This window comes from Balaenoptera ricei, chromosome 3 (assembly GCF_028023285.1).
Source record: "Balaenoptera ricei isolate mBalRic1 chromosome 3, mBalRic1.hap2, whole genome shotgun sequence".
Lineage (NCBI taxonomy): Eukaryota > Metazoa > Chordata > Mammalia > Artiodactyla > Balaenopteridae > Balaenoptera > Balaenoptera ricei.
The window spans coordinates 128,100,775-128,347,038 of record NC_082641.1 but is presented as its reverse complement, the minus strand read 5'-3'; the positions used below and the strand labels follow the sequence as shown (position 1 = coordinate 128,347,038).

Below are 246,264 nucleotides of genomic sequence, written 5' to 3'. Positions count from 1 at the left end.
TGCCCATGATATCCCTGGAAACAGAGACCAAGCAAAAATATAAATGCAAAAGGAGTTGTTTTCTCTATTCTGCAGTAACTACCCTTAAAGCATCAGGTTTAGAAAAGTGTATGTTGGGGGAAGAGGAGTTTCTATTTAGGTATGGTTCTAAGTGGAAGAGTCAAAGAACAAAAATAGTACTTAGCAGTAATTTTTCTAACCAATAGCTCTGACACGGATTTCCGATGGGATCTTTTTTTTTTTTTTTTTTTTAATCCTGTGGGATCTTGGGCAAGTTTCTCTCCCTGTCCATCTCACTTTCCCATTCTATGAAATGAAGGATTGGACTAATTGGCTATTAAGGGCTCTTCCAGCTCTGACATTCTGAAAGCGAAAAAAAAAGATAAGAAATGAATTTATCCCTTAACACATGTGTGAAAATTGAAGAGTTTTCTATCAGCAAGTTACCCTGTTGCCCTGGAGATACAGGCATACCAGAAGTAGGTTAAGGGATAAAAACATATTTCTTAGGAATCTTTCATTATGATGACCTCCCTACTGAGAAGGACATCACCTCTCTCTCTTTCTTTTTCTCTCTCCCCCAACCCGACCCCCACATTCTCAGATATCTTCAGGCCACTTAGAGCTGATTTAGGCTAAAGGGGATGAGCAGTTTGTGTGAGGGAAAGGATTTCATCATGTGCAAGGACTACTGACCTTTTTAAAAATAATACTTAGTTTTGGTAAGGGTTTGGAAAAACAATCTTATACTCTGCAGATGGCAGAATACATTTTTATGGCTTTTCTGAAGGATAATTTTTATAATACATAAGTTTTAAAATGCATAGCCCTCTGACCCAATTTCACTTCTGGGAGTTTATCCTAAGAATCTTCTATGTTTGCAAAAATGTATGCATTATTTATGTTGGAAACAAATATCCAACATTAAGTTAAATTATGATTCATCCAGAATAGAATTCTGTGATGACCCCAAACACTGCAAAAATGCACCTATTGATATGCAAATATATTTGTGATTTATCAGTGGGAAAAAAAAAAAAAAACTGGTTTAAAACACTCTGTGAACCAAAACTAGGCAAAGACATTACAAGAAAATAGAGCTACAGACCAAAATCCTTCATGGAAATAGATGTAAAAATTCTAAACAAAATTTTATCAAATCAATATAATCAATGTAATTCACCATATTAACAAACTAAAAAGAGAAAAATATATGATCATCTCAATATATACAGAAAAACATCTGGCAAAATCTAATGTCTATTCCTAGAATAAAACTCTTGGCAACTAGGAATAGTAGGGAACTTTTACAACTGGTAAAAAGCATCTGTGAAAAATCTATAGCTAACATCATACTTGATAAGGAAAGACTGAAGATCAAAAACAAAATACAGGGACTTCCCTGGTGGCACAATGGTTAAGACTCCATGCTCCCAATGCAGGGGGCCTGGGTTCGATCCCTGGCCGGGCAACTAGATCCCACTGCGTGCCACAACTAAGACCCGGTGCAACCAAATAAATAAATATTTAAAAAACAACAACCAAAAAAAAAAAAAATACACATGTGCATTCTCACCACTTCTATTCAATATTGTACCAGATGTCTAGACAGTGAAATAAGGCAACAAAAAGAAATAAAGTCATCCAGAATGGAAAGGAAAAAGTAAAACTGTCTTTATATGAAGTTGATATGATCATCAATGTAGAAAATCCAATGGAATCTACAAAAAAGCTACTACTAATTGATTTTACAAAGTTTCAGGATATAAGATCAATGTATAAAATCCAGTTGTGTTTCTCTGTAATAGCTGGGAACAATCAGAAATTGCACTTAAAATAGCACAAAAATATGCAATAATTTGGGATAAATCTGATGAAAGATATGAAACATATGTACAATGAAGACTATAATATATTTCTAAAAGAAATTAAGATGTAAATAAATGGAGAGATACACCTTGTTCATGGCTCAGAAGACACATTATAGTTAAGATGTCAATCCTCATCAAATTCAGCAAGGTTTTTTTTTTTTTAAATAAATTGACCAGCTGATTCTAAAATTCATATGGAAATGCAAAGGAGCTAGAATTGCCAAAATATTCTTTGGAAAAGAACAAAGTTGAAGAGCTAACATTATCTGATTTCAAGAACTATAACAAAGCTACCGTAATCAAAACTGCATGGTGTTGGTGCCAAATTTGACACATAAGCCCATGCGCCACAACTACTGAGTCTGCGCTCTGGAGCCTGTGAGCCACAACTACTGAGCCCACATGCCACAACTACTGAAGCCCGCATGCCTAGAGCCCGGGGCTACTCTTTGTTGCGGTGTGCAGGCTTCTCACTGCAGTGTCTTCTCTTGTTGCGGAGCACGGGCTCTAGGCATGCGGACTTCAGTAGTAGTGGCACGTGGGCCCAGTAGTTGCAGCGCACAGGCTTCAGTAGTTGTGGCGCATGGGCTTAGTTGCTCCACAGCGTGTGGGATCTTCCCAGACCAGGGATCGAACACATGTCCCCTGCATTGGCAGGCAGATTCTCAACCACTGCACCACCAGGGAAGTCCCTGTGTTGATTTTATAACTAAAGAAACTTCATGTGAGGGAAAATTTTAATGATCTGTTTCACTCTAATGGAAGCACCACTTTTTAAAAACATTTTATAGTGAACTATAATTCCCATACAGGAAAGTATGCAAAGCATAAATTTACAGTATAATGAGTATTTCTAGGTAACATCACTTTTCAACCTCACCTTCTATTTGATGATTGGTTCTATGGCCTAAATAACAGGAATCCCAGCTGGGGTTAGGAGAGTTCTCATCCTGCAATGCATCTTCATTCATTTACCAGTGGTCGGATGTCAAGCAACAACCTCTCAGAGGAGATGTGAAGTAGCTATGGCATCATGAAGGAAAGGGAGGTGGAGAGGAGCATCCTATCACTACATAAGAAAGCTATATGCCAGTAATAATATCTTTGCTCTTGGGGGACCCACACCATGAGCCTGGAGCAGGTGAGGCTTTAGGGAATATATGGAAGCCTTACTATAGAATATATAACAATAAAATGCATATAAGGCAGTGGTTTATAACTTTTGGAGGAGTCATACACCTTGTTGATTCTAATGAAATCCATGGATCCTCCTTCCATAAAATTCACATATATGTATACATACTAAATTTTGCATGCAACTTCAGGAGCAATCACAAACCCAGTGAAACAAATAGACCCTGGGTTGCAAAAGAAGCTCTGGAAAAAGGGACACAAGAATATTTGCTTCTTGTGGCATTGAACAATCTGCAGATGGTGGATAGCCAACCCTGGCACTAAGGTTTGAATGCAGAATGGGGCAATATGCAAAATCAGATGAGGGAGGTAAGCTACCAGACAAGGAAACCCAGGCCACCATATGACTGGTACAGAACACACTTACTGACTGCAGCCAGCACTGACAGGACCCAAATTGGCCTTCCCAGTTTCATCAATGTGTACTGAATTTTCTGCTGCCATGTGCTTCTTTGGCAAAAACTGGGACCTGGTAGTTGGAATAGAGATGTCTGGGAGGATACAGAGGCTGTAGGGGGATTCCTGACCCCTGGAACATTCAGAATCATCTCCCACTGCATTTCTTGACTCCACGAACGTTATCTGTCTCAACATGACTGAGATGGACTGTGGTTGGGGCATTGAGGGGAATGATATACAAAATCACTTTAAGGAGAGGCTGAATTCGGATCTTCAACAACCCATTGAAAGAAAGAGGAATGAGAGAGTTGAGATTGCTAAGCAACACAAGCCCTGCGTGGGGAAGAAGTTGCCCATGAGAAACTGAGGCATTAAGAGTTGGCTACCAAGTGGACACAAGTGACATGAGTGGCGTGTAAGCCACCATGACCCTGGGAATGAAACTGACAGAGGACTCTCTAAAGATTCACAAGATTTGTGACTAGCAAACAATGTCCAGACAGTGCCTGACTCAAACCCACGAAGCAGCGCCTCAAGCAATTCCCTGATCTGAGCTCTAAGGTTATAAAAAGGGGGGCGGGGGAGCGCAGAACCTCTCCCTGGCATCTGACACCACTTGGAAGTGAAATTGCACTGCTATGAAATTGCACTGAAAATTTTCTAAAGGGAAAATTTTCAGGTGGACCATAACTTAGGAAGTTGGACTTGCCGGTCAGGGAGATTCACACGTGAACAGGCCCTGTGATCTGGTCCTTCCCCACCTCTCTCACTTCTTCTGGCACCTTTTCCCTCCATCTGCACCAGCCTTTGTCCAGTTTCAAAATATCAGCTCCTCCTTGCTGCAGGGCCTCGGCATATGCTATTCCCTCCACTTTGAACTCTTTCCCCCTCTCTCTACCTACTTAATTCCTACTCATTTGTCAGATCTCAGTTATCACTTCCTCAGGAAAACCCTCCCTGACTTCACCCACTGACCCAGACTCTGCCATTCCCGATAAGCTTCGATTTCATAACACTTCTCAGTTGTCACAGAGAAACTTCAGTAGTATCTTTTTACAAATTTTTTTGGGGGGGGGGGTCTTTTGTGTCTCCATACAAATTTTAAGATTTTTTGTTCTAGTTCAGTAAAAAATGTCATTGGTAATTTGATAGGGATTGCATTGAATCTGTAGATTGCTTTGGGTAGTATAGTCATTTTCACAATATTGATTCTTCCAATCCAAGAACATGGTATATCTCGCCATCTGTTGGTATCATCTTTAATTTCCTTCATCAGTGTCTTATAGTTTTCTGCATACAGGTCTTTTGTCTCCCTAGGTAGGTTTATTCCTAGGTATTTTATTCTTTTTGTTGCAATGGTAAATGGGAGTGTTTCCTTAATTTCTCTTTCAGATTTTTCATCATTAGTGTATAGGAATGCAAGAGATTTCTGTGCATTAATTTTGTATCCTGCAACTTTACCAAATTCATTGATTAGCTCTAGTAGTTTTCTGGTGGCATTTTTAGGATTCTCTATGTATAGTATCATGTCATCAGCAAACAGTGACAGTTTTACTTCTTCTTTTCCAATTTGTATTCCTTTTATTTCTTTTTCTTCTCTGATTGCCATGGCTAGGACTTCCAAAACTATGTTGAATAATAGTGGTGAGAGTGGACATCCTTGTCTTTTTCCTGATCTTAGAGGAAATGCTTTCAGTTTTTCACCATTGAGAATGATGTTTGCTGTGGATTTGTCATATATGGCCTTTATTATGTTGAGGTAAGTTCCCTCTATGCCCACTTTCTGGAGAGTTTTTATCATAAATGGGTGTTGAATTTTGTCAAAAGCTTTTTCTGCATCTATTGAGATGATCATATGGTTTTTATCCTTCAATTTGTTAATATGGTGTACCACATTGATTGATTTGCATACATTGAAGAATCCTTGCATCCCTGGGATAAATCCCACTTGATCGTGGTGTATGATCCTTTTAATGTGTTGTTGGATTCTGTTTGCTAGTATTTTATTGAGGATTTTTGCATCTATATTCATCAGTGATATTGGTCTGTAATTTTCTTTTTTTGTAGTATCTTTGTCTGGTTTTGGTATCAGGGTGATGGTGGCCTCACAGAATGAGTTTGGGAGTGTTCCTTCCTCTGCAATTTTTTGGAAGAGTTTGAGAAGGATGGGTGTTAGCTCTTCTCTAAATGTTTGATAGAATTCACCTGTGAAGCCATCTGGTCCTGGGCTTTTGTTTGTTGGAAGATTTTTAATCACAGTTTCAATTTCATTACTTGTGATTGGTCTGTTCATATTTTCTGTTTCTTCCTGGTTCAGTCTTGGAAGGTTATACCTTTCTAAGAATTTGTCCATTTCTTCCAGGTTGTCCATTTTATTGGCATAGAGTTGCTTGTAGTAGTCCCTTAGGATGCTTTGTATTTCTGCGGTGTCTGTTGTAACTGCTCCTTTTTCATTTCTAAGTTTATTGATTTGAGTCCTCTCCCTCTTTTTCTTGATGAGTCTGACTAATGGTTTTTCAATTTTGTTTATCTTCTCAAAGAACCAGCTTTTAGTTTTATTGATCTTTGCTATTGTTTTCTTTGTTTCTATTTCATTTATTTCTGCTCTGATCTTTATGATTTCTTTCCTTCTGCTAAGTTTGGGTTTTGTTTGTTCTTCTTTCTCTAGTTCCTTTAGGTGTAAGGTTAGATTGTTTATTTGAGATTTTTCTTGTTTCTTGAGGTAGGCTTGTATAGCTATAAACTTCCCTCTGAGAACTGCTTTTGCTGCATCCCATAGGTTTTGGATCGTCGTGTTTTCATTGTCATTTGTCTCTAGGTATTTTTTGATTTCCTCTTTGATTTCTTCAGTGATCTCTCGGTTATTTAGTAACGTATTGTTTAGCCTCCATGTGTTTGTGTTTTTTACGTTGTTTTCCCTGTAATTCACTTCTAATCTCATAGCGTTGTGGTCAGAAAAGATGCTTGATATGATTTCAATTTTCTTAAATTTACTGAGGCTTGATTTGTGACCCAAGATGTGATCTATCCTGGAGAATGTTCCGTGTGCACTTGAGAAGAAAGTGTAATCTGCTGTTTTTGGATGGAATGTCCTATAAATATCAATTAAATCTATCTGGTCTATTGTGTCATTTAAAGCTTCTGTTTCCTTATTTATTTTCATTTTGGATGATCTGTCCGTTGGTGTAAGTGAGGTGTTAAAGTCCCCCACTATTATTGTGTTACTGTCGATTTCCTCTTTTATAGCTGTTCGCGGTGGCCTTATGTATTGAGGTGCTCCTATGTTGGGTGCATATATATTTATAATTGTTATATCTTCTTCTTGGATTGATCCCTTGATCATTATGTAGTGTCCTTCCTTGTCTCTTGTAACATTCTTTATTTGAAAGTCTATTTTATCTGATATGAGTATTGCTACTCCAGCTTTCTTTTGATTTCCATTTGCATGGAATATCTTTTTCCGTCCCCTCACTTTCAGTCTGTATGTATCCCTAGGTCTGAAGTGGGTCTCTTGTAGACAGCATATATATGGGTCTTGTTGTTGTATCCATTCAGCAAGCCTATGTCTTTTGGTTGGAGCATTTAATCCATTCACGTTTAAGGTAATTATCGATATGTATGTTCCTATGACCATTTTCTTAATTGTTTTGGGTTTGTTTTTGTAGGTCCTTTTCTTCTCTTGTGTTTCCCACTTGGAGAAGTTCCTTTAGCATTTGTTGTAGAGCTGGTTTGGTGGTGCTGAATTCTCTTAGCTTTTGCTTGTCTGTAAAGCTTTTGATTTCTCCATCGAATCTGAATGAGATCCTTGAGGGGTAGAGTAATCTTGGTTGTAGGTTCTTCCCTTTCATCACTTTAAGTATATCATGCCACTCCCTTCTGTCTTGTAGAGTTTCTTCTGAGAAATCAGCTGTTAACCTTATGGGAGTTCCCTTGTATGTTATTTGTCATTTTTCCCTTGCTGCTTTCAATAATTTTTCTTTGCCTTTAATTTTTGCCAATTTGATTACTATGTGTCTCGGCGTGTTTCTCCTTGGGTTTATCCTGTATGGGACTCTCTGTGCTTCCTGGACTTGGGTAGCTATTTCCTTTCCCATTTTAAGGGAGTTTTCGACTATAATCTCTTCAAATATTTTCTTGGGTCCTTTCTCTCTCTCTTCTCCTTCTGGGACTCCTATAATGCAAATGTTGTTGCGTTTAATGTTGTCCCAGAGGTCTCTTAGGCTGTCTCCATTTCTTTTCATTCTTTTTTCTTTATTCTGTTCCACAGCAGTGAATTCCACCATTCTGTCTTCCCAGTCACTTATGTGTTCTTCTGCCTCAGTTATTCTGCTATTGATTCCTTCTAGTGTAGTTTTCATTTCAGTTATTGTATTGTTCATCTCTGTTTGTTTGTTCTTTAATTCTTCTAGGTCTTTGTTAAACATTTCTTGCATCTTCTCGATCTTTGCCTCCATTCTTTTTCCGAGGTCCTGGATCATCTTCACTATCATTATTCTGAATTCTTTTTCTGGAAGGTTGCCTATCTCCACTTCATTTAGTTGTTTTTCTGGTGTTTTATCTTGTTCCTTCATCTGGTACATAGCCCTCTGCCTTTTCATCTTGTCTCTCTTTCTGTGAATGTGGTTTTTGTTCCACAGGCTGCAGGATTGTAGTTCTTCTTGCTTCTCTACAACTTTTTATTTTGAAAAAACTTCAAAGTGGCAAAAATAATAGAGTCCCCATATACCCTTCACCTAGCTTTCAATAATGTTAACATCTTACCCAAACAGAGCACAGTGGTCAAAACTAAGTAATTAACACTGGTGAAATCCTATTTCTGGTCCTTTTTCCAATCCAGTATCCAATCCAAGTTCTCACATTTTCTATATTCTCTTCTGATCTGTGACTGTTCCTCAGTCTTCCCTTACTGTTCATGGCCCTGATGCTTTTGAAGACGACTAGCCAGTTATTTTGTATTGTTTCTCAATTTAGGTTTGTGTGATCTTTCTTGTGATGAAATTGAGATTATACGTTTTGGGCAATACCAGAGAAGTGTCACTGTCCTTTATCAGTGCACCATATTGGGAAGTGCACGATGTCAGTATGTCTTATTACTGGTAATGTTAAATGTGACCACTTGGTTAAGTGGTGTCTGCCAGGTTTCTCCACTATATTTTCCCCTTTGTAATTGTATCTTGTAAGGAGATATCTTGAGACCATTCAAAATCCTGTTTCTCATCATAGGTTTATCCAATAATTTTAGCACACATAGATGTTTCTTTTCTGCAACAATTCTTACAATGGCATTTGCCTAATGATGTTTTTTTCCCCCATTTTTGCCATTTCTTCTACATTTAATTGGGATTCTGTTGTGTATGGACTCAACGGTGTTTATTCAATGGATTATAACCCACTACTGTCAATATTTCTTTTCTTGCTCAAGTTGTCCAAGATTTGGCCACTGAGAGCTCAGGTTGGTTCCTGTGTCCTTTCAATATGCCCCTATGCTCTCAGTGTCCATAATATACTTATTCATTTTCTCAATCCTAATATACACATGAAATACTTTCAAAATTGCTAACTGCTACTCCTGTGAAAAAACTAATTGACTAATTAGAGTACATTCAGTATTTGTGTGCAGTTCCTTTTTTCTGTTGCTTTATAGTACCCCATCAAAATACTGTAATTTTATTTTTTTTCCCCACCCACTTCAGTGTGGTTGTATTATTTGAAATAGGTTTTCATCTGAAATAGGTTTTGTTAGTTTGTATTCCATGTTAAATTTCCCTTATCTCCTGGTTGATTTTAATCATGATTTGGGAATCAGAAACATTATATGGTTCTAAGAGTCAGATACACAAAATGATATACTCAGAAGTATCCCATCCTCTTCATCCTTTATAACCTGTTATCATTTCCCTCTTCTTTCCACTCTCTGTAAATAAGCAATTCATTAGTTTCTGGCTCATTTTTCCTTATGTACAAATGGGTAGACACATGTCTATTTTTCTTACACTCTTTTCTTACATGACAGGTAACACTGACAAATTACATGACAAGTAACACTGACAAATTCCCCTCAAGAAGGACTAAATCAGTTTGCATTCCTACCAGCTGTGTATGAGAGGACCTGTTTCCACACAGCCTTGCCTGGTGGGTTGTGGTGGCGTACTTATTTTTTACCAACCCAAGAAATGACAAATGTTATGTCAATATTGTTTCAATTTATATTTTTCTGATCTTGAAGTGAGTTTCAACATTTTTTTCATGTTTAAGAGTCATTTTTATACCTTTCTGTGAGAGTTTGTCTGTTCAATTCTTTTCCCAGTTTTTCTATCAGGTTTTTGATCCCTTGACAATTCTTTATAGTAGGAATATTATTAACCTTTTGTCTATGATATGTGCTGTAAATATCTTCTTCCAGTCTTTTGACTGGTGTTTCTTGCCAAGCAATTTTTTTCATATGTAGTCAAATTTATCAGTCTTTATTGCCTCTGGATGTTTCACCCATGTTTCCTTTTAGTATTTGTATGGTTTCATTTTTAACACTTAGACCCTGGATTCACTTGGAGTTTATTCTTGCATATGGCATTAAGTATGGATCTAATCTCAACTTTCTCCAAATGGCTTTCCATTTGGCTCAGCACCATTTATTAAAAAGTTCACTTTGCCCTGTGATTTGAGATTCTCACCATCTCCCCACACAACCTCTCACTGCCCCCCACCGTCCCCACCAAGACTTGGAGGAGCATCTGAGCCGAGAGCATGGCATGGCACACAAAGACTAACCAAACTATCGAGCTTCCTTACATGCAAGGATGCGACTGGGAGAATAATGCTCAACTCAAAGATCCAGGAGGGGGATAAAAAGGGCTGGAGAGGTCACAGTGCAATGGGAAGGCAAAAAAACAACCAAGGAAGCTGGATGGTGATGAGACAGATTGAAGCTGAGATAACAAGCAGCACAGGAGACAGAAATAGAAGAGTCAGTCCCTGGCATTGCCTCAGCTCGCCTGTCCCACTGCCACAAACTCTTCTGGCAGAAACAGCCCAGAAAACAAGCTCCAGAAATCCCGAGATGTCACTCCAGTCAGAATGGGCATCATCAAAAAATCTACAAACAATAAATGCTGGAGAGGGTGTGGAGAAAAGGGAACCCTCTTGCACTGTTGGTGGGAATGTAAAATGATACAGCCACTATGGAGAACAGTATGGAGGTTCCTTAAAAAGCTAAAAATAGAACTACCATACGACCCAGCAATCCCCCTACTGGGCATATACCCTGAGAAAACCAGAATTCAGAAAGAGTCATGTACCAAAATGTTCATTGCAGCTCTATTTACAATAGCCAGGACATGGAAGCACCTAAGTGTCCATCAACAGATGAATGGATAAAGAAGACATGGCACATATATACAATGGAATATTACTCAGTCATAAAAAGAAACAAAATTGAGTTATTTGTAGTGAGGTGGATGGACCTAGAGTCTGTCATACAGTGAAGTAAAAGTCAGAAGGAGAAAAACAAATACCGTATGCTAACACATATATATGGAATCTAAAAAAAAAAAAAAAAGGCTCTGAAGAACCTAGGGGCAGGACAGGAATAAAGACACAGACATAGAGAATGGACTTGAGGACACGGGGAGGGGGAAGGGTAAGCTGGGACGAAGTGAGAGAGTGGCATGGACATATATATACTACCAAATGTAAAATAGATAGCTGGTGGGAAGCAGCCGCATAGCACAGGGAGATCAACTCGGTGCTTTGTGACCACCTAGAGGGATGGGATAGGGAGGGTGGGAGGGAGATGCAAGAGGGAGGGGATATGGGGATATATGTATATGTATAGCTGATTCACTTTGTTATAAAGCAGAAACTAACACACCATTGTAAAGCAGTTATACTCCAATGAAGATGTTTAAAAAAAAAAAAAGAAAGAAATCCTGAGATGTGATCAATGAGAAAATATGCAGCCACAACAAAGGAGGAATTCTCCTCAAGTTAAAAAGATTTATTACCATTCCAGCCTTCATGTGAGCCCAGAACCCGGGGCTGGTCATGGGTGATTAAGTTGTCATGAGAGGACAGGACAGTGAACAAACCCAGGCACCTGATATGAGTCCACCTCTCTTCGCTGGATCCCTGCTCCATAGTGGCTGCTGGCGGGTCCACTTGGTCAGCCTCTGCCCCACTCACCCTGACAGTGCTCCAAGGCCAGGGCAGGCAGCCTCGTGATCCCTGAGCTCACAGCTCTGAGGCCGCCTCTACTCCCCCAGCACTGGAGGAGCATTCTAGGGTCAGGCACTATGGATTTGACCCGATGGAGGGAGAAACAGTGTTGGAGGAGTTGTCTCAAGGTTAAAAGGACAAGGCATGCATGTTCTTATATCCAAGGCCACGAACTGGCCACCCATGAGCCAACCAGATTTCCCCAGTGACAAGTCTGATTGGCCCCTTCTGCCTGCTCAGTATTTAAAAAAATAATTCGTTGCCAATATTTTAAAATTGATTTCATATAAAAGTCTGGATTTCTGGCTTCTCGAGGGAAAAAGAAATTGAGAATATTTGGCAATGCTGGGCCCATACTCTCCTGTGGTACTCACTGGCTATAGCTAGATAGCAGCTGTCCCTACGGACCAGATGTGCCCTTTCCAACTCACCCCAGTTCCCACATCCCTGATTATACCCCCAGCTCGAGACTGGGCAGCAGCTGCCTCGGATCAGTTATATTATTATACAAAGGAAAAAATGGAAGATGTGCCCGCAAACATGTTCCTCGTGGTCCTCATCACTTACTCATGTCTTGCGCTTTGCCCTGCAGGTACCTGAGTTCGCAGACTATCTTAAACACATAGAGCATTCTCAGATATCTCTCCCATCACATGCCTTGCCTCTCCAGGATACACCGTGCCCCACTGTTAACTGGGCAAGTCTAGAAAAGAACACTAAATCATAGACGTTAATGGAGGAACAGACTGAGATCGACTCCTTCAGATCCTTCATTGTAAGAGGGGGTGGGAGTAAAATGAAAACTGTTAGTACTCTCACTCTGCTTTTAGGTCAGTGACACACTGACCTAACACTGACGTGTTAGGCCCCTTCCTTGACTGTTTAGAAAATGAGTTGAGCTCTTAGAGAAAGACATGGGGGTGAGGAGGAAAATGCAGTGGCCAGCCCAGTAGATGTCCTGGGCTGTCAAAAACCACCAGGCTCATCCGCCCTTAGGTTAGGGCTGCTGGCCCACACCTAAAAATTTTGTAGGTGGCATAAAATGACTTTCAGCGGGGGAGTGTCGTCATTGTAGAAAGGGGCTTGAGAAAGGACAGAGAGTAGAATCTGGCCTTGGCCAACGTAAGACAGAAGAAGAGGATGCCTTCCTCACACCCTCTTCATTCTGCTGTGGCAGGTGCCACCTTATTTGCCCTTTAGAGAGGCGGAGATTCTGACACAGCCCAGACGCTTCCCGTTGATGCTTAGGATGATCTCCGAGCGGTAGTTCCCACTGCTGAGCCAGCTGGGCAGCTCCAGGTCAGGCAGGAAGAAGTCAGACTTGGGCAGTGAGTAGGTACCCTGTGGGAAAGGCAGTGGACCACAGGTCAGTGAGAGCCTACAGATGGGACTCTCTCCTGGAGTGACCTCTAGGATTGCAGCTGCAAACTGCCCCTCCTCCCACTCTCCTAAGAGCCATGTAGAACATAGAATGTGATAGCAAAAGGACACCAGAGGTCAGATCGAGCTTCAGGTCTCCCATTCACAGTTGGATCAACCGAGGCCCCCAAAAGATAAGTGATTCAGGATAGATCATATCAATTTACACCCACAGACATCCAGGTCTGCAAGAGAATGTCTCCAAACCCCATGTCTCTACTCTAGTCACAGGGGGAATGCTCTCCCCTCCCTATACTTACTTGTTTGAAGGGACAGTGACAGGGAAGCCCATAGGTGTGCAGGGGTTCTGGGCAGGGATTCTCATGGGGAGTTAACACTTCAAGCACATTACAGAAGTTCTCATAGGTGCAGCTGCCAAATTGCTCCATACATGGGACTTTGACCCAAAAGCCAGCCACTTCCTTCTCCAGAGTTAATACCACCTGGTGAGAGAGTTGGAGAAAGTGTAAAATTCCAAGGCAAACATACCAGTTCCTCTGCCTCTTTAAAAGGCCAGCAGTTTATTTTATCAGAGTTTTTAATTGGATGGGATCTGGGAGATATTCTGATCGAGAAATGACAATATTGTGGCACATGCTCCAACACTATCCTTTCCTGTGCCCATGGCAGACTTTAATAATCAAATGTAACTTTTTTCCCCCCTGCACTGAACCACACAGTCTTATAATTCTTTAGGTAGTCACCACCCATTGGCTGAAGTTGAAATGCACTTGTCATCTAACTGCTAATTGGCTAACTGTGGCATTGCTTCTAGACTTTCCTTCTCAGCCCAATCTTGGCTTCAGAACCTTTTCCTTCGGAGGACTTCAGGCAGCTACCACCAACTGATTGGAGTTGGTTACCAAGATGAAACCCATCTGCTATTCTTGGATCCTATTTTCTCTGTACAGCCATAGAAGACAACTGAAAACAATAGGAATTTACAGAGAGATCATTTTGGGATTGCTATTAGGAAGATCTTAACAATCATAGTGAGGTTACAACAGATGGAACTACCTCAAGAAGAGGTGGGCTGCCTGGACCCTGTTGGGGAAGCTACAAAAGGACTCCTGCACCCAGAGAGAAGCTGGATGGGGAGATCGGTGAGTACTTCACACCTCCATGCTGCCATGATTCTGCTCCTGTTCTGGAGGTGGGGGCTGACCAGTTGTGCCTGGCACGGGCTAAGCATTCACTAAGTATTAGCTGCCTAAGAGCCAAATGAGTGGTGCCTTAGGGACCATGTTCGTATCCCCCCAAAGGTGTCAGGGAAAAGTGTCAGGAAAGGGCAGGAGGAAGTCTGATTCTCTGTGGGTGTAATGGCAGGAAACCACTCTCGGCTGTAACATCACAGCATCCTATGACTCCCAGCCCCCAAGCTCACTTGATTCAGGGCTTTTGTTTCTAAGAGACAAATCCTGGATGGGCACTTATTCCCCTTGAGCCTGCTGGGCTCAGGCCGGCTCCCCAGGCTGTGGACTCAGTCTTGCAACTGGCCCAGGTGTCAGGATCCAGGTCCAGGAGGAAGGCATAGGTCCACGCAGCCTGTATTCTGAGTGGACAAACTCAAATTTGCCTCATCCCACTCTGCTGACCCACACGTTATTCCCCACCCCGAGTCATGCACGGTCCCCTCCCAGCCCTCCTGTCTCCTCTCCTGCCAAGCCTGCTTCAACCCCTTTGCCTAGAAAGAGCCGAGGGCCTGGAGTGGAATGTTACTTCGGCCACTTCCTACTCTTGTGCCCTTGGGGAATTTCTTCTGTCTCCATCCCCTCATCTCCAAAATGGGACATTTTAAGAGTGTCTGCCTCTCTCACAAGGTCCCACTGAGTGAGACAATGCCTGTCAAACACTTAGCATAGTGCCTGAAGTCCAAAAATTACTTCCTGCTGGACTTCTCCCCTCAGTACCCCTCCTTGTTTTGCTAACACCCCAATGAAAATGGTTGAGCCAGTTCTGCCCTGAACAAGAAAGAACACCCAGCTGAGGGGACCAGCGGGGACCAAGTCCTGCCTGGGCTCCTCCCACCACACTGGAAGCCTGTGGGGCTGCATCCACTAGGAGCCAGGCCTCCCCCAGCCAGGACAAGCACAGCACAGGAGGTACTCAGCGGGGGCACCCCGAACTTAAGGCAACAGTCATGCCTGCCGTTTAGGGATTACAAACCATGGCTGATTTTCCAGTCTTTGTTCTCAGTCTACTTGTTCATATGGCTCAGAAGAGCAAGCAAGGGGAGTTCCCTGGGTGGTCCAGTGGTTAGGACTTGGTGCTTTCACTGCCATGGGCCCGAGTTCAATCCCTGGTTGGGGGACTAAGATCCCACAAGACGTGCAGCGTGGCCAAAAAAAAAAAAAAATCAAGCAAAGCTGAGTAATAAGGGACCATCAATCCCTCTACTCCAGGACTACCTTAGCACCTCCACAGCTCAACCTAAATAAACCCCTGTGTCATGGGACCTGGTTCCACAAGACAGACAGAGGCACTGACGGGTAATGGAATCAGGATCCCTGTACCCACCAGGGCACTTGGGCAAGTCCTTTCCCCACTCAGGCCTCTGCTCCTCCATCTTGACCATGGAGTATTTGGATCTCATGATCTTGAAGAGACCTACCAGTTCTGACATCCTAAGAGTCAAAGTTTCTTACAAGTTGAAAACAATGACTTTTCTCTTGGCCTCTAGCTCAGGGCTAGGCACACAAGGCTCTAGATAAAGACCCGCTGATAGGGGCCTCCTTGGTGGTGCAGTGGTTAAGAATCCGCCTGCCAGTGCTGGGGACACGGGTTCGAGCCCTGGTCTGGGAAGATCCCACATGCCATGGGGCAACTAACCCCGTGTGCCACAACTACTGAGCCTGCACTCTAGAGCCCACGAGCCACAACTACTGAGCCCGTATGCCACAACTATTGAAGCCCACGTGCCTAGAGCCTGTGCTCCACAACAAGAGAAGCCACTGCAATGAGAAGCACGCACACCGCAACGAAGAGTAACCCCGCTTGCCACAACTAGAGAAAGCCCGCACACAGCAACAAAGACCCAATGCAGCCAAAAATAAAATAAATAAATTAAAAAAAAAAAAAAGATCCACTGTTAGCAACTGACTTGAAGGGGAGACATTTGATGAGATCGGGGAAGGGGCAGTTATATCTCAATCACAGGGCTCAGGCAGGGGCATTGCAGGTACAGGACTTTAGAGGGGAAAAAAGCGCTAAACCATCAGGGCTGAAAGCTACGTGTCTAAAAGCCTGAAATAAGTGTACATGCCAAATGTGGTAGCAGTTTACGATTCCTGAGGATGGGGAAACCAAGGTCTCAGAGGCTGGAACATGAGAGCTCAAAGAAGGGAGTTCTAAATTATGCCAAATCCTGTGGAACACATCAAAAGAAGAAAAAGGCGTTCCTGGACAGACTCCAACCTTGCCCATGGCTCACAGAATCTGGCGCATCCAACTTCTCAAAATTGTAGCTGGCATCAAGTCCATCCAGGTTCCAAATGGGACTTTTTTTTTCCTTAATATTTTTTAAAATTTATTTTATTCATTTTTGGCTGCGTTGAGTCTTCATTGCTGCACGTGGGCTTTCTCTAGTTGCAGTGAGCGGGGGTTACTCTTCGTTGCAGTGCCCGGGCTTCTCACTGCGGTGGCTTCTCTTGTTGCAGAGCTCTGGCTCCAGGCACGTGGATTCTTAACCACTGCGCCACCAGGGAAGCCCCAAATGGGACTTTTGATTGAAGAAATTTCACTTCAGCAAGGTCAGAAGAGGAGGAGGAGGAGGTTTCTCTCCTGCCACTAACAGGTACATGGCTTGGACCAGTCACTCCTCTCTGGGCCCCAGTAACAAGGCGAGAAGCCATTAACCTTAAGAGCCCTTCAGGCTCATACAGTGCTTGTGTCCTAGCAGCTCTCCTGGGGGGCGGGGGTCTTTGCTGTCAAGAGGAAAGTCCTGGCGTACTCCCCTGCTAAAACTCCAAGCACTAATTCCGCCTCCCTGCCAGAAAGAGCTCAGGAATAGGAAACATTAGATAGATAAGGACACCAGCCTTGAATGCTGACCTGGGGCAAGTTGCATCCTTCTCTGAGCTTCAGTGTCTCTTATCTGTAAAAGGAGACTCATCATCTTTTCTCCTACACAAGTGGTGAGAGGCTTTCATTTAATAGCTAGTATGCACATACCCTAAAAAGATAAAGGAACCAAATCAAAAATATATACATAAGAGAAATGTAGGAGGAAGGGAAGAGGCAGTGGGAATCTGAGTCCAATTTTAAAAAGCTCAATGGCCCAAATTTATGACAGGTAATAAAGTACAGACTGACGATGGTTCAACTTACAATTTTTCAACTTTACGATGGTACAGAAGCAATACACATTCTGTAGAAACTGTACTTCCTGTTATGAATTGTGATCTTTTTCAGGGCTAGCAATATGCAGTACCATTCTCTCTGGAGATGCTGGGCAGTGGCAGGAAGCCACAGCTCCCAATCAGCCATGCGATCACGAGGGTAAACAACTTAAACCATTCTGTACCCACACAACCATTCTGGTTTTCACTTTCAGTACAGTATTCAATATTCAACACCTTATCATAAAATAGGCTTTGTGTTAAATGATTTTGCCCAACTGCAGGCTAATGTACATGTTCTGAGTGTGGTTAAGGTAGGCGAGGCTAAGCTGTGACGTTTGGTAGGTTAGGTGTATTAAAATGCAGTTTCAACTTAACGAGATTTTTCAACTTATGCTTGGTTCACTGGGATGTAAGTTGAGGAAGATCTATAATAGAAAATAGGTGGGAGGAACCCATCTTAATGGCCTACAAAGAAGCCAGGAAAAGGCTGGGGAAAGAAAAAGGAGTTCACCAGCTTTTTCCTTCTAAGTCAGTTGTACTGCATCAGTGTTCTTGGAAACGTCTGCAGTTTGCATGGCAGTGGCAGAAGAGCAAGCATGATGGCCAGCTCGCCAAAGAGCTCTTTGCTCCAGACTCAGCGGAGGTAGTGTAGAAATGTGACCCTGGTAGAAAATCACTTGAAGAACAGCTAAAGAAAATGCGGTGACGTAGCCTGTAGAAGACTTGGGAAGAGGTGCTGGACAAAGCAAAGCTTGAGAGCTGTTTGCACGTACAGGACTCTGTCTGGGTCAAAGAAGCCACAGGAAGAGATTGATACTAACGGAAATATTAACAAGGGCTAACAGCTAACATGTACCGAGCTGGTCTTGTGTGCCAGGCCCTGTGCAAGGCACTATCCATGTTATTAACTCAGTAATCGCTCAGAGAAATGTATGAGGTAGGGGCTGTGATTAACCAAGTCAAAGGGTAGTTTCAGGTACACAGATTCCAAATCAGAAAACCTTTTAAAGAGTCAAAAGGAAACTGGTGCCAGAAGAGATCTGCACCAGGACAGGCTGAAGGCATACAAGAATACGGTATATGTCACAACTACTAAGCCCACATGCTCTGGAGCCCGTGCGCCACAACTAGAGAGAAGCCCTGTGCCTTGCGATGAAGAGCCCGCGTGCCGCAACTGAGACCTGATGCAGCCAAATAAACAAATAAATATTAAAAAAATAATAATATGGTATAAAGGTAGCAATGCAAACCAGTGAGGAAAGGACTACAATATATGGAGTTGCAATGGATCCACAAAGTTTCTATTGTTCTGTATGAAAACATGCAAATATCCACCCCCAAAACAGGCAACAGGCATGAATGAACTGGTTATTCCTAAACAGAAATACAAAAGGCAAATAAACTTATGAAAGGACATTTAACAAATCTATGCTTCTTTTGCTGCTCTGGGATTCCAGGATTCCAAAATTATTCAGTTCCCTGAGCATACATGCCTCAGGGCCCTCCCTCTGGCCCACAGCACCTTCCCTTCAGCACCTCCCTGACCCTGCCCACCCCTGGGCTCACCTTCAGAGGATCTTTGAGGTTCACAGTGGTCTTGACCTCAGCGCTGATGGTCATGTTCCCAGGAATGACAATAGGGTCAGGTTCCACAGTCAGGCTGTTGATCACCACAGGGTCCTTCCCCTTATGGCAGTTATCCCAGGAAAAGCTACTGAGCTGGGAAAGCTAAGGACAATAAGGCAGCAAGAAAAGAAGAGAAAAGAAAAGTTGACAAAAGGAACTCTCACAGGTTAGAAGGATTAACAGAGCAGTTTACTGACAGTGTGCCCGTGGGCGAGGTACCTGCCCTCTATGAGCTTCATCTGCAACTCCACATCTGTAAACCTGGAATAACACTGGTCCTACCCATTTCATAGGCAGGACTAAACTAAAAGACAATCTCCAAAAAGTGTGCCGTGAACTATAGAGCACAAAATCACAGACCTTGTACTTCAAAATAGGAGACTAACCATATCCACCTTTGGTAGATACCTTCTCTGATCTCTCACCTCCCTGCTCCCCACTCCTCTCCAACTAGTCTTGGCATCTCCTTAGAGGGAGGCTTTTGGAGGATTCGGCTTTGCAGCCCACGCCCAGAACTTTATTCACGTCACACCCCAAGCCCAATCCAGGGCCAGGAACAATAGGGAACACAAAACACAGGGGGAAACATAACAACATCTAACACCCTACCCTCAAGGAGGCACAATTAGCCCAGGGAGGGACTAGGACACACCTGAAAAGATCCCCAGTGGGCCATCTGTTGATGAACAATCCCTAGTGAACAAACTTCCGCAATCCTAACCAGTACTTTCTTAACTCCCATTGCTCATGCCCTGCCCTGTCCCACACCCCAACTCATTCCCCTCCCCTCTGCTGAGCCATATCTCCTCTTCTTCCTCCACATCCCCCAAGAGGTCTCCTGATTCCTGATTCCACCATCGTGTCCAACTACACATGACCACTGACTCCCCACTCCCACAGAACCCTGTCTATGATCTTTAACACTTCCTATACCATGCAGACTCTGCCCACCCACTCACACCTTTCCCAGCCCCCTGAAGGCCACCTACAAGAGACTTTCAGCATTCCCACCATGCACATCCCATCTTAGAAGGAAAACCTGCCAGTCCCACATCCCCAAGTTGACCCCCGTCATCAACACAGCCACAGGTAGGTGGGCCAAAAGAGAATACTTAACCCAGGCCAGGCGGACAGATTCTCTCTGCCTCCAATTTGGGAAGTGAGACAGAGGCAAAATCATTCAGAGGACTTTGGGCTTTGAGCTGTCATGGGGTCATAAGCTTTAAGGCAGAGCCAGAACACCTAGACTCATGACCAAGCCAAAGGGACAAGAACTAAGGGCTCTGCTGGTCTGTGGAAAAGAGAACAGACAGAGTCGCCCCCTGCCTCCGGCCCCCTATCTAAATAGGCAGTGAGGGGGAACAGCCAAGGGCATGGTTTTAGACTAAGATATGGGTAAATCAAGGCTTTAGTTGGTAGACATGGCTTGAAATCATAGCTCGACCACCAAATCATGTGACTCTACAGGCCAGTTTCCCCTTTGGAGCTGCAATTTCCACATCTTTTAAGTGGAGTCATTTCTACTTTCCTCCCAGACCTGTTGGGAGGGTGAGAGCATGGACGTAAAACTCATAACACAATGCCAGGCACAAAGCATGAGCTGGCTCCCTAAATGATAGCCATTAGACATCCCAGCCGCCACTTCCTGCCATTAGTTCCATGAGATTCCTTGTATACCTGGAATAAGCTTCCCTTTACTTGAGCTTCTTGGAATGGGCTTCTGTCCCTTGGAATGAAGCATTGGGCCATGACTAAGAAAGGCCTGATTCATCCCTGCATTCCCCACAGCCCCTTAGACAGGGTAGGTACCAACAAATGTTTCCTTCAACATTCATTCCGCAGATATTTATGAAGCAGTGATCACAGGCCCGGGGCCAAGGGCTGTTCATAGAGGTAAACAATTAGAAATGTGCCTGCCCTGCGATGAGGAGCTTACAGTCCAATGTACATAAATATTACCCACTATGATCTCTGGGTGCCATAAAAGAAACAAACAGAGGGTCGTGTCGAGTAACAAAGGACTCACTTAAATTGGGTGATGAGGAAGTTATAATCCTGCAAGATGAGGAGTCAGCCATGCAAGTACTGAAAGAATGTTCAGGCAGAGGGAACATGGGCAAAGGCCCCGCACTGGGAAGATGCTCAGCTGCTCTGGGCCCTACAAGGCCAGTGGGCTAGATGTAGTGGATGAGGCACCCAGGTAAGCTTAGAGGGGTGGCAGGGTCATTTAATTCATGCCAGACCTCATAGGTCATCATCAGGAGGCTGGATGTCCTATAAGTGCCATGGAACGCCATTGCAGGAGAGTGCCATGCTCTGGTTTATGGTTGAGAATGGACTGCAGAGGGTCGAGTTTAGAACACGGGAGACCAATTAGAAGGCCACTATCAAATGAAAGCATGTCTGGGATTAAGAGTTGGGCTGGAGGGTGGGTAGGAGGACTAGCCATTTTCTAGAGCTGCTTTCACAAATTCCAAGGCAGCCAGATTCACAGCGAGGATTGATTCCAGGCTGGAGGAAGTGTCCAGAGAACACTGCTCCTCCTTCCCTCAGGCTCTGGGGAGACTTAACAAGGTGCTTTGTCGATGGCTGACTAGAGGCTTCTGTCACAGTGAATTCTGCAGCTGAGTCCAGTCTCATCCGGAAAAGGAAGCATGATGTGTTAGCAATGCCCACTAAGGGCAGGCCTAGCACCAGATATTTGTCATCCCAGCCTAGGCTAACATGTGGGAAGAGGCAACGTATGGCAGAGGGCAAAGGCACAGCTGTGGAGGCAGAAATATGGGTCCAAATCACAGACCTGGATTAAGACCATACCTCAGCCACTCTCACTAGCTGAGAACATGCGTCAGTTGACCCCTCTTGAGGCTCAATTTCCTCATATATTAAATGGGCATAACTATATCTTCTCACAGGGCTACTGTAAGAGTGAGAAGTTTGTATACAGAAAGTACAGGTCACAACTCAACACTGTCACAGCCATGAAGACACAAGACTGAGAAACTGTCACAGACCAGAGGAGACTGGGGAGACAGGACAACACATGCAACGTGGTGCCCGAGATTGGATCCTGGAACAGAAAGAGGACATTAATGGGAAAACTGGTAGAATCCAAATAAAGTCTAGAGTTTAGCTAGTGGTAATGCACCTATGTTGGTTTCTCAGTCTTGACAAATGTACCATGGTAATACAAGATGTTAACATTAGGGGAAACTGAGTGAGGAGTGTGTGGGAACTCTGTACTGTCTTTGCAACTTTTCTGTAAGTCTAAAATTACTCCCCTAAAAAAGTTTATTAGGGAAATAAAGAGCAAAGCACATGGCTCAACACATAGCACATAGTATGTGCACGATAAATGACATTAGACAGTTATCAGAGAGTCTATTAAGTACCTATTTTGCGCCCAGCCTGGGGCTAGACATTCTCCCCTTTTATCTAAGGATCACCACAGCCCAGGGTCATGAGACCGGGTTAATGCTAGAAGAGGAACCGGAACTCCGCTTTCCCGATGCTCAAACACTCACTATCACCCCACAGCCTTCATGTGGCCCAGGGTTTCAGGGTAAGGGTTCCGAATCACATGAGCCCAGAGAAGACCCGGATGATAGCAGATAAGAATGGAAAGTGCCCCTTGCTGTGTAATCTCAGATGAGTCCCCTATCCTCTATGGGGCTGGGTAAGGTGGGTGAACTCCCTGATGTCTCATGGCCTCTCTAAAACTGCCAACGTAAGACCCTCTGGTCTGGGACGGCATCCACAGCCAAGACATGTAGGAGAGCGGGGATGTAGGACTGGTTCCAGACTTAGCCACACCACCTCATAGTGGTCAGACCTGGAGCCAAGAGAAACATTCTCAATCTACACTCAGGGACTAACTGTGAACCCTCCGGACCAATAAGGCCAAGAGTTCTTTGCTCCTCCATTCAATAGGCAGAATAGACTCCTTGCCCCTGGGGCAGGGTGAGGCCGAGCCCACTGGCTTCTATCACTTTATGAGTTTAAGATATAAGAGCTTTTCCATCCATGGAAGCATTTCCCTTCACCCACAACCATCAAAGAAAGGCAGGATGGTACTGTCGAGCCCATTGTACAGATAAGGAGACCAAGGCTTAAGGAGCCCAAATGCCACTCCCATGGGTTAGAGACAGAGGAGGAATCAGAAGCCAAGCCTCCTAGTCCTATCCCAACTTTCCCTCACACCACTCTGTTCCTGGCTCTGACAAATATTTCCAAGGAGGTTGGCGGGAGGGGACCTAGGGCTGGGCCTCTCTCTTTGACTGCTGCCAGAGATACTAAGTGTCTGGCCCCCAGGTATGCAGCAAAGAGGCCATGGAACTAGGCTTCTCTACTTCTCAGAATGACAGAACTTCCCCTTCCCCAGGGTCTGGAGCACAGGGTGACTGAGAAGATAGGGAGAAGCTTGTAGGCTGGCGCCTCTCCATGCCTCACACCCAGGAGCAGGGCTGCACCTTTGTCGCCAGAGGAGCAAGTATGGACCTTCTGGGGTGAAGAGCCTCTCAAACCCACCCACCCACCAGGAGGAGCAGCGCCTCAGAGCAGTACAGAGGGGAGGGGAAGGGTACCAGGCATTTTCATGGCGGAAAAGAGAGGGCACGTAAAGGGGGCTGCGTCTCTGGGCCTGGGATTAGAGCCTTGGTCTTGCAGTTCCGTAAAATTTCACTCAGACGTTTGGAAAGAGGACAGGAGTACAGACGGGACTGAGATTAACCCTTCCAAAACAGTCTGGAGCAGAGCAAAGCCTTACAGCCCACCCTCTGTACAGACGGGGAAACTGAAACCCGCAAAAAGCAAAGGACCCACTCAGAGTCCCACAGTTAGTGACTTTGGGAGGCTCTGCTGCAAAGAAGTAATTCTAGAGACCGGAGAGGCCACCCCCATATCCCACCCCAGCCCGCACATCCCGAGCTGGGCTGGGATGCTGGAAGCAGCCTCCTAAAGGAAAGGGTGCTTACCCGGTTCGAGAAAATGCGTGCAGGAGCCGCTGGGCCGGCGAGAAGCAAGCCCAGGGAGATGAGGAGAGGAGCCTGCATCAGGGGGTTCATCGCAAAGGGTGGGTCCTCACCGAGTTAACTACAGGGTTCGTGGAGGCGACGACGCCTTTAAATGCCTGCCTGTATTGGTTATGCAAAGCTGTGCGTTGCTATGCAAAGCTGAGTGCGGCTACTTCCCCGTGCGTTCCGCCCCCTCCGGATCTGAGATTTCGGGGCCGGGGATTGGATAGAGCTCTCCTGGCTCCGCCCCCCAATGGTTCCTCCTTTAGCCCCGCCCTTCGCGCGTGGGCGACAGGCCCCGCCTCCAGTGGCGGAGGCGGAGTCTGAGGAGAAAAGGGGCGGGTCGAGTACGGGGCGGGGCGGGGGGGAATGAGCACGCTACAGGGAAGGGAAGAAGCGCTCCAGGGAGGGGCGGAGCTTAACTCGGGGCGGGGCCGGAATGCGAGGAGGGGTGGGGCTGTTGTTTCTGAACTCACGCTGTTAACCGTCACTGCTGGAAGGGCCATCATGGTTTCGTTCGCCCAAGTCCTTCTTGACAAAAATATCATGCTCCCTACCGATACTACGCTTCCCCTTAGCTGTGTTACAAATCACTGTGTCTTTTAAATAATTATTATAATGATAATGATAACTTTTAGTAAATGCTTTAATACATGCCAAGCGCTATTAAGCACTTACGAGGGAATCCATTTTTTTGCCCCCCTTTACCACTGAGGAAACATACATGATAAGGCAGGTTAGCTTTGCCAAGGTCACACAGCTAAGAAGTGATAGAGCAAGGATTCTGCTTATATATACCTCATCAGCCAAGATTTCCCTAAGCTACTACACTTTGTAGTTGAGGTTTAATTTTTTAAAAAGCAATAGGGACACTATTCCTTCCAAATTACTGCTAGGTTGTAAACCCCACAAGGGGTGGAACCATGACTTCTGGTCACTATTAATGTGACACATAATAGGCAATCTTTGTTGAGTAAATGAACGCATTAATAGAATTTAAAACAACCTAATCATCTTTTAAAAGAAATTTTTAATTTTGGAATTAATTTTAGATTACAGAAAAGTTGCAAAAATAGTGCAAAACTCTCTCCTAGTTTCCCCCATTGTTAACATTAAGATATAAAGGTATTTTTTTAATAAAAACTAAGAACCAGCATTGACGTATTAACTAAACTCCAGACTTTACCTGATCTTTTAATATGCTTTTCTAATTGCACACCTTCCTCCCATTCTGATAATCCCTTCCCTCTCTCATCTAGCACAACCTCTTCATTATACACAAGCGCAATTTCAGGCCCCCTGAGTGAGAAGACTTGTCCAATGTCACATAGCAGAAGCAAAACTAGAACTCACTTCTCCTGAGGCTGTTCCCTCAGAGGTATAAGAGGCGTCAAACTAATGAAAGGGTTCATGCAATCAAGCACACATCTCGGTAGAAGGTTGCTGCTAGTCACAAGGAAGAGATATCTTAGTCAATGGTTTTAGTGCTTTTCTAATTACAGGAAGATGCAAGAGTCAGGTTCATAAAAATTCTTCCTGAACATATCTAACTATCTAAAGGCCTGTTCTGTCAGTTTTCCCAGAGCACAGAGTGTCTCATCCTAATCTCCTCCCTGAACCCCCTTCAGGCTGTGCTGTAGGTGGAACTGGATGGTGGGCAACGTTCTGTCTTACTCTTTACTTGCTGATTGCTTTTCTTGAATAGAGCCTAGTTTTTGCGGAGGTGGTGTAGGGTTATAGGAATGGGGGCAGGGCCTTTATTTTGTCAATTCCAAACTCCCTAACTATCCCTTCCTTTCACCCTTCCCCACTGGTAACAATAAGTTCATTTTCTCCACCCTTCCCCACTGGTAACAATAAGTTCATTTTCTAAGCCTGTGAGTCTGTTTCTGTTTGGTAAATAAGTCCATTTGTATCATTTCTTTTTAGATTCCGCATATCCTATGATATTTCTCTCTCTCTGTCTGACTTAACTTCATTCAGTATGACTGACAATCTCCATGTCATCCATGTTGCTGCAAATGGCATTATTTCATTCTTTTTAATGGCTGAGTAATATTCCATTGTGTATATGTATAAGGTGAAAGGTTAATCAGCAACTACCTGCATGATCGGCTGGACACCCAGCTAATGATGTTTCTAGTCCTTGAACCAGAACGGCTCCAGTATGTTCAGTTATCAACAGGAAACAGTGGCCCCCTCGCAAGGGTTATTAACCCAAAGAGCTGGTGGGGGATGGGGGGAGGCTCCAACAGTCCCCCTGGCAACGAAGGAGCCCTTCTGACGTCATGTCCCCTGTAACTAATAGCCTCCTCCTCCCCTGTGTAGCGGAGATTGCAGCTGTGTCCTGCCAGCTGCCATCCGTACACGGTGGGGGGTTGCTCCAGGACATTTGCCTCTGACTTGCAAGATTCCCTGTCCAATAGTTGATGCCTCTGTCCCTGACTCCCTCCGGGTTCTTTCTTCAGTCTCATGGCTGGGCGATTGCAAGGACTGCAGGACTTCGGGGTGCAGCCCTACATCATTTCCTCCCAGCTCCTAAAGTCTCCATTCTCTCAGCCTCAGGCACACTCCTTCACACAAGAAGTCAATGGTCTTGGGCAGTAAAAGGTCAAATCTCCTGGCCACCTAGGAGAATCTCTCAATGAGGGGGCACATCCCTTGGGAATTAGAGTGCCTGACATCTCCATCTGGAGGGCTTTGGAGAAGATTGTGCAAAGCCAGAGACACAGTGACTGGAAACCAAGACCATAAGGAAGATGCAAGAAAGAACAGGACAGTAGCTTGTTCAGAGTGCTTGCTTCCAGTCAGGCAGACCCAGGCTTGTCCTGTAAGAGCCTGAGCAGGGGCCTTAACCTCTCTGGGCTCAGTTTCCTCATTTGCAAAACAAGGATTAATAATAATAATAATAGCAACAACAAACTACCTTCCAGTACTAAGCTATTTATTCACTCATTCAAAAAATACTTATAGATTCAAGTCAGACAAAATAAAGGCCCTGCCCCCATTCCTATAACCCTACCCCACCTCTGCAAAAACTAGGGTCTATTCAAGAAAAGCAATCAGCAAGTAAAGAGTAAGACAGAATGTTGCCCACCATCCAGTTCTACCTACAGTGCAGCCTGAAAGGGGTTCAGGAAGGAGATTAGGATGACACACTGTGCTCTGGGAAAACTGACAGAACAGGCCTTTAGATAGTTAGATATGTTAAGGAAGAATTTTTATGAACCTGATTCTTGCATCTTCCTGTAATTAGAAAAGCACTAAAACCATTGACTAAGATATCTCTTCCTTGTGACTAGCAGCAACCTTCTACCGAGATGTGTGCTTGATTGCATGAACCCTTTCACCAGAATTACACATATACTGACCTCTCCCCCAACTCCCTCCACCTCTTCAGAGCAGTTCCTCAGGACTATCTGAGAGGCTGTCTCCTCGGCTACAGTCCTCAGTAAGTCCCCAAAGAAAACTGAAACTCACAACTCTCAGTTTTGGGTTTGTTTGATTGGTGTTTTTTTTTTCTTAGTTGACAAGACAAACAAGATACTATCCAAGAGTATTAATACCAAAAGACAAGAAATCAGGTTAAAGTAATACAAAGTGCAGGTGGTCGGCATTCTTGAGTCTAATAACTCTTGGACCATCTGGGAGAAATAGAAACATCTGGGAGAAGAGCCAATGTAAAATTTTAAATGGTCCAGACCATCAGGCCATCATTCTTAGCCAGGACTGCACACTGCAGTTCTCTGCAGAGCTTTTACAATTCTCAGTCGCCAGGCCATACTCCAGACCAACTACACCTAAATCTCTGGAGGTGGGACCCAAGGTTGGTTTTTTTTTTTAATCCCAGGTGATTCAAATGTATGACCAAGGTTGACATAAAGCACCTGGCATACAATAGACGCACACGTACATAAAAGTGGCAATTACTAAACAAGACCATTATCCTTGAAGAACCCACATTCTAGGAGTGATGGATTGCAACTTTGAAAGTTGTTGCCACTCTAATGTTCATCATCATGGGCTTCCTGGAGGAGTTACTGGGTCTGAGCCCTGGAATAATATGGCTCAGGATGACCTCCCAGCCTTGCTTGTGTGTGGTTGGAGACCCAGTGTGAGCATAAAGCCTGGTGTGGGAAGTGCCCTTGTTGCTGAACCCAAAGGTCGTGTACCTGACACACAGTGAGGCCAAACAAACCAAAACATTGGAGTGTGGAGCTGAGAAAGTTTTATTGCAGGGTCAAGCAAGGTGAATAGGCAGCGCCTGCTCAAAAGACCAGAACCTCCCAGTGGTTTTCAGGGAATAGTTTTTAAAGGCAACATTTGGGTGCCGGCTGCAGGGTGCATGACTTTCTTCTGATTGGTTGGTAGTGAGGTCACAGGGTGGTGTCCCAGGAATCTCAACCATCAGCTTCCTGGCTCTGACCAGTCTGGGGTCTCAGCATGTCCTCACCATCCTCCACCTGGGTGGGGGCCTTAGTTCTTGCAGAACAACTCAAAGACATGTGTCAGATTGTTGTGTACGTCCCCTGAGAAGCTAGGACTCTGTTTCATCGCTGAACTATTTTTTGTTGGCTGCTTTTCCTTTGTTTTTGCACTCCCTCACTTCCCTGATTAGTAGCTGCTTGAATCTGCTCTTTGGAACTCAGGGAAGGTCTAGGAAACTAAGACCCTTTTTCTACAAGCAAGAAACGGGGGACATGGAAAGGTTTTTGTACCCAGGAATGTCCCGCAGGGTCCTGCTCAATTTCAGATTTAGTGAGGAATGCTTACCACCTCCAATGCATGTGAAGAGGTCACAGACAGCAACACAAGCCTCAAATATCATTTGTTTTGTCTATGTGGTGTTTCTTAGAATTTTTACTTTTTTTTTTTAATTGAAGTATAGTTGGTTTACAATGTTGTGTTAGTTTCTGATTCAGAAACTATATACATATAGTGATTCAGATGTATATACATATATATGTATGTATTCTTTTTCAGATTCTTTTCCATTATAGTTTATTACAAGACATTGAATATAGTTCCCTGTGCTATACAGTAGGACCTTGTTATTTACCTATTTTATAGATAGTAGTGTGTGTAGTTGGTTTTTACTTGGTTGTCAGTGTATAATAAAAGCAGGTGATTTCTCATTAAATTATGGACTTCCAGCTTTCCTGAAAAACTCAGAGAATCTGGAAACACTGGCCTGCATTTCTACAGGGCAACAGTCCGTTGAAGCTGAGTTGTCACTGATGGGATTCTGCAGCCTCCAACAGCCCCTACAAGCTGTGCATCTCTCACTTTTGTTACTGCCTGGTCTCTATGGGTTTCAATCCCAAATTTAGCCTGGACCTCTGGTTTTAAAATCTTAACTCTTCTTGTTATTAAAGGGTAATTTTTATTTATTTATTTATTTTAAAAATTTGTTTATTTTATTTATTTATTTTTGGCGGCGTTGGGTCTTTTTTGCTGCATGCGGGCTTTCTCTAGTTGTGGCGAGAGGGGGCTACCCTTCGTTGTGGTGCATGGGCTTCTCATTGCAGTGGCTTCTCTTGTTGCAGAGCACGGGCTCCAGGCACGGGGGCTTCAGTAGTTGTGGCATGCAGGCTCAGTAGTTGTGGCTCATGGGCTCTAGAGCACGGGCTCAGTAGCTGTGGTGCATGGGCTTAGTTGCTCCGTGGCATGTGGGATCTTCCCGGACCAGGGCTCAAACCCATGTCCCCTGCACTGGCAGGCGTATTCTTAACCACTGCTCCACCAGGGAAGCCCAAGGGTAATTTTTAAAAAGAAGGTAAAATCATAACTCTCGTACAGATATGAAATGAGCATGCAGTAGTGATTTTATTTTTAACTCCTTCAGTGAGGGAACCTGTGAGATGTTACAACCAGTGCAAAGGAGAGTTCAAAGAACAAACACAAGTATGGATCAGGAATATTGAGATTAAAGTAGAAATGGAGGCAAAATCGGCCTCTTCCATAGTGGGGGAGGGAAGTCAATTTAACCTCCACAGGACAAAAATGAAATGTCTATAGGCAAAGATTATTTCCCATTGTTATGGGTTATCTACAACTTCAGATGTAGATAACCTTCAATGACAGACACAGTTTCCATAGAACCAGAAGTAGATATGTAGAAGGCTATGCTCTAGACAATGAAGAGTTTTTCATTGAAGTCAAAAATTTTCTCTCAGTGGTAATGGTGTGTCTTTTTTTTTAATAAATTTATTTATTTATTTTTGGCTGCATTGGGTCTTCGCTGCTGTGTGCGGGCTTTCTCTAGTTGTGGCGAGCAGGAACTACTCTTCATTGCAGTGCACGTGTTTCTCATTGTGGTGGCTTCTCTTGTTGTGGAGCATGGGCTCTAGGCACGCGGGTTTCAGTAATTGTGGCACACGGGCTCAGTAGTTGTGGCTCGTGGGCTCTAGAGCACAGGCTCAGTAGTTGTAGCGCACGGGCTTAGTTGCTCCGCGGCATGTGGGATCTTCCCGGACCAGGGCTCGAACCCATGTCCCCTGCATTGGCAGGTGGATTCTTAACCACCGTGCCACCAGGGAAGCCAAGGTAATGGTATTTCTGACTTAAACAATGCCTTTAACCTTACTGGGCCTCAGTTTCCCCATTTGTAAGAAGGTCAGATTAAACTAGATGACCTCCAAGTTCCCTTTCAACTTTGAGAGTCTGTCTACATAGTAGAAAATTGGAAGGAACACTAGAAGTTATTTCAATCTCCTCTGACTAGCCTATTTTAGAGATCAAGAAATTGAAGCCCAGAGAGGGACAGACCTTGCCGAAGGCCACCCAGCTGAAATGGGATGAGAATCCAGGTTTCTGGCCTCTTAGCTCAAGGCCACACCGCTGGGCAGAATTGCAAAGCTCATAAGAGCACGAACCTCTTTCTCACCTCACCCTTCTGAAACCTGAGAGCAGCTGGAGGCCTGACAGTACCTTGGGGAGCAGGGGTTGGACTGGTTGGGCAGGCCCAGCAGGGCTGGGGAAGGTGCCAAGGGAGGGCCCAGGGTGGGAAGCCCCACCCAAATTTGCATTGCCTTAATATCCCCAGATTTTCATCTCATTAGAGCCTTTGCCTGGAGCTGTGATTCTCAATGCTGGTTACACACTGGAATCACCTCAGAGAGCTTTATTTTTATTTATTTATTTAATTTAAAAATTTTTGGCTGCATTGGGTCTTCGTTGCTGCGCTCGGGCTTTCTCTAATTGCGGCGAGCGGGGGCTACTCTTTGCTGTGGTGCGTGGGCTTCTCATTGCGGTGGCTTCTCGTTGCAGAGCACGGGCTCTAGGCGCGTGGGCTTCAGTAGTTGTGGCATGTGGGCTCAGTAGTTGTGGCTCGCGGGCTCTAGAGCGCAGGCTCAGTAGTTGTGGCTCGTGGGCTTAGTTGCTCCACGGCATGTGGGATCTTCCCGGACCAGGAATCGAACCCATGTCCCCTGCATTGGCAGGCGATTCTTAACAACTGCGCCACCAGGGATGTCCCTAAATCCTTCTTTTTAATGGCTGTAGCACCGGGAGAGCTTTAAACAAATCACCTGGGAGCCCAGGCCCAGACTGCAGCCCATGGTGGGACACATGCAGCAACATTTTTTAAAGTAACCCCCAGAGGATTCCAAGGTGCAGCCAACTTGCAGAACTACTGGACTAAAGCAGCTTTTCTCTAATGGTAATACACATGCAAAACACCTGGGATCTCATTAAAATGCAGATTATGATTCAGCAGGCCTGGGCAGAGCCCAAGAATTTGCATTTCTAAGAAGCTGCTGATGAGGCCAAGGCTGTTACCCAGAAGACCACAGAGTAGCAAGGGTCAGTACCAGACACTGTCTCCACCACTGAGCTGCAGGGGTGGGATACAGATGGAGTCACTATTTCCTTCCAAGGAAGGCATCTGGTGAACTTTCCCCTTCTCCTCTGTTTACTGAAACCCAGCAGAAAGGACAAAGCCTCAGCTGTTCCCAGGTTCTCACTCTACACCTCATCGCCCTACTGCGTGTAGAGGCAGGATGGATTCCATGATGTCTGAAGGTCAGTCCACATGCAGCATCCTTTGGTTCTGTGAAGTGTCTAGCTTCAGTGAGCGTCTCAAGGAGAGCTGGGTGAATCCAAGCAGGCTGTCCTGAAGCCCGTTCTTTGAACAGGTCTGCTCAACCTTTGCTACCCTTCCTCCTGATTCCTTCCCTGCCCCTTGGCTGGCCTCCAAAGTGGTGCTAAAGATAATTTGAGTTTCACAGACCCTGACTGGTTTGCCAGTAATTTTCCAGCCAAGGACAATCCTATTGACTTCTCAGGAAGGAGGGCAATACCTAAGAACCTTACTTGTCTGATGACTCCCACCAGGGGTGGGGTTGAGGGGGAAGGTATGAGGATCTTGTGCTTTCTGAGGGCTTGGGACCTGGATTCAGGGACAGGCTCGCAATGCACTGGCAACAGATTTCAGCCGGGCAGCACCACGGTCAAAACTCCTTCTTGGGGACCGTGACAGTTGAAACCGAGTCCCCCTAAAACTGAGTTCCCTCTCTATCCAAAACTTTATTCCCTTTCTTGTCCCCTCTGACCTCAAGGCTGTGCTAACTGAACACTAATCAGCTAAGCAGATAACTAAAATTGCCGTTGTCGATAACATGTTAATGTATCAAAACTACTATTATCGATATCATCATTAAGGTAGAAACTCAGGTTGTTTCTCCAGGGCAAGATGAGCTAATGGACCCCCGAGCCATGGACCACCTGGCCAGAGAATCATAAACCAGAGATAGCCTGACCCCTTGAAATTACGATTAAGAAATGTCACAGAAATGTCACAAGACAATGATTAATCCCAGCCTCTTTGTTCCTCCCCTTACAAAAACCCCTAATCAAAGACTAAGTTGGAGTGGATCTGAGGCTTGTCTCCCAGCTCCCTACCTTGGCACCCTGCAGTAAGTGTTGTTCTTTTCTTCACCACAACCCAGTGTCAGTGGCTTTGCTTCACGTTGGAGGAGCAGACCCAAGGTGGGTTTGGTAATAGTCTCCAAAGAATTCTATTAGCTATCTCATTCATTCATTCAACAAGCATTTGCTGGGCAGAGCAATGCCAATGTCCCGACCCTCGGCTGCAAAACTGAATCTGCCAACAGTCAGAGTACCCACTCGTATTGCTCCAGGTGCCTCGCACAACTGCAAGGCTGGGCAGAAATGTGAGTGAGGCCGTCAGCCGCCACCTGTAGTACGTTCATTCTGCCAGCAGGGGGCGACCGCTACCCAATTCGGGCTTCTTGTTTCCTGACACACTGGCCCAGTATGGACAGACCTGATTTTTCAAGAGAAGCTGGAAATCCAGATATTTATGTGAATGTTTCAAATCGTTAAGGACTGGGCAGCGAATTAAGATCCGAATAAAAGACGGCATGAGTCTGCAGGACAGATGTACCGTAAAGAATCCCAGTGGGCACTCTCTGAAGTTTTGAGTGTGGGATCCTGAATTCATTCAAAAATGCCAGCGCTTTACATCATTCGTCTAACGCCCGCATTTGACATGTGGGGAGACTGAGGTTCAAAGAAAAAAGGGACTTGCCCAGCTTTGTTAGGGCAGAGCCAAGAGTTGGAGTCGGGCATCCTGACTTCTGGTCCAGGTCTTCTTGCAGTGGGAAGCTTTCCCACCAGAACCCTGGGGTCCTCAGCGACACAAGATTCTATAGCTCCAGCAAGGGCGGGCTCCGAGAGCTGGTCCTGCCCAGGGGAGCCCTGACGGGGCTGGGGAGGTCGCCAAAGCCCAAGGGCAGGAGGGGGAGCCGGAGTTTATTTTTAGCTGCCTAGAATGTGCCTCTAAGCCTTATTTAGACATCAGGCGGCAGGGTGAGCTGGAGGCAGCAGGGGCGGGGGAGGAGATAGCTGCCTCCCCCTCCCCGGGCTCCTCTTACAACTGCTCTTCCCTGCCTACCCCTTATCATCCTTTCTGGGGGCTCTGGGGCTGCTCTAAATAGCAGCCCTTGCTGGCATGGGCGCTGTCCTGCTCCGGCTGGCTGGCTGGCTTCCTCCGCGACCTCCACCCCTTTCTCCCCATTCCCCACAGTCCCACAGAGAAATAGAACTCCAGGGTCCTAGGATGTTTTCATCTTCTGCGGTCACAGATCTCTTTGAGAAGCTGTAGTAATTTACCACAGTGGCTTAGAGCTTATTTTGTGGAGTCTCATGGACCTGGGTTCGACTCCAGTATATGACCCTAAGCAAGTCCTTACACTCCCCAAACCCAAGTTTCCACTTTAGTACAGTGGAAATAGTAACCCCTCCAACCTCCCTCATGGTTCCTGAAGATTAAATGTGATAAAATATGTACAGAGCTTAGCTTGCCGTGACAAATCCTCAATAAATGATGGCAATAGTGATTAAAGCTACAGACCCTCTACCCAGAAAAAAACTGAATTGCTCATACATGCAGAGTTGTGAATGTAATTTCAGGAGGTTCAGGTAGCCTCTGAGGCCTGCTGATCCCACTCCAACTTCGGACCCAATCCAGCTAATTCATCCATTCATTCATTTGTTCAACGAATCTTTGTTGGGAATTTTCTGGCGGTCCAGTGGTTAGGACTCCACACTTCCACTGCTGGGGGCCGGGTTCAGTCCCTGGTCAGGGAATTAAGATCCCGCAAGCTGTGTGGTACGGCCAAAAAAATATATATATAGAGAGAGAGAGAGAGAGAGAGAGTAGGAGTTTATTAAATTTAGAAAAACAAAACAAACAAAAAACAAATCTTTGCTAGAGCTTACTCCATGCCAGGCACTAGGTAAAGTGTAGGGTGGGAAGATGTGAGGCCAGAGAAGTGAATGTATGTGAATTATCCAGGATCAAAATGCAAATCAATAGCAAGCCAAGGATCAGAATGAAAGTCTCTCTCTTTTCTAAAACAACTTTCTTGAGGTATAAATGATATACAAAAAAAACCTGTACATATTTAACATATATGATTGGATGAGTTTGGACATATGCATGCACCCCTGATACCATCACCACAGTCAAGGTAATAGACATGTCCATCACTTCCGAAAGTTTCCTTGTGCCCCTTTGTTTTTTGGTTTCGTTTTTGTGGTAAGAACACGAAACATGAGATCCCCTCTCTTAACAAGTGTTTCAGAGCACAACACTTTAGTATGGTTAACTGCAGACCCTATGTAGTACCACAGATCTCTAGAACCACCTTTCTCTGTTTCTTTGAGACTGTTTGAGATACCTCATACAAGTGGAATCATGCAGTATCCTTCTGTGCCTGGTTTATTTCACTTAGCATAATGTCCTCCAGGTTCAGCCATGTTGTCACAAGTGGCAGAACTTCTCTCTTTTTAAAGGCTAACTTTTTTTTAAACTTTGGTTGTCTGCATACAACCATTTATCTGTCAGTGGACATTTGGGTGTTTCCATATCTTGGCTTTTGTTAATAATGTTTCAGTGAACACTGGGAGTGCAGATAACTCTTCATGATCCTGATTTCAATTCTTTTGGCTATATACCCAGAAGTGAGACTGCTGGATCATATTACCATATTTTTTAATTTTTTGAGAACCCTCCATACTGTTTTCCATAGTGACTGTATCATTTTACATTCCCACCAACATGTACCAGAATGAAAGTCTCCTGAATGCCAATCTTGATTCCTTTGAGGAAGAACTTCTGTCTCTGAAAGGGGACCACAATAAATACCCCTTCCAGTCACAATCACAGTGGATCTGAGCATCCATTCCCTCAGGACCCCTACCTCAGCAGGCCCTTGCAGTGCTTTCTCCAGCATGCCCTATCAATGTTAGCCTCTGCTTGCATACCTCCCACAATGGGGACCTCACTCCCTGTCAAGCCAGACCCCTGAATCTTGGACCAGTTGGAAGGTCTTTCTTCCCAAGGAGCTGGACCCCACATTCCTGGGCTACCCTACTCACTACTTCTAGTTTTCCAGGACAGCTCGGAACACTGATCATCTTCAAGTGCTCTGGATGCAAAAGTTCCCTAAGGAAGGAAGAGTGGAAATGGGGTGACCTAGAGATCTGATCTCCTTCCACCTTGCCCACCTTCCAAGCCCTGCCTGAACTCCGGCTCTCCCAGCAATCCAGGTTCCAAGGCTCCCTCCCTCTGCAGCTACTTCTTTAAGAAGCACCACAGAGGCTGGTCCTCACTACTGTCCTTGGATCCTGTCCAAGGCGCTGATTTAAAAGGTATTGCAACGTTTTTTCAAAAACAAACATGTGTTGTAACCCAAGGCCCTGGTAACCACAGCACTGCTGGCTGCTACAGCCAAGAGGAAAGGAAACTGCCCACTGCCTACCCCACAGCACCCAAGCTCCGCTGCCTCCTTGCAGTACCCGCCTCATTACCATGTTATCTCAGGCTGGGAGCCCAGTGGGGGCAGGGTCAGAGTTGGACCTGGGGGCTGCAGGCCTTCTGGACTGAAGTGCCTTTAGGAAGCGCCCCGGCTCCCTCCTGAACCATTCCAGGAGATGTTTTTTTTTTTTTTTTTTTTTTTTAAATTTTTATTTATTTATTTATTTATGGCTGTGTTGGGTCTTTGTTTCTGTGCGAGGGCTTTCTCTAGTTGCGGCAAGTGGGGGCCACTCTTCATCGCGGTGCGCGGGCCTCTCACTATCGCGGCCTCTCTTGTTGCGGAGGACAGGCTCCAGACGCGCAGGCTCAGTAGTTGTGGCGCACGGGCCTAGTTGCTCCGCGGCATGTGGGATCTTCCCAGACCAGGGCTCGAACCCGTGTCCCCTGCATTGGCAGGCAGATTCTCAACCACTGCGCCACCAGGGAAGCCCCCCCAGGAGATGTTTGACGGCTCCAGGAGAGAGCTTTCTGTCCGCCCTCCACCTGAGTCCCCAGAGTGACCGTGAATAACGCCAATCTGATCGTGCCACTCCCATTGCCCACAGGATAAAGTAAGAACGTCTGAGAAAACCATAATTCAAAAAGAGTCATGTACCAAAATGTTCATTGCAGCTCCATTTACAATAGCCAGGACATGGAAGCAACCTCAGTGTCTATCAACAGATGAATGGATAAAGAAGTTGTGGCACATATATACAATGGAATATTACTCAGCCATAAAAAGAAACAGAATTGAGTTATTTGTAGTGAGGTGGATGGACCTAGAGTCTGTCATACAGAGTGAAGTAAGTCAGAAAGATAAAAACAAATACCGTATGCTAACATATATATATGGAATCTAAAAAACAAACCAAAAAATGGTCAGAAGAACCTAGGGGCAAGACGGGAATAAAGACGCAGACCTACTAGAGAATGGACTTGAGGATACGGGGAGGGGGAAGGGTAAGCTGGGGCAAAGTGAGAGAGTGGCATGGACATATATACACTACCAAACGTAAAATAGATAGCTAGTGGGAAGCAGCTGCATAGCACAGGGAGATCAGCTCGGTGCTTTGTGACCAGCTAGAGGGGTGGGATAGGGAGGGTGGGAGGGAGACACAAGAGGGAGGAGATATGGGAACATATGTATATGTATAACTGATTCACTTTGTTATACAGCAGAAACTAACACACCATTGTAAAGCAATTATACTCCAATAAAGATGTTAAAAAAAAAAAAAGAAAGTCTTGGCCAGGGACCTCCCTGGCGGTCCAGTGGTTAAGAGTCTGCGCTTGCACTGCAGGGGGCATGGGTTCATTCCCTGGTCGGGGAACTAAGATCCCACATGCGGCGCGAGAAGGGCCTTCAAGGCTGTCCTGTCTGCCTGCGTCCCCCTCCTTCCCAAATCTCACCCAGTGCTCCAGCCACACAGAGCGGCTGAGCCCCCCCTGAAAACCCATGCAGTACTGCGCACTGGGCACTCGTGTTCTCTCCACTTTCTTTTTTTTTTAATTTTTAATTTTATACATATATGTATACATAAGTATGTATGTGTGTGTATATATATCTATTGCAAAATGATCAGCACAATAATGTAAGTTAACACAGTCATCCCCTCACAGAGTTACACTTCCCCACTTTCTTGACAAGAAGAATCCTGGCCTAATCTACACAGCCCAGGTCAACCATCACATCCCTGAGGAAGCCTGCCCTTCCCTTTCCTCCCAGATAGAGTTCGTTCGTTACTCCTTTTGCTTCCATGGTATTTTTCCATACCCCTTGTTACATTATTTGTCTACCTAAACCAGAAGCTATGTAACCCCTTGCAAATATTTTGTTTAGCTTGCATGATGGCGTGTGTGTGTGTGTGTGTGTGTGTGTGTGTGTGTGTGAGAGAGAGAGAGAGAGAGATAGAGAGAGACAAATTTTACATTAAAAAAACCCCCCAGATTTCTAATTTCTCTTGAAAAATCGGAAGGTCAGGCCAGCTTGGAGTTTCATTTCCTTCTAACAACCATCCACCGCAACACATCCACTTGTGCTCCTTTTAGAGGGGTATGTGGTCCCCAGTTTAACCCCACCCCTGTCTTATGCCCTCTTCTCATTTATGTACCTACCCAGCCTTGTAGACAGTTAGGTTTTAAGCCTTGGAGCTGGATCATGCTTCTCATGTGTTCTGTTCCCATTTACAAATATTCCGCCTCCTTGTCCCATAAACTGTTTAGATGTCCTAGAAATTCCAATATGTTGGCAAAGAGTAAATGAATAGAATCAGGTCAATAAAGAATATAAATGTCACAAATTCCTTTGCTAAATCATGTGTTCCAATTTTTGACTTGGAAAACAGGCCCTGCCTCACCATCTTCCAACTCTCACTCCAGTTAGTTCCCTGTGGGTAAGATGCTCCCATTGGAGTGGAGCAAGGAAGGTGGCATCAGGGCAGGAAACACCAGTTTTCCAGAAAGGAGAGGTTTAGGGCAGTTATCTGTTCAAAAAGGGTTGCTTAAATTTTGATTACATAGCAAATGATATAGGTGGAAAAATATTCATTTTTCAAATGAGATGGGCTGGTGGAAACTGGGATTGCACTAAAAATATACAGTAAGTTTGTTTGGAACCGAATGGAACTGAGAACATGATGTTGGGTGGGAACGTGCAGAAGACGCAAACAGTCTGGGGCTTACAGGAGGGGACAGGTAGATGGCTGACTTCCAGCCAGACAAGTCAATATCCATCCTTGATATAGGCCTGGAAAGCTCCCAGCCCCCAGCTAGTGTTGAGGTCCTGCTCATTCAATTACATTTTTTTTTTTGATATTTATTGATTTATTTGGCTGCTCCAGGTCTTAGTTGTGGCATGTGGGATCTTCGCTGCAGCATGCGAACTCTTAGTTGCGGCACGTGGATCTAGTTCCCTGACCAGGGACAGAACCCGGGCCCCCTGCATTGGGAGTGTGGAGCCTTAGCCACTGGAGCACCAGGGAAGTCCCATGATCCGATTACATTTAAATGAAAAAGCTGATCATCAGGGGACTCTATCTGGAAGGACTCACCCTTAGTCCCTAGATGTGAGATGGCTCAGGGCCTGGCTCAGAACCCATGGAACAGTCCTCTGTGTGTCACATGAAGGGCAAGGTTAGGCGTGGCCTGGAAACCAGACACTCAGCCCAGCCAAGGATGTCTCAAACATGGAAAATGGGGCTTACTGGAGACTCACTGAGCCCAGGACCTCACTCCATCTCTCATCTCTGTGCCCATTAAAAAATGGCTGACAGGGACCTCCCTGGTGGCACAGTGGTTAAGAATCCGCCTACGAATGTAGGGCACACGGGTTCGATCCCTGGTCCAGGAAGATCCCACATGCCACAGAGCAACTAAACCCGTGCGCCACAACTACTGAGCCTGCGCTCTAGAGCCCACGAACCACAACGACTGAGCCTGTGTGCCACAACTACTGAAGCCCACAGGCCTAGAGCCCGTGCTCCGCAACGAGAGAAGCCACCGCAGTGGGAAGCCCGCGCACCACAACGAAGAGTAGTCCCCGCTCGCCGCAACTAGAGAAAAGCCCGTGGGCAGCAACGAAGACCCAACAGCCAAAAATAAATAAATAAAATTAATTTTTTTAAAATGGCTGAAAGGAGGACATACAGGTTGAAAGTCGCTCAAACATAAGCACACATCAGAATTACCTGGAGGACTCCTAAAACACAGATTCCTGGGCCCCATACCCAGTGTTTCTGAGGCAGCTCGTCTGGGGTGGAGCCCCAAAATTTGCATTTCTAACCATTTCCCAAGAGATGCTAATGCTGCTACTCCCCAGACCACATCCTGAGAACCGCTGATGTAAAGAAATGTTTCCTAGCAGCCTCCGGACCCTAGAGCCCACTTAAAGAGGTGATGTGTAATTTCCCCTGGAATCCCTAGGTGATGCTCTGTGCCCTCCTAATCTGCATCACCACAGGAGCTCCTTGAGGACCTCCATCCAAACGTCATCGAACAGAGGAAGCATTAACCAATGATCAGCGGCATGAATTCACTCTTGGTATAAAGAAAGTGGTAAAGTGAATCTTGCCGCCTCTCCCAAGGCAGCCCCAAGACCCAAACCACAGGTCTTCTGGGAAAATAGGCAGGGATGGCTTCTTGCTAATTAGCATTACTCAGACTCAATTCTCCTTTCCAAGGACCTCCCTATTAATTCAGTTCAACACAATTCGATATAATTAATGTAACAATTTGATTCCCTGGTGAGATAACCTACCACAGCAACTGGAGCAATAAGCTTCAAATTTTATTGTGAAAATTTCTCAGACTCAGCCCTCCAGGGCCTGAATGAATAGATGGGAAAAGGATCCAGATGATTCTGAAGCACATGAACCTGCCCATTCCCTGAGAAACACTCCAATAGAAGCCTAAGAACTCGACAATTTTAGGTCCCCTCTCATTTCCTTCTCTTACATATATTTCCAGGAGGAAGCTGTCAAAACCAACATTTCCATCAAGAGTCTGGCAAATCCAGGAAAATTTTCTCAGCAGAGCCTCGTGTCCCACCTCCAGAACTGAAGCTGGGGTACATCCAGTATCTCCAAGAGTAAATTATTCTAATTAAATTCAATATAACAAATGTTAATTAGTGACCTATGAATTGGTTGGAAATTGCATTCTGCTGCTAGTGACAGAATCTCAGTGGCAGTGATCTCAGTGGCGGTGGCTTAAACAAATTTGTTGTTTATTCTATTATGTGAAAATATTAGGAAGTGCTTGATCAAAGCTGGGACTGGGGCTCCATCAGTTCATCAGAGATCAAGGCTCCTTCCACCTTCTTGCTCAGGGTAATAAAATGGCTGTATTCCATCATGTCTGTATTCCAGGCAGGAAAAATGGGGGCAAGAAAAGGGGGAGACCTGCTCCCAGCTGAGTCATTCTTCTGTTAAATGTTGTCCTGGAAGCCCCAACCAGTAATGCCCCCTTACATATCACTGAGCGCCCCTTGATGCAAGTGAAGCTGAGGAAGTAGCACGCCCCTGACCCAGAGAATATCAGGATTCCATCACTAAGGAAGAGAGAAGAATGGAAGTTGAGTAAGGTGACTGGAAGTCTCTGCCATGACCTACTAAGGACCAGGTGGCATAAGGAGGGAGGTGGCAGACCTGTGTAACCCGTAGTCCATTAGGGAGGACTCACAGAGCACACAAACAAGTAAGAGAGTTGTAGAACAGGTGCTGCAGGGCTTTTGTAAGGAGAGGGCATTTGAGTTGTTTCCTGATGTACAGGTAGAATGATAACTCACACAGGTGGATAGTAAAGAAAGTTACTCCGGGCAGACACCATGTTTGGGAAACCATTGGGCTCATTCGGAACCTTCCTGCTTCTCCTCTTCCCCCTAGATATGGAAAGATAGGTAGTGATTTCCCCATCACTGGAAGTATTCAAACATAGACTGCACAAATACAGTAGGAAAGGTAATTATAGAAGGGAAATTATAAAAGAGATTTATCTGAGTTAGAAGCAACAGAAGTGAAGCATTAGATCCCATCCCTGAGATTCTAGGATTCCTTTTGCCATGAATGGCTTTTGGCTTTAGTATTTCTCCAGGAAGTCTTCCTTTCCCATCCCCATCCACCACTGTCTCTTATCTCCTTTTATTGCTAATACTTCCTGCATGGAATATGCAACTTGACATTTGCTTTATAACCTGTTTTTGTAAGTTTCCCATCTTTTCCTATGTATAGGTCTAATGTCAAGAAAATAGATTATGACTAATTTAAGACAAGAACTGAGTCTTCATTGTCCTTGCCCATAGGGTGACCAACCGTCCCAGTGTGCCTAGGACTGAGGAGTTTCCTGAGACATGGGACTTTCAGTGCTGAAAGTGGGGAAATCCTGAGCAGACCAGGACGAGTTAGTTACCCTACTTGCCCAAGAAATGGGCACGTCATAGTACCTGCTTGTTGATTGCTAACTGTGGTAGACATTTCTGCTGTTCACCAGTATTTCTGGTTCTCTTCTCCTTCTGGGCACACATTACACTTCTCCATCCCCTTGAAGTTGTGCCTGACCATGCAACTTGCTTTAGCCAATAAAATGTGAGTGGACTTAATGTGTGTCACTCCTGAGTGGAAGAATTTAAGACCCCATGCACCATTCTCCATACACTGTCTCCTCTTGGCCTGGCAAACCCTGAAGCCATGGAGTTGGGATGGCTGCATCTTAATCTTAGAAAGGTGTCGAATATCTCTGTGAAGCAGAGCCCTCGGCCTCCCCATTCTAGACGGGTAGTGTGAGCAAAACTTAGCTTCACTCATAAGTTGCTGAGATTTGTATGTTTTTCATCACTGCAGCAAAACCTTACCTAACCTGACTGGCACGACCACCACCAAAAATCTCATTAGCAACTTATTTAAACTCAAGTTCCTAAAGCAAAAAAAAACTCCTTAGGGTTTTTTCTCAGGTGGAACTTCAAAGCACATAACCAAAAAGCCAGTTGTGTGAACATAGGAAATCTGAGCCTGGTCTCCCAGGAAGCTTAAAGAAGCCGGAGGCAAGAGCCCCTGAGAACAGAGCCTCTGGGAACAGAATTTGCCTTCCTGGTTCCTACCCACCAGCCCAAGTTATTGATTCCAACTGCTGACATTAAAATTCCAGATCATTTTTAGAAAGTTCAACTCTTCGATGTTCAGATGGGAAACTCTCCAAAATGAGAAACAACAGGTTCAGGATCACCCAAGACATTACTGGTTATGATCTCTCTACACATTTTTGGCCCTGTTTGTCCTTTACATTTCTTTCCTACCTAGTTCATCACAATCATTGTCTATTTCCTTGGGATTTCGCATCCTTACCAACTTGATGGTGAAAAACTAGTCTCAATCTCATGCCTGGGTTTAAAAACATATTTTTTAAAAATTTATTTATTTTTGGTTGCATTGGGTCTTCGTTGCTGCGCAGTGTGCGGGCTTCTCACTGCGGTGGCTTCTAGTTGTGGCACGCGGGCTCAGTAGTTGTGGCGCACAGGCTTAGTTGCTCCGCGGCATGTGGGATCTTCCCGGACCAGGGCTCGAACCCGTGTCCCCTGCATTGGCAGGTGGATTCTTAACCACTGCGCCACCAGGGAAGCCCTAAAAACATATTTTTTAGAGAACTTTTTTCTTATTATGACAATACTTTTCTTATTATAATAGTAGAAGTGTATACTCATTTTTTTTAACATAAGAAAATGAATATCCAAAATCTCACCCTCATGTAGAGGTCATCACTATTAACACTTTTTAAAAATAAGAATGAATTTGTTACATTTTATGACATTTAAAAACTTCATCCTCATCAGTATTTTAGCAGGTTACATGATATTCTATTTTTATGGATATATCATATTTTTTTAACCAAGCTCCTTTTCTTGGATATTTACTTTGTTCTGGTTTTTTGCTTGTTTGTTGGTTTGGGTTTTTAGTAAATCATGAGCACTGTTTCATAATCATTGTTAATTTAAGTAGATACTCTTTCCTCATTACCTGTTCAGCGCGTCCTACAGCAGTGGTTCTCACACATAAGCATGGCTCAGAATCACTGGGAGGGCTTGGGAAGCTAGAGCTTGCTGAGCCCCATCTCCAGAGTTTAGGATCTGTAGGTCTGGGTGGGGTCTGAGAATTTGTATTTCTGTCAAAGATTTCTGGTAGTGCTTATGCTGTTGATTTGGGGGCCACCCCTTGTGAACCACCATCTTATTCTTCTTTCCAAGAACCTAATATCACCTGTGTCCTCAGTTTCCTTTCTTTGAACCTGCTGCAATTGGGTTTTTACTCTGTGGAGGGGGAAGTTCTGTAGTGGTCTCACATTCTTTTCCCATTCATGACTGTAAGTCCCTTTCATCAGCACATCTTTCCAAGTGGCACACACTCACACTGATTTTCAAAGTTAGGTGTCTTTTTCCTGCATTGCCACTCCCAGAAACCTCAGCTAGTAACAAAACAAGGGTAAACAAAAGTTCTTTTTCCCAGACTCTGACATTTTACATCTCTTACTCTCCCTGCATCTGCCTGTCTGCCTCACAAAGTTGTTGTGATGGGCAACATCGATTCAAAATGGATAGAGTAGAATATTACAGGTGCTTGTGAGCTGGAAGGAGCTGTGGACCCAGAAGTGGGGAGGCATTACAATTAAACTTCCCATTATTATGTATTTGTAGGGAAATGGTTGGAAGCTTAGGTTCTGGAGTTAGAACTGGATTTTTATCTGGACTCTGATACTTACTAGCTTTGTGAGCTTAGGCAAATCACATCTCGGAGCCTGATTTTCCTCACCTGTAAAATGGAGGAACTAATACCTTTGTTGCAAGGAGATTGCAAGAAATCGAAATAATATGTGCAAAGAAGTCGGGACAGAAACAACTCAATAAATGGTAGCTGTTGTGTTTACTAAATCATTGTTTTAATTTTTTTTCCTGGCCTTTTCTCTGCTGCGGGTCTGGAAAGGAATCCATTGATCGTAGGGATCTTTTCGGCCCTGGCCCGAGTTTTCTATCATTTACAAAGATTCTGGTCACCTGCTCAGGCGGCGGCTCCGCGCGCCCAGCCGGCTTCGCTGAGGCCCTGTTTTTCGAGTATTTACGGTGCGCGGCCGCCCCAGCTCCCGCTCAAGTCTGCGCTTCCAGGTTCAGTTTCAGGGTCTCGCCGGCAGCCCCGGCCGGCGGGCGCGGAGCCGGCAGCGGGGCCAGAACGGCAGGCTCCTCTGGGGGCCCCGGAGTTGGGAGGCGGCGTCCGGGAGCCCCCCGAAGAGGATGGGCTGCGGACACAGCAGGCTGAGCTGCTGCAAACCCCCCAAAAAGGTAAAGGGCGCCGGCGGAGAAGTTTGTCTTCGGAGGGGAAGGAGGGTGCGGAACCACTCCGCCTCAGGGGACCCTCGGCGCCCCGGGTTCCCTCGGGTCGGCCGGGGATGCCGGACGGAGAACAGCTAGAGGCCGGCGCGGAGGGAGGCGGGGAAGACTCGGCCGGGCGGCGCTCTCTCCCCCACGGCCCTGGGCTGAGCCGCGCGGGGCAGCCGAGTTTACAAACACGGCCCCAGGGCCGGGGAAGGGCAGCTGATTCCGGCTGGCGGGCTGGGGAAATGCCTAGTGCCTATGGCAGGTGCCCTTTTCCTTCGGTCTGGGGCTGCTCGCTGTGTGGCCGTGGACATGTGACTTGACCTCTCTGGGCCTTGGGTTTTCCCACCATTAAGAGGCAGATTATCTCTAGGGCCGCTACTCGCACGCAGAGTGGTCCACGGCTTTACATCATCGGCATCACCTGGGACCTGTTAGAAATGCAGAATCTCTGGCTGTGCCCCAGACTTACTAAAATAGAACCTTTTAACAAGATGCCCAGGTGATTACACTACGCTTTAAAGTTTGAGAAGTGCTGGTTTAGAGTCTTTTCAGGCCCCGGAGCCGGTGCATGTGGGCTGTCCTAAGGGTAGCTGGGAGGGGCCAACGGGGGCGGGGGGAGAGATTTACCGCCTTCTGCTCCCCTTCCCTCCCTTCCTGTCCCTCCCCCAAGGGGCCTCCGAGCTGGGTCAGGGCCCAGGAGACTCTACTCGGGTTTCTTGCAGTGGGACCAGCTGCCCCTTGGGTTCTGGCAAGCCGAGAAGGTCAGAGCCTGGAGCCAGAGGACAACCTGAGGCACAGAGAGGGAAGGGAGGACCCTCAAGTCCTGAGCCTTTTTCCTACGACTGCCTGCCCTCCAGCCAGGTGGGAATAGGTGGTCCTATAAACTTGATGATCAGTCCCCTGAGACCTCAAGAGGCCCCCCCCCCCCACACCGCCACTGTGACACTATTTAGTAATTTTTCATTGAACTTGAGTGTCTGCTGCTTTGCCTGTGCTTGAGCACAAGCTTTTCTGCCTGTTGAGTATGCAGTACTGTCCCCAACCTGGATGATTCTATTTCCTGCCCTGTGCCTAGTCCAGGGAGAAGAGTTTCTGTCCCAAGTACAGTGCCTCCCCCGCTTTCCTTGCTCCTCCTTTATTCCCAGTTCAAAAAACCTCACCGAGCTCTGACCCAGAAACCCTCCTGTCTTCCCTGGCTCCGACAGGGAAACTGAGGCTTGCCTCCATCAGTGGAAGCAGAGGCTGGCTGATGGGATGATGAGCACGTAAACCTGAGCCTGGCTTGAGACTTATAACGAACTGGTGATAGGAGGACATCGGTCCTCAGTGTTAATCCTAGCTCTGCCACCAACATCCTGTGTGACCCCAAGTCAGCCATTAGCACTCTCTGGGCCTCAGTTTCTCCCTCTATATGGAGAGGGAGGGCGATAAGCAGGATGATTTCTAAGAGTCTGAGAATCTGTGTTCTCTGCACCTGTGTCAACCTCTTCGTCTGCAAAGTGGGCCAAGGGTGAATTCCATCTACACAGTGGTGGGAGGAGACTGGAGGAGGAACCCCGTTCCAGGCCTTGACTCTTCCATAGTCCAGAAGAGGAGACCACAGTGAGCATGGGTTCCCCTGCCTCGTGGCCTTTCTGAAAGCCTCGCCAGCTGTCCCTGTCTGTCCCTGGCACAGCCTGAACTGGACCCCCTGTCTCAAGCTGTGAAGGGCAAGTCAAGTCAGCAGAGACTATCCCTGTGGGAAAGGGCCTTGGGTACCACCCGGGCTGATGCACCCAACATACAGATGGGAGGTTAAAGCCTGGAGAAGGAAGAGTCTTGACTGAGGTCACAGAGCAACTTAGAGTAGAACCCAGATATCCAGTCCCCTAGCCCAGTGTTCTTTGTGTCTGCCCCTACTCGGTGCTTCCAGTGGCTTCTTGTTGATTCCAAAGCCCTTTGGCATTAAAGCCTTTACCCTGTTGCCTCAGAGCAGCCTGGCTTTTCTTCCTGCCCCAGCAGTGCCAGGCCCCTGCCCCTGAGTGGCAGGATTTATAAGCTGATTTTGTTTAAAGTTCACGCCTGTCTCCATCCCTTCGTGCTGTGCTCCTGCCCAGGTTCTCATCCAGGTGCCAACCCCTAGAAGGCGTGAGCTTCCAAGCTCATCCCCAGTAGGCTCTCAGCCCCCCGGGGGAGAGGGGACCTCTGAGGATGGGATGTACAAAAATGAGCTCAGACGGCAGGAGGCTCAGGTCACGACAACAGTGACTCACCCTGAGTGGCAGTTGACAGAGTACTTTCACATCCTGCCGACCTCACAGAAGCCTGGAAGCCAGGCTGAGCTGCCGAATCTTCCCCACTTTATAGGGGAGGAGACTGAGGTTCAAGGGAGGAGTGATGTCACGTAGTCAGCTGGTGGCCAAGCCGTGCAGTGGGGCCTGGTTTCATGCTCTCCCGGCTAGTGCTCACTGCCCCGCACAGAGCCCAGAGCAGGTGCTACATAAATATTTGAGTGAGTGAATGAGGGCCACATGAGAGCCCGACTAGGGGTTGGCCCAGGGTGCGGCAGGAGTGTCTCATCCAGCTTTGAGAGACACAGGAAGGCTTCTTGGATGAGGGCACGCCTTGGCCGAGTGTTGAAGGTTTGGTAGGAGTTACCCAGTCGAGGCAGAAAAGACAGTCTGAGCAGAGGCTGAGCCCGAGAAGCACAGAGTGACAGTGCTGGTTGTGGAGAGTGTGCGTGGCCAGCTGTGAGGACTGAGGCCGGCGCTCTCAGCGGGGACTTCGCTGGCTAGGGACAGGGGCTTGACCACTAGGACTTCTCAAGGTCCCTCCAGGGACCAGGCCCTGAGGGTTTGCTGAGTCCCGTGGTCAACAGTGCCTGGTGGCCTTAGCTGACCAGCTGTCCTAGATCCCACTGAGAGGCCTGACCTGGGGCCGAGTGTTACTGGGACTTTGGGGGAAAGTTGAAATCCTGGTGAAAAAATGAGTGGGCATCCCTAGCAAGCTGGATGTGGATACCGAAGAACCACCTGCATTGTGTGGTCCTTCCGAAACCCTTTTTGGTAGAGACCGTGGCTGACGTGGCCACATCCCTGGGAGGATTTGGGAGAAGGCCGGACAGAAAGGGGAGGGGCCGAGGAAGCAAGCCCATGGACTTGCCTGTAGGAGTGACGTGGAGAGTACGCAGGGGCCTTCCATCCCCAACAGGTTACCCGTCTGGGCCCCAGGTGGGGAGGGACAGCTAGTGCCTCATGGTCAGTCCCCTGTATGTGTGCTTGGTGTCCCCAGGGCTTCGGCTCTGGTGCCACAGCTCTGAGCAGCGCATCAGAGACCCTGGCTCAGCACTGCTCCTGGAGCCAGGCCTCGCGCAACAGGTTCTCTGTGGTCAGTAGCCCTTCAGGAGGGTTTCCATGTAGCAGGCCAGGTGAGAGAGGCAGAGATGCAGACGTGAACACCATGGGAGAGCCTGGCATGGGCACAGCTAATTCTGAAACAAAACCATAGACACTTAGGACATGGGCTTTAGAACTGGGTCCACATATTCATTTATTTATTTATTTTTAAATTAACTAATTAATTTATTATTTTTAGCTGTGTGGGGTCTTCGTTTCTATGTGAGGGCTTTCTCTAGTTGTGTCGAGCGGGGGCCACTCTTCATTGCGGTGCGCGGGCCTCTCACTATCGCGGCCTCTCTTGTTGCAGAGCACAGGCTCCAGACGCGCAGGCTCAGTAATTGTGGCTCACGGGCCCAGTTGCTCCGCGGCATGTGGGATCTTCCCAGACCAGGGCTCGAACCCATGTCCCCTGCATTGGCAGGCAGATTCTCAACCACTGCGCCACCAGGGAAGCCCCACATATTCATTTATTAACTCAGCTGTCCGACTCTGGGCCACGTGCCACTTCAGTCCTGGCTCCATCGTGTATCCATTAAGTGACCGTGGAAGGGACTTGGCTTTTCCGTGCCTCAGTTTCCTCATCTGTAAAATACGTGTGATGTTAGCTCCTGAGTCACAGGGTTCTAAGATTAGGTGAAAGAATGCATGTAATAGAGCCCCTGATACACCAACTGGTAAGTGGCACACCCTCGATAAGACGGAATGTGGGTGAGGACATCACCGCCTGGATTGTACCCAAGGACAGCAAACAGGGTTGCGGAAGACAGGGGGACATTAATGTCCTTGGCAGGCTGTTGGGTTAGGAAGATGAAGCCTGGAGCCTGGCCACTGCCTTCCAACCTCTGAAGTGTTGTCAAGCGGCATGGGCACAGGGCACAGCCTCATTCTCTGGTTCCAGGAGGCAGAGTTGTGGCCAATGAGGGGAAGCTAAAGGGAGCCAGATTCTACTTCTCACCAGGAAGAAGGGTAGTGAGTTCCCCATCCCGGAGTAGTTCAAGCAGAGGTCAGCTGCGATTGTGGCAAAAATAGAAGAGAGGATGCAAGCCTCGGACGAGGAAGTACTTAGGATTCCTCTCAAGACATCTCATTATTGTGATTACTATAATGTTTGAGGCAAAATTTCAGAATTTGGAAAAGTATAAAGAAGTTTTAAAGTAGTTTTTAATCCCACCATGAAGAGGTAGCCTATGTGTACATTTCAGTGGCATTCTTTCTACTGTTTTCCTACATGTATGGTATATGTGAATTTGACTATGTTTGCAGAATTGGGAAACTATTTTATCTTATTTATTTATTTGATATTTATTTATGCATTTGTTTTTTGGCTGCGTCAGGTCTTGGTTGCAGCGTGCGGGCTTCTCTCTAGTTGTGGCGCGAGGCTCCAGAGCTCGTGGGCTCTGTAGTTGTAGCGCGGGGGCTTAGTTGCCCCACGGCGTGTGGGATCTTAGTTCCCTGACCAGAGATCGAACCCACGTCCCCTGCATTGGAAGGTGGATTCTTAACCACTGGACTGCCAGGGAAGTCCCTGGGAATATATTTTAAATGATTATATTCTAGTTACTTAATATTTTGTTGGGGGCATTCTCCCATGTTAAATAGTCCACAGAAATGTGATTTTTAATGGCCATCTAAAGTTCTGTGGATGTTCTGTGGCTTATTTAACCAGTTTGGACACTTGGTTATTTACACTCCCCACTCCTATCCACCCTTGTGTTTTCATCCTAAGCCGGGAGACTGTGCCTTTTTGTCAGAGGGGAGAGGTTGGGGGAGGGAGGGCCTCCAGGGAGAGGTGTCATCTTGGCTGGGTTTTGAAGGTGAATGGGGGCCAGACACTTGTGTCAGAGTGAATGGGGTACACAAGAGGCAGGGCCCCTGACACCTGGTCGGTAGGAGCAGGGCAAATCTGACCTTTGAACTTGCTTTGCCAAGGGTGGGACAGAGGGTCCATGAAAGGAAACTGCCTTTCCCTGGCACTGAGCCCTCTGTCCCGAACATTGTGGGCACGTTGCTGTGTATGTGGCCTCTGAGCTTTGCCCAACCCCCAAAATGATGCCCCCCCACCGGAAAAATCATCCTAGTTAAAGTCAATACAGGCTTCCATATATATGACCTCTGACAACCTTGTGAGGTTCAATGCCAGATTTCTATGTTATAAAGAGACATCTTTGCCCTGTGACCTAAAACCCATCAGAATAATTCCTAATAATCCTTGCCTTGGACACACAACCTTTGGTAACACATTTTCTGCACATGTACATGTTTTTTAATTCTGTTCCTTTGTAGCTGAATTCCCAATCAGCTAGCATAGGTCCCTGAGAGCCTGAGATGCCCCCAGCCAACTCAGAACTTCCATTGCTGCCTCAGTTGGGTGTTGAGTTTGGGGCCCATGCTTCACGTCATCACTTGTATTTTTTTGTTATAAAAAGGGCCGAAAAGATAAAACTTCAAATCGTTCGTCCGGAAACAGGATGCCATATAAGTTAAGATAGTGACACTCCTGGTAGGAGGGGCTGCCACCAGACGTCTCAGTGTTCATAGGTTGGCTAGTAAGCAAAAGTCTGAAATCTACCTGAAAAAGAGTTCCAAGAGACCTCAGTATAACATTCATGAGCGTTCATGTTCAAAAACCAAACTTGGAAAAAGTTGGGTAGCCCCCAGAAAAGGAAGAGTCTGATGGATGGCCTGAATCCTGGCTCTGACATCTCGGGGTGCACTTGGGTTTCCATCCTCAAGGCCTGCACTTTGTTCTCTCAGTGTCCTCTACCCTCAGAGCACTGTGAGCCATCCCGGATGACTGGTCGACCAGGGTCTGGGCCAGGAAGGGAGCAGGAACTGCAGGTGGGTACAGGGGGAGCTCCCAGGGCCCCGCCCCAGGCAGAGAGAAGGAGAGAGAGAAAATGAGAAATTCCATCTATCTTTAGCATAGATAGGTCTAAATCTATCCATCACCCGAAGACAAGCCATCGACTTCTCTCACCAGGTAAATGTGAATCCTTAAAAATCATTTATCTTGTGTCACTTTATTTTCAAATCTGAATCTTCCAGAACATCTAGGCCAAATGCCTCACAATACATCCATCCCACACCCATGCTTTCCCCCCAGATAAGTGATGTACAAACTGACCTACTTCCAGTTTTCCTTCCTCCCCAGCAGTGAAGTTCTTTTTCAGAGTGTACAACGAACCTTGTCATTTCTCCACCACCCCGTGCAACCCTACCCCCTGCCCTCTCCTTGAGAAAACAGCTCTGACATCAGAAAAGTTATCTGTAATGGATTTTTTTATGTTTGTTTATTTGTGGCCGTGCCACGCGGCATGCGGGATCGTAGTTCCCTGACCAGGGATCAAACCCGTGCCCGCTCAGTGGAAGCACGGAGTCTTAACCACTGGACCACCAGGGAAGTCCCTTTAATGGGTTGATTAGTGTCCCTACCCAAACTCATGTACACCCAGAACCTATGAGTATGACCTTATTTGAAACAGGGTTTTTGCATATGTAATCAGTCAAGATGAGGTCATACTGGATGATGGTGGGCCCTAATCCAAGGACTGGTGTCCTTGTAAGAAGAGGTAACTTTGGACACAGATACACGGGGAGAAGGCCATGTGATGACAGAAGCAGAGATTGGAGTGATGCAGCTACAAGCCAAGGAACGCCAAGGATTGCTGACGACCACTGGAAGCTAGGAGAGAGGGATGGAACAGAAACTCCCTCAGAGCCTCCAGAAGGACCCAACCCACCTGATACCTTGGTTTGGGACTTCTAGCCTTCAGAACTGGAAGAGAATAAATTTCTGTTGTTTTAAGTCACCAGCGTCGTGGTGATTTGTTACAGCAGCCCTAGGAAACATATATTTTAAGGTTAATTACTCCCCACCCTCTCTCACCCCTCCCCCACCTTGCCACCAGTAGAAATGGGCAGGAAGAACCCAGTGCCTCCCCTTTGGAACCATGGCTTGGCAGAAGAGTACGGAACACTGCAAACAAGGAGGTGCTTGGACAAGGCCCAAGTGCTGTTGGACACCAGCTGCAGCATCTGCAGAGGAAAGCTCACTGGGCCGGGGGTCAAGAGTGGGTCCCACTCCTGCCTCTTTCACTAACTTGCTGTGTGATCTCAGCTGGTTCTCTCCCTGGGCCTTGATCTCCCCACCTGTAAAATGATCGCCATGGCTGCTTTTAGGTTCCAAGAGAGGTATTTATTCTGCCTTTTGTCATTCATTGTACACAAGTCAAACCTGAATACACTATTGTTTGAAAAATTCTAAGAATTTAGGCAAAACTGAAGCTCCCCCTCCTTGACTGCAATAATTCTAGTCCTTTCTCTAGAGATGATGGCTGACTGCCATCAGTGTGCGCTTTTCTAGGTAGTTTTTCCTGTGCATTTACGTACAGTAGAAATAGTGTATTTTGCCTATTGATATTCTACCTAATGGCTTTCCACTCTTGTTGGTAAATTCCTACTTTGTTTTTTTAAACATATGAGTGCCATTGCCTAGTGTTATATACCTTAGTGTATTGAGCTGGTGCCCTGTTGTGGATATGAGCCTGGTTTCCAGCGTTTCCCTGTTACAAGTGACCCCGCCCTGAGCACCCTGGAGGAGCCACGGTCCTCGCTAACGGGTGCCAGTCTCTGCTGGCCGTGCTATGGCAGGGTGGGGGTGCTTGCCGCGTGTACCTTGCGAGGTGGCTGCTGGGCTCTGTCATCTTCTGCTCCAGGCACTCCAGCCCCCCCCCCCCTTTTACATCCTCTCCACAGGAGCTGCTCAAGAACAGAGGGTGGTAGGAAGGGTTCAGGACACCCCGCAGACCCTCCTGAGCAAGGGCCCCTCCTTCCTTGTCCTGCAGAGAAGCCCTCTCCATGCAGGGGCTGACAGCTGCGTGTGTCCAACTGCCAGCTCTGCCGTGCCTGGAGCCAGCGAGCGTGACAGGACTGATAGAGGATGAGGTGTCAGGATGACCTCACTCTGCCCCTTCCTTTGCATCCACAGCATACCCAAACCAGAAGGGCCCTGATGTATCCCATTGCCCGGCTCCATGCCAGAGAGAGGAGGAAACAGAAGCCCAGAGAGGGGAGGGTGCTTCCCCAAGGTCACACAGCAAGCAAGTAGCAAGTCAGGGGCCTGACTCTAGACTCCGACTGGGGAGTTTGCCATTGGGTTGGTGAGACAGGTGGATATCCAGCCGTGTATCTATGCCCTCAGCCCGTCTCTTCCCCCGCTGTGGCCACTGACACCGTTTTCTGTCCCACTCCTTCAGGGTCCTTCTGCCTGGCGGGCTGACCCAAATGCTGGAAATGGTACCGAGTGCTTCTGCCAGCTCCAGGCCCTCTCAGGCGAACAGAGCTGGCAGACCCCCTGGGAGGCTGATACAGGACAGGAAAAGGTGGGCTCTAGGGAGGAGGGAAGGGGATATGGTATACTGGAAACCCTTTCCTAGGCCTCAGCCTCTCCATCTGTGAATGAGGGGTTGGGCCCTGCGCTCACTGTCTGCCATGGGTGGGCTCAGCAGATGCGTGGGAGGGAAGTGGTTCTGTCCTCCCCTGAGATCTCTTTCGTCAGCTGGTCAGATGGGAGGGATGGAGGCCACATCCGCCCCTGACTTGGGGTGTTCTAGGGGCATTGCAGGTATTCAGAGAATAGGCGGGGCCTCCTGACACAGCTGAGAGGTACTGGCTGGCGCTCCTTCCTTTCATTCGGTTGCGTGGTCACGTCGGCATGTCCCCAGGCAGGCACTGGCTGATGCTGACGCCGTCATGTGTAAAATGAACAAGTTGAAGTAAATCTTTGGTGTCCCTGGCTGCGTGAAAATGAAATCACATTCAGGCATTGCTTTGGCAAAATACTTCTGCCCATCTTAGAGATGCGGAAGCTGAGGCCTGTGGTTATCGTGTTCTTACATCCGAGCCTCTGTAGTTTGGGTGTGAACGCTAACATTTCTCAACAGCCCTGAACATTTAGGTCCTGCCTCTCCTCCACCCGAAGTCGTGGAGGGGCCCCTTGGGCCTCTGCCTCCACAGGCCTCCGCCGCCACCTCCTTCCTGCCTCTACCCTCAGCCAATGGGCTCTGCTGTGGTTGTTCAGATCCCGAAACCAGTGGTGCCAGGGGCCCCACCCACGCTGAGTTCTGACACCGGAAAAGCAGCTCTGGTACTGCAGAGGGTTGTGACATGAGTCCCTTGAAGCTCAGAATCCCCTAAACGTTCAGCTACTTGGATCAATCTGGCGCGTGCACGAAGGACGCGGAAGGGGCTCCGCCTCAAGTCTGGATTCCCTTTAGGGCTCTGCTCCCTGCTTTGTGGCCTCTGACAAGCACTGCTCACCACCCCTCTGGGCCTCAGTTTTTCCATCTGGAAATAGGAGGTGAGGATTGGAATAAACTGTCTCCAGGGGCCCTTCCATGCCTGTCTTCTGGGTCCCAGTAAGCCTTCCTCAGCCAAGGTGGGTGTGACAGAACTATGCGACCAAGGGAAGCCAGGGCTGTGGTTTATGGGGATGGCAGAGGAGCTTGGTGAACTCTTAAGGGTCCTTTGATTACTAAATTCTCGAAGCTAAGCAGGAATAACGAGGCCATAAATCACACCATTCAATCAGAAATACACAATGCCTAAAGGCCCATGAAGAAGATGGAGTGATGGTCCTTAAAGCAAGGTTAGACCAAGTGTCTTCAGGAAAGGCCGAGCCAGCCTCAGGGCTTGGCTTCCATCCTAGTGGGATTCTCAAGGGAAGGAATAGCTGGGAAGTTTCTATCCAAGTTGCTTCTGCCTTCCTCATTCTTTCCTGATGAGGCTCGGAATTTGAGGGAAGTGAGTCTATCCTGGACACTTTAGTATGAGACTATGAAAATTCCCCCCAAAGTACTGCAACCTGAATAATACTCAACAGAGCCCCCTGGGACTCTGTTAATGTTGGTGGGTTTTACGTACCGCCTGCACTAGTTAAACACTTGATGCTTACTGGAGGTCTTTACTTGTTGAACATCAGGGATATTTTATAGAATTATTGACGGTTGGAGTTGAGGGCCCTCTGAGATCACTCAGTCAGTCCAACCTGCAAAATGAAGTTTGCCTCTTCTTGTATGCTACCAGTGACAGGGAGCTCACTACCACCACCCCACCCTCCAATAAGGCAGCCTATCTCTATTTGGGACAGTTCTGAGATTCTTCATATTGCACTTGAAACTTCTAGTCCTTGGACACCACCTTGCCCTTCAAGGCTGTGGACCGCACACTAGCAGCTTCTACCTCATGGCAGTCCTGCAGAGATTTGAAGATGGAGTCCAGAGTTTTTTCTTTTTGTTTTTGCTTTTTGCCTATTCTCGAGGCTGATCAACTATTAACAGTCCCTCCTGTCACTTGGTTTGAATCTCCTACCACATCCTGTCAGCTCCTCTTGGACACCTTCCATTTGGTCAATTTCCCCTCCAAAATGCAAGCATATTCGACAGGGTCTCGCCAGGCCCAGTATGAGCTTGCCTGGCTTCCTCACGGCTCTGGGCCCTGTCCTCCCGCTCTGCCTGGACCCTGTCTGCTTTCGGAGCCGTGTTCTACCGCGGACCAGGTTTGCTTCTGGTTGTACCCAGAGCAGAGCTCTGGTCTGCTTGACAGCAAGGAGCTGGGCCCCAGAACGGTGCATGTCACCAAGATGGAGGGGCCCTGTCTCCAGCCCTCTTAGTTGAAGGGCTGCCCTGGAGCCCAGAAGGACGGAGGAGAACGTCTGTTCCAGCCCTGACCCATCACAGATAGGTCCAGAGAGGCGACAGCACTTCCCTCAAGTCACACAGTGAAGCTGGAACCTGGGTCTCCTGGCCTCTCCCCCAGTGCTGGGTTCTCCCTCCATCCTGTGCTGCTAGCTGCCACCTCATAGCTTTCTTCGCCCAAGTTTCCATTGACACAGGAAGCTGCCATCCCTCTTCCAGAGCTCAGGCCGGATGCCCCTCCCAGTCTGAGGCCGGCCCCACTCTGCTTTTGGAAGGGAAAATTTTTGTGGCCCCCTCCCAGCTCCTGTCCTCTCCCACTGCAGGGTGAACTCTGCTCCATGACCTCTGAGGAGGAAGTAGCCACGGCCCCACCGTGGGAATTTTCCATGCAGCAGTTGCTTATCGATTCCTGCTCAGCTCTGGGCTGTGTGTCCTCAGGCTTTGGGGAGCCTCAAAATCACCTGGATGGGTTGGTAGATCGGAGCTTCCCAGCACACACAGACACCACCCTCGGATGCTGTAGGTCTAGAACTGGGCCTGGGAGCTATGTTAAGCAAGGACTTCAGGTGGTTCTAATACAGGAGACCCTCTATTAGGCCTGCAAATTCCTAGAAATATTGTTCTGGGCATCATAACAGATACTGGGGCAAATCCAAAGTCGATTTCAAAAATGGTCCCTGTCCTCAAGGAGCCCCTTGGACTAGCAGAAGTACAGATAACTGGGTAGCTACTCACATAGGTGTCTGAACAGGCCCTGGAGCGTAGCGCTGACAGGAGCTAACTCAGCCCTGGGGAGAGACCAAGTGGAAATGATATATGAGCTGGGCCTGGAGGCCTGAGAAATTCTTGACCATGTGTCGTGCTGGGATGGTCTTGAACACACGGTTGTGCATCTTGGGCCAGGAGCACAGTAGGTTGTTTTGGTTTGGTTTTGGCCTAGCAAATTGGTCAATATGAAAAAAAATTTTTTTAATTAAAAAAAAAAAAAGACACTAGTCCATGTAGACAAGGTTGCCGTGAAACTGGCCTTCTGTGTGCTATTAGTGGGTGAGTTAATTGATAAAACTTTCTGGAAAGTAGAGCCAGTAATTTTATTTTATTATTATTTTTTAATCTTATATTTCTGTTTTTTAAAAATTTTATTTATTTTTGGCTGCGTTGGGTCTTCATTGCTGCGCGCGGGCTTTTCTCTAGTTGCGGCAAGCGGGGGCTACTCTTCGTTGTGGTGCGCGGGCTTCTCATTGCGGTGGCTTCTCTTGTTGCAGAGCACAGGCAGAGCCAGTAATTTTAGATGTGTGAAAAATTTTATAAATCAGTATGTTCTCTAAAGCGTGATTTGGAAATTAAAAAATGGAAATAATGTAAATATTCAACAGTGGATTTTTTTTTTTTGGCTGTGCCGTGCGGCATGTGGGATCTTAGTTCCCCAACCAGGGATCGAACCTGTGCCCCCTGCACTGGGAGCGTGGAGTCTTAACCACTGGACCACCAGGGAAGTCCCTCAACTTTTTTTCCCTCAGTGTGAAAAAAAACGATGTGGATTTTTTTTTCACATCTGGATTTATGTTTATTCACATGTGGGAGGGAATAACATTTTACAGTTAGATCACAAATATCAGAAAGCTACTCAAAGTGGGAGCTTCATAGAAATGTTAGAGAGTGGAAGGAGATACATGAAGGCATTATTTTTTTTAAAAAGCAAATTCTTTGCGGTCAACATATTCTTGCAAAGTATTTAGAAAATGAAACACTCAATTAGATATTGAGTAATATTAATGATTTAAAACCAGTAGAGGTTGTATGGATTAAAAAAATATTCAGCTGTGGATTATTGATTAAATGATTAAATTCACCCATAAGGATGTCATACTCAAGTCATTAAAATTAATATATTTATAGAATATTTAATGACATGTAGTAAATGCTCATATTTGAAAAAGTAAGATGTAAGAAAGTATATATAATATTCCAATAATGAATAAATATGTATTATTTATTACCACTATATTTGGAAAAAGATGTTTACCAATATTTAAATATTAAGAAAATGTAGAGGAGAACAGTAGAGTGAGGACAGATTATGAGTCTTGCATGTCATTCTGGAGGAGTTATCCTGGAGGCAGGGGTGCCGTCAGGATCTGGAGACTCAAGCACAAGGCCATGTCCTGCCTAAGGTCTGGAAGCTGTTAGTGGAGAAGAGTTTTTCACCTTCTGTGGTGGTTATTTGGGAGAAGACAGTTTCTCATGAGCTTTATGAACTTTTTTCAGGCAACCTGAGGCCAGTGGCAGCCTAGAAGATCTAGGAAAGCACTGTGCGTCTTTGCTGTTGCCATGCTTTTCAAACATAACGTGATAACTTTCATAGTGCCATGTTTGAGATCTTAGAATATGCCAGATGTTATAGGTGCCTTATCTCATCTAATCCTTAAAATAACCTCCTGAGGAAACCAAGGCTTGGAGAGGCCATGTAGTCACACAGTGTTGGATTTAGTATTTGAATCCAGATCTGGGTGATTTTACATTAATTAATTAATTAATTAATTAATATTTTATTTATTTATTTATGGCTGTGTTGGGTCTTCGTTTCAGTGCGAGGGCTTTACCCAGTTGCGGCAAGCGGGGGCCACTCTTCATCGCGGTGCGCGGGCCTCTCACCATCGCGGCCTCTCTTGTTGCGGAGCACAGGCTCCAGACGCACAGGCTCAGTAATTGTGGCTCACGGGCCTAGTTGCTCCGCGGCATGTGGGATCTTCCCAGACCAGGGCTCGAACCCGTGTCCCCTGCATTGGCAGGCAGATTCTCAACCACTGCGCCACCAGGGAAGCCCCAGATCTGGGTGATTTTAGACTCCCACAGTCCTTAATGATACTGTTCCAGTCTCTACTGTTCTGAGACCTTGTTCTTATGCTGATTTTGACATCAAGGTCCCGTTAGACAGTGTCTTACCTCCCCAGCTCCAGTTTCCTCCCTTGTAATAACCCTTGCCTCTCAGTGCGGTTGAGAGGAGCTGAAATCAGACGCTCAGAGTTTGAACGCCACGGGCATCGTTGGGTGAAACTAAGACTTCCTCACCTCCACTTCACAGAGGAGGAAGTAGGAGCCCAGAGGAAGAAGGAGACTTGTCCAAATTTGTGGAAAAGCCAAGACTGGAATTCTGGAAATCTCACTCTCATAAAAACGTTGAGCAGATTAGTGTAACCAGTGGTGGCAACAGGGACAAGACAACCGTTGGTGTTTATCTCCCTCCTTCCTCCAGCCCAGGGTGGAGAGGCTGGCTCCTGTCATTTCCCCAGAATCCTGTGTTGACAGCTTGTGCCTGGGCCAGGCGTCCCCTGTCCCCTGGGCAGGAGGGCAGACACTTCACAGGGTGGGTGGAGGGAGGGTGACAGGCATGCCAGCCACTGAGCAGATGTGGGGACCAGGGCCTGGGGGAAGCACTGTGCCTTGCTCAGTTTGCCAGGGTTTCACGCTGCACCAGGCCCTGTGCCAGGCCCTGTGCCAGGGGCAGGAGTAGAATGTTCTAGAAGCCTTCCCTCCTCTTCCCTCCTCTTCCCTCCTCAACCGGAAGTATGCTTTCTAGCAGCATTTCATTCATTCTCAAGTTCAGGAAATTGTTAATAATTTTTATTTTATTAATCTATTATCACAGGAAAAAGTAAAGCTTTTCCTTTACAATGATAATTCACAATTGAATGCTTTCATAGCCTTTTCACAGGCTGACTTATTGAAGTGTTTTTTAAAATGGGGGCCTAGGGACTTCCCTGGTGGCGCAGTGGTTAAGAACCCGCCTGCCAATGCAGGGGTCACGGGTTCGAGCCCCGGTCCGGGAAGATCCCACATGCTGCGGAGCAACTGAGTCCGTGCGCCACAACTACTGAGCCTGCCCTTTAGACCCCGCGGGCCACAACTACTGAAGCCCGTGTGCCTAGAGCCCGTGCTCTGCAGCAAGAGAAGCCACCGCAATGAGAAGCCCGCACACCGCAACGAAGAGTAGCCCCCGCTCACCGCAACTAGAGAAAGCCCGCGTGCAGCAACGAAGACCCAATGCAGGCAAAAATAAATAATTAATAAAAATAAAATGGGGCCTAGAATATCTTTTTTTTTTAATCAGAACACTTTTTCAAGGTATAATTGAGAAGTAACATATTAATTTCAGGTGTACAACCTAAGGATTCAATATTTATATACATTGTGAAATGATCACAATAAGTCTAGCTAACATCCTAGAGCATTTTGAAAAGTATACAAAATGGCTTAAATTTTTTTTCTACCCCAGATCCTGGTCCAGTGGCCAGTGCCAGACTTTGACCAACTTTTCACCTCTCTGGGGTGAAATGAGAAAATTAAAGGTGTGAATGTGTGTGTAACGTTGAGTAAGATGTTACTTCCCCTTTCCTGGAAGAACTATCTTGAGCTTTCCTTAATATACTTTGGAAGGTTAAAATGTCTTCTATTTTATGAAATGATAGTGATAGTCTGCAAATAATTTTTGTCAGCATCCTTTCTTGTCAACCCATATCAATTCTCCTATTTCAAAATATTATTTATGAAAACTGAAATCTGGGAGCCACTGCCTTGTGGTACAGAAGGCCCTTTTGCCTCAGTTCTCTCCTTTGATCAGATTCAACCCACACTGGCCAAGGTTGGTTAAAGTGCCCACTAGGTAGGGCTCAAATACTTGGCTCTGCCAGTTGTCCCCTGATTTACCTTGATTAACTCCTCACCTGCCTCAGCCTTCTCATCTTTAAATTGGGGGGCATTCGTATTTCCCAGGGTCCTTCTGAAGATTACCTGAGATTGTATAGATAAGACAGCATAGTGCCTGGTACATCCTGGCTGCAGTATCTCACCCCCATCTGTCACGTTAAGTACTGCTGTCTCCTTATAGTTGGGGAAACAGCCCTTCTAGCAGAGAAGAAGCATAGTAAAACATGGCTTGAACTTTGATGCTCTGCTTTCAATACAGGGAACTTGGCTGGAAGTTGTGGTAGCCACAGGCCCTGAGAGGGAAGGGGAATTGTCTCTGAACTGGGGGTTAGGAAGTTTTAGGACACCTAAAGGCCATAACTGGGGTGAGGGTAATAGCAGAAGGTCTGGCCAAGTCCCTAGAGAAGAAAGATAAGGGCAGAGAGGGGCCCATGGTTGGTGCCCTAGCCAAATCACAAGAATCTAAGGAGAGACCAACCAGTATCAAACTCCCCGCAGAGGGTTTCCCTGGCCAAGATGAGAAATTCTGCTCTGAGAACCCCTTCCCCACAGAGGGAGTGCTGCCTTGGGATGGTGAGGAAGGAAGCTTAAGTGAACTGGGCATAGAGCTGGGTTTGGCACGACTGGAATTCCTGTCTTGCCTTTAGAAGAATCTTACCATAGCATCCATCCTCACATTGACCTCCTACCTTCTTCCTTCATCCTCTTTGTTGTCTCATTTCTTCCAGAGGTGCCAAGGACCAGATCAGCCTCCCAAACCAGAGCTGCAGGAACTGGGTCCCCTCAATGGTGACACAGGTGAGTAGGCAGCCCTATAAATGGCCTCCCTGACATCTATGAGACTTCCTACTTTATAATCAACAGACATGATATGGCTATTTAATTATCTCACAAGATTTTACTTAGGTTACATTAATAGCAGTATCATGTCTAAAATCAGGGAGGTGATAGTTCTTCCCTGTTCCCAACTATTGATACCACACCTGGAGTGCTGAGTTTATTTCTGGAAAATACATTTTCAGAGGAATCCAGAAAAAGTGGAGAGAGTACAGTGGAGAAAGATGAGGCTGGTGAGGAATCTGGAAACCATGTCTTGAAGGAACAGTTAAAGAAACAGAGGATGTTGCAATAAAACACAACAGTTCTCTCCAAGTGACTGAAGTGCCCTCATGGAGAAGAAAGATGAGGCTTGTTCAGTGACCCAGAGATCAGTACTAGGGCCTCAATGTAGCAGAAACAGGCTGGCAGAATTCAGTTCAGTCTCAAAGGATTTTTTGTGCGGTTGTTGGTTTAACATCATCAGAGATACTTCGTAATAGGACGAGCTCTCCATCTCTGAAAGTGTTTCATTACCACCTGGAGGCTGTCAGGGATATTGTAGATGAAGTTCAAGTACCAGATAAGCAACTGGGTCAGAATTCAGAGGTTCTCCAATCTGAATGTACATAAGAATTACCTGGGGGGGGGGGGGATTTTCAAAAGTACAGATTCTGGGGCCTCACCACAGACCACTAAATAAGGATCTCTGGGAGTGGGGCTGAAGACTCTGCATTGTTAGTGATGATTAATCTTTTTAATAAGCTTCTCCCCAGTTGGGGCCAGTCTGGTACTGCTGACCAACGTTTGGGACCCCGAGCCAAATGATTTATGAGAGCTGATCATGACCTCAGACTTCCTATCTGATGGACTGACCACAGCCTCTTTCCTCACATTTCTCGTCATATCTTGTACCCAACCTGGCCTATGAAGTTCTGTAGTAATATTACTACTACATTTACTTTTATTTATTTATTTATGGCTGCGTTAGGTCTTTGTTGCTGCTCGTGGGCTTTCTCTAGTTGCGACGAGCGGGGGCTACTCTTCGTTGCAGTGAGCTGGCTTTTCATTGCAATGGCCTCTCTTGTTGCAGAGCACGGGCTCTAGGCGCGCGGGCTTCAGTAGTTGTGGCACGTGGGCTCAGTAGTTGTGGCGCACACGGGCTTAGTTGCTCCACGGCATGTGGGATCTTCCCGGACCAGGGATCGAACCCATGTCCCCTGCATTGGCAGGAGGATTCTTAACCACTGTGCCACCAGGGAAGTCCCTATTACTACTACATTTATAATAATGCTAACAATGCTAGTATTAGCCTCCAATGCTTGTCATGAGCACCGAGGAATATTTAGAGAACATTTAGTGAACAATGAAGAAGAGTACTTATTGAGTACCTCCAAATGCCTGGCAATACACTTAGTGCTTTTTTAAATTCATTCATATGTTGTATTTTTTAGATTCTACATATAAGTGGTAACATACAGTATTGGTCTTTCTCTGAGTTAGTGCACTAAGCATAATACCCTCTAGGTCCATCCATGTTGTTGCAAATGGCAGAATTTCATTCTTTTTTATGGCTGAGTAATACTCCTTTAGATGTATATACTGCATCTACTTTATCCATTCATATGTTGATGGACACTTAGGTTGCTTCCATGTGTTGGCTATTGTACACTTACTGCTTTTTATGCATAAGCTGGTAGAACAAGGTGGTAGTTCAGAATGTTTGCTGTCCTTTATCCCGATTGTGAACTGGGTAATCTTGGGCAGGTTACATGATTTCTTTGTCCCTCAGTTCCCTCATCTGTGACATGGGGATAATCATAGTGCCCACCACTCTGGGTGGTTGTGAAGATTCAGTGAGTAATACCTGTGAGATACTTGGAACAGAGCTGGGCATGTTTCTGAGCATGGTAAGCTCTCTTTATTCTTTACCTGCTGTTGTTATTTTTATCGCCATTGTTTTCTGACTTAATCATCTCAATAGCCCCATGAGGTAGGTATTATCATTATCCTGATTTAACGTACTGGGTAATTGAGGCTCCGAGAGGGTGGGTCCCTGCCTTAGGTGAGACCCAGAGCCTGTTGGACTCAGAGTGGCATCACCAGGGCTCTTTTGGGGTTTCCCTGTTTGCGTCTTCTCACTGTTCACAGCAGCCTCTCTGCCCCCCGCTTCGGGGGATGCTGAAGGTGAGGGGTCACACACTCAGACACAGGGCCCAGCAGGTAAAGTGTGTGACCAAGTGGCCCCTTACACGCGTCCTCTGTGAGGAGAGGTTAGGACAGTGGCAAACGGCAGAGCCACATCCTGGACGGAGGGGAACGCAGCTGCCCCTCAGCCCAGCTCCTGTTTGACACTAAGGCACACACACCGCCACTTCTTTGGCTTTTTCAAGATAAGTTGGAAATCTGTCGTACTAAGTAAAATCTGCCCAGTTATTAAGCATCAGCCACTATTTGTTTTTTTTTTTTTTTTATTTTTTTTATTTTTCAGTTTCCCTCTTAACAGTGAAAGGGCAAGGGCCAAATGGAATGTACTCTTTTATTTTTATTTATTTATTTATTTATTTATTTATTTATTTATTTTTTTAATTTATTTTTGGCTGTGCTGGGTCTTCGGTTCGTGCGAGGGCTTTCTCCAGTTGCGGCAAGTGGGGGCCACTCTTCATCGCGGTGCGGGGACCGCTCTTCATCGCGATGCGCGGGCCTTTCACTATCGCGGCCCCTCCCGTTGCGGGGCACAGGCTCCAGACGCGCAGGCTCAGTAGCCGTGGCTCACGGGCCCAGCCGCTCCACGGCATGTGGGATCTTCCCAGACCAGGGCTCGAACCCGTGTCCCCTGCATTAGCAGGCAGATTCTCAACCACTGCGCCACCAGGGAAGCCCCACTATTTGTTTTTAATTTAGATATTGGGTAGAGCAGCGGTCCCCAACCTTTTTGGTACCAGGGACCGTTTTCGTGGAAGACAATTTTTCCAAGAATTGGGGTGTGGGTGGGGGAGGGATGGTTTCGGGATGACTCAAGCGCATTACTTTTATTGTGCACTTTATTTCTATTATTATTACATCAGCTCCATCTCAGATCATCGGGCATTAGATCCCGGGGGTTGGGGACCCCTGGGGTAGAGCAAATAGCACCTTTATGGGCTGAACGTGTCCCGTGAGTTACCGGCTCTGCTATAGATCCCAGGGGCAAAATGAGACCCCTGGCTCCTGCACTTCATGAAGGAGGGTCTCCAAAGCCAGGGAGATTTAAGGGGCTGCCTCTGGAGGTTGATCTCCTCCCCCAACTGAGACCATTCTCGAGGAGGAGACAGGCTCCCCACCCCTTAGCTTGAGGCTCATACACCCTCCCTGCTGGGCCTGGTCCCAACCTCTGCTCTGTGATTTTTTTTTCTTCCCTCACCTATAGCCACAGCTGCCCATCTCTGTGCATCTGAGGAGGCCGAGCAGCACCAGAAGTCTGTCACCAGAATTCTCCAGCAGCACGAAGAGGACAAGAAGAAATGGGCACAGAAGGTAAGTCCCAGCCCATCTCTTTTCCTCCTGCTCTGCTAACCATGTTAACTCCCAGAGTGAGGCCATCTTTTGGTTTCATTGTTGGTGTAAGTATCTCTTACTTGTTTTGCCAGGAAGAGAGTCCTTTATCTTTTGAACAAATATTTGTAACTGCTGGCCTATAATTCATTATATTCATTCTATGCAATGAAAGGTGGGGAAACACTAACATAATAAAGGGTTCCCTGCCTTCAGTGGCATCAGGATTAGAAGATTCCAAAACCCCTTTCCACCTGGTAAATCTCTGGGAGCCCCATTCTAAGCCCTAAAGAGGGCAAAGTCAGCCACACCTGCTGTGTCCTGGAGGCCTTGTGCCCTCTCTGGGCACGTGTCATTCCCATCGCTCAGATCAGCGGGTAGGACTCTGATCAGCAACCTCCAAAAGGCTGCAGTGTCGGTGAGTGAATAAGCGAGGCTGCCCTGAACCTACTCAATCTCATCCTGCTCCGGACCCTCCACCCCCAGGTGGAGAAGGAGAGGGAGCTAGAGCTTGGAGAGAAACTGAATGAACAGCGAAGAGTCCTGGAGGCAGAACATGCGGAGGCCCTGAGAGGTAAGGACAAGATGCACTTGGGAGGGTGTGGAACGGACTCCTGTTCCACCCGCTGAGCTCACACGGGACTCCCACTGTCCCCTCCCTCCCACCTCTGGTCCGTAAGCAGTTGGTCACTTCAGGGCTAGAATTTGCAGGGTCCTTCAACTTGTCCTTCCAGGCATGTAAACTCTGACCCCATCCTTTGTTTTACCTTAGTTGAGAGGTGTTTTTCCTTTCCATTTTAAAAGCAATTCGTATTCATTACAGGAAATTTGGAAAACCTTGACAAATAGGAGAATTTTAAAATATCTGTTTTCCTTCCCCACAATGATGACGGCTCTTACAATGTATGGTTAGGTTGATTATTTTTTTCAAGTAACTTTCTTTCCTTTTACATGTGATGTGCTCATCATAGAAAATTTAGAATGTATGGATTAAACAAAAAGATCTTACAGCATAATGGTTGGCTCTCAGACTCTGCAAATGGTCTCTGGGTTTGAATCCCAGCTTCACCATTTACCAGCTGTGTAACCTTAAAGAAGTTAGTTAACCCTTGTTCATAGGGTCTTTATGAGAATCAAACAATTTAATTTATAGTTAGATAGATAGATAGATGAAGGAATCTAGAACAGTCCCTGATAGTTCACAAGATACTTAGCAAGTATTTATTAGTATTTATTATTTTATTACTGAGAAAATTAAAATTGTGTGTAATTCCACCCAGAACTAATCACTGCTACCCCTCTGATATAGATCACTTTTACCTCTTTTTTTTTTTTTAATATTTATTTTATTTATTATTATTATTTTTTTGGCTGCGTTGGGTCTTCGTTGCTGCGTGCGGGCCTTCTCTAGTTGCAGCGAGCAGGGACTACTCTTCGTTGTGGTGCGCAGGCTTCTCATTGCGGTGGCTTCTCTTGTTGCAGAGCACGGGCTCTAGGTGCGCGGGCTTCAGTAGTTGTGGCATGTGGGCTTCAGTAGTTGTGGCTCACAGGCTCTAGAGCACAGGCTCAGTAGTTGTGGCGCACAGGTTTAGTTGCTCCACGGCATGTGGGATCTTCCCGGACCAGGGCTTGAACCCGTGTCCCCTGCATTGGCAGGCGGATTCTTAACCACTGCGCCACCAGGGAAGCCCCCTTTTACTTCTTTTGTGTGTATTTACCTAGAATATATATCTATGCACACACACACTTTGGGGGGAGGAGATAAATTGATTTTTTCACTTTGAACTGTATTAACATCTTGTCATTAAACTCCTGTAGCACAGTTTTAGTAACTACATAGCATTCCAGTGTGTACCCTTGTTCATTTAACTGAGCCCCTTTGGTTAGGCATTTCAGCAGTTTCAAACTTTTGCCATTGTTTGTAATAGCAGCGATACTTACACAGTGAACCTCATTTTGTAAAATCTTTGCCACACTCATGATTTTATCATTAGAATAACATCCTAGTAGGGTTGGTATGGCAAAGATTATATACGTATATCTTTTATTTTGGTAAAATACACATAAGATTTACCATTAGTGACATTTACTCCATTCACAGTGCCCTGCAACCATCACCACTGTCCACTTCCAGAACTCTCTTGTCCTAAAGGCAAACCCCATACCCACTAAGCAGTCACTCCCAAACTCCACCCTCACCCTTCCAACCCCCCAGCAACTACCAATCTGCTCTGAGTCTCATGGCTTTGCCACTGCGGACACTCAAGTAAATGGACTCATACAACCCCTACATCTGGCTTCCTTCACCCAGCATAACATTTCCAAGGCTCATCCATGCCACAGTGTGCATTTGCACTCCATTCCTTTTACTCCCCCCATTTTAAAAATTACTCCATTCCTTTTTGTGGCTGAATAATATTCCATTGCCTGGGCACCCCACACTGTCTTATCCATTCATCAGTTGGTGGATACCTGGGCTGTGAACCAGTGCCACCAGTACAAGCACCTGCTTGAACACCTGCTTTCAGTTCCCCTGGGTGTACGCTTAGGAGTAGAACTGCTGGGTCATATGCTAATTCTATGCTTAACTTTTTGAGAAACCACCAAACTGTTTTCCACAGTGGCTGCACCACTTTTCAGTTCCAACAGCAATGCACAAGGGTTCCAATTGTACCACATCCTTGCCAACACTTGTTAGTTTCCATCGTTGTTGCTATTATTATTATTGCCATCCTAGTGAGTGCAAAGTAGTATCTCATAATGGTTTTGATTTGCATTTCCCTAATGACTAATTTTGCTGAGCATCTTTTCATGTGCATGTTGGCCATTTGTATAGCTTCTTTGGGGAAGGTTATCTAGATTTTTGATGCTATTGAAATTGACCTTGAAAATGTTATACCAATTTCTCTTTAATCATCAGTATTTGTATGACTTTCCCCCAGAATTATTTATCTTTTTTACAACACGGTTAAGATTATTTTATATGTAAAATTTTATATCTTGTTCTTTTTATTTAACATTGTATCAAACATGTTTCCAAGTAATTCTGCTACTAAAATGTAAAATCTAGACCACTGCATACATGGTTTTCCTTATTTCCTGTGAGTCTAGACATATAGATTTAACTATTGTAAGTAACACTGCACTAAACATGTTTTGCGTAAAGATGTGCCCACATTTTACATTATATCCTTAGATTGCCAGAAATGGAATAATTAGAACAGAGGTCTGAACAATTTTAAGAATCTTGAAACATATTGCAACATTAGCGCAATTTTGAAATAGAATTGAAGGCCTTGCCCTGGGAATTTGAAGGGTTGCGTTTTAATACTAATACACCCCGTGAAACTGGGTCTGTCACTGGACCTTAGTTCACTTTCTATATCTCTAAAACCTACCTTGAATCTCCTTTCAGTATCTGTATCTCTAAAATCTTCCTTCCCTCCCTCTCAAGGCTATTATGGGAAAACAGCTTTCTTCTCCATGCAGAGCATTGCTTTGATATTAATTTTAGCATTGTAAATATATTGATAAGAAAATTTTCCTACTGTAAAAACCCCAGAGGGGAAGGGACTGCCTGTCTTGAGTTCTTCCCATCAGTCAGAATTCTTTCGTAGTTACTTTAAAATTGCTTGGCACCTATTAGGTGCTGCCTAAGTGTGTATTAAATGAATGACTAAAAGCACAGCATGGGGGAAGTATAACTGGGAGAGGCTAGTGGTGGTTTTTCACATTTGATAACCTTGCTCTCTTTTATTTTCTATTTTTGTTTTTATTTTTTAATTATTATACATTAAAATTGACTTTCTGATATACAGTTTCATAAACTTTAACACATGTGTAGATTCGTACAACCATCACCATAATCCAATACAGAACAGTTCCATCACCCCCAAAACACCCTCTCAGGCTGCCCATTTGTATTCACATCCTCTCCCACCCCAACCCCTGGCAACCACTGGTCTGTCCTCCACCACTATGGTTTTGTCTTTTTGAGACTATTAGATAAACAAAATAATACAATATAATTTTTAACATTGTCTTCTTTCCCTCATCATGATGCCTTTGAGAGTCATCCAAGTGGCTGGGTGTATCAATAGTACCTTCTTTTTCATGGCTGAGTTGTGATCTAGTGTTCACTCATCCCCTTGTCCCGGGGTGGACAGGTCGTTTCCAACTTGAGGCAATTATGAACAGAGCTCTTCTAAACATTTGCGTACAGGTCTCTGTGTGTTCTTAAGTTTCTTGGGTAAACACCTAGGAGTGGAATGGGTATGATAAATGTATGTTCAGCTTTATGAGAAATGACTAAACTGCTTTCCTAAGGGACCATCATTTTACATTCCCATCAGCAATGGGTGAGTTCCACTGTTGCTTTTCACCAGCACTTGTCAATACTTTTTATTTTTTGCTGTTCTAATAAATAAGCAGTGATGACTCACTGTGGGTGTAATTTGCATTTCAGTAATGACTAATCATGTTGAACATCTCTTCTTGTGTTTATTTGCTGTCTGTATAACCTCTTTGGTAAAATGTCTGTTGAAATCCTTTGCCCATTTTAATTAGCTTGTTTGTTCTTACTGTAGAGTTTTGAGAGATCTGTATATATTTTGGATACAAGTCCTCTGTATTTGCAAATATTTTCTCCTAGTCTGTGTGGGTGTTTTGGTTTTGTTTTGTTTTTTTCTTTTTCATTCTCTTAATGGCTTTCACAAAGCAAAGCTTTTAACTTTGATAAATTCCAAGTTATTTTTTCTTTTATCAATTATGCTTTTGGTGTCATATATCTAAGAACTCTTTGCTGAACTCTAGGTAACAAAGATCTTCTATGTTTTCTTCCAAAAGTTATATGATTTTAAGTTTTACATTTAGGTCTATGATCCATATAATCATGTGATTTTTCTTCTTTATACTGTCAACATGGTAGATTGCATTGATTTTTCAAATTTTGGACTTGTGTTACAAAACCCCACTTGGTCTTTTTATATATTGCTGAATTTGATTTGCTAATATTTTACTGAAGATGTTTGTGTCTATGTTCATAAGGGCTACTGGTCTGTAGTTTTTTCTTGTACCATCTGTCTGGTTTTAGTATCAGGGTAAAGCTTGTCTCGTGGAATGAGTTGGGAAATGCCCCTTCCTCTTCTATCTCTCAAAGATATTGTATAGAGTTGGTACTATATCATTTTTAACTATTCAGTAGAATTTGTCAGAGAAACGTAAAGATTTAAACAGATACTTGACCAAAGAGGATATACAGACAGCAGATAAACACAAGAAAAGATGGGCTTGGACATTTCCTTTCCAGAAAGTATTTAAGTACAGATTTAACTTCAATAGTTAAAGGAATGTCCAGGTTATGTATTTTTTCTTGGATGAGTTTTGGAAGTTTGTAGTTTTTCAGGAATTGGTACTCTTTATCTAAGTTGTCAAGTTTATGTGCATAGGAATTGTTCATAGTGGTCCCTTAATATTGTTTTAAATATCTTCTATATCTATAATGCTATCCCTTTAAGTTTCTGTAATTGGCAATCTGTGCATTTAATTTTTTTTCTCTGTCAGTCTTGCTTGAGGTTTATCAATTTTATTAATCCTTTCCAAGAATCAGCTTTCGGTTCCATTGATTTTTTTTTTCCTATTTTTCTATTTTCAATCTCACTGACTTCTTATTTCCTTCCTCCTGCTTGCTTGCTTTGTATCTAGTTAGCTCTTTTTTCTAGTTTCTTAAACTAGAAGTTTATAGATTTGAGACCTATCTCCTTTTCTAACATAAGCACTTGGTGCTATAAATTTCCCCCTCAGCACTGCATTATCTGCATCCTACAAATTGATGTTTTATATTTTTATTTTTGTTCAGTTCAAAATATCTTCAAGGGAGATTACCTTGAGACTTCCTCTTTGGCTCACTGAATATTTAGAAGTGTATTTCCTTCCAAGTGTTTGGACATTTTCCAGTTCTCTTTTTGTTACTGATTTCCAGTTTGATTCCATTATGGTCAGAGAACACAGTTTATATTTCATTTCTTTTATAATATTTTACAGCTTGTTTTATGATTCAGGATATGGTCCATCTTGTGAATGTTTCATGTGCACTTAGAAAGAATGTGTATTGAGTATTTTATAAATGAATCAATTAAAACACGTCATTGACAGTATTGTTCAGTTCTATATTCTTACTGTCTGTCTACCTTTTCTATCGAATACTGAGGAGTGTTGACATCTTCAACTGTAATTGTGTATTTGTCTATTTCTCCTTTCAGTTCTGTCAGTTTTTGTTTCATGTAATTTGAAGAACGACTGTTCATGTATAAGTATTTAAGGTTTGTTATGTCTTCCTGGAGAATGGACCCCTTTATCATGATGTAGTGTACGTCTTCATCCCTGAGAATCTTCCTTATTCTTTTTTTTGTTTTTAATTTTATTTATTTTTTGGTTGTGCCAGGTCTTAGTCGCAGCAGGAGGGCTCCTTAGTTGCGGCTCACCAGCTCCTTAGTTGCAGCTCGCAGGCTCCTTAGTTGCGGCATGCATGTGGGATCTAGTTCCCTGACCAGGGATCGAACCCACATCCCCTGCAGTGGGAGGTGGATTCTTAACCACTGCGCCACCAGGGAAGTCCCGAGAATCTTCCTTATTCTTAAATGTTGCTTTTCCACTCTTATTTTTACCCTACCTATGACATATTTAACGTAGGTTTTGTAGGGACCCTGGTGGTCCAATGGTTACAACTCTGCACTTTCACTGCCGAGGGCATGGGTTTGATCCCTGGTCGGGGAACTAAGATCCTGCGAGCCTCACGGCACGGTCAAAAACAAACAAAAAAAGTAGGTGTTATATCATGTCAATAGCACCTAGTTGGGGTTTCTTTTATTTGGAGTGTTTAGGCAGTTTAATGTTGTTATTGATATGGTTGAATTTAGGTCTGTCGTTTTGGTATTTGTCTTCTGTTTGTTCTTTTTTTTTTTTTAAACAGGTTTTTTGTTCTATGTTTATTTATTTTTATTTTATTTATGGCTGTGTTGGGTCTTCGTTTCTGTGCGAGGGCTTTCCCCAGTTGTGGCAAGCGGGGGCCACTCCTCATCACGGTGCGTGGGCCTCTCACTATCGCGGCCTCTCTTGTTGCGGAGCACAGGCTCCAGATGCGCAGGCTCAGCAATTGTGGCTCACGGGCCCAGTTGCTCCACAGCATGTGGGATCTTCCCAGACCAGGGCTCGAACCCGTGCCCCCTGCATTGGCAGGCAGATTCTCAACCACTGTGCCACCAGGGAAGCCCCTGTTCTGTTTTTTATCCTCTATTTTCCCTTCCCTGCTTTCTTTTGGAGTATCTGAACATTTTTTAGTATTCCTTTTTAACTTACCTATTCTCTTTTACTATATCTCTTTGTGTATGTATATATGTATGTGTATGTACGTATTAGTGATTGCTCTAAGAATTACGATATGCCTAACAGTCTACTTAGAATTAATATCTTACCAGTTCTAGTGGAATGTACAAACCTTATCATCATATAGGTCTATCATCTCCCCTTTTTGTTATACTTAATCTTATGTATTACATCTACATACACTGAATACCCCGTCAGACAATGTTATAATTTTTGCTTTTAACCATCATATTTTAAAGAGCTCAAAGGAAAAAGAATAGTCTATTACATTTACCCAGGTGTTTACCAGTTCTGTTGTTCTTCCTAAATTCCTGAAGTTTCAAGTTGCCCTCTGGTACCATTTGCCTTCTATTTAAAGAATTTCCTTGAGCAATTCTTTTAGAGCAGGTCTATTGGTGATGAATTTTTAGTGTTTCTTCATCTAGAATGTCTTTATTTCACCTTCTTTCCTGAAGGATATTTTTACTGAAGATAGTATTCTTGATTTACAGTTCTTTTATTTCAGCAGTTTTAAAATGTTCTTATGCCTTCTAGTCTCCAAGCTTTCTAATGAGAAATCCACAACTCATTCAAACTTATTTCCTCTATGTAACGCACCATTTTTCTTTCTGTTCCAGATTTTTTATTAGTTTTTTTTTAACATCTTTATTGTAGTATAATTGCTTTACAATGGTGTGTTAGTTTCTGCTTTATGACAAAGTGAATCAGCTATACATATACATACATCCCCATATCTCCTCCCTCTTGCGTCTCCCTCCCACCCTCTCTATTCCACCCCCCTCTAGGCGGACACAAAGTACTGAGCTGATCTCCCTGTGCTATGCGGCTGCTTCCCACTAGCTACCTATTTTACATTTGGTAGTGTATATATGTCTATGCCACTCTCTCACTTTGTCCTACCTTCCCCTTCCCCCTCCCCCTCCTCAAGTCCATTGTCTACGTCTGAGTCTTTATTCCTGTCCTGCCCCTAGACTCTTCAAAACTTTTTTTTTTTTTTTAGATTCCATATATATGTGTTAGCATACGGTATTTGTTTTTCTCTTTTTGACTTACTTCACTCTGTATGACAGTCTCTAGGTCCACCCACCTTGCTACAAATAACTCAATTTCGTTTCTTTTTATGGCTGATTATTAGTTTTTAAAAATGATACGTCTGAGTGTGGATTTCGTTGGGTTTACTTTGATGTTCAGTGAGCATCTTGAATCTGTAGGGTTATGTTTTGCCAAATTTGGGAAGCATTCAACCATTCCTTCCTATAGTTTTTCTGCGCTGCCTCCTTTCTGAGTCTTTGACTCAAATGTCAGATATCTGGGATTATCTTTTGGGTCCCTGAGGCTCTGTCCATTTTTTTCCAATATTCTTTCACTTTCTTTCAGATTGGGTAATTTCTATTGATCTTCAGAAGTTCACTAGCTCTTTTTTATGTCATCTCTGTTCTTCTATTGAGCCCACCAAGTGAGTTTTTTACTTCATTTTTTTGTTCTAAAATTCCCTCCTAGTTTTAATGTTTGGTTACACTTTCTAGTTTTCCATTCTTTTGAAGAGTGTTCACCCTTATTTCAGAGCATTTGTATAGTGGCTTCCTTAAAGTCCCTTAATAATTCCAACATCTGTGGCACCTCACTGTTGGCATCTGTTGAATGTCTTTCCTCAGGAGAATTCAGATTTTCCCACTTTTTGGATGCTGAGTATTTAGAAGTGCAAGCTGAGGAATTTTGGATTTGTATGCTGAGCAATTTTGTATTGCATTCTGGATATTTTGGATGTTTGAATACATCAGATTCTGGGTCTTGTTTAAATTAAATGTACTGGTTGAGTGGTACTTTGAATTCTGATCTTCTTGCCCAGTCTGCCTGCTACCATTTACTTTTCAGAGTCTGAAAATAGTTGTTCCATTCATTCTGTCCTGGTTTTATAGCTAAATTCAGTAGACTGCATGGAGTGTGCCTCCTCCATCTTACCTGGAAACAAACCTGTCTTGATAGGCCAATTAATTAAGCCCATAATTTATAAAAATTAAGCCTGTGGTTTTTATGTAGCTGATCTTATCAATTTTTGACAGCTCTATCACATTTATGTTACTGAACATTCTTTTCCTTGTGTCACTGCCCGCTGTGACACAGGCCCCTTATATACCTGGGCCTTTGGCTGTACTACACTTTCCTGTTGTCTGTCCTATTTCCCATCCCACCCAGTGACTAGTCATTTCCCTCTTATCTTCTTTCAGCCAAGACAAGGCTGGAATTTTCCAAAAGGAACTTTGTAGAGGAGGCAGGATGAAAAATAAACTCCGTGAATTTGGAGAGTGATAAGTCCAGCTCTGCACAGCACTGCCCAGCCTGGAGAGCCCTTGCATGTCCTTTTCTCACCCCTTAGAGACAACTAGGCCAGGCTTATTTTGACCCATTTCACAATTGAGTCAACAGGAACTTTAGGTATTTCAAGTGATCTCCTCCAGGTTTCTCAGTTTTAAGGAAGCAGAATTAGGACCAGGTAGATTTCCTGGCCCCAAATCTAATGTACTTACTGTAGTTTTGTGCCATAGTTTGACAACTAATGAGTCAATGATTTTGTGATTTGGCTAACCCAACTTATAGAACATTGGCCCTGTGCATTTTCCACAGCATGCTGTGGCCTGAGATTAACAGCCTGCCGCAGATCTTTGGATCTTCCCCTCAGCCAGGTATGGGTGGCACCCACAATCTGGTAGGGTTCACAGTTCTTCCCAGGATCTCATTTGTTTCCCCTTCCATGAGCTTCTATTAAATATCTACTACAGTTCTGGTACAGCCCCAAGCCCATGAGCTAGGAGGAGGAATAAAAGCATTCTCAGACTCCTGGCCCCCATGATCCCGGGGGGTCACCTGGGCTCTCTGAAGCTCATGGGGCCTGCCGGACAGCTTTAGGGTGAAGTGTCAGGGATCTGCGCTCACAGTGGTCTCCTTTCCCTCCAGTCCTCCAGGCCTCCCATGAGCAGGATAAAGAAGCCCTTACCCACTCCTTCCAGGAGGCCAAGGCGGCCCTGCAGGTGAGACGGGTTGGGCCATGTCAGTCTCTGTGATGTGGCCACCACACTATTATATTAGCTCAGGAGGACTTAGTCTGAGATAAGGGTTGGCCTGTTTTTCAAGGACCGTTGGGAGCATCTTGGAGACTTCGTGGGCCTGGTGCCACAGTGTGATTAGAGCGATGGGTGGATGCACAGGGACCCGTGGAAGCAGGAAAGGAGGTGTCCGACCCAATCTGGCTGGTCAGGGGTTTCCTAGAGGGAGTGAGATCTAAGCTGGAATCTGAGGGTGGGTTAGAATTTTTCAGATGAAGAAGGGTAGGAAGAGTGCCTTAGGTAGGAAAAAAAAAAAAGTGTTTAAAGGCATGGAGGAAAGGGAAAAAATATAGAGTACCTGTGGAACTGAAACAAGTCCAAGATGACTGGGTATAGAGTATAAGTGGGAGATAGCTGAGGCCAGAGAGGGAGGCAAGGACCAAACGGTGGGAGTCTGTGAGCCATAGTAAGGGGGTGCACTATCCTAAAGGCAATGGGCAAGGTTCGGGTGGAAGAAATCCCTGGCAGGGGAGCAGTATGGAGACAGGAATGCACCTGGCAGCTGGAAGAGTGATGTGATGTTGGCTGCAGGAGAAGGCGTGTAGAGGGAGCAGTGAGAGAAGAGAAAGGGCAAGGACACTGAGCCTGGTTTGCATGTATTTTGAATGCCAGGCTACCACCGGCCTTGAATACCCTGACATTGTCCCCAAGGGTATGGAGAGGTGGGGCTGTGTGTTTCGAGCAGTGGTTGAAGTAGCTAGAGCCTGCATTGTTGGGTAGAGCAACAGCAGACTGAAGAACCCAATACTGACCCCTCCCTGTGGGATGGAGAAGTCCATCTCCAGACTTATGGGCCAGGGTTTCATCATCTCCATCCCACGCCCTTCTCCAGGAGACCACTGACAGACTGACCGCACAGCTGGAGGCCTTCCAGGCGAAGATGAAGAGGGTAGAGGAGTCCATCCTGAGCCAAGACTACAAGAAGCACATCCAGGTAGGCAGCAGTTCACCCGCAGCTTCTCCTTCAATCTCCAGGGAGGTCCAGGTCTGGGCAACAGGAAAGCCCAGTCCCTCTTCAAGGACAGAGCTCAGACCTGACACTCTTACCTCCACAAGGGTCTGGAAGAAACAGTGTCCCCATGTCACTGAGGGGGAAGGTAAAGTTCAGAGAGAGGCATATGGGATGGTCAAGTGCTCAAGCTCTGGACTCAGAACTAGGTGCAAAGAGCAAACCTGCCACTTAGCACAAGCGACTTGACCTCTGTGAACCACGGTTTCCTCATCTGTGATGGTGTGAGCACAACATGCACTACTGAACAGAGTAAGATAAAGCACATTAAGCACTTTCCATGGGCCAAGAGAGGGAGGTGACTTGTGAAAGTCAGAGTTGGGGGCAGAGTGGGTAGGAGGGAGGTAGCCTGTGCTCTGCTGCCCCCTCTGCCGGATGGTCTGCTGAGATCACTCTGTGTTCCTGTCTAGGAGTACGGGAGCCCCAGCCAGTTCTGGGAGCAGGAGCTGGAGAGCTTACACTTTGTCATCGAGATGAAGAACGAGCGAATCCACGAGCTAGACAAGCGGCTGATCCTCATGGAGACAGTGGTCCGTGGCTGGCAGCGGCTGGTGGGGGATGGTAGGGGGGGCAGCTCATGCTTCTGCTTTCTGGGCATTTCCTCTGTCAAGTGTGCCCAGGGAAGGTACTTTGAGGAGGGCCCAGCCTGGTCCATACCAGCTGTGACCTGCCACCTGTGCTGGCCCTTGAGCCGCTGAGGCTGGTCTGGGTCCAACAGTGCCTCCTTGTCATCCGGGTCCTATACTTTTCTTGACTGCTCATGTTGCTGTCACTTGGGTGACACTGGGCAGGTAGCCTGGATAATCAGGAGGGGCTGGCAGATGTCACAGGTCGGGCAGGGGCTGAGGAAGAAGTCAAGGCTGAAAAAAAAAAAAAGTCAGACAGATATGGAAAGCCAGAGTCAGCAAAGACAGGCCTGGGCAGTGGTGGGCATTGGGGACACAGGTGGCTTTGTCTCCAGGAGAAGGGAGGCCTTCTAGGGGGGCAAGGGAGGCCTAGGTTCCCACCTAGGGTTGAATCGAAACGGATTATGTTACGTTGTCCTGGAAGAAGTTCCCTGTCCTCTTGTGTGGCGCACAACCTAAATTTTAAATCGGACCATCTCAGAGCTTCCCTATAAATTTTTTTCAACCATTTCTGTGGAATAGCATAACAGATACACTTACATTTTTGTACGTTAGATACTTCTGACATTTGGAGAACCAAAATACTCTTTCTCTTGTGAACTGATGGAGATTTTAAATAGTAGTGGCTCTCTTCTTTTTTTAATACTCATCTGGCAAAGTGAAAAGTTGGCAGTCCTGTGTTCACGCCTTAGCTGTAGTGTTCCAAGCTGTATTGTTCCAAGTAATCTTATTGCTTCACGAAATATGACATTTGGTCTCAAGTTAATCAGTGTTTTCAGTAACCACAGATAAGAGGGAGGTGACAGCACACATTGTGTTGAGTGAGGTTGGTGGCTTTCTGAGCTCGCTCTTATCTGTCACAGAAAGAAAAAAACCTGCTGTTGGAGGAGAAGATCACCACCCTGCAGCAGGAGAACGAGGACCTCCACGCCCGAGGCCGCAACCAGGTGGCTGTGTCCAGGTAGCTGCTCCCACCCCCCTCCTCCCATCCCCACCGCTTTTTTTGTGAACTTCCAGTTGGGAGAGTCTCCAAGAGGCCCTGGTAATGGATTGACGTGAGCCCCATGCCCCAGGCCTGTCTGGGGAATGCGGCTCCTCTTTGCTTGGGGGGGGGTCAGCAAAGGGAAATCCCAAGGGACCGGCTCTGCCTGGAAACAGAAGTCACAGGGCTGATTAATATCTGTTTGTCTCCATCCTGGCTAAGTGGGCTCCATGGGAAAGCCCAATCCAGGAAGGAGGAACAGGAAGCTTAGGGTTCAAGAGGCCAAATGAATGAATGAATCAGTTGTAAGGGATCAGTAAATGAGAACTAAGATCATGTGTCAGATGTAATTTGCTGACTACACATTATCTCATCTAATCCTCGTAATTACTCTAAGAGCCAGTCCTGTTATCATTCCCATTTTACAAATTCACCAAGAGTGAATACCTTGTCCAGAGTTAACGCATCTCAGTGGTGGAGCAGATCTGAACCCAGAGCTGTCTGCCTGTGAGGGCCACGCTCCTTGGTCAACAGCTGGAGTTGCCTTTTGCGGACAGGCAGACGGGGCGGTGGGCCCCCGGGCAGGCTTCCTGGAGAAGTGGGCTGGTCGCTGCGGTCGATGGAGACCCCGAGGGGTGGTTCCCCGCCGGCAACCCCGGGCTCTGTCTGTGTCCACAGGCAGCTCTCTGAGGACCTGCTTCTCGCCCGAGAGGCCCTGGAGAAGGAGTCGCAGTTACGCCGGCAGCTCCAGCAGGAGAAGGAGGAGCTGCTGTACCGGGTCCTCGGGGCCGACGCCTCCCCCGCCTTCCCGCTGGCCTCTCTCACCCCCACTGAGGTCTCCTTCCTCGCCACATAGGGCCTGGACCGCCGGGATGCTGTGGTCACAGCTCTCTCTCGAGGACTTGGCAGAGAAAACAGCAGGGGCCTCTTGTCCCTAGGAGGGGACCAGGGTGGGAGTGAGATGGGGAGCCAGGATGTGTGCCCGGTCAGCCCTGGGGGCTTGGGCCACGTAGACTCACCCATGGGGCTTCGGAGGCCCCTCAAGTTGGCGCGGGGGACAAGCAAGAGGAGCCCTTTCCTCCCTCCCCTTCTGTCTGTTCAGATCGGGGAGTTCTGAGGCTTTCCCCATGGGCAGCCATGCCACATTGGTCATCTGACCAAGAGGGGACAACCCCCAGTCGTAACTTGTCAGCTTTGAAGCTAGCTCACGTCCCGCAGCCACCCCCCCCAAGCCCCACTCCCAGCCCGGCCTTTTCTCAGCCTCTGAACCAGTTGGGGGAACTGAACAGACGGCCCTAGTGTCCCATTCTAGGCTTGTCTGAAGTTTAGACTAGGGGCTGGGGGGCAAGGGAGGACAGGGGCCACATGCTGTGAATCAAACTGGGGAGGGTGAGTGGCTGGGAGGGGGGCACTGGATCGGGCATGGCACCGGTCCCAGGCCCAGAGTCCGGTCAGTTTAGGGGTTACCGGCAGAGCTGCTCCTCCTGGACCGGGCAAGGCTCACTGCCCGGCACTCCCGGTCCCTCAGCCTCAGTGCCATCAGGACACGGGGGCCACCTAGTGGATCTAAGTACCCTCGACAGCCAAGCTGGAACCTCATTCCTGTACTGATGAGGAAACCAAGGTGGGGAGTGGGACCCGCAGAGCCAGGACTAGGGTCTCATCTGGCATCCAGGTTTCACCTTATCGTACTTTTTCTTCCGCCCCAGGCTCTGGGAGGTCATGTCTGAGACTTGGTCTTTCTCCTCCTTGCTCTGACTGCCCCCCACCCTTACCAGTCCTCTCTTTCATTCCTGCTCTCCACTTAATTCCTTCTACCACCCCTGACCCCAGGCCCACGATCCTGGCCCTCAGCCTCCCCGTCAGTGCAAAGGGGTGGCTCGAATAACTAACCCTGGCAGGCCTGTCCAGTCCTGACTGTCTGTGGATTCAAGATTCTTCTCAGGAAGTGTTGGTCTTCTGGAAACAGTAACAATCCCGCCCCTGTATAAGCATTTTAATTAAATGCTTTCATACACACCGCCCTCCTTGGTCTGCAAAAGATCCTCAAAGCAGGTTCTTACCCAGCTTTAGCAGAGAGCAAACTGAGATCACAGGAGCCAATGGGCCTTGCCTGGGGTCCCCCAGCCCCCCGGACCATCACGTAGGAAAAGTCAACTCACAGGAGCTGAGGTTTCCTCCATCATCCCAGACTGCCTTCTTCATTGCCCCAGATCTGGGCTTCATCCATTTCTAGTTCTAGGGGTTCGGATGTGACTCTGTTTCTCCAGCCCTGGGCAAACAGGTTATCCAGGAGCCTTGGGGACAGCTCTGGAGTGAATCACACACATACTCCTTCCTGTAACTTTTCCCAAAGCCTGACTAGGATAGGCTAGTTCATTGGACGTTAATGGTCACAACCAAGAAAAGAATGTGTAGCCAAGTAATTTGGGAAACTCTAGGTTCACTCCAGTTAAACAGTTCTGCAAACTGCAGGATTTCTCAGAGCCTTTAATATGCTAACATGCGCTGCAAACTCCCAAGGAGGAAGCAAAGTGTCCAGCATCTCCTAGACATCTTTGACCAAGTTTCTCCCCCAACCTGAGCACTTCAGGCTGCAGAATGCACTTTAGAAAACATCGTTCTAATTGAGAGAGTTGAGGGCTGGAGAAGGGGCAGGTTGTGGGAAGTGGGGTTTCCCTCATGTAGCCCGTGGTGGTTGTGAGGAGGTGAACTGTGGTCCTACCCTCACCCTGGGGCAGGCAAGCTATGGAAAGTAAAAAACATGCGATACTGCATTGATTTGGCCTCTTGTTTTTCTGGGAGAGGGCGGAGGTGGGTCCTTACTCAAGGCCTCTGCTAGGGGCAGGGATCCTTGAGAAGTCAGTCCTGGGGCCTGGGGGGACTCACCAGCAGTTCTGGGGTCCTCCTCAGGTACCGGGGCCCCACGGGCCCTGGCTTTGCCCAGGCTTGGTATGGGGCCTGGGCCTGGCGTAAAGGCTGGCTCAAAGGCTGGCTGTCAGAATAGGGCGAGGCTTGGAGTGAGGCCGTGAGGCTGAAACAAGAGGTGAAAGCAGTGATGGGCTGGCAGAGTGTAGGGGGTGAACGTGAAGGTTCTTTCTGCTCTGCAAGGGGCACCTCCTTGGCATCAAAACCACCAAGGTTCATACGATTACCTACCCCTGCTTCTACCTATTGCTCTACACCTGGATGCCAGGGAGCGGGGGAACACAAGGACACGGGTGGTAGCTGTCCCTGGGCCCTGAAGGTTCATGGCCTGGCAGGTGTCAATGCCAGCGTCCCCGGCCCAGGTCTCTTCCACATATAGGGTGTTCCCCGCATCCTACCTGGCTTTCCTGGCGTACCTGTCCACATCGCCATGGGCCTGCTCACGGACATCGGGGGGTGGACCCAGCTGCAGGGACAAAAAACCTGTCCATCAGCTGCCCCAGGTGCCACCTCTGACTGGGGCACAGTGGGCAGGTAAGAGGCACAATGTACCCCTTCAGGGAGAGGAGGAGCAACTTGGCCAAGGTCACACCTCAGTATTAGAGCACCTGAAAGGCCAGGTTCTCTGTGGAAAAATAAGCTGTTCAAGTCCCTGGAGGGAAGCTGGGATCTCCTCCCCAACTCAAGGAGAAGCAGGAGGTAACTCGGCACTTTCCGGTGTGGGTTTTATTGCACTCTGCTTCTGTGGGGATGTTAAGGGGTGTTCCCTCCGCAGAGGGGGGCAAAATTGTTTGGTAAATAGTCAAGCAGAGTAAAACTGGGGGGACTCAGACCACTAAGTCTAACACGTGTCCCTGTGTGTTTTGAATCTCCAAGGCAAATGCTTTTAAGAGGCAGTGCTTTCCTAAGGACGCTTTTTTTTGGAGGAGGGGTGGTATGATTTTTTTGGTTTTCTGCCATTCCAAGGAACATGTCTGTGGAAACGCTGGCCTAGCAAAGCCAGTGTCTCCCAGCCATCGGGGTGTTCTTTTCCCTTTGTTGGGTCTCAAGTTTCCACTTTTGACAAGTGGGAGAATGATACCTCACTCTCTCTACTTCCTAAGGCCTCTGGGGGGCTCACCTTCAAGTCTTTGCACCTCAAATTCCGGTCCCTCCAGGAAGCTCTTTTAAGAATTCCTGAAGTCTGCACGGCTGGTAGCCTACTGCTTAGCACAATTCTTCTTTAGATGTTTGAGGTTATGGGTTAAGTTCTTTGAGAGAAAAGAACACCACCACCACCTGGGGAAGGTCTGGGCCCACATGGGATGGTCAGGAAACAGTTACTAATGCATTTGGTCCATTTCCTGTCACATACACACCCAGCCACAGGGCGTGAGCATTTGTTCAAGACCCATTTTCATGGGATTTGGGCCACTTTGGTCTCAGCTTGAGTGTCACCTCAGAAGACTCCCTGACCACTATCTCAGCAGACCCGCTCACATTGCCTTATTGTATCCTCGATGGAGCACTTAGTATTGTGTAGATGATCGTGTTTGTTCATCTCCCACTTCTTCCTCCCCATTTAGACTGTAAGCTTGCAAAGAGGGGGGAGCCATCTTTCTCTTTAATTCGTCATTGTAGTCCCAGCACCTAGTTCAGTGTCTGCTCCATGGTGGGTGCTCAATAATCGTTGGACAAATTAAAACAAATTATATATTTTTATACAATAAGCTGATAAGTACTTGACAAATGAGGAAACTGAGGCCCAGAAAAGGAAGTGACTTCCCCAAGGTCACTCAGAGAAGCAGTGTCAGAGTTGGGACTAGAATGCAGGTTGCTCAGATTCCCAGTCAAGCCCTGTCTCCCCTCTGGCTCCTGGCCCTCATCCCAAGCCTTCACTCCCACACCCCTGCCCTGATACACCACCACCACATACACACTGCCTCCTCTTACCTTCTGCCCTGGATATCCCCAACTCAAGTCCACAGCCACCTCTGGCTCAGAGGTGCAGATCACACTGAAGTTCTCTCCCAGCCGTACCAATGTTGCTGAAGCTTGGATGGTGGGTTCGGGGGAGAAAGAAGGGTCTGCCATGGAGAGAAGGGGAGAGAAGTGGGGACACATATGTTGAATTATTGTTAGAATGGTTGGAATGAGGGTCTGGGTCAGAGCCCGAACAAGATGGCTGAGCAAGAGGACATGGAGCTCACCTCCCTCCCACAAACACATCAAAAATACATCTACGTGTGCAACAAGTCTCTCAGAATACTAACTGGAAACTGGAAGAGTTCCTGTGTAACCAAGGCTACAAAAAGATTCCTGCAGAATTGGGTAGGATGGGAAGAAAAGCATTGGGTCAGCACCTGTGAGCCTGGGAGGGGACTAAGAGGTAGATCAGATGGGTGGATACTCGCCCTGGGGAGTGAGTAGGTTGAGCCACATACTGGGTGTCCCAGTCCTGGGGTCCTACACGGAGGAGACAAGCCCTCTTGGCTGCTTGGAGAACCAGTGGGACAGACAGAAATGCTGGCAAAGCCAGGACTCCACTCGTGAGGAGTACAGGGCTACCAGCCTGCCAGCAGACAGGGTGGAGGGGTCTGCCCTAGCAGCAACTGCCTCGCCACAATCCCCAACCTGAGCTGAGCGAACACCCCGGCCCCACTCACTCCACACCACGGCCTGGCACTGGATCTAGGAAAGCCCGGACCTGGGAAAAGACTGTCTAGGGATGCAGAGGTGCCCTGGGGGCCTGGGGTGTGGTCCAGGTGGGGCAGCAGTGGCCATTGCTGGCGCTTACTTAAACAGCACCACAGAAGCAGCCCAGACTGTGGGCTGTGCAGCCACTTCAGTTCCCGCCACCACAAGGCCACCATCCCCAGTAGCAGCCTAGTGAACGCTCCAGCTCTACCCACTCCATACCACAGCCCTGCACTAGATCCGGGACAGACGAACACAACAGGGAGCGACGCGACCCTGGGCTGCGTCTGAACGGAGCAGCAGCCACCTACACAGGCAGTGCATCAGACCCCTGTAAGCACGGGAGCCCCACTTGTTTCAGCGTCACCCTCCTTTGGGGCAAAGGCCCCAGTGCAGGGAGGAGGAAAACACACTCAAAAGGCAACAGAGCCAGCTTGAGCCTGACCCTCAAGTCATCTACTCCATCAACTTGGGAGCGGGCCCCACCCAACAGGCCTACGACCACCACTGAGCAGACAGTGAGTCCCACCTCACACCCTGTGCAGGCTCTGGCTTCTCCAATACCAATCACACCCCTTCTCAAGGTGATAGTGGTTACCACACCCTGAGGAAAAATGTGGCTGATGTCCACATCAAATCCAGCCCTCACACTGAAGACACTGGCACACACAGTCTACATAGGGATGCTCCCACATAAAAACACCACTTCGAGACCACGATAAGTAACTGTTTTGCCTAAATTCATAGAGAGAGAAAGTTAAATAAAATGAAAAGGCAGAGGAAATACTCCCAATTTAAAGAGCAAGAGAAAACCCTTGAAAAAATAATGAAACAGATAAATCAGCCTACCAGACAATGAGTTCAAAAAGTTGGTAATAAAAATGCGAAATGAGTTAAGAGAATTGATCTAAGCACAGATCATTTTAATAAGGAACTAGAAACTATAAAGACCCAATCAAAAATAGGTAATTCAGTCTCTGAGGTTAAAAGCAATCTAAAAGCAATGAATAGCAGACTAAATGACACAGAACGCCTAAGTGATCTGGAAGACAGAATAATGCAAATCACCTAATCAGAACAGCAGGCAGAAAGATAAGCGAGAGGAAAGAAAAGAAAGAGAGAAAGAGAGAAAGAGAGAGACAGAGAGAAAGAAAGGAAGGAAGGAAGGAGGAAAAAGAGAAAGAGAGAAAGGGAGGGGGGAGGGAGAGAGAAAGAAAGAGAAAGAAAGAGAAAGGAAGGAAGGAAGGAAGGGAGGGAGGGAGGGAGCAAGGAAGGAAGAAATACGCAAGATCTACGGGATAATATAAAATGTGCTAACATCCACATTACAGGGGTTCCAGAGAAGAAGAAAGGAGAGAAGGGGATCAAAAATATATTTGAAGAAATTATGCCTGAAAACTTCCCAAGCCTAAAAAAACAGATATCCAGGTACAGAAAGAACAGAGAGTCCCAAACAAGATGAAATCAAACAGACCCACACCAAGACATATCATAATCAAAACAGCAAAAGTTAAAGAGAATTCTAAAGGCAGCAAGAGGAAAAACAAAGAGTCATATACAAAGGAACTCCATAAGGCTATCAGCTGCTTTCTCTGCAGAAACTTTGCAAGCCAGAAGGGAGTGGCATGACATATTCAAAGTCCTAAAAGGGAAAACCCTGCAACCTAGGATACTCTACCCAATAAGATTATCATTTAGGATAGAAGGAGAAACTAAGAATTTCTCAGACAAGCAAAAACTAAAAGAATTAATCAATACTAAACCTACCCTAAAAGAAATGTCGAAGGGTCTTCACTAAATGGAAAAGTAGTAAGACTCTGCAGGAAAGGGAAAATCCCAATAAGAAAAGCAAATATAAAGATTGAAGATCACTTAAATAAGCCAGTACTTAGATCAAAAAAAATTTTTAAGCAACTACAACTAAAATAAACAGTAAATAGTTAAGGATTAAGATGTAAAATATGACATCAAGAGCAAAATGTGGGGAGGGGTAGTAAAAATATAGATCTTTTTGAATGTGTTTGAAATTAAATGATTATCAGTTTAAACTAGATCATGGTAACCACAAATCAAAAATCTATAATAGATACACAAACCAAGAAGAAAGGAACTCAAGCATACTACAAAAGAAAATTAAACCACAATGAGGGAATTCCCTGGTGGTCCAGTGGTTAGAACTCTGTGCTTTCACTGCCAAGGGAAACTAAGATCCCACAAACCATGTGGTTTGGCCTAAATAAATAAACAAACAAACCACAATGGGAGAAACAAAAAGAAGAAATGAACAAAGAACTACAAAAACAACTGGAAAACAAGGAATAAAGTGGTAATAAGCACATACCTATCAATAATTACTTTAAATGTCAGTGGATTGGTACAGCCACTATGGAGAATAGTATGGAAGTTCCTTAAAAACTAAAAATAGAACTACCATAGGACAAAGCAATCCCACTCCTGGGCATATACCCAGAAAAAAACAAAGTTCATGAAGACACATGCACCCCAATGTTCATTGCAGCACTTTTACAACAGCCAGGACATGGAAGCAAACTAAATGTCCATCAGCAGAGGACTGGATAAAGAAGATGTGATACATATATACAATGGAATATTACTCAGCCATAAAAAAGAACAAAATAATTCCATTTTCAGCAACATGGATGGACCTAGAGATTGTCATACTGAGTGAAGTAAGTCAGACAAAGACAAATATGATATCCCTTGTATGTGGAATCTAAAAAAATGGGTACAAATGAACTTATTTACAAAACAGAAGTCAAGTCATGGATGTTGAAAACAAACTTATGGTTACCAGGGATGGTGGGGGAGGGATAAATTGGGAGATTGGGATCGACATATACACAGTACTATATGTAAAATAGATAACTAATAAGAACCTGCTATATAGCACAGGGAAATCTACTCAATGCTCTATAATGGCCTATATGGGAAAAGAATCTAAAAAAAAAAGAGTGGAGATTATATATATATATATATATATATATATATATATATATATAACTGATTCACTTTGCCATGCACCTGAACGTAACACAACATTGTAAATCAACTATACTCCAAAAAAATTTAAAATAAATATGTATGAAAAAATGTCGATGGACTACATGTTCCAATCAAAACACATAGGGTGGCTGATTGAATAAAAACAAGACCTTTTAATATGCTGCCTACAAGAGACTCACTTCAGGGTCAAAGAAGCACAGACTAAAAGCAAGGGGATAGAAAAAGCTATTTCATGCCAATAGAAATGACAAGAAAGCAGGGGTAGCAATACTTAGACAAAATAGACTTTAAAACAAAGACTATAACAAAAGACAAAGGGCATTATATAATGATAAAAGGAGCAATACAAGAAGAGGATATTATACTCGTTAACATACATACTCAATATAGGCACACCTAAATATATAAAGCAAACACTAACAGACATAAGGGGACAAACTGACAATAATACAATAATAGAGACTATAACACCTCACTGACATCAATAGACAGATCATCCAGACAGAAAAAATCAATAAGGCAGAGATCCTAAGAGACACAATAGAGCAGGTGGACTTAATTGATATCCACAGGACACTACATAGAAAAAAAGCATAATATACATTCTTTTCAAGTGTGCATGGAATGTTCTCCAGGATAGATCACATACTAGGTCACAAACAAGCCTCAACAAATTTAAGAGGCTAGAAATTATATCAAGCATCTTTTCTGACCACAACAATATGAAGCTAGAAGTCAACTACAGAGAGAGAAATGGAAAAACATGTGAGGACTAAACAATATGCTCCTAAAAAAAAGCCAGCATGTCAGCAATGAAAGCAAAAAAGAAATCAGAAAATACCTCAAGGCAAACGAAAATGAAAACATTACTTTCCAGTATCTATGGGATACAGCAAAAGCAGTTCTAAGAGGGAAGTTCATAGTGATACATGCCTTCCTTAAGAAACAAGAAAAATCTCAAACAACCTAACCTACAACTTAAAAGAATAATAAAAAGAACAAATAAAGCCCAAAGTCAGTAGAAAGAAAGAACTAAAAGATCAGAGAGGAAATGAAACAGAGATCAAAAAAAAAAAAAAACAATAGAAAGGAAACCAAGAACTGGTTTTTTTTGAAAAGATAAACAAAACTGACAAATCTTTAGCCAGGCTCACCAAGAAAAGAGGGGACTAAAATAAAATAAGAAATGAAAGAGGAGAAATAACAACTGATACCATAGAGATACAAAAAATCATTAAGGAAACACTATGAATATTATACACCAACAAATTGGACAACCTAGAAGAAATGTACCAATTTCTAGAAACAAATGGCATGCCAGGACTTGAGTCAAGAAGAAACAGACGGGGCACTTCCCTGGTGATGCAGTGGTTAAGACTCTGCACTCCCAATGCAGGGGGCCCAGGTTCGATCCCTGGTCAGGGAACTAGATCCCATGTGCATGCCGAACTAAGAGTTTGCATGCCACAACAAAGGAACCCACGTGCCGCAACTAAGACTCAGTGCAACCAAATAAATACATAAATAAAATATTAAAAGAAAAAGAAAAAGAAACAGACAATTAGAACAAACTGATCAGGAATTCCCTGGTGGTCTAGTGGTTGAGACTCCATGCTTCCACTGTAGGAGAACTAATCTTGCAAGCCATGTGGCATGGCCAAGTAAAAAAGAACAAACTGATCATTAGTAGTGAACCTGTAATTTAAAAAACTCCCAGCAAACAAAAGTCCAGGACCAGATGGCTTCACTGGGGAATTCTACCAAACATAAAGAAGAACTTATACTGATCCTTCTCAAACTATTCCAAAAGACTGAAGAGGAGGGAACACTCCCAAAGTCATTCTACAAGGCCACAATTACCCTGATACCAAAACCAGACAAAGAGACTACCAAAAAGGAGAATTACAGGCCAATATCTTTGAGTATAAATGCAAAAATCCTCAAAATATTACCAAACTGAATTCAACAATAAAGAATCATATACCATGATTGATCACAAAAGGATGGTTTGTTCAATATATGCAAAATCAGTGTGATACACAATGTTAACAAAAGACAAAACTCACATGATCTCAATAGACACAGAAAAAGGATTCGACAAAATTCAACAACCACTCATGATAAAAACTGTCAAAGTGGATATAGAGGGAACATATCTCAACAAATAAAGGCCATTTACAACAAAACAACAGCCATCATAATACTCAACAGTGAAAAGCTGAAAGCTTTCCCACTAAATTCAGGAACAAGACAAGGATGTCCACTCTCACCACTTCTATTCAACATAGTATTGGAAGTCCTGGCCACAGCAATCAGACAAGAAAAAGAAATAAAATGTATCCAAATTGGAAGGGAAGAGGTTAACCTGTCACTATTTGCTGATGACATGATACTCTAGAGAACCCTTATGTCTTCACCCCAAAACTATCAGAATAAATGAGTTCACCAAGGTAGCAAGATAAAAGATTAATATACAGAAATCTGTTGTGTTTTTATACATTAGTAATGGAATATCAGAGAAAGTAAAAAACAAAAATCCCATTTAAAATTACATCAAAAAATTAATACTTAGGAATAAACTTAACCAATGAGGTGAGAAACCTATACTCTGCAAACTATAAAACACTGATGAAGGAGACTGATGATTCAAAGAAATGGAAAGATACCCCATGCTCTTGGATTAGAAGAATTAATATTATTAAAATGGCCATACTAACCAAAACAATCTACAGATTTAATGCAATCCATACCGAACTACCCAGGACATTTTTCACAGAACTAGAAGAATCCTAAAATTTATATGGAACCACAAAAGACCCAGAATTGCCAAAGCAATCCTGAGAAAAAAGAACAAAGCTGGAGGTATAACCCTTGCAGACACCAGACTATACTGCAAAGCAACAGTAGCCAAACAGCATGATCTTGACACAAAAAGAGACACATAGATCAATGGAAAATAGAGAGCCCAGAAATAAACCCACACATCTACAGTCAATTAACCTATGACAAAGGAGGCAAGAATATACAGTGGAGAAAAGACAGTCTCTCCAAGAAGCGGTGCTGAGTAAACTGGAAAGCCACATGTGAAACAATGAGATTAGAACATTCCCTCAAACCATATACAAAAATATACCCCAAAAAACCCCTCAAAATGTTTTAAAGACCTAAACGTAAGACCTGAAACCATAAAACTCCTAGAAGGGAACATAGGCAGAACACTCCTTGACATAAATCATTGCAATTTTCTTGGATCAGTCTCCTAAGACAAAAGAAATAAAAGCAAAAAATAAACAAGTGGAACCTAATTAAACTTAAAAGCTTTTGCACAGCAAAGGAAACCACTGACAAAATGAAAAGACTACCTACAGAATGGGAGAATAGTTGAATGAATAGGAGGAATAGTTAAATTGATAAGAGGATAAATGGTTGAGATGGTTGAATTGATAGAGGCCATGTGAATGGGTATAATGAATTAATGGAGGATGGATGAATGGAATGGTTGATTGGAAGAAGGGTGGATCAGTGGAACAGTTTGAGAATGGGTGGGTGAATAGACAGGCTGACCTGATGCAAGCTAGCTTAAGCTGATTGACTGGCTGTCAGACAAGGTGGTTGAATACGTGGAGCACTGTTAAATCTGGTTGGTTGTTTAGAGCTCCATAATCCATAGAACCCCAACCTGAGGTGCCCAAAGGAGGCATCCCTCCCCATAACCTCCCCCTTCCCTGCCCACCCAGAGCCCTAGGTTCATACACAGTTGATGCAGATCAGCACGTACTTGGTAGAGATTCGCCTCGTGCTGCCCAGGCTGGCCACTCAGAAGAGAGAGCCAGCCAAGGAAGCTCAGGGCCAGTGGATGGTGAAGCCCTCTTCACAACAAAGGAGATGTCTGTCCTCACAGATACAGAGAACAAACTAGTGGTTACCAGTGGGGAGAGGGAAGAGGGGGTTACTATACTGGGGTAAGGGATTAAGAGATACAAATTATCATGTACTAAATAAGCTACATGGATATATTGTACAATACAGAAAATATAGCCAATATTTTATAATAACTATAAATGGAGTATAACATTTAAAAATTGTAAATCACTATATTGTACACTTGTAACTTATATAATATTATACACCAACTATACTTCAATAAAAAAATAATAAAAATAAAACTTGAAAAGGAGACGTCGGTCTCATCCACAGGGAACTCCTTAGGGGGTAACTCCCAATGCAGTGTCACCTGGGCCAGGGCGTTGGTCACCTGACAGAGAACTGGAACTGGCTGATAGCTGCACGGCTGCACCGCCTCATATAATCCTCTGTGAGGACAAAGAGTTCCTCTGGGTCTGGAAGGAGAGAAAATGAGCTTGACAGATTTGTTGCTTCCTGATGCTCTACCACCACCCACAAGCATAAGGTCCCTGGTGGGGACTAGAAATCCTACTTTACCTGCCCATCCCCATTCTCCATGCGCTTGGCTATCTCATACGGTGTCCTGCACTGAAGGCTAAAGACCAGTCTGCTAGTTTCAGTTTTATCATCAGTTTGCATCTTCAGTCTCTTTCCCTCTCTGATCTTTAGTGTCTTCATTTGTACAATGAGGGGTTCAGACCACTCAGTCTCTAAGGGCCCTTCTTTGTGAAAAATATCACAGGAAATACTGAACTAGAAGTCCAGATTTCTGGTTTGATTCCTAATGTTGCCACCCACTAGCTGTGGGATCTTAAGCGAATCACTTTCTTCCTCCGAGCCTTGGTTCTTGTTTGGTTTTTTTTTCATCAAGTAGGAGCAATAATCCCACTCTGGCCTATTTTGCAGAGCTGATAACAAGCAAATGAGATACTGGATATGAGGCACCAGGCCTGTGGGAGGCAAACGCTCATCAAACTCTTTCACGGTACTTTTAGCAACACAATCTCAAGTCAGATTCTTCGGTGCATAATGGTGCACTGAGTAGGAATTAACTGGGGACTAGCTTTCTAAAGCAGTGCTACCAATAGAACTTTCTGTACTTGTATCTGTGTTGTTGAAGACGTAACCACTAGCCACATGTGGCTATAGGGCTCTTTGAATGTAGCTAGTGCAACTTAACTGAATTTTCAGCTCTTAGTTCATTTAGGTTTAAACAGCCCTATCTGTTGAGTGGCTTCTGTATTGGGTGAAGAAGCTCTAGAATTAGACAAATGCAAAGGTTCTTAACCTGGCTGCACAGTAGAGTCACCTGAGGTGCCTTTAAGGTAACCAGTTCCTGGGCCCCAGCCCCAGACTAAGTCCACGGGGACCTGGCTTGAGGCGGGGGTTTGGTATCAGCGGTTTTAAAGCTCCCCAGGTGACCCTGATGTGCAGCCATAGCTGGGACACGCTGGCTGTTGGTTCCCAAATCTTCCGGAAGATTGGAATCACCCATAGGACTTGTTAGGCTTCTAGATTCTGTCCACAGTTAATGGCAGTGGGGCCTAAGAATCTGTTTTTAACAGGCTCCCAGGTGACGCTGATAGTCATGATCAAGACCCTCTAGATTAGCTTATCATTACTGCTAGGGTTGGAACTGAGTAAGAGAGAGACACTGCTGAGTCTAGAAGAGTCATCTCTTTCCTCCGTCGGACAAAGTTGGACTCGGACTCCTCCATTCTACATGGAACGAGCCATAGGATCCCAAAATGTCACAAGAAGGACCTTAGAGAGCCACTAGTGCAATCCTCTCATTTCATAGGTGGGTCTAAGGAGAAATACTGAAGACAGGTTTGAAGGGCGAGTTTCTTGGAGACCCTCACTCCAGGGCACCTGTGAAGATGAAGGTCTTCCCCTGGAGGTCCTTGCTGTCTGCACACATGCTGTCCTGGCAGTGCCAAGCCCACCAGCTGTATTCCCATCTCTGTGCCCTTAGATTACACCAGCTGCAAGTGACTGTGCTGGCTGAAGGGCTTGATTCTGAAAGACAGTCGGTGGGCAGTGGGGCGGGGCAGGCAGGAGATGGGGATGACCTGAGACACCTAGTGGGCAGCGTTTGTTTGGCTGACAGTCCCCTTCCCCAATTTTTATCACTCCACCCACCCCGTCTTCCCCAATCGAGCTGTCAGGATTTGTACTGGCCCTACCCACAGTCTGATCGGCTCTCCTATCCCACTGGCCTCAAGTGCAACTTCTAATTGGTCCATCTTCCCCTGCACTGACGTTGCCCACACATTGCAAATGAAATCTCCCAAACTCCTTAGCGCTTCTTGGCTCCTTTCTTGTGTCCCTTTGTTCAGGCCAGCAAATGTCCTCTGAATGCCTCCAACTGCCAGAAGACGCAGAGTCCACAGAACTCTCATTTTAAGAGACTCAGTTGAGGGACTTCCCTGGCGGTCCAGTGATTAAGACTCCGAGCTCCCACTGCAGGGCGAATGGGTTCGATCCTTGGTCGGGAAACTAAGATCCAGCATGCTGTGTGGTGCAGCAAAAAAAAAAAAAAAAAAAAAAAAAAAAAAAAACTCAGTTGAGGGAGGACAAATTTTCTGAACCCGATTTTATATCCCAACCTTTGCCTGATTTTCTTCCGGACTCAGGTGGGTAACACTGTGGGACCAACTTTGCCTTTATTTCTGCCTTCCCCGTGATGGAGTGCCTGACAGAAGGGCGGTCTCCAGCCTGACCTCCAGCACAGATAGGTCAGTCTTTTGGCCTTACCATTGCCACCTTTTTCCCTACAGGCACTGTTTGCTGCCTCCACAACTGACATCCCAAGACTGTGGACAGCTTTATCTCCCATTCTGTAAAACCACTAGGCAGCTGACGGGTCCTGTGAGCCCATCTTACTGTGCCTTTTAAATGCCTACAGTTGCTTGTAATGGGATGCCCAGTGTGGGTTCTGGGCCATTTTAATCCCTATAAAGACTTATCAAAGTGCTTGACAACTACTGCCTGACATCGTCTGACCCACCCCTGGATCCATTAAGGCTGTCACAGGAGTTCTTCCATCCCATACCTCAGGCATCCCTCACCCTCCTCTTCCAGGTTCACAGGGGCCCTCCAGCAGACCACCTTCTGCTGGCATCTCCGGGGGCTCCCCAGCCCACAGGCTCAGAGTCCCCCACCTTTTGGAATCGGCCCCTCCCTAACACCTGGGTCAGGATGGAGGTAGCTGGGCGGCTTGGGGCTGCAGCCTCCACAGGCGTCTTCATCTGCAGGGACTTCTGGCTCTGGTCTGATTTGGGTTCTATCACCTGGAGCTCCTGGGGCCTTCACCTCACCAGGGCTGGCTGCTTTGAGGCTCCTCTTTTCTGGGCTTTGGAGTTCTGCCACACTCTTGGATTTCAGCTGCAGGGAAGAAAGGGTCAGTCTGGGGTCAGCCTCCACCATTCTGTCCTTTCCTCACCCGAGCAGTTGACAGAACCACAGAGCTCTGTTGTTTTTTATACTTACTACTATTACACAAGTAATTCTCACTCTTTAGAGAAAAATTATAAAATACAGACAAACCAAGAAAAAGGATTAAATTTGCCCCAAAACTTACCATCCAGAGATAATCACCATGAGTATTTGAAGCATATTTTCCCAGGGCTTTTTAATGCAAATATTTTAAATAAATATTGTTAAAATGGAATATAATATATATTAATAATCTGCATTTTCAGTTAGTATGTGATTACCATTCCGTGTCAAACACACGCGCACCAACATTTTTAATAACTTGAATGGTATTTCATGACAGTGATGTATCTTTATTTTTGGGTATTTGGGTTTTTCATTCTTAGCCCAAATAAACAATTTTGCAATTATCATCTTGTTCATGCACCTTCAATCAGATTGCTTCCTTAGAACGAATTCCTTAGAAGCGGAACTGCTGGTAGGCTATGCAAGGGACCTTACACATTTTCGTATCCAAGCTGCCACCAGTATTTCAAAACCTTCTAGAGCATTCTCCAAAAGAGGCAGCTTAACCTGCGCTTAGATATTTCTCATGATGGGGAGCTTGGTATTTAAATATACCAATAGCTACCGTTAATGGACCTACAATGTTTCTGGAAAAGGACTAGCCCTTTATATACATCTCATTTCATCCTCTTAATGACTGCAAAGTATTATTCTGATTTTACAGATGAGGAACTTGAGGGTCACGGAGGCTAACTTTCCCAAGGTATGTGGGGAAGTAGGAGACCCAGAACTCAGACCTAGCTCAGCCTGACTCCAGAGCCCACGGTAATTCCACCAGCAGTGATCTTGACGCTGAGTGGCTCTGGCTGCTCAACAGTCCTTTCAGATATGGACCCACTATCTCCAGCTTTTACCACTGATCTAATTATCTTCCCTGTGAAAGAGGAAGTGGAATCATTCCACATGCCTGCCTGCCACTCCAGCCCCCAAATCTCTCTTCATACAGAGGAAGTTGTAAATTTATACTAAGTCCTGAGGCTCTTTTCCTTCCTAACAGTTACCAAATTCATCCTTTTGTCTCTATCCCCACTGTTAACACCACACAGTCAAAGCTGTGATCAGATCGCATCTAGACTGTTGCAGTACCTCTCAGCTAGTCTTCTTGCCTCTGTTCTACTATCTTACACACAACATCAGATGCATCTTCTTAAACCACCATGTTGCAAAAGACTTGGGCAACCCCATCACTGGTGCGGATGGCAGGGGCCAATCGGGGCAAGGGGACTCTGGTACAGTGTCTGGGCAGCAGTAATAGTAAAAAGTCCCAATGGAGTTTAGCAATCGTCCTTTTTTTATGGCCCCAAACACCATCACCAACACACAGGCACCCAATGGGCAGAAACAAAACAACAAAATAAAGGATCCAAACCACCACTTTCAAACCTGAGTCCTCTGGTTTTCACCATTGTTAAGAAAAAACTACACTCCTGTTTGCTTCTCCTTTGTTCTCACACTACGACCACACTCACAACACTTCTGACACCAGATGTGTGGATTTTTCCACCCCTACCCTAAACGATTCTGGGACACCACTGCATGTCCTACAATTCAACTCAATTCTGACAATATCCACCTGGAGAGAGCATCAGATTCCCCCCCCGCCATAGGTTAAGGGCTCAGTCTCACAAGACTGCCCCTGCCCCCCTACTTCAGATGCCAGACTCAAGTCCCAGGCTGTCACCTATGCTTGTGACCAACCAGCTGCAAATCAGGGCTCCCAAAACCACCTCCTAGGGGTTTGTTAACTTGCTAGAATGGTTTACAGAACTGAGGGAAACACGTTTACCAGCTTATTATAAAAAGATATGGGGGCTTCCCTGGTGGCGCAGTGGTTGAGAATCTGCCTGCCAATGCAGGGGACACGGGTTCGAGCCCTGGCCTGGGAGGATCCCACATGCCGCGGAGCAACTAGGCCCGTGAGCCACAATTACTGAGCCTGCGCTCCGCAACAAGAGAGGCCGCGATAATGAGAGGCCCACGCACCGCGATGAAGAGTGGCCCCCACTTGCCACAGCTAGAGAAAGCTCTCGCACAGAAACGAAGACCCAACACAGCCATAAATAAATAAATAAATAAATAAATAAATAAACCCAGTTTAAAAAAAAAAAAAAAGATATGATGATCCCTGACTTCAGACTATACTACAAAGCTACAGTAATCAACAGTATGGTGCTGGCACAAAAACAGAAATATAGATCAATGGAACAGGATAGAAAGCCCAGAAATAAACCCATGCACCTATGGTCAATTAATCTACAACAAAGGAGGCAAGACTATACAATGGAGAAAAGGCAGTCTCTTCAATAAATGGGGCTGGGAAAACTGAACAGCTACATTTAGAAGAATGAAATAAGAACATTCTCTAACACCATACACAAAAATAAACTCAAAATGGATTAAAGACCTAAATGTAAGACTGGACACTATAAAACTCCTAGAGGAAAAGATAAGTAGAACACTCTTTGACATAAATCACAGGAATATCTTTTTTCGATCCACCTCCTAGAGTAATGGAAATAAAAACAAAAACAAACAAATGGGACTTAAAAGCTTTTGCACAGCAAAGGAAACCATCAACAAAATGAAAAGGCAGCCCACAGAATGGGAGAAAATATTTGCAAATGATGTGACTGAAGAGGAAATAATCTCCACAATTTACAAACAGCTCAGGCAGCTCAATATCAAAAAAACAACCCAATCAAAAAATGGGCACAAGACCTAAATAGACATTTCTCCAGAGAAGACATACAAATGGCCAAGAGGCACATGAAATGATGCTCAACATCACTAATTATTAGAGAAATGCAAATCAAAATTACAATGAGATATCACCTCACACCAGTCAGAATGGCCATCATCAAAAAGTCTATAAACAACAAATGCTGGAGAGGGTGTGGAGAAATGGGAATCCTCCTACAGTGTTGGTGGGAATATAAATTGGTACAGCCACTATGGAGAACCGCATGGAGGTTCCTTAAATAACTAAAAACAGAGCTACCATATGATCCAGGAAGGCCACTCCTGGGCATATGTCCAGACAAAACTCTAATCCAAAAAGATACATATACCCCCAATGTTCATAGCAGCACGATTTACAATAGCCAAGACATGGAAGCAACCTAAATGTCCATGGACAGGGGTGTGGATAAAGAAGATGTGGTATATATATACAATGGACTATTACTCAGCCATTAAAAATAATGAAATAATGCCATTTGCAGCAACATGGATGGACCTGGAGATTACCATACTAGGTGAAGTCAGACAGAGAAAGACAAATATCATATGCTATCACTTACATGTGGAATTTTAAAAACAATGGGGGCTTCCCTGGTGGCACAGTGGTTGAGAATCTGCCTGCCAATGCAGGGGACACGGGTTCGAGCCCTGGTCTGGGAAGATCCCACATGCCGCAGAGCAACTGGGCCCGTGAGCCACAATTGCTGAGCCTGCGCGTCTGGAGCCTGTGCTCCGCAACAAGAGAGGCCGCGATGGTGAGAGGCCTGCGCACCGCAATGAAGAGTGGCCCCCGCTTGCCACAACTGGAGAAGGCCCTCGCACAGAAACGAAGACCCAACACAGCCATTAATTAATTAATTAATTAAAAAATAAAAAAATTAAAAAATAAAAAAATTTTAAAAAAAGAACATTTAAATAACCAAAAAATCTTTAAGAAAAAAAAGAAAAAGAAAAAAAAAATGATACAAATGAACTTATTTACAAAACAGACTCACCGATTTAGAAAGCAAACTTATGGTTACCAAAGGGGAAAGGTGGAGCGGGGGATAAATTGGGAGTTTGGGATTGACATATACACATTGCTATATTTAAAAGAGATAACCGGGACTTCCCTGGTGGTCCAGTGGTTAAGACTCTATGCTCCCAATGCAGGGAGCCCAGGTTTGATCCCTGGTCAGGGAACTAGATCCTGCACGCCTCAACTAAAGATCCCGCTTGCGCAACTAAGACCCAGCGCAGCCAAATAAATAAATATTAAAATAGATAACCAACAAGGACCTACTGTGTAGCCCAGGGAACTGTGCTCAGTATTCTGTAATAACCTAAATGGGAAAAGAATCTGAAAAAGAATAAATGTATATGTATAACTGAATCACTTTGCTGTACATCTGAAACTAACACAGCATTGTAAATCAACTGTACTCCAATATAAAAGTTAAAAAATAATAATAAAATAAAAAACAAAAGATGTGACGAAGGATACAGATAAATATCCAGATGGAAGAGATACACAGGACAAGGTGTGTAGGAAGGGGCTTGCAGCTTCCATGCCCTCCTGTGGTGCCCCACTCTCCCAGAACTTGCCCATTAGCTCCAGAAGCTCTCCAAACCCCATACTTAGGGGATATTTATGGAGGAGACTTCTTCACGTTGGCATGATCCATCAACTCATTCTCCAGCCCCTCTCCCCCTCCCAGAGGACGGGGGTAGAGTTGAAAGTTCCAAGCTTCTAGTCATGGCTTGCTCTTGATGGTGACCAGCCCTCATCCAGAAGCCCCCAGGAGTCACCTCATTAGAACAAAAGACACTCCTGTCACTTGGGAAATTCCAAGAGATTTCGGAGCTCTGTGTCAGGAACCGGGGTCAAACCCCAAACATTATAAGATGCTCCCAGCGCTCCTATCACTTAGGAAATTCCAAGGGTTTTTAGAAGCTCGTGCCAGGAACGGGGGACAGAGACCAATATATCTTTTTTCTGTAATTTCACTACAGTGTAAAAGGTTTCCCTAGTGTCCCTGGCAGGGATATATCCTGGGAGCCATGCCCAGCCTTGGAGGGAAAGGAAGTTGCAATGGTTTGGGGCAAGTTTTGGTAGTTTGGGGGAGGTTTATTCTGAAGTTCTTACATGGAGAGCACTTAACAGAGCAGAGACTTTTTCCACTCACATTCTGGTTTAATCCTTGCTGTAGCCCCAAAAGGGCGCCCAACGAGCATTATTATCCCCTTTTTACAAGTTGAGAAACTAAGCCTCCGAGAGAACAGCTGGACTCAACATACTGAAGAGGTGGCCTAGAACACTGAGGTCTGGCATCTGAAAACAAAGATTCTCTAAGGAGGTATTCTCTAAGCCACTCCAGAGGAGTGGGGATAAGCCTGGGCGAACTGACGGCAATATGGCCTTTAGAGCCGGTGGTGCTGGGCTTTCAAGCTTTGCTCTGCTACACACTAGCTGTGTGACCTTGGCCAGGTCAATAATTTCCCTGAGTCCCTTTTTCTTCATTTAGAAAATGGGAACAAGAACCCCTGCTTGGCAGAACTATTATATGTATTAAATGATAAGCGTGAAACAGCACAGTGCCTGGGTTATGATAGACGTTCAATAAACAGTTATCATGAATAGCTTATTCATTTCCTATCGCTGCTGTAACAAACTGCCACAAACTCTGTGGCTTAGGACGACCCAAATTTATTATCTTACAGTTCTGAAGGTCAGAAGCCTGAAATGGGTCTCACTGGGCTAAAATCAAGGCGTCAGCAGCGGCTCTTGGAAGATTTTAACTTGCCTTTTCTGGCTTCTAGAGGCTGCCCATATTCCTTGGCTTATGGCCCCCTTTTCTCTATCTTCAAAGCCAGCATCGTTGCACCAAGTCTTCCTCCTGGTGCCATCTCTCTGCTTCTCTCATGTGAGTCCCTTTGTTTCAGAACCAGGTTTGTTATCTCAGCGAACAGCCAGCCAAAACGCTGAGACGCCGGGGTTTGAGAACAGGAAGATCAAGTCTCAAATCCACATCCCCAAAGGCAAGGGGCTCAGAGTACTTACTGAATAAAGGATAAAGAAGCAGTGCGGTCTGAGGCGTGCGGAGCGGGGAGAGCGTGGGAAGCCTGGGGAAAAGTGATTGGAAAAAGGTGAGATAAGTGCTTTTCTGCGCAGGCGTAACTAGGCTACACGTTCTGCACGTTCCGAGGAGTTTTCGGCCCTCTGGGGGCAAAAGATCACTCGCGCATGCCCAGTTGAAGGGTCAGTGGTCCTATCCAGTCCAAACCAGCCCAGCTTGAGCTAGACACAGCTGATTCCAAGTTCCCGGAAAATAACTCGGGCAAACATTGTTTAGGCTACGTGCTGCTTGGAGGACGTGACCTGGATTAGTGAAGGCAGGTGAACTGGATTTAACCCATGGTTTCATTTCTTCCACATTAAGGACGCTTGTGGTTACATTGGGCCCACCTGAATGAATAATCCAGCATACTCTGCCTATTTTAAGGTCAGTTGATGGGCAACCTTAACTACATCTACGGCCTTAACTCCTCTCTGCCGTATAAAGTTCTGGGTATGAGGATGTGGACATCTTTGCAAGACCACAGTATATATTTTTTTAAATCTAAATATAATGCTAATGCTCTAATAGCCAAACGTCTATGGATAGGGGCCTTCCATGAAACAGAAGCAAGCCAGTCAGTGGGCAGGATAAGAGAGGGGCCAGGAACGCCCCCTGGTTCTTTGATTGCCCTAATTGAGAAGCTGTTGTCGGAGCATCCAGCTGGAGGTACCTCTGGGATCTGGAATCCTCTTTGGTCTGGAGTTGAAATCTGATCAAGGGCTGGGTAAGAGTAGCTCTCAGAGCTGGGGCTGTCCTGGCTGGATTCTGCCAGGGCCCACAGCAAACCCTGATTACAGGGTGGCTGCAAACACTTCAGTAGCAGAGGCCCTACCTCCCAGGACGGAGAGCTTCCATGGAAGATGGGGTTCTGTGGGAGCCGTCACAAGATACCTACAGCTTTGGAGCTCACGGGTTCGCCAAGCCAACAAGTCGCTGAAGCAAATTAAAGGAAGATGTCAAGCTTGACTTCAGCTTTGGATGATGATGATCATAACTCAAAAATTGGGAACCCAGGCACTGTGCAGAGTGCTTTCCATGCATTATCTGACCTAACCCTACGAAGCCCTGCCAGGAAGCTTTCACTCACGCCCCGTTTTACAGATGAGAAAAATGAGTATCACATAAGTGACAGAGTTTGCCCAAGGTCACCAAATTAGAGAGATCCTGTCTTATGCTACCTCTTTGTATTCTTCATCTTGCTGGCCCTGGATCTCAATTTTTGCAGTTATAAAATGAAGAGGTTGGACTAAACTGAGATTTTCAAGTTTAAAAACAAACCAATCAATAGACAGAGTCTAGATAACAGAACCCTCTCTTGAAATGTCGAAAAATAATAATAGGATTGTTCTGGTTGAAGAAGATGGGGGGCTGAGACCCACCCAATCAGCTTTTCAATCCCTACTCTCCCCCTCCTCTCTTGCCCTCACCCCAAGGCAGGCAGTAGGGCAATAGAATTAATTCCTCAGAGCACAGTTTTTAAATTCCTGGACTATATGAGCTCTCAAGCATCCTTCTCAGTGCCCATGTTCTAAATGAATGATCATGTCACCTCCAGTATCCCCCATCCTCCAACTCCTTCTCCTTCAAATAAACCCTCCAATCTCAACCATCAACCCTTTCATAAACTGCTACATTCTTACCAGGAAGGTGCCTGCCCCTTCCCTTCCACCTGAGGCTCCCTAAAGGGCATCTGATAGAACCACGTGGGAATAGCTATTGCCAATGACCAGACAGATCTGGAAGAGGACGTCTGGGATGACACCAGCTCTCTAAATCTTGTTTCAAGCACAGCTGTTCTCTTGCAGAGATTATTACAGCCCTAACCTCTTCCTGGGATGGTTGGAAGCAGAGAGATAGAGGGACAGTCTCCCTGGGGCCTCAGCCTCCCCTGGCTATTTACCTACTGTCAGGTTCTGGGCCAGAAATCCTTCAGGCTGTGCCCCTGCTGGACCCTACAACTGTTGATATTTATGAGCAAAATCATAGATTCTTAGAGTCAAAGAATCTAGAAATAAACACTCAGACTCTTAGAATTACATAGTCTTGGTATAATCAGGTTCCTTTAAATTAAAATAATACTGCTACCCGTTACTGTTTTTGTGCTAGGCTCCAGACCAGATGTTTATATACATCATTTAATCGTTGAAACTACCCTATAATTGTAAGATTACTGTTATTCCCACTCTACTCCTGAATAAACTGAGTCTTGGTTTTATTAAATCTTGCCAGTGATCGCAGGAGCCAGGGTTTATACTGTCAGACTTCAGAGTTGCACACACTGTACCACCGATGAATCCCAGATTGCTAGACTTAAAATGATAGCCTCTGACTTTCAGATCAGAGAGGCCTGTTGGGTCTGGAAAGGACTTGGGCGATAACACACACAGTCCGTCCTTGTCACCATAAGGTGAGGAAGCTGAGCTCACAGAGGCGACAGGACCCAACCACGGGGCACAGACTGGGGAGGAGCTGAGCTGAGTGCTCAGATGCAGGGCTCACTTCCCTCCCCCTGCTGTCGACAGGGCAGTCCTGGGAAAGGCAGAGACAATGCGGGGGTGTGTCCTCAAGAGTCCCAAGGGAGGAAAAAGATCTGCCAAGATGAAAGAAGATGCCCATACCTGACACGACTCAGATGAGCAGGCACAGGAAGCAGAGGGCTCTGGGGTCCATGGTGGAGCCACCTGGAGCCGAGATGCTGATGAGACCGTGGGGCTGCAGGGGAGAGATGGTCGGTGCCAGCCGGGTGTGATCAGGGAAGTGGCGAGGGACCCCTGGGAATGGGAGAGGAGGGGGGCTAACTTCAAAGGCAATTCAAAGTTCTGGCTTCTCCAGTGGACTCCACACAAAATTCTTTTCTCTGGGTTCCCCCTGCTAAGGTGAATGGGGCCATTCAGAGCCCTGCTCAGGAAAAACTAGCCCTGTAGCCCTGAGAGGAGGCCCCCAAGGGCACACGGGTAGAGCTGGGAGGCAGCCGGAGGGACCACTGCAGGTCACAGGAGGGTCATGAGGGGGCCTGAAGGACAGGAATATTTGAGGACAAAACAAATGAGTGTGGTAGGAGGGAGAGGCTTGAACTGGACTTAGAGCAGGGTTTGGCCAGTGCCCCAGGGCCAGATCTGCCTGCTGCTGGCTTCTAGAGAGCCTGCGACCTAAGAATGGTTTTAACATTTTTATTTTAGTTTCAAAAAATATTTATTTGGATATTTGGTTGCGCTGGGTCTTAGTTGCGGATCCAGGGCTCCTTAGTTGCAGCATGCAAACTCTTAGTTGCAGCGTGCATGTGGGATCTAGTTCCCTGACCAGGGATTAGAACCTGGGCCCCCTGCATTGCGAGTGTGGAGTCTTAGCCACTGTGCCACCAGGGAAATCCCTGGTTTTAACATTTTAAATGGTTAAAGAAAATATTTGGTGACACATGAAAATTATGTGAAATTCAAATTTCTGTGTCCATAAATAAAGTCATATTTGAAAACGGCCACACTCATTCTTGTATGTACTGTCTAGGGCTGTGTTTGCACTTATGACAGCACACATGTGGCCCACAGATCCTAAAATATTTACTGCTGCCCTTGGCAGGAAAACTTTGCCAACCCTTGCTCTAAAGGATGTTATTTCTTAATGCCATTTGCAGCAACAGGGATGGAGCTAGAGATTATCATACTAAATGAAGTAAGTCAGAGAAAGACAAATATCATATGACATCACTTATATGTGGAATCCAATAAAATGATACAAATGAACTTATTTACAAAACCGAAACAGACTCACAGGCTTAGAAAACAAATTTACCAAAGGGGAAAGGTGGGGGGAGGGATAAATTAGAAGTTTGGGATTGACATATACACACTACTATATATAAAATAGATAACCAGCAAGGACCTACTGTACAGCACAGGGAACTCTGCTCAATATTTTGTAATAACCTAAATGGGAAAAGAATCTGAAAAAGAATAGATGCATGTATATGTATAACTGAATCACTTTGCTGTACAACTGAAACTATTACAACATTGTAAATCAACTATACTCCAATACAAAATAAAAATAAAAAAATAAAGTATGGTATTTCTAAAACATAGTTTTACTTAAGTAAATAATATGTAAATAAAATTCATTCTCAAAAAAAAATTACGGATGAGGTTTCATTTGACCAGCCCCTCCCCCCAACTCATGGCCTCCCCCTTCCCTTGCCTAAGAGGTTATTTATTGCCTTGGTGTGTGTTTTTCCAGATTTTTTTCTGCATTTGTATAAGCACATGTGTATCTGTAGAAGAATACAGGACTGATTCATGAGTTTTGTTTTTTTTTTTCTGTACATGGTTTTACAATGTACATATTTTTCTTAAACTTGCTTTTCGGTTTTTTTTTAACAAAACAACGTGCTGCAGGCCCCTGTGGAGACCTACCTCTATACTTGTAAAGTGCTACATAGTGTCCGATGCCTTGGTTCTACACCATCCATCCATTCCCTTACCAAGGGATGTTAATTAGGCTGTTTCAGAGGTTGTTTCCATTTTTTTTGCTACAGGAAACCATGCTACAATGAGCAAGAGCTAGCATTTCAAGGTTCACATCACTACGTTTTACTCCGAGAAAATGTTTGTGAAATGAAAAGAATGGTATTCAACACAGGCATGTCATGGATGGGTTTTCACTCATGTATGTTTGTGACCTAAGTGAACACAGCAGTGCAAATCACTCTGAACGGAGCCTGGGGCTCTTGCTCTCCTGCAGAGTTTGGTCAACATTCTAACTGCTGTTTGTAAGCTGGTAGAAACCCTCCTGTCTCTTGGTTGACACAGGATCCCCCTGTACAAACGTAACCATCATTCTTGGAAGGAGGGAGATAGTGTGGAGGGCTGGGGGCAGCAGAGCATGGGGAGCCTGGGGGGCTTGGGGACCGGTTTTCACTTTGCCACTCGCTGTGTGACCGTGAGCAGCCTCTTCCCTTTGGGCCTCAGTTTCCCCATCTGTTCCAAGAGGGTGACAGACACCTAGAGCTCTGGCCTTCCAGGGTTTTAGCATCCTGTTTTCAGTGGCCAGGTCCTGCGAGAAGGGGCAGGACTCTGAGAGGTAATGGTTTAGCTCCCAGCTTCACGGGCACAGTTTTCTCAATCAAGGTGCTAGGAACTGGGCAGGTCACCACTTTGGACTCAAGTTCTCTCTGACCATTCCCTAGGGGAGAGATTTCACCAGGATCGCAGCCATGTGTCCCAGATAATGGGCGTAGGGGATCCACCCAAGATCCTGGGTCTAGACCGCAGGCTGTTACACACTCTCAGAGAACCCTATTCCTCTCCGTCCCACAGCACTTACCTCAGTTTGTAATTTTATGATAATTTGTGTGATTGTGCCATGAATGTCCATCTCTGTCCCTCTAGGGCGTGAGCTCTGTGACAGCTGGGACCAGGTCTGCTTTGCTCCCCCTTTGTTCCAGCCCCCCAGCACACTGCTGGGCACTTTGTGGGCACTAGACAAATATCTGCTGAATGAATGAATGAACTGCTCCAGGCTGGTTTCAATAGCAGAGACATAGCCCAGGCTTCTCGCTAATCCAAGGGCTCCCAAAGAGGCAAATGACAGAAGGGCGGGGAGCAGAGGGGGGCAGGACACAAATGATCCAGGCAACATCATGGAATTGGAAAGGTCACTCCCTCCCCAGGTGTCAGCCCAGATGGGGTGGAGGGTGGGGAGTTTCTGGAATGGTAGACCTTGGGACTAAATACTCATGAAATCTGTAAATTGTAGGATTCATTCTTTCATTTATTTTTCATTCATCAAATATGTATTGAGAATTTACTTTACCAAGCAATGGAGACATGAAGACAGGCATTAACCAAAATCACAAATAAATAGATAAATACCAACTGGGACCTGTTTTGATGGGAAAACACAGGATTCTAGGAGAGGCAATGGAGAGGGGTATATAAAGTGCGCTGGAGGAAGAACTGGGAAGGAATTTCTGAAGAAGTGCTATTTAAGGAGAAACCCACAAGAATAGTAAGAGCTTGTCAGGCAGGCTTAGAAAAAGAGCTCTCATTTCATGCAAATGGAATCTTTCAATAGAATTTTGAGTGAATCATGGGATCTTGGAATCCCAGAGAGAAAATCTCAGGATTACAGAATCTTGAAACAAACAGATTCTTCAACAGCAAATGGAGTCCTAGAATGTTACAGACTAAGAGGCATCACAGACAAGAACAAAGGGAATCTTAAGAGATCATTTCTTCCCATCCCCTTCTATCAAAACAAAAACTACAGTGCAAGGTCATATGACCCAGGCAGATTAGCTCTCACCTCTTATTATTAATAGACCAGGACTCTATCCATTTAATAAATAATAATAACAATGCTTATATTGATTGTCTCATTACTAAGTGCTAATTGCTACCAAATGATTTATATCATTATATCAGTGAATTCCAACCTGAAAAAACAGAATCTCAGAAAAGTAAAAAACTAAATGGTTCAGGGTCACTCTGCTAGAATGTGGTGGAACCAGACCCCTCGGGCTTTTATGCTTATTTTATTTTTATTTTTAAAAATTTATTTGTTTTTTATTTTTGGCTGCGTCAGGTCTTCGTTGCTGCGCATGGGCTTTCTCTAGTTGCGGCGAGCGGGGGCTACTCTTCGTTGTGATGCACGGGCTTCTCATTGCTGTGGCTTCTCTTGTTGCGGAGCATGGGTTCTAGGCACGCGGGCTTCAGTAGTAGTGGCACGCAGGCTCAGTAGTTGTGGCTCATGGGCTTAGTTGCTCCGCGGCACGTGGGATCTTCCCGGACCAGGGCTCGAACCCGTGTCCCCTGAATTGGCAGGCAGATTCTTAACCACTACGCCACCAGGGAAGTCCCTATGCTTATTTTATTTTTAACTTAAAGACTGTGCTCTAAAGCACTGTACTACGTAGCTTTCTCTCATTATAGTGGCTTTCAGGCCTGCCCCTTTCACTGTGACCCCAGGCTTCCTAGAACTCTCTCTTTGGGGGGTCAAGGGAATCTTTTAGCTCTGCTTTGCTGTGGAGTGATGAGCTGCCTGTAAGGTCCACAGTACACTCTCGTCCTAAACACCCAACGATAGGCAATTAAATAAGTAAATTGTACTTTACTGGTATATGGTAAATAGTATTACCATATAAAGGAATTTGATATAGCTACTTTAAATGTTTTGAGTAATAATATTTAATCACATGAAAAGATGTTCAAAATAAAGATTTATAAAAGATAAAATAATATTTGCAATATGTTACAATTTTTTTGCAAAGAAAAGTTTGTGTGTGGTGCATAAGTGCTCCATAAATGTTGCTATTATTGTTGTTGTTGTTGTTATAAGACAGAATGATGTGATGGGGACTTCCCTGGTCGCGCGGTAGTTAAGAATCCACCTGCCAATGCAGGGGACACGGGTTCGATCCCTGGTCTGGGAAGATCCCAAATGCCGCAGAGCAGCTAAGCCTATGCGCCACAACTACTGAGCCTGTGTTCTAGAGCCCACAAGCCACAACTACTGAGCCCGCGTGCCACAACTACTGAAGCCTGCACACCTAGAGCCCGTGCTCTGCAACAGAGAGAAGCCACCACAATGAGAAGACCGCACACCACAATGAAGAGTAGCCCCCGCTCGCCGCTACTAGAAAAAGCCCATGCAGAGCAACGAAGACCCAATGCAGCCAAAAATAAATTAAAAACAAAAAAAAAAGAATGATGTGATAGTGTAGGCCATCTTTGGATTGTAAAATTATGACTTAAATTTTTTTTTCATCTTTTGATTACCTATAATGAACACCCAGTATTTTATAATAAGAGAAACAATCAAAATCATGAGAAAAGTGGTTCTGTGATTTTTAAGCCTGTCTTCCGTTTGAACACTGCTTCTCCATCTCTTCATCCTCTAAGTGACATGCCTGCCCGAAACTAAGTGTCCTCATGTTGCTAAGACCCCATAGCAGAAAATAATCTGCTTTGTGCCAAGTGAAACTCTTTATGTGCTCTGCCATAGACAGAAGCAACCCTCAAGTCTTATGGAGAAATGCCAGGCATTGCAACAGGCCTTTGTGGTTTTTTTCCTTCTGGCCGCACTGCGCAGCTTGTGGAATCTTAGTTCCCCAACCAGGGATTGTACCAGGGCCCTAACCACTGGACTGCCATGGAATCCCCCTGAAACAGGCCTTAAGAGGAGTTGTGATAGAGGAAAGAGGGTCTTCCTGGTGGCCATGTGAACAGTACAGACTGGGGCCCCTTCCTCCAGTGAATTTTTTTTTTTTTTTTTTGGCTGCATTGGGTCTCCATTGCTGTGCGTGGGCTTTCTCTGGTTGCGGCGATCGGGGGCTACTCTTCCTTGCAGTGCGTGGGCTTCTCATTGCGGGGGCTTCTCTTGTTGCAGGGCACGGGCTCTAGGTGCGTGGGCTTCAGTAGTTGCAGCACGCGGGCTCAGTAGTTGTGGCTCACGGGCTCTAGGGCGCACACTTGAGTAGTTGTGGCGCACGGGCTTAGTTGCTCCGCGGCATGCAGGATCTTCCCGAGCCAAGGATCGAACCCGTGTCCCCTGCATTGGCAGGCAGATTCTTAACCACTGCGCCACCAGGGAAGTCTCTCTCCAGTGAATTTAAAGTGAGACCCGGGGATTCCCTGGCGGTCCAGTGGTTAGGACTCCGCACTTTCACTGCCCAGGGCCTGAAACTGTTCAATCCCTGGTCGGGGAACTAAGACCCCACGACCTGCATGGCACAGCCAAAAATAAAAAGAATTTTTAAATAAAATAAAATAAAGTGAGACCCATCTCTGGGAACACCCAACACTGGGCATCCTCTCCGGACGGAGGCTGGCAGAACTGGGAACTGCCAGTAGGTGGCAGTATCTGACTGTTTCCAGCTACCCCAGCTGGCAGCCAGATCTTGAACTCCTCTCTTAAATCGCAGAAACCACAGCCCAGCTAAGGGAAGTGAGAACATCTGGAATCCCAGTCCCTTGTTCTGGTACGCATCACAGCACCATAGTCTCTCTTACAAACACTTTTGGAAGGGCCACCCCATGGAGGAAGGGGCTTGGGTCAGTGCCAAAAAGATGAAGTCATCTTAGCCTGCTCTCTCTTCCTATCATAGCCATCCTATGTTTGTCTCTCCTTCCAGGCTTTGTTTCCACCAGCCGGTGAGGCTGTGTGACATGTGCTTATTTGCTATTCCAGCCCCTGGATGTTTAGGTTGTTTCCTTTTTGCAGTTAAAAAATACATTGTTGGGCCTAAAAAAGCTTTCCCTGTATTTCAAACTATTTTCTTAGGACTCATTCCCAGAAATGAGATGATCAGCTCAAAAAAAATGAGGGGTATATTAGACTTTTTTCTGTAGCTCAGGGAATAAGGCCCTGGGCTCTGCAGTTAAGGAGATCTGGCTTTCACTCCTGCCCTTAGTCCCTTGGGCTGACTTTGGGCAAAGGTCATAATATCTCTGAACTTCAGTTAACTTTACTGCGAATTAAGGATACTAACTAGCTCCCACACTTGTACACTAGTTCCCACTCTTTCTCCATCATCTGTGTTGCCCCCCTCTCTCTGATCATTCCCATCAGCACACAAATACGCTGTGATGCCTCCAATCTTAAAAAAACAAACCAACCAAAACCCTCCTCTGGATCCCCATTCCCCTGCCAGACACTGCCCCATTTCTTCGCTGGCCTTTGCAGCAAAGCTCCTGGAATAAGTAGCTAATTCTTGTTATCCTCAGCCCATTCCTATCAGGTCGGTACCTCCAACAATCCACTGAGTCTGCTCTTCACAGCACAGGAAACAATGCTTCCCATGTAATGTAACCTATCAAATAAGCCTAATTAGTTTAACATTTCCCTTTTTACAAGGAGAGAGAACAAATCTTGGGTACATATTAGGGGCCCTCTGAAATATTTCAAATCTCAGAGTTAGTTCTAAGTCAAAAAGACTTCACTTAGAATCCGATTTTGGAAAGTTAGTCAAAAATATCAAAAGTTTTCAAAACACTTGGTCAAACAGGATCATAGGTCACTGTGAAAATATGCTTAGCTATCCATTTAAACAAAATAACAAAGACTCCATAGGCAAACATAGAAGGTTACATAGTTCTGAGCAAAACTTAGCTTTTTTAATATCGAGAAGACGAGGTTTACTTAAGTAATTAAAGACCTGATAAAGACAATGTAGAAAATAAGGTGTAATTTTGGCAAAGCATAAGATTTACCTTTTATAATCTCTTATTATCAAGAGCAGACCAATAGGAAAAAGCTGTCCTTTTAACAGACAGAAAAACCAAATTTAAATTTTGCACTAGCTTACCTTTGGTATTAAAATGCATTCATTTAATTAAATTTATTCCAATTTTAGCCAGTCCCGATCAGACAAAAAATTCTTCCTCAAGATTCCTTTTTTTCATAAACCTTTTATAACCTTCTATATCCATTTTATTTGTCCCTTGTTTTCTTTCCCATTTAGAAATAACCAGCTTTAAGACAAAATCACCTTCTTTTCCCTTAACAAAATGCATTTCCATTCCTTACACCTTTAAAAAAAAAAAAATCCCTTGCATACAAAGATGTTTTCCTTATTAATTTTAGTAGTTTTAATTACATATATTAATTAAAATTCTTAACCCTTAAAAATCTTAATTTCTAGTGAAAACTAAGAAGTAAGCAATTATGAACTTTTACATTAGTATTCTGTAGATTGGCAAACTTATAAATACTTTTTATAATTTCTAGAAACATGTGCTTTCTCATGGAAAATTTTCTCAGCATGGCACCAAAGATATTTACTAATAGTTCCAAACATCTTTATTAAAGGATGCCTATGTTCAGTAATTAATGTCTCAGTATCTTATTTATTTGGGATTGATCTAGATATTCAATAAATTTAACTTAATTTAGCAAAACTCTACAGTTTCAAGTTCTCAAAAAGATTTAAGGAAACTATTTTTAGGTAGACATACCATAAAACATAATTATTCTTAAAGAGTTCACCTAAACTCTTATCACATTTACATTTACTTAAGAAAATTTTACCATACCAAGTTATTATTCTTGCTGACAAATTTTGTAACAGAGATAACATGAACTTTTTTGACTTTTAGTAAATCTACATACAATAAAAGTATTGTACTTAATGTTGATAACTCTAAAGACCCATCTGTATTAGTTAAAACAACAGGGCTTCCCTGGGGGCGCAGTGGTTGAGGGTCTGCCCCCCAATGCAGGGGACGCGGGTTCGAGCCCTGGTCTGGGAGGATCCCACATGCCGCGGAGCAACTGGGCCCGTGAGCCGCAACTACTGAGCCTGCGCGTCTGGAGCCTGTGCTCTGCAGCAAGAGAGGCCGCGATAGTGAGAGGCCCGCGCACCGCGATGAAGAGTGGCCCCCGCTTGCCGCAAATAGAGAAAGCCCTCGCACAGAAAAACGAGGACCCAACACAGCCAAAAATAAATAAATAAAAATAAAAAATGACTAATACTCTAAAAAAAGAAAAAAAAAAAAAACAAAGTTAAATTAGCTTTATTTACTGTAGATTAATCCTAGATCATGTGAACTTGAAAAACATTTGGCTTAGTTTCTGTTATATTTTGGCGAGTATACTCAATTTATATACTGCTTTTTTGTTTTAAGTCAATTAAATAGAGTTCTTTTACAAATTAGTTTTAGCAACACCATCTGAACATAGAAAAAATACCATTATCTATAATGTGCATACATAGATATATATACAAATAGACACAAAGATCTCATAGTTTTCATTTTAAAACTTTAGTCATGAATCAGGTATAATACTGATTATATTACTAAGTATAAAACTCACTAGTTTATAGAGTTTATTATACTAAGTGAAGTAAATCAGACAGAGGAAGACATATAATATTGCTTATTTGTAGAATCTTAAAAAAGATACAAATGAACTTATTTACCAAACAGAAACAGACTCACAAACATAGAGAACAATCCTATGGTTACCAAATTAGGAGTTTGGGATTAACGGATACAGAATACTATATATAAAATTGATAGGGACTTCCCTGGTGGTGCAGTGGTTAAGAATCTGCCTACCAGTGCAGAGGACACAGGTTTCAGCCCTGGTCCAGGAAGATCCCACATGCTTCAGAGCAACTAAGCCCACAAGCCACAACTACTGAAGCCCGCGCTCCTAGAGCCCACGCTCCTAAAGCCCGTGCTCCACAACAAGAGAAGCCACCGCAATGAGAAGCCCGCGCACCGCAACAAAGAGCAGCCCCCGCTCTCCGCCACTAGAGAAAAGCCCGTGCACAGCAACGAAGACCCAACGCAGCCAAAAATAAATAATAAAAAATTTTTTTTTTAATTTTTTAAAAATAAAATACATAAGTAACAAGGACCTACTGTACAGCACAGGGAGCTATATTCAATAACTTGTAATAACCTATAAAGGAAAAGAATCTGAAAAAGAATATATAACTGAATCACTTTGCTGTGCAACTGAAACTAGCACAACACTGTAAATCAATTATACTTCAATTAAAAAAAACAAAAAAACTCACTAATTTATAAATAACAGTTGGAATAAATTGTCTACTCCCTCAGATGACTAAAGTCTTTCACTCTTTGTAGAGAAGATTTTTAAGATCTGTATTTGCCCTTGACAAGAAATTTTAAGGAGGCTATTTGGGCAAGAGTGTCCTTTAGGCAGTTTGTGTTTAAAAAGGCAGCTTTTCCTTTTTTTTTCCCTCCAGTCTTGGAAATTGGAGATGGCCTAGGTAAGAGTTCCCAGAGAGGTTACAAGCCTTTTGAGATAAAAGGGGAGGTTTTGGGATCCATGAAAAGGAATGGGTAGAATTTGAACTGTCTCTACAGCTGCATTCACAGTTGTGCAAAGATTTGTTAAGATGTAACTTAAATGACATTGTAGGTTGATCCACCCATCCGAAAGCATTATATCTGGTTTTAAAAGGGGCTGTCATTACAGAAAAGTCAGTATGGCTAGCCTTCTGCAGGGGATAAATCTCAGTGTTAAAAAAAAAAAAAGGAAGTTCAGAGAGAGATGGATAGCAGGGCACAGAGCATTGTGATAGACATTCAGAGGATCAGGGAGGAGCACAGGAAGCCAGAGAGGGAGCTCTCAGGAGCCTCAGAGGATGTTTCCAATGTGGAAATCTTTTGAGATAATTGGGAGTTTCTCTGAGGGAAGCAATCATGGTTTCATTATGATGTTTGGAGGCTTCCAATACCAATAGAAATAGGCTTCCCATTATTTGTTGTCTTACATCCTTTTTCTAATTAACTGTGCAGATAAACTAATTTAGAAATTTCAAGTGAGACCCAGTGTGGCCAATTTAATTGTAAATCACCCCAGGTAATCATAGTCCAGTAAGATCAATACTTGCAGGACTAGGATACATAGTTTTTACACATAAATCCAACAGGAGTTCCAGAAAGGGGCTGCTCTACAGCCTTACCCTTAGAGAGTGAACCTTCCATTTTTCTAAGAGTGATTAGTCACCAGACCAAAATGGGAAACAAAGTCCTGAAAACAGAAGCCAGCACAGAGGATACCCAAATAGAGTAGAACTTCTGCCAAGGTGGGAGGTTCAGGTACAGAACTTACCACTATGAGCCAGGACCACCTAAGAAACAATAGAGCACAAAGGACTCTTGTATGTACCTTATTCCCATCATAGTGATGCTGGAGTTAGGGAGGAGGCAGGTCACTCTGTATCCCATTTGTCTGACACCAGGTCAACCAAAGACATGCAGAAGGCTGTAGATAAGAAGAGAGTTTATTTGGTCTTCAGAACTGCAATTTGCGAGACACAGATTCCAGTATAACTGAAAGAGTGTTCCAAGGAAGAGAAAGAATCGGGGCTTATAAAGGCAAAAGCGGTGAGGCTGGGAATTCCCTGGCGGTCCAGTGGTTAGAACTCCACACTTTCACCGCCAAGGGCGTGGGTTCAATCGCTGGTCAGACAACTAAGATCCTGCAAGCCATGTGGTGCAGCCAAAAAATAAAAAAATAAAAAAGTAACGGAAAATTGTACTTGTATTTAAAAAAAAGAAAAAAAAAAAAGCCATGAGGCTGGACTCTGACATAAGAAAGTAAATATTTGTCCTTAAGGGATGGCTATTATGAGTTGTTTTAGGGTAAGGGTCTGATAAGTACCTTGAGTACCAGGCTCTGGATGACAATAGATGTTCCGGAGAGCAATAAGTCAAAAGATCAGATTCCAACTAGGCTAAGACAAGCATAAGTCACACTTCCTCAATGGCCTCCAGGCTCCATATTTAGAGAGCTCTCTTAACAATACCAAGTCCATTTTGATTTTCCTTTCACATTGCTCTGCCCAGAGAGCTAGGTAAAACATTATTTCTGAGTGTATCTGTGAGGATTAGCATTTGATTAGCTAAGAGATTAGCATTTGATTCAGTAGACTGAGTACAGAGGCTTGCCCTCACCAGCGGGGGGGGGGGGGGGGGGGGGGGGGGGGGTAGGTATTATCCAATCCACTGAGGGACCAAATGGAACAAAAGGCAAATGAAGGGCAAATTTCTCTGTCTCTTCTATAGCTGGGACGTCTCTCTGTTCCTGCCTTTAGACCTCAGAGCTACGTCTTCTCATCCCCCTGCCCATCCCCGTCCCCTCACTACCTTCCTGCCCCCTTACTCTCCCTCTGGCTCACTCCACTCCAGCCACACTGGCCTCCTTGCTGTTCCTTCAATATTCCAGGCCTGCTCCTGCCCTGGAGCATTTGTTCCAGCTGTTTCCTCTGCCTAAAACACTCTTCCCACAGATCTCTCATCAGCTCTGCTACCTTCCTCACCTCCTGCATATCTTTGTTCAAATCTCACCCTCTCATTGAGGCCTCTGCTGAACACCCTACATAATACTGCAACTTCCCCTATCATCCTGGGACACTTCATCTTTTTCTTCTTATTGTCCACACCACTTGTCACCTTCTAACATATTGTCATGTTTACTTATTGTGTGTCTATCTTCCCTCTGCTGGAATGCAGATTCCATGAGGGCAGAGATCTTCATTTTGTTTGCTGATAAAACTCCTAAAATAGTGCCTGGCATGCAGTAAGTGCTGAATAAATATTTACTAATGAATTGTGAGGATTCAATGTGACATTGCAAGTAAAGCACTTAACAACAGTGGCTGGCTCATACAAAATGCTCAATAAATAGCAGATACTATTATGATGCTTGAGGAGACCTCACCTCCATCCTTGCTGGAACCAGCCTCCTCATATTCTATCTCAGAAGGTGTTGCTTCTGAAGCCAAGCAGGACCCTGTGGGGCTCCCAGGTACAAATCCTTTCTGTGTCCCCATTTCTTGTTTGTAGAAAATAGGCTTTATTTAGAAGCAGGTTGAAACAGTTGCTAATCAGGGAAGGGAGGGAATGCAGAAACAAGGGAGGAACAGTGAAGAAATAGTGCAGCCTTGGGTCAGGGTCCTGGTTCTTCCTGAAGAAATATACATAACAATATCTTTTCTTTTTTTAAATAAATTTATTATTTTTTTTGGCTGCGTTGGGTCTTCATTGCTGCTCGCGAGCTTTCTCTAGCTGTGGAGAGCAGAGGCTACTCTTTGTTGCGGTGTGCAGGCTTCTCATTGCAGTGGCCTCTCTTGCTGTGGAGCACCAGCTATAGGCATGCGGGCTCAGTAGTTGTGGCTCGCAGGCTCCGTAGTTGTGGCTTGCGGGCTCCAGAGCGTAGGCTCAGCAGTTGTGGTGCACAGGCTTAGTTGCTCCGCAGCATGTGGGATCCTCCTGGACCAGGGCTCAAACCCGTGTCCCCTGCATGGGCAGGCAGATTCTTAACCACTGCACCACCAGGGAAGTCCCTCATAACAATATCTTTGAGTTCTTCTGCAGGAACTAAGGCCCCCACCCAGGAGGAGGATGGTAACTTCAGCCTGAGCACAAGATTCCTGGAACCACCCTGTTACCTCACCACCAGCCAATCAGAAGAAAGTCATACACCTTGCAGCTCTCACCCCAAATTTTGCCTATTAAAAACTTTTCCCCCCCAAACAGTTGGGGAGTTTGGGGATTTTGAGCATGAGCCACCCGTTTTCCTTGCTTGGCCCTGCAATAAACCTTTCTCTGCTCCAACTCCGATGTTTCAGTCTGTTTGGTGTCAGTCTGCTTCAGACACATGAACTTGTGTTCGATAACACTTCTATTGAATACTAACAGCAGATCTCATCTTAAGGTAATTACTTACTTTATTTATTTATTTATCTATTTTAATTTCTTCTTAGTCTCCTACTAGATTCCATTCATCTTTTGGTCACAACACCACTCTCATTCAAAGGTCTAGGTTAGGCGGGATCCATCTGCTGTGGCCATCATAGCACTTTGTAGTTTCCAGATTACGACTGCCTAAACCTTATTGTAACAAAGACCTAACCATCTGTCTTCCATAAGAGTGGAAGCTCCATGCGGGCAGGTCTAGGCTGCATTTCCCATTTGCTCACTTCGGTCTCCCAGCTCAGTACCCAGCATGAAGCAGGTACTCAATAAATGTTGGGGGGATGAATAGATGAAAGAACATACTAGGTCCCCTTGCTAAAAAGGCTTAGAGTTCTCTAACTAGTGAGAGGTTGAAGACAGCCTTTGGAAAGAGTTTTGATTATCCCTATCTTTTGGTTGAGCAAATTGAAAATCAGAGCATCTAAGAGTCTTGCCTATGAAGACTCAGCAGCCCAGGGTTGCCATCTTTCCATCAGAGCAGAATTTCTAAGGGGTGGGTGGGTGGGAAGTACTACTGATTTCACTGCAGCCTCACTTCCTCCAGGAAGTCTTTACAAATCCCCTGGGGGACAGTCATTCTCAGTTTCCTCTGGATTCCCAAAGAGTTTATCACTTTTTTATTATTCTATGGTTTTCCCCACAGCCCCGGATTATAACCGCTGGTCTGTCTCCCTTTCCTCTGGACTATGCACTCCCCTGAGCCAAGCTAGAGCAAGCGCCCCTCTGGAGTCACCTGGCCCAGGTTTGAATCCGGCTCCACAACTTACTAGCTGTGTGACCTTCGTTTAAAAACTGGGCTTCTCTGGGCTCTCCTCTGGAAAGTGGCTAAGTAATGTCACAGACCTGTTGGGGCTGTGGAGGGACAGAATCTGATCAGGCAGATTAAGTGCTTGGCCTTAATTTTGTCAAGCCTCAAGGTTCTGTTTCTCAACAAATCTTTGGTGAGCAGTAGGAATTTGGGGACAGTGTCCAGAACTGGAGTCGGGAGCTTTGACTTCCAGCCCTGAACGGCCGAGTGACCTTGGCCAAATCCTCCTCCCCTTTTCAGGTCGCAGGTCTGGGGTCTGAGCACAGACGGAGTTTATCCTGGCGAGGCCCCTCCCGGTTGGTGACATTCTAAGATTCCAGGAGCGAATGACTTGGGGGGTGGGGGGGAGGGGGGGGGACGGGGGGAGGCGGGACGAGCCCGATTGGGCCCCGCTCGCCACGTGTCCGGCCCGGGAGCCGAGGACTGTCCTCCCGGCCCGCCCCTGCGCTGCGGCTGCTGCTGCAAACGGGCTCTGACCCAGCGAGCTCCGCGTCCGCGCGTCCGCCTGCTCGTCTGTCTGTCCGCTACAGGAGGCTTCCGCCGCGCGGTGAGTAGGTTGAGGTAGGAGATGGGATCGCTCCAGTGGACTCCCACCCCTTCCGGCGGGCTGCAGGGGTGCGGGGGGCGAGCCATAAATGCCCAGTCATCGCTGACCCACGCCTGCCGCCGGCCCCGGGGAGGGGCGCGGGATGTGGGGGCCGCGGGGCCCGGGAACCCGAGGGCGCGGGAACCCGAGTGGGTCGCGGGCAGGGCGCGTCTGGGGCAGCGCAGCGGAGCAAATCCACTGCCGCAGGCGGGGAAGCGGAGGCGGACGGCGGGCGGGCTGCGGGAGGGAAGGGAAGAGAAAGGAGGGGAGAAGGGAAGAGAGGCGAGGGGAGGCGAGGGGAGGGGAGGCGAAGGGAGGGCCGGCTCTGCAGAGGGTGTGGTGGAGGGGCGGGGGGCACCTGGGCCGGGGCCACGCAAGCTGCTGGCCGTGCTTTGAGGGACTGAAGCGACTCTGAAGGCCCGGGGCTGGAGGCAGCTGGACGGAGGAAGGATCCGCAGGGAAGGGTGTAGCTGAAGCCGAAGACTGAGGGCATGAAGAGTCCGACCCTGGGCTGCACCTGAAATGGTGGTCGTTGGGGCAGGGCTCTTCGTGTGCAGACGGATGGGGGGCCGGCTGTCCACACCTCAGGGCCCTAGTGGACCCTCCTGCCCTCTTGGGGCCACTCCTCGCCTCTAAAGGAGACTCCCAGCTGGGCTGCAGGGGCCTTGTGATGGGCCAGAGGCCCCACCCTTCTTCCTGCTCCCCCTCAGCCCAGTTTCGGCCTTTCCAAAGCTTGGGGGCGTCAGATGACTCCGCAGATGCTAGCATGGGAGTGAAATACCCTGAGTCGGAATCCCAGCTCCACCAACAACGTGCAGTGTGACCTTGAATCCGTAGCTTTCCCTTTCTGAGCCTCAGTTTCCTTCCTCAAGTCCAGAGCTGATAAACCCAGCCTCTCAGAGGAAACAATGGCTGTGAAAATTGATTTATCTGTCAGCTGCAAGGAATGATTACAGGTTTGGGAAGTCTTGATTACAGGCCTGGGAAGCCTGGCCTACCCAGCTAGGCCGTGCAAGGGGATGGGGTGGGGGGGTCGTTTGGGAGGATCCACCCTTTGCTTCCTCCCTCCCCCTCCTTTTCTCTAAACTCTGGTGGGTCTTCCCCAACAATACCAAATTTGGACATACGGCTCCTGGGTTTGTAAAAGAACTCTGGTTTCCCTGGTCCGCCCTTTTCCCTCACTTCCCCTTCCTCCCCTCTACCCAAAGCACACCTTAAACCGCCCGCCCCACTGACCCAAATGGGATATCGTGACCTGCTTAGCCCTCCCTTTGGAGGTGAATGACTGCCCAGCTTCAGCTGCCATGGACCCTGCCCCCTCTGGCTGGCAGGCCCTGTGCCATGGCAGAGGGCACTGGCCTAGGGGCCAGTGGAAAGCTGGGTCACAGTTCCAGGTGCCAGGGGTCCTTGGGCAAGCCCCTTCCTTCTCTGTGCTTTAGTTACCATTCTGTAGCAAAGTCTGCTGAACTGGCTGACCCCTTGCAGTGCTGGCGTTCTAGGATTCAACTGTTCTAAGATTTAGGATTGTGGGAGTAGGGTGGGGCAGAGGCCTCTATCCCCCTATGCAGCTGTGACAGTCACTCACCCATCTTTCTTTGCCTTCCACTCCTTGTTCCCGAGGCGCGGGCTGCTGGGATACAGAAAATACTTGTGGTTTCCGGGTAGGGGTCACAGCTGTTGCTGGGGCAGACTGTGGATGTGAATGTGCAGAGGAGGGGGCTGCCCCTGGGAAGTCAGGGACCTGGCCTCTTGGGGCTTGTTCCGGGGACAGGGTCGGGGAGCTCTGCAGTGTTGGGTAGCCGCCAGCATCTGGAACATCTGCACTGCAGCACCAGAGGGAGCCCTGGGCCACCAGGCTCCAGCCACACCCGGTCCCAGCCTCTGCCCTGCCACTACCACCTGGAGCCCTGGGGACACGCCTACCCCTCTGAGCCTTAGTGCCTGCCTCTCTAGAGGGACAAGAGCTGTGCCCAGGGCACCCAGCTGGTAAAATGGGTTGGAGTTGCCTGGCTCTTCTTCATGGCCATTCTAGAATTTTCCAGGGACGTCCAGTAGTGTCACCAGCCTCACCCCACCCAACCCCTCCAAGATGCTTCCTGGGTGGGGACAAAGCACAGGATGTGGTCTCTACCTTGATTTTCAAGCAAGCATGTCCCTCTACCTCCCTCTCAAAAGAGGAGAGGAAGTCTTGGGTGAGGGTGCCTTTTTTCATCCTTTTAAACTTCTTGGTTTGGAATCCAGCCATACTCCCTTTCCTCCTGGGGTTGAGAACCCTCCCCACTCACCCCACCCCCAGACTGGCTAAGGAGGAGTGCCTGTCCTTGGGTTCTTGGAGCCTCAGATCCCCTACCTGTAAAATGAGGATGAGGTTGATAGCCCCCTCATGAGATTATAAGATGGGAGATGTGAAAAAGTGCCTTGTAAACTGTAGAGTGCCCTGCCCAGAGAACCAGGTGCTACTGTGGTGTGGTGCCACAGAAGGGTGTGGTGCTTGAGAAAGCAGGTGACCCGAGCCTCAGGTTCCTCATCTGCAAAACGGGTGTCCTTGTAAATAATAGTAAAATAGTCACTTCTATTATTTATTGAACCCTTCTAACTTACCAGGCCTTGGCTGAACCCTATGTTAGATGCTGTTACCATGCCCATTTTGCAGATGTGGAAACTCAGCCCTCAAAAGTTTAGGGTAGAAAGAATATTAAGACTTACATAGGGTGTCCTGTGTGCCAGGACGTCTTCTAAGCACTAGATATGTCTTAATTCTTTTCACGCCCACCACAACTCCTCTGAGGTGAGCATAATTTTTATCCCCCATTTTACATTTGAGGTTAAGTACGTGCCCAAGGCCACACAGCTCCTAAATAACAGGTCAGGCTCCGATCTCAGGCTGTCTATGCTTTGCCGTCTCTCACAAAAGTGACCTGAGCATTCCAACCCAGGCCAGTCCAACTCCAAACCCGGGGCCCCTGGATCATATCCTGGGGCCTTGTCCTGCCTGAGGATCAATGATTCTGGGTCAGGAGAGGGAAAGACTCTGCTCTCTAAGAAACCCTAGTGCCCTGAGCTGGGGGGTGTGCCTGGGCGCAGGGCCAGGAATGGCATTTACTCTGGCTTCATTAAAGGCAGGTCCTGGAGGGCGGAGGGGCTGCTCTTTGGTGTCTCCTTGCAGACTGGGGGAGGAGCCATCAGGAAAGGGGAAAGGGAAGGGTCTAGATTTTGTAGGCCAGGGGCCTCCAAAGTGAGGTACATACAACCTGGGAGACACTAAGATGATTTTCTGGGATGCCGGAAGAAACTGTTAGACTTCTTATTATATATGCTTTTAATCTTATGCTTAAAAAAGTATATGTTTGTTTATCATGATGAATGATCATTTTTTTTCTTTTGTTACTGGTGGTGTATAGGATCAAAAAAATTATCAGATCACTGCACAAAAATTTGTCAGCTTCGTTGGGTTGGGAGATTCGTCTGTCTCATTGTCTGTTCTACCCCCAACTCCTGCCAATGGGCATGCAGGAGGCGCTCAATAAATAGGATTTGAAAAGTGAGCCTCTGCTTAATCACTAATTTTCTTTATGAGCTGAGCAAGTTACTTAACCCCTCAAGTTATTTCCTCTCCTGGCTGTATAATGAGTCTGAAAACCAGTGGGCAAGGTGATTCCTTTTTATTCTGTGATTTTTCAAGGGAGTCACTAAAGAAAGCATGAAAACCACTCAGTACCTTTCACTCAACAATCCTTATGAACCACACTTAGTAGTAAGGGTACATTAAGGAAGCATATACAATAATTTTAAAGAAAAGGTAAAATCATCCCTCAGATATAAAAATGATCATGTGCTAAAGATTTTATTCTACTCAATAATCAGTGACTGGACCAGGCAGATGTTAGAACCAGCTCAGAAGAGAATCAGCAGATTCCTCTATATTGAAAGGAATGTACAAATGGAGGCAAACTTGTTTTTCCACCAGAGGTGGGGGAAGGAAAGGGAAGTCCACTGAACCTTTATCAGATAGGACAGAATGAGCATGTCTCTAAGGATTATCGTGCATTTTTACAGATTTTTTTTTTCTCACAATACCTTGGAGACAAGCAGCCTCCATCTAATTGGAGGAATGATAAATCCACAATGGTTGACCCAAGCCACTCACGAGTAGATGGTTTTAGAGTCACACTGTGGTTCAGAGGTGGGAGAAATCCCTCCTGGCTTCCTAGATAAGTTAGCAGAATCACCTAGGAAAGTTTTCAAAAATTACCAAAGCCCAGGCTTCATCCCTGGCCTGTTGAATCTCTGGGGGTGGCCTTATGTGTTGGTAAGTTCGAAAAACTCCCCAGGTGGTATTAATAAAGCCAGATTTGAAAAGGCACTGGTTTTGATGCTAGAAGGCTGGTTAGAAAATGCCAGTGGAAGAGATTCCTGGTTTGGTGGGGAGAGGATGTAGTAGTGGGTGAAGAGGAGGAAGGCGAGGGCAGACAAATCAGGAAGGGTGTTAGGGGCCATGAGTGCAGAGCTCAGAGGGCCTGGATCGAAGAGGGGCCGTTGGAGATGAGTGGGCAGAGTCCCTCCGGTACTCCTGGGGCGCAGAGGTCTGGGTGATTTTTTTTTGCATGATCTTCCAGGTTATTTATAAATTTTTTCTCAATTTGCCCTTACCCTCCACACCTGATCTCACCCCCTAATACTCAACATCTCCTCTCTCCTCTCAAAAGTACACTCTATTCCACCAAAGCCCACAGGCTACGTTTTGAGAACAGAAATGCTTTTTCTTATGCCGGTGTTTCTTCTCCCCTCTTTCTTCTCCTCCCTCTGCTTCATTCCATCGAGTCCAAACTTTTTTTTTTTGTTTTGGTTGTAGCAGGCGGGCTCCTTAGTTGCATCATGTGAACTCTTAGTTGCGGCATGCATGTGGGATCTAGTTCCCTGGCCAGGGGTCGAACCCGGGCCCCCTGCATTGGGAGTGCGGAGTCTTAACCCCTGTACCACCAGGGAAGTCCCGAGTCCAAACTCTTGATTGTGTACTTCTATCAGCCCTAATATGCATCTTTAACTTTATATATGTATAGCAGACATCAACAATGGAACATGAAAGGACAAGATCAATTTAGAAAGTTGTAATATTCTCATTCTGCACCCCAATGGATCGTTGTGCCCAGTACCCCACTTTGGAGACCACGGCTCTAATAACAGTGATTGTGATAACAGAAGCTACCACTTATTAAACATTTACTCTGAACCTGACCATGCTAAGTATTTTACCTGCCTTACTTCATTGAATTTTTACAAAAACCTTATGAGATTATCATTTCTGAGATGAAGAAACCGAGTCAGAAATGATGTAACTCACCCAAGGTCATGAGCAGTCAGGATTTGAACTCAGGCCATGACTGCAAAGCCCGCATTCTTTATTACAGTGCCACCCTGACTCCTTTGTAAATGTTTGGGACTTCATATGCATCTTGTAGATGTGGAAATTGAGATTCATATTTAGGTAACTTACAAAATTACTAATTGGTGGGGAGCCGAGCTGTGACTCAGTCCTTTTGCAGGACTTGGACAAGACCTTCTGTCTGGCTCTCGGTTTCCCCAATGCTATAGTTAGGCAGTGGTGGTTGAGCCAGCCCTGGTATTCTCTACCCCAGAGTGTTCCTTCTGGAGCGAGTCCTGATTGCTTGCAGCCTAAAGGACTAAGGCAGGAGGTGGCCAGAGCAGCACAAGGCCACCAGGCAGCTCTATCCTTGAATGGGTTTCTGGCAAATGGGTTTCTGGAATGATTTGCCATCATGAGCCTTCATGGAAATCCAGGTCCAAAGAGATTCAGGGTTCCTGAGAAGAGAGAGGCACTGGTGTATAGTGGCCATACCTGCCAGTCTTGAGAAGCTGTTTCAACCAAGATGGTGAAACTTGCCTCTTGGGGGTGGGGTGGGAATAGAGAGGAGTCCTGTGGCCTTGGGGGAGAACTCTCCTAGGACTGATATTCTGAGATTTTGCTGTGAAAATCCCTGGTTGATACCTACAAAAGCCTCTCACATCCACTCTGGGTTTTCCTAGAGAGGGAGTGATATTATCCACATTTTGCAGATGAAGAAACTGAGGTCTAGAGAGACAACCTGGCTTGTCTGAGGTTACAGAGGGGCAGGCTGGGAACCAGAACCTGGGTCTTTTCCTTCGGCCTCTTCCTAACGTCCCTGTTATTACCCGGGGGTGGGAAGCAGGGATGTCAGCCATTGTCTGGGCCTGGCAAGTCACTCATCCTCCCTGAGATGCCTTTACTTCATCTAGAAAGTGAGGGGCTTGGAAGTGATGGATTGCTAAGGGCCCTCTGGGGTTCTGAAACATTGGATATAAAACATTTGTTCAGGCAACCTGAGAAGTGTGGTCTGGGTCGCCCTGGGAGGGATCAGAGCCCCTCGTAAAGCCGGGGTAGATGGTGCCTCTGTGATTGCCTCCAGAGCTTCCCTGAAGCCTCAGAGGAGGGGCTCTGGGAGCTTGGGCCCCCTGAACTGCAATCAGAACATCTAGTTCTGGAAGTTTGCTTTCCATGTATACACAAGACGTGCACTCACAAGAGGCACATATAAACTGCTCTCAGAGCTGAGAGTATTTTCCCAAAGACTCGGAGGCCCCTCCTCTGAGCCGTCCAGATGGGCCTGGGCTGCCGCCAGCAGCTGAAGTTTCCAGCAACAAGGCCAAAGGAAAATGCATCGAGGCTGGAGGTGCAGGTGACTGGCCTCAGCTGACTTCCTGGGCCTCATGCCGTCCCTTTTTGTCTGCTGGCCTTGGAGCTCCCTCACCTTTTGCCCACACCATCCCCCAGAGCTGGGGAAACCCAGAGCTGGCTCCTGGCCAGACCCTAGGGTAGATGTGGGTTCCCGCGCTCCCCCTCGGGGGAGTTTCTATTTCCTGAGGAGAGCTCAAGTTTGTACCAAAGGACCCCTGGTTGTCAGGGAAACAGCAGGGTTTCCGCAAGTTCTGCTGTCAGCTCGCCGCGGTTACAGGCAGATCACTGCCCTCTGCTCTTCACTCCCAAGCCCATCATGTCACGTCTGTCTGCTGACTGTAGTTTGGGGGACTTATATGCAGGCAGTGGGGACACATGGGTAAATATGACAAAGCCCTGTCCTCAGAAAGTCCCCCTAGCACACTGAATGCCACCATTTACTGAGAACACATCTCTGCCTGGCCTTGACATAAGTTGGGTCTCATCCTCCAACTCTCCAAGGCAGGAAGGGGAAAGCCCCAATTCTGTACTTAAGATAACCTTGAATTCAGAGATGAGCAATGTGCCCAAGGTCACATAGCTAGTAAGTGACAAAACGGACTTGAATCCAGGTCTGTCTGTCTGACTCCAAACCTATGTTCTCCCTGCTGTGTCACACGTCTCCTGTGGCCCCAGAGTGAGAGCAGGATTATGGGCTGAGATCAGGGGCTGATTTCCCCTCAGTGTTTTTTTTTTTTGGCGGGGTGGGATAGGGGTGATGGTATGTGAAGAACTGGAGAACATTGAGGTTACGCATCTCCTTTGTTTCTACCCTCTGTTCTGGTTCAGGTCCTTGTAGCTCTTACTGGATATAAGTCTGATAGAGTTTGTTATTTTTACTTTTAAAAAGTAATACGTAGACATGGTTGAAAAAGATCAAATTGGGCTTCCCTGGTGGCGCAGTTGTTAAGAATCCGCCCACCAATGCAGGAGACACGGGTTCGAGCCCTGGTCTGGGAAGATCCCACATGCCGCGGAGCAACTAAGCCTGTGTGCCACAACTACTGAGCCTGTGCTCTAGAGCCCACGAGCCACAACTACTGAAGCCCGTGCGGCTAGAGCCCGTGCTCTGCAACAAGAGAAGCCACTGCAGTGAGAAGCCTGTGCACCACAATGAAGAGTAGCCCCTGCTCGCCGCATCCAGAGAAAAGCCCGCGTGCAGCAATGAAGGCACAACACAGCCAAAAATAAAATTAAAAAAAAAAAAGATCAAATTGTGCAGTCCTGACTACAATGGACAGCACTGGTCCTTCCTTCTCCTCTTATCCCAAGAAGATTGTGGCTCTTCTGTCTCCGCCCTCCTGCAGAGAGCACTCAGTAGCCCACCCGCTCCCCCTTCTCTTCCCCTTTCCAAAGCAGCAACGTCCCTTTATACATTTCTTTTTAGATATCTTTGTTTCTTATTCCTTCACTGCAGACCCTGTGTCCTGACACCCCTTTCAGTGAGGTCGTGTGTCCTGTTTGTTCAGTTCCCCACCCTCACCCATGATCTGTCCCATCAGAGAAAAACCCAAGTCTTTACAGTGGCCTTAGGCACTGGTCCCTTGATGCCGCGTCTTACCAATGTCCCCACCCCACTCCCTGCCGCCATATCAGCCACACTGAGCTCCTTGACCTCACTGCCTTCAGGTAGCCACGTGGTTCAGGAGGCCTCTGGCCACTCCACCTGAGATCACACCCCTTGTCACTCTCCCAACCAAGCTTCATCTTTTCTCCTTAGTTTTTATCATATGTTTGTTATTCTTCCCCATTATAGAGGAAGCTCCAGAAAAGCACATGTTTTAGAAAGTCTCTTTTATTTACTGATATATCCTCAGTGCCTAGATCAGTGCCTAATAGAAGTAGATGCTAAAGAAACCATAGCCTGTCAGATATTTGCAACAGGTGACCCAGAGCCCCTTGAAGGTGCCCATCTACAGACTGTTAAGCCCTGAATTCTGGAACTGTTCTTGGTGACTTGGAAAGAGAGCATGCGTGGTGCAGATGGCATGGACCCTGGGATCTAGACTTTGTTGAATTCAGGGTCTTTTTTTAATTTAAGTGTAGTTGATTTACAATGTTGTGTTAGTTTCAGGTGTACAGCAGAGTGATTCAGCTTTTTCAGATTCTTTTCCATTATATGTTATCACAAGATATTGAATGTAATTCCCTGTGCTATGCAGTAGGTCCTTGTTGTTTATTTCATATATAGTGAATTCAGTTTTAAGCTGTATGATCTTGGGCAAATTATTTAACCTCCCTGAACCCCCATCCTCAGTTTCCTCCTCTATAAAAAAGGGGAATTTGACTCCAGGAAGGATTGCTGTGAGGATTAAGTGAGACAGCATCTGGGAAAGTGCCCTGCATGGCCTGGAGGAATCGTGCTGGTTAGTGGTCCTGCCCTTTCCCTCTTTCAAGTTCTCCTGGTTCCAAGAGTCTTTCCCATCCTGGTGTGAGTATCTGGACACTGGCTAGTCCATCCATTATCCTCCAAAAACTGCGCCTGGCCCTGAGCTGGGTCTTTGGGTGTGATTGAACCTGAAAGGCTGGAGGCAGCAGGAAAACAGCAGCAGGAGCACACTCTCCCTTGAAAGGAATGAGGCTGAGGAAATTTAGGGGAAAGAATGGAGGGAATCACAGTGCAGAGGAATCTCATGGCATTTCTTTTTTCTCCACAGTGTTTTCTGCTGCAGAACCCGAGACCATGGCCAAACTAGCACAGGTAAGGAGCCTTTCCCCTCCTATAGTACTTCCCCTGGGCCTGGGCTTCTCCTAGAGTCACTGGGCCTGCAGCACAGATCCCTGGTATCTTCAGTTAGAAAGGAGCTGGAGAGGTTCTCAGGCTGTGCTTGCTCCTATTATAAGTCACAGCTCTTTCAGATGCAAGTGACCAATGACAACACACAACATCCTAAGCAGAAAGGAGGTGTATTGGCTCACATGACTGAGAAGCCCAGGGCTTCAGGTCTGGCTGGATCCAGGGGCCCACGTGATATTGTCAGGATTCTGCCTCCATGAACCGGGCCTCCTCTGGGTGGCTTCATTCTTGGACACATTCTTCCTTAATTGTTCATACTAGCCATCATCAGCAGCTCTAGGCTTCCATTCTGCTTCCTGGGCAGCGTGCAGGATACAACATAATTTATACCAAACGATTCCAGGGAAAGTCTTGGGGTTGGATTTCATTGGCTGGGCCTGGGTAACTTGGATCCAGGCGGTAGAGCTGGTCCCACCAGAACTGCCTGGCCCAAGAGTGGTTCCCCCAGGAAGGGAGATGGATACTGGATAGGCAAAAGCATTAGAGGGTCCTCTGCTCTGGAGGTGGATTTGGGTCTTCTCTGTCACATGCATTTGGGATTAAGTTTCCCTGGCTTGGGAGACACCAGTCTTTCATGCTGTCTGAGTGCTTTGCTGGGCTGTGGAATTTGAGGTGTATCAGAGCTTTTACTCCTGTGTGTGGCCAGGATTAGGTTCCGTCCTTGGTCAGAGCTAGGTGTTGTTCTGGGCTAGGGTTTGCCTAAGAGTGTTCCCCGTTGGCTGGCCTTAGAGAAAAAGACGTGGTCACTGCAACAGTGGGGTTGAAAAGGGAGAATAAAACAAAGGGACCCCTGACTTGGCCCCTTTGGTCCCTCATGTCAATCATAGAGCTATTGGCCACAGACATAATACAGGAGCTGTGTGTTCTTGGGTGAGTTCTTTACCTTCTCTGCGGCCCCAGTTTCCATTATGAGGTGATTGAGCTCAGTGATAACTAAACTTTGTCCCCATCTTCATGACTTGCCACCCAATGAACAAGGGCCTTAAGGATGTCTATTCACAATTTTTGAAGAGCACAGTGTGTTATATGATGTAGGATCAGTACTCAAAAAAGTCTTAGCTGTGGCCTCCCTGTTGGCCTCTGAGGAGCACACTTTGCACAAGTGGCCTCTCTGACCAGGAGAGAGTGCTAGTGGTTATAGACAAAGATCCAAGGCATAGTTGTTGTTGCTACCCATTTCCCATGAGTAATCATCCCAGAGTTACTTCCTGAGAGGCATTCGAATTGCAGGGTTCTGGATGACCCAAGCGGACAGATCAGGTCCTGGGAGACCAGGGTGGCCAGGACCTAGGGCACACATCTTTGGACTCCTGGACCAGTGCTCCCAGACCCTGCTGTCTGCCTAGCTGACCTGTGCTTTCTTGTCGCCATGGACCAGCAGCCATAGACATCCTACAAGCTAGAGTCCTAGGATGGCAGAGCCTTAGGGGGTCCCTTATCCTGTGGGATGAGTTGGAGCCCCCATGCACAGGGCTAATGCTCTGGTGGGAGCAGTAAAGGAGCTCTGGGGGCACGCAGGTTGAGGAAATAGGACAAGCTGCCTGGAGAGAGCTACTTGAGGAAGAACAAGGGAGCTGAGAGTGCTTTAGGTAGAGGGGATGCTGGAACAGAGGGGCAGAGGGGAGAGAACGTAGTGTGTGCAGGGCAGTAAAAGCAATTTGGATGCTTGGAGTGCGAGGGTCGGGGGAAAGAAGAAGGGGGCTGAGGACAATACAGATCTTCCTTGACCTACAATGGGGTTACCTCCCAGTAAACCCATGGTTAGTTGAAAACATCATGAGATGAAAATGCATTTAAATCATACCTACCCCGCTGAACATCAGAGCTTAGCCTCACCTACCTTAACTGTGCTCAGAACTCTTCTGTGAGCCTACTGTTGGGCTAAATCATCTAACACACAGCCTATTTCATAATAGAGTGTTGAATATCTCATGTAATGTATTGAATACGGTACTTGAAGTGAAAACCGGAATGGCTGGGTACAGAATAGCCGTCAGTGTATTAGGTGACCACCCTCGTGGTCGCGTGGCTGACTGGGAGCTGCGGCTTGCTCGTGCTGCCCAGCATCATGAGAGAGGACCCTACAGCATATCGCTAGCCCAGGAAAAGGTCCAAATGTACAAGTCGAAGTACAGTTTCTACTGAAAGTGTATCACTTTTTGAAAAATCGAAGTTGAATCAGTCGGGTACTTCCTGTGCTAGGGAAGAGTGAGAAAGGTCTTCCTTCCACTGAGCTGAAGTTTGTGTCTAATGCTCCCAATTATTAGCACCCCAACTCTGCTCCTGTGCACCCCTTCCCAACACATACATGCGTGCACACACGTATATACACACACACACACGCACAGAACAAGCCACTCCCTCTTTTCCCTGGTCTAGGTCGCCCCCAGTTACTTCTACTGTGATCTCTGTGCCAGTTCTCCCTCTTTCCTTCCAGAAGGGGGGACCCTGAGGCCCAAAGTCATAAAGAAATAGTGTGGCGTCATAGAAAGGCCCAGAGGCATGGCTCTGTGGCCTTCATTTCACAGGGGTGTTCTGGGTTTGAACGTGAAGGTGAGCATAAGAACGCTTAGGGGACAGGGCGAGAGTGGCAGGTGTTGGTGCCTGCAGCTCCAGGAGCTGCGGAGGGGAGGCCTGGGCCAGGCCCGCCCAAGGCGGCTCTCAGGTGGAGTCCTGCCTGGGCAGCCACCTCTCTAACTCACGTGGCTTAGGTTCCCGAGCGGCCTCGGGACTCCTGCTCTAGCAGCAGCCTGGGTGGAGCCTGGGGTCCAGGCTGCTCACCAGCTGGCATCGGGGCCTGCTGAATATTTCAGGGTGGAAAGTCCTTTCTCCTCTTCTCTCCCCTCCCCTCGCGGGTACTTGAGGCCAGGAACCTGTGTGCCGGAGGAGTGGCAGGCAGTCAGGGTGAGGGGGAGAAGTGGGGACAGCTGTGCAGGTGGCACTTGGAGATGCAAATTCACCAGGTTGGTGTCAGAATGACCAATGTTGGGAAACCTGGGTGATTTGAAGGACTGTCCCTGCATCTCTAAATGTGACCAGTGCTGGGGCCCCCCCTGCGCCACCCTCTCCCCATGGCTGTGATCCTGCAGGGTGCTGGGATAACTAGTCTGACAGCCTACTTATTCTTTTTATTTTTATTTTTTTAACGTCTTTATTGGAGTATAATTGCTTTACAATGGTGTGTTAGTTTCTGCTTTATAATAAAGTGAATCAGTTATACATATACATATGTTCCCATATCTCTTCCCTCTTGCGTCTCCCTCCCTCCCACCCTCCCTATCCCACCCCTCTAGGTGGTCAGAAAGCACCGAGCTGATCTCCCTGTGCTATGCAGCTGCTTCCCACTAGCTATCTATTTTACATTTGGTAGTGTATATATGTCCATGCCACTCCCTCACTTCGTCCCAGCTTACCCTTCCCCCTCCCCATATCCTCAAGTCCATTCTCTAGTAGGTCTGTGTCTTTATTCCCGTCTTGCCCCTAGGTTTTTCATGACTTTTTTTTTTTTTTCCTTAGATTCCATATATATGTGTTAGCATACGGTATTTGTTTTTCTCTTTCTGACTTACTTCACTCTGTATGACAGACTCTAGGTCCATCCACCTCAGTACAAATAACTCAATTTCGTTTCTTTTTATGGCTGAGCAATATTCCACTGTATATATGTGCCACATCTTCTTTATCCATTCATCTGTTGATGGACACTTAGGTTGCTTCCATGTCCTGGCTATTGTAAATAGAGCTGCAATGAACATTTTGGTACATGACTCTTTTTGAATTATGGTTTTCTCAGGGTATATGCCCAGTAGTGGGATTGCTGGGTCATATGGTAGTTCTATTTTTAGTTTTTTAAGGAACCTCCATACTGTTCTCCATAGTGGCTGTGTCAATTTACATTCCCACCAACAGTGCAAGAGTGTTCCCTTTTCTCCACACCCTCTCCAGCATTTATTGTTTCTAGATTTTTTGATGATGGCCATTCTGACCGGTGTGGGATGATATCTCATTCAGACTATACTACAAAGCTACAGTAATCAAGACAGTATGGTACTGGCACAAAAACAGAAATATAGATCAATGGAACAGGGTAGAAAGCCCAGAGATAAACCCACACACATATGGTCACCTTATCTTTGATAAAGGAGGCAAGAATATACAATGGAGAAAAGACAGCCTCTTCAATAAGTGGTGCTGGGAAAACTGGACAGGTACATGTAAAAGTATGAAATTAGAACACTCCCTAACACCATACACAAAAATAAACTCAAAATGGATTAAAGACCTAAATGTAAGGCCAGACACTATCAAACTCTTAGAGGAAAACATAGGCAGAACACTCTATGACATAAATCACAGCAAGATCCTTTTTGACCCACCTCCTAGAGAAATCGAAATAAAAACAAAAATAAACAAATGGGACCTAATGAAACTTAAAAGCTTTTGCACAGCAAAGGAAACCATAAACAAGACCAAAAGACAACCCTCAGAATGGGAGAAAATATTTGCAAATGAAGCAACGGACAAAGGATTAATCTCCAAAATTTACAAGCAGCTCATGCAGCTCAAAATCAAAAAAACAAACAACCCAATCCAAAAATGGGCAGAAGACCTAAATAGACATTTCTCCAAAGAAGATATACAGATTGCCAACAAACACATGAAAGAATGCTCAACATCATTAATCATTAGAGAAATGCAAAGCAAGGCTACTTATTATTGTTGTGCAAAGACCCACATGGGAGAGAGACTGACTTGCAGCTGGCCAAGCCCGCCTCTAAGGGAGCGTTTTGATCGGGCCTTGTGTTAGCTGTTAGACTTCTGTCCTCCAGCATGGTATTGCCTCAGCTTTCAGGTGCAGCCTCTGCCCCAAATGCTGCCTCAACCACTGCACTGGGTGAGGAGGGAAGAGAGGGAGGAGGAGAAGCCGCAGCAGGAGAGAAGGTGTCAGCTTACTGCTGGGACCTCTTCCCTTCTTCCTGGGGGCTCCGCTTCCATCCTTCCCCTCTCCTCCTCCTTCTCTCCTGGCCACTTACAATCCCACGATCTTGGCAACTTTGGGCATCCGCAATAGCCCTGAAGAATCTGGGCTTGCTTTCCTGACTGTTCTTGTGTGCTCTCGGCTCCAGGCCTTTGCCGTGCTGTTTCTCTGTATGAAGCCTTTTCCTTCCCTCCCCCACCCCTTGGGCCAGCTGTTGCTCATCCTTTAGGGCTCAGCTTAGCCTTCCCCTCCAGGAAGTCTTCTTTGATTGCTCAGGGTATGTTCACAGTCATGTATCCGCCCATACACCTATCCACCTAGGAAACAAATAGTGCCTAGTTGTGGCAAGCCTTGAGCTAGCTGCTGGGAATACATCAGTGAGCAAGACAGATACGCGTGGAGCTTTCTAAAGGGAGTATCTCTTTTCTGGTCTGGGTATCTGGCGTGTGTTACTCTTTCTTTCTCTGCCCAGCGGTGTGATCAGGTTGCAGGGGATTCACAGGTGGCGGGAAGAGGGCCGTGTCCCTTTCTGGTCATCCTCCCTGCCAGAACTTTAAATAGCAACCCTGCACCCACGCATGCATACCTTGGAGGAGCCAGCAACGGCTGACATAAACCAACAGAGCGTTCAAATGCCAGGCCAGGTCCTGCAGTGCAGGTGCTGGGAGACACAGGACGTGGTCGGAGGCTCATTTGCTGCCGTGCACTTCTTACTGCTCTAGGCACAGTTATGCGAGCCACCTCGCCCCTCCCATGAAGCCTGTCCTGGTTCCCTCATCCAGCTGGAATTGCCCTCCACTGTTTTCCCAAGTTGCTTTGCCTTTGTCATGGGGTATTTATTGCGAGCTCTATGCTAATTTATGTTCTAGTCTCTCTCCTCCACTGGGTCAGAAGCTCATGAAAGTCAGGCTCGGGTCTTCTTTCTCCCTGAATCTTCAGCCTTTCGCATCGGACCTGGCACAGGCTAAGTGCCCTGTCACTACACTGTGTGCTTAGTGCCCTGGGCTCTGGCATCCGCAGCTATCCCAGCTGTCGCTGCTCTCCGGGGCCCCATGGCTGACCCATATCTGACTTCTCTGTGAACCAACCCATTGTGCATTCAGCTTCGATGTCTAAGATTCTCTGACTCTGCCTCTCCCCGCCTTTGTCCCAAGGACCCAGCCAGCTTGTCCTCAGATGCCAGTTCATGGCTCAGTTCACTGGGCCCAGAAGAGCAGCACCTCATCTGGGTGTTGATTCTGAGGGTGGCTCTGGGCCCCCCACCCTGGGCCAGGACCCCACCCTCAGAAGCTGGCAGCTGCAAGGTTTCCGGAGCTAGAGAGCAAAGGGGAACTGGACAGAGATGTGGGTTCTGTGTGACCCCAGCGAGTGGCTTCCCTTTGTGGGGCTTGGTTTCTTTGTTTCCGTGATAGAGATCATCTTAAGCGCTTCTACAAGACACTAAAAAAATCACACTCATGGAGGTGAAAGGGCTTTGTACACCGTAAAGTGCCGTAAACATATGTGGGGCTCTGGTTACTTTTGCAGGAATCATTCCCACCACCTGCACTCAGTCTGGCTTTTATCTCTCCTGGGTCCTGGGAAAGTGGTGCAGAGCCGGGGGCTTGGCTGAGCTCTCCTCCCGTGGGGAAATGGCACCACCCTTGGGGCAGGCAGTGGCAGGAGGTACAGGGAGAGTCCTCCGTACCCTTGCCTGGGCTTTCTGTAGCCAGCGCTCCGTTTTAGGGGCGGGGAGCTCAGCCACACTCCAGGTGAGCGACGACGGTGTCTGGGGTAGGACAGTGCAGGTGGGGATGGAGAGAAGTGGGCAGATTCCATCTCACCATGTACTGGGTCTCTTCAGAGAACTGTGAAAATACACCCCTGGGTCTTGCCGTGGCCATTATGGGGACTGGGTTTGGGGATTTGTGACAAATATCTGATCATTTTAGGGACAGCGGGGACCTTTATCCTGTGGCTAGGGCTGGGAACCCCGTTCAGGGCCAGCACCTCACCCTCTGCTGTTCTCTCCACAGGGTGCCAAGTACCGGGGCTCCATTCACAACTTCCCGGACTTCGACCCCAGCCAGGATGCCGACACTCTGTACAACGCCATGAAGGGCTTCGGTGGGTGCTCGGCCGCCAGGAGTGGGGCCCCAAGGAAGAGAAGCGGGATTCAACTGGGCTTGAGCGTGTCCCCATACCAAAAGGATAGCCCTTTGGGTGGGCAGTGGGGTGGGATGGTGAGATGTACTCAGTCATTCTTTGGTCTCCTCTTTTTATTACTATAATTTTATAATGAACTGTTCCAGACGAATAAAAAGATCTAAGGAGTAGGAGAAACTTTACCCATAGACCTGCCACCCAACTTGAGAAATAGCACTTGCTTCCTCATACAGTTGAAACCTTCATGGTAGGTCCCCCTCCTGATAGCATCACTCTGTCTTTTCCCTTGGGGGTAAGCACTACCCTGAATTTGCTGCTTATTATTCTCTTTTCTTTTCCTGTCACTGAAAGAACCCTGTCCTGGGCGTTAGGACACCTGGGTTTTTCTAAGCCAGGCTCATTGGGAGACCTTGGGTGAGTCGTTGCTCCTTTCTGGGCCTCAGTTTCCTTATCCGTGTGATGAGGAGCTGGATCACGGGCCCTCTGAGCTCAGATACTACATGTGCTAGGATCTCTCTCAGTGGTGGCTTGTCAGGTCCCCATAGATCCCCCCTCCAACGTCACTGCCTCACGCGAGCAGAAGGCTGATGCTGAGGACTTGCAAGGAGCAGCCCTGGCGGGCTTCCTGGAGGCAGGTTGGGGTAGGGTGACAGGTGCCTCCCCTCTTCTAGGCAGTGACAAGGAGGCCATACTGGAGCTGATTACTTCCCGGAGCAACAGGCAGAGGCAGGAGATCTGCCAGAACTACAAGTCCCTCTATGGCAAGGTAACCATGGCAACCAGAGGGCAGGTGGGATGGGGGGTGAATGATTTCATTCACCTGTGTGTTCAGGGCCTTTCCTGAGTATTTTACTCCAGGTCAGCCTCTGTGCTGGCAGTTCTGCCCTTTTCTTTTTCTTTTTCTTTTTTTTTTTGGCTGTGTTGGGTCTTCGTTGCTGTGCACGTGCTTTCTCTAGTTGTGGCGAGCTGGGGCTACTCTTCATTGCGGTGCGTGGGCGTCTCATTGCGGTGGCTTCTCTTGCTGCGGAGCAAGGGCTTAAGTAGTTGTGGGCGCGTGGGCTCAGTAGTTGTGGCGCACGGGCTCTAGAGCGCAGGCTCAGTAGTTGTGGCGCTTAGTTGCTCCGTGGCATGTGGGATCTTCCTGGACCAGGGATCAAACTTGTGTCCCCTGCATTGGCAGGCGGATTCTTAACCACTGCGCCACCAGGGAAGTCCCCTCCTTTTTTCTTCTCTCAGGCAGGGACCATTCAGCCACTGGAACATCTAGAGCACCTGCTTCACGCTGGGCACTGTGTTAGGGGTTAGGGCTACACAGGTGAATAAGACCTGAGGGTGTTAACCCTATGGACTCACGGACCGTGGGAGAGACACACAGTGAACAAGTAAACAGAACACGGCAGGGAAGAGGCACAGTGCTGTGGACTTGAATCCTGCCATTTGCTAGCTGCGTGCCTCTGGGCAGGTTACCTGATGTCTCTAAACCCATTTCTGAAGGCTGATGATAGTATGTACCTCCACGAATGAGGATTAAGTGAGATTACTTAGCCCAGTGCCTGTACAGAGTAAGTGCTCATTAAATGTAATTCTTATCATTATAACTGCTCTTCCATCTCCTCCTCCCTCTGCCCCGCAACCAGGACCTCATTGCAGACTTGAAGTATGAGCTGACAGGGAAGTTTGAACGACTGATTGTGGGTCTCATGAGGCCACCTGCCTATAGCGATGCCAAAGAAATTAAAGACGCCATCTCGGTATGAAGCCTGGGTCTGCGCATATGTGAGGGTTGGGGGCGTGGTTAATGGGAGGTTCCAACCTCTCCAGCAAGCGTTCAGTGAGCCCTGCACCCACCCCGCACGTGTGCCCTGCTTCGAGGCAGCTTGCCCAAATCTTATCCCAGGGAGGGCGCCACGGTGTCCTCCAGATGGACAGAGGTGGGACAGGTGTCGGTGTGAGGCCCACACGCCCACCCCAGCAGCTTACAGTCCCGAGGAAGCAGGACACAGGGAAGTGGAGACAGATTGTGTCCAACACCCAAAGGCCAAGGGCATGTTAAAGGAGGTCATGAGGACAGGCCCTGGGCTCGGGGTGGCTGGAGAGGGCGTCACAGAAGATGAGAGGATCAAGCTGGGCCCAGAGCCTGGAGAGGATTTGGTTGATCAGAATGGGCTGGAGAGGAAATGGCAGGAGCGGCTGAGGAGGTGTGTTCAGGATCTGAGGAGCAGCCCAGGCTAGTGGAGGTAGAGAGTCGCTCCCCACCAAGCAGGGAGAGACCAAATGCCCTTGAGTGTACTTAGCACTTTACAGTTTATAAAGTGCTATGATCTTTGCCTCAGATGAGCTAGTAAACATGAATTTGTTTCTAACTAATAAACTTAGCCAGGTAAGAGGTTATCACCTTCTCATTTTTCCTGTGAGTTCAGTAGAGCAACTAGTATCATCTCCATTTTATAGATGAGAAAAGAGAGGTGCAGAAAGATAAAGTTTTTTTAATGAGCAATCATAAAGCAAGCTGCAGGCAGAGGTGGCTCTAGAACCCCTGTCTCAGGGCAGCAGCTCCAGCTTGGTGCCTAAGAGCTATGTTAGGGGCACCCTGAGTGCTGCGGGTTTCCTTGCTCTGACCACCCCAGGTTCCCATCTTGGGGCTGGTGGCCTCCCATCCCAACCCTTGACTCACATGCCCCTTCCCTTCTCCCAGGGCATTGGTACCGATGAGAAGTGCCTCATTGAGATCTTGGCTTCGCGGACCAACGAGCAGATCCACCAGCTGGTGGCAGCGTACAAAGATGGTGAGAAGAGCAGGGGGGGCCGTTCAGGGTTTTTCAGATGTGTAATGAAGGTGATCACAAGAGTAGGGACCCTAAGACTCTACCCGTTCACCTTTTTTTCTCCTTCCCTCTGTTCTGTCCATCCATCCAATAAGTACCTGCTCTGTGCTGGGCAGTGTGCTAGGTTCTCAGGATATGGCGGTGGGCATCCGTATAGTTCCTGCCTGAGAGCTTATAGATCAATGAGGTAACGAGGGATACAGGTAATAAACAGGTAAACAAATGAACATGATGATGACTTGTTGTGGTGAAGAGTTATGAAAGAAACAAACAGAGAACAAGCATCCGACTTTAACTGGGGAGGACGTGCTTCAGACAGGTGGTCAGGGAAGCCTGTCTTGGGAGGAAACGAGAAGGATCCAGTTGTGCACAGAGTGGGGAAGAAGACCCAGGAGAGGGAAAGGCAAGACCAAAGGCCCTCGAGCAGAATAAGCCTGGTATCCAGTGCGAGGCTAGAGCAGTAGAGGGCAGGACAGGATTACACAGGGCCGTGTAGGCCAAGAGAGCGAGACAATGTTTATTCCAAGCCCAGTGGGAAACAGAGGAGCCCACGATGAATGTGGGCTTTAAGACAGTCACCCATGTTGCTGTGGATTGGAGAAGCAGAGAGAACAGTCAGAAGGCTGTAGCCACTGTCCAGGTGAGTGACGATGGTGTCTGGGGTAGGACAGCGCAGGTGGGGATAGAGAGACGTGGGCAGATTCCATCTCATCACATCATGGGTCAGTACAGAGAACTGTGAAAATACACCCTGGGTCTTGCCATGGCTGTCCTGGAGACTGGGTTTGGGAATTTGTCACAAATATCTGATCATTTTAGGGGCAGCAGGGACTTTTATCCTGGTTTCCTGGGGTGTCCTGGGGATGGGACTAGAGCTTGTGTTCCTTCCCCGCAGCCTACGAGCGAGACCTGGAGGCTGACATCACTGGGGATACCTCTGGTCACTTCCAGAAGATGCTCGTGGTCCTGCTGCAGGTTGGTCCACCTTGGGGCCCTCCCCGAGCTCTCTGCCAGGGTGCAGGGGGCTGTGAGCACCTTCTCCCTGTTTTCTCAAACAGGGTGGCCCGTGAGGGCCTCCTTGGCGGTTCTGCACATATAAAGTCCTCCTTGGTGTTTTGTGGCCTCCCCTCCCCCTCTGCCCATCTTATCCTCAAACTTGAGATGGTTTCTCTCTGGCTCACCTGGGTGTGGAATCTGAGCGTCCAGGGTCTATTCTGTCCCCCGTGGCTTGCACAGGCAGGTGACCTGCATTTCTTTTCACATACCCTGTCTCTCTTGTGCTCCTGTGTCCTCCTTCCTCTCTCCACACATACCCCTTCCCCCTCCTCTCCAGCCTCGCTCCTGCCATGGCTTCCCCAGCCACTGCACCTACCTGAGCTCACCAGCAGGGGCGCCAGCGGGGGCATAGCATCTCTGGAGCTGCCTGCGTGGCATTCCCCCGTAGCCAAGCCCTGCTACTCCCTCCCACCCACGGATGACAAAAAAAGAGAGCATAAAGATGCTGCACACGGTGTCCATGGCTGAGTTCTGCCTGCCCAAGTTGGGTTTTTTCCTTTGTTCATTTCCCCCCACATACGTTTTTTATAAAAAAAACACTTTGAGTTAGTTGCTGACATTTAAAACTAGGGAGATTTTGGTCCAAAACCAGATCTCTAGATTCTTTTGAGTAATCGAAAGCTCTGGCAACAGCAGGCCTGCATTCTGCACGACTGCGGTGTCTGGAGTACACATCCCACCCTGCTGCTTATCCTCTCCCTGCCCAGCCCCATGGGAACCTCTGTGACCGCTGGCCCCTTGGGAACAGGCATTGAGGTATCTCAAGTCCAGCTCCAAGGACCAAACTTTTAGGGAGCTTTATATATAAAGCCACCTCTTTGTTTCTTTCATTGCCCCCCCCCCCCCCCCCCGTTTTACAGCAGCTGCTCCCAGTTCTCTTCCTCTTGTTACCATAACTATCCTCATTCCGTATGAAGCAGCTGCGGAATTATCAGGAGATGATCTTCAAGAGTGGGAAAGCGTGGCCTTTGCCCCCATTTTCAAAGCGCATGTTCCGGACAGGAGCGTTCCAGCCTGTATCTTGGAGTCAAGGATGTGGCCTCCTCAGTATCTAACATCTAGCAGGCGGTTACATGGCACAGATTGTAAGCGTACCGGCTCTGTCTCCTTAGGCTGACTCCCAAAGAGAACCAGGGGGTTTGAGATCCTGAAATGCACAGTTCAGGGGGAACAGGAGATAAGCGTAGGCTTGACCTCTGCCCACATAACTAGGAGCCCAGTATGGCTGGCCCCTGGCCCCCATGAGTATCCCCCTCTGTCTGATGGGGCATAGGGCGTGGGTGGAGTGACAGGAACACAAATAGGATTTGGTGCCTTCACAGCTTGTGAGCTCAGATCTCAGGCCCCCAGTCTCAAATCCTCATTGGTGAATTCCTTGGGTTAAGATATGGGAGCCCCTAACAGAATGCAAATATGCAGACCTTTGACCCCTATGATATTGTTGGATGGCCTCGTGGGCCATGCCAGGACTTGTGGCAGGAGTCCTATCCTCAGAGATGTTCTCATTACAAGGCTTCCTCTGGGGTGGAGGCACCTAGGAAGACATTGGTTATTCTCAGGACTCCCGTGTTTGGTCCAAGCTCCAAGTATGAGGGAGAAGCCAGTGGGAGGGGCCCTATGATTTGCTGCAAAATAGATGCTGTGGTCTGTTTTTTTTTCTTTTTGTTTTTTTTTTTTGGCTGCCCTGCGCGGCGTGTGGGATTTCAGTTCCTCAACCAGGGATTGAACCCAGGCCCTCAGCGGTGAGAGCTCGGATCATAACCACTGGACCACCAGGGAATTCCCAGGTGCTGTGGTCTTGATCCAGTGGCTGCTGTCAGTCTCTTCTCCTGGACACTCTGGGCCACCACGGTTTTCCCAGTCCTCCCTGTCTCCACCACTGGCATCCAGGCTTTGTCCTGGCTCTGGTATTTGAACCACGTGTTCCTTGTCTTTCTGCCCAGGGAACCAGGGAGGAGGATGATGTAGTGAGCGAGGACCTGGTGCAGCAGGACGTCCAGGTAAATCAGCACCAGTGGAGGTCCCCGGGCACAGCGAGGCAGCCCTGAGAGAGGGGAGAGGTTGGGCATCCAGGGAAGGGCTGGAGGCAAAGTAATTTGCATCAGATACCAGAAATAACTGACTCACAGCCATCATTTATACAGTGCCTTGTTGAAGAAAGGACTTAAGTTAGCTTTCAAAGGTACACAGTATGTAAAGTTGGTGAGATGTATTTTGGAGCTTTTCATCATTTGTTCATTTATTCATTCAGTTAATTCATATTTATTGAACACTTACTATGTGCCAGGCATTCTGCCAAGCATTGGGGAATCCTAAATGAACAAAGTCAGACAGCACTGGGGAGACAGGCATATATTAATCACACAAACACCTTCCCTATGGATATACCATACATTCCAGGTGTTTTGAGCTCCCACTATGTGCCAGTAACACTGCAGCAGTAGATACAGAGAATATAAGACATAATTCCTGTTCTTGAGGAGCCCATGTCATAGTGGGAAGCAAGGCATATAAATATTATAATATACACTGGATCAAAGCTATAAAGAAACAGGAAGCCTAGAAGAGGGAGGGAAGGAAAGAGAACTCTGCCTAGGGACATCAGGAAGTGCTTTGAGAACAGGTGGGACGTTTAATCTGGGCCCTGAAGTGTGAGTAGGAGTTTCCCCAGAAAGAAAGGGAGAAAGCTGTACAGGTGTATGCAGATGTCCTGAGGCTACCAATTACTGGCATGTTCAGGGATCTGACAGCAGTTCTGAGTGGCTTGGCTGGTGAGTTCTGTCTCCTGCGGTTTCCTCTTTTAGTTAAGTTCCACCTCTTCCCCTTCAGGACCTGTATGAGGCAGGGGAACTGAAATGGGGAACAGATGAAGCCCAGTTCATTTACATTTTGGGAAATCGCAGCAAGCAGCACCTTCGGTTGGGTAAGCTCCAGAGAAGACCTACAGCTGCCCCCTTGGAGTTACGCCAAGATTTCCTTTCTCTTTTCCTTTTCTGCTAAGGGAGCATGATCGCTGCCTCGTCCACAACCCAAACACTAGTCTTGATTTTATTAGACGGTGGTTTGTATAGGCCCTCATGAGAGGCCTTAACAGGATGTTCAGCCCCTCCGTCTCAGTACCAGTCCTGTCTTCATGTTGGAGCAGGAGGTGTACACAGTCCCTCACAGCGGACGCAGCGAGGCTGCATGGTGGCTGGTGATGTGCACGACCTCCCTGACCCTCCCTAAGTGCCAGCCCTGCGTTCATGGTGGCACTCTGGTCCTGGCCACTGTGCCTCCCCTTCTGAAGTCCCCATTCCTTCCAGTGTTATGGGGGTGCTCTTGACACCCCTTTCTCTCTGTCGGACTCAGTGTTTGATGAGTATCTGAAGACCACAGGGAAGCCGATCGAAGCCAGCATCCGAGGGGAGCTGTCCGGGGACTTTGAGAAGCTGATGCTTGCTACGGGTACGTCCTGACATTGCATTCCCGGGGCCTTGGAGGGATTCAGGGATTCTGACCCAGGAACAGGGGAATTGTATGGTATGGAGGTGGGAAGGAGAAAACCAGATTGTTTGCAAGCCAGACATTTCAAGAGACAGTATGTCAGCCCGGGGTAGGTTGTGTGTATGTGTTTCTTGGGGGAGAGCTACGGCCCAGCCCTCATCTTGCCCAGAGCTATCCCCCACCAACCCTATTTAAAGTAGTCAGGTTCTACCGCGCTCTGCCAGCAAGATCCAGAGGTTCAGCCGGTACCTTTCTGTTGAGGAACTACCTTTCCCAGCCCCATCCCAGATGCTTCCCCATCTGACCCAGTTCCCTGTGAAACCCCGAAGGACCAGAAAGTGGAAGGGGGTCCTTGCAGTGCACTCCCCACATTACAACAGGCCCATTTCCCAATTTCTCTATCCCCTGGGTTTGTGATAAAAGTGGTGGGTCTGGGGTGCTCTAGGACTGCGGCTTATCAGGAACCAGGTTCTTCCCAGGTTTGAACTTAGTGGCCCCCAAGGAATGGAAACAAAAAAGGGCTCGGGCCACCCCTTCGTCCTTCCGAGGCAGCCAGAATAACTACCTCTTCCCCCCTCTTCTCAGTGAAGTGCATCCGGAGCACCCCAGAGTATTTTGCTGAGAGGCTCTTCAAGGCCATGAAGGTGCGTGGTGGGGTTGATGTGAATGAGGCAGGGGGATGGGGGCTCTGCACGCCTCCGCAGGACTGTCGGGAGTCTGGCAAATCCTTGGGGTCCACCGGCCAAAGAGAGTGTTCAAGGCGTTGACCACAGGACAGCGTGATGGCACTTTGTCCCAGGTGAGCTCCAGAGCCTGGAGTGCTGCCTGGTCACACACCTGCCCACCCAGTACCTGCCCTGTCCTCATGATTGATCAGAGGGTGCAGTGACCGCCTGCACCCGATCCAGCTAGCCAGCTGGGTTGGAAGCCCATGCTTTTTTTCTTTTTTTTTTTTTAATTTTTATTGGAGTATAGTTGATTTACACTGTTGTGTTAGTTTCAGGTGTACAGCAAAGTGAATCTGTTATACATATACATACATCTGCTCTTTTTTAGATTCTTTTCCCATATAGGCCGTTACAGAGTATTGAGTAGAGTTCCCTGTGCTATACAGTAGGTCCTTATTAGTTATCTATTTTATACATAGTAGTGTGTATATGTCAATCCCAATCGGAAGCCCATGCTTTTTAAATACTATTAAACAGAATGTTTATATACAATGTATGTAAAAAAGTGAAAAACACTTTGGCATTTTCTGCCAAGATTCGTGATGTTCATCCCTGGGACCCGGGTACTGAGGATAGTGCTTCCCAGGACTTTACACACATGACACACAGAAAGTGGTGATATTTCCATAGTGCACCAGGCTGAATGAACACAGTCATTTGTTGCCAGAGGCCATAGGCCCAAAGTCCCTGCATGGCCATCCCACAAGGACAAGTGGCCTGTAGCCCATCCTCTGTCTTCCAGCGCCAGAGTGAGCTGGACATCTGGGCCCCGCAGAGCCGTTTGCCTGTATGATGTGTTCATAAGAACATTCATAGCAGTATTGTCCATATTATGAAAGAACTAGAAACAACCCAGTGTCCATCAGGAGCAGCATGGACAAATAAATGCATAGTGGTGTATTTACAGAGTTCCAAAATGTGCAAACCTAAACGACGTATTGCTTAGAGTTACAAAGTTAGGTAAAATTATGAGGGTATCAAGGATGGGAATGACATGAGGTGGGGGGAGGAAGGAGATAAAAGCAGGAGGGACACACAGGGAGCTTTGGAGGGATTGGCAATTTGCTTCTTTCGTTCTTAATTTTAACATTTTATCACAAAAAGTTGTATTTTCAGTTGAGCTGGGGGCTGTCAGCACTCCAGCCTCCTCTCAACTCCCCATCCCCCAAACCCACTTGTCTTGCAGGGGCTGGGGACTCGGGACAACACCCTGATCCGCATCATGGTCTCCCGCAGTGAGCTGGACATGCTTGACATCCGGGAGATATTCCGGACGAAATATGAAAAGTCCCTGTACAGCATGATCAAGGTGAGGCGCTCACGGGGGTACAGAGAGGGCTGGGGAGCTCTCCCAAGAGAAAAGGCACTGTCCTGGAAAGCTGGGCATCTCATGGGGATTCCAGGAGCCTCAGCCTGTGGCACCTTCAGGGAATTTAAGGCAGCTCAACAGAGGAGCAAGTGTCCAGGGTGCTTGTAAGACATGAGGCACCTCTTTAGAGGAAGGCAGGGCGGGGCCATGAAGAGCATGAAGTTGAATCCAGGTTGAGGACTCCATCCCTAGGGCAGTGAGAGGTGAGCCTCCTGAAGGCAGCAGGAGGCACTGAAGAACACAAAGGAGGGTTTATTTGGGACCTGTTCGTCCTGGGCCAGGCGATGACTCTGGGCTGTCCAGCCCACGAGACTGGAAACAGGAGACAGATGCAGAGCTGGTTGGGTTCTCCTTGTTTCGGGTGAGTGGGATAAAGCTTTCTGAGTTCAAGCTGTGCTCCCAAAGTGTGTTTCTTTTTTTTTTTTCTTTATAAATTTATTTATTGATTTATTGATTTTTGGCTGCGTTGGGTCTTTGTTGCTGCGCGCGGGTTTTCTCTAGTTGCAGTGAGCGGGGCCTACTCTTCGTTGCGGTGCTCGGGCTTCTCATTGCGGTGGCTTCTCTTGTTGCGGAGCACGGGCTCTAGGTGCACGGGCTTCAGTAGTTGTGGCTCATGGGCTCTAGAGCACAGGTTCAGTAGTTGTGGCGCACGGGCTCAGTTGCTCCGCGGTATGTGGGGTCTTCCTGGACCAGGGATCGAACCCGTGTCCCCTGCATTGGCAGGCGGATTCTTAACCACTGCACCACCAGGGAAGCCCCCCAAAGTGTATTTCTAAATAGGAATTGTATAGGCATTGTGTGCAAAAATGTCCCATGGAAAATGTTTGGGAAAAAGTAGAATAAGCAAAGATAAGTCAGCTTCTTTACCTCAGAACTTCTCACAGCCTTCACTATAGTTTGTCCATTATGAGGCTCCAAGAGGGATGTAGAATATGCCGTGTCTATCAAATGTACATTTGTTTGTTTGGTTTTGGCACTCCCAATGTTTTTGCTCAGGGAGCCCTGTTTTATGGACTATTTCATGTGGGAGAGCGCGGCTGGGGATTATCTGGTGGCAGGGGTGTGCTGAGGCCAGCTGTCTGGGGAAGGCATCTCTTCTTAATTCCACGTTCAGTAAAGGCATATCGGTAGCTTGGAATTGTCCATTGGAGGTATTTACACCACGGAAATTGGCAAATGCTACAAATCAGGGCTTTTTTTTCTTTTTTTCCCAGAGAGCCAGTTGTTAATACTCACCAGTACACCACTTTCTGGTCTCAGCCACCTCCAGACAGGAGGAGAGTCAGGGCTGCTGTGACTATGTGGTCAGCCTCCCCCTGTTTGGGGGAGAACCTCCCCTCCTTGTCTGAGAGGATCCCAGGGCTGAGTGAGAGGTAACCTTTCTCTGTGTTTCTCCCCAGAACGACACCTCTGGCGAGTACAAGAAGACTCTGCTGAAGCTGTGTGGGGGAGATGATGAGTAAGTGACCTCCTGGCCGAGGACTGGAGGGCGTGGCCGGTCAGGATTCTCTTGGCTTCATCTGGATGGATGGGTGGATGGATGGATGGATGGATGGATGATGGATTGGATGAGCTTGGGGATTCCCCGAAGGTCAGAGCACCACACAGGTGAAAGTCTGCGTGTCCATGTATGTGCACATGAGTGTGGTCTCCCATACATGGAGACATCTACTCCTGTGAACTTGGAAATTAGTCTGGGGGTGTGGACCAGGAATCAGAATGTGACGGTCTAGGCCCCGCTACTTTCTTCACAGGTGCTTCTCGGTTTCATCATCTGTTAAATGGAAAACATACAGATGCCTGCTCTGACTGCTTGTTTATTCAGCGTCTCTGTATTAAGTACTCTCCACATGCAGGCATTGAGGGGAAGCACAGTGATGATGCCTCCGGCCTAGAAAGGCATACAGACCAGGGTGTATGTACATGATGGGGAAGTATACGAGCCTCTGAGAGCCCTCAGAGGGTGCACTCCCAGACAGGGCGGAGAGGCTCCTGGAGATAATGAGGCTGAGACGCAAGGAGGAAGGTGAAGAGGTGAAGACAGGGGCTGGAGGGTGAGTGTTTGGGGTGGAGAGAGGGCCTAGAGAGGAGAAGGCACAGCCTGGTTCATTTATGTAACTGAGGTCGCACTTTTGTAGCATGCTGGGGAGAGATGAGGCTGAGAGGTGGGCAGGGTCCGGGGCCTCTTCCTGGCACACGGACCTCACCTAAGGGTAGCAGAGAGCCAGCCATTGGAGGAGTGAAATTGGGGCATGACTTGACCAGATTTGGGTGCTAGGAAAGGAACTACAGGTACTCTGATTTCCCTTCTCTGGGGCTTATAACGATCCAGTTAAGTAGGGAATACGAGAGCCTCCTGTTTACCTTTGTTAAGCGCCTTAGGGGCTGATTCAGTTCAGCAGATATTTACCTGGCAACTAATAAACCGGGGTGCTTAGCAGAAGGAGAGGTAGAGATGGCGTGGCCCTAAGCTGGTCATGGACATGTCTGAGAGGGGAGACTTGGATAGAAGTCACTCAGATTATAAAGAGGAAAGGGGAGGTTGAGGGACTAGAGAAATCATCTCCTGCATGGGGCCTGGCGCCAGGAAGGCTGCTGCTCAGAGCCAGCATGGTAGGGGGGGTCGCAAGAGAGGGTAGAAGGTTCTCAGAAGTGGAGGGAGAGCTATGGTGAATGGGTGAGGCCCAGGCGGGAGAGAAGGGAAAGCCAGATGGATTTACTTAAAGTGTGTGTGCGTGAGTGTGTGTGTGTGTGTGTGTGTGTAAGCAAGCGTGTGTTGTGTGTGTGAGTGTTGCCCACGATGACCTTCCCTCCTGTCCTCTCCCTAACACCCTCCATTCCAGTGCTGCTGGCAAGTTCTTCCCGGAGGCAGCGCAGGTGGCCTATCAGATGTGGGAACTTAGTGCAGTGGCCCGAGTAGAGGTCAGACCCTCCCCCCCTCCTGCTTGACCTCTTGACCGCAGCTTCCACTCTTCCGCTCGCACCTTCCTGCTGCTCTGGTTGGCACCCAGCTGCCCCCTGGTGGCCAACCCGAGACGTTGAGTCTCACGTCTTGAAGCTTCCTGTTCTCCGCGGAGTGATGGATGGGTGGGTGGGCACTCTGGTGTTGGCATCTGATTCCTGCATTCACCTCTCACATGCTGGGAGGTGTTCTGCCCCACTAACTACTAACAGACCTTGCCAGATGGAGACCTGGTTGGTTCAATAGCAGGGCCTATCCCATCCTGGGTCCGACAGTTGGGTTTTGGAGGCATGAAAGCTGAGAACAGATGGGCACCCCGGGTGCACTGGGGGATTCTTGGTCATCCTGACCATCCTCAGACCCAGGGCCCACACAGGGCAAGAAGGAAGGGTTTCACAGAAGCACTCAGGGCAAACGCATCCAGGGACTCTGGTAGCACTTAGCCCCTACGAAAATATTTGGAACCTAGGACTCTATTACTCGCTCGCTAGCTACCTTCGGCAGGTCCCCACATCTCTCTGTCTCCATCTCTCAGACGAGGCTGTTAGACATGGCAGTCTGGATGCCCTCCAAGGGCTCTTGTGCTCTGATGTTCTAGGACAGCGTTTCCCAAATTATAAGGCAAGAGCTGTCATTGCAGATGATCTTAAGTCATATGAGAAATGAATTGAGTTTTTTTTCTGGGGAGGTGGACCTCCATGGCATTAAATAACCCTGACTCCACATAGTGAGAAAGCTGCTCCACTTCACTTTCATCAACCTTATTGTTAATGTCAAAGAAGGAGTCTCAGTTTGGTGCCTCATCTTTGCCATAGTCGCTAATTTCCCCTTTTCACAAAGAGCTGAGAGAGCTAGCTTCAGGTTCACAGCTTTTGGCAAGCAACGGTGTCTTGTTAAATTTGGTGGTATTTGAAAACATGTTTTTTGTTTATATGACATTTATTTTCATGGGTTATTATCAGTTAATGGCACATGACACCAACTTTCTATTCATGATAGTGATATAAAATTATTTTCATTCATTAATTCATTGAGCAAATTTTTTTTTGAGAGCTTACCCCTGTGTCAGGCACTGCTGCAGGCTCTTGGGATATATCAAAGAACGAAATGGACCAAAATCCTTGCCCTTTAGGAATATTTAAATGCACTTCAAAATGAATGCATTTAAATAAAACAGAAAAGAAGCTGAATTAAGTTAAAATATTAAGAAATAGCATAGGGCGTACACAAATATAGAAAACATTATGAAGGTCATTCAGGAGTGATTGAAATTTGGGCAACTCTGTTCTGGTATTTCAGAACATTTCAGCTGCCTTTTCAGGGAGAGCGTTTCTCTAAGAGGCAAGAAGACCTTGGCAACAGAGCAGGGTTCTGAGCGACTGGGTTCCAGTGCAGCTGGGCCAGAGCTGACTCCTGGGGCAGGAGCCCAGCCTCTCTTCCCCTGACAGCACTTGCCCTGCTCCCAGGCCTGGGTCTGTCTCTCTCCTCCCTCTCTCAGCTCTAGGGCAGGGGTCTGTCTGCTGTGCCTTCACCCCCGCCTCTTTCCCCCCAAGCTGCTTGGTTTGGGGCTCATGGGGAAAGCCTCCCCTCCCTCGCATGCTCCTGTCTTGGCCTGGCCCCTGGGGGGGCCTCCAGGCACCTGCTGAGTCACTTTCTGCTTCTTGCAGGTGAAAGGAACCGTGCACCCAGCTGGTGACTTTAACCCTGACGCAGATGCCAAAGCCTTGCGGAAAGCCATGAAGGGACTTGGTAAGGGGCACGTGAAAGGGACCAGGTTGGCCTCTGGAAGCAGCAGGGGTGGCAGGTGTGGCAATGGGCCTGGCAGGGGCAAGAACTGAGGCCTCAGACTGGGGTCTGCAGGATGACGGGCACTTTATTTGCTTTGAGTCTCCACCCCCCTGGAGTCTCCAGCTCCCATGGTATAGGGAGGAGGGGAGTGAGGGGGTTTGTAAGGAACATTCCCAGAGACCAAGGTGCTCCCAGGCCCTGGTATAGAAAAAAGTACTAGGTGATAAGGCTGGGTTTTTGCTCTGGCTTTGCTGCTGACTCACTGTGTGACTTTGGGCAAGTCCCGTAACCCACCTGGGGGTCTCAGTATCTCCATGCATAAAATAAGGGGTGTGGACCCTGTAACCCAAGAGGCCAGTTCTGGCATGGGAACACCCCCTGCTGGTTACCCATGTCCAGGCCTCCATTTGGCTCAGGTGAGAAGAACCACCTGTGGGTGGGGTGGCCTGTCCTCAGGAAGGCCAGCGGGGACAGAGCATCTGGGTTTGGCTTCCATTGCCCTTTCTCCCCCATCTGTCTAACAACACCTCCCAGGGGACCTTGGGCTAAGTCTTTTACCTTCTGGGCCTCATTTTCATTTGTCTCATGGGAATAATAATATCTACCAAGCATATCTAGGACTGTGAGATGACAGGGGTAAAAATGCTCTTGAAAGATAGAGTCCTTAAAAAATTAATTAATAAATAAATAAGGACAGAGTCCTGTGCCAGGTCTGAGGTTGATGGCATTGATCTGAGGGGCAGGAAATGGTACCCTGATGCCTTCCAGAGTCAACCTGCTGTGGTTAGAGGGACTTGGGGTCCAGCTTTCAGGGCATTACAGAGAAAGGACACAGGGTCCCCAAAAGGACTTAGGTTGTCAGGTTGGAAGGATCCCTTAGTAACCCCTCCAGCTCTTCATGAAACAGAAGGGGAGGGGACTTGTCCAAGGGGATAGCCATTGCCAGAGCTGGGACTGGAACTCAGAAGCCCTGGCTCTCAACCCGGTGCTCTCTGCTCCCCCAGGGGTCTTTTTTTCCTCAGCTAGTGACAGAGCAGAAAGAAGTGCAGAAGGAATCCAGGGGAAGTTAGTGGCTTGGGCCAGAAGCAAGGCTCCTGCAGGGACTTGAGGGCATAAGACTGCCTAGCCTGGCCCCTACCCTGACAAAGGTGGATGGGGCCCATCACTGGGGGAGATGGGGGAGCTGGACCAAGGCCTTCCTCTGAACTGTGGCTTTGGGGACTCAGGAACTGATGAGGGCACCATCACTGACATCATCACGCACCGCAGCAATGCCCAACGGCAGCAGATCCGCCAGACCTTCAAGTCTCACTTCGGCCGGGTAAGGACCTCAGCCTGGGCCCTGGGCCCCGCATCCACGCTCCTCCTTGGAGGGAGCTCGGCCTGTCACAGCCAGCTCTGCACCTGGGTCTTCATGGCAGTGGGACCCCCTGTGGCCACGTGTTCTTGGAGTGTCTCCAGCACTGGATTTGGGCTGCCTGCACGCACACCTCTCCCTCCCACTGCACCCCGGGTTCCTTGTGGTCAGCAACACGTGTGTGACTGGCTCCACTTAGAGCTTCGATCAGGGATATGAGTTGTGTTAGTGGCATCTAGTTTTGGCTGACCAGTTTCCCCAGGATGGAAATGGCACTGCCCCCTTTCCTTCCCTGTCTCCTGCCTCCAAGGAGAACAAGCAGGTCTTCCTCCAGCTTGGTTTTTTTCCCCCACCCTCTTTGGCTTCCTCAAAACAGTGAACCCAACATCAGCCAGGACAGACACAGGCTCCCACGATCCCTGCATCCACTTGGAGCCCCCTCTCCTCCTTCCATGTCTCCTCCCTCCATGTCTCCTCCCTGTCCCAAGTCACATGTGGGCAAGTGCTGTTGTTGGCATGACCTTGGCTCTGCCCTCTGCAGGACTTGATGGCTGACCTGAAGTCTGAGCTCTCTGGAGACCTGGCGAGGCTGATTCTGGGGCTCATGATGCCACCGGCCCATTATGATGCCAAGCAGTTGAAGAAAGCCATGGAGGTAAGGTGTGGGCACCACGGGAGAGGGGTCCAGTCTATGTGGGTGCTGGGGGGGACACAGGCACTCTTCCCAAGCCCAGGTGTGTTGGGTGTAACTCCTTGGTAGAGCCCCTCCCACGCCTCTCCTGGGCTCAGTGTCTTAGCTCAGTTCCCTGTCTCATCAACCCACAAGGCAAGGCTTCTCTTTTGTCCCCATTTTACAGATGAGGAAGCTGAGGCTTAGAGCTTAAGTTACTTGGTTAAAGTCATAGCACTAGGAAGTAGCAGAGCTGGAATTCTGATCAAGTCTGTCTGATTCGAGTGCCTGACTTGACAACCACATGAAACCACTAGAGTTTTCGGCTCCTTAAGGATTAAGAGGAGAACAGACATTCCCTGGGCAAAGCAAATTGAGATTATTGTCCTTTTAAAATTCCTGGACAAAAAAAATGAATGACTTAAAAACATGGAATTAGGAGAAGGATGGGGCTAGACCATGGATCTCAGAACACTCTGAGGATAAGGCTGTCCTCATCACACACCAGCTTTTAATAAAGAGACTGTTGAAGCTCTCCTTCAGGTCAGAGAACCCAGGGACCGGTTGACCACTGGGCAGTAACCTCCCAGGACAGAGACACGTCTTACCTTTTTTTTTTTTTTTTTTTTTAAAGTACCTGGCCAGAGCTAACATTTGATGATTCCATAGTTTTCTGGGAGGACAGTGTTTTGTTTTGTTTTTTTAATTTTATTTATTTATTTATTTATTTATTTTTGGCTGTGTTGGGTCTTCGTTTCTGTGCGAGGGCTTTCTCTAGTTGCGGCAAGTGGGGGCCACTCTTCATCGCAGTGCGCGGGCCTCTCACTGTCGCAGCCTCTCTTGTTGTGGAGCACAGACTCCAGATGCGCAGACTCAGTAGTTGTGGCTTACGGGCTTAGTTGCTCCACGGCATGTGGGATCTTCCCAGACCAGGGCTCGAACCCGTGTCCCCTGCACTGGCAGGCAGATTCTCAACCACTGCGCCACCAGGGAAGCCCACGTCTTACCTTTTTTTATAGCCATTGCCCCAGCAGCTTGCACAGTGGCTGGCACATAATGGCTGCTTAACAGATATTTGAATCCATCAGTCAACCAGTCTTGTCTGCCTCCTTCCCGCCCCCAAAGTGGGGACCTGAGAATAATGGGTTCCCCAGCTGCCTCAGTCCATGTATCATCCATCAAATCCAAATGTAAACAAATGTAGCTTGCTGTTTTCCTTAAAGCACGGAACTTTTTTTTTCTTCTGACAAATATGTGTTCACCATGAAAGCTTGGGAGAACATACACAGAGCAAAAAAGAAGAAAATAAAAATCATCTGTGATCCCTCACCCACCCGGAGACCACAATCACTGTTACGCTGTGATGCATGTCCTCTGTCCTTTTTATGTACTTAGATATAAATATTTATATTCAGATATATATGCATATAAGTATTTTTATACACACACACATACCCATATCCTGTATATTCTTTTCTTTTTAAAATTTTTGGTCCAAAGCACTTCTCATGGGAGGTTCTGGAAATCTTTACAAGCTAGTGTGGTCCCTTGATTGTGCCAAGGTCTGGTCTGGGGGCCACATCTGAGGGTAAAAAGAAAACTAGGGAAGGCTTGGTCTGAGCGTTGACGTCCTGCGTGGTTTCTTGGAGCAGGGGTCTCTTTGACCTGGGCCCCTCGGGCCTCTGCACGGGGGTCAGGGCTGTGGTTCAGATCCTCTTTGCCTTGACCTTCTAGGGAGCTGGCACAGACGAAAAGGCTCTCATCGAAATCCTGGCCACTCGGACCAACGCCGAAATCCGGGCCATCAATGAGGCCTATAAGGAGGGTGAGTGTGGGAGGCCTGGGGCCAGTGCCGCTGGGAGGTGGGGGAGGGGGGGAAGAGCAGGTCCCCCAGCTCCTGGCCTCACCCTACAGCCCTGCCCCATCTCCCTCCTCTCAGGCCACGAGGCTTTGATAAGTCCGTTGGGTGTGCCCAGCCCTGTGTCTGGGGAAAGGGTGCCCCAGACGGAGTCCCAGCAGGACAGAGGCCTGGAGGTAGAAGAGGGTTTGACTGGGAGTGGGAGAGAGAACACCCAGGCCACTGGAGAGAGAGGGTGGCTTCATGGGCGTTCGGCCTGTGCAGTCACACAGGGCCCCGCATTCAGAAGGCCCCGTGCCTGGTTACATGCTTTGCTGTCACCGTCTTGAAATTTTTAATAAATTTGTAACAAATGATCCCATATTATCCTGAAGAACCTTGCGTGTCAGTCAAAAACCTTTTAAGCATTTTCTCTTCTGAGCAGCTTTAAAATGGTAGAATCTTTGAGCAGGGAAGTGACATGATCAGAGCTGTGCTTTTGGGTCCAGCAACTGCCATGCAGGAGCGAAGGTAGGAAAGAGAGTGAAGACAGAGAGGCCGTTGTATGGGAGAGGGGAGAGGCACTGAGCCCTCAGCAGGGACAGGAGCAGAGGGAGATGATGGACCGATGGGCACATCACTGTCAAAATCAACAGGAAGGTAGCTGGATGCCCCCAAGAGCCAACTACAAACTCCTTCATCTCCACTACCCCGCCAGCACTGCTCTGACTTCAGTCTGCACTTCTAGGACCCCTTCCCCATCCCACGTCCTTCTTGGCCAGCAGGTGCCCACACCTCCTTTCTCTGTCTTAGACTATCACAAGTCCCTGGAAGATGCTCTGAGCTCAGACACGTCCGGCCATTTCAGGAGGATCCTCATCTCTCTGGCCACGGTGTGTGAATTCACGGCCCCAGGCCTGCTTGGCCCTGTGGGTCCCTGGGAGTGGGGGAAGGGTTGCTGCAGGGAAGGGCAGGGAGTTAGGAGTCCACTCCTGATGAAGAGAGGATGTCTTCCCCTGCTGCCTCCTCAGAGTCTTACCACTGAGGCAGTTACTACTTGTGCAATGCCTTCTCCATTGTTCACTTTTCAAAGCTGGCTTAGTGCCCCCTTCTCCAGGCAGCCTTCCCTGATTGCCCTCAACCTGGCTTTTTGGGCCCCCAGCTGACAGGACAAAGCCATGTGGGTGACCTTTCCCTGTGTCATCATCCAAGAGCTTCTGTTACCATCTCTTGAATTCTCACAACCCAGGCGCCAGGCCCTGATGCACAGTTATGGCAAGTTCAGTGTGTCTGAGTGAGGCATTGGGCTAAGTGCCTTTCCAATGTTTGTGTTAATGCTCATGACTGCCTACCTTATGAAGGCAGGTTTATTGTCCCCATGTTACACATGAGGGAGAGGGTTCAGAGAGGTGAGTGGCTGAGCAAAGTCCTGTGGCTACTGAGGGACAGAGAGGGTGGATGTTTGGAGGCTGAACTTTCTTACTGGTCCTGCTGCAGGGGAACCGTGAGGAGGGAGGAGAAGATCGGGACCGGGCACGGGAAGATGCCCAGGTGAGACACCCCACCCCACCCCATCCCCTGCCCAGTGACTCCAGCTGACACCTGTCCATGCCAGGCCCTGGCTGTCTGGGAGTGGGGAAGGCATCTGGCAGGACATGGCTGGTGTGACCGGCTACACTTAGACTCTTGGCCCCTGCACCTCTCCACCCTTAGAAGTGAGACTATGACAGTTTCCAGAACTTTCAGAGAGATGCTTGGGAGGGTGGTGCTGATTCTACTGACATTTTCTGTGTGAAGAGTAGAGCTCGAGCCCTAGACCCTCAGAGCTAGAAGGAACCTATGGATTGTCCAGGTCAGACCCCTCATGTTACAGTTGGAAAATGGAGGCCCTGAGAGCATGAATGACTCCTGAAAGTCACACAGCAAATCAGTGGCCCAGGTGGAATTGACCCAGAGGGCGCTGGTCTGGGAGCTTGCTGGGAAGGGGGCCTAAGTGCTAAATGTCTCAGTTTATTATCTATAAAATGTGACCGAGTTGAAGGGAATGTCCTGGGAGACCTAGAAAGAGAGTTCATCAAGGGCTGGGGTCTTTGTTTTGCTCACTGATGTATCCAAAGTGGCACATGGTTGGTACTCAATATATATCTGTTGTTGAGTGAATAGGGGGGCAGGGGGTTCTATAGGGTCTCTTGGCTGCTCTGCTGCTACCCTGCTTCTAAGGCTGATGAGCTTGAGGTCTGGAGATGGCTTCTCATGGAGGCTGGACAACCCCAAATCCATGTCCCTCTGGGTCCCCATGGATGGGGAGTCCCTGTTGAGGCCATCTGCACTGTCCCACCTCACCTGTGCCTTGTTCCCGGCATCCTCTGGCCCGGCCCAGGTCCAGGGGTTGGGCACAGATACCACAGCCAGTGTTTCCAGCCCCCTTCTTTTACAGTTGGTGGGTTGAAAAGAGCCCTGATAGACTGGGAGTCAGGGCACCAGCCCTGTTCTGAATACTGCCAACAGAGGTGTGAAATGTTACAGCACCATCTGAGCTGAAGAATCTGTAGCTGTAACCCGACAGCTACAGAACTATCACAGTGTGTACTGAGTATGATGCTGAGGCTATTTCATACTTCGATAGGACCCCGTTTTCTTACTGGAGGAAAAATGAAGCCCCTTACCTATCCAAGGGTACAGTTTCTAAGTGGCCATGGTGTGATTTGAAGCCAGGCCTGCCTGACTCCAAAACTTGCACTTAATACCATTTAATATCCTCCAGGACCCAGTATAGTAATTTCCCTGCAGCTTCCAAACCATGTAGCTGCTGGTGTCTAGTTTTCCTGCCCCTTGTTTGGAATACAGTTGTCAGAAGCTGCAGGGTTCCATTCAGATAAGGTATTCCAAATGTGTTATAGATATGTTTATGGAGGCTAGCCTGGGAACCCAGTCTAGGGAAGCCCCCTAGACTGGCTTGCTGAGGCCACATTTCATCCCCTCATTCAGCAGGTATTTATTAAGTACTGCTGTGAGCAGCCCCATTGTGCCGTTAAGGGTCTTTGAACCTGGCTTCCTCCTGAAAGCTCACCCCAAATCCATCCATCACCCTGAAATTCATCCTCCGGGGAATTCTGCTTGGTGCCTGGTCCGCCTAGGAGGCTATGCTTCTAGTTGCTGCCAGCAGGGGGCAATGGTGGACCTTGCCGGCAGCCACTTTTCAGGAGAGAAGCCGGGAGAGAGAACCTGGGTGGAGTCAACCAAGGGAGCCAGAGCCAGGCCCCGCCCAACTCAGCTGCTTCTCCAGATTCACAGTTGCTAGACCCTGATCTTAGTGTGGACTCATTTCCTTATAGCTAGAAATATTTTGTTTCTCAAGTAATACATATTCTTTTGTTGAAACTTTAGAAAATAGACAAGCAAAACCAGAAACAAAACCCCATAACCTACTACTAATAATAGCTATTGTTAATATTTTAGAATATATTATTCTAGTTGTCTTTTTATGTATTTATAAAAATGGATTCCTGATTTATAACAGTTAAAAATGAGTATTCTGTGAATACGGTAACATATCATTTTTAAAAAATCAATAGCATCATTTAATGGCTAAATACTCTTCCATTTAAGAATCTACCAAACTTCTTTTAAAAAGCCCTCTCCCTGGTAACCAACTCTCATCACATTCATGATTTTTTTCCTTAGAATAGATGTCTAGAGGTGCATTGGGAATGCTGGAGGAAACTGTATGCAAAAATTGAAGGCATTTCATATGCAGAGCCAAGGTCCCCCAGAAAAATAATGACATTAGTGCTTGACGGTGTGTGCTTGCTGGTTTTACACCTCCTCCTTCCCAGGCTCTCGCTCTGGGCATCGAGAACAACCTCAAGCTCTTGGAAATCTGGGTCTGTTATGATCAGGTGACATATGGCCAGTGTTTACCTGTTGCCCCACAGTATTGCAGATAGCTTGCCCTTTACTCTCAGTGTTCCAGTGTGAGCAGTAAATCATGTAAATGATCTAATTATTATAGAGCCAGAGTGAAATGAAGAATTGTGGCCATTTTTAGATAATTCAATCTCCAGGTTATTTTTTAATATAACAGCTTTATTGAAATATAATTTGCATACTATCTATTGACCTATTTAAAGAATACAATTCGGTGGTTGTAGTGTCTTCACAGACTTGTGCAACCATCACCACAATAATTTTAGAACATTTCATCACCCTAAAAAGAAATCCTGTACATATTGCGGTTCCTCTTATTTCCTCCCAACCCCCCAGCCCTAGGCAACCACTAATCTACTTTCTGCCTATATAGATTTACCTATTCTGGACATTTCATATAAATGGAATCCTACAATATATGGCCTTTTGTGGCTACTTTCTTTCACTTTATTATAATATTTTCACAGTTTGTCCATATCATAGTATATATCAGTACTTTATTCCTTTCCATTGCCAAATAATATTTCATTGTATGGATATATTACTTTTTTTTTTTTTTAACCTCCATTCATCAGCTAATAGACATTTGGGTTGTTTCTACTTTTTAGCTATTATGAATAATGCTACCATAAACATTTGTGCACAAGTTTTTATGTGCACGTATGTTTTCATTTCTCTTGGGTGTATGTCTACGAGTAGAATTGCTGGGTCATGTGATAACTCTAACTTTTGGAGATTAATTTTGGCATGAAAGGGCTCAGCTAATAAGGAAAAGCTTTTGTGTTGAATATCTGGAAAATTATTGTAGTTACCCACTGCATTTTTCATATTACAAATAGGATGGTCTTAAAGTGCTTTGAAAAAACAAATATATCTGGGGGTTCTCTCATCCAAATAAGTAAAGAATCTTTGACACTTTAGATTCCATTTTGTTTAATTTTTTAAACATTTCCCTCTTTTTAATAGCAATACTAGACTTTTTAGCATAACTTTTTTAAAAAACCTGTGGTAAAATACACGTAACACATCGTACAATTTACCATCTTAACCTTTTTGAAGTGTACACTTCATTGGCATTAAGCCCATTCACGCTGTTGTGCAGCTATCTCCACCATCCATCCACTGATCTCTTCATCTTGCAAAACTGAAACTCTGTACCCATTAAACAGCAACTACCTACTCCCCCTCCCCCCAGCCCCTGGCAACCACCACTCTGCTGTCTCCATGAAGTTGACTACTCTAGGGACCTCATATATTTGAAATCATACAGTATTTGTCCTTTTGTAACTGGCTTATTTCACTTAGCATAATGTCCTCAAGGTGCAACCAGGTTGTTTTTAATATGGAAAAGTGATAATAAAAACCAGAAGCATCCCATAATCCTAGTAGCTCTGATAACTCCTATTTGACTTAAAAAAAAAAAAAATTAACATATTTGCATGTTGAGGAAATGTAAACATAAAATTTCAGGAAAAATAAAGCAAAATGCAAAATCTCTTCCCCCCGGTCCTTCTCCTTGAAGAAGGTAAACCACTGTCAACAGTATCTTGACTACCCCTCCAGCACAACTTCCCAGTAAATATGTAAGAGTGAGCATACATTTATCTTTTCTCATCTAGATAAAAGGAACACTTATACACAGCATGCTGTATTTGACTTTTTTGCTTAATTTAAATGGAAACTCTCTCCTTATCAGCCCTGTAGTCCAGTCTCATTCTTTTTACTAGCTGCGTGGATTTCCATTACTAAATGAACCATTGCCTGTTTAACAAGTGATCTAGTAATGGTTTCCAGTTTTTCTCTATTACAGTGAATAATATTTCCAAAGACTTTTGCTGGTTTATTTGTGAGAGAAATTCCTAGCAACGTATAGTTGCTTGATCAAGCGGTGTGTGCATTTTGAGTTTTGATAGACATTAAAAATTTATTTAATGAAAAGGTTTCTAAAGCCTAAGGCTATTGAGATGTTTATAAAGAGGATGATTTCAGTCTGCCCAATAGAATAAAGTAGTTGGCAGAGTTTCGGAAAAAAAAGAAAAGGCAAAACTCAGTCTGGGGTACACAGGACTGGCTATATTCTGTTCCCAGGCCCTGCGAGTCACAGCTATTTGCCTAACAAAATAGTGTCCTAACCTCAGAATTTTGTGTTCAGCATAACGTGATGATGAAAATTCACCCTTGTAAGATGACTTGAACAGCTGGCATCTTCCCACCTGATCGGCTGCACGTCCCCTCCAGGCCTCAGCTTTCCTGTCTCCTGTCTGTAACATGAGGGGGTAAATGACAGGTCTCCTGAGGACCCTTCAACTCCAAATGTGGTAAAAGGTGTAGGAAACAGGGCACGTCTCACATCGAACGTCTCGGTGGCTCTGAGGAGTCGCCCTAGGTTGCCAGGCATGAGGGGTAGAGTGTCCTGTCCTGTGCCCGCCTCTTGCCCCTCCAGTAAACACTTTCATCGTGAATTCCCAGACCTGTCCTCATTTTGAGCTCCAGCCCAAAGGTCAGGGGAAGGTGTCTCCTCCCAGCCCCTTCCCTGCCCCCCACTGTGGGACCTCTGCCACCCCGAGCCAGACTCCCTCCCCTGCACCCCAGGGCCCCCTCTGACTCTTGCCTTCCCCTCTCTCTCTCCTGTCTCCTCCTTGCTCTCAGGTGGCTGCTGAGATCTTGGTGAGTGCCCTATTCTTCACGTGGATTTTAACGGTCTGAGTCTGGCTGTGCCTCTGGGCGGAGCTGAGGGGCAGAGTCAGGCAGTGATCTGGGGGCGTGCCCCCCAGGTTCTCTCTCTCCCCTTCAGGGCCTCCAAAGAACCCCGGTGGGTGACATATGGGCCGGGCAAGTGTTTCCCAAAACTTCACCACTCACCGTCTGCCTGATTTGTGCCACATACCACCAGATGTGAATAGTTTTCTTTAAATGGACTCTTTTCATTTTAACCCAAAATGAGTTATTTTAAAGGAAATTTCATATCGATGTAAATAGAACTGATAGCTGGCTAGAAGATCACTGTGGAAGCCTACATATGCGGTGTGTAAAAATATGTTTGCCTGTTTACCCCACTTGGGGGAACACTGGCTAGGCCATTTTTCCTTGCACACGTGCACAGACGCACTTCCCCAGAGGGGCTTTCAGAGGGGTTTAAAGATAGAAGGAGAGCTCTGAGTCTCCATGCCCAGTGCCTGTTTGCCTCTCCCCTGGGCCCAGTCCCGTGACCCTGAGGCCAGGGTGGAAGTGCTCTGTGCTCAGCTCCTCTGGGTGAGCCCACGGGGTCTCTGGGAACTGAAGCGGGGATGTGGAGTCCGAGGAAGAAGGAAGGGGCCAACGTCAGCCTCCTTGGGTGGCTGAGTTAGCCCAGCTTCTAACTGCCCTCGGCCCAGGCAGACACGAAAGTGAATAACAAACAAGGCTTTCTCGTGTCTTCCCTCTCACATTCTCGCCCCGACCTGGGCTCTGCAGGAAATAGCAGACACGACCAGTGGAGACAGATCTTCCCTGGAGACACGTTTCATGACGATCCTCTGCACGCGTAGCTATCAGCACCTCCGGAGAGGTGAGGCCTGACCCCCTCCCCCTCCCAAGTCAGCAGGAAGATCCCCTATAGTCTTGACAATAGGAGCCAGATGCCCACCCACCCACTCCTTACCCTAGCAAGGGAGTATGGTGGCCGATGGGGACCAGGAGCCAGGTCTAGTCCTGGCTCTGCTGCTAACGGCATCATTCAGCCTCGGGCCAACTCTCTTCACCTCCTTTGGGAAGCACGTGGGATGCCTGGGATAAGAGATGGCAGGTGGCTTTTCCCTCCACTCCAGTGGGTTGGTAGTGGCTGCCTAGCTGTGTTGGGAAGGAGTCGAAGGTTCTGTGTCACGATTCTTTGGTGACGTCTGCCAGGGGCCAGGCGGTGAGGGGTGATAATGACACAAGGACCATGTACACACACAGGCTGCCACGTGCACAGGGCACACCTGTATGTGGTGGCCCTGACATTAGGTGATTATGAAGTGCCCTTACCACTAAGACATGGACATTTTGATGTGCATATGCCTGGCACTTGCCAGTAAAAGTGCTTTAGCACGGTGACTGAAAGAACGGACTTGGGAGCTGGAATGCCTTCATTCAGATCTCCCACTTATCAGCTCTGTGACCCTGGGCAAGTTACTGAATATCGGTGCCTTAATTCCCTTAGCTATAAATTTAGGATTTTAATTCTACCTCACATGACTGTTGTGAGGGTACAAAAAATAAATACACAAAAAGCACTTAGCACCTGGTAACTTCCTTGGTGTTATCATTGTGATTACTTACATTGGTCTCTATCCCGACTTCCCTGGTGGTCCAGTGGTAAAGACTCCACGCTTCCACTGCAGGGGACATGGGTTCGATCCCTGGTCGGGGAACTGAGATCCCGCGTGCCTCAGCACAGCAAACAAGCAAACAAACAAACAAACAAAAACGCTATCCAGGAGGAAGGGGAGGCCCAGAAAGGGGGAGGGGTTCACCCCAGATCACTTGGTAAGCTTGTGGCAGAGCTGTGAATAGGACACATGCTCCTTCTACTACCCATGCCTGGGTTCCTGGAACTTGTCCAAAGCTCTGGGGCAGTGTCTGACTTGATAGAGATCTGGCTCTGAGCTCCAGGCAGCCCTGAGGTCAGAACACCCCTTCCACAACAGTCCTGACCAATGCATTTAGGTCTGGGCTGCAGCCATACCTGCTGCTGGGTGGGTTGGGGACGGGTGATCTTCCCCCCTTCCTCTGAGTCAAAGCTCACCTCCCACCTCCGGGGCTTCTCTTGGGGCCAGTCTTCCAGGAGTTCATCAAGATGACCAACTATGACGTGGAACACACCATCAAGAAGGAGATGTCCGGGGATGTCAGAGATGTGTTTGTGGCCATTGGTAACTGGTGGGGACCAAGGGAAAGGGCTGGGGGGCACAGGGAACATGGCCAGATTCACTGGATGAGTGTGGCCTGTATAGTTTCCTAAGCTACTAGTACTGGAAAATAAGCACTGCCACTTCTTGGGCTCTGCCTATGTGTGATTGGCAGGATAACACAAGAACTTGTTCTGGGTTGCAGGGCAGGATGAGGAAACAGCGCTCTCTGGGGAAGTGGCTGGGAGGGTGATGGCCAGGCTGGGTAGGGGGTGCAGTGTCCTGCAGGACTTGGGTGTGTACACACACACACACACACACACACACACACACCTACACCTACCTTTCCCTCCTCCCAGCACCTGGATCTCTTTGGTTACTCTCTTATTGTGTAATTTGAGTTCTTGCCTTTGAAAAAGTCTTTCCCTTTTGGATCTCAATTTCTCCATGTGTATAAACGGATGAGTAGATACGAGCAAAGGTCAAACTTGTTTTTATTAGTATTAGTGATTAGCAGTATCTTATTTATGACTACAAAATGCATTGTATTGATGCACATTTTTTCTTCATCTTACCTGGAGGTGTCAGTGAAAGGTTTTCACATAATTGCCATCAATTACAGGATGCATCTTGATTTCAGGGACTTCAAATTTGAGGAAAAGGTGTTTTAGAACAGATGGAGCAGAGGTGTTATTGTTGTGATGTTATTATTTAACTTTCAGTGGGTCTTTACCACCTGGGAACAATACCTAGGAGGCAGAATAGCATAGTGAATCCGGGTAGAGTCCCAGCCGTGCCACTTACTATCTGTACAGTTACATCCGTTGGCAAGTCACAGAAACCCTGTGCCTCAGTTTTCCTCTTCTGTAAAGTGGATGTGATAATAGTACACAGATTTAAATGAGTTAATTATACAACACTTAAAAACATTGCCCCCTGGCACATAGAATGCACTGGATGAATGTTAGCTTCTATTATTATTTCCTGCCAGGCACTGTGTGAAGCCAGTTGCACACAGCTTTGGTTGAATCCTTATGAGGTGCTTTTATCTGCTTATTTTACGAACTGAGACACTGAGGTTCAGAAAGGTTACATATCAGTAGTGGAGGCAGGACTCACACCAGAGGCCGCCCGAGCCCAAAGCTCACGCTCGTATTAATCACCAGAGTGGTTGGTCTATGGAGACACGTCTAGACCTCGCTTTCCTTGTGTTTCTCCCTCTGTCCTCTCTCCTCCCACCTAGACCATGTGTATGTGCGTGTGCACGAGTGTGCATACTGACACACCACTCCACCTCCTTCCATCCCACGGCAGGCCCCGGGGTCCTCTGAGACAGATGGCGGGCTTCAGGTTCTGGGGAAGGTTTTCGGGGTCGGTTGCAGAGTATGGAAGTTTCTGCCCAGTCTGCTCCTTAACCACACTGACTGAGCCCCAAGCTCCGAGTCAGAGTCAGGGCAGGCTCCTTGGGGGAGGTGATGGGACTGGGGATGTGGACTCGGGAGGTAAAGTAGTGGAAGGCAGACAGCAAACTTCTCCTTACCAGGAGGACAGAGGCACAAAGGAATTCACAGAATGTTCAGAGAATGGGGAACAGAGGCAATGAGAGAGCAGAGGCAGGCAGGAGCTTTGATTTTCAGGCCAAGGACCTTAGGGTTTGTCTGGGAGGTGGCAGGGAGCTACATAAGGACCTGGGAAGGTCAGTATGGAATGTGGTCTTTCCCACGGGTTCCCGAGCCTGCTGCAGGGGAGGGTACAGGCCTGTCTCCTGCGTGACTGTGCCCTTGGGATGCACAGCTTCAGCCTCTCGCCCCCTGCCTTCATGATAGAGATACTTTTATATCCAGAGTCATTCTGGCTTTCTGGTCCTGGCGTCTGATTCCTCCTCCTTAAGCTGTCTGAGACACCCTCCCGCGCCCGTGAGCTCTGGAGCCTTGGAATCCAGCAGCTGCTGAGGGCTAGAGACCCCCAGGCCTTGCGAAAGTGTGGGAGGTTGTTAGGCAGGCAGTATCTGGGGTAGGGGTGGGTGGGCAGCAGGGGCTGCCAATGGGGCAAGAGTGGGCAACACTCAGCCCTAGGGATTGGCACCGAGCCCTAAATTATACTGACAGACATTCTTTGGCATAGTATTTCTCGCAATCAGTAGTTTTCAAACATTAGGCTGCACCAGAATGGAGTGATCAACCATCTGGGTTTGTGCTAAAACCAGGAATGTCCCAGGAAAAGTGGGATGCGTTGGTCACCCACCTTCCGAGTTGCAGATTCAGCACATCTCGGGTGGGTATGAGAATGTGCACTTCTACCAAGCTCCCAGATGATGCTGATGCCTTCCAGGCACTATACTTTGAGAACTTCTGCTTGAAATATTCCTTGAATCTGGTGGGTCTCTAGGGTGGAGCCCAAAACCTGAGTTTTAAACAAGTTCTTCTTTGATTCTGATGCCCTTAGAAGTTTGAGGCCCTGTACCTTGGGTTCACGAGTGGTTTCTTCCCTTTGAGTCCTCTACTAGCCTTAGTTAGCTGCAAGCACCTTAGCAGGAAGCGAGTTGCAACCCAATGAGAGCCAGGTCTAGGGATGAGACAGAGGAGGCGGCGTCAGGAAGAGGGAGTGAAAGTGTCAGGCCCTGGATATGACCCTGGCGTTGGCAACGATCCTGGGCCCAGGTTGCGGATAGAGGAGATGCTACTTCTCTAGCAGCAGTAGCGGCCCATGGTCTGGGCACATCTCCTCTGACCAGGTTCCCTGCATCTCTTTCCTCTTCCTACCAGTTCAAAGTGTGAAGAATAAGCCTCTCTTCTTTGCCGACAAACTTTACAAATCTATGAAGGTAAGAAAACTTAACTTGTCTGTTCCTTTCCCTTCGAGCACTTCTGCCCCCACAAACACAGATGTGCACCATCCCCTGGATCAGGAATTGTCTAGGAGAGTAGTTCTCAACCAGGGTTTACGTTGCCCCCCCCCCCCCGGGAAACATGTGACAATGTTCAGACTCATTTTGGTTGTCACAACTTGGGGAGTGTTGCTTTTTGCATCTGGTGGGTAGAGAGCAGGGTTGCTGCTAAACATCCTACAATGTACAGGACAGATCCCCGCAACAGAGAATGATCTGGTCCCAGGCGCCAAGGTTGAGAAACTTATCCTGGGGACTCAGGGCTGAAAAGGACAGTCTCTGCCCCTTGGAGCTCACATTCGAGCAGATGACACAGTGTCTCCTATGACCAATGATCACGAAAGGAAGCAAGTGCTCAGCTCTGGGACTAGCGCTGGCTTCCTGAAAACCCAAGCCAGTCTGGCCACCCTCTCAGCCCAGCAAGTAGAGTGTCAGCTGCTGACAGAGCCTGGGCAGGCAGTTTGGTGGGAGCGAGCCTGAGAGCCCTGTCAGCCTGCTGTCCACAAACATGACAGCCGTCTCCTGAGCCCCCGCCATGTGCCGGCTCTGATTCCTCAGCTGGTGTTCAGAGCTCCTTGGGGAGCAGAGGTGGGCCTTGGCTGCCCATATATTTTGTGTCCTGTGTCTGCTCCTTGGGCCCTGTATTAGTTTCCCAGGGCTGCTGTCCCAACTTAAGTGACAACAGAAATGTATTCTTTCACGATTCTAGAGGCCAGAGGTCCAAAATGAAGGTGTTGGCAGGACTGGTTCCATTTGGAGGCCCTGAGGGAGAAGCTCTCCCATGCCTTTCTCCTAGCTTCGGGTGGGCGTCTGGAATCCTGGTGTGTCCTGGCTTAAGCATGAGTCCCTCCAGTCTCTGCCTTTATCTGTGTGTATGTCCATGTGTCCTCTTCCTGTAAGGACACCAGTCATTGGATCTAGGGCTCACCCAAATGCAGTAAAACCTCAACTAATTATGTGTGCTAAGACCCTATATCCATATTAGATCACCTTGTAAGGTTCTAGGTGGACATGAATTTGGGGGGCACACTATTCAACTCATACAGACTGTTCTTGCCTCTGTCTGGCCAGTCCTGGCACAGGGGAGTTTGAGTCAGGACTGTTTGTGGAAGACAGAGGCAGGATGTCCCATCCTGGTTTTGGGGGAAAAGGGAGAGAGGCAGAGGGACACCCATGAGTTCCTGCCTGACCTAACCCCGTTTCTTCTCCTGCCCTGTGTTTCTCCCTGTCGCCTGGCTCCACCAGGGTGCTGGCACAGAGGAGAAGACCCTCACCAGGATCATGGTCTCCCGGAGTGAGATCGACCTGCTCAACATCCGGCAGGAGTTCATTGAGAAATACGACAAGTCTCTCCACCAAGCCATTGAGGTGAGGGGCGGGGTGAGAGGTCAGTGGGGGAGCGGTGAGTGTCAGGTGCTTGAACATAGATTAGAAGTCCTTTTTATTCCCAGAATGTTACCTCCTAGAACAGCCAAGACGTTGCTAAATGAGAGTAGACCTGCCTCACTGTTTATACCAAAATAGATTTCAGATGGATGGATCAAAGGCTTATAAAGATTTCCAAATAAAACAAGAGGCTTTTTTTTTTTTGGCTTTTTAAAAGCAATTTTATTGGAGTGTAATTTAAATATCATAAATTTTATGATATTTACTCGTTTAAGGGCATCAGTAATTTTTAGTAAAGTTAATGAGTTGTACAGCCTTCACCACAATCCAGTGTTAGAACATTTTCATCACCCCACTGATGTCCCTTGTACCTGTTTACCTATTTCCACCCCCAGCCCTAGGCAGCCTACAAGTGACTTTCTGTCTCTATAGATTTGCCTTTTCTGATTATCTCATGTGAGTGGTATCATGTAATATGTGATTTTTTGTATCTGACTTTTTTCATTTATGAAGCCCATTGCTTTGATTTTGGGGACTGACCAAAATCTTAAAGTTTGATGCTATACTTGGTTGACAAGACCATGAGGAAGCTCACAGGCAGTCTCATAGAGACTTGGTGTAAATGTAACTTGGTAGCACGTCTTTATTATTTTTTTCTTCCAGTTTTATTGAGATATAATTGACATATAGCATAAATAAGTTTAAGGTGTACAGCATGATGATTTGACGTAGATACATCATGAAGTGCTTATCACAACTTTAGTGAACATCCATCATCTTATATAGATGCAAAATTAAAGAAATAGTAAATTTTTTTGTGTGTGTGATGAGAACTCTTAGGGTTTACTCTCTTAGCTTTTATATATAACATACAGCAGTGTTAATTATATTTATCATGTTGTACATTACATTCCTAATACTTATTTGTCTTATAGTTTGTACCTTTTGACCGCCTTCATCCAGTTGCCCCTCCCCCATCCCCTACCTCTGGTAAACACAAATCTGATCTCTGTTTCTATGAGTTTGTTTGTATGTTTGTTTGTTTTTGAAGTATAATTGACCTACAACACTAGGTTAGTTCCTGTTATACAACATAGTGATTTTTTTCTATGCATTTCAAAACGATCACCATGATAAGTCTAGTTACAACGTGTCACCATACAAAGATATTAGTTATTGACTACACTCCCCACGCTGTACATTTCATACCCATGACTCATTTATTTTGCAACTGGAAGTTTGTGCCTCTAATCTCCCTCACCTTTTTCTTTCCTCCCTCTACCAGCTCTCCTCTGGCAACCACCTATTTGCTCTCTGTATCTATGACTCTGTTTCTTTTTTTGTTATGTTTGTTCATTTATTTTGTTTGTTAGATTCCGAGTATAAGTGAAACCATACAGTATTTCTCTTTCTCTTTCTTACTTATTTCACTTAGCATATGTTCTAAGTGAACATATGGCAAAGATTTCATTTTTTTTAAGGCTGAGTAATATTCCATTGTATGTATATACCACATCTTCTTTATCCATTCATCAATTGATGGGCACTTGGGTTGCTTCCATATCTTAGCTTTGTACATAACGCTGCTATGAACATAGGAATTCATATATCTTTTCTAATTAATATTTTTGTTTTCTTTGGATAAATACCCAGGATTGAAATTGCTGAGTCATATGGTAGTTCTATTTTTAATTTTTTTTTCACATGACAATTAAAAATATGGTGACTTTATATCTATCTTCTTACAGTCCCCAGTATCACATCTGGTAAGAATCTTCATATCTATAACACAAAAATATCTCAAGAAAGCATGTTACAAGACAGTATATATAAGCAACAGTTGGGCAGAATTCTAGTTCATATTCCCCCCCCCCAAAAAAATTTTTTTAATTCAAATATAGCAGTTAACTTTGTCTAACATATGTTATACTTACTACTTAAAATACCATGCTCTAGTTAAATAATTCATCAACAACACTGTATACAAATAAAATATTACACAAAATATATTTAAGAAAATGTTTTGGTATTTGATCTGAACAATAAATAAAAACACAGGCACTTCTGCACTGAGACAGGAAAGCAGTCACTACTCAGGATAATAATTTTGTATAAGCAACACGTAACCATATGGCAAGAATAGAATTCTGCAGTTTTAAACTGACAAACCACTGATAAAAAGGTCTGCCACTTAAATCTTTTCACTTAAAGTTCAAAAGTTACATATGCTTTCCTGGTTCACAATGAAAAATCATAAACACAATATGGTTGCCAGGGTCAATTCAATCTTCAGTTTGAAGATTATGGAATCATACTCATTATTTTCAAATACTAAAAAAGAGAGAACTATCACAACACCACACAGCAAACCAAATGCAAGATAGTTAAGCTTTCTCCTTATTATGACCATAAGACCATAACAAGGTAAACTGGATGCATGTCACACAGTGATTCCCATTTTGCAAAACTGATTGATTAGATTAACACAAGGAAATGTTGTGGTGGCAGGAAATTTTGAAAGAAGTCAATTTTTCTAGACAATTTAAAAAATTCATCCAAATTTCATGAAAATGTTATTCCATTTCACAAAAAGCATTGAGTCATATATAACAATGTCTTTGTAGCCAATAGGTTTATGAATACCTAAATCGCAGATAGTTCACTCATTATAATGGGAAATAGGGTTATCATCATATGAGAGCAAAACAAAAATAAAACAAAAATAACACGATCAAATTCCAGAAACATGATTTCAGATGACAAGGGGGACAAGTTAGAAAACAATGACCACTAGCCAGCAGGAAGGGTCAGAACCATTCGTCCTGTCATATCCTACATAAAAATTAGGATCTTCTGCTTTCCCTCTTCAGAAAGCACTACACTGAAAGGTTTAGAGACCCTCATATGGATACTACTCATAAAGGCAATTTTGATGGTTTTACATAGAAATTACCTCTAATGTGAGAGAACATAACATGGGAACTATTCGAGATTCATCTTTCTATGCAAAATTTAGTTTGTACATAATTTAGCCACTTAAATAAGCATTTTGCAACCGAGACCAAATATCAATCATCTCTTGAGGTTTTCTACTATGTACCAACATCAAACCTACATAGGAACAAATGTTATTCCTGTTTTTCTCTTCTATATCAAATGTCCTGAAGCCTTTGTGTTTCTCTGGAACGAGGCCAAGTTTCTGAAGGCACATTCCAGTATAAACATCATCGATGGGGTAGAGAAGGACCTGGTCAGTTACATTTTATAGCCTCAGGGCCAGGTGGCCAGAGTACAGGAATCCACCTCCCCCTGCATAAGAGGGGTAGACGCCAGTGTAAAGAACTTCCGGGACATAGTACTTCAGTTTCTTATCCTGACGAGGTCCAGCATTGGGAATCACATCAACCATAAACAAATCTTTGGCTTTGTTCTTGGAAAAGCTATTCAAGTGATTCAGGATGTGACGGGTGTTCACAAAAATATCATCATCACCCTTGAACACGAACTCCGCATTTGGGCAGGAAGTGCTCACCCACCTGAGAAAGAGTACTTCTTTCAGAGATAAATTGAAGAAGGTATCTCTGTAATTCCACGTAAGAATGTCTTGGTGCTTCTCACTCTCAATTTCAGCATATCTGAAAGGTCAGGATGGTTGTCCTCTGCAGGGGTCTGGCCCAATAAGAAGACTTGCACCACTGTTTGGTTCCCCACATTGGTTTCTTTGCCCCAAGATTCCCAAATCGCTTGCCTTCTATCGAAATGTGAAGTAAGGGACTTAATCACCAGCAATAAGAAGGGCTTCTTTGCACACTTATCTGGTTGATCTATAAGCAGTGAATTATTTCAACATCTCAAATACAACAGAAAGTCTTTAAATCTGTCTGGCAAACTGTCGAAACCTGAAACTACTGATGTGACCCTCAGGTCAGGTTCACCATAATTCAGATGGTTTATGTTGGAAAATCTGTATGCTTCCCCTGTCTGGTTGGCTAACATGTTCAAAATGGGATTGTACCTCTTGTTCAGCTTTTCTTGTTCCCTGTTCCAATATGCCTTGGGAGGGTCAGATATCTTCCAGAACTTTTCTTTGGGTATTATTACTTCCCCTTTTCCATTTTTTTCTTGGCTACTGCTTTTGGAGACTGCCACAATCAAATAAATGAAGACATTTACCATCATCAGGATTCCCAACAACTTTATTCTTCGACTTCCAACACTCATTTCTCATATCTTGTCCGGGAACAGCTCTTGCTCAGCGGGGCCGGGGCGGGCGATCACAGCTGCATCCGCGTCCCGGCAGCTCCGCCGGGCTGGCAGCTCCGCGGGGCTCAGCCCGGCGACCGCAGCCGCTGCTCTCACTCCATGCGTTGCACCCGCGATGGGTGGCTGGTGGTGTCTGAGGCGGGACTGCTCGTCCTCGGCTTGGCCCCGGCTCAGCTCACCTCCGGCGTTTGTTCTATTTTTAATTTTTTGAGGAATCTCCATACTGTTCTCCATAGTGGCTGCACCAATTTACATTCCCACCAAGAGTGCACGAGGGTTCTCTTTTCTCCACATCCTCACCACTTGTTATTTGTTGTCTTTTTGATAATAGCCATTCTGACATGTATGAGGTGATGTCTCCTTGTGATGTAAACTGGTAGCACATCTTTAAAGGGTAGTTTGGCAGTTTCAAAATTTTAAATGCATATACTTTGGACTTGATAATTCTACTTGTAAGAATTTATCCTACAGACATAGTCGCATGTGTTCTGAAAGACACGTATGGGAATATTTATGCCAACATTCTTTTATAGTAGCAAAAGATTGGAAGCCCTTCATACAGAACTGGTTAAATAAATTACAGTGCATCCATATGATAGAGTACAGTACAGCCATGAAAAAGCATGAGGAGGCTCTGTGTGCTGATTTGGGATCTTCTCTAAGTCAAAAATTATGGCCCAGAATAGTATGAATGCTCTGCAGAAAAGGGACATTATGCATATATACATATTTGTATATGCATATGGAAAAGCATTGCTAGAAAATCACACAAGTAAATACAACAGTGGCTACCTCTTGATTTAGCAAATTAGGGGTTGGGGTAGGAGGGAGACTTTTATTGTATAATCCTTTGATTTGAATTGTTTACAACAATGATTTTTTTTAAGAGGAAAGTTCCTTTTTTTTTTTATATAACTTTATTTATTTATTTACTTACTTTTGGCTGTGTTGGGTCTTCGTTGCTGCCCTTGGGCTTTCTCTAGTTGTGGCAAACGGGGGCTACTCTTCGTTGTGGTGTGGTGGCTTCTCGTTGTGGAGCACGGGCTCCAGGCCCGCAAGCTTCAGTAGTTGTGGCACGTGGGCTCAGTAGTTGTGGCTCGCAGGCTCTAGAGTGCAGGCTCAGTCGTTGTGGCCACGGGCTTAGTTGCTCCGTGGCATGCGGGATCTTCCCGGACCAGGGCTCGAACCCGTGTCCCATGCATTGGCAGGCGGATTCTTAACCACTGCGCCACCAGGGAAGTCCTGATATATTATTTTTAATCATATATCAAAAATTACAAAAACAAAAAAAATGATAAAAATGACAGGAGCCCTCTAAATAGAGGGAGAAAGTCTGCTCCCTCCCCCCCATAGCCCTGTCGTATGCCAGACAATACAACATAAATCCAATGATGGTCACATAAATTCTTGCAAGGGCCTGTTACTTAGTAAGTGCTCGATAATGTTTGTTCAAATAAGGAATCCCGTAACACAGGGGTCCCCAATCCTGGGCCGCAGATCGGTACCGTTCCACAGGCTCTTAGGAACTGGGCCGCACAGCAGGAGGTGAGTGGTGGGTGAGCAAGTGAAGCTTCACCTGTCGCTCCCCATCGCTCGCATTCCCGCTGAACCATCCCCCACCCCTCACCCCCAACCATGGTTCGTGGGAAAATTGTCTTCCACAAAACCGGTCCCCGGTGCCAAAAAGTTTGGGGACCGCTGCCGTAACACTTGTGTTAATGGCCGTGGGGGGAGGGTTAGCAGGGTGCAAGGCAGCCATGGGAGGAGACAACATAGAGGCAGGAACGCTTCACAGAGGAGGGGGCATCTGATGGCAGACAGGATTTGGGGGCAGTGTGGAGGGCGTGCTGGGTGGAGCAATGGTAGGTATATAGGTAGTAAGATGACCAAGATGCTCCCGGAAGGAAGGGGGGAGTTGAAGCCACAGAGCTTCATGAGGGTCAGACCCCACAAGGCCTTGAAGCCAGGCCTAGAGCTTGGACACTTTCCTGAGGATGATGGGGAGCCACGGAAGGGACATGGTCACATTTACGTACTAGGGAGACATCCAGGCTGCCAGCAGCTGGGAGGAGGGGGCCTTGAGGTCATCAGGATTGTTTCACTCACTCTGCTCTCCCTCTATCCCTGCCAGGGCGACACCTCCGGTCACTTCCTGAAGGCCTTGCTGGCTGTCTGTGGAGGCGAGGACTAGGACCGCCGGCGCTGGCGGGCACCTCTGCTAAGAAGTGGTTATCCCCCGCCACGACCCAGCCTGATGCTCCAGCTTCAGAGACTAAAGAAGGGACAGGGGTGGGGGGAGGGGCCGGGGTGGGCTCTTGTCTTCAACTGGGGTTTAGGAAAAGCTCCCACTCCCACTAGCCAGTAAGGGCACGGCACAGTCACTCCTACTCACGTCTGAGTGGCTGAAGAACCGTAGCCATTGATCCCGTCCACCTCCGCTCCCCATCTTCCTCCTCCTGCCTTCACAGCTTACGTCCCTTGTCACAGTCCCTGCCCTGGTTTGGGCTTTGTCGAAGCCAAAAACATTCTGAGCCTCTGAATGAAGCGAGTGATGTGTGTGCTTTGCATGGTGGGGTGTGGTGGCAGGTGCCAGTTCTGGGGGTGGGGGGGAGGAAGAAATATCTTCGGGCCAACTGACAGTCCTCCCACCGTTTCACCACCGCCTCTGTCCTGGTTATTGTGCTAGGCCACTGAACCAGGAGTCCAAATACCTGGGTTCAAATTTGTATCCGCCACACACTTGCTTTATGACCTTGCACCAGTCTCTTTCCCTCCCTGAGTCTCTATGTTCTTGGCTACAAAATGAGAGAGTTCGACAAAAAGATCTTGGCTTTCTAACATTGACATTCTAGGATGTGCCTCCAAATCATTTCCTTTCCATTTCTTCTCTCTTTAAATAAAAAGAGACATACAGACACATAAATACATTTCCAAGAGGGATCTGTGGTTTTGACCTAGAACCTGCAGCCCAGATTGTTGCCATTAGAGCTGAGGTGTTAACCTGCCCAGGAGTGACTTTCTATCTTCCCATCCCTTCCTGGGAATCCCGAATGAGGGTCTGAGCTCAGGTCAGCCTGGGAAGGCTGGCGCAGCCGGGTCTGGGTCTTGGGTCTGCTCTCCTCCCTCTGCTACCTGGATGTTTCTCTGTGCATGCTTCATCCATGACATCCGAGCCCAGACTTCCTCTTTTGAACTCTTCAGGGGCACCAGATGTGATCGTGATCTGGGGAGGCCTGTGGAAAGCTTCCACTTTGTGAAAATCAGTGATCAACGGGAGGTCAGCTGCACTTTCTCCATCTCCCTTCCCCCAGCTCTGCTTCTGCCGTGGGACTCAGATCTAAAGTTAATCTAGCGACCACGGCATGTGGGTGCCTACTGGCTGGAGGGCTCTGCTCCCTGGCCCGCTGACCTGCCCTCTCCTGCAGTTCAGCGTGTGTTTATTGTAGTTGCTGAGCAGGGAATGGCGTGGGGACGTTGGGAAACGTGCTGCGTCTGGTCTTTTTTTTTTTTTTTCTTTACTTTTTTCTTTTTTTCTTATTTATTTTTTTGGCTGCATTGTGCCTGGCATGCAGGATCTTAGTACCCCGACCAGGGATCAAACCCGTGCCCCCTGGCAGTGGAAGCACAGTCTTAACCACTAGACCGCCAGGGAAGTCCCGAGTCTGGTCTTGTGTGACCTTGGACCAGCCCCTGCCCTCACTGGGCTTCAGTGACTCCATTTGTACAGTGAGGGGTTGGACCTAACAGTCTCGAAGAGCCCTCTCTTCATCTCTGACGTAATGAGTCTGAAAGTCAGGCAGTTTACCTTGTGTCTTCCCCACTTCCTTCCCTCCACCAGGCTGTGAGCCCAAACCCCATGAGGGTCAGCTGAGAGCTTGTTTGACTCTTTGCCCAACTTAATTTAACTGTTAGCGAAGATAAATTAACACAGTGGTTCAGAGCTGTGGAGTCAGACCTTTGCCACTAACTGACCGTGAGCATGTTATCTCTCTGAGCCTCAGTTTCCTCGTTTGTAAGACAGGTCCCAGTCCTACCTATGGCACAGCCTTTGTGGAGTAAATGAAATGATTCGTGGAAGTTTGGGGCTGTCTGGCTCCGAGTCAGCTGCCAGCACCGCCTGCCCTGAGCCAAGCCCCATTGTAGAAGCCGAGAGGTGGCTCCCAAGATGTTTCCTTGAGCTTTGTTTTCAAAAAGTCATCAGCTGCGCACCACAGAGGCATCAGAAGACAAATATGGAAGCGCCTTAAAAGTATGCACCGAGGGGGGACTTTGGTGCTCCAGTGGTTAAGACTCCGCGCTCCCAATGCAGGGGGCACGGGTTTTGATCCCTGGTCGGGAAACTAAGATCCCCTCACGCCACACAGGGCAGCCAAAAAAAAAAAAAAAAAAACTCCGAGGGAAAAATAGTCTGGGGATGGAAAGGAAAGAGTGATGGAATATGAGGCCATGGGAAGACCTCATGAGGCTGAGGGGAATACACAAGTGGAGAAACCAGGAATTTCTAGAATTCCTGGAAAGCAGGAAGAAGGATAGCTCAAACGGAGCACTGGCCGTGTACCAGACACGAAAGTAATCCCTCAACGTGCAGTTTTCACTTAAGTTAACTTGAGTTTTCAGTTAAAGTATGTTGCATTCTGGGATTGGTCAGCAGTAGGAGGGGAGACCCTCAGCGTTTTGAGGGGAGGTAGATGAGATTAGAATTGGGAGTTTGCATCCAATTAGAGGACCTTGTAAGTCAGGATTTTATCTCATAACCCAGGGGGAGCCTTTGGAGGTTCTTGGCCAGGGAAGGTAAGCCTCTATGAATTTAAGGAAAGCCTATGAAGGGAGGGTGGCCAGTTGGGAGGCTGCTACAACAGTTGCGCTAAGTCCCAGGTACCTGCAGAGCAAACCCCGCTTTTTTCTTGGAGCTGTGGCAGAGGAGGGAGTGACCACTATTCTGAATCCAAGGCACCTCATCCATCCATCCATCCACTCGTGCACCTCATGCTTACTATGCCTCCTGTGTGCCATGCCATGTGCAAGATGCTAAAGACAGAAAAACTTAGACCGTTGTGGTCCTAATCCTTAAAAGATTATGTTCAAGTGTCCCTCCCATCCAGCCGTCTCCAAAACTGTACTAAACAACACTGGAGGTTGTTTCTGTGGCCAAAGTTCAACGGAGAGAAGTGGTGGGGACTAAATTAAAACTAAAAGGAAAGAGAAAGCAGAAGCCCAGACGGCTGCTGTCTCAAAGTGGGAGCACAGGAGGATGGTCGTGATGCTCTCGCGTGGAAGGGGCCCTCAGAAATTCTCACCTCCCTCTCAGCCAGTCAGACAACTGTCACTTCACAGAGAGGAAGCAGCAGGCTTAGGGTCACATAGCCTTTCAGCGGCAGAAAGAACTGGAACCGTGCAGTCCTGGCCCTGGTCCAGTGCTTCTGTCAACACCCTGCACGTCCTTCCACTTTCTTCAGTCTTCCCCTCTGAGAGGGCGAGAGGGCTTCAGCCCAGAGTCGGCTTCCCTCCAGCTCCTGACTGCTCCCCTCCTGCCCTGGGCCGTGCCTTTTCTCTCAGGGCAAACGCTTCTCGGCAGCTCCGGACTGGGCTGCGCCCACCTTGGTCTTTGGGACCAGGAGGAAATGTCTGAAGGAAGTGGCTGGCTGGGAGGAGGTTGCCCTTTTAAGCTGAGCAGAGAGCGACTATTTGGGAATCGCTGCCATCACATTTCCTGCTGTTGGAGAACATTGTGTGAACTGTTCGCTGTTTACAGCACCCTGATAACTTGCTGTGCCCGGCTTTGCTGAGAGCCGCGAGTCACCATCGCCAGAGTGATCCCACTGGAGTGATCCCCCTCCTCAATAATCCTCTGCTGCTGTGCAGGGGTGAGCACCTCATTCTACTAACGAGGAAACTCAGGGTCCAAGTGGTGACGCAAATTGCCTGAAGACAGCACATCATGGATTGACTGAGCTGGAAATGGTCTTAGAGATCATCCAAACCAACCCTCTTATTTCCCAAGTTTGGAAATCGAGGCCCGCAGAGCAGACTGTGGCCGTGCTGTGAGCAAGGGCTAGACCTGCAACTAGCACCCGGGTCTCCTGATTCCGGCTCTGCTCTCTCGGATGACACATCCTCCTCTTCCTCCTGATGGCAGAGCTGAGAACAGGAGGGAGAAGTGTCAAGTTGCGCAGTCCAAATTTCAGAACCCAGAGCGGTAAATCACTGCTCTAACGGGCCTCCCCGCCCCCCTCAGACCTCAGGTTTCCCAGGGCAGACTTCCCCACTTCACAGCTGCAGTTAGGCAAATGGGAAATTCTAGTTCTGTCACTGAGCCTAGTTAGATCTATGGAGGGAGGGAGGCAGGCAGACCGGCCTGGATTTGAATGCCAGCCAACCACTGAGAAGTAGATAAGTTGCTTGGCCTCACTATGCCTTGATGTCCTTATCTGTAAAATGGGAACAACCAAGGTTTCTATCTCACAGGGTTGTTGTGAAGATGAACTAAGGCAATGCATGTCTACCTCTGGGGACACTGTCCAGGACACAGCAAAGACTCAATAAATATCAACTCTTTGTTATTAATGAATAGGCTGGATTCCATTTCAGAGCAGAGAAAGACAGAGAGGAGGAGTCTCTTTCAAGAGCCTCTGATGTAACTGAGTCCCTACAACTGTTCTCCTTACCTTCAGAGAGCTAAGTCGGGAAAGATTATAAGAAAAATTCAACCAAACACGCAGTAGGAAGGGGTACCAAGTGCAGAGGCCACAGATTAACTACAGAGAGGCCTGAAAAATCTCCCTGGAAAGAGGGCATGTGAGAAGCACCTCAAAAGATGGGCAGAGAAGCTCTCAATAGTAAAAGATACTGAAGGAGGGAGAGAGTGGCAGGCAGGGACAACTTGAGTAAAGGTACAGAGGTGGGAATTGGAGGCGGTGGGGTATGCTCGTGGAGGTCCTGGGCCCCGCACCCAGCGTGAAAACACCGTTTGGGAAGGTCACGGAGAGTCCGGGCTGGAGTGTAGCGCTTACCCTCTGGGCCCTGGCCAGCCCCTGAATGCGCTGGGGATGGGAGTAGTATGATCAGAGACATCCTTTAGAAAGCCATCTCTGGGGCCCTGCGTGGAGGAGGAGACCAGCCCAGCGGCTGGGAGACCATCGGACAGGCTTGCAGTTATTCCCCTGACATGGAGGGATGAGGACCTGAGCCAGGGTAGGGGGAAGCAGGGATGGAGAAAAGAGAAGAAAGACACAAGAGGGAACAAGAAACCAAGGAAACTGCCTGATCTGCCGTGGGAAACAAGAGAGGGAGGCCGAGGTGAAGCCAGGTGTCATCACCTGGGAACCCAGAGGCAGCAGGAAGTGCTTTAAAGGCAGGAAGAGGCCAAGGTCCCTGGTGCGGGCCATCCCATTGCCCTCTGCTCAGCTAGGTGAGGACTGAGGAGGCCCTCAACCAGAGCCATCTGGGAACGGGCCCTTCCCCCAGGCCCAGGTGTCTAGCAGTTAACAGATTCTGTGGGATGGTCCCACCCCTTCCTCTAGCCCCACCACCTGCCTTCAGCGCTGCCAGCTGTAGCCAGAACCCCCTAGTGGCTACCCCACTGAGATGGCCATGGACCTTGACCTGGAGATAGCCATGGGTGGGGATGGGAGGGCCTGATAGGAGAGCAGGGAGGGCAGGGGATGACACAGAGATCCCAAGCCTGTGCTGGGCCAGCGATCTCCATTTCCACTTTCCCACACATCGGGTATCCACTCAAAGCCCATAAGTACTACTTACCACACACACACACACACACACACACACACACACACACACACACACAATTCCAAATCACCACCAGACACAGCCACAGGGACACACACTTTGTATACCCAGAATCAGAAACACACGTTCTTGACCACAGAGAGAAATATGATTAGGCCTCCACAACACGGTTGGTCACAAATAGAAAGACAGACATTGCTGCCCACAGATGCACTGCTGGCCACACAGGAAGGGCCTCACACAAGCACCCAAACTTGCTTTTCACACACACTCGCTAGGGCACGTGTGAGCTCATGCTTTTCTTGGCACACAGCCTTGCTGTGCAGCACACAACTCTAGGAACCTGTGACCTGCCTGTTCCTGTGTGTGTACTTCGTTCTGTTCTTCGATAGGAGGAGAAACAACCAGGCTGTCTGGCAGGCAGACTTTGGGCCTAACTACCCTGCCTTGAGCTCTGGGGAGGCAAGACCAGCTCCCTGGAGGAGGGGGCGGAAATCAGCCTTGCAATGGAGCAGAATCCCCGGGAAAGGATTCCTGGAGGAAGTGAGCCTCAGGTGAGTGAAATGTAAAGATGCAGGAGGGAGAGAGAGATTTTCCTTCAAAAGCCTCCAGCCCGTTCTCCACTTTTCTTGGAGTGTTCTAGAAGAAGCTGATGGTGAAAGGGTTAACAGCGCCAGCTGCCACCCAGCAACCTCCTACCCTTGAACCTGGGAAAACTTGAGGACTCGGATTTGCCCACAGGAAGTCAGGGTCACTACATCCCTGATGCCTTTTCTCTGTTTCCAGAATAAAACTCCCCAGGTGAGTGAGATGGAAACCTAAAATGAAACTGCCAGACTTCTCAGACTTGGGCCCCATTACTGTCACCTTAGTCAGCAGCTGCAGCGCCAGACCCATCATCATCATGGCCTCTCCCCTCGGGGTCAGAATGTGCTGTGCTTTCTCATGGGCAAATGTACCTTCCCCTTACTGGGTCTCAGGCTCCCAACCTTCCTACTTAGGAGGATGTCTCAGGAACAAAATGAGATTAAGCACACAAAGACCCTAGCACAATGCCTGGTACCTGGGAAGTTCAGGCCCTATTACCTGCCTTCCCAATTCCCTGCCTCTCCCAGGGTCCCCTCTCTCCCCTGCCTCTCTCCCATCCTGGGGTCCAGGTTAATTGGAGTGCAATATTTGCATAGACGTGAGACCTCACCCCGGGGAAATTCCCCCTGGTGACCAGGCTTCCTTTCTGAGGTCAGGCCGCATCATCAGACACTGCTCCTTCCTCTCCAGCTCCCCCCAGTCTCCCGCTGGCTTTCGTCCCTGTCACCTGGCCGGTGTAGATCCAGGCTCACAGATTTAGTCCCATCCTTTGATCCTGGGTGCTGTCCAAGAGGGTGTGAGGGTAGAGGGTGGGCTGGGAATCTGGAACAAAAGCAGAAGTGATACGTGCTTGAGGGACAGAGTAAAGGGCAGCAGGCAGGAGGTGTTCTGGAAGCCTGGATTGTAAAGCTAACTCGACCTTGGGCACATGCCTCCCCCTCCCTGGGCCTTAGGTTCTCCTTCCATCTGGCCAGGGGGTTGGTCTGGATAATCTCAAAGCTTTGTTCCAGAGCTGATATGCTAAGAAACCACTTCCTTCAGCAGCGCAGTCTTGCAGCATTTGTCCTTGGATCTTCTTCCTTTGACTCTTGCTACATACCGCCTGCCCTGTTTCTGCTTCCTTGGAAAGAACAATTTTGCAGAATGCATCCCTGAATTCCATTTTTCAGGTGTTGACAGAATTATATGTACCTCCTCTCCTCGTAGTGACTTGGTTTGAGTTTTAATTTTTCCTTTCACATCTACCATGTATGATGTCCTGTGACCCACAGAAGAGGGATAGAGCACTCCAGATGCTAAGATCTGTTCTCCTCCTGGTCTCTGACCCTGGTACTGAGAAGCTACCTTCCCTGGTACAAAAAAAGGAAACAGTGAGGTCCTGCGACCACCTGCATCAGAACCAACTGTTAGAAAAGACCTTTGAGAGCAGTGGTCACAACTTTGAATCACCTGGGGAGTTTTTATTTATTTATTTATTCTTAAATTTAATTAATTAATTTTATTTTTATTTATTTTTGGCTGCATTGGGTCTTCGCTGCTGTGTGCGGGCTTTCTCTAGTTGTGGTGAGCGGGGGCTACTCTTCGTTGCAGCACGCGGTCTTATTGCAGTGGCTTCTCTTGCTGCAGAGCACGGACTCCAGGCGCGCGGGCTTCAGTAGTTGTGGCACGTGGGCTCAGTAGTTGTGGTTCGCGGGCTCTAGAGCACAGGCTCGGTAGCTGTGGTGCATGGGCATAGTTGTTCCACGGCATGTGGGATCTTCCTGAACCAGGGCTCAAACCCGTGTCCCCTGCATTGGCAAGCGGATTCTTAACCACTGCGCCACCAGGGAAGCCCTGGGGAGCTTTTTAAATACCAATCCCAGGCCACACCCCCCTGAGATTCTGCTGTAATTACTCTGGGGTGGGGCCTGGGCATCTGTATTTTTACAAGGCTCCCCAGGTGATTCTGATGTGCTGCCTGGATTGAGAACCGCTGATCTAAGGCCCCCACCCAAGACCAAATGGATCAGATGATTCTGACGGACACTAAAGTTGACAAACCCCTCACCTATGATATTCTTTTTTTTTTTTTTTTCAAAGAGAATTTTCCCTTTTTTTTTTTTTTTTAAATTTTATTTCTTTATTTATTTATGGCTGTGTTGGGTCTTCGTTTCTGTGCGAGGGCTTCCCCTAGCTGCGGCAAGTGGGGGCCACTCTTCATCGCGGTGCGCGGGCCTCCCACTATCGCGGCCTCTCCTGTTGCGGAGCACAGGCTCCAGACGCGCAGGCTCAGCAATTGTGGCTCACGGGCCTAGTCGCTCCGCGGCATGTGGGATCTTCCCAGACCAGGGCTCGAACCCATGTCCCCCGCACCGGCAGGCAGACTCTCAACCACTGCGCCACCAGAGAAGCCCCCTATGATATTCTTTATGAAATCATCCTAATGGGCACACCTCTACGCACAAAGCTATTCCCTGGTTATAGATGGGCAAAGAGAATTGACCGCTTTTCACAAATGAGGAAGGTGAGAGACAGAGAGAGGAAATTTCCACTGAGGTCACATAGTGAGTCAGCAACAGCAATGGGCCTAGCACCTAGTGGATGCTTGTGGACTCAAAGCATTTTTGCAAAAGTCACAGATCTGATGTTTGGGTGACCCAGAGAAGTGCTAGCATACTTGGTACTTCCCGCTAGTTCATGACGGTGAGTTCTTGGCTGCCTGTATCTGAGCAGGTAATTCTCACTTTGGAGTTGGAAGACCCAGCTTAGGGAGCTTGGACTTCTCAAACTGCTAAGTACTAAGACCACCCCTGAAAGGTTATTTAAAGTGCCATCTCTAGGGCCCTATCCCCGAGAGGGTCTGATATCTCAGGTCTATGGTGGGATCCAGAAATCTGCCCAGAGTCCTGGTCTAGGTTCAAATAGCACCGGGGGAGCCTTCAACAGAATTGATGAATCAGGAAGCTCACAGAGTCAAATCCATTCATTCGCTAAATAAATATTGATTGACTATTATGAGACAGGCTCAATGCTATTCCCACAACATCAGCAATGGGACCAGAGACGTCAGGGTGGGAGAGGAAATGAAGGGTGGGGTGGGTGGTGGGGTGTCTGGATAATTAAGTAGCAAAGGAGTGGGCCTGTGAGAGCTTCCCCCTGTATATCCAAATCTCACCCATCTTTTGAAGCTCAGCAAAGGTCTCATCTCCCCCAGGTAAGCTCTGGAGACATTAATTACCTGAGTTTGAACTCCAGCTATGCCACTTAGTAGCTGTTGGCTTAAACCACTATAAGCCTCAGTTTCCTCATTTGTAAATCCGCAGTACCAATCTCATAGGGTTCTGATGAGGAATGCATAAAAGAACGCATTGAAGAGCACTTAGTACCATGCCTGGTACATGTTAATCTTAAGTATCAGATATTACTGTTATTATTTCCTGACCATCTTGGCCTGCTCTGATTTCTCCTTCCTTTGAACTTTTAGACTTCCTTACAGTGTCAGAAGGGAAGGTCGCTTAGTGATCATCTAGTCTGATTCCTTCATGTTATGGAAGGCAAAGCTGAGAACCAGAGAGGGGAAGGAACTTGCTCAGGGCCACACAGCAGAGCCAGGACTCAAACTCAAGTCTTCCTATACCCAGTCCAAGGGCCTCTTCTTCCTTGATGTCTATCCCTTGGCCTGAACAGGGAAGGCAATTTCAGGAAATCCATGGCTGGAAGAAGGAAGAAGGGGAAGAGAAGGTGGGAGAAGCTGATTGTTCTCAGCATTTGAGCAGGGAAAGCCCAGAGCTAATCTTCCCACTGGGTGCGCAAACCAAGTGTTCTAACTGGAGATTGCAACTCATGTGGGTCCAGCTACTTGAGCCTCCTTAGCCCTTTAAGGTCCCTCCACCATTTAGGACTCCAGGAGCAGGAACCAGTCTAAGCTGAGTTTTGTGAATTCACAGAGGATCTATGATGATTGTGGCCTCTGGAGAGAAACTACTGTGTATAGGGGAAATATCACAATCCCGGAACATCAGGGCTGAATTACACATTATACTAATGAGGAATCTGAAACTCCATTTCCTCTAGGAAGGGACATTCCTCAATTTCACAGAAGGCTCTGGCTGACTCAGGGGGCTTCACAAAGGGAGCCAGGAGCAAGATCGCTCTCCCTGATGCTGAGTCCTGCCATCATCCCAAATGCCAGTTTCTGAGCTGTTGGGGACATGAGTAAGGGAGGCCTTGCAATTTGGCATCAGAGGACAGAGATGGGAGCATCTGACAACATGGGTGTGAGAAGGTATATTTTCACTCCCTGCAGAGAAAAGAGTTTACATGCAGGGAAGCGTATCACCCTTTGCGCCTGGTCTAGCTCAGGGACTGGTGTCATTAGTCCTGTAGGACTTTCTGCGTGGTTTGGTATGGTAGCTGCTTGCCACATGTGGCTATTGAAACATTTAAAAAGCAGCCTGTGCAACCGGGGGACTGAGTGTGGTGTGGGAAAGAGCACTGGACTAGGAGTCAGGAAGTCCCTCGATTAACTCACTTGGAAAGTCACTTCCCCTGTCTGTTCTTTACTTCCACATCTGTAAAGTGAGACTGTTGGGCCAGGAGGTGTCTCTAGCATTCCCCAGGCAATCCCAATCTGAAGGGCACAGAAACAGTTGAGGATCAGAGTCAGTGGGCTCTCCCACTCCGTCACCCCCTGTCCCCCTACCTCCCAATGCCCTGCCCAGGACTGATATGGCCTCTTGATATCTGGCCCTGGGTATTTCTCCAGACCCACCTCTGTTACTTCCCCTTTGTTTGCTTCAAACTCCATGGTCCACTCAGAGTGAACAATTTTCAGTTCCCTGAATGTACTCTCTCTTCTCTTTGCATATTCTATTCCCTTTGCTGAGAACACCTTTCCTTACGCTCTTGCTTGGCTACTTTCGGGTCTCAGCCAAGGTGTCCCTTCCTTTAGGAAGACTTCCCAGTTCCCAAATCCTGACGAGACGCTCCCTTGTCCTGGCTCCTGTAGCTCCTTGTATTCCTCCTGTCAGAATACAACTCTACCACACTTGACTGTAGTTACCTATTGATTTGCCTGCAGCCCCCAGAGCAATGCTATCCAATAGAACTTTCTGTGGTGATGGAAATATTCTATACATGTGCAGTCTAAGGTGGAAGCCACACGTGGCTCTTGAGCACTTGCAATGTGGCTAGTGCTACTGGGGAACTGAATTATTAATTTTATTAATTTCAAATAATTTATATTTAAATAGCCATGTACTGCTAATGGCTACTGTACTGGACAGCGCAGCCCAGAGCCTGTGAGCTCTGAGTGGGCAGAAAGTGGGTCTGACTTGTCCATTCCTAGGCCTTCAGTGATCTATAATGTTGTGCAAGAATGACGAAATTCCAGAACCGGGAATGATGGAGAAAGGCCAGCTCATCCAGATGGTCCCCATCCATCTCCTCCTTAGGCATCTTTTCAGCAGATAATGAACTGAGACCTTACGTTTGTAAAGTAATCAATAGTTTACAAAGAATGTCTGTAAACTATCATTTTATTTTAATTACCATCGCAGGAGGCGGGCAAAGCAGGACTCATTATCCCCATTTTACAGCAGGGGATCACTGAGGCTCAGGATGGGGAAGTGAGCCTCAGGAGTTAGTGCAGAGCTGGGCTGCTCATTGGTGGGTAGGTCTCTAAGGCCCCACTCAACATCCCAATGAGATCTGGCACAGAGGGAAGGAGTGGGCTTTTTCCTACCCTGTGGAGAAGAAACTAAGTGGAAACAGATGGGAGAGGAACGGGGAGGGGGGATGGGCAAGAGGATGTGCGCTGGGCGGCTGGTGATTTCAGCCAGGACCCTGGGCGCTGGAATCCCCCCACCTTAGGCAAAGGAAGAGATCGAGGTCCTCGGGAGAACCCCACACTGGGGCAGGGTGGGCCAGGCCGGGTTGCCTCTGCCCCTGGGCCAGTTCTCAGTCCCGCCACAGAATCATCAGGCTTCCGGGCGGGCTCTTACCCAGAGCCCCCTCCCTGCCCTGGAATTCACAGCAAGCGACAGCCCGTCTGGGAAGTGACAGGTGGGGAACTGACAAAGAAGGGCCCTGTGCTCTGCCAGGGGGCGGGATGGGCCTCAGTCGAGTCTGCGGGGCTGCCTGCGTCTCCGTCGTGGGGAATTCCCCTCCTGCCTAAAAGTCAGCCTGGCCCAGCTCTCCTTCCTGCAGAAGCGCAGTGAGCCGAGGAGCCTTCTCGGGTGGCAGCCCCGCTGCACAGACCCCGTCCTCCCCTGCCCTTCCCCAGGTGAGTGACCCGGCACGGGGGCCATGAGCCAGGACAGGGCAAGGGCTCACCGCACAAGACTGCCAGGGCCACCAGACCCTCCTGGCTGAGCCACGAGCCACCTGGCCCCCCTCCGCTTTCCTGCCAGCTGGGATCTGTGTCTGCCCCGGCCCAGCTCCCTCTCCCCCCAGGGGCCTGGGCTCTGGGCCTCTACCTCCTTGCCCGGCCTCGCTCTCCTCTTGCGTCTCTCCCTCCATTTCTTATTTCCTCTTCCTGCCCTCCTCTTCTTGCTCTGCCTTCTCAGCCAGTCTTTTTCTCTCTAGTCGCTGCCAGTTTTTCCAAAAGGAAGGAAAAGAAAGGTCTGTTTTTGTCTTATCCTCCTCCCAAGAAAAGGGGGTGGGTAGGTTTGCAAGTGTGAAGGCAGGTGTGTGTGTGTGCATGTGTGAGAACGTGTGTCTACGTTTGTGAGCGTGTGTCACGTCTCCCGAGGTGCCTGTGTGTACGACTGTGTGAGCAAACTTGTGTGAGCATGTCTATGTGTGTGTGTGTGTCCGTGGGCGTCTGTGTCCGGGTCATTACATGATTATGCGTCTGTGAGTTTTTGAGGGTAAGTGTTTGGGCATGTGTTGGGCACTTCAGTGGTCTAAAGCTAGATAGGAAGAGACCAGGTGGGAGTCTGGCCCCGCCTCCCTTGGGAACATGGTGGAAGGCTAGGGCCCTCCTTAACACCGGGGAGAAAGGACTTCTGGAGGGCTCTCCCACCTGCTCTCCTCCAGGATCAGCTGGACCTTTATGTGGTTGAGCCTTTAACACAGAGAGAGCCCGAGGCACTAGGAGCGGGTGATGGGCTTGCAGACAGTGGTGATGCGGCCTCATCTTTCATCACAGTCAGTCCAGATTTTCCAAAGCTGGTCAGAGGCCCAGCCCAGGGAAGTCCCTGGCTAGGAGGGGCAAGGAGTGGAGGCCAAGTTGCTGTCACAGTGGCTTCTGGGCTGGAGAAGAATGGAGGGAGAAGTGGGAGGGGCCCTAGAAGAGGGTGCATGGGAGAGGACTTGGGGTGAGGCTGAACAGCACCGTCAGGGCTTCCCAGGATTAGGAAATGCTCTGGTTCCCATGGGTCTGCCTCATTCAGGGGCTGGGCTGAGCCTGGCTGACCTCTTCCCACTTCCAGGAGGATGACAAGGGGCAAACTTGGATCCAAACCCAGATCCACTTGACATTCTGAGCTGGAGACAGGAAGGCCAGAGGGAGAGGAGCTGGCCTGGGGCTCCTAGGAACTGTGGGAGGGGCCTGGCTAGGCCACGTCTGCTGCCGGCGGGAATTCCCCCCACTGTCACTTTGCCCTTTCCTCTCCTCCAGCGGTGCCCTAGAAAGCCTAGAGTAAGAGGCAAGCCCAGGGACGCAGCGGAAACAGTTGGGATGAAAAAAGAGGAAAACAGGAAAGACCCTGGAGAAAAAGGAGAAATGCCTTCTAGGCCTGGTGTTTCCCAGAACACTTTGTGAAGTCTAGGGCAAGTTCCTCCACAGCTCTGGGCCCTGAGGTCCTCACTGGAAAGAGTAGATGAATAATCCCTGCCCACCCTATAGGGCTGATCATAAGTATCATGGTTGCCTCTCACTGATGCCAGGTTCTGTGACGTTTCATGCTTTCTACCCTGTGCATTGGGCACTGTTTTAGCCTTCTTGTTATTGATGAGGAATCTGGAGGAGAGTCATCGCGAGGTGTTAAGTGGCAGGACTGTGATCTAAGCCAGGGCCTATCAGGCTCCAGAGTCCACCTCCTAACCCTTGCATGACATGCCTCTTGGAAGTGGGGCAAACTGTTAACATGAAACGGTTTAATTCACCTTAAAGTGCTGAATGAATGTGAAAAGTTATGGATTTTTTTTAAAAATAAATTTATTTGCATTTATTTATTTATTTTTGGCTACGTTGGGTCTTCGTTGCTGCGCGCGGGCTTTCTCTAGTTGCGGCGAGTGGGGCTACTCCTCGTTGCGGTGTGCGGGCTTCTCATTGTGGTGGCTTCTCTTGTTGCAGAGCATGGGCTCTAGGCGTGCAGGCTTCAGTAGTTGTGGCGCGGGCTCAGTAGTTGTGGCTCACGGGCTCTAGAGCGCAGGCTCAGTAATTGTGGCGCACGGGCTTAGTTGCTCCACGGCATGTGGGATCTTCCCGGACCAGGGCCCGAACCCGTATCCCCTGCATCGGCGGGCAGATTCTTAACCTCTGCGCCACCAGGGAAGCCCAAGAGTTATGGATTTCTTAGCGCCATTGTATCCATCCCCTCATGCAGTTATTTGGGATGTAGATAGAACTAAAAATGTTTTCTGGGGCTTAGGGTGGGAAGCAGAGACCATAAACTCTGCTCATTTATTTACTCTTTACCCCCAAATACGATTACCTAATACAATTTCAGCCAACACCATGTGCTTGACATGCATTTCTCATTTATCACTGAAATCTCCCTCTCATATACACACACACACCCAACACCAAAAAGCACCTAGAATCCATCGTAGGATTTTCCATTCCTGAGATTGCCTCTGGCTATGGAGATGTGGGACTGGATCTAAGGAGGGGACCCAGACCCAGGACTGCTCCTTTCTTAGTTCATTAGCTGCTCATCACCCCTAGCGAAGGCCCAGACTCACTAATTCACCTATCAAGAGTGAGGCACATGTTCATTTGTCTTGGAAGCTCTGTTTCCCATGACTGAGGTGTGTGGAAATAGCATTGCTCCGGGAGCAGGAGACTTAAGTGCTATCCCAAAGTTGCTGTAAGACTTGTGACAAGTCCCTGGCCCTCCCTGGCCCTCAGTGGCTTCATCCCTATAAGAAAAAGGCTGGGTTTGATCCTTTCTCAGGACTCTTTAAGGACTGGCCTTTTGAGTTCTGTGCCTTGCTAGCTGGCAAGACTCCATAGCGTAATGCTCAAGAGCGTGAAGGGTTTCAGAGCCGGGATCTTCATGTTCCAGCGCTCTGCTGCTGCTGAAGACCTTGTGGAAGTCACCTAACGCCTCAGAGCCCCAGTTTCATCTGTGAGGTGGGGGTGATAATGGTTCTGACCTCAGAGGCTGGTTGGGAGATATGCGAAAGTGCAGACCTAGCACACAGCAAATATGCCATAAATATTACCTTCTAATGTTTTTAATATGCAGCTTTCACTCCTTTTTAGGCCCTTGATTTAGAGCTCAGTTACTTATAAGTTGAGGGTTTCTTGGTATGTTTTTCATATCCCTCAAATGCGGATTTAGGTGTTAACTTTGGAGCAGCCTTGGTGGAGGTGGTGGAAGGGGGCGGGGGAGTGGTAGAAAGGAGACTGGGAAACCGCCTGCCTTAAGACAAAACAAAACGAAACAACGAAACAACGCACAGGCCTTTTGATTCTCCTGCCAGGTGGGGCTTTGCACGGGTGCTTGTCCTCACTCTGGAAGAGCAAGAGGTTCCCAGCTGACTGAGTCACTCAGTTCTCAGTGTCAGGCCCAGCTTCCCAGCTTGGAAATTTCCTTCCAGGGCTGCGGGGAGAAGGGGGTGCCAGGCTAGGGGGCCCATCTCCTACCCTGACTAGCCCCCAGAGTCTAGGGTCCCAGAGAGTTTGTGGATGGTGGGACGGAGCCTGGGGAGGTTGCATTCCTGGGTTTAACAGTGAAGTTCTACTCAATGCATGCAATCCACATCTACAAACCACTATCTTTTCTTGAATGCTTACTGTGTGCCAAGCTTTGGGCTTTACTTGCATTATCTCATTTATCCTCATGATCACCTAAGGGGTAGGTAATCATTATCTCCACTTTTCAGAGAGGAACAGAGACTTAACCCAGGAAGGCAGTGGTTGAGTGGTTAGAACCCCATTAGTTAGGTCCGTAGCCTACGTTCATCATGAGTGTTGAGTTTCTGTAAGAAAGTAAGAAAAATCAGGACACTGTAAAGACAACATGATGCAGTGGAAAGAGCACATATGACCGGGAGCCAAGGACCTGGGTTCCAACCCTGGTTTCATCACTCCATGTGCGTGGCCTTAAGTAAGTTATTTACTACATTGAGGACTCAGTTTACCAATCTGCCAAATAGGGGATTGTGATCAACGGTCCCATGGCCCCTAACATGGAATGTTTAGAACTCAAACAAACTGAAATGGATGGAAGAGGTGGATGTGGTCATGACTTCGAACAGATGCATCTTCTCACACATTGCAATTGTTAAGAAAAATTATCCAAAAGGAGGGAATCAGGCAAAAAGATGACTGTGTGACCTTCTTGTGCCATACTAGAGCATTGTCCAACAAGCCCACCTCTAGGAGTCACCTGGCACTTTGGGGAATGAAACCATTTGCCTAATTCTCTAAGGTCAGACATTTACAAAAACAGCTGAAATAGTCTGGAAACAAAATGCAAACAGTTGGAGACTCTTCACTTTTTAAAGTAAATTTCAGTGTTCATGAGAAGGACTTTGGTTGGGATTAGGAAGAGTGCATTCCAGGAAAAGGCAAACTGGGAATTACAGACAAGAGCAGGAAGAAAACCGGACAGGGCAGGGGCGGCGCACAAATGGGTGAGGTGATGCCTGAGAGCTGCGGTATGAACCAGTCCAAGATCGTAATCTCCCGTTGATTGGTGACACTCAGTGGTGCTTTGTTTGGTGTTCGCATCCCTCTCTCCCTCCCCCTGTTCGAAATATGTGTACTTATTTTCATAATTAAAATGAACTAGAATTAATATCATTTTGAGACTTTGACAACCCCTTTGAAGTAACTAAAAGCATCCCAGGATGTCACAAAGCCTGAAAGGAGAGTTCTTGGATTAGGCATATAGTTGGGTAGGTTGTGTGTGTGTGTGTGTGTGTGTGTGTGTGTGTGTGTGTGTGTGTGTGTTTTCATACAGAGTCACAGTTAATTTACAGAGCTCTCCTGTAAAATGAGGGCCTGTATGAAATAATTCCCCAAATCCTTTCTGAGGATGAGGGCCTGTCAATGACTAAGTTTTCAATAGTTCCGGTGAAATGAATCTTTTGGAATAAGTTTTTCATAAAGCTATATTAACCCAATTTAAAGAGCTGTCCTATATTCCAAGGTTAGGACTTTCCACTTTTTGAAATTAAAATTTACCCTCTTTTAAATAAAATGGTGGGCTTAAAAAAACAAGTGTTCCCAACCTGAAACCAAGTTACTGCTCCTTCCTGGTCTGGGAAATCTCACAGCCTGTTTGCATGATCTGGCCCACATATAGGTAGACAGTGTAGAAAGTGGGCTACGGATTTGCTCACTTGGGTTTCAGTCTTGGTTCAGCCACTTACTGAGGTCATCTAACCTCCATGCGCCTTGTACATTAATTTATTTATGGTAAAAAAAAAAGGGGGGGGATAAAAACCATCTCACTAGGGTGACTGACCGAATTGAATAAATAAAGCATGCAAAGTGCTTACCAAGTTTGGGGCAGTAAGTATGCAAAAAATGTCAGCTGTGACAATAAGATTCTTTAAAGGTACTTTCACCTCTGAATTTCTGTGAGCTCTGTAAGAAGTCCGGGGGAGCCCTGGACCGAACTCTAGCTCTGGCTCAGCTACAAATGCTTACGTGCCTTTTGGCAAGTCCCCTCCCCGCGCTCCGGCCCCTGTGCCCCTCGGCGCAAGGAAAGGGTGGGTGGTCTCTTCGGCTCGTCTCTACTCTGAAATTCCGGCTTTCAGGGTGGCCCCAGCCTCATTCCGGCGCCCGGAGTTTCCGCAGCAGGGAGGGCCCCGAGGGACTGCCCAAACCTGCAAAGGCTGCAGCCCGAGGCAAAGGCTACCCAGGGACCGGCCTGCTCCGGCGGCGGCTGTTTACCTCTCTGCGTCCCACCCCGTTGGCTGCGGACCCGCCCAGATGGCGCAGCGTGATTGGGCGAGCGGCCTGTCAATCGCTGGGGACTTTCCCAGGGGGTGGGGCGGCCCGGCCCCCAGCACTTCCTAGTCCCCGGCCCTGTCTCCTTGCCCCGACCCGGGATCCTGTGCAGTGCTGCGGGGCCAGAGTCTGGCCCAGGCCTCTGCCGCGTCCCTGGACTCGGGCTGGACGCGGAGAGCGGGGCGCGGTCTCCCAGGGTCCCCACCCTCAGGTAAGCCGGCCGGGCAGAGCGGGTATGGAAAGGAAGGGAGTCTGGGGCTGGGCCGGTCCCAGCCTCGGTAGTCCACCGGGCGTGGCTGGGGGGAGGTCAGGCCCGGACTGGTGGCCTGGGCTTCTTGGCTCCTGGGCTCCGGCGCCCGAGGTCCCCGGGCGCAGGGCACCTCCAGGGGCGGCCGGGTCCGGCCGAGTGGGGGGAATCCCTGACCTGCGCGGAGGGTGGTGGGCGCGCGTGCGCACTGAGTGGGCAAGCGTGTCTGGGTACTGCAGGCGGGCTGTGTGCTGGGTGTGCGGACCCGCGGGTTGGAGGGTGTGTGTGCGGGCGTGGGTCTGTTTATAGTGTGGGAGACCAGTTTTGGAAGCCGTGTGCACACGTATTGAAGAGGAAAATAACTCTTATTGGGCGCTTTCCAAGTGCTGAACTAAGCTCTTTACATGTATTAAACTCGTTTAATTGTCACTTCCATCCTCAAAACGAGTATGATTATTATTATCCACATTTTACCGGTTAGGAAACCGAGGCCCTTGGAGATTGGGGTCATACAGTTAGAGAGTTGCAAAGTCAGGATTTGAACTATGGCGTTTGACTCCAGACTCTGTGCTATACTGTTTCTGTTGAACATATTTTGCCCACTGTCGGAGACAACATTTGGGTGCATTTGCAGGGTAGCTGTAGTGAATTTTGGGGAGCGATTTGGGGTGTGGAGTTTCTACATATGCGTGAGTTTTCCGCTGTAGAACATTTGTCTGCAAGAGTGTGTGAAGTTGTGTGTACACGAAAGTGATTGTATTATATATTCATTAATTGTATGGGAATTTTGTGGGTGGGAATTTTGTGCAACTGAGTGAGACTTCGTGTTTTGGTTGGAGGGGGGGACTTTTGTGGATGATGCAGAAGAATCAGCAACGTTTATCCCCACCCCCTTGCAGAATGACAGTGCAGAGAAATCTGTGGATTCCTAATGCATCATTTTTATTTCACAGCATTGTCAAAATAGAGTTTAATCAGCTCTTACTCATTTTCCAAACAATGCGGTAGGGTAGAGGGGAATTCAGCACCTGATGAAAGATTCGGAAAGAGGACTCTCAATTTTTTTTTCATTCCTGACAATGGATATTGCATTAGGAGGCTGGAATATTTATTAGCACAAACTCATAGCAATCCTATGATGTATTAATATCACTATTTTACAGCAGAGAGAACTGAGGCAGTGAAAAACCAATAATGGTAATAATAACAGCTTCCATTTATCAGCACTTTCTGTGTGCCAGGCACAGTGCTTTATGTTTAGTATCTCATTTACTCTTTTCAGCAACCCTAAGAGAGAGTCACTAGTAGTAGCCTCAATTTTGAGGTGAGGAAACTGAACCCCCGAAAGGTTAAGACTTGCCCAAGACTAGTAAGCCTTGAACCCTGGGCCTTGTCTCCTTTCCACTATCCTGGCTGTGTCCTGGAAAGATAATGTGATCAGGGCCTGGCACTTCACTGAAGCACTTGATCATGTCCTTCTGGAGGCTGCAGCCGTGAGTGTCTTGTGTTCTACATACTTATGTGACCCTGTTTTCTCCCACCCATGTGTGTCCGTGGGTATGGCATGGCACTCATGCTGAGGGTTGCTGCCTGCCCCTATTCCCACCCCAGGGCCTTTGGGGCCCCAGGAAGCCGTGGGGTCTGACTCATACGCTAACCCCCAGTGCTGCCTGTGCCTTGGGCCCCGGATGTTCTGGGTTGGGTTGGCCGACCTGATTTGAACACCTCAGAATTGTAGGAGGTCGGTTGTCTGCCCCCCTCTCTGGGTACTACTGGGTAATATTTTATTCTTGCACTCACTGTGATTTAACCACAGCAACCTGCTTTTTTTCCCCTTGGACAGGCCAAGTTTATTCTTGCCTGAGGCCTTTGTATGTACTGTTCCTTCTGCCTGGAACACCTCTCCCCAGCTCTTTTCATGGCTGGTTCTTCCTTATCTGTCAAGTCTCAGCTCAAATGTCACCTCCTCAGAGGGGCCTTCCCTGACCTTTCTATGCAAAGTAACCCCTTTTTTCACTTTCTGTCATATTACTATTATATGTATTTTTTAATACATTCATCATGCCCTGAAATGATCTTGCTTATTTGCAATTGAGAAAGTATGTGTGTAGATACTGTATGTGTCAGGCATACAGTAATTTTTACTGCTTGCTTGTTTGTTGTCTTCCTCTTTTCCTAGAATAGAAGGGAGAGAGCAGGGACCTCTTTAGTCTTCACGTGTGCATTCCTGATACTAGATAAAGAGTGTCTGGGGTAAGGCTTTGCTGGGTTTGTTCAGCAGATGAGTAGAATAATGGTGCATTTCACAGATGAGAAAACTGAGTCCTAGAGATGGGAAGGCTCTTGTCCCAGAGAGGTAGTGGCAGAGTCAGGGTGAGAGCCAGAACTTGCTTCCCAAGGCATCTTTCTTTTCTTCTGATAGTCAGCAAACACTTCCTGACAGCCCTCCGGCCTGGTGTTGGGTGGAGTGGCATGGTACTCAGGTGAATAAGATACTGGCTCTGCCCTCCAGGAACTCATTGTGGACTGGGCAGAAATGTGCCATGAGCGCTAGCTGGAAGGCATAGTGTGCCAGCAAGTGCCCGCTAGTAAGTCTGACTGGGGTGTGGAGCAATTTGGGGGTGCCAGATGGTCAGGGGGCTTCTGGAAGGAGGTGACTTCAAGGCCGGGCCCAGGCAAGATGCTGAGGTGCAGAGGGGGGCCTGGGCCCCTTCTGCAACTTAGGGTAAGAGGATTTGGGCTAAGGCTCTGCTGCACTGGGGGAGCTGACCAGCTGGGCTAGGAAAAACCCTATGGTCTTGACTACCAGGCAGAGAAGTGTCAGTTTTTCCCCGTCAGCAGCACTGGGAAGTGATCAGAGCATTGGCAAACCCAAGCGTGCATGAGAATCCCCTGGGTGGCTTGTTAAACACATTGCAGGGCCGCGCCCCCAAGCGTGTCTGATCCAGCTGGTGGCAGCGGTGCTGACGCTGCCGGCCCAGCTGCTCTCTGAGAACCTGTGGTGTAGTGTGCCTGATTTAGGGTTCAGCACACCTGGGTGGGTGCTGCGTCTGCTTCCTCTTCTATAGGATTACGTGACATAAGTGCTACTTCCAGGGTGGTGTGAATTAATGAGACAGTGTGTGTCAAGCGCTCAGCACAGGCCTGGCGTGGGGTAAGTGATCCATCGCTGCTGGCTGCCGAACATCGTTAAATCTTATTAATGATGCTGATCAGGAGGCTGTTGAAGGGATTTCAGTGGGAGATGATGCAGATGGTCTGATTTTTCATGCTTCGGGATAACTTGCCTTGAATCCTCTGCCACCTCTGGACCATGCTGTGTCCTCTCTGGATGGGTCATCCTTTGTTTTGTCTCAGACGTCTTTCCATCCCTGTTTGGAATAGTGGCAGTAGACGTGTGGGAGGGCCGCAGAGGACATCTGGCCCGAATTTCCTCAACAGCACCCAGCACCCCAGCAGGTGATCAGCCAGCCTCCGCTTGACCACCCCCAGTGCAGCGTCAGGAGTGAACTGCCTTGTAGGCGGCCCCTTCCAGTGTTGTTACAGGTGGCTCCCCGTTGTGGGCCCACCTCCTTTCTCATCCCTCTTTTTTCCCTCACTGCTCACCTGACCACTTGGAGGGAGGAAAGCGGGACGAGAGAGGGGGAGGGCAGTAGGAGGTGTGGTGAAAAGAGCACGCACCTGGCCACCAGAAGACTGGGTTTGCTTCCCCTCTGTGTCACCGCTGTCCCTGCAGCCTTGAGCAGGTCCTCCTCCCTTTGCTGGCTTTGGTGTCCCAGCTGCAAAATGAAGGGATTGCAGTGGCAGGCGTCTTAGAGCGTTCTCTTCCAGAGAACTGTAGCCCAGTGACTGGGCCGCCCTCCCTGGCTCCAGTAGTTGCCAAGTTCTTCCCACTGGGCCAGGCCTTTCTGTGCCCACCCTCCCGGCTTCTTGCTGCTGCCCCCGACCCCCGCCTGCCCCTCCTCTTCCTGTTCCTCTTTGGAGAGTGTCTGGAGCCCCCTGGAGAGTGCCCAGAAGGAAGGCACAGGGAAGCAGGGAGAAGCGCCCCTCGTCCTGTGGGAAGCAAGGCTCCCTGGGCCGCAGAGACACACCTGGGCGGCCGCCACGGCCTGGCCTGGCCGCTTGCAGGAGGAAGTCCTTGATGTTTTTCCCCGTGACCGGCCCCGGACAGTCGCTCTTCCGATAGGAACGGATGACTGGGCTGAGGAGCTCTGGGCTGAGGGGCGGCTGGCTCTTTGTCTGGGGGCTGTCCCCGGGCGGGGCTGAGCTCTCCTCTCCCCAAGGAGCCCACCCCGAGGCTGTTGCCTGTGTCTTTGAGCACCTGTAGGGTGGAGAGACCCGGTGGCCCAGGCAGATGTGTGAGTGTGTGTGTGTGTGTGTGTGTGTGTGTGTCGGGGGGGGAGGGGGCTGGGGGCTGGGGTGTCGTGTCACCAGGGAGTCATCTACTCAGAGACCAGAGCTGGTGCTTTTAGGGCAGGCGTGGGGGTGTCCCATGAGTCAGGGGCCCTTGGTTTGGTCTCCACCCGCAGTGGAGGACGCCTGTACCGCTCTCACGCTCTCAGCTGGCCAGCACACCCTGGTCCTGTGCCTTCCTCATGGCCAGCTTCATCTCAGTGGTCTGAGGGACCCCAGTTCCTGCCACACCCCCACTGCTGCCTCTGAGGTGCTGCCACCCCCCACCCCCAACCTCTGGGAAGAGGAATGGGGGTCTGAGGACGGCAGCCCTGACTTCTAGAAAACACGAAGGAATCTTTCAGACACAGAGGGTAACACGCAGACACTTGGGCATCCACCCATCCAGCTTAAGAAGGAACGTATTTTCTGTTCACGTGAAATTTCTCCCCGATCACCTCCTTCCCCACCCCTCCAGAAGCAAACAAGTGTTCTGAATTTAGAGCTTATTCTCTTGTATTTCTCTACAGTTTTATTATTATAAACGTATACATCTGTAAATGATATTTAGTATTGTTTTGTTTGTTTTCAAATGTTATTTAGATGCCATCATACTGCCTGTGTTCTTCTGCAACTTGCTTGTTGCGCTTAGTGTTATATCTGTGAGATTCATCCCTGTTTGTGTCTCTAGCTCTGGCCTATTTGTTTTGCACAGCTGTATAGTATTAGCATTCCCTGGTGTGAAATGGCTTCGATGTCTTTATTCATTTTCTTCTTCATTAGGTTGTTTCCAGCCTTTGCTATTAAAATAGGACATCTCCGGCTTTTATCTGGGTGGTCTTGCCCCCGGAAGCTCTCTTCCTAACCACTGTGGCTCCTGTTGGGATAGTCTACAGACTGTTCTCTGGTTCCCAGTGGGTCCTCACAGCATTTCCACAGGGAGAAGAAACCAGGAAAGTGAGGACTGCTCAGGCTCACTTGGTGAGGGAGCAGAACCAGGAGTTGAACCCATTAAACCCTCTTTTCACCATATTTGCTACGAGGGGAATTCTCAAAAGTTGTCATCTTCCCCCTTGGAGGAGGGAGTTACGGGGCTGGAGAAAGCCTTTGTTGGATAAACCAGCTTTGGGCATTTTGGGGTCAGGTAGACAGGAGGACAGTCGAGTCTCCCTTCCCTTTTATCCCAAGGTTGGGCCTAGTGCCCTTTGTCCCTGTGGCTGATAGTGGATGTGCTCCTCCTAGGTTAAGAGAGTCACAGCTGCTGGGAGGGAAGCTGGGCTTCTAGGCGCGGAGCATTTGCACCTGTGGATCCCAGGAGCTGTGAGGAGGCGAAAGAAAGCGGGCTGGGGTTGCTTGGGCTGCCTTGTCAGCCCTTCTTAGGGGGCTGTTGGCAGTGGGGAGTACAGGCTGGGGACTGATGATCAGGTGGGGCTGTTCTCCTTTGTCCCTTGGGAACCTTGCCACCTTGAGCCCAGCTCTGCACCTGTCTTGACTCGGCTTCCCCTCCAGCAAAACAGGTATAAGGCCCCGTGTGAGGACCCACAGGCAATGGGTGGGAAGCTTCGCCCTTGTTTCCAGCACCAAAGTCTGGTGCTTTTCTTCCCGCCTTTGTCACCTCAAGCCCAGCCCTGACCTTCCTGATGCCAGATCCCTTCTGGCGGGTTCCAGGTGGAAACTCTCCTTTACAGTTGCCAAGTCTCCATCTACTGAATTCCTTGACGAGAAAACTTGTCCCTGGACTTTTCCTCCTTATTTATGATTCTTTCCCTATAGCCTGTCTGTCCACGTGAAGCAGATTCATAATAAGGAGGCTCTCATCCCTGCCCGCAGCCCTCCAGCCTCATTTGGTGCCAGAACAATAGCTCTTTCCTATTGTTCTGGCCCTGTCAAGCCACTTAAATTAAAAACAAACAAACAAAAAATTAAACTCTCCCTTTAAAAGTGTTACAAAATAACATGTATTCATTAGAGAAAACACTCCAAAAACTCAAGCAATACTAAAGGTATAACGTAAAAAATGAAAGTTGTGTTCGTTTCTCCTTCTCTCCTGCCTGTATTTTAAAATTAATTTTAAAAATAGAACAGGACTAGATTCCATTGTAAAGAGTTAAAAAACTGTAGGTAAAATAAAAGTTTCTTTTGATTCCAGTCCCCTAGCCCAAGTCCTTCTCTAGATGTGTCTACTAGCAGCAGTTTGGTGTGGATCTTTCCAGACCTTTTCTATGCATATTTAAGATTTCATACATATACGTATATATACACACACACACATATATACACACGTAGTTGTGTGTTGTTTAATAAATAGTATCCTATTATACATATAAATCTATACTTTGGTTTTTTCCTTAACAATTTTTTTTTATATAAATAAGTTTATTTATTTATTTATTTTTGGCTGCTTTGGGTCTTTGTTGCTGCGCATGGGCTTTCTCTGATTGTGGCGAGCGGGGGCTACTCTTTATTGTGGTGTGCGGGCTTCTCATTGCAGTGGCTTCTCTTGTCGCGGAGCATGGGCTCTAGGCACACGGGGTTCAGTAGTTGTGGTGCACGGGCTCAGTTGCTCCGCGGCATGTGGGCTCTTCCCGAACCAGGGCTCGAACCCGTGTCCCCTGCATTGGCAGGCAGATTCTTAACCACTGTGCCACCAGGGAAGTCCCCATAACAATATTTTATGGGCACCTTTCTGTCATTGCAAAGCAGTCTGCCCCATTCTTTTTGATGGCTGTATAGTAGTCCATTGAATGAACGCACCATAGTTTATTAAACTAGTCCCCACTTGATGAACGTTCAGGACATTTTTGCTGTTACAAAGTGTGTGGCAGTGCACATCTTTGTCCAGTCTCTGTGTACAGTGATACAGAGATTCCTAGCTTACTTAAATAGGCGATTACCCCAATCAGTTACCTCTGACTCTTTAGATAGTTGAAACCTCCTCAAGCATACTTTTCTACAAGAGAACTTTCTTCTCAGCCAATCAGGCATACAAGCGTGATTGTTGATGTCATTGAGAAAGGACATTCTTTAGTGTGGGCAGCCAGCTATAAGAAAAGCAAATGTCCACAAGGCGGTGAAACTTCCTCTCTTTGGTCAGGCAAACCACACCTGGAGTGTTGTGTCCAGTTTCAAAGCCAGCTGCAGATAGGGTGGGGGTGGAGGGTTGAAGGGGTGGATGGGGAGGGGTCTGGAAGCCAGTCCCTACAAAGGGCGATGCAGGGAACAAGGGCTAATCTGCTTTGAGAGAATGCTGCAGGTTCCAAATCTCCTCAGGGCTGAGATGGAGAAGAGTGTCATCTTGTTCCTTATTCTAGGGGACCCCAGGAAGCAGAGCAAGGGTCAGTGGAAGCAGAACTGGAAATAGCCTAACTACAGCCAATGCTGGCTGCCCAGGGGAGGCTCCTTGAGGAGGAAGTTGGTCTGGGTCACTAAAGATGGTCAACCAGAGTCCCCTGGCTCCCCTGGGGACCAGATAAGCACAGGACCGAATTTACCCTGAGCTTCCTTTCATCCTGAGAGTCTAAGCCTTGTTGACTGCTGGCAATCAAGAGCAGACTGGTACCTGATGCAAAGTTAGCTACACATAGAGGTAGGGACGTAGAACCTGGGGCATGTTCCAGATAGTGGGACAACAGGCAGGACTGGTGTCCTCCCCCTGAGGTACAGAGCCCTGTGCCTCTCAGTCAGTGCAGGCCAGTGGAAAGGGCACCGATGTTGGAGTCTGATAGATCAAGGCTGGATTCTTTGTTCTGCCACTAACCGGCTGTGTGTCCTTAGGCAAGGGACTTAACCTCTCTGAGTCTGCTTCCTCATCTGAAAAATAGAGATTATGCCATCTAGCCGAGAGGATTGGTTTCCTTGCTGGAAAACAGGGATAAGAATTTTTATCTCTGTGTGGTGAGAAGAAAATGAGGTAATAATGTTGGTAATGATGCCAGCCTAGTGCCTGGCATATGGTAGCACACAACTGTCAGGCCCTCTCCCAGCTTTAGTTAGATGCTCTTTGGTCGACTTATGCAGCGTTTCCAGCCAGCTGATGGCCCTGGTCCTCCCCACTGTCCCTAGGCTGATAGTGTAGAGCCTGGGTCTTGGAGGCTAAGTGGGGGCAGTGGGACTCCCTCTGTGGGTGAGTCAGTGGAGGGGAGGGGGGAAAGAAGGACACAGACGTGTGCCGTGTTTGAAGGACACAGTTCTCAGGCTGAGCTGGAGAGCCTGGGTGCCGGCCAGAGAGGAGGGCAGGACCTGGGGAAGGGCTGCAGACATCATCCAGGGGTTTCTCACTGCTCTTGGGGAGGCGACAGCACCCCTGATAGCACTGCAGGAGGATCGATGAGGCAGGGAAATCTGCTTGGGCATGGGGAGGGGTTGGAGCTGGGGAGAGCAGGCTTTTCAAAGTCAGAAGGTTTTAGAAAGGGATGACAATAAATTGCAAGTTCTGGAATGTTAGAACTAGAAGAGGCCTTAAAGTTTGTCCAGTCTTCCCCCTTATGTCGTATTATTGCTATTGTTGCTAACCTCTCCTTTTAGAGCACTGAGGCTGGGTGATGGAAGATATCTGCCTTGGTGTACCTTGACGGATCCTATGATTCCTGAGCCCCACCTGTTCCTGATATTACGCCCCATGCCCGCAGCCTCTTTGTTACTGAATTGGTTGGAAAGACTGATTAAATCTTTGGCTCCTCACTGGTGGGGATGCTAGGGCGGGCTCCCTGGGTACAAACCATCTAAAGTAGGTGCTGTCTCTTTGCTGACAGTCATCAAGAGGGCACCGCCTGCTCTTTGATGGTTGGACCTGGAGCCCCAGTTTCCCTGATTGTGAAATGGGTGAGGAGGACTGCTGGTCATCACGAAGTGCAGATGTGGACAGATTTTTGCTTTAGTTTGCGAGGGGCTTTCATGGTGCCTCACTTCCCGTTAGCCCTTGGGGGACTTGCAAGATATTCCCATTTGCAATTGAGGAAAATGAGACTCAGATGATTCCTAATCTTTCATGAGCATGGCCTTGGTCGATGGGCTTCTTGTAGCTTCAGCTTCACCAGCTATGGTGTTGTCCCAGTGTCCCTGCTTAACGGTTATTTGCAGTTCACAGAAATTAAGTGGATGCCACAACCAATCAGCTGGGCACAGTTATGGGGCTGCCTCAACCTTTCAGTAAGAACCTACTGAGTGCCAGGTACTTAGTGAGGTACTATTATTATTATTGTTTAGGAAATTTTATTACGAATTGAATACATTTCTTTGTTAAATAAACAATTGGGAAGTAGAAAGTGAGAACTCCCTTCCAATTATACATGTATTATTTCATTTAACTTCCTTAATCTGACGTGCAGTGGATTCTGTTATTATTCCTATTTTGCAGATGAGGCAGCTGAGGCTCAGAAAAGGTGAGGGGCTGGTCCAGTATCACACAGCCTGCAGGGGTGGGCAGAGCTGGACCAGGGGGAGGCAGGCGCAGGTGAGGCCCCAGGTACAGCGTGTAAGGAGGGCTCCCGCTCAGGGTCGCTTGCGTGCACTTGGGCGCCCCCTTCTGTTTTGCACCCTGCGTGCCTCACCTGCTTACCCCCAGATCCCGCCCTACTGGGGCCCTTTCTTCCTGACTCCAAGGCTGTTTTATCTCCAGTGTGCTGGGTCCCCTCTCTTTCCTTGCCTTGTGGCTGGCTCCCAAGCCAAGGCTTGGGTCTCCATGCATCCTTAGGCCAGTTTTAAGTCATCACCCAGTTTCTCTCTGGTCCAGGCTCCTCCCTGTGCCTGTGAGGGAACTGAGGTACAGAGAGTGGACAGCTTGCCCATGGCCATCCAAGCAGGCAACAGAGTAGACATCAGGACCTCTGATTTCCTGTCCTGTGCCTTCCTCCTGAAGACCCCTTCCCTTCACCACGCTGTCACCCCCACCCACCAGCATCCCTGCCAGCCCCTGCCTTTGCCTGGGGAGGAGGCTGCTGGCCACCGTGACCTCCCAACTCCCAGTACCAGAGATCTACTCAGGAGTTTTCCTCTGGTCCAGGGAGAACTTCACTTCCCCCAGAGCTGCAGGGTCTAGCTGACCTCAGGATGCAGCCAGTGCCCAGTGGCATTAGATCAGACTAAGTTCCCAAGTGGTCCTCAGTTTCCTCATCTGTCGAACAGACATCAGCCATGCCTTCTTTCCAAGGCTGTTGTGACAGAAAATCAATGCTTGGGAAACTCTAGGTATTTTGCAAATGTTACTGGCTATGCAAATTCATATCATTCATTCATACCTAGGAGCCCCTACTTCTGGCACCAGCACATGGCTGATCACAAGGCAGCTTCTGATGGGCTGAAGCATTTCAGTGCAGAAGCTGGAATGTAAATTTAATTCTGAATCTAGCCTTTTTCAACCGTCATCGTCCTCTTGGGTGGAGGTTGCGATTTGGGCCCACGTTCCCACCCCCCCCCCATCCCCTTAGCTGCTCACCTGTCGTCCTGTCATGCTGGCTCCTCCTCCTCCTCTTTTGGGCTGGTGGCTCCTTCGGTTTCAACAGGATCACCTCCGTCTTTTCACTCTGTGGTCGTGGCCTGGCCTGCCATCTCTCTGGGCCCTTTTTTGCCCCTAAATTGGGACTTTCTGGTTCCAGTGGGCACCCCCAGGCCTCTCAGGGTGGGCTGTGGGATCCCACCCCCCTGCCCTGAGCCGAGATCTTGTCTTGGAAGAAGGTCTGAGCTGGCTGCCTCTTCCCCACCGACGGTTTCTGTTTTTGGAAGGCAGGTTGGTGTCCACTGCTGGTGGGTCACCTGATCTGTAGCTTTAAATTTAAAGGAACCAGGCCCAGGTGGGTATGGAGTCTAGGCCAGACTTGGCAAGAATGTGGATGGGGCCTCTGCTTTGCAGTGGGATTGCAGCACAGGAGCAGAAATGGAGGGTGGGGGCAGTGGCAGACTGGAGAGAGAGCAGGCACCTTCCAGCTCCATCCTGACGTTTTGTGTGACCTTGGTCTTCCTGCTCTGGGGCCTGACTGCTGCCCTCACACCATGAGGGAGGGTCAGATGAGCTCATGCCCCGGGACGCCTAGGCGCTGAGCTCCCGTACTACCCCACGCAAGGCGTGTGGGTGGTCAGCGCCTCCTTCCCCTGTCCACACCCACTCCTGCGGTCTGTGACGGAGGGGAAATGTGCTGTCAGCCGGGGAGGCAGGACAGTGATGCAGCCTCGCATTCCGAGAGCCCTGGGGCGCCTGGTAACGGGCTTGGCCTTGTTGCCCTTGGAGATTCCTGTCCAGCTCTGTCATCCTGGGAATGAGTCCCCTCTCCAGGAAAGGCCTAAAAACCACACAGACCAGGAGGAGAGTTCCCATCTGCCCGGCGGTCATCCTGGAACTGCCGCTGACCATCTGGGCATGAGGTCAGCAGAACGTGGAAATTCCCCATTCCTCTCTTTGTGCTTCTTTTCTCCAGAAGTCCAGACCCTCCCCTCGGGCAGCTCCTCTGATCTCCAGAGAGGACTTTCTCACAGTAGACTGTTTGGTCTGGGCTCCCTCTGCCTGTAGCCTGTTTCTCCCCCTGCCCCCAAGCTGCCCAGGCTGGAGTCAGGAGGATAGCCCTGCCTGCCCCTCCGCTGCTTCCCGTGAGTCCGCTTCCCTGTTGGCTCCCCAGTGCTGAGGGAGAGCATGCGTGGTTTGGAGGATGTGGAGGCGGGGTTTCAGTTCCTGTATCCTGCATCCTGCTCTGTCGCTTGGCCTTACATCTGGGCATCTCTGAGAGATTTTGGCTGTGCCAGCCTCCATTCTAGAAGTATATGGCTGTCCAGGTGCCTCTGGTCCGTGGATCACGGTTAGGCTGTCAGGATGTTTGCACATGGCCTGTCAGGAGACAGGCGTAGGGTCAAGGGCTCCTCTGGCTCTTTCTGTCTCTCTGTTCTGATTAGAGATTTATTGGGGCTCTATCCTGGACCACTCTGAAGATACCCTGGTAGGCCAGGTGATCTCGGCCCCTGCTCTGACGGAGCTTCTAATCTATTGGGCAAGCCAGATGTGGAGTAAAAACATTCCCAAATCATCACATAATGTCAGCTGTGAGTTCCATGTAGGGTGAGTGTGGAGTGGTGAGCAGGAACCCAGACACCTGCTGTCACTTATCACCAAAGGTGGCTACGGCCCCTCCGGCTCTTGGTCTCCCCATTTGTGAACTCCATTCAGCTCTTAATCACGGCTCACCTCCCAAGTGCCAGGCCTGTGCTGGCAACAGAGATGAGGAGAGCATGCTCCTGCCCCCAGGAGGTTCTCAGTCAGATGCACATAGGCTTACCCCAGTCATATATACTCCATACTGGGCATAAGGGCTTGCTGGAGAGGCACACAGGAGAAAGGGGAGCATAGAGGAAGGACGCCCCCAACGTCTACCAACGTTTCAAGCTCCTTGCTATATGCCAGTCATTGTGCCAAGTGCCTTACCCACACTGTCTTTTAATTCAGTGACCACTTCAAAGCTTTATTGCTCTGCTGTGTAACATTGACCTTTCAAGTTAAAAATAAGTCCCCCCTAAGCTGACTGGTGACTTCTGTGTTGGGTGTGTGGGCAGCTGTCCTTTGCCTCTGTGGGGCTCAGCAGGGCGTGGGTGCCTCTCAAGTGTGTGATTCTCTTTTTCGTTAGTCTTTGGCGGAAAGGTCCCACTCGCCAGAACTTTGTTTTTCCTCCCGGCTCATGGCATCGCATGGTAATGTGGACCCTCTGGGCAAAATCCTTGTTTATCTCTTGTGCTGCAAGGCAGGGGAAACAGTCCAGAGGGTACCCGATTTATAGCCCCATGTTACCCTACAAACAGGCCTGAACTTGCATTTTGCCAGTCTGGCCTGAGTGTTGGCAGCTGTGTGAGTATAGCAGGTGATTAGCTCGGCTTTCTTAGGTGGAACTGGATTTTCATCTTGGCCCTTACTTGCTGGCTGTGTAATCCTGGCTGAGTTACTTAACCTCACCAAGCCTCCATTATAAAGTGAGGATAACTTACTATGTATTTTAGGGTTGTTGTGCAGTTTGAGATAATGCATCTGAAGGGCTTAATGCAGTGCCTGGCAAGTAGGTTAATGAATGGTGGCTGTTATTATTAGTCCCTTTTTACTCTTTTCTTGCAGTGAGCACTTGTGGGTGCTCAAAGGGCCTTTGAGGACACGTGACTGAAATCGTTTTGGCCCTGGGGGTGGTGATCTTGGGAGGGAGGTTTCGGGGCCCCAAGTCCCTTCTGAAGTCCCCGGTGGAGGCCTGTGGAGCTCTTTCGTGGTTAGTAAGCTCTTTGTAGGGCTGGAGGCTGAATCAGTTTTTCAGCCTCAGGGCCTTTGCACTTACTATTCTCTCTGCCTGAAATATTATTCCCCCAGATATCTGCATGGCTAGTTCCCTCACCTCCTTCTATAAAGTCCCTGCCTCAAACTTCCTGCTTAATTTTTGTCCATAGATGTTTTTAGCACCCCTAATACTATGTTCATCTCTCTCACTATGTATCTATTTATCTACCTCCATTACTAGAATGTAAGCTCCAAGAAGGATTTCTGTCTCTTCTGTTTGCTGATAATTACCTAGCACCTAGACTAGCACCCAGCACAGAATAGATGCTCAATAAATAATTGTGGAATGAATGAATGCAAGAAAGAAGTTTCTCTGCTAAGTCACAGAACTCGGATTCTGAAATCACTTTGCCCAGTGGTTTCAAATGAAATAAAGCCGGTGAGATTGAACAGAGCACTTGCTGCACAAGTAGATGGTGCTTTGATGGAAAATCCATCTGTTCATTAGAACTGGAAGGAGGAGGTTGACAGTGTCAATTCGTGTAGTAAATATTAGTCAGGGGGTTTTCTTCTTGTTCTTTCTTTTAAAAAAGATAGTGCACATATAAATGGAACTTCGGATTGGATTGACTTGCTTATCCCTTTGGGCACAAGCATTTCATTTTAAAGATCACTGATTTAGTGTAAGACTTTCATTTCCCCTCCTCCGGGAGGGGAGGGGACTGCCCACAATCCCACAGTGAGTTAATAGCTAGACTATTTATTCATTTGATAAGTGTTTATTGGGCATTCCTGTCATAGCTAACACCATGCTGGACGCTGCGGATGCAGTGATGCAGGGTCCTCTTCTTCTGGACCCTGTCAACAGGACATGAGCTCAAGTGTTTTGACTCCAAGGCCCAGTGCTCTTTCTTGTACTCCACATTGCACCTCACAGTTGACTGCTGTTCCAGATGAACCGGTGGTACAGTGAGGCTGCTAAAAGAAACTGATGCCGTTCTTAGGTTGCATTAATAGGGGCAAAGTTTCCAGATCAAAGGAGGTGACTGTTCTGCTCTGCTGTACTGTGGCCAGCCAGTCTGAAGTGCTGTGTTCTCTTCTGGGTTATGGTGACTGCCTTCTGGGGCACTGATTGACTAGGACGCCTCAGTGGCTTGGCCAGCCCCCTGACATACTGCTGTTGTCCTTACAGCCAGGCGGGCACCACGGCAGGGGCTGAGCCACCATCATGGAAGGGAGAGGACCATACCGGATCTACGACCCTGGGGGCGGCGTACCTCTGGGTGAGGCGTCCGCAGCTTTTGAGCGCCTAGTGGAGGAGAATTCCAGACTGAAGGAAAAAATGCAAGGGATAAAGATGTTAGGTAAAGCAGACCCTGCACTCTGCCTGCAAGCCTCCTCCCTGCAGCCTGCAGTGCCAGCTGGCATATGCTTCTGCCCAAGTCATCCCTCTCCCTCCTGCCCCACAGCTGTGTCTTTGTGTACTTCTGTAGCACGGTGGCAGTATTCCCAGTCCTGAATCCCTAGCACCCCAGAACCATGATGACAAGACTCAGAATACCTTGAGGGACTGAGGAGGAGGCCTGGGGTGGCGGAGAGGGAGCTGGCAGGCCCAGTTAGCAGACAGGGAAACAGAATGGCCCATCTTCCAGAAGGACCAGAAATGGGGAGAGCTGGCATCACCAGGGCAACCAGGGTACGGTCTCCAAGTGTTAGAGCAGGGAGCTGAGCTTGGCTTGAAGCAAGGCGGGAGGAGGCCCCTTGGTTTCTCTGTTCCTGGCTTTTCCTCAACCTGTCGCCACTGCTCAGAACAAGCCTGCTTACCTCCACATGACTGACTGGTCCCCATCTGTCAGTACCCAGCTTAGATGCCATCTTTTCCTCCATGAGAGGCTTTCATTGATTTCCCCATCCAGAGGGGACTCTCTTTCCTCCAAACTCCTAAAACTCTTCCTTTGCCTTGCTGCAACATTCTCCGGGCCTAGGCTTTGGGGGTGAGCACAGCTCCCGATTTTCCAAATGCTTTCTCCTTGCTTGGCAGATCTCTCCTTGGAATGGCAGATTGGGGGAGGAGGGATGGAGTTTCCCTGTCTCCACTTACAAAAGAAGGCAAACGAGGCCCAGAGGGGTGGCTGATGTTATGGAGGGTCTCCTCCCTTCAGGCAGTCCCTGACTGCGGGCCGTAGGCTGTGGGTAGCCCCCCGGGACCGTGATGGTGGGCCTAAAAGAGCCCCTGGCTTTGTGGAGTCCCCAGCCAGGTGCGATGGGAGTGGGGCAGGAAGAGGGTGCCAGGGACCAGGAGTTTGTTCTAGATTCCCCTCTGCTCCTTTTCCCCTGGTTGCAGGGCTCTTCCTTATCAGGCCTGTTTCTGGTTGTGGGCTAGAATGACGTGTGTCCCACTCAGCCCACAAGGTGATGCAGGGAGTGAAACCCAGGGCCTGCAGCTCCAGAACCCAGGTAGAAGCAGGCTTAGAGGCTTGGGATGGGAGAACGAGCACACTGAACTGAGTAATTCCTTTTGTTCCTCCTTCCCCCATTGTCTCCCCAGGGGAGCTTTTGGAAGAGTCTCAGATGGAAGCGTCCAGGCTGCGGCAGAAGGCAGAGGAGCTGGTCAAGGACAGTGAGCTGCTCCCACCGCCGTCTCCCTCTTTGACCTCCTTCGACCACCTGGCTGAGCTCACAGGTACAAGAGGAGCCCAGGCGGTCCTCTGCCTTGCCCGTACTCCTTATTCTCTAATCCCTTAACCGTGGACTCCCTTCTTCTTTTTTTTTTTTTTTTTAATTAATTAATTCATTTATTTATTTATGGCTGTGTTGGGTCCTCGTTTCCGTGCAAGGGCTTTCTCTAGTTGTGACAAGCAGGGGCCACTCTTCATCGCGGTGCGCGGGCCTCTCACTACCGCGGCCTCTCTTGTTGCGGAGCACAGGCTCCAGTTGCTCCGCGGCATGTGGGATATTCCCGGACCAGGGCTCGAACCCGCGTCCCCCGCAGTGGCAGGCAGATTCTCAACCACTGCACCACCAGGGAAGCCCTGGACTCCCTTCTTAATCAGAAATCCACCTCTCCTTCATTTATCCTTAGGCCGCAGGCCATTCTCCCAGTCATGTTCTGGCTATAGAATCCTCAGAAGGTCAGATTTGGAAAGGACTTCAGAATAACCTTGTCCAAAAATAGCTGGTGACTCAGGAGTCCTGAGGCCCTGGCAGACATTAGAAATGGATCACAACAATCCACTGCACCCAGGATGTGGACTCAGGATCTTTATCAGCGTAACTTATTCAGCAAATATTTAATGAGCAGCTACTATGTGCCAGGCATCATGCTCCAGGCAGCCACTTCGGGTCACTAGAGTTGGCATCTGAGTCAGAAGCTCTCTGGTCTGGGCCCCCTCCTTCCATTTTACAGGTGAGGAAGCTGAGGCCTGTGGAAGGACTAGACTTGCCTATCAGCCTGCTGCAGTGTCTTTCAGATGTCAGGTCCATATGCTACCTATTAAAGGAAAGCGTTGACTATGACTTAGGGTTAAAGTCCTGTGTGTGATCACCGTGCATTCCTCTGGCATGTCTCCAAGTCCAGGACAAAGTCTGGGACTAGGGAGGAAAAAGTTCCGCCCCACATGGGGCTCAGATGCCTCCTGCTGCAACCCCACCTTACAGTCTCAGCCCAGGCCAGCGTGCCAGCCTTCCATTTGGCTGCTGGCTACATTTGCTGAATGGACACATGGAGGAAAGTGATGCTCGCAAAGTCCACTGTGCTGCAGGCAATGGATGTTTCCAGCTTCCACTTGTCCATTCAGTAGCGTTTTCTGAGTCCTGGATGGGTGCCGGGCCCATCCCCAGAGGGAGCCGTGCAACTCCCCTCAAGGGGCCCCCTGTGGCCAGAGCCCCAGGAATTCGGGGAAGGAGAGCTAAGTTTGAGTCCTGGTTCTGCAGTTGCCAGCTGTGTGACCGTGGGCCAGTTGGTGACCTTTCCATGCCTCAGTTTTCTTACCTTTAAAATGGGGACACAGAGCCGTCTTGAGAATTGGCTGAGATAATAAATATGAAAACACTTTGTTAATTGTGAATTGTCATCCTTGTCATCATTGAGGCAGGTCCAGGGTAGCAAGGGGCAGTGGCCACCTTGGGATTTTCCCAGCAAATCCAGGGAAGATGGTCTCTCTGCCCAGGTTCTACTCCGTCATTCCAGAGCCAGTCGTTCTCCCAGGCTACTTTGCCCTGCTGGGACCACCTCCCATTTTCCCAGACTCGTGTAGGGAACTCTGTCTGAGAACTTTCCTGGCCAAGGCTGTCCTTAAGGGGGCAGCATCTGGGCTTTTCCCCTTTCCCTGCTGCTCACCCATGTTTTCTCAATTCTCCAGGAAAGGATGCAGATGTCCCAGCAACCCCCGCTGACCCTGCACACCCCAGCGACAAGCCAGAGCCAGTCCCCAAACCTCCAGCAAGTGTAAGTTGCATTTGGAGTCATGGCTGAAAGTTGCCTGGATTTCAAGGTCCCATTGGCAGAACAGCAAGAGAGAGGTTTGGGGTCAGGAAACCTGGGTTCTGACTTGCTGGGTGATGTTGGCAAGTTGATCTCAATCTCTCTGGGGCCTCGGTTTATCCATTTTCAAATGAAGGTCGGAGTTAAATCTTACCAGGAAGACCCTGATATGTACAAGGAGTTCCTCCCATTTGCTAGGTTGCATAATGTTAAGCGTGTATCAGCTGCACAGTGCTCAGAAAGTAGGCAGATGTGACAGGGAACTCACCTTCTCAACAGGGGCTCAGAAACTGTCTTCTGCAGATTTGCCTTGAGAAGTTTTGCTTGGTATCCTAGGACTGTAAGGGACCCAGGTGGTCGTATCATTTATTTTTATTTTTAAATTTTTAAAAATATTTATTTATTTATTTATTTTTGGCTGCGTCCGGTCTTAGTTGCAGCCCGTGGGTTCTTTCGTTGGGGTGCACGGGCTTCTCTCTAGCTGTGACGCGTGGGCTCTGTAGGTGGCACACGTGCGCGCACGGGGGCTTAGTTGCCCTGCGTCATGTGGGATCTTAGTTCCCCAACCAGGGATTGAACCCGCGTCCCCTGCATTGGAAGGCGGATTCTCAACCACTGGACCACCAGGGAAGTCCCAGTCGTATCAGTTAGAGTCTCCATCCCACAGATCAGATCCAGAGAGAGAAGAACATTTTGTGAGGTCATGCAGACAGCTGAGGAAATGTAGAGGTGAAAGGGAAACTTTCTAGGGTGGCGCCGAGATCCACAGCTGGGCCCTTGGTGGCCATGGGGCTCAGCAGAACCTGAGCCCGGAGGTCCTCCCATCCCTGCCCTTTCCTGGGATGAAGGAAGGCTGAATTAGCCTTTGTTCGACCAGGTTTAACAGCAATCCCAGAGCCAGTTGCTGGTCCAGAGGGACGATTGGCCCATCCTCTGGTGGCACAACCAGTACCTTCTACTTGGAGTGGCTGGGAGATGTGGGGGAGACTGGAGTCCTTGGCCTCCCTGGATTTGAGTGTGTCCTGAAAAAGTCTCTCCAAATTTGTGTTTGTCTTGTTGGGACTTATCCCATATCAGTCCACTCCCCTGGGATCTCAGGGGCTGGGTTGGCAAGGCAGGCACAGGACCACCGTGGTTGTGGCCACACTAGCTGTTGTCTGTGTTCTCCAGGTGACTAGTCAGAGACACCTAGGCCCAGGAGACAGCTCTGGTGCCATAGCAGGAATGTTGGATTTGCAGTCCTTGGAATGCAGTCCTACTTTTGCATTTATTAATGATATGCCTTCAGTTTCCTCATCTGCCCAATGGGGATATAACCTTCTGACCACTCCATGGGTTGCTTTGAGAAAAAATGGAGTTCATGAAAACATTTTAAAAGTGTAAAGCCATTAAGAAAGATACGATCCTAAAGTGCCAGCGGTTTAAAGTCAGCTAGTCCAGTATCCCTGTTTTACAGATGAGGAAACTGGCCACAGAGGGATGTGACCTTGAGTCACACAGTGGGTTGCGGGCTGACTTGCTGGGATTCATTCCTGCTTCGTGGTCCGTGAGCTCACCCTGGGCCGGCTCCCCTCCTGCCCAGAGGACTTGGACGTGAGAAGGGGTTTCCTCCTTCCATTCTCTGACCCCACTGTACTCTCAGCCATGGGGCCCCAGAGGAGGGGCGAGGTGTTTTTCTCTCAGGCAGCCCCTGACCCCCTTTTTCTGCACAGAGCACCTCCTCTGAATTTGAGGTGGTCCCTGCCGAGGGGCATTCTTCACCAGAGAGCGGCGGCCACACCAGAAATACCATGGTGAGTGGACGGCAGGTCCCTGGGCATGTCCCCCGTCTCCTCTCTGTTTCAGTCACCTGGCCCCGCGTGAGAGGCACGGGACCCGCTTATATCTCCTGGGCACCCCGGAGTCACTAGGGATACGCTTAAGGGGCCAGCACCAGTGGGTGCTTCTCGCTCACATATGCAAATCCGTGGCTGGTGACTTCCCTGTGAGCCACACGAGCACCCGACCATTGTGAAAGCCCGGGCACGTCGCCAGCCCCGCTGGCCTCCGCCAAGCGCCGGGCACCTCCGCAGGCTCTGACTCAGCCTTTGGGCCTGTGGGCTTGTAGCCTGGGTAGAGTAGAAAGGGCCAGAGAAACCCAGAGCAGCTTGAGGCGGGTGTGGCCCTTCTGTGCAGGCTCTTGGCTCCTCCCAGGCTCCCCTTTGGGGCATGCAGGTAGGAGGTTAAACCTTGCACTTCCACACACACACACACGCACGCACGCGCACATACACACTCCCCTCCAGTTCTGGGGTGTCCACCTGGCATCCTTATTCTCTACTTTACCCTACTTGCTGCCTTTATTCCAACTATGTTGTCCTGTTCTCTCTTAAAATGGCAGACTTATTGGGGAACCACTGAGAAAGGTGCGGAACGTTCTTCAAAAGTCTTCAAGTCCTGCCCTCTCCTCCTCCTTCCTCCTTCCTCACTTTGAGATTTTTTGATTGTTATACAGGCAATAAGTGGTGTAACCCTTCACTGATACCTTGGTCTCCACTGCCTCATTCTACCAAGGATTTGGGGCACAAATGTTTCTCTTTACACGTAAAGTGAATGGCTTTGGGAAGTGGTAACTGGGACGTGGAGGGAAGTGAGACAGGAAACTGCTGGTTTCCATTACAAACCTTGTAAAACAATTTGACTTTTTAAGCTACAAATGGTTGATTAAAATGTTAAAATCTTAAGTTAAAAGCCAAACAATAAGTTAAAATGCAATTAAATTAAAAATATTGAATTAACAAGGCCAAAAAAATGTTGCTCTTTAGTTCACTGATTGCATCTTGTGTCTGTCAGTCCCCAGTGCAATGTCCCCATCAAGTTGTCATGCAGCTTACACTAGCATGCCTTCAGTGATGAGGGGCTGCTCTGAGTATCAGAAATGTTCTGTGTTTTGTCCCCTGGGAACTTCTGTCCCCTTGTCCTGTTCTATCCCCAAGGGCTCTGAGAAGCTGGCCGAGGAGGCGAGACCCCCCTGCTCAGAAAGCATTTCACTCTATGACCCCGGACTTCATCTCGTTAATAGGTTCCTCCTTAGCCCCACCATGTGCCTAGTCTGTGCTGAGCAAAGACAAGACAGCCTCCCTGCTTTCTGGGAGCTTGTAGGCCAGTCGGAGAAGCCAGGGCGGTGAAACAATTCACCAGCCTTCAGTAGAGCACCGTTCACCACCTCAGATCCTGTGTGGGAAGAGGCAGTGGGGGAATGAAGGCAGAATTGAAGAAGCAGCAGCATCTGATAGAATACGGTGCTAGGAGTATTATGGAGGCATTCGCTGGACGTCACGCTGTGGCTGTCAGGGCATTTCCGCTGCTGCAGAGTTCAGATGAGGGAAGTGGCCATAGATGGAGAGTCAGGAAGCCCGAGTTCCAGTCCTGGCTCTGCCACTGACTCACTGGGCAACTTTGAGCAACCTCCTTCCCCCCGAACCTTCGTTTCCAATCCCGAACCCTGAGGCTCCCCGTAGTTCTGGCGGCCTGTGACTGCCATAAATGGTAGGGGAGGCCTGCTAGAGCAGCTGAAACACGGGGGCGCTGGGAAGGCTGAACAGAGGGGACACCACAGGAATGAAGCCCGAAGAGGCGTGGGGCCTGATGGGTAGGGGCTCAGGCAGGGGAAGGGGGGGACTCGGACGCCTGGCAGGAGCTTGATGCAGTCAGCCGTCAGCTACCCCTGTGGATCCTTGGACGTGGTGTTGGCATAGCTAAGGCACTGTCTTTGCCAAGAGTGTTCTAGACAGAGGAAACAGAGAGAAAGAGAGAGACAGGGAGTGATAGACTCAGAGATTGGACTGTATTGCCCACGGTTTGCTTCCTATCTCATCTCTCTGCTAGATCGGGATTCTTTGAACTATCTATGATTCCTAATGTGTTTTGAGTCTTGGGTCCTCTGAAAAGTTGGTGAATGCTTGGACCACTCCCCAGAAGACACACATATAGACATAATAGACAGTTTTGATGTCTGCTGGTCAAGCCTTCCTGAGCTGAAGAAGCAGTACTGTGTATTGAGTGATACCCCTTTCCTGGGCTTGCTGCTTTCATGTATCATTTCACCTGCATAAGAACCCTGTGGGGTAGAAGGGAAGAAAAGGGATGTGTACATGTAATAGATGAGGATTCTGAGGCCCTGTGGATGAGTGATTTACCCACAGGCACTCAGCAAGGCCCAATGTGTGGGAAGAAGGTGGCTCCAGCACTCGTAAGCCAGCCAGTGGCCCGGGAATCCCGGGTCTTGCCCTGTGAGTCAGCCCCAGACAGGGAACCTGCACAACTGGAGAATGTCCCTGGGCTGAGCTGGGATCAGAGGGGGGAGCTGAGTCATGAGGAATGGGGAAGCAGGGGGAGAAAGGCTGGCGGCACCTACTCAGACTGTGGTGAAGAGCGGTCCGCGTCCCCTCCCCCCGCCAGGAGCTGGGCCCCCTGCCCCACGAGGACAGCAACCTGATGCTGCACCTGCAGCGCCTGGAGACTACCCTGAGCGTGTGCGCCGAGGAGCCTGACCACAGCCAGCTCTTCACGCACCTGGGCCGCATGGCCCTCGAGTTCAACCGGCTGGCTTCCAAGGTGCACAAGAACGAGCAGCGCACCTCCATCCTGCAGGTGAGGCCGGGCCCGGGGAGGGTGGCCTGGGGTCTGCCGTGTGGCTCCGCCTCTGCTTCCTCCAGCTCTTCTGGGGAGTCCAGGGTACCACGGGGACTTCCGAGGGTGAGGATGGGGACCCGACTTGGGCTTCTTGTTCAAGGCAGTGAGCAGGGTAAGGAAGTTGTGAGAAGGGACGAGGAAGACGCGGGAAGCTGGGAAATAGTGGTGTGGCTGATGCAGATTTCATGGTTGGGGTTACTCTCGAGGCTGTGGATGTGGTAGGTTGGCAGCAGCCTTGCCTTTGTTCTTCACATACAGGTGGGGAAAGGGAGGGGACAGAGGCCGGCCCCTTGTATGTTACTGCCCCTGCCCCCTGAGCCAGGACCATCATTATCCGCACTTCACAGGTGGGGCCACAGCCCTTGAGAGGTGATTTTTTTTTTTTTTGCCTAAGGTCCCCCAGTTAGTAGATGGTGCAGCTGGGATTTGAGCCTCGATCTGTTGTATTCCAGAGTCCATGCTCTGAACTCCCATCCCAACCTGCCTCCCCAGTGGAGGAGGCTTCCTTTTACAGCCCTTCCTGTGCTGTGGGAACGAAGCCAGATTTCCTTCCTAGGCCAGGCCAGGCCTTGGAACCATAGGGTCCTTGGTTCCAGGAGACTCTTTATTGCTCTCTGACCTTGGGCAAGTGACTTATCCTCCCGGTTCCTCACTGTCTCCATCAGTAACATGGGGCTGGAAATGCCTCCCTCGTGGAATTGCTCTGAGTATTAAATGAAGCCCCTTGTACACTCTAGAACATAGTAAGCGCTCAAAAAGTGGTCACTGTTAAGATGTTATGGTGATGGCTCACCCACACTGGGCAGGGGATCTGAGCCTTGAGGGCTTGCGGGTAGGGAAGGATTCACAGATGGTGAAACTGAGGCTCCGAGAAGACCTGCTCAGGACCTGAGTGTCTGTCACCTTAGTGACAGAGCTGTAACTCCAAGCCTTCCTGCCTCCTAGACCCTCCTCTGGGCCAGTCACTGCCCTGTTGTCTCACTCATGTCAGCAAACATTCGAGGGCCCAGTTGACGGATGGGGTGCTGGGGTGTCCACTGTGTGCAGCTTTGGGAAGGACCTGGGTTGACAAGAGCAGGAGGGGCGTCCAGGCTGGAGACAGGTGTGAGGAGAGACGGGGGGAGCAGAGGATTCCCACCCCCACCTTGGGTGAGGGGCCACACTGGGAGGCTGGAGGAGTGATTGCAGCCTGGAGGGCCAGCCCGAGGGAGACAGCCTTCCGGTGTCAGCAAGGCCCAGAGATGTCAAGTGTCAAGGCTGAGCACTGGGGAGGCCTGGTGCGTTGCTTGTGGTGGGATCACTTTGAGTGTCAACTTTTCAGCTTTGTTGTTGTTGTTTTTTTAAGTTAATTAATTAATTAATTTTTGGCTGCGTTGGGTCTTCGTTGCTGCACGCGGACTTTTCTCTGGTTGCAGAGAGCAGGGGTTACTCTTCGTTGCGGTGGTTTCTCTTGTTGCGGAACACAGGCTCTAGGCGTGTGCGCGTGGGCTTCAGTAGTTGTGGCTCGTGGGCTCTAGAGCTCAGGCTCAGTAGTTGTGGCACACGGGCTTAGTTGCTCCGTGGCATGTGGGATCTTCCCAGACCAGGGCTCGAACCGGTGTCCCCTGCACTGGCAGGCGGATTCTTAACCACTGCGCCACCAGGGGAGTCCCAACTTTTCAGCTTTGAAATAAGGATTGATACTGGGCCTCATAAAAGGGGTCCTGCCAACCCTTGTTATTTAAAAAAAATTTTTTTTATTGACGTATAGTTGATTTACAATGTTGTGTTAGTTTTAGGTGTACAGCACAGTGATTCAGTTTTATATATAAATATATATACACATACACATATATTATTTTTCAGATTTTCTTTTTTTTTTTTTTTTTGGGCTGTGCTGCACGGTGTGCGGGATCTTAGTTCTCTGACCAAGGATTGAACCCGTGCCCCCTGCAGTGGAAGCGTGGAGTCTTAACCACTGAACCACCAGGAAAGTGCCCCCACTGTTATTTTTTTATCAGGCTCTTGTTTGTTTCCTTCTTAGCTCTTATCATAGTTTGTAATAATTTTATTAATTGGTTTCTTTACTTTGTGTTTGGTTTTTTCCCTTGTGTTCCCTGCTAGAATGTAGGCCTCACAAGAGGGGCAGGTACCTTGTCGGTCATATTCACCACTGCATCCCAGTGTCTGGCACTTCATAGGTGCTGAATGTACATTTGGTGAATGAACAAATGAATGAATGAACTAATGAACTCACACATGAGCTCTCTTAACCCCTTTGATGGAAGGTGATGACTTTTGTGTGACAACCTCTCTCTGTCTGCTTTGTGCCCAGGGCGTTTGCCTCTTGCCTAGAAGGAAAGCACATGAGGCCTTGTCCTGGCCTTCCCTTAGAAACCACAGCAGGATGTTCTGTTCCCTGGAGTCCCCACTCAGGGCTTTTGCATCCTGGGTACTTGCCCAGCCTGTGGGTGGTGGTAGATTAATCTGGTTCCTCCTCATTCATTCACTGATTAGTTTCTCGGTTCACTCAGCATTTCCAAGGCCGGGTATGGCATGAGGCCTCTGCTGGGCATTGCAGCCAGTCGTAATGGTTTTCTATTCCTCCATGTCTGACCACTCACCAGTTCCAGGCTGTGTTCTCCATTCAGCCTTCTCAAGTCTATCCTGGGTTAGTCAGAAAGGGCTCGGTTTTGCTGTGGAAACAAACAACTCTGAAATCTCCCTGGATAACATCAAAGTTTTCCCTCATATTCTGTGTGGCAGGGGCTCGTTTCTGCTCCACAATCACATTGAGGCCCCAGCTGTCTTGTGCCCTTTGACAGCCATAGGGAAAAAGAGACCAGAGAATTGTGCATGAGCCAGCCCAGAAGTGACACTTGTCACTACCACTCACCTTTCATCGGCCAGAACTGGTCACATGGTCACAGCAAGTCTGGGAAATGGACACGGAAGGGAGCAGATAGAAGGTCTGGTGAATATCGCTCACTGTCTCTTCCCTCAGCCCAGCTCACAGCCTGCCACCTCCCTTCTCTAATCGTTCATCACAGGCGAAAGAGGCAGCATTTAGGATCTGCCAGATGGAGTTTAATCCCCTTGGTGATTCCAAGAGCTGTACAACCTCATGCACATTATTTCACCTGCACTAGCCTACATTTTAAAACTTTTGGCCACACCGTGCAACTTGCGGGATCTTAGTTCCCTGACTGGGGATTGAACCTGGGGCCTCGGCAGTGGAAGCATCGAGTCCTAAGCACTGGACTGCTAGGGAATTCCCTGGCCTACATTTAAAATAGAGATGAATTACGTAGCTTTGGGGAAGCTGTGAGGCTCCACCGAGGTGGTGAGTGGAAGAACACCTGGCCATTTATGGGTCATGGGTTAGGTGCTCGCTAGGTATTTGTTGAGAGATTGAGTCACTTAGTACTGACCTGGTGCATCACCCTTACTAGTCAGAACCTCCCTTCCCGCCATCTGTGAGGCCCTGAGTCTGGCTGCCCATCTTCCATGCCCCCTCCACCTTGCAGCACTTCAAACATGTCCTCAAAGGTGATCAAGCGCCTGGCAGCTCACGAGGCACTTGCACTCTCCCGGTCTCGTTTGTCCTCATAGCAGCCCTATAAAGGAGGCAGGGGAGGAGCAGTTGTCCCACTTTGTAGGTGGGGGAACTAACTGTGTCTCAGAAGTGAGGGAATCCTGAGCCACACTGGGAATTGGTGAGGTCTTGACCCAATGCCCTGTCTTCTGACTTGCCGGCTGACAACCTTGCACCCCGGCTGCCTTGAGTACTCTCCAGATCTCCTAAGCTCTAGGCCTACTACGACTCAGGTCCATTCAGCCAACCAGTCCTGCGTTCCTTCAACAGAGTGTCGAGCTGAGCTGGGCCCTGGGCTGAGGATCCCACAGTGGACAAGAGAGCGGCGAGAGGATCCCAGCCGTCTGGGAATTCATGGACTAGTGGGGTGGGGGGGGGACATTAAGAAAGTAACGACACTGATGGTTCTTTAGCTCTAATTGTCACAGGTACCAGGAAGGGTGAGAGCAGGGGACTGTGAGTGAGGATAATGGAGGTGACCTAACTCACCTGAGATGTGGGAGTCAGGGAGGACTTCTCAGAGGAGGTGACGTTTAGGCTAAGACTTGAAGCAGGAGTAGAAGTCAGCCAGGGGAAGGCTGTTGGGGAAGAGCATTCTAGGCTGTGGGAACAGCAGTGAAGGAGGAGGAGGGATGGTGCTCTCTGCCTTGGAGGAACAGAAGGCGCTGTGGCTGATTCTTGGTCCGGCGTCCTCATGGCTGGCTCCTGAGGGAGAGGATGCAGAGAGAAGCCTGGGTGGGCCTTGTGGCTTGGCTCCTGCTGTCCCAGGAGGGCTTGGGTGAGGCCATTGCAAAGGGGATACCGTGTCGGGACCTGGTGTGGCTATAGCTCCCCCCGCCCCCCGCCCCGCAGCATCAACCTGCATTTGGGGTGCACCCCTTCCCTTACCTTGCCCCCATCTCCCTCTCTGCCCTGCAGACCCTGTGTGAGCAGCTTCGGAAGGAGAATGAGGCCCTGAAGGCCAAGCTGGACAAGGGCCTGGAGCAGCGGGATCAGGCTGCTGAGAGGCTCCGGTAAGTCCAGGCTCCTCAGAGGAGGGGTGAGGAGTCGGATGGGCAGGAGGAGGGCGGTGGTACATGGCACTGATTTCCGGGCTGAGCGCTCTGAGGCCTGTGCCCAGAGCCCTGCTTTGGATGTCAGGTCTCTTGGTCCTTCTCCTTGGGTGTTTCCTCTCTGGTCCTTTTAATACCTTGGGGAGTGTTTGTGTATAAAGTGCCTTGAGAGCTTCAGAAGAAGGTCTGTACAAAGTGCACTCCTTCCTTGGGAACTTACCCCCTCCACCTGTTAACAGCAGCTAGCTGGCTGTTGGAGAGAGGGCTCTGGACTTTGCTGCCCCCTGCTGGTCACCATCCTGACCTGCTCTGTTTCCTGAGAACAGTCAGGGGTATGCTCACCTGGGCTACTACTGAGTCTCAGACTTAACTGTGCATCAGAATCACTGAGGGTCAGGAAAGGCATTGCAAGTTTACACTCCCACGCCTCTCTCCTGTGCTGAGATTCTGGTTCAGTGGGTCTGGGGTGAGACCTAGGCATCTGCATTTTCCAGTGGGCCTCTCTGATTACGATGTAGGTAGACCCAGGATCACACCTGAGAGGCACTGATCTTGACTGTCAGAGCTCAAAGGGCCCTTTGAGATCATGTGGGCCAAACCCCTCACCCTGCAGAGGGAAACTGAGGTCCAGGGAGAGGCCTGTGAGGCCCAGAGGGAGTCAGGTGTGACTACTGCTCCACTGTGCCGTTTTGAATCAGCATATATTTATTGACTTCTGGATGGCCAAGCAGTTGGAGTTTTATAGCCATAATGACTCCATCCATGGATCCAAAAACCCAGGCTGGAGGAAAGACCCATGATTAGAAGGCGAGGATGCAAGTCCCCACTCTGTGACCTTGGGAAAGCCATTTTACTTCTGTTTTCCTATTAATCACATGGAAACCAGCTGGCAAATAGAATACAAAGAAATAGTTTCCATATTTCAGTCATACCTGAGTCCACATCACCATTTTTCTTGTGTCCTGTATCACCTACCTTATTATGTACTTAAGAATTTAATTTGCATCATGTTTTTGCTTAAGATTATTATAATGAAAACTTGCACTAGAGTAACTGGAAAACAGCCTGACCTGGAATAAATAGAAGATACCTCCAATAATAAACACAACAAAAATGGAAGGATGTTAATTAATTTTGGCGAATTGCCCGCTCAAGGCTCTGAGGCTAAAGGCTGCTCTTTCTCTGTTAACATGGGAGACTAGCAAGCACTAGAGAGACACTCAGGACCTATCAGCACCAAACTGAGACTTTCCCCATCCTCCGCACAGGATGTCTGAGGATAATTGGAAAGGGTGGAATTTTCTCAGAGAGTGCGATCCAGGGTTCTTTAATGCAGTATGGATGTATCCTGAAGATCTCATGTATACAGATGTCTCACAGTTGGGGAAACCCTGTTGGTGAGCATCAGAAACTTCTAGGGAAGCCGAGCAAAGTGGCGTAAGGATGCCCTATGTGGTTGCACCTGAGGGCAGGTCTCAGGGACTCGCCTTACTCCCCACATCTCAGCTGCAACTCAGATGAGTAGCAGGTCTGAGGTCCCCAGGATCCTCGACCCAGGGCCAGCAATATGACCTCTCTCTTTGCCTCCAACCAGGGAGGAAAACCTGGAGCTCAGGAAGTTGTTGATGAGCAGCGGCAAAGATGGTGCCTCCAGATGGCCAGGCTCACCAAAGACGGAAGGCACGGGCAAGAAGGGGGCAGCCGCACAGCAGCAGGTATGTGGTCAGAAACTCCTTCCCCAGCACTGCAGTGGCTGGTGCCCAGCCTCCAGAGGCAGTGAGCCAGCCCCACTGCTGGAAGGTTCTAGTTGTTAGGCAGCGTTTCCTTGGCTTGTCCTGAGAGTCCAACTCCCTGTAGCTTCCACTCCTCAGCCCTTATTCTGCCGCCAGCCACATGGAGTGTCCCATTCCCTGGGACACACGCTCAGCCTGCTGCCTGTGACTCTGGCCCCCTGGCTCCCACATGCCTTCTCTTCTCCAGGCTGAATACCTGCAGTTCCTTTGGTCATTTCTCATAAAGATGGTGTCGTGTCATTTGTGCGGTCTGGGCATATCCCCTAAACACATTCCAGTTTGTCGAAGTCTTTCTTACAGGGTGGCTCCCAAAAATCAGTTTAATGTCTCAGATACCCCTAGTGGTATTAGGGTGTTAGGTTGAGAAAGCCCCTGAAGGAACTCTGTTAAGCTCCTACCTGGGAGCCTCTGACATGCAGAGAACAGGGTGTGGGCTGACGCAGCAAGGCCTGCTAATGCCCTGGGCTGGCCCACCTGCCCCCTTCCCACCACAGCTCCCAGCACTGGCTCACATCCAGTTCCCAGCTAGGAGCTGGCTGGCCCCTTGCCTGGCCTGTGCTGTGCTGCAGAGCTGAGTCCCAACTTTTTACTGACATGTTTCTCCTCTTTAATGGGGTTTAATGGCTGTACAGCAGGACTCAGTGTCTTTAACAAACCCCACACTTGTGTAATAGTAATAATTATCCTAATAACTTAATTCCTTATTACTATGTGGCAATGTAGAGTTTACCCGGGATTTGCAAACTCATTATGTGATTTGGACGTCCTCTCTACATGTCAGGGAGGCAGGGCTGGGACTGTTACTCTGTGAGACAGCTATGGCAGGAGGTTTGGAGAGGTCCTGTGACATCACATCATCTAGATTCCTGCATCCACCTGTTATTAGGCAGACGTGGGGTGTGAGAGGGCAACGTGCCGACGAATGGCCTTCTGAATCCCAGCCCATGAAGCCCCTCTCTTCTTCCATTTACCCCTCAAGTCAGAGCCTGCCTTGTCTGCCCTCTTGAGGAAGTGACTTGTGGACTCTTCCGATCTCCCCTGGGTTCTCAGAAGTGTGTGGGCAGGCCTCTTCACTTTTCCAAAGCCCTTAACCTCACTGACTTCTCGAAAGGCCAGATGCCCTTATTGCCCTGCCGGGGAGGGAGGTCCCGTAGGAGGCGTGCGTTCTGGGCAGTGCTGAAGCCTGTGCCCTGGAGTTGCATGTGGGTTGAATGCTGACTCTACCTCTGGTCAGTGCTGCCACCTTGGACAAGTTGCATAACCTGACCTCAGTTTCCTCCTCTGTGAAATGGAGATAATGACGCCTACCTCAGAGGGTCATTGGAGGATTCAGTGATGTGACGCCTGTATAGTAGGTTTAGCACTTGGCACATGGTAAACAGTGAACATTGGCTGTCACTCTTAATGGCAGATTTGGTGCCTCTCTTCTCTGTGGAGGTTAAGGATGCACCCAGGAGCACGGCACCCCCCTTCCTCCTTCCCCAGTATGGGCAGGCCCATCTCTCACTTTTCCTAAAGGAGGTGAGACTGTCCCTGGAGGGCTCCCCCAGCCTTCTCCCCTTACTCCCGGGCTCTATGGTGTACCTCAGCCTGTAGGGGCGCTTGAGCCTCACAAGTTCACTCAGCACCGTCCCCACGCCCCCCACCCCCCAACCAGCCACAGGGGAGTGTGGACGAGAATGGGAAGGCAAGGAACAGAGAGAATGTGGGCAACGACTCCAGGACAAATGCTGTCGGACCCACAGGATGTCAGAGGTTGGGGCCCATCCTGTTTGATCTCTTTGTACCGAGGCCCAAAAAGGGTGTGGGTCTTGGCCTACATCAAGCAGGGCCTTGGAGATAGAGCTGGTGTTCAGTTTCTGAATTGCTAGCATCATGCAGTGGGATCCTAGTTACCTGACCAGGGTTCGAACCCGCACCCCCTGCAGTGGAAGCGCAGAGTCCTAACCACTGGACCGCCAGGGAATTCCCAACACTTCCTATGTATAAAAAAATTTTTTTTTTAATTTTTAATTTTGAGATAATTTTAGGCTTACAGAAGAGTAGCTAAATAGTCCAGAGAGTGTCCCTCTCCCCATCGCCTTAACATCTCACCTAACCGTGGTTCAGTGATGAAAACCAGGAAATGAACATTGGCACAATACTATTAACTGAACTACAGACTTTGTTCAGATTTCACCAGTTTTTCACTCATGTCCTTTTTCTGTACCAGGATCGAATCCAGGATCCCACATTGCATTTATCAATAGTTGTCCTGTCTCCTTAGTTTCCTCTGTCTGTGACAGCGCCCAGTGGTTCTTGTCTTTCATGAACTTGAGGCTTTTGAGTTATACTGGCCAGTTATTTTGTAGAATGTGCCTCAACTTGGGTTTCTCTGATGTTTTCTTATGATAAGACTGATGTTATGGATTTGGACAAGACGATCACTGGAGTGACATCTTGCATCATGTCAAGGGTACATGATATCGATGTGTCTATTTACATTCAATCTTGATCATTTGGCTAAAGGGGTGTCTGTCAGCTTTCTCCATAATAAAGGGACTAATTTTCCCTTTGTAGTTAATAAATATTTACTTTCGAGGAGACACTTTGAGACTGCAGATGTCCTGTTTCTCCTTATACTAATTTTAGTATCCACTGGCCGATCTCACCTGCAGTGATTATTGCTATAGTCTTCTAATGGTGATTTTGTGCTTCCCTCATTCCTTCTCTATTTACTAATTGGAATTTTTCTTCTCCCCCATCTATTTATTTATTTATTCATTTATTTTTTTCTATTAATAGGGACTCAAGGATATTTATTTTATTCTTTGGCTTATAATCCAGCACTGTCGCAATTTGTTTTCTTGTTCAAATTGTTCCAGCTTTGGTCGTAGGAAGCTCTTTCAAGTTGTCTCCTATGCCCATTTGACGTGCCCTTCTTCTTCTTATTACTATTATTATGATTGAGCACTTCCTTACTTTCTGGCACCACAAGTCGCTCCATAATCACCTTATATTTTCCCTGCCCCAGACCTGAAATTAACCACTTCTCCAAGGAGTCCTGTTTCTTTTTGTTAGAGAATGGTGTTTAGAAACCAAGATCTGTGCTCATTGCTATTGGAGTGACACTGCTTTAGGCCCTCTCAGAGGTCAGAGCTAGGAAATACATGTACTAATCACACATGCACACAAATCTTTATTTGTGTATCTTTTAAAAAACATTTTAAAAATAAACATTTTATAAAATGTTAAAAAAAATGTGTAACTCTTGCCTTCCAGGCTGGAGCATTTTTGGCTGATGGGTTGGGGAGGAGAGGGCAGCTGGCAGTGCCTTAGAGAGAGAGCCTGAGCAGGAAAAGAAGTGGCCATGGAGGTGGGATGGGGGGGAGGGAGAGGGAAGGGTCTGGGAGCCACTGAGGGTCAGGGAGGGGGAATAATGATCTCCATGGACTTCCCTAAGAGACTCAGTCATAGCTGGGATGAGTAGCAGTGTCCTGGTGGGTGGGAGGGTAGAGAGGCAAGAGACGGAGGGCTGGGCCTCATGGGTGAGCAGCCTCAGAGGAGCACTGAGTAGGGAAGAGAATTGTTATTTGAGGCTCTGCTGAAGGCCCCTCTGTGTTTCTCCTCAGGCTGGTGTGACAGCAGGTAAAGTCCCAGAGGTGGGAGCCTTGGGTGCGGCTGAGAAGAAGGTGAGGATGCTGGAGCAGCAGCGCACGGAGGTAGGTGGCTGGAGGGAGTGGTGGTGGTTGGGGAAGACCCCTCCTCACTCCCGGGACCAGCAGGACAGAGACCCTCCCTGGCCCCCTGGCTCCGGCTAGGCCCAGGTCTCTGTGATGCGTTGCCGTGGTGACTACTGAACCATCTGCCCGTGGGTGAGAGATGCTGCTTTGCCCTGGCTCTTGTCTCCTGATCAGTTCCCCTACCCACAGGAGTCACTCTGAGGAGGTGGCATTTGGGGTATGGCCTAAAATTGCTGCAGGGGGTAGTTTAGGAAGGCTCCCATGGTAAACCCTGGATGGTGGAGAGAGGTTGTGATAAGGGGCAAGTTTTAGCATCAGGAATGGGGAGTCTGGGGTTCATCTGTCACCACGCAGCTGGTTCAGGGAGGGACTGTCACAGAAGGAGAGATCCCATACCTGCTTGCAGCACTGCTTCTAATCAGTTGAGAGTCTCCAGAAGTTGAGGGTCTTTCCTTGTGTCTCGTGCATAGTCTTCCTCTGTCCCCCACCCCCGGTATGTCTGGACCAGAGGTGGGAGCCCCACCCTCTCTATTCTCTGAGCCCCTCCTCTCCACACAGCCTGGTCCTTGTCCCAGACCCTGGGCCTTTCTGCCCTCCCTGGTCCTCCAGCACATTTGAGAGTCAGGTTCTCTTGGTCTTTTGTTTATATGCATATTCATTTTAGTTTTCTTTTTGTATTGCTGTAAGGTTTTTGTTTTTGTTTTTCTGATTACAGAAGTTATATAATGCTCATTATAAAAAGATCGAGAATCTCACCTCCTGGAGATGACCACAGTTGATAACAGTTCATTACATATTCCTCAATTTTGTCTATGTACTTACTAATGTATGATGTTTGTAAAAATGATATCATACATACCACATTGCAGATTGCTTTTTTTCTTTCTTCCCTTAAAATTAACTATATCTTTGAGGGTATTTATTTATATGTAAAACATACCCTATGTTTCTTTACTTCTGAGTACTTTTTATCATATTTTAATGTTTTTGAACTTGGGATGCCCTTTCCATTGTTAATTTAATGATGTTGGATTGTTTTTCTTCCTCAAATTGTTATTACATCAAGATTATGGCAAATAATTAGTATCATCTCAGAACGGAGGCAATGTATTAGGCACCTGAATTTCTGAAGAGCTGTGCAGTGCTCCATTTTCTGTTTATTCTGTCATTTCCTTAACCTGTTTCTTATGCTCAGGTTGGCCTCTAGATTTTTTTGCAATATGAACATTGTTGAGCTGATCAACAGTACACATAGTTTTTACACACTTGTGCAAGTGCTTCTTTTGGTTACATTTTTTGGAGTGGAATTATTTGGTTAAAGAGAACGAGAATTTGAAATTTAAATACAAAGTCCCAAATTGCCCTCCACATGGGTGTGTGTTCCATAATTCTACAATAACAATTGTATGCTCTTTCTGTGTCTTGGTGTTAGTCTTGCCTTCCCGGCAAGGGTAAAATGTGGCGGTTGATAAAGGTGATTTGCTTTGAGGAACGTTTTTGAGAAGCGCAGGATCGAGGCAGTGTGTGTAGCTGCCGTCCGCGCACGCTGCGCACGCCTGCGAAGCTGGTGTTGGAGGAGTTGGCTCTCTCTGGTCGTTCTCTGCTTATCTCCTGCCCACCCCAATCTCTCCCCCGCAGCTGCTGGAAGTGAACAAGCAGTGGGACCAGCATTTCCGGTCCATGAAGCAGCAGTATGAGCAGAAGGTACTGTGGGGGTGATGGGAGCTCAAGGCTGGAGCCTGCTTCACAGCTGGGCTCTCCGGGCATCTCCAGCATCCTGCATGCTGCTTCCCTCGCAGCAGCCTTGAACCTTGGACGTTCACCCCCAGCCCTTACACACTCCCTTTCTCTGCCTCTGAACTCAGATCACTGAGCTGCGCCAGAAGCTGGCGGACCTGCAGAAGCAGGTGACGGACCTGGAGGCCGAGCGGGAGCAGAAGCAGCGCGACTTTGACCGCAAGCTCCTCCTGGCCAAGTCCAAGATAGAAATGGAGGAGGCAAGTGTGACGGTTGGTCCCACAGCTTCAGCTCCGGGGCGCCAGCCCTCTCCTCCCCAGCAGTCTGGAGCTAGTAAACAAGCAGGGGTGGGACTCAGGAGACGCGGGTTCCATCTCTGACTCCAGTACTCAAGGGCTGTGTTGCCGGAGGCAAAAGCACTTTCCTTGCCCGTGCCTCAGTTTCCCATCTGAAAATCGAGATTGGATTAGTTATTCTTTTCATTTTTTTCTTGCTTTTATACCAAAGAGCTTTTGGTTCAGTTAAAATCTTACGATCTAGGGAACTGCACAGGGAAGCACAGAATGTAAAAGAGATTCCGCAGGCCTGCCCTAGTACACTTGATGGGCTGGATGCTGCTGAATGTGTACAGCGGTGATGGCTGTTTGTGGGCGAGGGGCTCCAGCATTAGACAGAGCTTCCTTCAGTCCTTCCTCTGGTCAGTGTTCAACAGATCATGCCCTGGGCACCGTGCTGGGCACACAGACTCAGCAGTGAACAGTCAACCCCGCCCTCGGGGGAAGAGACGCGGGACATCTAATTACAGAAGCAAATGAGTAGACCTGTGTTAAGTACGACACAGGAGAAGTTACAGGGATCAGGGCGAGAGCATAAAGGGGGCCTGGATTCATTCTGGGGGGGCCCGGGAACAGGTCCCCTGAAGAAGTAGCATCTGATCTGTCATGTGTGTGACTGACACCGGCCAAGGCCCTTCAGGATCCTGGAGCAGCTTAAAGAGGAAAGGCCATTTGACCCCCAGGCTCTCTGGAGATTTTATTTCTGTCACCATGCCTTCTCCTTCATGAGAACTGGGTACGGGCTGCTTTTGCCTGACTTAGAAATGGCCATTTCCAGCAGAGTTCCTTCCCATCAGTATGCGACACCTAAGGGCCTTCTCCTAGCGGTCAGCCTGCCTTGGCGACCGCCCCGTACCTTGGAGATGTGTGTTAGGGAGGACACTGCCTGTCTTTTCTGGTGAGTGCACAGTCACAGCTTGGGACTGTCAGCCAGACCCTGGCTCACGTTAGTCGGTGGGATAAGTTCCTGGCATCTGACACTCTTCCCTGTCAGCTGGGGGAAAGGCGGGATGTTTCAAGACAGAAGCGTGGCCCTGTGGTTAGGGACACCTGGCCATAGAGGCCGTGCTGACCTGGGAGCCTCTTAAACCGGGAGTCCGCAACAACTCCCACAAGATCCAACCAAGGCTGCCCTCGGCCATCTTTGGCTGAAAGCAGCTCACCAGCTAGTTTGTAGGATATTGACATGTTCACACGATACAGATACAGTGAGTTTCCCTGGACCGTCTCCTCTCACCACCCCCACCCCCCAATTCCAGGCCCTTCCCAGTGGTAACCACGGTTACCATTTTGGTATATCTTTCCAGGCCTCTTATCACAAATAAACACACAGAAATAGACAGTTTAATGTGGGTGTGCCTGGTCTTTCCTCTGCACTGTGCTGCCCTCTTCTATTTCAAACACTCCCTTTGACTTTCAAGGGGACAGAGAGCACCAGAATTAGGAGACCTGGGTTCTAGTCTAGCCCCAGCTCACAGCGTGGCCTTGGGTAAGTCACCTCCCCTCTCTGGATAGTCATTTCCTGTCGTGTAAAGGGGCTAGGACTTGATGCTCTCTGAGGGCCATTCCAGATGTGGCTCTTTGCGATGAAGAACGTGGATTGTTCCATAGTAAGTATGGAAGCAGTGCTTCCACCTTGAAGCCTTCCCTGGTTTCTTTTCAGCTGTAGTATTCTTTCTTTTAACCTCACAGTAGTACTTTGTTTCTCCGTGGAGGAACCCTTTCTGCCTTATGCTGCATTTATTTCTATGAGGGTCTTATCTCCTCTGGGCTCAGAGACTGTAAGAGCTGAAAGGTCCTCTGGAGACTTTCAGTGGCTTATCGCTTTCTGTGCATCATAGAAGACCCCTGTGCGAATCTGGTGAAAACTGTGGCTTTTCTCTCTAGAAAGTTGCACAGTCAAAATTGTGTGCTCAGTTTGGGGGCTCACAGACCTCCTGAAGCCCACCTGTGACTCCTGTTACGAACCCCTTACCCATGGCAGATAGGAGAGCTTAGACCAGAGAGGGCTGGGTCAGTGCCCAAGGGCTCAGCTCACTTTTGGAGGAGCTGGTGGCAGAACCTGGGGCCTTTCATTCACCTGAGCCACCCCTTCCTTGAGGACAGGACCATGTAGACATTACCGCTCTCACCCGGGTGCCTCGCCTGGGGCCTTGTGCCTGAGCATCGTGGGGCAGCAGAGTGAGAGCGAGAGGGGAGGCATGGCCACGTGCAGGGCGGGGCGGGCAGTCAGGGAGTCTAGGCCTCCTGGAGAGGCTCCCTGCTTACCAGTCCTGTGTTCCCTGCAGACCGACAAGGAGCAGCTGACAGCAGAGGCCAAGGAGCTGCGCCAGAAGGTCAAATACCTGCAGGATCAGCTGAGCCCGCTCACCCGGCAGCGGGAGTACCAGGAGAAGGAGATTCAGCGGCTCAACAAGGTGGGCGCCTCGGCTGTGGTCTGTTGGGCGGGCAGGGCTTCCCTGAGCCAGCCGCGGTGCCCGCCCTGTGGCCGGTGCCTCAGACCCTCAGCTCAGGGGGGGCGACTCCTGGGTCAGGGCGAAGGCGCTGAGGCTCTCGGTGCTGCCCCGTGATTTCCGCCACCTCTGCCTTCCCCTCCCCGCATGCTGAGTGCCAGGCTGGGACGACCCCATGCTTGCTCCCCTGCGGCCCTTGGACGTGCTGTTTGCTCACACAGTGCCACCCCCTCATCGTTCAGGTTTAGCTTTAACACTGCTTCCTCAGTGAGGCCTTCCCAACCCAAGTCTCCTTTGAGCTCCCTATTCTGTGTGTCTAAAGTACCGGCAGCTTCTTTCACACCCCTTCTGGCATTTTCTTGTCATTACTTATCGATGACCTGTCTTCCCATCTGACTGTGGGGGGTGTGCGTCTTCACCAGGGTACGTATCCCCCAGCACCTGGCGCCAAGCCCGTCCGTGTTCAGGAAAAACTCACTGAAGGGAGTGGATGATCACTGGCCTGAGGTTCCTGCCCTCGAGCAGGGGGATCCAGGGAGATGGGGCTCAGGGTGGGGGTGGGAGAGCCCAGGTAAAGCGGGAGCCCTTTGCTCTGAGCCACGGTGAGAGGCGGTGGGCCGGGCTGTTTCTGGTCCCAGGTGATAACCCCTGCCTGCCTTCCAGTGCAGGGGCTAAAGGAACAAGCTGACAGGAGGGGCTTTGAAAGGAAACTTTCTCCTAAGGCTCAGCTTTTCCTGCTGTGGAGCCTGTGCTCAGCGTTTCCTCCCGTCCTGTCTGTCTGTCTGCCTTTCCCTTCTGCCTGCTCTCCTGCTCACAGCGGGCTCTGCTGTGAGTTTGCATTCACTAGGCCCCGGGGGTGACCCTTTCTGTTTGGTTTTGGTGTTTGGTAAGCGCTGATGATGCTGAGTGTGGGGCCCTGGGACCTGTTCTCTGGGAAAAGAACGATCTGTCCTGAGCTGTGGGAATTGGGGGTCTAAATCCAGGCAGAATGTCGTGCCTGCTGCTGGTTGTAGCGATGACTCAGACAGGGTCGCTGCCCTCCAGGTTTCTGTGGCGTAGCTGGGGACAGACACCGGTGGGGATGATTAACGCGAGGCTCTCCCTGTCCCTGGACCTCAGCCTGCTCATCTGAAAAATGGGGCAGACGGAGGAGGAGGGTGAAGTGCAGCCGTAGCCGCCCCTTGAGCATCCTGAATTTACTCTCGGCTCAGCAGTTTCCTCATGTTTCTGGGGGAGTCTTGGAGAGCAAGTGGGGCCCAAGTCCAAGTTGGGGAAGGTTTCCTTTATCTCCCCAAGGTCCAGGGAGGCACTGTGAGCAGTGCTGACGCATGGCCAGCAGAGGCCCTGCTGTCTAGGAGCTGAAATCCGGGTGGTGATGAGGGTGTCCAGTCTCGAGAGGCGTTCCAAAGTTCTCACGCAACACGTTAACAGGGTTGAAGGAGAAAACCAGTTAATGGCAAACTTTTAAGAGAATGTGAGCACACTGTTTACGTAAGGAAAGGTATCTTGTGGACATGGTAAAACAGGGGTGCTTTTTAAATTTTCAAAATGCTATTTGGTGATGTGTCAGCCCATTTTCAGGGTTGGAAAGGTAAAATATTAATTAAGTCAAAATTAAAATCCAGGCTAATCTAATACAGAAGAGCTGGGGATGGAGAGGTTGGTTTGGTGGGAATGGGTTACGGAAGCTGAAGAATCACAGGGCACGCAGTTGTCGAGGAGGCTGAAATTTCTTCCCCCAAAGGACTTAGTGTTCTTTCTAGGTCTGGGTGCTAAGAATTGAGCCACTCATCCTCAGGGAAGGAGATTTCTCCCTTCTACATAAAGACCACAGGTTAGGCTGCTGGTTAAGAGCACATGCTGGCTTTGAGTCCCTGCTTTGCCACTTACTAGCTGTGTGACTTTGGACAAATCACTTCAGGTCTCTGAACCTCAGTTTTCACATCCATAAAATGGGGATGATGGTCACAATCTTTTCTTCATAGGACTGTGGTGAGGATTCAGTGAAATGTTGTGTATAGTGTTCATAAATAAGATAGCACTTATTAAATAGTGGTGGTTATTATTATTATTATTGTTATCAGGAAAGGGGCCTTTCAATGGGGCCTCACCCTTCCAATGAGGCCTGACTTCCAGGGGCTTTCTGCTGATGGGCCTGTCTCCTCTGTTCCTCATTCCAGGCCCTGGAGGAAGCACTGAGTATCCAGGCCTCCCCATCATCTCCAGCAACAGCATTCGGGAGCCCGGAAGGAGCTGGAGGCCTGCTAAGGAAACAGGAGCTGGTCACGCAGAATGAACTGCTGAAACAGCAGGTGAGTCTAGGGGGAAGAGGTCAGGTAGGAGGTGTCCAGCGGGAGCTGGAGCATTCCTGAGGGCCCAGGATGGGCCTTGAACCATGTGGAAGCTGTAATCTGTAGTCCACTTTCTGGCCATTGGCCAGGACCCCTGTCTGGATATAGGTTTATCCTCACCACCAGTGTATCCCTATCTAGGTCATTCCTCTACCACCATCATGGCTTAAACATTTCTGTGCCCCAGCTGTGCTATTATTTACCTAATATTTTGTAAACAAATTTTAAAATAAATTCAATAAATATATTTAAAAGGGAACTTCAGATTTCTACTATAAATGGGAAAACCTGTTTATTATTTGCCATAAATAGAAAGTAACTGTAAGCAATAAATACAGTAAAAGGTAAAATAGTGTTGTTGAACTCTAGCTAGACACTGTCGCCTGATGAAGACTCTGAGCTTGAGTCATCTCTCCCTTTATTTAAGGGAAGTTAAGTACTAGAAACCTGTTAAAGACACAGTAGCATAAAATGCAGACCTTCTTCTTGAGGGACACACAGAATTGAAAGGAAGTTGAAAAGGTTTTGGTTCTCTCACGTGTTTCTGTGCTGTTTGGTGCCATGCTTTCGATCCTTCTAAATCATTTTGAGCCTGGTCAGCTTCTCACTGATCTGCAGTAAGGTTGTGAAACTTCAGAGGCAGAGACAGGGCCCCACCCCGTCCCTTCCTTGCCAGTGCACCCCAGAGCCTTGGGAGAGTTTGTAGGCCCTCTGCTCTCGGAGCCAGGAGACTGGAACTCCAGTCCTCCACTCATATTCTTTTTCTGTGGCCTCCACCTCTCTGTGGGCCTCAGCAGAAGGAAAGGATGGGACTGGTTGATGGCTGTCAACCTGTTGTTTTCTTTTTTGGCATGGATCCTTTTTTCAAATAAAGCCTATGTTGAAGCCCAGAATATAAGATAGACAGACCCAGAGCTATCTGTTTGAACTTGCGGGTGGGGGGCCAGAGGTACACCTGTTCCCCTCCCCACGGGGATTTTTGAGATGCGGTGAAACCAGTTTTGATGTCTCACTCCCATCAGGAGGCCCGGGGTTCTAGGCCCGAGCAGGTCTGAGTCTCCACTCAAACTGCCCCTCCTGCCTCATCCCTTTCTCACCACCTCCCCACCCCTTCCCACCCCTTCAGGTGAAGATTTTTGAGGAGGACTTCCAGAGGGAGCGCAGCGACCGTGAGCGCATGAATGAGGAGAAGGAAGAGCTGAAGAAGCAGGTGGAGAAACTGCAAGCCCAGGTCACCCTGTCACATGCCCAGGTGAGAAGAGCTGGACCAAGGAGGGGGCAGCTGGCTGTCCTCACGGGGAGGGGGCAGGGATTGGAGGGTCCCTGGTGAGACTGGATGTCAGGACACTCACTGATCCTCCTTTCAGCTCTGCTGCCACATTTCTGTGGCCCTCAGAAAGGCCCTTCCCTTCTCTGACCTCTAGCTCTGATTTTCCACAATCAGTTTTCACGCCTTAAAAGAGCAAATTTAGGAGTTAGCTCTGAGCCATCCACTCTCTCCCACATTGTAACTAAAAGGTGTTAATGGGAAAGCACAGAAGCAGTGAGGCTCACACAACCCTCCTGACCTGTGTTCAGACCACCCCCAGTGATGCGTGAGCAGGCCTTACCTGCAGCCTGCAGCCTGGGCTGTGCTATGTCTCATAGGGCCCTTTCCCGGGGCTGGGCCAGGCAGGACAGCCCATAGCGGTGCCTCATGCATTGGCTGGTCAACCCTGCGGTTGGTTAGGCCCTGAATCCAGGCCTGGCCAGGAAGCACCTAGCCTAACAGTCTTCTCTCCTTCCCTCCTTCTCTCAGCTAAAAGCCTTCAAAGATGAGGAAAGGGCGAAAGATGCCCTGAGACAGCAGAAGAGGAAAGCAAAGGTGAGGAGGCTTGAGGGAGGAAGCAGCACTTACTGCATTTTACCTCCTTCAGGGTGCTGCAGTCACTGGGGGTGGGGGGGGGGGCATCGTTTGCTCAGGTGCCCAGCTAACTAATGAGGTAATGTGGGTGGAGCATTCATAACAGTACTTGGTACAGCATACGTGCTCAGGACACACTAACCGTTATCATAGTTGATATTCTGTGCCCATGTACCAGTTTTCCATGCCCATGTGCCACTCCTGTGTGCATGTGCCAGCCTTCCGTGGCCACGTGCCAGTCTTCAGAGAACTGAGATTCTAAGTGGAGAACGGGAGATGGGATGGGTGTCACTGGGACGGCCCATGCAGCCTGTCACAGGCCAGAGCCAGATGTCAGCCTTTCTTGCAGACCTCGGCAGACCGCTACCACGTGGAGCCCCACCCGGAGCATCTCTTCGGGGCCTACCCCTACGCCTACCCGCCCATGCCCCCCGTTGTGCCGCACCGTGGCTTTGAGGACTGGTCCCAGGTCCGCTACCCGCCTCCCCCCACGGCCATGGAGCACCCACCCCCGCTTCCCAACTCGCGCCTCTTCCACCTGGTGAGTCTGTGCCCCTCTTTCACTCCAGGACACACACACAGGCCACCCAGACACATTCCAGAGGGCAAGGTCAAGTGAGGGAGTCAGAAGCTGCATCCTTGGCCCCTTCTGAACAGCACTGTGGTGTGCAGCCTGGTGTCTCAGGGGCAGGACCTTCCAGCCCAGGGCTGCTCAGGGTCACTGGTGTAGGACAGAAAAGGCCAAGTAAGGGAGTGGGCCCAGAAGGAGGGCTTTCTCCCGCCCACCAGGCCAGGGGTACTGGAGTTTGGGTTTGACCTTCTTTATAACCTCCACATGGAACCAGGTACCAGATCCTCACCATGCATTCTCTCCCTTTGCTTTTCTTTCTCTTTTCCCTTTTCAGTTTCCTTTCCTTTTCTCTTTTCTTCCATTTTTTTGGCTGCTTTTTTCTTCCCTTGCTTATCATTCTGTCTCCAAAGAGCTGCTGTCACCTGTCCCATCCTCTCCAGTGCCTCTGCCACAGCCCCCTCAGGCACCCCCGCTCTCACCTGGTGACAGCTGCCTTCCATCCAGCTTCTCTCCCATGACCATTCCTTACATGCATCTTTAAACACTGGAGTGTACTGTGGGGCTTAAGAGATTAGCTCCAGGATTATAGAGACCTGGACTCAAATCAAAGCTTGGCCACTTGCCTAACTGGACGACCTTCAACAAGTTGCTTAACCCATCTGAGCCTCAGTTTGCTAACCTGTAAAATGGGGGTGGCAACCTGGGTAGTTGTAAGGATTCAGTTATACCCGATTAATATGAACTTAGTACTGTTCCGGCACGGTAGCTGCTACTGTACTTTTCGAGTGTGGTTTATTGATTACTAAGCACCAGTGTTGTTGCAGCCAGAATACACCTGGCGGCTGCCCTGTGGAGGGATACGCAGTCAGAGCTCCCAAGTGATGGGCTCACCCACGGCCAGGCCTACGGAACCAGGTGAGCACGATCCCCTGGTAATGGGCCTTGTCTTCCATGGGGGGAGATAACTTCTTATCTGCCAGGATCACCCCTGTTTGGGGACGACGATGTTGCTACCTTCTGATCTAGGTGGAGGAGGAGGCCCAGCTTTCTGAAATAGTGTTGAGAAGAAAGGGATGGTGACTGCATCATGAGGGGGTTGAAACCATTCCTTCCTTCATTACAGTTTAGGGTCTAAATGCTGTGTGCTGTATGAGGTTCTGGGGAAGCTCGGATATGGTCCCAGCCCTCTGACCTCACTGTCTAGTGAGGCGGGCAGAAATGAATGGTTAAAATCACACCAGTGGGCATACAACTGCACTCAAGTGCCCTGAAGGAAGAAGAGCAGGTTTCTATGAGAGCAGACAGCAGAGGGACCTGACCCAGCCTGGGGGCCATGGTGTTTGAGTTGAGACCCTCAGAATGAGTGGCATTAACGAGGTAAAGAGACAGAAGGCACAGGTGTTCTTGCAGAGAAAGGACACATGCAAAGGCCTTGGTGGGAGGGGATGAAGAACTGTGGCCAACTTGAGGATTGAGAGAAGGCTGGCGTGGCTGGAGCCAGGAACAAGGTGGGGAAGGGGGGATGGGCAAGGCGAGGTCAGGGAGGTTGGCGGGTCCTGACCGAGAAGGCCTTGCAGGCCACGGCAGGAGGGCTGGTCTTTATCCTAAGGATGATGTGCAGCCCTTGGACATTTTAAAATCAGAGTGGCATGGGAACTCCCTGGCAGTCCAGTGGTTAGGACTCTGTGCTTCCACTGCACGGGGCCCAGGTTCGATCCCTGGTTGGGGAACCCACAAGCCCTGCCGTGCGGCCAAAAAAATAAATAAATAAAAAATAAAATAAAATCAGAGCAGCATGAGAGATTAGATTTGCATTTTGTAAAGCTCCCTTTGGCCACGGTGTCCGCCATAAACAGTTGGGGTCTGGAGGTCTGTTTGCTAGTCACAAGAGCACCCTGGGCCCTTGGTCACTCCCTCACTTTCTGCGAGGCTCTCATGGGGCAGAAGGCACTGCCTTGCCTGTGGGGCTTCTGGGAGCAGAACTGCAACTAAGGGGAGCAATAGGGAGGCCAAGTCCATCTCAGCACGAAGAGGAGTTTTCTAAGGGTCACAGCTGTGCCAGGAGGTCGAGTGCCCCTCTGCAGAAGGAGTGGGAGCAGAGACTACAGGGTGACTTAGAGGAGTGTGGTTTGGAGGATCTCGTGGTTGGAAGGAGGAGGTATTGGGCTGGTCATTTTCTGATGTTTCCCTGCGGAGCCCTAGAGGTTCTGTGGAGCCCCTCGGAGCCTGCTTTGATGAGGGCAGAGGGTGGCCAAGTGGGCAGGACTGTCCCCTCGCCCAGAACTACTCCATTTCTGGGATCTGAAACCAGACTGACTAGGCGCCAGCACCTCCTAGACCTGGGACTTTGAGCGAGTTTTTAAAAACCTCACTGTGTCCCAGTTCCCTCCCCCCCATAAAGGGATAATAATCTGTCTGCTTCATAGGGCTGGGCAAGGACTGAATGACAAATATACCTAAGGCACTTAGCCCAGGGCCTGGCACTTGGTAATACCCAACAACCCTAACTGGTTTTTTCCACTCTTACTATATTGGTTTCCATAGGACTTTGAAACCTACTGTAGCACCTCATCTTCAAATCCTCAAAATTTTTGTTTATTTAGAGTCCACCAAAAATGACCGTGAGGGACCTCAGTGAAACCAGTCCCTTGGCTCCAGCTTCGTCTTGCAGAGCCAGCTGACTTCAGCTTACTGGAAAACTAGAGGCCACGGGCTCTCCGAGCCTCAGCCACTCGGGAGGCTGAGATGGATGGCCAGCTTGAGCCCTGGCCCCAACCTGAACTGTTTAGAGACTCGGGAGGCTCCATCCAGAAGGCGTCCATCTGGGCCTTTCCTTTGGAGTGACTGGGAAAAACTCACTACTCTGCCACTGAGCGGAGAGAGGCGTCATCCGGCCTTGACCCGCCATCCTCTGCAGAAAGTGCTGGCAGATGTTAATCTCAAGTGGGGTGCAGTGAAGACCCCTTCCTTTCACAACTTCCCCAGAAGTGGTTCAGCAGCCCCTCCGGGGACCACAGTCAGTTCATGTGTGTGTGTTTAGTTTTTGCTTCAAGCTCTGCAGTAGCAGGACCTGCCCCACGCACATCCCCTCCCCCTCTGAGGAGCTGCGGGAAGAGCGGGTTTGCCTCTGGGAGCAGAAGAGACAGGATGCTCTACTCCTGGGCCCTCCACTTCCGCCCACGGCAGCCTTGCCAGCACCACTGCAGCCTGGGATGAAGCCCATGCCGGCCACATCGGCTGAGGGGCCCCAGCCTGAAGCTGCCAGGCCCTCAGCTGGAGGCTTGTGGTGCTGGAGGCCCGGATCGGGGTGGCTGTTGATCCCCGGACAGCTGTTTGCACGAATCTTGGACATAAATCCAAGTTGAAGATTAACATTTTGTGACTGGTATTCTTTTATGCCCTGATGAATGTTCCCCTCCTGGTCAACCAGAGTGCTGCTTTCCTGGCCCCCTCCCTCCGTACCCCATTCCTCCCAGACACCCCCGGGAGCATCACCGTTACTCTTGGCAGATATCCCCTGGGGCCCTGCTCAGAGCCTCCGTGAGGCTCATCCAGGGGCTGGGGGTCAGGCAACCTGGGTTTACATTCTCGTCCTGCCCCTCACTTGTCAGGAGACATTGGGCAAGGCCTGGACCTTCTGTGAGCCTGTTTCTTCGTCTGTCACATACACACCTCACCTGAGCCCTAGCTGCCGTGGAGACCTGTGGGATGACGGTAGACGTGAGCTGGTTTTACAAACTCCAGATGCCGAGTGAGGAAGCAGAGTGGGCCTAGGTAGAAACCAAAAAGCAAGGGCCCAAAGGTCTCCCTTCATTCCTTTTCTCTTCCTCTTCCTCTTCTCCCTTCCCCCCCGGCGAGGGTGGCCCCATTGAAGAAGCACCACAGTAGGCTCAGCTGCTGCAGAAAGGCCTTTACTAGGCAGACAGGGGTGAGTCTAATGCCAGTGGGTCGGGGTGAGAGGAGAGGGCACATCCCTCAAAGGAGCGGGGGTGGCATCCCTGCCCAGGGGCCTCAGCCTGAATGCACTAAGGGCTGGCCCTTCAGACAGGCTCAAGGGAGGTCCGCCCACAAGGGCTTTGGGCCACTCCTTCATGGAGATGCCACCCCTGACACGGGGAACATGGCCCTTGCTCTCACATCTGCCTTGGCTACTCTCAGGGAACACTGCGGGGCGGGGTAGGGGGCTTGGGAGGGCCCTCAGGAAGGAGGGAGGCTGTGTGATGGAGAGGAGGATGGTCGGGCAGTGTGGCAGACCCAGAAACTTCTGGGCACTTCAGGGGTGGTGTTTGGAGGCAGTGGGAGGTGCCGGCCTCAAGGGTTGAGGTCCAGGTTGAATCTAGAGCTGGTTTTTTTCTTTGGGCTCAGCAGGAAGTGAATTGTTGTCATTGGAACAGAGAACTGGAAAGAGGGGAGTTACTCTGGCACTCTCCACGGCACACAGCTGTCGCCACACACACGATACACGTTCCTGGGTATTCGTGCAAGTCAGCCCGTGTGGCCGTACACATAAGTGTGTGCACACACCTGGTCACACACAGCTGTAGGCATGCGTGCAAACACCCATGTGCACAGCAGTACAGACAATTGTATGCACACGTTCGTGTCAGGCTGAGGCCTTGTGTAATCGTAAGGGGTCTAGTGTGGGAGTATGGTGTGGGTGGAGAAATGGATTCCTTCCTGAACAGAGTCCTCCCCAGCCCCTGCGTGGTGGACATGGGGTGGGGTGGGCCTCAGTTACTTCCCCTTGGCCTCCAGGGCGGCCCGGCGCCGCATGTAGGTCAGGATGTCCATCTTGACAGTGTTGACCGTGGTGCGGTGGTGCCAGCGCATGATGGGAGCACCATCTGGCCCCACCAGGAACTTCTCAAAGTTCCAGCGGATGTCATGGACCTTCATGGGATCCCAGAAGAGGCGGCCCGGTGAGCCCAGGAGCTCCGAGGTAGGAGGACAGGAGTTCTGGAGCAGAGATGAGAATAGAGTCAACCCTGCTTGGGACCCCTCCCACCCTTATCCCGCCTCCTTCCCAGGACTTCTTGGGGGAAGGAGAATAGCCTGGCACTGAAGAAAGAGCACCAGTTTGGGAGTTAGAAAACTGAATCCCAGAACCAGTTTTGGCTCTAGCAGATTGTGAGACCCTAATCTTGTCCCTTCTGGGGCCCATCTGTAAAATGGGCTGATGAGACCCTAGGGTTTGCAAAGCCCTCTAGTTGGAATAATAATCAGATGCCAAGAAATCCCCCAGAGCCCAGGAGCGGAGGAGGGTGGCACAGGCCTTGTCTTTCTGTGGGCTGGAGCCAGGAGCGGCTGCAGCCTGGTGCAGAGCCAGCCTCAGCGGGGCAGAGAGGCTCTGAGAGAGGTGGCTGCGTACTCACCTTCAGGAATGTGTAGAACTTCTGTTCTTTCTCCCCGTTCACATCCCCTTTCTCAAAGAGCTGGAAATTGGGGACGAAGCCCCCACCTGGTCGGACATGCCTAAGAGCAATGTTTTTATGTGGGTCCCAGGGAAATGGGCACAGGGCTCAGAAATGAGAGGAAGGGACAGAACAGGGGAGGGGGTGTTGGGAGTCTGGATTTTATGCTACAGTGGGCAGTGGGAGCCAGTGAATATTGAATGGGCACAGGCATAATGTGGGTCTACAGTCTTTTTCCAGTTTGGTACCTTCTTAATAACCCCTGCCGTCCACCTGTACTCCCCTTCCCCCTCCCCGGTCATGTGCTCACAACCATCGTCCCTGTCTCTGTTCCTCTCCTGGCCCCTCTTCCACTCGTTCCACTAAACGGGGTTCCTGGAAGGGGAGAGTAGTTCTTGGAGGCTGATAAATATCCATCATGAATAGGGGCCAGTGCAAGAGATGCCTAGAGGCTAGGCTGGGGCGCTTTCTCAGGACACTGAGTCAGCACTCACCTGAGAGTGGCTAGGATCTCCGAGTTCTCTCCTGGTTCCTGTTTTCCGAATTGGTTGCAGGGGAAGCCCAGAATGACCAGACCAAATGGTGCAAGTTCTTCCTGTAGTGCATTCAGTTCTGGGCCAGGGAGAGAGAGAGCAGAGACTGGGGTAGCCTGATGAGGAGCCCTCCCTCCTGTGTACCACTCTACCTGCTCACCCATTGTACAGCTGAAATCACTGAGGCCTGACAGGGGAAGGGACTTGCCCAAGATCATCCACTGAGTGTGGCAATGCTGGGATTCAAGTCCCATCCTATGGATTCCAATCTGGATAGGTTGGAGGTTTGGGGAAAAAGAGAGCAATATGGTTCATCAAATGAGTAATCAGTCACCCACTGCCAAGGTCCAATGATTGCCAGGCAGAACGTTCTAGGTCAGGTTGCCCTTGCCTCCCTCTCACACCCCACCCCACCCCCCAAAGCATTTTCTTGTGGGTGCTTTCAGATGCCTTTCGCCTGCCTGTTCCCTCAGGCTCTTGACTCTGACCCAGCTAAGGAGAAAGAAGTGAGGATACTAGGGATCATGAAACCTGGGTGCAACACCTGGTTCTGTCACTAACACCTGTACTCTGGGGACTCAGGCCAGTTGCCTGCTTTCCAGGGGCCAAGAGAAGCACTAAGGCAGATGGGGCTGAGGACAGGTGAGGAATTCTCAGCAAGACAAAGCTATTATTTCTTACTCCAATGAAAGGACGCTCCAGGCACAAACCCAATCTCCTCCCTCCTTCTGCTTTTAGAGCAGTTGAGGTGCCCAGGGATGAAGGATAACTGAGAATCTTCTAGAACATGTTTGAAGGTGATCAGACCTCAGGCTTATATAATCATTTTCAAAGAACCATGAAACACAGTAGGATTAAGATACAGGGTTTGGAATCTCATGATCGCCGTCACCCCTTCCCCCTTGCACGGGGAAAGCTCCTGTGATTGGAATGTGCCCAACTGGCAGAAACAGCCCCAAATAAAGCAGGGGAAGAGGGATGGGCTCTTACCAACGTACTGGCCCGTCAGGCCTCAGTAGCTGGCCACGTTGACAAAGAGGATGTATTTGCCAGCGTACTGCTTAAAGGGGATGTACTCCTCCCCGTCAATGGCGAGGGCTCCATACTCGTAGATGGTGCTGCTCACGCCAGCATGGCAGTCCATCTGGAAGAGAAGACCAGCGCCGGGGAGCGGTTACAGCTGGAAGGGAACTTGGACTCCACCATTTCCAAGATAACAGGGAGAGGTGGAACTGATTGGCCCAAGTGGTCTTGACTTGCCCAAGACCACTCCAAGAATTAGAACCAGACTAGAAGTGAGGTCTCCTAATTCCTTGTACAAGACAATAATTTTGAAAGCACTTAATAAGCTGGTGGGTGCTATGGAAACTTGGAGAAATACTTACTTTGGTCATTACTTCTGCATCACATGTCAATTTATAAACAGTCACTGGGCAGGCTCTGAGGGACACTCCCCCGATGCTGGTGTTGTGTTATTGGATGGGCTGGTGGAGACGGGGAGGCTATTGCAATAATGCAGGCGAGTGGTGATGAGACCCTGAACTAGACCATCGTGAAGGAAGAACTGAACAGAAATGAGGAAGCAGCAGTATGGACAGTGGTGATTCAGAGGTTCCCGATCTGGGGGACTGGAAAACTGACGCTGTTAGAAAATAGGGAAGTAGGATAGTAGCCAGGAATGGGGCAAGGCCTGCCATGAGGATTAAGTGGGATGGTCAGGGTAAAGCTCCAGTGCCTGGCATAGATTCAATGTTCCCTGTGGGCGAGCAGCTGTGACAATGACCATTATACCTTCCTCTGCCCAAGCTGTTCCACGGTCAGCCTCCAGAACTAGTAGAGAGAGCGTTAAATGGGCTGCAAGTTGGGGAACCTGGATTCCATGACCAGCTCCGCCACTAACTCCCTGTGTGGTCTTGGACTAGCCCTTTCTCTTCTGTGGGCCTCAGTTTTCTCATTTATAAAATGAGAACCTTGAACTGGATCAGCTGTTCTCAACCACCATGGCTTGACAGCGTCACTCTCAGTGGGAGAGGAGGGCATGGATTACTGCCGGCAAGCGGGATGCTGCATTTACCCCACTCTACCCCATCTTACCTCTGCCATTTTTTGGTACAGACTACAAAAATCTGGGTCTACTCTTGAAAGAGTGTCATGGCATCACTACCATAATTAGCAGCTGGACGGGTAGTCCTGGCCTGGACATCTGAGAAGAGGTGAGAAGACAATAAACAAATCGAATGCAAACTAGCATTATAGACCAGAGAGACAGAGCCAGGTGGTTGGAGTTAGAGAAGCAAATTCACGTCCTCTCTTCCCACCAATCCTGGAAGACTTGCTGTTGTGGCCAGTTACACCTCTGCCCAACTGCGTGAAGAGAGCCATCTGGGCTGGCAGGGCGTGGCCCCAGGAGGGTGAAAAAAGCAGCCTCTGTCTTGAAGACTCCGTAGCCTGCTGAGCCAGGGGAGCTGGAACTCCCTCCACGCGGCCATTCCCGGACAGCTGCAAGCTCTCTTCTTGGCTCCGGTACAAATTCCCTGCTACACGTGAGTCTAATATTCCATGCCCCGTGACTTCTGGTGGCTGCTGGAGGCCGGCCTGAGACCTAAGCTTGACATTCCTTCAGCCCCTGGGCTTCGTGGGCCCCAGCTGGGGTCAGCTCCACCTCAAAATACAGACAGCCAGGGCACAACAAACACACCCTAGCTGGCCACAGAGGTCTAGCAGCCAGAAGGAAAGGCCTCCTGCCTGCCTCTCCACTCCACCCTGGTCTGAAAACAAACTGTGAAATGGGGAGAAAAAAAGCCAAGAGGTTGTCTAAATAATGGAAGCTTGTAAACAGCGGGAGGATCAGCTTCTGAAACCAGTTTCAGGGTGGGAATCTCCTCTCATTAGATTTGAGTCTTTGCTGGCTGTGTGGCCCTGGGCAAGTCACGTTCAGTCTGAGCCTCCATCTGCTGACGGGAGAGGATAATACCACCTGCCTCCCAAAATGGCTGCGAGAATTTACTAGCAGGTCAAAACTGTCTTGCAAGCCTCTTGGAAAGAAATCTGTACCCGCCCTCCGCCCCACCCACCCATCAAGGGATAGGGTAAAGGGCCCTGACGTTCCTACCTCATTGTGAAGAGGGCTTTGATGTTCCCCAGCCAGTATGAAGAAGATGATGCACTGGGCAGGGAGTTTACAGGAGAAGGGATGTGTGACAAAGCCTCCATCCTTTCTACTGGGCCAGTGAAGCCAGTGCTGTGAGTTCCGACCGAGAGGGGTCAGAGAGCGCCTATGGTGGGGGAAGCCATGGCCTGCATTCACCACTGAGCACACGCCCAGTCCTTACGGAAGCCCCCTCCCCTTTTCTGGGCCCATGGAGTCCCAGAACCCTGCACCTTAACCCGGATGTCAGAGGAGTTGTGGGTGGAGGTGGGGAGAGGGAGTGAGGGTGCCTCTATCCTCCCACAATTGCACAAGACAGGAGAGTTTCGATGGCTTGAGAGTTGGAGGGGGGACCCCGCCAGGACCCCAGCTGGCTAGGGTTGCTGGTCCTGTGTCTTTCTCCTCACCCATCTTACCACCCCCACCAGTGTGAAAGTGTGAGAGGAGAGCTGGACTGGGGGCAGGAGACCTGAGTTCTGGGCCTGGCTGGGTCTGATTCTGTGTGACGACTCCTGTCCCTTCTCTGGGGCTCTGGCTCCTCAGCTGTGAGGCGGGGTCAGATTCAGAGCTGTCTTGAGGGCTCTTCAGCCCTGACTGTCAGCCGGTGGTTCCATGATTCTCTCTGCCTGGTTTAGTCACCTAGAAACCAGCGGTTACTAGGATCCCACGCACGTCAGCGGTTGTTATTCTCTCTAGCCTCTGCAAAGTCCTTTTGTAGAGGAAGGACAGGGAGGCTGGGCAGCCTTAAACTGGACTGGAGAGGGGACACGGCAAGGAAAGGAGGATTCCCTTTGTTACCCAGCCCCTCCCTTTGAATTGGGAGGAGGCAAACATCCCTTTGGGGCTCTCACCCTTTGTCCATCCCATTCTCCACCTGCCCCTTGCCCCATCGCTTGGCCCTGGAGTTGGGGTAGGATAAGTGGTGGAGTCCTAGAACCCAGGGCTTTGACATTTCAGCTCTCTCAGGACCTGGAGGAGAAATAGGCATGCCCAGACTGTCATTAGCTAGCAAGTCCTAGCTGGTTGTATCTGATATGATCACACCTCACCCTAAGAGTTTTCTAGACCATACCCACCCTGTTTTCTCTGAATCCATCTACTCCTCCCCAGAGTTCTACAGAGAACACATGGCTATGATTAATTATTCATGGGATCCATGTTCTTACCTCCAGCCTTCTTGAAGCAGGGCCCGTCTTCCCTTCTCTGCTTCTCCCCAAACTGAGGTTATACGACTGACTCCAAGATACTGCCCTACCCACGGTCTACCCTCACTTCTACTCCACACCCCAATATTGAAATTCAGTACCATCCCTGCCCTGGAAAATACCTTCTGAGTTGGAGATTATGAACAGGACTGGATACAAAGCCAGAGGCTTAGAGGAAGTGGCCCCATAACCATCCAGTCTCAAGGCTGACTCCAAGCAGGGGCAGACTGATTGGAATTTAGGCTGAGGACAGGACAGGGGATAGAAACAGACAGAAGGAACCTTGTGTTTGGAATGGGCTTCCTGAACAGTAGATACGATTTTGGAAACTGAATCATGGAGTCATAAGATCTTAGAATTAAGACCTGGAAGATTTGAGAAACACAGAAGTGCAAAGCTTCTTCTTCAGCTTATACAAGCCTTTTGTGTGTGTGTGTGTGTGTGTGTGTGTGTGTGTGTGTGTGTGTGTACTGGGATGCTGGAGACATAAATCTCTCTCTTTGGGTCTATGCCTGGCTTCTGCCTCCCCACCCTGGGGAAGAGGAGAGATCTACAGTGCCCACTTTGGCATATACTGTCCAAAGAGATAAGCATGTGTGGTCACCCCTGCTCCCGGCCTCAGCATCTCCACTCTAGCTAAGGGCCACACACTCTGCTGGGGATAGACTGAGGCTCAGGAGAATTCTGCCTCTCCTTTCGAGCTGGCAGTCCCCAGCTTTCTCCAACTACTAGGTTTGCTCAGGCCAAGGTGGGCAGTGGGTGGGGGGTAGTGAGGTTGCCCCCAAACAGGAGACACAGCGTGTGGATTTTGCAGCTTCTCCAAGCATCCCCTCTGAAATCATCAGCCTCATTGTGCCCTGCCCTCCCACCTGCTACAGGTGGAGAAACTGAGGTCCACAAAGGAAAAGGGAGTCTAGTCAGCATCCTGGGCATTCTCTGCTGCCAGCTCAGAGCTCCTTCTGTCACACTCTGCGTCTTCTACCAGTATCCCAGAATTCTACCTGCATTTATGCTTGGGCTAGACGGGGACCACACAGCTGCGTGTTCCTTCCCTTTCACCTTGCCTGCCATTCTCCCTGGGAACCTCTGCAGCCAACCCAGACCCTGAGTCTCCAGGCCATTTTCTGTGCCCCCCACCCGCTTCAGGCCCCACTGGAGGGGAATATCTCAGAAACAGACGGTGGCTTGGAGGTAGCAAGGCGACCCGGAGGTAGCCGTGGGGATGAAAGTGTGGACCGGGAGAGAAGACCCTTCCTCCCTCATTCATTCTGCCCACCCGGGGCACCCAGGTCTCCAACAGATGGAACCGCGAAGAGTCTGACGACGGTCTGGGTATGCTGAAGAGGGAGGCAACGGGAGTTAGGGCGTCTCTCGCACCTAGGTGTCACCCTACTTGGGGGGGAGCCCGGGAAGAAGGGTGCCTCACCACCGAGCGATGGACACCTGCGGACCACGTTCGATCCCCCGGCCACCCATCCCCGAGGCTCACTCACCTTCGACTTCTCCTGTCCTCGGCTCGGCGGAACGAAGCCGGCCAGGAGCAGGGAGAGAAGGCAGGATGCCCGGAAGAGACGGGCCATGGTGGGCTGGGGCCGCGTCTCGGACTCGCCGGAGACGCTGTCTGATCCCGGGCCGCAGTTCGTCTGAGGTGTCGTCCGCTCTCATCCACCTTTCAAGCCCTCAGCGATGACCAATCCGCGGCCGGGCCGGAGTCCTTGTAGCCAATCGCAGGGCGTCTGGCATTTCAGGGGCGGACACAACTTACCCTCCGCTTCTCCCCCTCCCCAGGCCCTGGGCGACAGTGACATAAGCAAGTCTGGACAGAGAGATGGGAGCCAGCTCCTCGTGAACCCGTGAGGCGGGCCCCTCTTCTTTAGACTCTAAAGTGCTGGAAGAGGCAGGCACAATGTCCTCAGCACAGCCGGGGAATGGGCTTTGAAAAGCGCCGAAGAGTTGATGGCACCCCCAAGGTGTTCCCTGTTCCCTCCTGCCTCCATTCTGGTTGAAGGTATATTAAGGACCTAAAATGTCAGCAAGATGTGAAGTGAGACTTCCAGGAACATTTATTTACTCTATGTAGGTTTAGTGCTTAAAAAGCAAAGAGTGAATGCCCTAGGATTTTGAATGCAGCCCTCTCCTGGGAAGAACATTGGGGTTCCTCAGCTGGTTTGAGAGCGGAAAATACATTTGCTCCCTATGTAGTTTTGAACATGTTGCTTTCCCTCTCTGGGCCTCAGTTTCCCCAACTGTGTAATGATGGGATTGGTTGATGCTCTCTAAGTCCCTTCTGGTTCTGGCTAGATGACTTGTTTCTAAAAATAAGTGACAGACCTAGACCAGGAGTCCCTTGAGAGTAGGGACCATAATCACCAGCTGGCACAGGGCCTAGAACACAACATGTGCGTAATATTTGCAGCATTAATCAATCCATGACTTCGTTTCTCTGCTTCAAGATGCTGATGATCAGTTCAGGGAGCTCTAGGTCTGTGCTGTCTAGGTATGATTCTCTCCACCGATAGGGGAATGCGTTGGGATCAGTGCTTCCCAAATCAGACTACCAGCCACCTGAGAAGATTTTCATACAGATTCCCAGGTCCCTCTTCAGAATCAGTGCATTAGAATCTCTAGCGGCAGAGGCTGAGGCTCCACCTTCAGACATGTTCCAAAGGTGATTCTGAGGCAGGTGATTCTCTGTCTTCTGATGGAGAAGTGCCTTGAGATACCATGCCTTTACTATGATTTAAGATAGTATTGTCCCCGTGGGACTTTGGAAGGTCTGTCTCAATCCCACATTCTCTGTGAAGCCTTCCTTACCTCAAACCACAGCCTGTTGAAGTGAAGGGAGTGTTGAAGGCCAGGAATTCTTTAAATGAGTTAAAGCACAGAAGCATTTGAACAGTGGCTGACACAGAGTGTGTAGTCAATAAATGCTATTTAT

General features: G+C 48.2%; 5 protein-coding genes, 2 long non-coding RNA genes and 1 pseudogene across 15 annotated transcripts; 3 read left to right on the top strand and 5 right to left on the bottom strand.

Moving 5' to 3' along the window:
• Positions 1 to 11,442: 11,442 nt before the first annotated feature.
• GM2A (ganglioside GM2 activator) lies at positions 11,443 to 24,260 on the bottom strand. The gene is made up of 4 exons (XM_059919567.1): positions 24,034 to 24,260; positions 19,001 to 19,162; positions 13,355 to 13,537; positions 11,443 to 13,016 (listed from the first exon to the last, which is right to left on the bottom strand). Exons 1-4 carry the CDS (start codon positions 24,121 to 24,123, stop codon positions 12,861 to 12,863), a joined length of 591 nt encoding a protein of 196 aa, XP_059775550.1. The 5' UTR covers positions 24,124 to 24,260; the 3' UTR covers positions 11,443 to 12,860.
• Positions 24,261 to 44,239: 19,979 nt separating this feature from the next.
• On the top strand, positions 44,240 to 79,506 carry CCDC69 (coiled-coil domain containing 69). The gene is made up of 10 exons (XM_059919115.1): positions 44,240 to 44,245; positions 45,042 to 45,215; positions 61,758 to 61,827; positions 65,255 to 65,361; positions 65,866 to 65,953; positions 75,718 to 75,791; positions 76,699 to 76,800; positions 77,286 to 77,405; positions 78,365 to 78,462; positions 79,162 to 79,506. Exons 1-10 carry the CDS (start codon positions 44,240 to 44,242, stop codon positions 79,337 to 79,339), a joined length of 1,017 nt encoding a protein of 338 aa, XP_059775098.1. The 3' UTR covers positions 79,340 to 79,506.
• Positions 79,507 to 91,386: 11,880 nt separating this feature from the next.
• Positions 91,387 to 94,355, bottom strand: LOC132363867 (uncharacterized). Its single transcript, XR_009502664.1, has 3 exons — positions 94,209 to 94,355; positions 93,204 to 93,531; positions 91,387 to 91,451 (listed from the first exon to the last, which is right to left on the bottom strand). It is a non-coding gene; the product is annotated as an uncharacterized LOC132363867 (long non-coding RNA).
• A 23,454-nt stretch (positions 94,356 to 117,809) lies between these two features.
• ANXA6 (annexin A6) lies at positions 117,810 to 172,604 on the top strand. Of its 2 annotated transcripts, XM_059917534.1 has the most exons (26): positions 117,810 to 117,942; positions 127,393 to 127,436; positions 134,526 to 134,616; positions 135,327 to 135,421; positions 136,293 to 136,406; positions 137,351 to 137,441; positions 138,376 to 138,455; positions 140,480 to 140,536; positions 141,366 to 141,459; positions 141,888 to 141,983; positions 142,608 to 142,666; positions 143,937 to 144,059; positions 145,520 to 145,578; positions 146,963 to 147,041; positions 148,749 to 148,830; positions 150,096 to 150,190; positions 150,768 to 150,881; positions 152,631 to 152,721; positions 153,547 to 153,626; positions 154,231 to 154,284; positions 159,310 to 159,327; positions 160,114 to 160,207; positions 161,457 to 161,552; positions 164,294 to 164,352; positions 165,661 to 165,783; positions 172,196 to 172,604. In XM_059917534.1, exons 2-26 carry the CDS (start codon positions 127,419 to 127,421, stop codon positions 172,253 to 172,255), a joined length of 2,022 nt encoding a protein of 673 aa, XP_059773517.1. In that variant the 5' UTR covers positions 117,810 to 117,942; positions 127,393 to 127,418; the 3' UTR covers positions 172,256 to 172,604. The 2 variants fall into 2 exon arrangements, with proteins under 2 accessions (XP_059773517.1, XP_059773518.1); XM_059917535.1 differs by lacking the exon at positions 159,310 to 159,327.
• LOC132362653 (N-acetyllactosaminide beta-1,3-N-acetylglucosaminyltransferase 2-like) lies at positions 168,830 to 170,066 on the bottom strand (annotated as a pseudogene).
• A 17,951-nt stretch (positions 172,605 to 190,555) lies between the features above and the next one.
• TNIP1 (TNFAIP3 interacting protein 1) lies at positions 190,556 to 236,401 on the top strand. Of its 8 annotated transcripts, none has more exons than XM_059917525.1 (18): positions 190,556 to 190,721; positions 205,574 to 205,745; positions 206,930 to 207,064; positions 208,743 to 208,828; positions 210,577 to 210,657; positions 213,305 to 213,496; positions 218,031 to 218,125; positions 219,759 to 219,879; positions 223,569 to 223,658; positions 225,318 to 225,383; positions 225,545 to 225,688; positions 228,040 to 228,168; positions 230,385 to 230,516; positions 231,682 to 231,807; positions 232,354 to 232,419; positions 232,808 to 232,999; positions 233,858 to 233,944; positions 235,633 to 236,401. In XM_059917525.1, exons 2-17 carry the CDS (start codon positions 205,610 to 205,612, stop codon positions 233,909 to 233,911), a joined length of 1,845 nt encoding a protein of 614 aa, XP_059773508.1. In that variant the 5' UTR covers positions 190,556 to 190,721; positions 205,574 to 205,609; the 3' UTR covers positions 233,912 to 233,944; positions 235,633 to 236,401. The 8 variants fall into 8 exon arrangements, with proteins under 8 accessions (XP_059773508.1, XP_059773509.1, XP_059773513.1 ...); XM_059917526.1 differs by having other exon boundaries at positions 190,557 to 190,721; positions 205,574 to 205,664; positions 233,854 to 233,944; XM_059917530.1 differs by having other exon boundaries at positions 190,557 to 190,721; positions 225,545 to 225,676.
• On the bottom strand, positions 193,849 to 194,916 carry LOC132363865 (uncharacterized). The gene is made up of 3 exons (XR_009502663.1): positions 194,849 to 194,916; positions 194,439 to 194,536; positions 193,849 to 194,128 (listed from the first exon to the last, which is right to left on the bottom strand). It is a non-coding gene; the product is annotated as an uncharacterized LOC132363865 (long non-coding RNA).
• Positions 236,402 to 236,924: 523 nt separating the features above from the next.
• On the bottom strand, positions 236,925 to 244,981 carry GPX3 (glutathione peroxidase 3). The gene is made up of 5 exons (XM_059917533.1): positions 244,820 to 244,981; positions 239,964 to 240,117; positions 238,935 to 239,052; positions 238,402 to 238,501; positions 236,925 to 237,985 (listed from the first exon to the last, which is right to left on the bottom strand). Exons 1-5 carry the CDS (start codon positions 244,904 to 244,906, stop codon positions 237,764 to 237,766), a joined length of 681 nt encoding a protein of 226 aa, XP_059773516.1. The 5' UTR covers positions 244,907 to 244,981; the 3' UTR covers positions 236,925 to 237,763.
• Positions 244,982 to 246,264: the final 1,283 nt, after the last annotated feature.

Excerpts from the sequence above, each read along its gene's own strand:
- GM2A (XM_059919567.1), bottom strand. The coding sequence starts at position 24,123 with ATGAACCCCCTGATGCAGGCTCCTCTCCTCATCTCCCTGGGCTTGCTT. Across the intron at positions 19,163-24,033 it reads CACGCATTTTCTCGAACCGG|CTTTCCCAGCTCAGTAGCTT; the intron begins GTAAGCACCCTT and ends TATTGTCCTTAG. Across the intron at positions 13,538-19,000 it reads ACCTCAAAGATCCTCTGAAG|GTGGTATTAACTCTGGAGAA; the intron begins GTGAGCCCAGGG and ends CTCTCTCACCAG.
- CCDC69 (XM_059919115.1), top strand. Across the intron at positions 76,801-77,285 it reads ACTACAAGAAGCACATCCAG|GAGTACGGGAGCCCCAGCCA; the intron begins GTAGGCAGCAGT and ends GTTCCTGTCTAG. Across the intron at positions 78,463-79,161 it reads AACCAGGTGGCTGTGTCCAG|GCAGCTCTCTGAGGACCTGC; the intron begins GTAGCTGCTCCC and ends CTGTGTCCACAG.
- ANXA6 (XM_059917534.1), top strand. Across the intron at positions 148,831-150,095 it reads GAAAGCCATGAAGGGACTTG|GAACTGATGAGGGCACCATC; the intron begins GTAAGGGGCACG and ends TTGGGGACTCAG. Across the intron at positions 160,208-161,456 it reads CTATCAGCACCTCCGGAGAG|TCTTCCAGGAGTTCATCAAG; the intron begins GTGAGGCCTGAC and ends TCTTGGGGCCAG.
- TNIP1 (XM_059917523.1), top strand. The coding sequence starts at position 205,610 with ATGGAAGGGAGAGGACCATACCGGATCTACGACCCTGGGGGCGGCGTA. Across the intron at positions 210,658-213,304 it reads GCCACACCAGAAATACCATG|GAGCTGGGCCCCCTGCCCCA; the intron begins GTGAGTGGACGG and ends TCCCCCCGCCAG. Across the intron at positions 223,659-225,317 it reads TGGAGCAGCAGCGCACGGAG|CTGCTGGAAGTGAACAAGCA; the intron begins GTAGGTGGCTGG and ends TCTCCCCCGCAG.